Source organism: Phyllopteryx taeniolatus, chromosome 9 (assembly GCF_024500385.1).
Source record: "Phyllopteryx taeniolatus isolate TA_2022b chromosome 9, UOR_Ptae_1.2, whole genome shotgun sequence".
Taxonomy (NCBI): Eukaryota; Metazoa; Chordata; class Actinopteri; order Syngnathiformes; family Syngnathidae; genus Phyllopteryx; species Phyllopteryx taeniolatus.
The window spans coordinates 12,689,213-12,976,790 of record NC_084510.1 but is presented as its reverse complement, the minus strand read 5'-3'; the positions used below and the strand labels follow the sequence as shown (position 1 = coordinate 12,976,790).

Genomic DNA, 287,578 nt, shown 5'->3' with positions numbered 1-287,578 from the left:
ACCAAACGACTCCTTGTAAACCAGGGCACTCGTAAGTCAAGGTACCAATGTATTAGATAGCCAAGTAGGTGTCCAAAATCCAAAGTATGGATGGCATTTTTAATGCAGCAAATGCTCGTTCAAGCAGGATATTGTGTCATTACGAATAGGAAATGCTGGCCTCTCAGCTCAATAGCTGAAGGACAAAGGAAGCTACAGTAATAATAATAATAATATGTGGTCTCTGTTGGCCTTATGCTGGCTTCCCAATCTCCTCCCTCTAATGATAAATAGACAAGACAACCTATTAACAAAGCGGAATGAACCTTGTTCCAAGGTTGTATGATTGTAATTACATGCAATTGAGTGTTTTCCATTAAAACAATTTCCTCTTCAAATCTTGCATGTGCTATTCTTTTCAACTACAATCACTTTGGTTTTGGCTTTACACATTGCTTGACCTTCTCCAATTGCTGTCTTTGCAGCTTCAGACAGTCAGACTCAGGGGACCGGATAATGTTATTGGCTCGGGGTGTCATGCTATGCTGTCACCACAGTGAGCTAGTGTCTAGTTGTTCCATGTGACCTCAGTCATCATTTTGGATCAATATTAAATACATTAAGTTGTTAGCGATGTTCTGGCTTTGACCAGAACATGAGGAAAAGAGTAGGAGAAAACCCCAAAGACACTAATTAGTTTATGTTTCAGTTTAGAGTCTGTGTTGTAAACATGCCAAAGAATGCAGAAGAGCGGCCATTGTCTGGGAGGTGCCTCATTGCAAAGTCAAATCTTTGACTTTTGTAGATAGCCCGTCAATGAACAGTGCCTAATAAAATCAGTAAATCAGTATTCATGGGAAAGAAAAAGTAGCATGTGTCACCTATTTGGACCCATAGCACAGTATAACATTCTGTTGCAGAATAATAGCTCCCTGACAATTTATTCCATCATATTACGCATTAAGTCCCAGAGTAACTTCAACGTGACATTTGTCCACTGAGAATGAGGCAATGGGAAGGCATGCGACCTGCCCAGTAAATGCTTCCATGAAGCTTTTTTCCACCATTTTATGTCAGTGTAAATATGTTTGTCTGCATCAAATCCGTCAAACCATAACTGGGTGATTGTGCAGATGTCCAACAAATGTGAGCCACTTGAGAAGAGGAAGCAACTCAACTTTCAATGACAGTGGTGATGAGGGAATACAATAAATTGTGTCCTGTGAATCATTCTTTATAGACTTCTTAACAGTAAATGATTTTACTTCAACCGAATAACTTTTAGTTGCTGGCAATAAAAAAACATTTCCGGTTGTTAGAATGACTATATTACAGGGCAAGATGACACCAGTCAAAAGCAGTCATGACAGGGAAAAAAAAACAAAAAAAAAACTGGATTATAATTCAAAACATAGGGAGCATACGAAAAGAAAAACAATCACCCGAGCCTAATAGTAAATGAGAATATCAAGTTTTCAATTTGCAGATACAGTTGAAGTTTACATTATACTATGGAAACTATAAAGTAAAACCCGTTGGTCAGCTTGTAACAGATCGGGGAATGGAGAGAGAGACTACTAAAGGAGATGAAACTTCCTGGGTTGCACTTTTTAACATTCTTAACTGTCATACATGTGTAAAACGAATTTATCCGCTGTAACCACCCATCCATTTTTTCTTATCCTTATTTGGGTGGTGGGTGAATTTGAGCCTTCCAGCTGACGTAGGGCCAGAGGCGGGGTACACACTGGACTGCGTGCCAGCCAGTCATGGGCACGTATAGACAAACAACCATTCATATTCACACCTATAACCAATTTGAGTCTTCCAATTGACCTAACAAGCATGTTTTTGTAATGTGGGTGGAAGCTGGAGTATCCAGGAAAAACCTGGAGAGATGGGGAAAACATGCAAGCGTGACATCACACAGGAAGATTCCAACCCTGAAACTCAGAACTGTCAGGCAGACATGTTGTGTAGAGGAAGGGTTACAAATGACAAATTGTCTTTCCTAAATACTAAATGTAGTTCATTTTGCAGTGTATATTGCATTCTTGTTCTTATTTTTATTTTACAGCTTTATCCAAATTGTCCTGAGCAGCCAAGACAGATATGTGTATGACTTTCAGAGGCACAGTAACTTGCTTGTTCTATGGTTATTGTCACACTTTTCCTCTTTGCTATCGCTGGTATTCTTCAGTGGTGGCATTACTCACACACACACACAGACACACACACACACACACACACACACACACACATATATATACACACACACACACAAAGGGAAAAACCGTAGGGCTGCATGATCATGGCTAAAATAATAATCAAGATTATTTTGATCAATATTGCAATCACGATTATTTCTCATGTTAGGGAAAAATATGTATTTTTAATGCACTACTTTTTAATAAACAATATATAGAAGTTGTCATTGCAAAATGAACCTTTAAATAAGAATAAATGATAGATAATAATACAAAAAAGTATGTACCATAACAAAAATCTACTTGACCAAGGGCTAACTATGCTATTACAAAGTGCAATCATGAAATGCAACTTAATGGAAACAAATACAATTAATGCAAAAAAACACAATAACATTAGGCTGTAAGCAACAACTTTTCATTTGAAAATCCCCATCGTCAATATAGTGAATTGTCAAGGACGGTACATCTCCGTTGTTCTGCTTGACCATTGGTCAGTCATCCACGGTCACAAACTCCAAAGAACTCGACACTTGTGATTTCCTTCTCTATTTTCTTGACAGATTGTCAATAGTGTCTTACCGTGACACGCCACCTCTCCACCAACATGCTGAGAGGGTCAACTTCAAATTAAAAGCTTCATATATTGCTACATTGGACATCAATGCCATTTTAGGCTTTTATTTTTAAGTTGGCACTGGAGCGCAGTGCCAGAGTTTAATGAAGTCTTACCCGTGCGTTTGCCTTCTGGTGGCTGGCTGACCCGGTTTCAGGCACTGCTTTTCATATGCAGTAGTGCCCACATTATAAATGTAACACAAAAAAAAGCAAGACAATCAGGCTCATTGAATCGTGGTAGCCAAAATCGCGATCACGATTAAAATTCGATTAATTGTGCAACCATCCATGATGCCATGCTTTATGGTGGTTTTGCCTCTGAGGTTTTGGGCGATTTTACAATCATATTTATCTAGAAAATGTTAGTCGAATGCTAAATGCTGAAATGACTTCCTGTGCTTTGACTTTATTGATTCCACTATACATGAATTGGAGACTCTAAATTGCCCGTAGGCATGACTGTGAGTGCGAATGGTTGTTTGTTCCTATGTGCCCTGCGATTGGCTGGCAACCAGTTCAGGGTGTACCCCGCCTCCTGCCCGATGACAGCTGGGATAGGCTCCAGCACCCCCGCGACCCTAGTGAGGAGAAGCGGCTCAGAAAATGGATGGATGGATTCCACTATACAATAATTAACTTGAGATTTCATAAAAGAGGTAAAGACATTAAGTAAAATGTTCCTGCCTTCTTCGAAAAATGAGATTTTACAGGGTATAATTGAGGAGATCAGTGCTGTTATCTTGATAACATGAGCACACGAACAAACAAGTGATTGAAAATGTCATCTTGCCATTTTTTTTGAACGATTGACTGATGAAAGGTATAATTTGGGAAAGCAATACAGCAACTTCAAAAAGCTTCAAGTGCCATATTAGGTAGGAATGTGAAAGCTGTCCAGGCAAAAAATGATCCAATTTTCTCCTGACTTTAATTACAAAGAGGATCCTGTTTCATTGCCATAGCAATGGCTGACCCTTTTTTGAAGACCATTGTGGAAAATGATCAAGTCAGGCATATCCAGAATGTTTTAATCTGGCCCCTCTATTAGTGAGGCCATATGAAACACTAACACACAATTCCTGTTAAGGAATGTGACAATCACTAAGAATATATGAGAGAGAGAGAGAGAGAGAGGACTGTCCATGTCCATGGTCAAAATGTACTTTTCAATCAATAGTTTGTTTGTGGTTAAGTTAAAACGGAAAAAGACGCACAAGGGAGTTTGCCTTTAAAAAAAAAAAAAAAAAGTTTTCCATTCTCAGATGTCCTTGCACCAACTACATAAAAGCATCAGTTGTGGCTAATCCCCTGAGCAGACACATTGTGCCGGAGGTCGTTTTACTAATGGGCATTGCCCTTTCTAATCTAAATAAATTTGAACATTTGTAAAGGCAGCTGCATTATGGAAAGTCTTAATTTGTGATTGCGACATCAGTACTTAACCTATTGCTACATGTGTTTTGCATTATTATTTTCCGGGAAACTTGCATGCCCATGACCTTGCATGCAATACTTAGTGATTCAGATCCAGAAAGTGGGTACTGACTAATATGGTGGTATAAAACAATTATACTCAGACATGCAAACCCTTCCTCAGCATACAAAACTCTAGGCTTTGTTTTTGTGTGTTTGAACCATCTTATGTTTTGTTGTAGTTTTAATTGAACCAGCATGATAACATTTGACAAAAGAAGAACTTTAGATGTTTCACAGCTTAATCAAACTGATCCCGCTACAATTTTTTTTAATACATTTTCTTCGGGGTTCAAAGAGCCTTCTTCTATTTGCCTTGTTGACAGAATGCCAACCAAAGCAAGCCAAATGAGTACATTTTATGCCACGGCAAAGTCTTCCCTCTTGGCCTCCGCCTGTCAGCTTTGGTTATACAGTATGTCATGGCAAGAAGCACATGAAGCAAAGTGAGTCTTGCAAACTGGGGAGGGACGTGTCTGGAGGCTTGTTTGCAAGCCTGGAGGGTGTGCCAGGTAAGCTCCCATCTCAAAAGCGACAATTCCCATGTCATTACTCCTTATCCGTCCAGGCCGCAGGAGATTCCTCTACTGTTTCAAGACTGTTGTTAACTGCCGTCGACTGCCCCGAGCAGTACGTCTCACTGGTGGAACGAGTCTCATTTTCCCCCATTAAATAACCTTTCGAGAGAAAATACAGCAAATGACTTGTTTGTGGTAAACGTCATGCCGCCACCGAGAAAACTCTAAAAGTATGAGCGCAACACGTGAAAAAGCTCTTTTGCATAAAGCCCTGACGCTCACTTAAATAAGTAAAGCTCCAATCAGAGCCAGTCTTTTCAGGGACTCGGTGGAAGGACGCATCCTCAGGCAGAGCTGAGATAAGAACCTTTGATAGAATTAAGCCCACGTCAGATAGCCACTTGATGAGTCCTGTGAAGATAAAGCAGTCCTGAACGACATCGCTGAGAGTAGAGCAAACAAAGAGAAAGTGGAGATTAAGGGGTTTCTTTTGAGGCACTTAAGTGGACTGCCCAGAGGACACTCCAGAACATGGCTCATCAGTCAGGAATGGGGAGAATGGATACTGTCACTGAAACTTCACCCAGAAAGAGATAGCATCTAGGAATGCCAAAAAATGGGTTGTGCATTGGAAGTTTTATATATATATAAAGAGAGTATAGAAATCTTCCACATCATCTGTTAAGAAATTAGTTGCTTCTGAAATTTTGAATAAATTCTTGGAACCCACATCTCCAATCTGTGGGCAGACAATATGGATGGTTTGACAAGGGAAAGAAACATTTCCATGTAACCAATTAATATACAGTATGGCAGATCTCTAGAGAGAGAGACCATGGCTGCTGATCACACACTTGTATAACATCTGTGTAGGAATTTTGACATTTCATCTCATAAAATTACAACTACACTTCCCTCCAAAAGTATAGGAACAGTGACGCCCATCTCTCTTTTTTTTTTTCTTCTTTTGGCAGTGGATGTTTTCAGTGGCACTGAAAACATTTGGGTTACTGCACCCTACGTGTGTTTGACAAAGTGTCCACGGGATTTTGCTTTATGCTGACTCTAGGAGTGAAAATGCAATTGGTGCTGTATTTACGGGGGCAGAGGAGCTTGTATGATTAGGATGGGGGGTGTTGAGTTGGGGGGGAATTATAATGTTGTACCAGGGCCCAAAGCACGAGAGGGGAATTTTTTATTTTATTTAAATATGCAAGTTATAAAAAATATATATATATATATATATCATAAATATTCAATTACCTTCTTCAGTGAAAGTTCAGTAAAAAGTTTGTTTTAATTAAATCAATACTGTCTGAGACCCCCTACACCCACCTTGCAAGAATGCAAATGATTTTTTCCACCCAGCTCATTTTTTTTGCAATGTACACAGTCCTCTGGGAGAAGGGAAGACATAGGAGAGACAGGATAGGTCAAGAAAGCTAAAAGTAGGCAGCCAGATGTTTACTAAGTGTTTTTTTTTTTTTCAGAAAAAGGTTAGTACAGCTCAAATTTCAAAGTATGAATGAAATACTATGGTTTTTAATAAGACCTCCACAATCCCTCTTGATTAACTGCTATAGGGAAGTGTGAACCTATTAATTTTAAAAACATGCTATTTGGTTATTATTGATTATATTGATACTGATAACAACAAACAATTTGAGTTAATGGTGTACATATCTAAGCTGCTAGGATACTTATGCCATTAACTACATTTGAAGGGCCTAGCACATTTATTGTACAGTAGCCTCAGCAATGTTTGAAATAACATTTAGGAAGGAAATTATAATAGTTAGGTGTATTGTAGACTACTTTGGGGGTCATTAATAGGCCTTTTGTTATCCAATATTGTGAGCTAAAGATAGCAAACAATGAAAACTACAGTAGTTGCAGAACTATGTACAGTGACTGCACGACGTGACTGAATAGTTCAGTTGTGTTTGGTCACGTCGCTTGGCGTGTGGCTGGCTTCAGTTTTTCTCTATAGCTCTTTTTGTAGTCAACTACTGTTGTTTTCCTTGGTCTACCCATCCAACATTGTTTACTTATAAACTGTGGTTTCTTTCTTCTTCATGACATTCCAACTGGTTGTACTGGCTATGAATAGGCCACACCTGGGCAATAAAAATACCTGTCAGCCACATGCTCCAATTGTTTTGCTCACATGAAAAATGGGCGGGTAAAAAAAAAAAAAAAAAAAGAAGTTCTGTCTTCTAAGTTATGCATCAGGTTCAGCTGTACTGTTAGTACTGTATGTGGAAATACAAGTTGAAATGTTTACCTCTTGTGTCAGATTTATTTTTTGATGTCAAACCCAAATGTTTTTAGCCCTAATACTCCTTCACGTAATTGGAACAACTTGGATAAAACACAACAGAATGACTTGAAATAAACCGCAATGTAAATGTAAGGAAAGCTGCAGTAATGCGGGGTCGTATCATGAAGTCATGACACACTGTACAGAAACGTGTTTGGGCACAGATCAGTGCAGCTGGTCCACACTCGAGGCCAGCAAGGGACAGGGGAGGGACAAGAAGCATGCTGAAGCACAACTGTCCCTGTGTAATTACACCCTTAAGTAGATGTGACCAAGCCACTTGTACTTATGGTAACTAAAACCACTAAGTGGTACAGTTCAATTTAATTCTTCACAATACGGTTTGGATCAGTAAACCCCGATATGGCTGGTGTGTCCTCTGTCGAGTGTGTTGGCAGAATGATAATAGATGTAGACTGTGTGAAATAGCAGCACAACAGCGTGTACAGTGACTCAACAATGAATTAAGAAACCATCAACAAGGTGTTGTACAGTGAGACAAATGACATAAATTCAGAAGTCATGAAAGTGTCAGTGAAGTCAGAAATGGCTCCTTCAGCTGTCTTCCCATTGTACTCTTACGATTCATTGTAACATGGCAGTGACTATTCTCTGTCAATTTATCAACAGACAACTCTGTCCTCCATCCATCCATTTTCCTTACCGCTTATCCGTCCTAAACAAGAAAATGCACCGTACTTACTGTAACTGGCGCTTATAAGTGGGACAGGACAAGTCTGATATTTTGGGATCCTTTTCAATGGCAACGTTAAAAGATGTGCACTAAACCGACTACCGAACTGAAAGTGTATTCATTGGTGGAAATGGGGCTTCATGCTCAACTGGATAGCTTTACGTACATATGCCTACAAATCATGAAAAGAGAACAGATAGAAGCTACAGTATTTTAAACTTGGCAAAAATTTATCTGTAACAGTTGAGTCGTAGCTGAATTTCTTTAAAAACACTTGACATAGCAGTAAGTGACAATACATTGATGATTAATTTCGGTTCAGAGTGTTGGATTCATGCTCCCATGACTCAAATGATGAGAACATAAACAAAACAAAAACTGATTCTACCTTGGCCCATGCACCACTCCTCCAATTTTGCCCTTTAAACCTCTTGACAAACAGAAATAATCACTCAACCTCTTGTGTCACGCTTTGGTCTTCCGTAAACTAATAAATTAAAACACTGACATGTAAGTCAAGCCGCAGCATAATTGTTTTTATGTGGAACATTTTAGGAAAACAGTGTGAAGGCCCCACAGAGAAAACTATTATCGATGGACTTTTCAGCAAATGTCTGTCAGCCATTTTCCTATTCCAGCTATGACAGCACACGCTTGCTTTATAACACGCTTATTTTTGCTCCGTGCTGAGAGAAAACTTGTACAGACGGCTCACATCTACACATTCAGTATCACCAATTCAAACGTGCTACTCAGTTTTAACACAAGTGTGTCTGTGAACGGCTGCTCACTTTTAACAAAGCTAAAAAGAATGAATAAAAAGTAAAAGGTTTAAATGCTAAAGTGTGCAGAAAGGTATAGACAGTGACAGCACTCAGTTGAACATATTAATGCCTCAACACCAACAAAGGAAATGAGCAAACCACACAGAAAACAGGAGACTTTTATTTAAAAGTCTTAGCCTCAGTGCTTACATTTGAGTGTGAGGCTCATACACTGATTTATGAGAAATATTAGGCACAAATTACAACATATTTGTCTAGACCGGAAATTATTTCAGTTCTATTTACATTGGCATGAACAGTTTTCATATTGGGGTACTGCAAGTTTAACATTTAGTGCGTCCAAATTTGCACTATAGAGTAAATGCTATGAATCAGCATGAAACCAAATGTCTCACAGAGAAAAACACACCGGTTGCCTTTCCTGTTCAAGATAGGCACATGTAAATCATCATTGAAAAAATTACTTTGTAAGTAGACCTCATTAGAAAAGTAATATGCTGCTATATAGGGGGACAATAAATCGCAATAAGTTAAAACTCGAAATAGCTTATGAATTTTGAGGTATTAAGATCAATCTAAATATTTTCCGTGCCATATTTTCCAAATGTTTACAGTTGAAAACAAATGTTTACATGCACTGTAAAAAAGTCATGGTCTGACAGGAAATCAGACTAAACTAATCCTGTTAGGATGGGCAAAATTATTTCTATTTGCAAAATGCCAGAATAATGAGAGAAGAATATTTAAGACAATTTTTCATTACTTTCTTCAAGTCAGAAGTTTACATACAGTAAGCTTACTATGCCTTTAAACAATTTGAAAAGCCAGATGATGGTGTCATTTCTTTGGAAGTGTCTGACAGGTTTATTAACAACATTTGAGTAAATTAGAGACACATCTGAAACCCACTGCTTCTTTGTGTAATCTCATGACAAAGTGAAAAGAAATCAGCCAAGAGGAGAATTGTGAACTGGTTCATCTTTGGGTGCAATTTCTTGATAAAAAGTGTTGGCCAATCAAAGCCAGTGACTATGCATGACATTTCCCTTGACTCAATGACCAATTATTAGGTGTTAACAACAAACAGGATCTACCAACCTTTGGTATGCAACAAAAATGCATTCTGACCACTTGGGGCAATATCCAAATAGAACTATATTTTGGACAAAAATTTAGATTTCTGTGATAATTATATGGCAGATTGAATTATGCAGTTTAATAAATCATATTATAAAATGTCTGTTTCTGATGACAAATTATTGGTGGAGTTTTATTATTATAATACCCATGTCAAATCCCCAAACAGAATTACAATTTTGAGTTCATAAAGGCATTTTATTGTGCTAATTCCCTTCCTACATAAGTACTTTTTTTTTTTTACCTATGTTCTCTGCAGTGGGATCCTGAACTAGTGGTGGTCATGAGCCACAAGTTTTGGGTGGGTTGCGGACAGCAAGTAAAAAATCTATTTAACAGTTGTCTAAAAAGTTAACATAAACACTTGATTGGCATGACTACAAGAAAACCAGTCAGTATCTAATATGACGATTTGCCTCACACACTGCAACACATGTATTGCACAGGTGTGCCTTGGGCTGCCAAAAAAAAAAAAAAGGCCACGCTAAAATGTGAGGTTTTACTGTATTGGGGGTACGGTGGGGTCAGAAAACAAGTCAGTATTTGGTGTGACCATCATTTGCCTAACACAGTGCAATTGTTTTTTAAACTACCTCGGACCCCTCCAATCCAATGAAATTGCACATTTAAGACAGACCCTTTATTGTGGGAAACCTATGGCACACCTGTTCAGTAATCAGCATCTTCATATGACAAATCTGTGAGCTAGGATGGATTATCACGGAAAAGGAGAATTGATCTTTCACACATCTGATTTATGAATAATATTTGACAGAAATTGGCCTTCTGTGTATGAAGCAATAGTCAGATCTTTGAGTTCAGTTTATGAAAAAATTAAAGAGGAAAAATGTGCATTTATATTTTTGTTCAGTGTATAAACTATACACTTAGCAAACTCGATAATGGGCAAACCTGTCTAAAAAAAACTGTTGAATCAAATGGAGTACCTTGGGGTTATAAAATATAGTAAAAATGTTTCCACGTAAAAAATAAAATCTAAGTTTTAGGGGAAGTCTCCTGAATGTCAATGAATACTTTCTGCCAGTATTAATAGTTCTAAATAGACTAAGGTTCAGTCAGTGAAGTGGAACGCTTGTATAATGTTTGTAAAAGATCTGCACTTCTGTAGAACACTTTAAAACAAGACCATAGCAGTGTTCAAATCTTACTGATGTCTACATGAAGCTAAGCAGCAAACTAGGATGAATCGCTGCCAATGCGAGATTCGGCATTTGTGAAATCATGCTTGTAAATTTTTCTCTAGAACCTAACAAACCAATATTTACTTAAAACTCATTTATTCTTGCTACCATCTTGCCCAAACACCCTGTAGTAGTTATAGCCAACAGATGATAGCTTGATAGTGAACAGCAGCGTGATGGAAGACTCCAGTAACGGTCCAACAGACAGTCGAGACTTGTTGTGGGGCTGACGTCAGAAAAAGGAGTGCGGTGAGCTTGTCAGGATGATGCAGGCAACGGTGGAAGTTAACATTTGATCCATTGGTAAAGACTACATAGCTTCTCAACGGAAGTGCGCGACTAAACATAAAGGCTTGTTTGCCATATACAGTCTGTACAGTATTTAAAAAAATTAGAGTATCTACTGTATCACTGAGTCAAACATATATATAAAAAATGGCTAACAGGAAAGTAGTAATTCGTCATTGCAAAGCAGTAAAGTACAAGCCAGTGTCCTCGCAGCAGTGCAAGTCTTTCAAACTCAACTCATAAGCCATTTATTTTTAAGGGTAATGTTGCAAAATGATTTTGAAATTCTGTTAGTGTCTGGGAACCAAAGTTGGGGGTATATTTAGGGTCTAAATTACTAATATAGGCAATTGTAAACATTAAAGGGGGTGGGGGGGGCATCAATCATTTTCGCTGGGTCCTTAAAACCTGCAAACAGCAAGTGTTCACTGTATTCTCAGAGGCAAAATATGAATTACACAGTGTTGGGAGTAAATAATAACATTTAATTAAAACAATTATGTAATTGTAATTCAACACATTACTGCGAGATCATGTGTAATTAAATTACAGTTGCTTTGGAAAAGTCCATGATTACAATTTTAGTTCAATTTTAAAAAGAGCTGCAAAAACTCAGATTATTATTTTTTTGTATATATTACTTCCTCCTGCTAAAACCCATGCTTGTGATTGGCTCTCTCTGGTCATGTGCCATTCTGCCATAGTCTTAAACATATTTTACCAAATATGATCTTGTAGTGCAATCCATAGGTTTGCTCATAGTTACACTTTTGAGCACATAAAAGAACATGGGCTTTTGAACAGTTTGATCTTTATAATTTTGGACTTTTTAATGGAACATTCACTTATCTGGGTATGAAGCACTATAGTCTAGATTGTCCATATTTGTCATTAGGGGAACATGGTATCATGTTTTACACATAATGCAACAAACATGTTTGTTATTATTCATTTACATTTCATTTTTTGTTATCAGTTTATTATTTGTGGAAAGAACATTAAATGTTTCATTTTCTTTACCGCTTTATCCTCACACGGGTCACGGGCGTGCTGGAGCCTATCCCATCTATCTTCGGGCGAGAGGCGGGGTACACCCTGAACTGGTCGCCAACCAATCGCAGGGCACATATAAACAAACAACCATTCACGCACACATTCACACCTACGGGCAATTTCGAGTTTCCAATCAACCTACCATGCATGTTTTTGGGATGTGGGACGAAACCGGAGTGCCCGGAGAAAACCCACGCAGGCACGGGGTGAACATGCAAACGCCACACAGGGGGAGCCGGGATTTGAACCCTGGTCCTCAAAACTGTGAGGCAGATGTGCTAACCAGTCGTCTACCGTGACGCCTGTAAAGAACATATATTTAGTAAATTACAAAATAATGGACTATGGGTTTCATTCATTTTTTTCAAAGAAACATCCAAGGGTCCTGTTAATGCATTCATTCAAAATTAAGAAAAGTAATCAAAATGCAATCAAATGTAATTAGTAATAATTTATTAATTAATGAGAGGCTTTATAATTGATTAATTTCAATCAATCACATCTTAATCATATAACAATATTTGTCCTAAAAAGCAACACGATTTAAATGGAGTTTAGTGGACTACTGTATCGAATAATTGACACAAACAGGAATATTCTTAACTCTGGCATTTAATTGCATTTCAATACAAAACAGTAGAAAAACTAAGAAAATATCCCTAGCCAAAATTAAACAGACCTAAAGTTAAAGTGTCATTTTAGGACAGTTTTTTTTTTTTTTTTTTTTTTTTTTAAGAACAGTATTGCCATCAAAGAGCTTCTTCCCTCTTGCAATCAACTTCTTAAACACCTAACCTACAATTCCATTGCAACATGCTGGCAATTTTTTGTCTTGAGTTTGTTGTCACATTTTTGTCGGGCCAATTGTATATTACTTGTGCGCTCACTGTAGTAGTCTCACCACGCTGCACTATTTGCGTATCTGTTGTTGACCAATACTGGCCACTCATGCCAGAGTAGCATCTGCTCCATTTGCACACTGACTGAGGAGTATCTGCAACATTTGCAAAATCGACATTGTCCCAGACTATCGTACTACTCGCTTGAAGTCTCGGCGCCCTTTGCACAATGGTCATTGCACCGGACTAATGTAATATTAGTCATTCGAACTGCTCTAAGTGCTAGAGGACCCTGCATCTTTTTGCACAATTGTCAAAACAACCCAAAACAAAAAATGTACCGGCATTACCAGATAACTAGCAATCCTTTATTGCTCAGTGACTGTTTTTCTCAATGTCTTTATGTCTCAAAAGTGTTCTTTGTCAGTTGACTGTCTGTTGTCATACTAGAGCGGCTCCAATTACCGGAGACAAATTCCTTGTGTGTTTTTTGGACATACTTGGCAAATAAAGATGATTTTGATTTTGATTATTATTAAATTTGCCTCCCATCAGTCCAAGCAACAATGTTTCATCCAATTCCTACATTTTGGTAGCCGAGCTCTCAGTGTAATCGGTGTAGCAGGAAATCATGCTGTGACAAAGGTTCCACATTGTTTTGGAACTCAAAAGGCTGGTGATTAATTAATCATGAAGAATGCATGATGAATGCATTAAAGTCCCCTACTTTAATCAAAATAAAACATTTGCAAACATCTCCTTTTAATTTGGAAAACAATGATCAAGATTTGTGCCTATTTTCTGACGGATGTTACGGATCAAACCAGTAACTGAATCATGCTAAATGTATGTTTAAGCATTTTCTTCACTGTTAATTAGAAATATTATCCTGCTTTTGAATAAAGGGATGGAAATTTAAAAAATATACATGCCAGATTCATCAATTAATTGAAAAACTAATCGACAGATTGATTATTAAATTAATCATGAGTTGCAGCCTAGTCCAACCACAAACAAATGAATCAAAGTGCTCCAGCCACAAGCAGATGCAGCAGGTAGAAACACTTCAGTCCTGTAGAGGAGATTATGCCATTTGCTTCTTCATCTGCTGAATTTTTAATGTATAATACTCCTCCTGAAGCTTGAGGACTGCCTCCTGTCTTCTTAGAACAGACATTTCCAAATCCATTCTTGCTTGTGAAGTGGTGCAGTGTGCTGCATGTGTGCAAGGAAAGCAGTGGGAATGTGACTGTTCTCCAGAGGCAGCAAAATGCACTGGGAGTTGTTTAGGAATGTTAGAAAAAGGGGTCATTTTTTGTCCAGGTGCAGTCGTGGATGGATCTGCAGCATAGGCAGGGAGCACAAGATCTGCTTGCTCATGTTTACCTTTAAATTGTTCACCAGTGAACATGTTTCCATCTTTAGTGCCACTGAAAGGGAAGAACATTTTGATTTGTCGTTAAATTAGAACTCAGCTGTATTCCAATATATTATTTCAGTGGTATCTTGAATTACGAGTGCATCAACTTTAGTTACGATCCGTTGCTTGCAGTTTTTGCTTTGTGTTGCGAGCCAAAATTTTAATTAAGAGTGAGCTTCATAGACGCCGCTGCTCGAGTGAAATGGTGGGGAATAAATAAAAATGAAAGCTACAGTCACTGATGCCCTTTCAGTCGTTTATTGTTTAACGTGACAAACCGCCAAACAAATGAAAAATGAAAACACTCACAACGAGTATGGAAAGGACATTAACACTGAACCGTGGTAATTGGCCAACCAAAGATGGAGTCAGAGCTCGTGACATCTCTCACTTGGCCACGCCCCCTTTATAGCACCTATCACACAAATACTAGTGTGTGTGTGTTAGTGTGTGTGTGTGTGTGTGAGACTTTCGGCCTAATTACATTTTTTCAGTTTATTTCCGGACATTGTTTTTATATGTATATTTTACAATATAGCGCTTTTTCTTCGTTTAAAAACATCCATCCATCCATTTGCCGTACCACTTATCCTCATTAGGGTCGCGGGCGGGCTGGAGCCTATCCCAGCTATCTTCGGGCGAGAGGCAGGGCACACCCTGAACTGGTCGCCAGCCAATCGCAGGGCACATAGAAACAAACAACCATTCGCACACACATTCACACCTACGGGCAATTTAGTGTCTTCAATGAACCTACTATGCATGTTTTTGAGATGTGGGAGGAAACCGGAGTACCCGGAGAAAACCCACGCAGGCATGGGGCCGGGATTTAAACCCCGGTCCTCAGAACTGTGAGGCAGAGATGTCGGCCACAGAGCCGCCCTTTTAAAAACATAAAAAATGTTTTTGATGGAAACGTTTATGGGGAGAGAGAGGTCTTAAAATTATTTGAAATGTTTTTCAAATCCACAAATATATCCATGATTAACATGTGTTTTTTAATGTTGTGTGTGCATTTGTCATGACTTATCATTTTTAAATATTCAATTTTGGTTGTGAATATTTGAAGGTACGTTTGTGGATCAGCGGGCATGTGTATTTATTTTTTAGACAAACGTAATGCAGATTAGATTCACACGTGTAGGAAGGCCCTCCCTCCATCCGCTAGGCAGGTCGTTGATGACTTGACTGCAAGTCATTTTGATAGGAATCCAACAATCTATAGTCTGACCCTACTGAATCCCCAATAAATTGACCATGGCTGAACAAGGTGGACAACCAGCAGCCTCGTCATTCGTAAAATATAAAGAAATCACTTTCCTCATCTGTCAGGAAATACAAAAAATAGGTTATTATTACAGTTTAAAAAATAACAGTGGCTCGCTCTCAAACATTATATACACTGAATAAAAATCTAAACGCAACACTTTTGTTTTTGCTCCCATTTTTCATGAGCTGGACTCCAAGATCTAAAACTTTTTATACATACACAAAAGGCCATTTCCTTCAAATATTGTTCACAAATGTGTCTAAATATGTGTTAGTGAGCAATTCTCCTTTGTCGAGATAATCCATCCCACCTCACAGGTGTGGCATATCAAGCTGATTAGACAGCATGATTATTGCACAGGTGTGCCTTAGGCTGGACACAATAAAAGGCCACTCTGAAATGTGCAGTTTTGCTTTATTGTGGAGGTCTGGGGGGTCAGAAAACCAGTCAGTATCTGGTGTGACCACCATTTGCCTCAGGCAGTGCAACACATCTCCTTGGCATAAAGTTGATCAGGTTGTTGATTGTGGCCTGTGGAATGTTGGTCCACTCCTCTTCAACAACTGTGCGAAGCTGCTGGATACTGGCAGAAACTGGAACACGCTGTCGTATACACCGGATCCAGAGCATCCCAAACATGCTCAATGGGGGACATGTCTGGGGAGTATGCTGGCCATGCATGAACTGGGATGTTTTCAGCTTCCAGGAATTGTGTAAAGATCCTTGCAACATGGGGCTGTGCATTATCATTCAAAGCGATTGTTCCAGCAGCTGTCCGGGTTGCTGGTCTCAGACGATTTTGGAGGTGAAAATGCTGGATGTGGAGGTCGTGGGCTGGTGTGGTGACACGTGGTCTGCGGTTGTGAGGCCGGTTGGGATGTACTGCCAAATTGTCTGAAACGCCTTTGGAGATGGCTTATGGTAGAGAAATGAACATTCAATTCACGGGCAACATCTCTGGTGGACATTCCTGCAGTCAGCATGCCAATTGCACGATCCCTCAGAATTTTCGACATCTGTGGCATTGTGCTGTGTGACAAAACTGCACATTTCAGAGTGGCCTTTTATTGTGGCCAGCCTATTGCACACCTTTGCAATAATCATGCTGTCTAATCAGCATCTTGATATGCCACACCTGTGAGGTGGGATGGATTATCACGACAAAGGAGAAATGCTCACTAACAGATTTAGACACATTTGTGAACAATATTTGAGGGAAATGGGCTTTTGTGTATGTATAAAAAGTCATTCTTGACACGATTAGGATTTTTGGGGCCGATCAGCGAGTTTAAAAAAAAAACGATAACCAATCACCGATCCGATCACAAGATGGAGCTACGTGTCTATTTAAAGGATTTGTTAATTTACTATATATACTTGTGTACTCTATACTGAGTATCGTCAAAAATATTCTCTAGTCAGGTCATGTATCAGTCAGGTCAAACCAACATTACCGAAATAATGGGTGCTAACTTACTGTAATTAAATTACTTCACACATACCCAAACTTTAGAGCATGATTCGACAGAACGCCAGCATGTATACATACAACCGTTAGTGCTAGCACTGGCTTGCTAGGCTACATAACGTTTTGTTGGCTGCGTGTGAGCCGTATCGTGTTAAAAGTATGTGAACATACCTCAAGCAATCATTGAACGAACGTCTTCTCCTGAGCACCGGTGACCACAATCACCACACGTTTTTCCCCATTTTGTTCTTTTTTGACCAACACAATACATGCCCAAGCCATTGTTGTTGTCCTGGCCGTGGTAATGAGAGTATCCGGTCGCATTTGATTTGACAAAGCCCAGTGATCGGAAATGACGTCAAAAGACACGCGACAAGGCTGAAAATGAACTCGCTTTTGGATTCAACTATACTGTACACGATGGCGACGCGGAGTAAATGTCTTTTGTGGCATTGATTGGCAACACTGCCGCCTAGCGGATAGAGAGAGGACCTTTCCACACGTGTGATTTTTTTTCAACTTGAAACTGCGTTACGTTTATCTAAAAAATAAATGCACGTGCCCGCTGACCCACAAATGCACCCACAACAATTCGCAAGCAAAACCGAATATTTACAAATGATAAGTGATGATAAATGCACACACAACATTAAGAAACACGTGTAAATCACAGATATGTGTGAATGTTCGCGAATGGTTGTTTGTTTCTATGTGCCCTGCGATTGGCTGGCGACCAGTTCAGGGTGTACCCCGCCTCGCGCACGAAGATTGCTGGGATAGGCTCCAGTACACCTGCGACCCTAGTGAGGAGAAGCGGCTCAGAAAATGGATGGATGGATGAACGTGTGAATCGCGGATATATTTGTGGATTTGAAAAACGTGCAAATAATTTTGAGACATATCTCTCCCCATAAATAAAATTTCAATGGATGCCTTGCTCACGGGAAGAATTACAGTAAACCTGTAAGTCAAGGTACCACTGTATACCATATTATTAAGTAGGCCAATAAAAATATATTTACAGAACACCTGTTTTGTTGACTTTCAACCAACTCAAAGGGTTGAGAGTCTTCTTCATCTTGTTGAAGTACTGAAGGGTTCATCACAGAAATCACAATCTGGGTCAAAGCACTGAACTGATCCAGGGACAGATTATCATCTGTGAAAAGCAAGAATTATTTGTATCTTTGTACACTGAATATGGTATATGACATTTTAAATATACAGTGGAACCTCAATTTAACGGACTTATAGGTGCGGGGGGGGGGTTGTCGTTCGTTTTCAAGCCAATGGTTATATTAAAGTGCTTTTTTTGTGACCATATGCACCCATATTACTGTACAGTACAAAATTATTGTATTGTTGTAAAGCTTGAAAATGTTTTAAAAGTTTTACATTTTATCTAAACTTACCACACTGGTGTGCTTGATGGTGACATTGTTGATGTACTTATAGTTGAGTCAAGGCGGGTTGCTTTCATGAGCCACGAGGAATTAGTGCGCTCTCTCTTTCAAATCGGTTGCTATTGACAAACGGCTTGACAAAAACGGTTACTGTACCAAAAATAGCATGTTCCATACTCCAGAGACTTGTGTGTCATATTCCTATTAAAGTTAACACCGCCGCCATGCTGCTCTTTCTACGCAGAGCCCTATGTAATAATAGATAGAACACTTGCCATCATGGCCGCCACATCAACGCATGGCCTGGAAATGTTGCCAAATTCAACATGGCTGCTAAATGTCAATGCACTGCCTTTGAAGGAATGTCGCCACCTTCAACATGGCTGCCACACATGCACACGCATATCTGTTTGGTTGGATCTAGTCATACTGTATATCTGTGATGCCACAGTGAACAACAGTGGCCATTTCTGGAACTGACACTTTGCCGACTCCGGTTTAAGTGACAACTGGAAACTATTGTTGGACACATACTGCCCACACGATCCGTTACTTCCGATATCTGTTAAATCGGGGTCCGTTAAATCAAAGTTCCACTGTACAGCCATACGAAAGTGCTAAATACACTGTGTTCCAAATGCATAATTTTTATTTTGTTGTATTCATTTGTTTATTACACTCATTTCAATTACTATAAGCATTTTTGTTCATTTTCCTGTTGTCTCTGCAAGTTTTTATGAAGAAATTGTTTTTATCATTCACAATTATATTAGGTTCTACAACAGCCTAGTTTTTTTTTTTTTTAACAAAACTACCATGATTACAACAGTAATCATTTTTTTTTAAATTGTGTTCTAAATTATGCAAGTTTTTTTTTTTTTTTTTATGCAAGTTTTTTTTTTTTTTTTTTTTAAGGCTGAAGAGGATTTCAATAATAGATATTTTTAAAAGCTATTTTGACCAAAAAAGATATTTACCAACCGAGTTACATGTTAACATAGGAATGTCTCTTCAAGATCACCTTAACAACACTCTCATGCGTTAGAAATGTAATTCAGTGGATCCTTTGTGCCTGTATCTCAGAGATGTCCAAACTTCTTCTGAGGGCTACATATAGAACTGAATGATGCTAGAGCCACTTTGACATACTTTGACTTTATGAAACACGCTAAAACCAATTAATCAAGCAATTACACTGTACATTATAGTTATTTTGAGAAACTTCTGCAACACAGCTTTCTGTTAAAGATGATAAGGCAAATAGTATATTTTTTATGATTTAGGGGTGGCCCGCAGCACTGTATCCCACTAGAATAGATCCACCCCTGCCCTGAGCAGATCTCCATATTCAGAACCAAAACAAGAGTGAAATAACAATGAGTGAAGGAAAACATTTTTGCTTCTGAAATTGAATTATCTTTATTCAGGAAGCATTATAAGAGACATTTTGTTACTATTTTCTTTATAAGTTTCATTGCATATTTAGAAAATATCTATATAAAACCAATTCATTATTAGTAGTAATAGTCGTCGAACTAGACACTATTTGTACATATTGCGGGTCACTAAAATTGGTGGGCCACAAATTGCCACTGACCGGTAGTTTGGACACCCCTGCTATGTCTCATTTAAGGATGCAAGATTTGCACGCGAGAGTTGCTGTTTGGAGTTGTACTGCCATCTACCTTCTTAGATCCTTCTTTCAAGGATGCTCAACATGTTCTCATTAAGGTTGAGGTCAAGTGATGATAGCCATAGCAGCCACAGCTTCAATGGTATTTTTGCAGCATGGAATTTTGTATTGTCTTTTATGAGAATTACTTTACTGCCTAAGGCATGGTACTTCTTATACCATCGCAAGAAATGGTCAGTTAGAAACCCCACATATTTTTCATCTACCATCTCACTCCCGGCACAGTGACCGACGAGTTGGCACATCTGCCTCAACAGTTCTGAGGATCGGGGTTCAAATGCCGGCCCCGCCTGTGTGGAGTTTGCATGTACTCCCCGAGCCTGCGTGGGTTTTCTCCGGGTACTCCGGTTTCTTCCCACATCCCAAAAACATGCGTGGTAGGTTGATTGAAAACTCTAAATTGCCCATAGGTGTGAATGTGAGTGCGAATGGTTTTTTGTTTCTATGTGCCCTACGATTGGCTGGCGAACAGCTCAGGGTGTACACCGCCTCTTGCCCAAAGATAGCTGGGATAGGCTCCAGCACGCACGAGACCATAGTGAGGATAAGCGGTACAGAAAATCGATGGATGGATCGCTCACTCCCCATTATTCCAGCCTAAAATATCAAACCGCCACCTCCTTGCTGACATCACAGTCCTGTTGGGACCATTCACCAACCATCCAGAACGCCATCCATCTGGACATTACAATGTAGCAGGCATTTTGTCAGTGAAGAAAAGTGTTTGAAATGTATTTGTGAGACCACTGCAAACGTTTATGCTTGTGGTTGGGGTGTCTGAAAAACAGCTTTATCCATGACTGCAAGCCTTTGGAGGATCCTGCATCGAGAGATTCTTGGCACTCCAAGACAGTTGCTCTCTTAATTTAATGCATTTGTCAGACAGAAACTTTTCCTAACACTCCTTTATTTGAACGAAGCCGTTTGCTCTCTAAGTCACACATATTTTCTTCTAGGCAGTGCTTTTCATCAGCAGAAAGAACTGTCTTTTTTTCCCCATCACACATAAACATGATTGCTTAATAGTAATTTCCATTAATTTTCCTTTATTAGGCTCATCTGAGAAACAAATAACCCGTCTGAGATTTATACTGGTGATCCTGAAAAGACTGGACAAACAACAGAAACATAAAAACATTCCCTGAAAAATTTAAACTTGTGTTTATTTCATTTAAATCAGATATATAATTTGGAACACAGCATACAAGAGGCTCCTAATTTTACTCACCTGTACCTGTTTGCATCTTCTGTCGCTTAATCTCTTCCCTTGACTTTGCCAGGAGATTTTCCCACTTTTTGCTGCAGTCAGACACTGTTCGCTGCATCTGTGGAAAGGCTGAGTTGATGGTGTGGGTTATCTCGTCCCAGGCTTGCCTTTTATCATACAAGCCAGTGATGCACTTTCCTCTGATGACTTCTTTTCTTTCGTGGACTAGCTGAGCAAGAAGATAACACTCCTGGTCTGTCCAATTGGGTCTGCGCTTCCTGCTTGACATTGCTTCAAGTTGGAGTGGCATGATTATTTTGATATATTTTAGAATTACAGTAAATTACAGGAATGCTGCATAGAAAAGTATAAATCAGTCCAATTAAGTCGCGATTTTAACTTGATTTACTAAAGTGAAGACCTGTCACACTCTATCATTGTATCACACAGATTTACAAAATGTAAGCAACTCGAAAATTAATATACATATAGTGTATCTTCATTAGGGTATATACACCTACAGAGTCTAAAATATGATGTCCTAAACACGCTATAATTTGTAGTTATGCGGAAAACCTTGAGATGTTAAGCCTTTCAGTCCTTCCAGCTGAATGAGACCGTCGTCGCGCTGTGATTGCGTCATGTCCGGGTGACGTGTCAATTTGTTTACAGGAGCCCCATGGGTCCCCCTCCACCCGTTTGTCGCAGACATGGCTGTGGATATAACGCTACTTTTTAAAGCCTGTGTCAAAACCGTTAAAACCAGAAACAAGGCGATAGGCATAGGTTTCGATTCTACCAAAGATGAGATTTTCAAGCGGAGCAGACCCAAGTATGGCTTCTCTCCAAAGGCGAAAGAAGTGGTAAGTCTTTGCTCGAGGGAACCATGCTAGCGCTAACAAAAACTTAACCCATTAATTCGAGGTTAAAAATGTGACTCACGAAAGCGTGTCAATGTTTAACTGTGGGAATATTAGCACGCGGTGTTGCAAAACACCATTTCAAAGTGTTATCTTCGTTCCATGTGCAGGTAGTGTTGACATGCTCACATTAGCATCCTACACTGACAGTGGGCTCACTACTCATTTATTTACAGGCACACTTGGACAGTGTGATGCAAAACAAATTTTCTCCGTTTTTCTTTGTCAGTAAAGTGACCTAATCGGATATACAGTTCAACCCTAATGCAAACTCTTACCTCTGCAACCTACATATTAATTAATGGTCCAATCATGTAGAGCACAACAAAACATTTGCTATCTTTTTAAAGGCGTATTTATGAAAAAAAGTTACTGTATTGCCTGACATTTTTTAAAATCTATTTTATTAACCCTCTCAGACAATCTTCCATCCTTTTCTCTGCACCGCTTGTCCTCACAAGGTTTTTTTTTTTTGTTCCTGTTAGGCCTAATCTGTTTCGACCAGTTTTACTGATAATGGATGCTTAGCAATGTAAAAAGCTTTGCTGTCCTTTTATGTTTCTGCTAATTTACATTCCATACACATACTGCATAGATGGCATGTTTAAATCTCAATCTGATGTCAGTAATGATGTCAGATCTGTTTGTAGCTTCTGGGATTGATGAAATACCTTGTATACAGGGACAATTTTGAGACAGCTGTATTTGCATACATGAAAATCAGTCGAGTTTTGCCGTTTTGAACTCAAAATAGGCCATTTGAAGCCATGTGATTCGTATAAATCCGATTAGTTTTTCCGGGGGCCCGGGGGGGTCTGCCATTCCTGCTGCGGCCGCTGTTATCATAGGGTGTTTCGTACTCCTTGAACGCTGTCAGTTAGATCCATTCCACACATCCACCATCCACACACAGATGTAATTTCTGAATATGACTCTACGGCGGACGAATAAGCGAGCGCATCGGCCTGAGGTTCCGCCTGTGCACTCGGGACCTGCTTTGGATAAGTCACAGTCGCTTCTGCTGTTAAGAAGTAATGGTACTTTTACTCCGTTACAATGATCTAAATGTCGCTCGCTACTTTTATTTTTCAATTATTGCTTACTTATCAAGTATTTCATGCGTGACACTATGACTTCAACTTCCGCATTGGGCGCTCCAATCCAATTTAAGCGCGAGTGACATTTAAGTCTACTTAACCATTCAAACGACACAAGAAAGTCACATGACCTCACACAACGTCTTCTATTGGGCTTCCCGGGCATAGGTATTAACACTAGATAAGCCAGCTCGGCTGATCGTCGTGTCTAGGTGCGGCCATTTTGGAAAGGTCGTCATTACTATGAAAAAACGACGGCGCGCTACTCGTGTTTACATTTAGACAAACAAAAACAACAGCTTTCATGTATTGTAGTATTTGTCTGGCACTGTCTGCCCAAACATGAATATTTCAGCTCACTTATAACTTGAGAAAACACCTTGCAGTAAATTGCTGATGTAGTTTTGGCTGTGCATACACATACACACGCACGCACAAACACAGCCATATTATAATTTGCACATTCACATTTTAATTAGTTATTTTTATTTTATTGATGATCATACTGTGGTTGAAAAAAATCTGAAGAATACTCACTATTGACTCAGTACTTGAATAATTTTTTCACCGTGTACTTTTTACTCAAGTAAATTTTTGGAGGACTACTTTTTAGTTTTACTTGAGTCACATTATTTTCAAGTAATGGTACTCTTACTTGAGGACAATATTTGGTTACTCTACCTACCTCTGGATCGGACATTCTCTATTGCTACTCTTACGTTTAAGCAACATTTTTTGCTCATCAGACCATCCAGTGTCATATTTGTTGCACTGGTCTTTTGTATTTTCGCGTTGAGGCGCTGTGGGTCGTGGCCCTGGTTCCGGTCCCAGCGGAACCGCGAAGAACATCGGTGACGAGAGTTGATCAGCTAATACATCTTGTATTAATTAGGAAATGTGCCTACAATTATCTAATTAGTTTACGGATGTTAATGTTAAATGTAACGGAGCGATGATAGGGATTATGTCACAACAAAGAATGAACTAACTTCAAATTCAGAAATGGCCAATAAAAACTGAAAAATATTGTATTTAATAGTTTCCTGGAGGATGCATTTGCATTTGGGATTAGCCTTTGAGGCTGGTAATAGTGAAAAATGAAGTGAAACAGACAATGATTTTCGTCAATTCTTTTCCGGAATGAGAGTGCTTAAAGAGGAGAATGCTGTTCATGTGGCACAGCATGAAGCAGGCATCAGGTGCAGGTGGAGATAGGCCTGGCTCAAGTTGGAAGCCAAAACAAAAAAGCAAAGAAATAAGGCACATTTAATTTTAATCTTAAATTTGTACATCAACATGGACTTGAGCGGTGTAAAAAAGTTTTTCTGCGTTAAGAAAATTTACTTATTTTGCCTTATTGTACTCTTCAGAGTCTTTGGGGGCCCATGGGATCCCTCCAGACCCCCCTCCAATGTTTTTTGTTTGTTTGTTTTTTGGTCACCTTTTTCATCCCTTTGGTCTTTGTTTACATGTCTGATTTGGGATTTTTATTTTCACAAAATTCGTTAAATATCTTTAAGACAAGTTGTTGAGGTTGTACGCCAAAGATGTTTATTTTATAAATGCTATAAAATTGCCTCTCGAAAGCCTATCTGTGATATAATACTGTTCCTTTAGGTTGCTTAGTCTTGACCTGAATAATTTTTAAAATGCAAACAAATCTGTTTTTTCAGATATTCAAACGTGATTGTTTAATCTCTCAATGTGTCGTGAAGATGGTTCACAGTCTGCGATTACCAACTTTCTCCCAAGGTATTGACTGTTGAAGCTGTGTTGTTGAATCGATGTTCCTTATATTAGTAAAGGCTAAAGCGTTGTGGTTTGTTCTTGAGTGGAGTAGGCAGATCTCAACCTCACCAAGTTTGCAATGTTTGGCTGATGCCCACAGTGGTTCTTTTATGAGATACTGCTTGTCCGTGAATGTAGGTGTTTGGTTATGTCAAGTCAGATCTAGTAAAGATATCCTTTATTATCGAAATGTCGAAAGTGGGCCAGTATGTATATTTGAAGGGTCAGCCCATCAGTGAATGCGGCTGATATTAATATTGGGTCAGATTGTGTTATTGCAACATTTAACTTGCCCACATTGTCCAGCTGGGAGCTGCTTGCCGAACCCTCCTGTGAAGGCTGAATATTGAGTTTAATATTACTCTTGTTTGACACTAACTTTACTGTAGTGCAGTACAATTGAAGCTCGAAAATCCCCTGAAGTCCTACAATTTGGTATTAATTCAGAAACCCACAAATGTGTCTATTTAAATGACTTGTTCATTTACTGTATATACTTGTGTACTGTATACTGAGTATCTTCAAAAGTATTCTCTAGTCAGGTCATGTATTCTAATCAGTCAGGTCAAACCAACATTAAAAAATCATGACAGAAATAATGGGTGCTAATTTAATGTAATTAAATTACTTTATTGTAATTAGATTACTTCACGCACACCGAAACTTTAGAGCATGATTCGACACAACGCCGGCATGTTTACATACAACCGTTAGTGCTCGCACTCGCTTGCTAGGCTACGTAACGTTTTGTTGCCTGCTTGCGCGTCGTGTTGTATTACTTCAAGCAATCCTTGAATGAAACTCCTCTCCTGAGCACCAGTGACCACCACTACATGTTTTTCGCCCTTTTGTTCTTATAATACACTCTGTGCGATCCATTGTTGTGGTCGCCATGGTAACAAGTGTATCCGGTCGCATTTGAGTTGACAAGATAAATTCCAGTGATCATAAAAGACGGGATGAGGTGGTATCGGAATACAAGATTTTATTGCAGTAGTCTGACATAGTGCAATCGTGAAAGACCAAATTTGTCTTGTCGTCTGATCTAGACATTACGCGTTCTCTGTCTCAGACATGTTGTCTGTCCCACACCGCCGACATGTTTTTTAAAAAATAACTTTATTGGCAGTCAGATATTTACAGTCCTACGTCAAAAGACACGCGACAAGGCTAAAAATAAACTAGGTTTTGGATACAAATATACTTTACACGATGGCGACGCTGAGTAAATGTCTATTGCGGTCATTGATCGGATCGGTGAATTATGACATTAAAGCAGTTCAGCCGATCAGCATAAATTCTAATTATCGGCCGATACCGATCAAGATTGATGTAAAGTCTATAAGACACTTAAGGGAAAGATAACCGTTTATTAGACAGCATCACACTTTATTCACCCTATGGCTAACACTACATGGACAGACATTTGAGCAAATACTTCTGCTAGTTATAAACCCCACAATGCTTTGCGTTTTAATATATTACGGTAGTTTGAATAATACAAAATAAAACACTTTGGAAATTAAATAACAACACTGAGCTGTTCTGTAAATTATGGAATCCAGGGAAGGGAAGAGGCATAGCTCACTAGCTAACTGCACACTGTAGTGGAAGAAATGGGTCAAATAACCAACACTGAGTAATTTCCCTTCTAAAAATAGCCTCATCTTTGGATGATAAAGTCATGACTGACATCTATTTCGCTGCGCTATGCGTTTAGCTCCACATTTGGACAGTATATTTACTTATTACTGTTACATTCTGTTTACTTCTAGAAATTGCAAAAGTGGCATACAGCTATATTCTAAGTTATTATATTTATAATTATATTGTTTCCACATTTATTTGGTATTGATTTGTAGTACAGCCCACACTCAGAGGGTGGTTATGTTCTATGTCACTGGTTATTTGTTGCTGGGATAAAACAACATATTATGCTGTAATAGGGTGCAATGTCTAACTCCGACGAGCAGTGGACAGCGTTTGCTGCCTCGCGTGCTGGGCCAAAGTAGATTGGGCATTCTAAAGCGAAGAAGAGTCACACCCAATGTTTGAACAGCGGTATGACAGTGAATGTCATGAACAACTGTTATGTTTTTATGTTTTACAAATAAAATAAAAACTTCCAAAATTAAATGTGTAATGGCAGACTAAGACAAATCCTTTCTACACCATGCTACACAAACGAAAGTGGAGCAGGAAAAGGTAAACTCTGATTGGCTTTTGTCAGGCACATTTCCACCATGTTTGATCGAGTAAATATGCTCACGGCTGATCACTGTAATTGACCTGAAATCTATTAGCGCGATCATAGACTCACCTAGGCCTAATCTCAAGGCCCCACTGCATGTAGGCACTGTGTTACTGTTCAAACTGTGCAGAATGATAGAGGTTTACAATAATATTAGAAATACTGTACTTTTTAGGAATAAAACTTCTGCATGGGTTTTGATGAACACTTGGGCCTATTACTCTACTGCTTTTTAATGTTAATCATTGTGATGGTATTTGGAGAGTATGTTTTTTAGGGTGTACTAAGAAAGTAAAAAAAGGATTTAGAACCACTGCTCGAGAGTTGAACATACATGCTTTAACTTATCAAAATGAAGGCAAACTGGTTGCTTTTACATTCTACAGTGGTTCACTTATTTTTATACTTTCACTATGAGTTTAGAAAGTAACTTTAAATTAAAATGTTTTTATTCTGTGTGATACATCTTTTTATTTTAATAAATTAGGCTTAGTCTTTCCCATCGACTGTAAAACATGACAGAAAATGGAACGTCGCCATGAGCGAGTTCGGGAACCTTGACAAAAAACATTTCTGTTGTGTGTACCAATGAAGTTCAGGCATATATCAATGGTTGGCAAAGGGCGATTGGCATTTTCCAACAAAAAAGACTTTTGTCTATGTCATGAGGGTTGCTTATACAGCAAGGAGTTCTTTGCCTAACATGAGCTCCATGAAAACAAACCTCTTCAAAGGCGCCTTGAAGAAGCACTTTACATTTCCCTCAGGGAGTCTGGACTTTAAGTTGTGCCTGATCTCAACCATCAAACATGAGCCCACTCACCTCAGTCCTGCACAACCAAGTTTCTGTTATGTTATGTTACATTGGTATTAGAAATGGTGGTTTAATAAAAGCAGCGGTGCTGATTCAAAGAAACCCTACTCTATCCTGTGGTGCGGGTCTCCTGCTCTCTTCCCCCCCTATTGCTGTTTCACTCACATTGCACATATCATCTCCAACCATCTCAGTGGAGAAATTTAAATTGCCAGTTAGGAATGTCCTGACTGCTTAGGGTTGTATTGCGGTTTTCTCCCACGTCTGACATGGCCAAGCATTTTTCTTTGTGTGCGAGTCCTCTCTTCACATGCACGATTCCATAAACATACTGGAATAACATTTGCTTTCTGCTCTCGAACAATTTCTTGGGGAAAGCCGATCCTCCCAAGAGCCAGTGATTAAAGGTGGAAGATCAAAACTGAAAAAATATTAAATTAGGTCCCCGGCAACAATGTTGACGGCCGGCACCTAATGTGCAACAGATGTGGGTGCCCTTTCTAGACATGCAGAATGCTCTTTGCAGCTTCACAAAAATAGAGAGAACATATTGCATTTGACAGATGCGTAGCACATTCTCGACTAAAATCCAGCTCATTTAAAAAGAAATCGTAACTAAACAGCATTCCAACCTAGACGAGATAGACTGCATTAGAGTGTGGTCAGGGGAATCTTTCCCCTCAAAGAGGTCGCTTGAGGGCACTGTGATCTTCATTTCACTGTTCACCTTGTCCCTCTCCACAGCATGCTTCCCTTCTCAAGTTTAAATGGTGGAGGTCACTCTGAAATTGTTAAATTGTGTGGAGGGAGTGGTGCCTGATTCCCTGCTGTGCCTTTAATATCGGCATTCCAAAACTGGCTCCTCCAGCACTCTTTGACAGCTTTCAAAAGTGTGGCCTTCTGTGTAGCACTGTCGTCATACTGGGAGAGTTTGCTTATAATTTCATATAGTCTATACATTTAGGAGATTTTTAAATGAGAGTTTGGCTTACTTAATGTCTAATTTACCAATTTTAGTCCTTAACAATGTGTGATGTTAGCTGTACTAAGATTTTTTTTCTATAGTGAGGATAAGCAGAACAGAAAATGGATGGAACTGAACGGTTTAAGGCAAACCCTACAGCTCTCTGCTCTTGTCTTTCTCGTTCTTTGGCCATTTTTATCTGGGTGTTCTTTCTCTGAATCAGTTCTTGGGACTGTGTACTTATATTAAAAGGTCTTTACAGTACTGGTAATGCTTTCTCACATTCTCCTTATCATGCCAAGACATATTTTACTTAAGAAAAATCTAATGGCACAGCACCAACAAAAGTCACAAAAAGTGTATATACTGAAATAATGATATCTCGTCTAAATGTACTCACACATTTACGTACTCTGTGTGAAATCTGGGCCTGTTTAGTCAAACACAAAGCTGATAGGTACTCAGAGAAAGCCGTGGCTTATTCTCTTGTATGAATGGCCACAGGACAAACAGGATGAACAAAGTTGCATTATTTCTAGTAAATACATAGGTTTTGGACGAATTAAGTGACATTAGATCATTTACCCCAGCATACCTAATGATCTCTCAGATCACACTAATGTGTGTGGGCATCACTGTCTTTAAATTCTAAGTGACAAGCCACAAATAGGAGAAAAGCTTCACTTGAATGATGTAACATATTGTAATGTAGATTCATTTGCTCCATTCATGCAGGACTGTTGTGCTTCCTGTCAAATTAGTAGCTTTGTATTGCAGTTTTATCAGCATTATTCTTCAATCTGGATATGAACAAGGCTAAAAACATTAGCCATTTGACCCGCCTTTCTTCCTGTAAGTGTGTCGCATTGAAGATGACTTCACAGAAGCTTCATATAGTGTCACTATGACAACCAGATTCACGGAGGGGAATGCAATGTGCCCTGGAAAACGAGAAGAGCTTAATCTATAGGCTGCTGAAAAAAGAAAGGCCAAACTCCCATGGGAGATTTACATGAGCTTCAAAATAAAATCAACATGTCTTCACTGTTAAGGTCTCCTTCTGCATCAGACCTGCATAATTAAATCCACCATAGCATGGCGTCAGTATAAATAGCCTTGAGGATTTAAACTGAATCAAGTTAGTCATCATCTAATTCTGTCAGTTACCTGGATTTAACAAAACAAAAGAGACATTCAACCCATTTGGAAAAATCTGCTAACTAAGCCCTTTCTCTTGTCTTGCTCATAATAATCCCTCCTGATGGTTTGTTTGGGCTCAGTCAGGGCTGCAGGCCCAACGAGAAAGTGAGGAGGTAAACTGGGGGTCTTTGGTGATGGAGAGATTAGATTTAGCCCGGCAGACTGTCTCCTCCTCATTTAGTCACAAGCTGTCTCACATACATGCACACACACCGAAGCAGTAGCGCAAACACATAGTGTTGCATGTTCATCCACACACATGCAGTCCTATGCACAAGGCCACCTCCTTCCTCATTGTTGAGGAATTACTTGCTCTTTATGGTCTTAAATTACAAGAGCAATTGATCCCTCTGACCCCCTGCAAGCCCTTGAGTTTGTGCTGAGAATCCGAGCTCCAATGTATACACACTGGAGACAGCTCAACCCCCAGAGCAGCACTCTTGACACACCCCAGTGTGCCCCTTTCACACACACACACACACACACACACCCACACACACACCACCACCACGCCTGTCTGGCATTTTCATTTCATTCAAGATCTTGGATTGAGCACTACCTGCTGGCTAAAAGGTGGATTACAACGTGTACATTTATCAAATACTCACATTACAACTCAGTACAAACGCTGAGGTTCCGGAACACTAGTCCAAAATTATCTGTTCTAGATTCAGAGTGGAATCAAGTGTTAGTGTGATGACTGCATTTGCTTTTCTCTTTCTTATCATTCAAAGTTGTCGCTCAAACCTAAAAAGAAGTTAATCACTGGAAAATATGAAATCAAAACACTCAGCCTTAACTTTATCAAGTCAAAATGGGCATGGTTCATGCTGGAAAAGGTATTTAGACCCCTGCTAGAGCCTTTCAGTTTTGAATGTCAGTCATCTTCACATAAATTCCTGTATATTCTCATTCACCCTTAAGGCGTCTTTATTATGAGGCGCCGTTAGGGACATTATTCAGGATTACCTCTCACACTTACTATATAAATGCTTTCACACACACACAAACTACTGAAAGGCTCTCATGCGCACGAGTCTTACTTCCATGAAGACTACTCAAACACTCTCATTAACACTACTCAAAGGCATTCATGCGAGCACATCAGTCACATTCTCGCACACGTCACTGGCATTCACGAGTTCATGTCAATCATGCTCATGCACACGTCAATTATGCTCACATGTGAATAGTGTAAACCTTTTATTAGGTAGTTCAATTCAAAAAGTGAAATTATAGAGATTGCACTGCACACACTCAAGAGTGAAGTATTTCATGTTTAAAATATGTATTATTTTGATGATTATAGCACATAGCAAATTAAAAAAATTCCCCATATTGAGAAACTAAAATATAACGTCAAACAAAATACTGAATTAATTCAAGAAATAAAGTGATTTTTAACGTAGAAATTAGGCTAGAATTTTAACTCTAAAAAGTACTTCATGCTGTGATGACGTACTCCGTGTTCCCCTCGTTTCTACATACCACCTACGCCGCCGCCTTCTTGGTCGATTTTGCTGTATAATTAAACGTATCAGCTGGTCATCTCGGTCCATTTGTTCTAGCAGACACTGTTCCACGGTCGCCATTGTTGTTGCTTTGTTCCTTGTTCCGGGAAGGAAAGTCAAAACGGCTACCGGAAATTGCCATAAAATGCAGCGGAAACTCCACCCTGTGGTGCCCTAGCCAATACCAGCCGTAGCGACACCCCCGGCCCAGAGGAGAACTGCAGCGCACTTTCAAAACAGCCCACGTGGGTTGTATTCAAGTATAAAGGCAAACTGCGCGGGGGATAGCCGCAGGGACTTCAGCACCGTCACAGCCCGTGCGAGTATAAAGAAGCCTTTAGTTGAAGTTGGACCAGAGGCACTTCTAAGATCAGAGGTTTAGGGGTGCTGGGATTCTTTTCTAGGGGTGCTGCAGCACCCCTAGAAATGGGCTAGAAACGCCTATGCCAGTCAGTTAGCTATGTCGTAGCACCCTGGCTTTAACATTATCACATGTACATGACAACTATCAATCCAATTCAAGCAGAGGACAGTGATACTGTCTGACCGCCTGAGTCGCTTCTTAGCTACAAAAAAAAAAAAAACATCAGTTAAGTCCTAGCTAACAACATAAACAGCGACAAATAAATGCAGCAAAAAGAAGGACTGGTAATGATAATAGTGTGTTGATATTAGGTGATTGAAATAATAAATATGATACATATCCTGGTTTAAGCCGGGCACTATTGGTAAAGCAGTCCATTTTTGAGGCAATGGGGGCCTGTGTTTTTGTAGTTAAAATATGACATGAAAAACCATTACTGTGGTTTTACACTTCTCTAGATTGTTTAAAAATGACATAGTTTAATAATAAAATATTACAATTGTGGGGGATCTCTCAAATATTAGGGGTGCTGGGATTCATTATAGGAGTGCATTAGCACTCCCAAAAATGGGCTACAAATGCCCACGGGCTAGACCTTGTTTTAAATATGCCAAAGCCAAAAGCAAATTGCACGTAATTTATTTGATGCTTGCTGAGCTATTATCTCATGACGTGTCTTCTGTATATATTATGTATGGCGGCGGTTTGAACTAGAGAGCTATAGTTTTCCGGAATATTGTCGTCAAATTCCTATAATAGAAGGACTTCAAGGACATTTGACTTCAGCGGTTCCACTGAACAGAAAAGTAAGAGCCATTGGGAGAAAACAAAAAATATCATCGAATGCCGAGATCAGACTAAACAAATGTAGCCTAATTTGGACCCAACAGAAACATCACAGACAAACGTTCACTGTCATGGCCGATCATTTGCGTTGGGTGTCCCCCATCAAGCGACGTTACCGGCTGTAGTGTGACAATGATTGCCGATCTGGCGTCGAGGACGCCCTACGACCACGATGCAGAAAGTCTGACATGTCAGCATTTGTTTGTTTTATTGCATAGTGTGACATGTCCGACATGGTCCCACGATTGTGCCTAGAGATTGACTAATAGTATGACTGAGCGGCCAAACACCCGTGTCTCCACGACCCGCACACTCTCCCTCTCTTTTCTGCCGAGTGCGGATGCAGGGAGCGCCGGTACCGGGAGCGCGCGCCTTGTGCTTGTCGTTCCTGCGGAGCCAAGCTTCGGTTAACCTCGTGGTTCCCACACTTGTGTCCCGCATCCCCGTGAACTGTTTGGCTGCTGCCTGGGCTCTTTCTTCTGGTCGTGCCTCCTGAAAGATCTGTGCCGTCGGACCGTGCTCTCGGTGACAGCACGTGATGATCGGGCGGGGTCTGGTCGGTGTCATACATGTAGTGTGGCAACTCGTCCGGTCCAAGACACAGAATAAATTTAGGACACCGTGTCTTGTAATCTGACATTGCAACCATCACGCACGACAAGAAAAGTCGTGTCGTCTGACCTCGGCATAAGAGACTTTTGTTCTATTTAGTAACTAAAAATGACTGAGGCCAAAGAGCTTTCCTGATTTGTAAATACCAATTTTAGCATCACGTCTGGTTTTCTCTATGTTTAGAAAATTTTTGGACCAAAAGACTAATTGAGCTCACCCTTTAATAGGCCCTCCAAGTTTAACAGGTCCAAACAACAATTAACTCCTGACCCCAAATAATTGTATTATTACAAGGGTCGGCTTCTCTGGGTTAGCGGGCAACGTCGCACAACCAAGAAAAGAAAATCTATGTCTCCAACAAATTGCTAAGCCAAGTAAATTCTGACACCTTTTTTTTCCCTCCGCATTTGCAGAGTCTGCTCAAATAAAACTTCACTTCAGGTCTCTGTGATGGTAGAATGGATGTTTAGAGATATTATTAGACAGCTGGTGCCAGATTACTGCTTACAGACAGTTAGGCAATTAGGTAATTGGTGTTGTTAGAGTGGAAAGGTTGAAGGCTGAAAACATTATGCTATCATAATAATCTCCCACGCTCATGGACTCCCGTCACAGTCAAAGCCATTGTGTCATTTTTCAATCCTTAGCTTGTCCGAGTTCTGTCTTCTGCGGAGTCCAACAGAGCCAGCTGTGTGAGGGTCTGCACACCCAGCAGAACTCTGTGGACAGGGAAGCAAATGGGTATTTTTTAATATTTGACTGAATTACAGGGGCAAATATTGAATTGAATCATGTTTCCTTTGGTTTCCCTGTGCACATATACACTCAGCGATAAATAGAAACACATCCTGAATTTAAAGCTTATTTGCAATCACTCTGTCAGTGCTCTGTGTGCAGTAGCTCACCTTTTTATTTATAAGAGCTTCTTGACGGGGAAATGGAAAGTTAAAATTTAGTGCGTCCCACATGCTGATGAATTGTCAAAGGTAAATATTGTGAATTCACGGCCACGGATGGACGTTGGTCACCTGTCATTTTCAATAAGATCAAGATTAGACATTTTAGTCTTGCTCTGCCCAAAAGTAAGAAATGTGCTTATGGTAATTTGATGGTGTGACATGCTTAGAATGACACGGAGTTATGTTTTTCTCACTGTATTTTCCTAGATCATTAACATCACCAAGCTGAAAGACTTTTTACTACAACACAGGAAGGATTATGTGAGTGCGGGAAGGTAAGCCTCAGCCACCAACTGTAGCTAATGTCACAAAATGTGACAGAGAATGATTTGATGCAAGTGTCAAATGCATGTATGCGTCTGGTTAGCCCTAGCCGGCAGTGTGGTCTTTAACTGCAGTCTCCAGTCTAGTGCTCTGCAATAATTGAAGTGCAACCATGCAGAGAAAGATTAACGTCCCAGAAAAACAGTAGGACTTCCTCTCAACAAGTCTGGACCACAACACATTAACTAACATCAAGATGTCTGTAGTTCGGTGGAGCCTGATTTTCAAACTCGGTGGGAAAAAACATCAAGAATCCATTTCTGTGTGCGCAGCCAGGTGTCATCTACGTTCACTGTTCCTGCAATCTGATTTTCTGCTTCCTTCTTACTCTGCCACTTTGACTCTATTTTTACTAGAATCTTTTTTATTTGGCTCCCTTGACCTTCCTTTGATCAAAAGGTGAAAAGAGCTATGTCTTCCATTCATCCTGTCAGATATTTTCAGAATAGACATAATCAGAATGCTGTAAAAACTAAACAAATGATTGGTAACTGCCTTGTATATATCTTAGTTTGCACAGAAGTTCAGCTTCATCTGAACTTCCCCTTACGTTTTTACAATTCACGGTATTGATGATTGTTGTCATGTATTTTACAGTCTCATCTCATCAGATCTCACCCGCATGACGGACAGCGAACGTGATCAGATTGACCAGGATGCCCAAATCTTCATGAGGACATGTTCCGAGGCCATCAAACAACTACGCACTGCAGGTGTGTAGCATATGCAGTGATTTGAGATTTGGGATCATCTAAGTTACATTTTTACATTACAGTGTATTTGTATGTTTTCTAGCTGAGAAGCAGGTCACATCAGCCCAGACTAAAGAGCACAGGGGCGCGGTCTTGGACCTCATTGAAATGTACTTGAAAGGTGAGTTGATGCAACGGAAAATGGGATGTTAGCTGCTCCATAACAAAGGACTGTATGGCGATTAAAATGTGTCTACTGGCCTGAATGTGCATGTTTGGAATGCTTTAAAAGGAGTATGTAAGCTGTACTCAGAGCAGAGGGCCATTAGAGTCAAGAGGATGGTGGACAAGAAGAGACTGTGAGTATGTGTTTCTGTTGTTGTGACTTATCCTCCTTTCCTGATTGTAAAGATGTGAGGCTCTTGATTTCAGGTCAAGACTGGGATCTGATCAGCACAGTCGTGTCGAGAAAATAGTGAATGAGGAGCCCAAGGAGGAAAAGACAGTGAAGGAGGAAAGCTCTGGTATGTTCGTAAATTCAGTTTATTTGATGTCTGCATGCTATTTATTATATTTGTCTTTTTTATCACACTGAGAGTTGAATTTCCGCTGAGTGATTTATGATCGCCTTGTTTTTGGAATTGCTAATTCACCATGAGGAGGTTCAAAGTAAATGTGAATCTTAAGACTGAAAGAGTTACATTTGAATTTTGTTTGACAAAGTCTAATTTACCCATACGGTTTTAAAGGGGATATATTATGATGCTTTTTTTTCCAGGTGTCTTAATAAAAGTCAAGATACACATACACACAGAACAGAGAATTACAGCACACTTAGGGCACGCTGGTTGAAATGGTTTGGTTTTGGTGGGATGATCTGTTTCATACAAACGAACCACAGCTCAACCTGCACCCCTGAGCCAGTGGTCTTTCGCTACCATGTAAAATGTGAGCGGAGCTTGGGCGATGTGGCTAAGCGAGTTACTTGCCAAACAGTCCATTTTCTGAAGAGAAAAGCGAACCCCTATAAAAGAAATTTTTATCACCAAGCCGCTGAATTACATTTGTCAATTAGTCTGCGTCTCTGTGCATGTGGCAACCCCCCCTGTCCCGGTTATCAGACGCGAACGCAGATAATGCTGTGCTAACACTGCAGCGCTGCTAAACGTTTGGATTTGACACGACAGTGCTTCTGTGTTGTCCGGCGGCCGGACTCCAGTTGCCACTTCTAAGTGGCTGACCTTCCCCCAGCTTAGCAGTATTATGTAAATTAGCCTATTTTAAAATAGGCAGCTTTAGCAGATATACTCGATTGTTCAATTTCACACGTGATGGTTGGGCATGCGCTCCAAAGACCCAAACTATTTGTATAAAAGTAAATCAAATTTTCCACAATATGTGAGCTTTAATGCATGCAATTTGTTTTCACCCCAAATAATGATGTACCTAGAAAAACATGTTCTTCTACAGGCAACTAAGGCTATGTTCAGTGCAGGTCTATTCAGATTAGTTTTTTATTTGTTTTCCCCCAATGTGACGTATCTTGAGTTTTTCATGTCAATGGGAGCAGTACAGTTCAGATTTTTTTTCATTGCCGACCCAGGCCTCTTCCATATGTGGATATAAATCAGATATTTCTCCAAAGCAAGTGCAATATGGACGCTCACGGCGCAGTCATCTGACTTCAATGTCATCAAAAGGCGACCGATGTCAAGATTATTTGACAAAACAGACAGCAAACAGCAGACAAAGGAGTAGAAAACAGTCATTTCCAAGAAGAAGATGTTTTACAACTGATAAATATAAGAAAATGTTGGCTCCAGTTGTACAAAATCCTCGATATTGCCACAAATGCATCATGACCAGACCTCCACGAGGGGCCACATTTACTTTCGTATACATGCTGCCTCGCAGTTGTGCGCAAGCGTGTGACATCACAGACTCATTCCGGCCACAGTTCAAGTCGCATTTGTTATTGTAATGTTAACAAGTAAACAAGTACTTCGACTTGAACAAAACATCCTAAATGGGATCATGCCCTGCAGTGTGAATGTAGCCTAAGGCGCACTGTAATGAAATAAACTGTTTATGGATTCACGGTCACTTAGTAAATCTTTGTGTGATTTAGACAAGAGTGCAACAGAGGTGTTGGACCAAAGCATCAACCTGTGGGAGGAAGGCAAAGTGGAGGACGAGCTCTCTCCTGAGGAGATCCAAATGGTTTGTGGCACTGGAAACTTCATTGTGTCCCACCAGAATACTAATCCGGTATATGCGCAGCCTACTTCCGCATTTGACAACACGGGTAAAAACACTTCCTCCTCACTCGGGTGAATGGCGAAGGGGACCGTTTCAAAGTACACACAGGAACTTTCAAAGTCTACAATGTCTTTTTTTTAAACACCAGCTCTCATCGCAGAGCCACCAAAATAACTATAGCCGATGTTTATGCTTTGTTTGTGTTTCCATATATCATATTTGTATAAATTAATTATATACATGTATTTAACTTTTGCCCGAAGACACCAGCCATAAACAAAACAAAATTTTAGCAAGTTCGGCTTCAAACTACCATGTCATCAATCCTAGTTATGCTCCATAGCGCAGCTTGTACACGAAGTCAGCCGTCCCATTTTCCACATTGGTCACGTGACGTTCCGCATATAGCGGATTGGCAATGCAGTTTTTCACCACTGTTATCTTTTGTGTGCTGAACACAAAAATGTTACAGTTGTATTTGGAACTCAACGTGTGAAGAACATGGCATCGTCTGACATGGTTAGAAGTTTATTAGATGTTATGTCAAAGGCTTGAAGTGTTGGACGTTGCATGTTGCATGCGTCTACCTCGCACGCAGTTTCTGGGTTTCAGTCTCAGCTCGGGCCTTTCCGTGTGGAGTTTGGATGCTCTCCCTGTGCCTGCGTGGGTTTTCTCCAGATACTCTGGCTACCTCCCACATTCCAAAATCATGCATTTTATGTTAACGTAAGACTTTTCAGGAGGTGTGACTGTGAGTGTGTATGGTTGTGTGTCTATATATGTCCTGCAAGTAGCTGGCGACCAGTCCAGGGTGTACCCCGCCTCTCGCCCAGTCAGCTTGTCAAGCTCCAGTTCACTGTTTACCCTGAACAGGATAAGTGGTAACAATTGATAGATGGATAGCTTGAAGGGTTAATGAAACCATAATTTACCTTACCGGTGGGATACATTGTGGTTGTCTATTTTGCATTATTTATGTGTTGCAGCATGCAGGACTAAGTCCTGAGTGATTGTCATTTGTATCTGTGCAGTTTGAGCAAGAAAATCAGAGGCTGATCAGTGAAATGAGCAACCTAGTAGATGAAGTGAGGTGAGTCACCAGTGGTCAGCTATTGTTACCGCTTAAAAATGATTTCATTGTCCAACTATGTATTAGAGAATTCCATAAAGAACACTCGAGGAACCATTTTCTAATTGTGTATTTAACTCTTGCTTCCTTCCACCAGGCAAATTGAGGGGAAGGTGGTAGAAATCTCAAGGCTGCAGGAAATCTTTTCTGAGAAAGTCCTCCAACAAGTAAGCTACAGCTCCTACTGGTGTCAACATGAGAGTTTGTATTTATTTTATTACTAACACGTCGCTCCTCACTTGTCATGGCAGGAGACTGAAATTGATAACATTCATCAGTTGGTGGTTGGCGCTACAGAGAATGTGAAAGAAGGCAATGAGGATATACGGGAGGTGAGGTTCAGAAACACAACACGTGCTTCATATGTTTGTAGTTTCTGGTATAAAAAGTCACTCTTGTTTTTGTCACAAGGCGATCAAAAACAATGCTGGCTTCCGTGTATGGATTCTCTTCTTCCTGGTGATGTGCTCTTTCTCACTGCTCTTCCTGGATTGGTATGACAGCTAACAAGCCCACCACCATGGACCATGGCAGGTTGTCCAGCACAGTCACATTGTGATGAAGAAGTGATGACAACAATGGACTGAGTTAGTAGATTTATTGTGTTGGACTTTAAAGACACCAGACTGTTAAGAGTCTTGTGGCCTCTTCACCAGAATTATTTATCTGCTTAACATAAGTTAAAGGCAGCCTCTGTGGATGGAGCCACACTTGGATTGAGCACTATGTCCGCTTTTCGGATGGCGTTATGGTCTTGGGAAGCAAGCGATTTATAAAAGGCAAACGTCATTGACTGATAAAACAGGCCTATGATCCTTTTTAACAATCTTAATGTACCTGAAGGTTCCCCTTAGACTCGAATTGCATCGGCTTTGCAATCTTGTTTTTGTTATAACATAACAATCGTGTATCCATAAATCCAACTCCACTGTCAGACTGGGAATGTTTTGGCTTCAGCACCAGAATGTGTGCCCATTAAAGCAACTCATCGCTCACAGTGTCATCTCAGAGGTTTCAATGGCATTTTCTACCATTGTTCTTGACTTCTTGACTTGTAATTTGATGACAGTTTTTTTTTTTTTTTTTTTTTTTTAATATGTCAGGTTTTCAGACAAGATTGAGAGCAGCAAATCGACAAGGCCTGTTTTGGTTAGTGTTTGCTGAAGGTGATGAGTCCATCAGCTGTATTAATTATACATAGTATTCCTCATCTATTGGGATACAGATCTATAGAGCTCTACACGTTTCCCCTGCTAATCACGGGGGACAGAGACCGAGACCTGGAGGTGCCACAAGATGGCAGAAAAAGCACTTAATTGACTTCAAAATAGTTCCTTTGCACCAACACGGTGCCAAATTAATACTTTGTTTTGGCCTGACAATAAAAGCAGCAAATAGGAGAGTTTTTTCACAAATAGCTGAGACCAAGTCAAAACAAATGCAGCTAATGGGTGAATTTACAGATGTCGAACCACACATACAGTATCTTATGCCCTGATGTTGTGTACATTGTGTATATTATATTACGTACTAATACAAACTCCCAATTCCAATGAAGTTGGGATGTTGTGTAAAACGTAAATGAAAACAGAATATTTGCAAATTCTTTTCAACCTTTTATTTGATTGAGCACACTACAAAGACAAGATATTTGTTCAAGCTGATGACTGTCATTTTTTTATTTTTTTTTGCAAATATTCTTTCATTTTGAAGTTGATGCCTGCAACATGGTCCAAAGAAAGCTGGGACATGGGCAACGAAAGACTGGGAAAATAGAGAAATGCTCAAAAAACACCTGTTGGGAACATTCCACTTGTGAAAAGGTTCATTGGAATTAATTGGTGAGTATCGTGATTCGGTATAAAAGGAGCATCTCTGAAAGGCTCAGTTGTTCACAAGCAAGGACGGGGCGAAGTTCACCACTTCGTGAACAACTGCATGAGCACATAGTCTTAGTTTAGGAACAATGTTTCTCAACGTTCAATTGCAAGGAATGTAGAGATTTCATCATCTACGGTCCATAATATCAAAAGATTCAGACAATCTGGAGAAATCTGCACATACAGGGCAAGGCCGAGAACCAACATTGAATCCCCGTGCTCTTTGATCCCTCAGGCAGCACTGCATTGTGTAAAGGATATGCCACGTGGGCTCAGAAACACTTCAGAAAACCATTCTCACTTAACACAGTTTGTTGTTATAGCTACAAACGCAAGTTAACACGCTACCATGAAAAGCGGAAGCCATATTCTGTCAACACCACCAGCAGTCCAGACATGTCTCACATTGAAAATGCAAACTATGACAATGGAGACCCCGGACTGTTGAGCAACTGAAGTTGTACATCAAGCAAGAATGACAAAGATTTCCACCTGCAAAGCTTCAACAATTGCCGTAAATGTTAAGTGCCTGTTTAAATGTATTTGTATTATGCGTTGAAAGGACCCCCTTGAAAATGACATGATGCATCTCAAGGGACTATCCTTGAAATAAATGAACTCAAAACACTGTGTCACCTTAGCGTACACACATTTTTTTCACCATCATATAGATTCGACAACGTTGTTGGTGGGAAACGTGGACACTTTATTTCAATCCTTCATTTAACATTAAATGTAGCAAATGTACTTCAATGATACTTATTACACTGTATGGAAAATTAGGCATTTGTGACCATTTAACAGACACGTACAGGAAAACAAAGCTTCAGGGACAAGCAACTACTTCAAAATGGATGGCTTCCAGTTGCCATCTGATGACATTGATGAATAAATGCAAGAGGTTTCACAATACGGCGTCATTACTATCAAAGCAAAAACATTCAGTAGAGCAGCATAAAAGTTATGCTAAGAAATGCAGCCTTTAGTTTCAATCTTGTGTAGCCTGCAAAAGCACTGTTCACAAAAAATGGTGGCAATCTTTTATAAATACACTTGATACATTAAAGAAAAACTTGACAGCAATATTATGCAGAAAGCAGTTTAGGTCAAACTGCACAACCTAAAATTGTGCAAAATACATTTGTTGCTGGTGCAGCCAGTTGACGTTGAGCCTCTTTCTCACAACAATTTAGTAGGCCTTTGTACAAAACAATGCACTGTAATTTACCAGAAAGCAGCAGCTTTGTTCTCAAATACATTTGTTACTGTAATACAGCTTTGAAATGATGGCAAAGAGTAACGTCCGCAGTTTACTTGTTGCTGGTAAAATTCATGTTAGAACTGAAGTTAATGCTTAATGATTTCCTACTAAATTCTTGTTAATTAAGTTTCACACCTCAGTGGCATTTACGCTGCAAACATTGCTTGATGACAACTACAAGATCTTTTTGAAAGAAAGTGACGAAAAGCAAAGTACAGTCCTAATTGTTGTGCGTGCATCTTCACCTAAATGTGTCACAAACATGAGCTAGTTCACAGTCATTTCACTAAATTGAGTTTGAACGTGTGTTTATATACAAAGTTAACATCTAGTGTGTGAGTGGGTGTGTGTCAGTGGCATTTCTACATGTATGGATGCCACTCAAGTGTGTTAACAATAAATAACAGCATATGCTATTCAAACAAACCATGAACCCAGCACGAGCCTCAGTTTGCCGAAAACATGATCACAGTTTTCACACATTCAGCTGACCTTGAAGGCAGCACAGCACCTCGGGCAAGACGAGCACATTTAGCACCAGGACTCGGGTTTGCTTGAATGGCACAACCATATTATTTCTTCTCCCTCAGCAGGTGAGGCCACGCCCGGTCGATTAAGCCATCTTCTGTGCTGTCTCTGTCTCCTGCTGGGTGACCTTCTCCTCAGACATGATGGTCATCCACGGCGATACTGACCGAGTGATGGTCTGCTTGGCGATGTTGTAGTGGTTGATGAGGGTGAAGAGGCGCCCGCGGCCCCCCGGCCCCTGATGGGGGAAGTTGCCGCCGTACATCCCGGCCGGCATGCAGCGGCCTTGCTGCTCCACAGAGAGAAGGTAAAAAAGAAAGAACATGTCAAAAGATATGCAAGAAGTGTGTGTGGGGGAAAGGGGGGGTGGTGGTTAACGAAAAAAAACAAAGTTCAAATAAATCAAGCAAAACATCAATTACAATGGTAAATGACAAGGGAAATGTTAAAGTGAGTAGGCAGTCCAGAATAGCTGTGTCTTGAGTTTGGATTTGCAGAGGGAAAATGGGCCTGTGTTTCGGAGGTCAGGTGGTAGTGAGTTCCAAAGACATATTTGGCGAGCAACCAATCAGAGGACAGCAAAATACTGGCATTATTTTGGGCTGAAGCGACTCTGAAATCTGACTGGTTAAAGAAACAGTCCCATTGTTAATATAGTTGAAGTTACACCGGCCAGCACTACTGATTCTGAAGGCTCTGGAGTGATTAGATTGACATGGCAGCACATAGAGGCTGAAATCTGATTGGATGAAAAAAATCTAACATACACTTGTACTGCAGTGCAGCCAGGAGAAATGCTACGAAATGAAGAGAATAGATTTATGAAGAAATTGATACAATTTCATGGAGCCAATATTAGAATTTAGGTTGTAAATATAGGCCGGTGCTTCTTAGTGTTTAGTCCTGCAGAGAAAGCCTTGCTGGCCCTGACATCTCACAACTGTGGATTTCCCTCCTGCAGCTGTTGTTTTGCTCAAGAGACTCAACAAACTCAAGTACTTTCCTGAAGTAGAGGTGGATTTACGCTTATTCATTCTTGGACTATGACAACATTTTCTCTTATAAAATGTCAACTTCCAGCCTGGAATATTTTAAATATGTTCGGAATTACAATTTGATTTTCACCCTCACACTTCTTATATTTACATTAAAGATATACCTGGAGAATACAATTTAATTACATTTAATTCAATGTATTGCTATCATTAGGCGAGAGAAATCTATTTCAACTGCACAGGTGTCAAACGCAAGGCCCTGGGGCCAGATCTGGCCCACCGCATCATTTTATGTGGTCTGCGAAATAAAATGTGTCAGCTTCCATGATTCTCACTAAAATCTGTGCCAAATTTTTAAATTGTCATATTTAATACATAACGTTGAGGCATTGCAATAATTTTTTGTTACCAAACCCCTTTTTGCAGTAACTTGAACAATAGCTGAAGAAACTATTATCCTTGACTTCTGATTTCAAAAATAGTTATCCATGAATTTGCTGTGTACATGTAATAATGTGATGAGGCGATTAAACAAATGGTTTCACAGTCATAACGGCCCTTTGAGGGAAAGCGTAACTACAATGTGGCCCACGACCAAAAAAAAAAAAAAAAAAAAAGGTTTTCCACCCTTGTAATTGACTGCCTTACAGAGGGCAGTGTGGCAACCATGTTGATGAAATTACCAAATGTGTTTCCTTGCTCTGTGAAGGATTAAGTAAATCACGATGACATTCTTTTCTGTAATTCATGACTAATGGAATTATAGGGATGAAAGATAGATGACAGCTCAGCAACCTATCACACTTTAAATGGAAATTAGATTGTTGAAATCTCCGATTTAGCACTTAAATCCTCACAATGCGAAAATTAGACATTTTACTTCTCATTCAGTAAAAGTAGATTAAAAAGGCCGATGTTTGGTTTGGTGGACAGAATGATGACCATTGTAGACAACTATAATGAGTAGCAAACAAACAACCAAGCGAGAAATAAATTTAGGAGGTGGGGGTGTGGTGGGGTGGGGGGGGGTGCACATAAACAAGTGTTTACCGTGTACACAAAGCTGTCAGGGCATGGCTGCTCATATTGGTAGACCTTGTAGACCACCAGGAACACCACACACACCAAGAAGGCCAGGGCACAGATCACCAGCAAGGTCACCTGAAGGAGAAACAACAAATAATAATGACATCACACAGTCAATTAGATGCCAATTAGCTGCATTGATGACTGTAATGCTTTCCTTTCTGGGCTTCCTAAATGAAAAAAAAAGAAGAGTTACAATTACTGCAACCCGTCTGCTGACAAGAACCAGAAAGAGAAGGAGCACATCACACAGGCCCTGCATAGGCTCCCTTTGTGTTTCAGGGTGGATTTAAGTTACTTTTATTCATTTATGAAACCCATCATAGTCATGGCCCCTATTTAGCTGATCAACCCTCACGGTTCCGCAGATCCTCTAATAGCGGCCTTTTAGTTCCAGGTCTACAGTCCTCGTCTGTGGAAGAGCCTCTTGCAAAAGAACTCCGTGCTGCAGAGAGCCTTGATATTTTTAAGGAGACTAGACTACACGCATCTTTTTAGGGATAGCTCACTATCTTTTTTTTTTTTTTTTTTTAATGTTTCATCCCTATTTAACCTATTTAGCATGATACTGTATTTACATCAGAAATGAAAAAATTACTCACACTATGTATGCTATTCACACACTTGCACTATTGTACTTGTTTTCATAACTTGCATAATGCTCATACTGAGAAGGAAAAATTTAGCTATTGTTGGCTCAGGCATTGCTAACATTGTGAACTGACTAACAAACGTGTTAATTTACTAATGATAACAAAAATTTAAAAACACACAATTCTCTTGAAACAGGCAATGGATGGGGAATATCTTGCGTCTCTTGAATTTTCTTTGCGTCATTTTTGTTAATGTTGCCTGGTTCATGTTCTAGCTTTAAGGTCCCAAGATCTCAGTCAATAAATCAAGATTTCAACCACAGTTGACTTTACCCGTTTACTGCACGTCTGTTTTTATATCACGTCATCGTTGGCAGAGGTTGGGAAATGTACTCAACCTATTTTGACAAAGTAAGGACTAGAAAAAAACAGTTGTCTGTTTTTAAACATGGGCGTATAAGTAGAAAGTCGTCAGAAAAATACTCAAAATACAGATACTGAAAAATCTACTTTTTATCTATTACCTTTTTTGTGAAGCACTTTGTGTTGCCGTTTTTAAATATGAAAATAAAGCACTGGTTGGTTGATTAATTGACGAAGGAAGGCAGAAATCAGTCCAAATGATGAACCGCAGACTGCATTTAGGATTAAAATCTTGTCAGTGCAAGTTCATATTTTGCATATGGCAAAGCCTGCCGGGTTGTGTGACCATCTACGCGGTCCAGGTCACACTTCTCAGGGGAGTTATGTAACACCTCCTGGTATTTCTGGGGCGGTTGGAGGCTTTTAAGTGTGTTGAAATATGGCTTAGTGTGGTCAAAATCAGTGCAGTAGGGGTTGCACAATTTTTCTACGTCGACGTTGACTAGTCTCTGATGACGTAATTGATACACGACAGGTTCTGCTTGGTGGGAATTTGCGCTATTTGCAAATAATCATAGACCTTTTGTGTGTGATGGAATAATTCCCCGTTCTCCTTTCGCTTTGATAGTGTAGGCCAAAAGAATTTTCTAAATTCTGCTCGAGCCTTGCTTTGCCCCCTTTTACGGGTTCTCCTTCACTTAGCAAAGCTGGGCATTCAGAAATTGAAGACAATTTGAATCAATTACGGTGATCATCCTCATCCTCAAGCCAAAAAAACATTTGACGCGTGACAAGTCAACCTCACGTCGACGTCATTGTCAACTAGTCTGTACTAACCTTGTCCTGTATATGGCACCAGATCCTGCTGCAAATAACGGAAATATGCGATTAATTGATGCCTCCCCTGAAAAGGTTTATAATTGCCTATGGATGCTACGAGATGGTGGCAAAGCACTATTATGTCTAATGAAAATCCTCAACTCAACTTCAACTTAGTTCCTAAGCACCAAGGTGACGAAGCACTATTTTCTTCTAGATTAAACTGACTTCAACATAGTTCCTGGGCACCGAGACACCACAAGATGGTGCAAAATGTAACACTTTTATTGCTTTAGCCTATAAGCACAAGAACTGCAAACAGGTGAATTTTTCATCGAATAACAAAGGATGGGATCCAAAAACAAATCTGCCACAATCTGAATTCGCAGGTGGGCAAGGTATAGAGTATAACTTAGTCCAGGGAAGATGTTTCTTTTCAATCCCAAGTGAATTCAGGAGTGGCACATCAGAGCAGCGAACAAACAAAAGCAACACAGCAGGAGGTTCTCAAAGATCTTTGAGGCGAGGACTCCCTGAAGCACTTCAAAGCTCATGTGAGCTTAAAAGAGGTTTTGATCACTGATAATGACAGTCTGTCGACTCGGGACTAGCCAAGACTGTTTAACTCAAGCATCTGTTCAAATCGTTGCATCCAATGACTGGACACGTTTGCCAGCCAGGGAGGCAGGAGAGAAGCTGCCATTCGGAGGCCATCGCCATGGCAGCAGATGATGTAATGCGAGCCGCCGAGGGAAGCGTCAAGTGAATCATCGCTGAGCGTGATGGATCCTTGTCAAGTCGCAGGTCATTGGGGATTGGGCAGTGGCTTAAGGTGGTTTATCAGGTATCTGAACTTTAATTTTAACAAGGAAACATTAACAACAACGATGCAACAGATTTGGAGAAGCAAGACATTCCCACCCATCGCCTTATTTAAGAGAATTGTTTGATGAATTACATTGAAAAACAAACTTATTGGCAAGATGTATTTTTTCAGTTGTCATTTAGCTAGCTAATTTAGCATTTTTGTTTCGATAGTGTCGTGTGATTTATTATTTTTTTTAGGTTTAATAAAAGTAAATAAAAATAAAACTATGGGTACAACTTTGTGGCGTGTAGCAGCTGGAATCTTACTTTGAGTCTCTCGGACACGCCTTCGATGATGCTTATTGAGAACTCTGCGATTTTGGGAGAGCTGATCTTGCCCTTCTTACTTTCGCCATCGTAATCCGCCTTTGTCTTCACCACCACCTGGAAACACACAGACACGCACACCAAGGTATACACAAACAAGCAGAAATAAATATGTCTTGGAACTGCATGAGCTAAAAATGAGTGCACATAGGAGCTGGAGCCCGGACAATGTACTATTGCTGGTCACTTCATTAGGTACACCTTACCTTGTATCTAATGCAAGAGCTGTAGCGAACATTCTGCTTTTACAGAGGCAATAGTTTTGATTGACTGATAAGAGGAGTGTTGTTATAGTTTAGTATCATAATTTTTGCTATTTAAAAAAAAATAATTAAATAATGAGGATAAGCGGTAAAGGAAATGGATGGATGGAGATGAGGTATGGAGACCGCCTCCATACACCCTCCCTCTCAGCCAAAGCTGGGATAGGCTCCAGCTCATCTGAGGAAAAGTGGATGGGTGGATAGTTCTCATACTGCTTAACATTTTGCAGACTCAAACATGCATTTTTTTATCATAACAATAATTATGTCATATCCGGTTTTGTTTGCTTGTTTCCTGTGTGGAATTTTCTGTTGTGTTGCAGTCCCTAGGTGCAAGTCGGTGGGCGGAGTCTCTCGCGATGCAGCTGCTGGTGATTTGTCATCAGCAGTGTTTTTAAGTATGGGAGACGCAGGAGGAAAACGCTGAGAAATTGTACTTTGCTTGTTGCTGTTACCGTGCCAGCTTTGTTACATTCTCATGTTCATTCCGTCCTGCCAGTAGCTCTTTTCGTCTGCTGTTTTTCTAGTAAGTACTACTGTGTTTTTTTTATTTTTTTCTGTTCTTGTTTCTCTTCCTTGTGTAGGTTAAAGTTTGTTCTCCTAGCTTCCTTTAGTGTTTTCCTGGCTCCCCGTCTACCGTCCTTGTTTAAGTACCGGTCCGCTAGATGATTTTCACGTGGCCTTTCTGTCACGTCACTTTCTGTTTATAGCCATCTTTTCACGTCAGCGTCCTCCCTTTTGTTGAATAAAGTCTGTAAACATGCATCATCTGTTCTTTTGCTTTGCGGTCCAAATACATTGTTTGACGCAACCATAATAAATAATAGTAATGAAGAGTGTTGGTTAAGGATAAGATATAGACAAGGCATGGGGAACAGTTTTCCTATCATGCAATATCAGTTTTATGGAAAAAATTTTATAATTTGCTATGAGGATTATTTTTTTTTTTTTTCCCCTCAAGAATCGCACAGCCCACAATCTGTTGGTTCCTCACCCCTGAAATAAGATACCCCAAGATCCATCCATGACTCCCAAGTATTTTTATACACAGCAATCCCTTACCTTGTCTGGTGGAGGAAAATGAAGCTGGCTGGCATCTAAGGGTGTGATGAGGGGGATGGTGTCAAATCCGTCTTCAGAGGCTCCCTTCCCATTGTTTTTCTCGCTGAAATTATTCCCCAGTTTAACCATTTTGTGTGCACGTCAACCTGCAGGAGGGTGAAGATAAAGAGGAGAGGAGAGGGGGATGGGGATTCAAGAACCTGCCTTTATTATTCATATCAAGCATATTGTGGTGAAATAAACCACCGTTTGAGTCTAAACCTGGGGTTTCCACTGAAATACAAAGCATAAATAACATCACAGCGCTGTGAGGTGTTGCCTTTGAAACATCACACAGATGCATCACAGCCAAAATAAAAATGAAAAATATCAGACCACTCACCTTGTCAGCCGAGCGTATTGTTTTTAAAAATCGAATCTGTCTCCAGTGGTTTAGTCTCTTTCAACGGCGCCGTGTGTTGTTGAATGTGTCATACACGCGAGCGTCTCAATTTGTGACGCAGCCGCTGAGAGGAGCTGGTGGTGCACAATATGGCCAAGCTGCCTCGGTCCCCTCTACATGCTGCATGCTGCACTGCAAGTGATGTAACGTCCTCATTGCATCCTCTGAGCACGTCTCTCTCACTCGCAACCGTTTGGGGGGCGCCACCGCTGCATGCACGGCGGCTTTGAAATATATCAAACAATGTATTTACTCCCATTTGTCTGCTTGTCCTCAATCTCAGTGGGCTCACGGGTGAGCAGCTCATTGGGAGTTGGAGCCTATCCCGGAACGTTCTGGAAAGGTCGCCAGAGGTCACACTCGCATTCGCACCGATGAGCAATTTCCAATGTTCACCGTCGCTAACATGCATGTTTGGGATGAGGGAGGAAGCCGGAAAGCCAGAGCCGAGATTCGAACCCCGACCTCAGAACTGTGAGGCAGGCGTGCTAACCACTACCCAGCCGTCTTATTACAACGTTATTACAACTATATTCATAACATTACTGTATACAAACACACTTTTATGTCACTATCCATTGTTTTGAGCAGCACAGTGAATAGTGGTGAGCACATCTGCCTCACAGTTCTGAGGTTCGGGGTACGAATCCTAGCTCCGGGAGGGGATTTTATGTATTTATTTTTTGAATACTTGTTCTCAGCAGAAGTAGTGTGATCGCGTGGTTGGAGGCGCCGCCGCTCAGCTGTATTCTGATGTGCAAACACTAGAGGGAGACGGCTGCCTGGTTCTTCCGACAACCTTGATCGATGCTCATTGGAGATGAAGTACATGTAGTAGTAGCCTTTGAGCAATACAAGAAAACTGTCAAACTCTTCATGTAATTATGGTTTTGGTAGACTTCACACAACAAATTAGCATTACTGGGGGTAACAGCATACCTATAGAAGTCAGTCAGAAAAAAAGGAGCGCGAGAAAGCAAATTTAGAATCTATAATTATTCATAAGATTCTGATTGATGAACATACAGTAAATGATCTTAGCATCATATGTTAATGCAAAGATAGTTAAAAATAAATACCTACCTACCACCATAACCATGTGGAGTGTAGCATAACAGTTTAGTTTTCATGAATGTATTTATTGATTACAGAATTACAGCTTTGCTAGGTGCGTTAGAAGTGTGACTGCTGTTTCTTTAAAATCCACTCTGTCTGTGGCTTGTTGCCTAGGAGCTTCATTTCCTGTTTCCCTTGCAGCCGCATGGACCGAGCTCCACCACGCAGCACAACTCACGCCGAGGGCTTGCTTCTACTTGTTCTTCCTCGACTGGACATTGTCACAACAGATGTGCTCTGACAACCCAAGGTAGGACCGACCTACTGTACTCACTGACATTTGACTCGGGTACAGAAGTAGATGTGATGTCTTGTGGTCCTGATGTGGTGACTTTTTGGACATCACCACTATACACTGAATGTTTTTGTGGTGAGGGTTAGGAGCTTTTCATTAAGCTATAATTCCCCTGAATAGTTGACCTGGCTTGTGGTGCGTGAGTGTGTGTGTTTGTGTGCATGTGTATGGCTGTAAGTAAACTGACTGTACACTCACAGGTAACTAAAGAGACTTAAGTGCAGTGGAGCTTTAACAATGGTCGTTTGATGGCTGGTGCAAGCACTGGTCACACTGTATAAACAGGATCCTGTTCTGTCTCACTCGCACACACACACACACACACACAGATGTTCTTGTTGAATGAGCAGGCTAAATGTGACTGTCTCGTGTGGGCGAGTGTGCCTCTGAGGTTTCTGGAGGCTTTTCTGGGATGATGAGGTCACAGGGAGACACACCCTGAGGCACTCTTTTACTCACAGCAGCAAAGGCCAAGTTTTCAGCAGCAGCCATACATATGCACAGTACATTGTGCAGCAAGAATGTCTGTTGCGAATGTGTTGTTTATGCATGACAGCGCAAGTGGATTATATAGTTATGTGCCGCTCTTTATTGTTTGACGCTTATTTCCCCCAGAAAAATATCACAGAAAAAGGTTTCACAAATAAAAACTTTCATTTGGCTTTTCTCACTGGAATGTGGCTGGAATGAGAAACGTTTCCTCTCAAACACACACACACACACACACACAAAAGTTGTTGAACATGTGACCATTAAGAGGCTTTAAACCCCACACCCTGCACTCCAATTCCTCTCCACACATCAACAGCTAACTCGCACAAGTGCATTCAAGCGCTGAATTCTCTGTATACTTGATAATATAGACTCTAAAGATATACTGGAGCATAGTTTGAATGATCCAAACCAAGGTTTGACTCATTCATGTTTTCACAATGGAAGTTCTGTATTGAGGCAAATAGGTTCAGATGTTCTGTCCAGTCTAAACGTCATCAACAAAGAGGCTACAATATAATTAACTGACAACACGGTGTGCTAGTGGGTAGCACATCTGCTTCACAGTAAATGGGTTTGAATCTCGGGTCAAGTTTGTGTGTTGTCACAGTGCTTATGTGGGTTTTCTCCAGGTAATCTGGAGAAAACATTCCACATTCCCAAAACATGCATGTTATGTTCATTGATTGACTGGCGACCAGTCCTGGCTGTACCCTACCTCTCGCCCAATGTCAGCTGGGATAGGCTGCAGATAGCCAGATAACGACCACGAGCACTTTCAGATATTGGATGGATGAAGGAACCAGTAGTTGGTGTCTCTCTAGTACTATATAAATATACTTCATACATCCATTCATTCATCTTCAGTACCGCTTATCCTCACTCGGGTCATGGGCGCGCTGGAGCCTATCCCAGCTATCTTCGAGCGAGAGGCGGGCTACACCCTGAACTGGTCGCCAGCCAATCACGGGGCACATAGAAACAAACAACCATTCGCACTCACATTCACACCTACGGGCAATTTAGAGTTTTCAATTAACCTAGCATGCATGTTTGGGGATGTGGGTGGAAACTGGAGTACCTGGAGAAAACCCACGCAGGCACGGGGAGAACATGCAAAGTCCACACAGACGGGCCGGGATTTGAACCCCAGTCCTCAGAACTGTGAGGCAGCTGTGCCGCCATACTACATAAAAATATATTATATTGCCAAAAGTATCCACTGACTTTCCTTGACTTGCATATGACATTCCATTCTTAATGCATAATGTTTAATATGGCGTTGGTCCACTTGCAGCGATAACAGCTTCAATCCTTCTGGAAAGGCGTTCCACAAGGTTTAGGAGTGTGATTATGGAAATGTTTGACAATTCTTCCAGAAGAGCATTTGTGATGTCACACACAGATGTTCATTGAGAAAGCCTGGCTCTCAGTCTCTGCTGTGAATTCATCCAAAGGTGTTCTGTTGGGTATCATATTAAACCCTATGGATTAATAAAACATTTATAAAGGCACTTTAACAGGAAAGTGTTGCATTCAGGTTGCTGGGTAAAGATCTAACCAAAAGATCAAGATCTTTTTTTTTTCATTTAAATTATAACAACAACAGCAATTATCATCATCATCACCGTCCTCAGTAATCATCATCAATAATCTATTACATTTTTTAGGACACTCAAGAGATTGAACAACAAAACAGGCACTGGATAAAAACAAACATATTTTAGGATGTGGATTTGCTTTGACAGCAGAAAACTCACCCCGCCCCTTCTGTTTCGAGTCTATTGTCATCATTTCGTGGCTGTGAGTTCCCACATGACTCGTGTTGTGATACAATGCGTTCATGCTGCTGACTGGGCTTTGTGGTGCTTTTTTGATGGCTCCCACATTGTAACACCAACATATCAAAGCGACAAATACTTTTTCAGTTACAATTTGCCCACTGTGTTTTGTTATTCTGAGTGTGTTGCTATGGTTCCGGCAATGCAGTCTTTGGTCTGATGTGGAAATGGGGCTTTACCGTGTGCAGGGAAAACATGAAGATGATGACTGTTTTAGTCACTTATTCCAGAATGTGCTCATGATCACTGCGGCTGCCTGGACCAATTGGCTTTATCGTAAACAGAAGACTATTTTTCATGTCCACTGCCACGCAGCAGTGGTTTGGGTAGGCCCTACATATTTTTAATTGAGCGTGACTGTATCAAATTGTTGAAATAGTGAGCGAATCAAACTTTTTCAGGAAAACTAGATTGTGCTCGTTTTTGATTTCTTTTCATGGCCAGCTTCCGAAAGAGGAATTATTGTGTTCTGTCATGCGTTCATTTGCATAAAAATACAGGAAGTCAAATCACAACTCTAGATATCACTCCTGGAAATATGTTGACTTCTGCTGTGAACACACCTACTGTACTTACTCATGCTGAATTCCAGACTGCTCGGAATAGAAAATAGCTTCCGAGATTTGACCTCAAAGAAAGTAAGCATGTTGATGAGCAATAGGTACATTATAGTCGGTTATGCTGAAAACCGCTAGATAGGGTGACAACAAGCCACCATCTTGTTTTTGGAAGCATTGTTTTCTTCAGAATATCACAATTTTGTATAACCAGGTAGCATAGTGCGGTAGATGTTAGGCAACATTTAACACTATGTTCCCAGTGGCCACGGCAGCCCCGTTTCAAGCCACCCTGGACGCGGGACGATGGAACGGCCAAATGTCACAGGCCGTGATTGTCGTGGATGCTCAGCAAGACTTGTAACATTTGCTACGTCAGTCACAGTGCAAATGAGAGACCATAGTCGGTTGTAGTAAAACTGTGTGTGGGTGGGGGTGGGGGTGGGGGGGGGGGGGCGGGGGTACTGACCCTCCTCGGCCCCACCCTAGAACCCCCACTGCCACCAAGATTCCAAAAACATGTCATGTGTGTGTGTTCCGGATTTTGTCCTCCCCCCCCGTTTCTCACACACCTGCTCCTGTGAGCATCTTCACCACCTGTGCCTCGTTCAACCTAATTACCCCTTGTATTTAACCTCGTGTCTCATTCCCTCTCGTTGCCAGTTCGTTGTACCTTGTCGTCGCGTTCCAGCATTCCTTGTTTCCACGTCACAGACTCACTGTAAGACTTGAACCTGTTCCGATTATCGACCTTGCCTCTTTGCCTCATGTTTTTGGATACTGTTGCCTTTCTTGGATTGCCTGCCTGTGTACCGACCTATGCCCGTCTAATAAACCTCTCTTTTTGGAAACTGTCCATTTGTTTTGGAGTCGTGCATTTTTGGGTCCTATCCTCTGTTCCGTTCATGACAAAACATGCATGTTCAGTTAATTCAACAACTCTATTGTCCGTAAGTGTGAATGTGAATGGTTGTTTGCCTGAAGGTGCAATTGACTGGCTACCAGTTCTTACTCAGCTGGAATAGGCTCCAACTCACCTATGACCATAATGAGAATAAGCCCTATGGAAACGGCACTGACTTATAGTCTTTTAATTGCCATTTTACATTCATCGGGAAACGCTAGCGTCTAATGTGCAGTATTCAGAATTTATGTTTTTCAAATGGACAATGTGCTGCTAAATGTTATTTCGGAAAAAAGGTATTGGGACACCTGGCCATTGCACCCACAGTAACGGAAAATAAAAATAGATACCTTTTGCAGTTAGGAGAGCTTCCACTCTTCTAGGACTTTGAGTGTCTGTGGGATTTTTGTCCATTCATCCAGAAACGGAACATTTGTGAAGTCACTGATATTGGCTCACAATCTACATTGTAGTTCATCCAAAAGGTGTTAGATGGCACTGAGGTTCGGGTTGTCAAGTTGTTCCACACTAAACTCAAAGACCTTTCTGTGTTAGGTTGTTAGCATTCACCGTTTATTGATGGGAAGAAAACAAATCAGTCAGCAGCGACACCAGACTAATCAGTGCAGCGCACCTTAGTGACATACAGGACCTCTGTTATCTCGAGACACTCTCGTCTACTTTGTCTCACAAAATAACACTGTCTGTTGTCTGGATGGTGTGTATGTGACGCTATGTGTGGTATGAGAGGGGATTTTTCTAGATCTCTGAGCTGTGTCATCCTCAAAGCTCGGACGAGGCCACCTTTTTGTTAGACTTCGCACATTGGTTTCCACAGTACTTTGTATGATTTTGAAGGTAATTTGTAAATTCCCACACAAGAAAACATAACTGAAGCGTACTGATTTATGTGGCTTTTTTCCTCTTAAAACAAAAATGAAAAAACATGAATCTTTGCGCTCCAGCAGACATGAGAAGTTGCCTCAGGATGTCAGACATTCTTACTTTGAGAGATGACAAGTGAATCCTTTTTCCAAGCTGTACATTTTCAGTCATATGGCACGATTGCACAACAGCTTCTGGGGTCGAGATAAACTTTGTCTCCGCCAACAAAAGAGGACTATCAAACAGTTTTTATCAGCAGAATGTGCCCTGAAGGAATCACCTTAAATGTTTAACATGATTCATTCAAAAGAGGCTCCAGTTGCAGTTACAGAACAAAGGCAAATTGTCCCGGAAAAGTTGAAGTGTCTGAAACTGGTCAATCCAGATCCAACAAAACCACAGGCCGCATCATCAAACAAGAAATATTTTTCTCTTTTAATCTTATGAGTCACATCATGATAGTCATGCCACTCTGGTCATAATCCCTCCCATGTTTACAACCAATATGACAAGCTGATTGTTGACTCGCAGATTGTACAGCTGAGATGAGGGAGGAGACTTGGGAAGGCAACAGTTTGAGGGAGGGAGCGAGTCACCTGTCAAGTGTCAGAGAGGTCTGAGAGCAGTATTGGGGGGTGTCAAGAAGCACAGACGAGCGTGTATCTCACGTCAGGAAAACGGGCGGCTGCGTCCATGTTGGTTGAACAGCGAGCTCAAAATGGGTGGCACAATAAGTCAGAAGAGCATCAGGGGAACCAGCAGCACAAGTCACACAGATAGTCTCACGTGAGTTTATTTAATCAGTCACCTTATTGACGCTTGCCGTCGGTTTGATGGGTTGAACCAATGACACTCTAATTTTCTTTGTGCCCTTCTTGCTTAGCTTCAATAATTTATTTCAATGAGAACCCAATATTTTTTCTTTGCAGACTTGTTTAAGTCACACTGCTAAACTAGTGGCTGCCCCTCACATTGATGAAATGAATCTGGTGTGTGAGACTGACCTGTTCAAGTGTACACATGAAACTATTCACACACAATCAACATGAGCGCAAAGATAAGACTGCAAACACGCTGAATGTTATAACCGTGTGCGTGTGAAGGAGTTATGTCTGAATGTGTCTGAGCACCAGTAGCAACATGAAGTCATAAGCAGTAGGAGAAAGAATCACAACCAAACTAAGTCTCTTGGAAGTTTTATGCACAACATGAAAAATAAAAGCAAATATTTCGGTCATGCTATTAATATACACTGTCAGGGTGATGTTAGGGTCGTGTGTTGGAATTGTGTTACAACTGTCTCATGAGTGTTGCGCTGAGCAAGTCTTCAGTTGTCTCTTTGCAGTATGACCTCACTGCAAGAAATAGAGCCTCGATGTGTCAATATTTGCTTAAGGCAATCCATGGCCACCACAGTGGCAGTATAGCACTGTGCTGATTGGACCCTCACACTGAGAGTTCTTCTTTTCACTGAGCAATGTTTCAGCATTGTGTTGTACGATCGCTGAGGTCAGATTCAGTTTTAGCAAGCATTCATCTATTCCAAATCTGCCCGCTCTGATTAACTTTGGATCTCTGAGTCAACCCCATCATGAGAGTCCGCAGCCTCGGGCTCCGCTTTGATCCAGGCTTTGGGGGACGCGCACTGTGTTTTGGACGACGCCGTGTCCCCCTGGCATGAGTCGGCAAATCTCTCACGAGCTTTCTCCCAGTTCTTCTGGGATTTTGATCTGGTCAGCGAGGCGTCGTCCAGAGACATGACGCCACACGCTCCCAGACCTGACTGGGCCTTCCTGATTTTAAGTTGAATCTGAAGGGAGAAGAATAAAAGAGGAATTTAATGCAAACAAAAACCAACAAAGTCTTGTTTCCGGCCACTAGGAGAATTTTTGATACACAAATCTTTGAGTATCCATTGTCAACAGCTGAGTACCAGAGCACAACTTTTTTGCACTCTTTCTTTGGGGTACTAACTACAGTGTACAGTAACTAAGGTGGAGCTGGGAACAACGCAGTCTGGTATTGGCTGAGAATATTGACTAAACATTAGTGCAACAACTGAAATGTAATGGAAATTACATGACAGATTACAACAGAGGATTCAAAAGCTGTATTGACACTAGGCTTTACACGATCAAGATTTTTGGGGCTGATCAGCGAGTTTAAAAAAAACGATAACCGATCACAAGATGGAGCAATGTGTCTATTTAAATGACTTGTTCATTTACTGTATATACTTCTGTCCTGTATACTGAATATCTTCAAAAATATTCTCTATTCAGGTCATGTATTCTAATCAGTCAGGTCAAACCAATATTACAACATAACAGAAATAATGGGTGCAAACTTACTGTAATTAAATGACTTTATTGTAAATTAGAGCATGATTCAACATACCGCCGGCATGTTTACATACAACTGTTAGTGCTACCACTAGCTTACTAAGCTACATAACATTTTGTTGGCTATCGTATCGTATTAAAAGTACGTGAACATACCTCAAGCAATCCTTGAACGAATGTCTTCTCCCGAGCACCGGTGACCACCACCACCACACATTTTTCCCCATTTTGTTCTTTTTGACCAACACAATACACGCGCGATTCATTGTTGTTGTGGCAGTGGTAATGAGTGTACCCGGTCGCATTTGATTTGACAAAGCCCAGCGTAAATTACGTCAAAAGACACATGACAAGGCTAAAAAGTAAATTAGCTTTTGGATTCAAATATACTATACATGACGGTGACGCGGAGTAAATGAGTAAATGTCTTTTTCGGAGTCGATCATCGGCGAATGACGACATTAAAGCCGATCAGCTTAAAATGCTAATTATCGGCCGATACCGGTCAAATCGGTGTAAAGTCTAATTTACACTGCATGTTCAAGTGACAATTCAGAGTTTTTCCACTCATGGCAGTCTAAAGAGGGAGAAGAAGAAGCCTGTTCCAAATGTGGATTAATTAAAATTCAATATGAGTATAAGTACAGTGTAAATGGACAGATCAAATTGATCGTATGTGAGCCTCATATTATCAAAATAAAAATTGTAAAAATTATGGCATGTACATCGATGTCTGCTCAAACACAAAAAAATAAAACAGCAGCTCTAAATCTAAATTACAGCAAAAACAAAGTAGAAGTGGTACATTAGCGGTACATAGACCATTGAGACACCACACGAGACCTCAGTTTAGCAAGCATTGAGTCACTTTTTTTTTTTTTTAAGAATTACAAATTACCTCTTATTTTTTTTCAAATGGTTGACCACTGTTAATATTATAAACTTATTTTACATTCAAGCATAATAAAATGATGGCAACAGTTTGAACCTGTAAAAAATTCTTTCTGTCGCCATTACAGTGCAGAATCTTTTTTTTTTTTTTTTCAAATCCAGCCTAGCGTCTCGGAATGGACTGCCTGTGAATATTCATCATTGAGGTCATTTTATTCTCGGCATTGAATTGATCGCAACTGGACTGTTCTGGTTGTCTATGAAGACATTTTGGCTCTCATCCGAGCAGGCTTCATGAGTTCATGCAACAAGAATTAGTTAGAACTCACTAGCCTGAGCCTGACTCAGAATGGATTGTTCAATTTTGGATCGTCTATAGTATTCTGCCAATCACAACTGAATGGTAGTTTGACAGAAACTCAAGTTAAATAGGACCTCGATATCTCAGAAAACATCTTACCGGATCTTTCATCCCAGTTCCCTCTTTACCCAATCCTTCTCCTTTCTTCCAGCCCATCTTTTCCAACATCTTCCTTCCTTTATTGACTTCGCTGATCTCCCTTTGACAGCACAAATACAAAATTAGTCATGAAGCCTTATTTGGCTTTCTCACATATTAAAGCTGGTGTTTGTGGACTTACACATGAACAGAAGCAGGGGCATCATCTTGTTGAAAAAGACCCTCGCTGCCCACAGTCTGCCGTCGAGATTCAGCTCGGTCCTTGTACTTAGGGTTTCTCAGGGCTTTGCCTTCTTCAAACTCGTTACTCTATTGATAGGAAAAGTAGCTCAAATGGAGCACTCAGCGAGAAAAGTCAAATATATATATATATACATACACACACACACACACACACACACACACACACACACACACACACACACATATATATATATACAGCACCATTTACCTGGAGGCCATATTTGGCTTTCATCGACTTGAGCTCCTTCTGTCTTAGCGCTTCTTTATCCTCTTTGGTTAGAGTTGGCCCTGTGGGAATGTATACCGATTAAAAGTAAATCAACATGTGTCACGGTGGATGACAATGCTGTTGACTTGAAACAAAAATGAAAGCTCTCCTCAAAAGAGGATACGCTCACCTGGCGTGTCCTCTCTCTTGTGCTTACTGAGATGAGCCATCACCTGGCCAGGCTCACAGCCATCACACGTGTCAGTCCCTGCATGGATATGGAAGGACAGCACAGTGTCCCCCATCTTTACCTCGTCGCCATGCGTCAGTGGGTGGGGGTCACACTTGGTTTTGGGCTGCGGACAACAGAGAAGGACTCGTTAAAATAAATGGCTGAAAAGTGCATCGGCAGCCTTTCCCCAAATAAGAGGGCATTACAGTAAATCAGTAAAAACACTGCATATCAGCAGTTCATCATTTGCAAATTCACCTGTTTGCAGATGTTTATTTTTTGGGGTAAACTACCTTGTATTCGCTTAAAAACTCACCTATTCGCTGTAGTTATACTCAAGCCAAAGCCAAGTTTAATTAAAAAAAAATAAAATACAACTACATTGAACTGAGAAAAGCAAGAGCTTTACCAACATCTTGTGGCATCTATAGGCAATTACAAACCTTTTCGGTGAGCATCAGTTACTTGCAGATTTTCACTACTCACAGCGGGGCCTAGTCCCCATCCTGCATTGTATACTGTAAAACCCCATAACTATTGCAACCCCTAGATTTGTGCGATATAGCAAGGATTTCTGTGATAGACAAGTGGATATGTTCCTCATAAACATCCGTAATGTCACAGGGCCATGGTAGGTGAACTGCGATATGGCAGGGGAACACTACCTGCAAGATTCTGTTGCCGTTGATAACCGTTCCGTTCTGACTTCCTTGATCCACGAGCATGTAGCTCTGCTGCTGCTGGTCAAAGTACACCTCGGCATGGAACTGGAACCAATGAAAGCCATGTCAAACATCATTTTCATCATGTACATTAGTCATTCAAATGCCAGAACCATACCTTGCTAACTCCCATTTCTGGTATACGAATTGCATGGTCCATGTCTTTCTCTCTGCAACACAGACAATTTCTTTTTTTTTAAAAAGGCGTGCACCTCCTTGGGATTTGCTCTAAGTATAAGTGATGAGATTTCCCTCTTGTTAAGACAGAACATACCTGCCAATGGTGGCTGCAGCATCAGCTGTGATGATAAACAACGTGCCAACCTGCAGCACTGGAGAGCGGACTACGGTGACTCTCACACAGGGCGGCCATAGCTCTGACAATGACAAAATTCAAGGTCAAGTGCTGCGCTAACAAGTTGGCAATGTTAGACGGATTTTGAAACAAAAATCAACTGCTGAAGTGGTAAAACCGGGCACACATTACTATTCTAGCAAAATATTACTCCACTTCTTCACGGCTATTCATGACCCACAGCATGCAGTAAATGTGGCTCATGCATGTGTATCCAATGTATAACATGGTGACGCTGATAACTCTGACTGTTCCACCATGGAGTAGCAGAAGACCTCATACAGCAGAAATACAAGTTTCTGCATGCGGCAGTTTGGGTGGGGTAACAAATAGTATCGTGAAAAATGGTGGAAGAATAAGTCACTAGAATTGTAATACTGATTTTCCTTACAAGCAGACACAAAAATATGCCACAACACTGATTCAACTACTAATAACATTGTAATAATGGCAAAATAAATTTTGGGGGGAACATTGCATTTTCAGTGTATTTTTGTAGAGGTTGTTTTTGTATGTCACTATTTTTGAGTGTGAATCTTTTTTTAGGTTATTGTATGTGCACAGGAGCACCACACGTTGCTAGAAAATACTGTCAAACATTTGGACTTGTAACATAGTCCCAGCTCAACCTTTTTATATATTACTAAATTCATATGGACAGTGTGAGTCCAACTGACTGGTGACAGACACTACTTCCATGTCTAACTGGTTTCTGAAATTGGTCCTAGAAGCATGTTGCAGATTGTTGCCAGCTCACCTGCCCGACACTGAGCCTCCATCTCGGACTCTGCGCTGTGGTTGCACGGCGAGCTCGGCGAAGGCGACACAGAGGGCGGAGACTCCCACTGCTCCTTCTCAGACTCACTGAGCTCCCCCTCCTCAGCCTCACTGTTACCCTCCAAGTCATCGCTCCGAGTTGGCGAGCTCCTCTGCTTCTTGCGCGACGCAGACTTGGATCTCTTCTTTTTCTTCTTTGACCTTCTCTTCTCATCGTGGCTTGAACCACTTTTATGCTTTTTTTTCTTGGAGGAAGACTTGTCCCTCTCCCCACGCCTTTTGGAGTCCTTTTCTCGTGACTCAGAGCTACGAGATCGTCGTCTCGTTTTTCGGGATTCTGACGTGCGCTTTGATTGCTGTTCTTCTTCCTCTGACTTGACCTCATTAAATGTGAACTCCTGTCATTAGACGGTTAGCAATTAATTGTCTAATGATGTTCAATGAAAGGAGGACAGCTAGCTTTGGCGATCCCAATTGAATTGGCACACAGACTTATATATATATATATATATATATATATATATATATATATATAGTCTCAGTCTTCAAAGGCAGTTTATTACAGGCCCCCATTTATAAAAAATAAAAAGGGATATTCACACCTCTGCTATCAGACTTAAAAGCTGGTGGTCATCCTCAAATCTTGAGGCATGTATGGTTTATGACGCATTTGCTGCATTCTTGTCATGAATCCCAGTTAGACGAAAGGTTATTTGCGCGCTCAAATCTTATGACGCCAATATATAAGGAGACCATGTAAATTAATTTACCAGCCAACAACAAATCACTAGACCCTGCTTTTTATGTGCATTTACAGGTATGAGAAGGTTGAGATCGACTAGTGTGGATTCTCCTTCAATGCATGCAGAGATTTGGATAGTAGAAAAACAAAAACATTGAAAGATAGTTCATAGTAATTAAAGCAGTGATATGGACTTGGTTTACCTTAAAATTGCAGCTAATGGGTCATTTTGACTGGCTTATTAGAATAGAAAAAAATTGTCAAGATATAACTGATGAATTGTGTTTGTTAAATTTAGAGTTTTGGCTCACTGGATTTTAATATTCTGTGTGATTAGCTTATGTTTTACCACTGTCCTTGTAATAGCAAGTAATTTATAATTCTCAACTTTAGGGGGAGCCATAGAGCAAGAAGAAGTGTAGCTGGGGTATGAATAATTTTGGGCTTATTGTGTAGAGGCAATTCATCACTTATTTTGAAATATTAGTTCCGAGGGGTGATTAGCTGAAAGACTTCAAGACACCCTGGTTGCTGTTAAAGGTGATGGTGGAAACATGTAATTTGAAATGCTAGTGTTGCTATTGAAAACGTGTACCTCTGAGGCAAGCAGTGTTCCAGTTTGAGAAAATCTTCATGTTAGCCAAAGAGTTAGTCAACTCGTGCACCTGGAATAGTCTTTTAGTCAGCTCGCCTCACAGTTTGACAGATTGGGGAGACAGCATGCATTTAAAGACTGAGAACAGTCACAATTTGCTGTGATCGCACAAAAGCAAGCAGTCGACCAGTATTCAATGTGCCCAAACGATAGCTCCACCTGTTACTTACCTTATCAATGTGTGAGGTTTTCTTCACACCTCTCCTGTACCATCTGCCTTTCTTTTGAGTCGTACAATCGTCTTGGTCTCCCGTCTGCACAGCAGAAACCTCAATTTTGGAATGAAACTGGTAGCGTCCACTTTCTGCGTCATAGTAGTAGTAAATGCCTGTATTGGCATCGTAGTACAGCTGGCTGACCTGAAGTGAGAATCATTCAGGACCAAATGAGTCGTATAAAGGTGTATGTAATGTGTTAGTGACAGAGACTGGATTTTCACTGCAGGTCCAAGCACCCAATTCCAATGTGATGCCTTGGATCATGTTTTTACTGTCTATTTACATTTCAAGTGACACACACCGATATGCCTCTGATTTAATTTCACAGAACTCATGAAACCTATAATGTCGCATTTTTAGACCATATTTAAATGTCTATTCGTTCACTGTTGTTCAGATGTACAGCAGGTGTGTTTTTGTTTATTTGTGTCATCTGGACAGATGCAGGTGTATATTTACATCACCAATCTGTGTTTTTTAATTATCTTAGCTTGCATTGATGGGGTACACTGGAGCTGTGCGTTTAAGACGCATTGGCACACGCATTGTAAATCAAGGCAGAAAGAAAATCGTTACAAACCGAGTCGTAATAGAAACCAGTGCTTTGGTCATAGTACATGCCAGTTGTCTCGTCAAAGACAAAGCCTGTCTGTGTCATTGCCTCCTCAGCAGTGGCTCTCAACATGTCAGCAATGGATGCTGCATCACCTTCCTGGGAGAAAAAATAGGATCCACATACTAAAAAAAGCATCATATTATCATGCTACACTACTCGATTGGGATTGTTGTCTTTAAAAAATCTGTTGCTCAGTCCATTAAATGAGCTCTCTGAGGCACACATACCTCTGCTGTGACTACCACACTGCTGTCAGGTTGAGCAGACACATCTGCAACTGTGCCTGCTGTTGTGCCTGCCTGCTCCACCTTTGCAGCTTCTGCTGAGTCACTTCCACCAGTCCCATCCACCGCTACAGTGGCCCCCAGACTTTCCTGGGAGTCCGCAGCCTCGGTGTTCTGATAGTAGTCACCGTAGTGGTAATAGTTATAGTAGTCTGTAAAGAAAGAGAACACCGTTTGAGACCACTGAGTAACATTGGCGGTCGGTTATTAGTATGTAAAAACATACCCGCTTCACTCCAAACATATTCTTCGGTCTGAGTTTCAGTGTGAACTTTGTCTTTATTTTTTTTCTTCCACTCATGAATCTCTGCGCTCAGCTGATCCACCTGTAATTTGGTAGTTATAAATAAACAGTGCATGTTTGAAGCGGCAAAATCATAAACAATGGGTCCTCATTTCTAATGGTCCAAACATGCGTGGCCTTGAGGTCACGAACAGAACACAAAGTAATCCGCACAACTGCGTGAGAATAATAAACGCCATCTCATCGCATAGGAAGTCACGCTCAGTTAGCGCCATTATTCGTTTTTATTGTTGATATTTTATTATATTTATGGTCTAGAACAGTGTTTGCCAAACTTTGAGCCAAGGTACACATTTTAAATTGTATAAAATGTTATGACACGCCACCAAACAAAGATATAACAGCATGTATACTGAAACATTGATCTCATCTCATTTACCTACCCAGTGGACCTATTTAGTTGAACACAAAGGTATTACTCTGTTGTATGAATGGCAATAGGTGGATACACAGGTTAATTGTACCTTATGCCATCTAGTAGAAGAGCATTTAATTGTTCCATTTTCACTATACGTCAATACGACATTGATTGATGGACAAAGATGCATCATTTGGAGCATTCATCAATTTTCCGTACCGCTTAACCTCACTAGGGTCGCGGGCGTGCTGGACCCTATCCCATCTAACTCTGGGCGAGAGGCAAGGGTACACCCTGAACTGGTCGCCAGACAATCACAGGGCACATATAGACACAACCATTCACGCACACATTCACAACTATGGGCAATTTATGTTTTCAATTAACCTGTCATGCATGTTTTTGGGATGTGGGAGGAAACCGCAGTACCCAGAGAAAACTCACGCAGGCGCGGGGAGCACATGCAAACTCTACACAGGCGAGGCCAGATATGAATCTGTGTCCTCAGAACTGTGAATCCGGAGAAATTATTAAGTGAAATTGGATCATTTCCAGAGGAACACATGAGGACAGTGGTTCAAGATTAGTTTTTTTTTTTTTTTAAATACTAATAATTGCCTACTGTAATTATGACTTCATATCGACAGGGTTAGTGGTAGACTAAACTGCGACTTCAGTACAGATTTGGGTTATGATGCTGCTGTAGGAACAGAACCCCATCGTATGCACACAATTGGTCTAGAATGAGAGGCTCTGTTCAAAATTTTGAATGGTATTGTATTATCAGCAGCTGTCTTTAATGCAGTGGGCTATTACGGTCACAGTAACGAACAGCTCAAAATATGTCTTTGACAGTGTCAATGAAAAGTGACTTTTGACAGCTTTTGAATTTAATATCATGAGATTGCGTTTGCCAAGTGCAGACCTGCTTTCTCAAGTCCTCGTTGTAGCTCTCAGTGCTCCTCTGCAGTCTCTCGGAATGGCTCAGTTGCTTCTGCAACTTGGCCAGCTCAGCTTTGCACTCCTTCAGCTCTTCTTTCAACGACACCACCTGAAGACGGAGCTCAGCTACTGCACACCCGCTGTCTTTCTCCCCGTCTTCGTCCTCCATTCTCAACTGGAACGGAAACGATTATATTTGCACCATACACGTGGACAACAACAAAACGACTCGCGGAGAATGAACGTGCACACAATGCAGTACAGCACAGAGAGTAGATAAAACCACGTAATCATGACACAGTTCTATAGACAAGTACCACATAATACTTGGCATGTGTGCCGTTAGCGGGTATGCAAATACTGCAGAGTCTCACCGTTTACGTCGTTTTCGCCTCGCCTTACACCGTGAATTTCCAAACACCACGGCACATGACCCAACCTGAAAGTTGAACATAAATATCGTGTAACTACCCCGCATTCCCAACACACCCGAGTACATGTTTGATTACAATTAGACAGTTACAATGAAAACCGTGAAGATGTTGACAGACAACGCTGTACGCGACCGCCATTAACTAACGTCAGAAAAAAAGAAAAGGGAAAAAAAAAAAACACCCCACACCGGAAATAATTCTTCTTCGGGGTTGGCGGACTTCCGCTATCCGCCTTCATACTTTCGATGTAATACAAAAGGGCTTTATCGCCATCTGTCGAGCAAAGTTATTACTCATGAGGGAGCCGTTCATACTTGTGGTAATGTTACTTTCTTACCACTAAAGGCCACTGTAGCACACATTTTGCATTTTGACTCTGGTAAAATAAGTTTTATCATTTCCTCTACTGTATGCAGCTTGCAAAACAAACAACAAATAAATAAATAAATGATAATAATAATAATAATCATCATCATCATCAGCAGCAGCTATTAGTATTTTATGCAAGTATTTTTTTACTTTCTGCCAAGATACAACCTAATTTGTTCCATACATACATTACTCACACACAGCTCATCCATCCATTTTTCCATCGCGCTTGTCCTCCTCACTAGGGTCGCGGGCGTGCCGGAGTCTATCCCAGCTGACTCTGGGCGAGAGGCGGGGTACACCCTGAACTGGTCGCCAACCAATCGCAGGGCATATAGAAACAAACAACCATTCGCACTCACATTCACACGTACAGCCAATTTAATTTTCAGTTCAAGTACCATTTATGTTTTGGGAATGTGGGAGGAAAGCGGAGTACCCGGAAAAAACCCACGCAGGCACGGTGAGAACATCCACACAGGGAAGGCCGGATTTGAACCAGAGTCCTCAGAACTGAGACAGATATGCTAAAATGTCGCCCACCATATCACCCACACACAGCTCATATTTTCCTCAAATTATCTTTTATTCTTTTTATTAATTAGTACATGGCAGCATGGTGGGCGACTGGCTAGCACATCTGCCTCACAGTTCTGAGGACCGGGGTTCAAATGCCAGCCTCGCCTGTGTGGAGTTTGCATGTTCCCCCCGTGCCAGCGTGCATTTTCTCTGGGTACTCTGGCTTTCTCCCACATCCCAAAGACATGCATGGTAGGTTGATTGAAGACTCTAAATCGTCTGTAGGTATGAATGTGAGTGTGAATGGTTGTTTGTTTATATGTGCCGTGTGATTGGCTGGCAACCAGTTCAGGGTGTTCCCTGCCTCTCGCCCAGAGTCAGCTGGGATAGGATCCAGCACGCCCGCGACCCTAGTGAGGATCAGTGGTACAGAAAATGGATGGACAGATGGATAATTAGTTCATTGACTGTATCTTTTCCAAGATTAAACTATTTATGTGTCTATATTTTTTGGGTTACACAGAAAAGAGTAATATGGCTCCACTTTTGTGGAAAGTGAAACAGTTTATTGCTGGAAATGCATTCTAGTATCCTCCTACCACTATCCTATGTAAGTACTGTATATCGTGACGCTCTGTGCACATTTTATGTGGATTTAGTGTGCAGGTTATCACTATGACAATACATTGCTTCTGAATGGCAAGGCTAAGCAACTTATATATATGCAACGTGTTACTTTTGTTTACTTCCGGCAGTTTAAGCTGTGTCGACTGAAGAAAACCTCATAATGGAAAAAAGGTCAGATTGTTTTTCATTCTGTCTGCTGATACTCTTCTTTAAAAAATGCTGTGCAGGTACTTCCCACAGTATCAGAATTTGAAATGTGAGCCTGTTACAGATCTTTGTGCAACTCCAGACTTCTTGGCAGGTCTCTGGTGGCTACAACAATGGTGGTAACACAGCTTTCAAAGTCTTTTATCCGGAGGCACACACGCAGTTTCCTTTTGCAACCTCTTATTGTTTATTGATGCCATTTTTAGACAAGACATAGTTTAGGAAGCTCTCATCTGTTATGACTATCCCAGAGACAAATGAGCCACTGACCCCAGATTTTAGCCACAAATTGACTTGTTTAGCCACAAACTTTCCTGTTTAAGTGTTTATTTTTATTAAATTTTTTATTTTTATTGTTTTACAAGAACAGTAATTGCAACTTCCAGACGATCACCCTGAAAGCATCTGCATACCTCTGCAGACCCAGACAATAAATAAGGAAAAACTCCACCCTTCGTGCTCCAGCGTGGAACCTCTAAATGAGCCACGTGTGCCTCGGCTCAGTGATGGAAATTTGTGGAGAGTTGCGGTGTATGGCTAAATCTTTCCTGACTGTTTAAAACTGGATGAAGTTCAAGTATTATATAATCAGAGGATGTACTTCTATTGTCATGACGACGCTCTAAAACAATATATTTCTTCAGGTTGTAGTTAAAGGAAATGTAATGATATTCCAGCTGCATTAACTGTATTGTAATATCTTAACTCCGCGGGCCGTTCGGGCGGGCCTGGTGATTGGCGGTAGTGATGTCATCAAAAATTAAAACAGAAATGTTTCAAATGAGAAAGCATCAGGACTTGAACATTAGCAGGGAGTCTGTGTGAAGTGCTTGTGCATGAGTTGTAGCCGATAGCATGTCTCGTATGAATGCGCATTCTGTTACCGCTCGTGGTAATAAGGTGACTGAGTCAGCGACTGTCATCATAGCCACACACAAGGGCATTATAGTATTTTGGCACAAATTTAGGTGTGAATATGAGGACGTTGGGACTCAGATCAAAGGGAACAAATTGCAATGTCAAATACGTAGCTAATTTAGCAAAAGAACATTCCCAACTTTTTTCACTAGATCTTTTAGACACCCCTGATGTTGCGTTGTCCTCTATCTTGAATACGATTCTTTATTATATTCGATCTTTTCAGGCTGATTATGACAAAAATAAATCCCAATCTATGTTGTACAATGAAGAGGATGGCTCCTTGTGAAAAATAAAAGTTGAAGACTAACTGAAGCCAGTCAAGTGGATTTATTGAGGTGATGCTAAACTGGTCGCTCCAGTGTGTCACGTGACAGCAAAGCCAGTTAACTGTTAAACCGCTTGGGGGGTGCAAAAACTGTTTTAGGTGCAGCCCCACATTCCTAACCTCGCTCTCTTTCTGTGCGAGGAGCCCGTGCTTGCAGCTCCTCCTCCTCCTCGCTCGCTGTTTGTTTTCAGGCTCCCTCCTCCTTCTGCTTCTAAAGAGAAATGGCAAGCTGATGGGTTGTACCATTCTCCAACCACAGGGCAACACATGGAACTCAGTGAAGAAAACCGACATCCATTTCTGCACTACAAGCTCGCTGCCTCCCCCGCCCAGGTTTAGTGTCAATGGAGCAGCTTGCTATGCAAGCTGGAGGGGGAGAGAGCTCGAGCAGTTAGTGAACCAGCTGATCAGAGAAGCATAGGCAGATTCAGGGAGAGGAGGTGGACATATGAAGAAAAGAGCTTTCAACTAGTAAGTAGAAATGGTTCCTTCCACACATGGGAGACCTTGTGAGGAAAGAATCCTGATAAGATGATGTGAGAACACATGGGGGAAATTTAAAGAGGAAGAAGAAGCGAAAGGGATCTCTGCCAAGTGAGCAGATTGACGGATCAGTCGACAGCTCCTCTGGGGTAAGGGGAGAGATGTCTTGGTTGTCACCTGTGTCATGGGCCAAATGGACGTGGACGGCGGTGCGAGGAGCAGATGAGGAGGGGATCGAGGAGAGGGAACATCATAGAGAGCAAAGGGAGGAGGATGATGATGATGATGATGAAGAGAGATCTCAAGGCTGCAGGCAAGTGTTCTTATTGACACTTGTGACGTGTGTTTGTGCGTGTGCATGAGCATGTGCTAACTGTAAGGGAAATGTGTAAAATGAGGAATTCCTCCGAAAGACAAAAACAGAGCAAAGCATCCTCGCGTTTCTTGCAGAGAGGACGCATGTTTGTTTGATTGTCGTGTTTTGCTGACACATTTCCGGCATGGCTGTTGTTTGAACAAAATGTTTTTCAGCCCTCATTTGGGCGACAGAAGTAAGCAGTGTTGTCAAGAGGTAGTTAAATGATGCAATTGCTTCACACACAAACATGACACACGCTTCGGGCGTTGTGGCGTTGCTCTTCTTGTCTATTACTCTATTTTACATCAAATGTGTCAAGAAGAAGGTGTCTAACGTGGGGAATGGGCATGACATCCTTCTGCGTTCCAGTTATTTCAGTTGAGTCCTACAATGTGACAGTGATCCTATCAAATGTGTGAAATTGATAAGGCCCGTCTTACAGTATAAAGTCTGTCTACTAAAACACTTGTTTTGGAAATGAAGGCATATTGTTGAATGAGGTGAGTGTAACAGGAAGACAGCAGGTCACCCTGCTTCCTCTTTCTGTCTGTGCTACATTTATACTTCCTGTCTCCATGCCTCCCTTAAAGGTCCAATATTTTGGGTATTTTTAGACTGCCACAGAATGATTCTGACATGTACTTCATATAAAAGTGTCAATTTCATTTCAAAAACACCTTGGTTTTGCCATACAAGTGTCCAGAAAAGGCCCCTCTGACAGCTACAGTCCCCTCCAAATGTATTGGAATGGCGAGGTCAATTCATTTCTTTGTGTTGTATACTGAAGAGATTTTGGTTTCAGATCAAAAGATGAATATGTGACAAAAGTTCAGAATTCCAGCTTTTATTTCATAGTATTTACATCTAGATGTGTGAAGCAATTCAGGACAGAGCACCTCTTGTTTGAAGGCATTAGAGGCACCATAGAGCCAATATTACATTTCAAATACTAGAAAAAGTTGGTTTGGTAAAATGGCACCTTGAAGTCAAATCAAATCATTTAGGTTATTGTACACACTTCAACTATTTCACACTCAGAAAAACTGTATTTTCAAGGTTATAGTATTTTGCACAAGTAGCACCAGCTTTTACAACTGCGACACATATACAGTATCTATGTTTTTGGGCTCTGGGAAAAGTGCAAATTGATCTCTGGGAGTCCAATAAATAGCCACTAGGGTAACATTAGTGTAGATACACATCGAATAGTGCAGAATGTAAGTCCCTTTATTTTAAACATGCAGAATTAGACTTTTGAACAACGTTGGCCTGTGATACTTACTTTGAGTAATCAAACAGTGTCAGCCAGTCAAATGTGACCACTAAAAATTTGCTGTGTTTGCCAAGAAGCAGCAGCGACGGCGTTGCAGATGTTGTGGGTAATTTATTTCTACTTTTAGGGCAGTTGGATATTGGATTCTGAGTTATGATGTTTTTCAGATGGGGAGGTAAAGCAGAGTGCATCCATTAACATGTTTTTAAGTGTGTGTTAGACAGGGGAACACGGTAGCTAGGCTTACTGATTGGGCCTGACTTGAAGAAGTTGGCTGGAGAATAAAAAGAAAACCGGGAGTGTTCATATTGTCTTTGTTGCTTCATGAAAATGCAGTTCTCTATTTGTGTAATTCTCTCTGTCTTGAGAATTCTGTCCATATTTGTTAGATTTGATTCTAAAGTACTTTCCTTGTTTCTGTTTCCCCCTCTGGCTACATCAGCTCTGATTCAGACGGTCATTTTGACACTCCCGAGGCAGCAACTCCTGTCCGCGGCCCACCGATCGTCCCAGGAGAGCTGGAGAGTGACAGCGCTGACAACAAAACAGGTGAGGGAACAAACAGACTGGAAGGTAAAGCAAGAGTGCTCGAAAGGAGTCAGTTGTGGGTCGGCATGCCCGTAGAAGTATCAAAGCACGTCCCCTCTTTGAGGTCACCATGGAAACCCAGTTACTGGAAAATGTTCAACATCATACAATAATGTCATTATTTTTAACACACATGGACTTGAATCGGCTCCCCCATGGTGTGTGAACCATGCACTTACATGGTGGATCAAGTTCTATGTAATTGGATCCACATGCAGCCAGGCTGGGTCAGGTATGTACCTGCCTACTGCATTCCGGCTCTCATTAAGGATTTACCTTTTATTGCCTTTCTTTTTACCCCCAAATTACCCTGTGCAATAACTGCTTGGAGTGTGTTGGGAGAGGTTTTTTTTTTTATAGTGTGGATGGATATTTACATGGAGTTGGTAGAAGTGCTGTCATTTTATTATGAAACGCCAAGAGGCGAGCCTGTGGAAGAGTGGGAACAGCCTTTGCTCTGGAATTCAACAGGTTCAACAAAAGCTTTAGTCCACCCTGTTTTGTGTTGGTCACTGACGGGGGTCAGGAGGAGGTGATGGGGGGGGGGGGGGGGGGCTACTGTCACAGAGTTTGCCTTTTAAGCAGCTGTATGAAGTGCTTTGAAATCATACTCTTGTTTTCTTTACAGTGCATGTCAGACAAGAAGAGGAATCCAGTCAAACAACTTTGGCCACATTTTTTTCATAGGAGTACATTGCAAAGCTCAGACTGTGAGGAGAGTCAATGTTGGGAGAGAATGTCCTCATGAGTCAACAACCTCCTCCCCTACTGAATCAAACGTGTGTGTTTGTATTCTTGGTCGACAGGAGCTAAAGCATCCGGATAAGTCTTTAAACATGTTAGTGACTGTATTTGTCCGTGGCCACCCGAAGTTTCCATTACTGCATCACTGTACGTCCAACCATGATAACTGTTTATTCTGTTTTCATATAGTACAACACTAAAATTCACCATATGTGGATTGTAATGGTCCCATATTTTGGCTATTTAGACTTCCATAGAGTGACTCTCTAACATGGACTTACTATAAAAGCGTCAATTTCATTTTAAAAAACACCTTGGTTTTGTCATACGAGTGTCCAGAAAAAGCCCCTCTGACAGCTACTTCTGTTTGTCCCATTTTTGTATCCGCTTTTCTATATTTGGCTAAGACCGCCTCCTTTCCTCTGATTGGTTCCCTCCGGGTAGAAGACCCACTTGTGAGAGCACACATGTGTTATGTTGACAGCGCTTGCTCGGGAGCGGACAAGTAGGCGGAGACCTTCGCTAGTGACGTAGATAAGCTGGAGGAATTCGAATGACCTGATATCAGGCCTCTCGGCAGAAAAACGTCTGGAACTCAGGAATCCCTGGATGATTTTAATTCATATTTCACATGTTTACTGAGGCAACATACAAGGCAATATCACATCCCAAATACTAGTAAATACTAGTAATACTAGTAGTAAAAAACGGGACCTTTAACAGTTTGAGACCAAAAAGATGCTTTTATTTCTTTAATATTCAATATCTACAGTGGCTGAATAAGTATTATCATGTCACAATTTTTCTCACATTAAATATATTTCCCAAAGGTGCTATTGACATGAAACTTTCACCAGATGTTGGGAACAACCCAAATAATCCATACATACAAAGAAAGTAGAACAAATAAGCTCAGAAATGAAGTTGTGTGTAATAATGTGAAAGGACACAGGGAAAAAGTATTGAACACACCAACCACACCAGTGTTATTTATTTAATACTTGGTGCAAAGGCCTTTGTTTGCAATGACAGCTTCAAGATGCCTCTTGTATGGAGAAACTAGTCACATGCATTACTCTGGTGTGATTTTGGCCCATTCCTCCACACAAGCAGTCTTCAAATCTTGAATTTCGTGGGCTTCTTTTATGGACCTTGAGTTTCAGTTCTTTCCATAGATTTTCAATTCAAGTCAGGTTATTGGCTGGGCCATTCTAGCAGCTTTATTATCTTTTTTCTTTGAAACCAAATGAGAGTTTCCCTGGCAATATGTTTTGGATAATTATTCTGCTGACAGGCGGCACGGTGGGCGACTGGTTAGAGCGTCAGCCTCACAGGTCTGAGGACCCGGGTTCAATCCCCGGCCCCGCCTGCGTGGAGTTTGCATGTTCTCCCCGTGCCTGCGTGGGTTTTCTCCGGGCACTCCGGTTTCCTCCCACATCCCAAAAACATGCATTAATTGGAGACTCCAAATTGCCCGTAGGCGTGACTGTGAGTGCGAATGGTTGTCTGTTTCGATGTGCCCTGCGATTGGCTGACAACCAGTTCAGGGTGTACCCCGCCTCCTGCCCGATGACAGCTGGGATAGGGTCCAGCACGCCCGCGACCCTAGTGAGGAGTAGCGGCTCAGAAAATGGATGGATGGATTCTGCTGACATTTCCACCCTCGTTTCATTGTCATCATCCTCATAGATGGCAGCAGAATTTTGTCCAGAATGTCTCAGTACGTTTGCCCATTCATCCCACCAGCAATAACGTGAAGTATACCAGTACCATTTGCTGAAAAGCAGCCCCACACCATCATGTTCCCACCTCCGAACTTCACTGTTGGTATGGTGTTTTTAGGGTGATGTGCAGTGCCATTTCTCCTCCAAACGTGGTGTGCATTATGGCATCCAAAAAGTTACATTTTGCTCTCATCCGACCAGACAATCTTCTCCCAGTATTTAACTGGCTTGTCCAAATGTTGTTCAGCAAACGAGCTTTGAAATGCTTTTTTTTTTCAGCAATGCGGTCTTGTGTGGTGAGGGTGCATACAGGCCATGGCGGCGGAGTACGTCACTCACTGTTTTCCTTGTGACAACAGCACCTGCTAATTCCAGGTCTTTTCGAAGCTCTCCACAGGTGGTTCTTGGCTCTTGGACAACTCTTCACATTATTCTTTTCACTCCTCTGTCAGAAATCTTGCGTTGATCACCTGATATTAATTTGCACTGTCAAGGGGCTGGATTGCTGTTTGATTATTGATAGATTTTAGGTGTTGTCTTGGCTTTCATGCCTTTTTGCACCTCCCATGTGTTAACTACTTTTTCCCTGTGTCATTTCACATTTTTTCACACAATTTAATTTCTGAATTTATGTGTTCTACTTTCTTTGTATGTATGGATTACTTGGGTGTTCCCAACATCTGGTGAAATGTTCATGTCAATAGCACCTTTGGAAGTATATTTCGTAAGAAAAATGGTGACGTGTTAAATACTCATTTCAGCTGCTGTATATTTTCTTTAAATCTTTTATCTTTGCAGTGGTAATAATAAAAAGAGAGTAAAATACCACAAGAATCTTAGTTGTAAAAAACAAGCATTAAAAAAAAATTCAGTTTTGATCGATACTGTTAAAAAGCTAGTAATTAATTTAATTACATTTATTAATGTGGTTGTAGTTAGCAGTCGTTTAGAACTGCATCACATCATAATAAGAACCGTTTTTAATGTTGTATGAATACCTTTCTGAAAAATGTTATTATTCATTAGTTATAATTGGAAAGGCTGAAATCTTATATTTGACATCATTGCATTGTGCCGTTTTCTCCGGTTTCCTCCCACATCCCAAAAAACATGCATGCTAGGTTAATTGACAACCCTAAATTGCCTGTAGGTGTGAATGTGAGTGCGAATGGTTGTTTGTTTGTTTGTTGAATGTATGTGCCCTGCGATTGGCTGGCAACCAGTTCAGGGTGTACCCTGCCTCCTGCCCGATGATAGCTGGGATAGGCTCCCGCACGCCCGCGATCCTAGTGAGGAGAAGCGGCTCAGAAAATGGATGGATGCATGGATGCTTTGTGCCGGTGTGCCTGTGACTGATTGTGACATGGGTTTCAATGAGAAGTGCAAAAATATTCTGGCAAGCTCGTGAACAGAAGTAGACAGAAACCCAGCAGCCTCTGTGGTCTCCAAGCAACATAATATTTCACACAGCCACCATGACAGGCACAATCAAATATGTTGATGTGCTTCTCTGGAGTCAAATATGTCATCAAAGCGGTCTCTCTCTCTCTCTCTCTCTCTCTATCTCTCTCTCTCTCTCTCTCTCTCTTTGTCTCAGTTGTTCTGTGCAACACTTAATCTATGGTGTTTTTATTAAGTCATCATCAAATGCACTTGGTTTAAATGTCACAGCCCTCATCTCATAGCAAGACATTCATTACCATAGCAACAGCCGCAAATGGAATCGTCAGCAACCTAGTAACTTGCTCTCAGAGTCCAATAAGATATCATGTACATCTGAGGTCTGATGTGATGGGAGAAACTAGTATGTGCAGCAGTTCGTTATGTAACTGTGTTTTGAATATATTCATTTGTTCTTTTTCAGATGCCGATCAGGATGAGAACCTGATTGTTACAGCTCCAATCAGGGACCACAATAATTTGCTCTTTGACAACATGTGTCAGGATGAGGCAGCTGTGCCCATGCAAGACCCTTTAGAGATGAATAGCAAAGACCTAGAACCACAACAAAATGCGTGCCTGTCAAAGCCGATAAACTATGAACCTGTTCCTGATTCATTCCCTGTGACATCAATTTCTGAAAAGGTCAAATGCACAGTTCCATGGCCAGAACCCCCCCGAGAAGCGACATTGGTTCCTGAAGTGGTGAATTGCACTCTTTTATCACCGGACCCACCCAACGACACAATTCCTATCTTGGTTAATGAACCAGATCTAGATCTTGCTCCAGCTTCTTCTCCTGCTCCTGCAACAAACTCAATCCAAAGCAGTGACGCTCTGGAGCAACCAGAGAAGCCTCTCATTGATTCAGAACCACAATACAGTGGTGTCACCAAAGAATCAGAATCCAGCTCCAAAAAAAATACACGCAAATCTAAACCGCCATCCTTGTCAATAAAGGAGACACCAAGGGAGGATGCACAAGCAAATGACGAACAAGAACTTCCTGTTCCCAAAGCCTCCTACAAATTTGACCCAGACCAGATAGATGACAGTTTTAACCCTTTCACTAGCGGTGGATCCAAAGTCCAGAACTCTCCACCACCATGCAGTTCAATAACTTTCCCCAGACCTGAGCCACTTGGTAGCTCTCTGATTGAGGACAGTGCATCAGCACCAATAGAAGAATCAACATCAGAGGTCAAACCTGTGATGCTGGAATTTGGTCTGGATGAGGGGACAGTCAGCAAACCACCTCCAAAGAAACTAGGATGTAGAAAAACAACCAGCAAACTCAAGAATCAAATAAGGCCCAAGGTTTCAGAGACTTCCTGCGAACCAGCACCAGAACCTGCAGCTCCAGAATTAGTTTCTGACCTAACATCTGTTTCTGACAATGCACCAGAAACGAAAGTGCAAGTTTCAGACTCCACTGTGCCGTTTAACCTGGATGATGTTCCTATTCCAAGGAAAGGGACATATAACTTTGATCCCAGTCAATGGGATGACCCCAACTTCAATCCGTTTGGGAGCAACAGTACATTGAGTAGTTCTCCAGTGCTCCCCAAAGGCTCCTACAGTTTCGATCCAGACAAGTTTGACAATACCGTGGACCCTTTCAAGCCCTCCAGCACCATGAGCAACGACGATTTGTCCAGTGGTTCCACTCAGTCTGAGAAAAAAACAAAAGACGGAAGCAAACAGAAAGCAGCGCAACCTGTGGGAGAGAAGAAAGTTCGGCAGACTCCAAAGAAAAGCAAAGAGAGGACAGCCAAGTAAGTGTGCTGCTTAAAGACACAGAACCGGTTTCCATCAATATGGTTGTAATCTTCCTCTGTAAATGTGCACGGTCCAACAGAATCACATTAAACCTCAATTTTGAAGTTTACCCCCACTGAGCTTTCCCTTTCAGGCTAAATGTATTGTTGTTGACATCGCCTAGTGATGAGAGTGGATAGCAAACAATGCTGTGAACGCATGCCAAACACTTTAGTTTGCGCTGCATAGTGGTCATTGGTGTGATTCCTAAACCAGTTTATATTTAGGCTGTGGAAAGTGTTTGTGGCAGTGGTAGTTAGGAAGCTTTGAGCTTTTGCATGCAGCATATTTTGCTTCTGTGTTATTTACCAGACCAAGATAAACACCTTCAGATACTCACACATTCTTTTTTTTCTCTACCCTGATTAAAATCACTATCCTTCATCCTTCTGTCTCTCTTCTGTTGGGCAACCACTAAATCTTTACTTTTCATCTACTCCTATCAGCCTCAGGACATCTGAACAAGCCAACTTTCTCTGTTTTCTTTTGTAAGTACTATCGCTATTAATGCCCACTTTCTTTTATGCATGCTTGCGGCCTATTTAACTCTCATCATGAGTAGTGCTGTCAGTCAGTGACCATAAAAGAAGCATGTGAATCCACTAAGTCACCGTGTTGCATACGTTTTTCAATTTGCCCCATCTCAAAAAATGCTTAGAGGGAAATTTAAGTCTCAGCACGCACTACTTTGATCATCAAATTGTTCATGACCATGTTTGTATGTGTACTGTTTTTGTCTCATAGGAATCCCTGTAAAGTTGAGAAACATGATGAGAGCCAGTTCCAAATGCAGGACACGCGGAAGCCGGTAATTTGTTCATTTGAGTGTATATGTGGGTGTCAGCTCAAAGATTTCAAGAACAGTGTTCATTATTTTGCAGCTGTCTGACTTCTAAAAACACAAACACTCCATACAGTCTCTCAGTGTTTGCCCTTAGAAGTGATCGCCTGTATTATATCAGCACATGTCCTAATTTGTTAATACCAACACCTCAACCATACTAAGCACTGTGCTTGTAATGTACACCCGATGAACAAACTTTAAGAAAGGTACTGCTACATCTGGTCAATACAGATAGATGAACTGAAAATGGAAGACATATACACATGATATAGTACAGTCACATGTTGATGTAACTGTTTATGTGCTTTGTCTAGGTTTCTGAGTCATGTTTTGGGGGGGGTTTGTATCAAAATGTATTCAGGGGCAGCACAGTAAACTAGTGGTTAGCACGTCTGAATCACAATTAGAGGTGTCACGATTAATCGATTAACCGACAACTAGTCAATCATCAAATTAATCGACAACTATTTTGAAAATCGATTCATCGTTTAGAGCCATTGTTTAACTTTGTCCAAATCCTCTAATTTCAGTCTCTCAAAAGTAAATATTCAGATTTCTGTTGTCCCTCATGAAAGTAGACTGATTATGTTTTGTGTTTAATCAAAATACTGTAAGAGATTTGCAAACATCTGCTTTTACTTTGGAAAACAATGTTCAACAGTTTTAGCTGTTTTCTGACATGTTATGTACCAAACCAGTGACTGAATTACAATCAATTCATTGAAAAAATAATAGTCAGTTTAATATACAGTAGGCCTATTACGAAAATAATTATTTGCAGCCGTATAATGAATAACATGTAAGTGGCGTGCAGTTGAACCTGAAGCAGCCTCAGAAGTGTATATCAAACTAGAAGCCCTTTGCATTAATCAGTACCCGAGAAGTAGCTCTCCTTTTCAAAAAGATTGGCAAGTACATCACTGCCAGTTGTGACATTGCTTAATAATCTGTTAATAAACAGCAATCTGGGGGAAAAAAATGTAACCGATAATTCGATTAATGGATGTAATGATTGACAGAATAATCAATTCTAAAAATATTCGATAGTGACAGCCCTACTCATAATTCTGAGATTCAGTGTGCAAATCTTGACTCAAGCCTTCCTGTGTGGAGTTCGCATGTGCCCCCCTGTGCTTACATGGGTTCTCTGGGTATTTCGGCTTCCTAACACATTCTAAAAACACGCTTTGAAGACTATAAATTGCCCATAGGTGGACTGAATGGTTGTTTGTCTATACATTCCCTGTGATTGGCTGACGACCAGTCCGTATTGTGTCCAGCCTCTCGCCCAAAGTCCGCTGGAATAGGCTCTAGCTAACCGATGACCCTAATGAAAACAAAGCTCTATAGAAAGTGGTTGAACTGATCATATTCCATTTGGTAATATGAAATCATTTCAACAGTCATAATGGTCTCCCTTGTGCCCAGGAGGAGGATGAGGTGGTGGTTCACACCCCAGAGATCTCGCAGCATGTCAACCACGCCACTGACGAGGAGAAGCTGGCGTCGACAGGAATCATGGGTCAGACTACCCAAGATGAGCACCAGCAGAAAGGAGAGTCTGAATGCACTAAACAGCCCATCGATGACATCCCTGTCACAGATGGTACTGTATGTTTCAGGCTTTCTTTAATTATATACAACCCTCTATTTGTCAGGCAAACTCTTACGTCACAGCATTGGGGGTTAGCTGTCAGTTCAAATACCTTCATCCCCCTGCAGTTTTCTCACAAAAATAGCGCTTGAGGCATTCCCTCAGACGTGTTAAAAACTGACACTGCGAAACTAGAAGGCATCTGGCACATGCTTTTGGTGCAAGGTGCTACCACGGGTACAAACATTTCTCATGTAAATTCTTAAGTTATGGCGGCACGGTGACCGACTGGTTAGCACATCTGCCTCACAGTTCTGAGGACCCACGTTCAAATCCGGCCTCGCCCGCGTGGAGTTCTCCCCATGTTCTCCCCGTGCCTGCGTGGGTTTTTCCTCGGGTACTCTGGTTTCCTCCCACATCCCAAAAACATGCATGGTAAGTTAATTGAAAACTCAAAATTGCCCTTAAGTATGAATGTGAGTGCGAATGGTTGTCTGTTTCTATGTGCCCTGGGATTGGCTGGCGACCAGTTCAGGGTGTACCCCGCCTCTCGCCCGAAGATAGCTAGGATAGGCTCCAGCACGCCCGCAACCAAGTGAGGAGAAGCGGTATGGAAAATGGATAGAAATTCTTTAAGTTATCAAATGTATGAGGCTCGCGTTGGTTTTACCGTTTAAATATGTTTTGTTTCCATTCAAAGCTCCTAAGGTGGTGGATCATGAAGATGAGAAGGACAAATGTGTTCTAAAAGATGACACAGTAAGTGAATTGTATTCATCATTTAAACATGTTTAAATGATTGTTGTTAAACATTGTTAAACAATCAGATGTTTCTTTTCTATGCTGGTAACAACAACGCGCTTTTACCCTTCCAGTGTTTGTCTAAGATAAACATGCTTGCACGCTGAAGCCTTGAAAATATTTGAATATTACAATTAATGCAAATTTGAACACCATTATCATGCAAATGTTTCACAAAGAGTCTCGAGGCATTGAGCTGTAATATGAACATGAACTTGAATCATATTAGTGCTTTCTCTTTGGAATGACATTGACTGAGTGTGCAAGTGTACTTAATGAAGTGCCATTCGGTGAAGTCACGCTTGTTTTCCGAATGTTTTACAGTGTGACAATCTAACGATGTGCAGCAGTGATACAGATGCTGCAGTCCTCTCCCAAGACAAAATTTCCCTGACTGAGATTGACAAGGCTGCAGTGCTGACTCTCATCAGAGAAGAGGTACCTCACCTTCATTTGAGTCAGAAAAAATTGACGCATAATCACACACCATTTAATGCCGTGATTCCCAACCACTTTGCTGCGGCATCCCCGAGATCATACAGGCACACTAATATGTATACTTTATTGGTTGGAAAATTATTATTTATTTACTTAAAATAATGTAGAGTATTTTTGTTCATCCGTCTATGCCAGCAATTTATAGTGACAGCCTGGAAAAGCAATTAACCTGTGCATCGACCTGTTGCCATTCATACGACACAATACTTGCTTTCTGTTCAACTAAAAAGGTTTCACATTGAGCAAGTCAATTTGTAAACTGAAACGAGATCATTATTTCAGTCTACAGGGGTGTGCAAAATTCAGCATACAGTTGGAAAAAGTATACCAAGCTCTTTATTATCTACAATCTTTATTCATTTCTTTTGTAACTCTTTTTTTATTTATTTGGCCACCACAATTACCAGACCTCACCCCAATGGAGTGGTTTTATGGTGTTGTCAAAGATCAAGTATATTGAAACACACACATAGACACACACACAAACACACTTTTGATGACATGTAAATTCATAAAAGAAGTATGCTGAGAAATTGATACCAATAAAGACCTTAGTGTCAAAGGGTGCTTGAGTGTTAATTAAAACTTTTTTTTTCATAATAAAACTGTATATCTACTTTTGCACCCCTCTGTGTATACTTTTTGACACATTCATGTTTTTTTTTTTTCTCATGTAAAATATATGCCTTGGCTCAATAGAGGTGGGGAAACACTAGTTTAATGTCTTCATGTCCTTTGTTGCCATCAGATAATCACAAAAGAGATTGAGGTGAATGAGTGGAGGACAAAGTATGAGGAAAGCAGAGCTGAAGTTTTAGAGATGAGGTACGAAGCACACACCCCCAGACACACCAACTGAAAAATGACTTACACTGCTTACACATTGTTCTTGTGTTGACAGGAAAATTGTTGCTGAGTACGAAAAGACAGTTGCCCAGATGATTGGTGAGTCACTTCCACCTAGCGGTTACATATTTATATTGCTTATGCAGTCAGAGTGCCTCGCCTGTCTATGATGTCACAGTTGTCGTCAGCTATATATGCAATAACATCATCATCTTTGTTATAGAGGATGAGCAGGAGCAGAAGACGCTATCCTGTAGTGAGTCAGTCAGAAAGCTGACTATGGAGAGGGACCAGGCCCAGGCTGACCTCAATTCGGTGGAGCGCTCCTTTGCTGACCTCTTCAGGAGGTATGAAAACATGAAGGGGGTCCTGGAGGGCTTCAAGAAGGTCAGTAGTGCTTCAAATGTCACGACATGTTGAGTAGTGCACCCTTGTGTCAGGGCTAGGTCACCACGCCCCCTCTGCATGTGTCCCCAGAATGAGGAGGTCCTGAAGAAGTGTGCACAGGACTACCTGACACGCATCAAGCAGGAGGAGCAGCGTTACCAAACCCTCAAAGTGCACGCCGAGGAGAAACTGGATAGGTGAGATTCATGTTTAATATTACCAGCTATTTGTCAGCTATTTGTGATCTAAGCTACATTGAATCCATTCAAAAAAGTTCAAATGTCAACACTACAGTCACGCTCTTTTATTAACTAGTTTTAGGGCAGCACTTTGTAAGGAACCATAGATGGTTATAATGCCTCTCGCCCAAAGTCAACTGGCTCACCTGCAACTCAAGACAAAGTCGATAGAAAATAGATGGCTCCATACCACACAACTCATTATATGTAGAGGCATGCGATTTCTTCAAGCCAATCTACAAAGAAAGGTAATTAGAATAAAGAAACAAAAATGACCCTGATATACAGTGGGTACGAAAAGTATTCAGACCACCTTAGATTTTTTTACTCTTTGCTATGTTTACATTTGCTAAAATCATTTACGTTGATTTTTTTCCCCCTCATTAATGTACATACAGCACCCCATATTGACAGAAAAAAAGAAATTGTTGAATTTTTTGCAGATTTATTAAAAAAGAAAATCTGAAATATCACACAGCCATAGGTATTCAGACCCTTTGCTGTGACACTCATATATTTAACTCTGGTGCTGTCCATTTCTTCTGAATGAGAATCATGAGGTCAAAGGAACTGCCTGAAGAGCTCAGAGACAGAATTGTGGCAAGGCACAGATCTGGCCAAGGTTACAAAAACATTTCTGCTGCACTTAAGATTCCTAAGAGCACAGTGGCCTCCATAATCCGGAAATGGAAGACGTTTGTGACGACGAGAACCCTTCCTGAAGCTGCCCATCCGGCCAATCTGACCAATCGGGGGAGAAGTGCTTTGGTGAGAGAGGTAAAGAAGAACCCAAAGAGCACTGTGGCTGAGCTGCAGAGATGCAGTCGGGAGATGGGAGAAAGTTCTAGAAGGTCAACCATCACTGCAGCCCTCTACCAGTCGGGGCTTTATGGCAGAGTGGCCCGATGGTTTCATCCATTTTCTACGCTACTTGTTTGGCTATCGACAATATCATTTTCATCAAACAACAAAAAAAAGTTGTTTCAGTTGTTTTCTAGACTTCCGTTTGTCTGGCTGCTTGGATTAAGAATGCAAAATAATGAAATATCGAATGACCTGTTAATATTCCATATATTTAACATCTGATTGCAAATCTCATTCTTGTACGTGCTGGTGACAGGGCCAATGAGGAGATAGCGCAGGTGCGTTCCAAGGGCAACGCGGAGGGGGTCGCACTCAACGCCAGCCTGAGGAAGGAACAGATGAAGGTGGACTCGCTTGAAAGAGCCGTCCTTCAGAAGGTAACGCCACAGAAAATGTTCAACTTGACACATAGGCCCAGCATTGGATTGCATGTAGGGAAAATGCTCGGTAAAATTATTAACTTATTTTGAAATATCATTTTTAATGGGACAGGAGACTCCTTTTCTGAATGTTTTGAACTCGTTTCCATGACTGTCTCAAAAAGAATGGAGGGGATCCTTCGTTTACGATGGTCCACATATATGACATATATGACAACACTTTGCAATAATAATAATAATGTTTTGTACGTATGATGGAGAAGGGTTTTTCAATGATTTACTTTGATTCTGACTTTACTACTGCGTTGGGGTAGGTTCGTAACAGACTACCACGCTTCCGTACAATTTCGGATCGTCGCTAAAGGAACACAACTCTGTCGTAAACCGAGGAGCCCTTCTGCTCAACAACCACATTCACACGATCGCAGAATGTTTTTTAAACGATCTTTTTTTTAAAATGATCATCACTAATTGCAACTATTGTTTTAATTACAATTAATATATTACAGTGCTATTGGTTACATCATCATTCACAAAATTATTATTTTTTTTTTGTATCCATTATGATAGACAGCAAGACAGAGGACAAACTGATGAATTGTTAAGACTTGTGTCGCAATACGTTTCTTGCCTTAGATTTCAATTAAATTCTAATGACAAACTGGAATTATGTATAAGTTGTACAAAATAAATATTTCCGTACGTGATGGCATTGGTGTTGAAGGGCCCTTTCTGTTTTTTACTCCACATTTTCTTACCTTTGTATGAAATAATTCCAGTAAGAAGTTGCTGTCACTCATGAAAATATTCATGACTTATTCATATTCATATTATTATTATTTATATGGTGTAATGTAACCACTTTGAAAATCTACAAAAAGTTATGCTCATTTAACACAGGGGAGCAGCATTTCACAGGGAAAAAGAGTTTACTTTTACTTAATCGCAACATTCTTTTTGTTTGAACAGAATCAAGAGATTGAGGAGCTCACCAAGATCTGCGATGAGCTGATTGCCAAATTGGGAACGGAATAAGACGTCACGTTTGCTTTATCAAATAAAATCAAAAAAAAAAAAAAAAAAAAGAGCACACCAAGCATTGACACACCAAGTATCTGGAGTGGATATATACATTTGCATACCTCATAGTAAAATATTGAACTCGAGCAGTGTTCAAAGCACAAACGTGAAGCACAGTTTGGTCATATGGAAGGCTTATGTATATTTTAGTCACCAATTATTGACAGTTGTGGGGGGGGGGGGGGTGCTTGTTGTATCGCCATGGCATCATTCATTCACATCATACGAAATGAAGGATGATCATTGCAAATCATTTCAGTTAGTGCCTGACCTGAACTTGGTTTATAGTTTCTTGCTGAGTTTTCATATACAAGGTGACTTTTTAAAACATGTTCACTTTTTAAACAAGTTCACTTTTATTGAACTCTCCCAATGCCTATGAACTCCAGGTGCATCTCAATCAATTAGAATTTATTTCAGTAATCGTATTCCAAAAGTGAGCACACAAAGTTAAATATTACATGATTTTGTTTTTATAGCTGATGATAGCTACCAGCAAACAAAAACTAAATCCACCATCTCAAGTAATTGGAATATTAAAAAAGAAACACAATCAAATACATAATTTATAATACACAAATTAGGTGTGAATTTGAATCTAAAATGTATTTTCCTGTTTGTTTAATGAATTTAAGTAATGAGTTTCACTTTTTAAATTAAACTACTGAAATATTTTTTCTACAATACTCAAATATATAGAGATGCACCTGCATATGTAATGTACAGCTTTTATGTCGCCCTTTTTTGTTGCTGCATCAAGTACACTGATGTACTGCAGCGTGTGCATTTACAGATTTGCTGAGTTGTGACACCACGGGCATGATGCCACCCAAATCTGTGGGATCATTTAAAAAGACGAGCACTTGAGAATCATGCATTCAGTCATACAACCTCTTTCACACGTTCACAAGTTTGGGAGTACCCTATTTATCCTAACAAGGTGCCATATTTCAGAAGCACATTTTGTCACCACCATTTTTTTCCCCACCTTTTATCTATCCAAATAAGGTGTGCCTTTATTGTGTCTCTTTTGTAAATATAAAAAAAAATGTGTCTGTAAGTTCCTCATGCAGTTCTCTCTTGTGGCCAAAGTGAACGTCTCACATGTCCATCCCGTTACGTGATGATTGCAAACAATGTGAATTTGCGGTTTGAACATGTTCCAACATTAATGGCATTCTCAGGACTGATTGAACCCGAGATGCAGCAATGTGATGGATGGTCTGCTCTTCCATGGAAACGTTCAGCACAACCTTGCCAAAAAAATGACAAATGACATTCTGTTGCAGTGGTGTTTCATTCGTTTTGAATGGTGAAAATCCAGCGTGTACATTTTATACTTCATGAAAATACTTCACATTTGTATATGGAATTAGTACTATACTCAAATTGTATGGTATATGGTATATTTTGTGCATTCCTGAATAAATAGTTACATGTTTGCTGTTGCTTTACTCTCAGCTAATTGCTGCACAATTGTAAGACATCTGCTACAGAGGCTCTTATTACTGATGCATCAACTGAACATCGCTGCCTAAAACCCACAACGATAGTGCACATGAAAACCTGCAACCACACCTGATTTCTTTGCAGTGCCAAACATGCTATCACTCCTTCTGTGTTGCTGCGGACTAACTTGCTTGAAGGTAAACATGCCATCAGTGGTTTGGATTTTTGGACAGCATAGTACAGCAACACCTATTCCTGCTCAGAGCCTTGTTCAGCCGCAAACGGGTGAGCTATTTCAATTTGGAAGCGTCGCAATAAGGTTAGGGGGACAGTAACCTCTGAACAGTTGAAGTGATGCATTTAATCTGCAGCCTTTGCAGTTCTTTTGCAGCTTGACTACAAAGACAAGCTGAGGCCTCTGAACTTTAGCATTGATAATCATTAGACAGGTGCAATTAAGTCTTCAAACTTGTATGCAGTTAACCATCTATATCGTGTGTATCTCTGAAGACAAGTTTTCACTTGTTATCTACATCTACACATGATGAGTGATGATGTTTTTAGCAATCGCTTTGCCCCATTAGCTAAAGCGGGTTAAACACATACCGATAATTGGGCCTAATTGCAGCATTTTTCTTTTCATTCGATCAAAGTAAGTAAAGGCTCGTTTGTTAGCTGTCTCTAAAAGATTGTCCTGAGAGATTATCCTCAGGTGTCGTGTATGTGAAGAGGGATTTTTTTGCCCCCAAAATCTGCTCAGAAAATGGTCTGCACCGACTATCGTAAATGTTAAAGCTGTTTAATAATTTTTATCGTAAATCCTTGTCAGTGTGGTCAACACCGATTTTGGACGAGTCACGTACTCCGTGATTGAGATGGACTGTAAAATGGAATGACAGTCAATTAGAAAGCGGCCTGAAGCTTGCACTATTAATGGGCACAGAGCAGCAACTGGCTCCAGCAACAATCGGACTCAAGTCCAGACGTTGACTAGGCCACTCCAAAACCTTCACTGATTTTTTTAAGGAGTTAAGACATTGTTTTGCTGGTTTGTTTTGTATCTTTGTCATGCTACATACATAACTCAAGAGCGCTTCAGCTTGAGGTCACGAACTGATGGTCAAACATTCTCCTCCAGGATATTTGGGTAAAAAGCAGAATTCATAGCTCCCTAAATCCATCCATCCATTTTCTGAGCCGCTTCTCTTCACTAGGGTCGCGGGCGTGCTGGAGCCTATCCCAGCTGTCATCGGGCAGGAGGCGGGGTACACCCTGAACTGGTTGCCAGCCAATAGCAGGGCACATACAAACAAACAACCATTCGCACTCACAGTCACACCGACGGGGAATTTAGATTCTCCAATTAATGCATGTTTTTGGGATGTGGGAGGAAACCGGAGTGCCCGGAGAAACCCCACGCAGGCACGGGGAGAAGATGCAAACTCCACACAGGCGGGGTCGGGGATTGAACCCCGCTCCTCAGAACTGTGAGGCTGACGCTCTAACCAGTCGTCCACCGTGCCGCCCGCTCCCTAAATCACATGTCATAAATCATAAATCCAGGTCTTGAAGGAGAGCAGCCCCACACCATCACACTACCACCACCGTCTTTTGACTGTTGGTTTGATGATCTTTTTCTGTAATGCTGTGTTACATTTACTTTCCATACAGGTACAAACCCCAATTCCAATGAAGACAGACACACACACCAGACTCAGGGTCCCACCAGCCACTTTAGCAGCATTGGGGTTTTGTCAGCCAATTTATATACTGTATGTCTTATTTGCCTTGGCTCTCTGAGCTTGACTATGTTGCACATGTCACCCGGCATGGGTCATGACACTATCCATCCATCCATCCATTTTCCATACCGCTTATCCTTGCGGGCTTGCTGGAAACTATCCCAGCTGACTCTGGGCGAGAGGCGGGATACACCCTGGACTGATCGCAAGCCAATCGCAGGGCACATATAAACATTCAATTGAATACACTACAAAGACAAGCTATTTAATGTTCAAACTGATAGGTAAAGTGAGGGAGTTCGGGAAAACATAGGACATTACTATTATCACGAAGCAAGCATTGCTTAATTAGCCCTGAAGCTACTGACCACTTTAGCCTGCTTTTCAAACAATGTCGGTCATCTCCCACAAGTATCTTTTGATATTATGCGCCGTAGATGATGAAAACCCTCAATTTCTTGCAATTGTACATTGAGAAATGTTGTTCAAGTGTTAGACTATTTTCTCAAGCAGTTGTTCACCAAGGGGTGAACCTCGCCCCATCCTTGCTTATGAGGCCTTACAGGGATGCCCCTTTTATACCCAGTCATGACACTCACCTGTTTCCAATTAACCTGTTCACATTTGGAATTTTCCAAAAAGCTGTTTTTTGAGCATTACTCAACTTTCCCAGTCTTTTGTTTCCCCTGTCCCAGTTTTTTTTTTTTCAAACGTGTTGCAGGCATCAAATTCAAAATGAGACATTATTAGCAAAAAAAAAAAAAAACAGCATTCAAGAGTTTGAATATTAAATATCTTGTCTTTGTAGTGTATTCAATAGTGTATTGTTTTCATTTACGTTTTACACAATGTCCCAACGTTATTGTGTGAATGCTGAATAGCAAAAACACATACAAAGATACACACCAAGCGGGGGTCCATTTTTCTCATTCAAAGAATTTCCACATTGCCCACAATTCCACATTTTGCACAAAAATAAAATCCCCAATCCTTCCCATTCAAACATTCAACAAAACACATTCACATGGTTAACATTGAAAATTCTAAATGTTCAGTTCATTCAATTCACCTTGAGATTGATTTTCAACATTCCAAACATTCCCACACACCAAAAATTCAAAATTTTTCACCAATTCTTTTCCCCTTTATGACCCACAAAATTCCCATATTATGACTTAATCGACACTATTCCCTCCTCCTTCAACATTTCTCAACCAATTGAAACCATTACAACCACTATTTTCGATATCATTTAATACCATTTAATATGATTTCCTTCAGGATTTAGACACCATTTCTCCAGATATTGCACAGTCTAGTTGGAATTGGGGTTTGGACAAGATGACTTTCCACCTGCACCTACTCGATAGATGAATAGAGGCAAGGTTTTAAAGTTGATTTCGTAATGCATTTTATTTAATCTCTTGGTTAATTTGCAGAGCTGACGTCATGGTTGTCAGTTTTTGCAAATTCTCACCGCTAGGTGGTGTCTTGACGTCATGTGAGCTGCAAAGGGGACTTTTCAATTCAACATTTAAATGCAGTTCAATTTCACTCTCAATACGACCTCATTTAAGCTAATAATAATTGCCGTTGTAACTCTTGTTTTTTTTAAATCCGCGTTTATTTTGAATGGTGTAAATATAACTAACTAATAAAGGTAGTTAATATAAATGATTACATTATTTTAAAAAAATGGGGGTAATAAATATACTGTATATATCAGTTTTACCATTATTTAGGCAACTGGCGCACTCAAACTCAATCACAGAGAGGGAGTCTTAGAACTTGAGTGTGCAATTCTGTTTAAAAAAAAATAAAAATCTTACATTAGAAATAGTCATGTTTGGTACAATCCTCCATCCATTTTACAGTGTGTGTGTGTGTACAGTGTTTGTCCTCACTTGGGTCACAGGTTAGCTATTTCAGCCTATTTCACCGAGAGAAGGCGTACGCCCTGGACTGGTCAAACGAGACTTCTTTCACCTGAAATTTAATTTAGGAGCGTTATGATTAGAAAGTGAAGAGCCAAGAGATAAATACAAGCCAAATTAACCTGTCCCAGATATTTTCAAGACAACTATATGACCTCATTATTTAAAAGTTATTGAGTAATATTTTTCTCCAACCATTTTAGTCACAAATATACCTGATCTCTTCAACTTCCAAAGTATCTGGGAACAAACAGTTATTGTGTTGTAAGCCAAAGTCATTAGCCTCTATATTGATCAGTTATTATTTGTGAATCTATGTATCTTGAAGGGGAAGAATTCACAGACTTTCACTGCTTGCAGCTTTAAATTTGATTTCGATATCATCGTTAATTCCTCGAAGGGAAATTATTCTCTGTAATTGTTTGTCAATTCAAAATGATGGACTCGGCTGGCTTTGTGATAACGCAGTAACATTTTTCGCATAGTTTTGCATACACTGTAACAGTGTGGACATATTTTTTTCCTTTTTTGTAATTAGTGCCGTAAACATACTTCCTGTGTTTGTGTACTGTATTCAAAACAGACTGAAATAACTACACATCTAACAGTTGCTTTGAACTTTTATCCAGTATTGTTGTATTGTTTGAAAATCTCTCCAAAAACATTAAAAAAAAACAATTTCTGAGTCTTCGTTAGCTTGTTTGTGAAATTTTGTGCTCACGCGCTACTTTCACTCACATCCTGTGCATTTCCTGGAAGCTAAGCACCACCTATCCATAAAGCCTTGTGGTGCCCATGGTTACAAATATGGGCATTAAAAATGTGACACACTGGAAGCTTGACGAAAACTTCAAGCAACACAACAGCCCATAATTTAATGTTATCTGATTCTTGAGGGGACATTTTGGAATGTGGTCAGCTTGTGGCTATGCTAACTTCAACAAACTTTGCAATCCCACAGCTTCCATATTTAAAATAAAATTGCAAAACAGAACATTAAATTCAGCAAATTGGAAACACTAAAGCACAAGCCATACATTTACATGGAGAATGGAATGTTAAGTACAGTATTTGTTTCCTATGATGGATCCAGGTCCACGGTACGGTGTGTTTGTATAACCCGTGTGCTCGGGCCGGGGGTGGGGGTGAGGGGCGGGGTCAGGATGCTGAGGCCGTCGCTGATTGGCTGCTGTGAACGTGAGGAGTGGGACGGGAGCTCGCTGCCAGCTGTGAGGGGAGCTGCGAGAAGGGCCAGCGAAAGTACAAAAAGGAACAAAGAAGCAATGCCTGACACCTCCAACGCTCACACACGTTGAACACATCAAGCCTACTTTTGGGAAAGGACGCTTCTTTGTCTTGAAAGGTAAGGTTTATATTTCTTTCTTTTCATATTTGAGGCTTGAGGTCACATTGTATGTCTCACGACTCACTCGAAGTTTTCAATTGTTTTCTACTCCACTTGGAGCATGAATCTGCTTTTTCCTCATTTCTTCCAGCATGACATTTATTTGACCCAATTCCTTAAAGGTTTCAGCAGCCTATACTGCAAGTTGAGGCCCATTAGACATTTAGACATTGATAGTGATGCCTGGTGAAAGTGGAGTCCTTTCCATTCGCATAGGTTACTTGTTGATTGTCATTTAATGGACAAAACATCGAACTTCATTTTGCTTACAGGCAGAATTCACACTTGACTCTTACTACAGAACAATGTACATTTTCTTCGCACAAAGTTTTAGTCCAAAATGCATTATACAACCTCACATTTGCGGCAGTCGCATATAGTGTGATCAATTTAGAAATGAAGTGTGCCTTCAATGGCATTGCTTAGAACTATTATTTGAATATACATAACATTAGGTATACTCTCTAATGAGATCTAATATAAGAGCTGTATCAAAAGATAATAATACTCAATTTTAACAGGGATGTTTACATTGAACAATGTTTATTATCGTGGATGTAGTTGGTGATGTAGAAAGTGTACAAGTGCATGCATCAGACAGAGCTATTTTCAATATTATGTCCCTCTCATCTAGTTAAATAAGGGATCCAAAATGCTTGAACAGCTCTCTGTATGATGCAATACAGTTCTACTACTCACACATAACAATAAAAAGATTGTTGAAGCAATACCTTTTTGTTATCTTACTAAAAGTAGGATTTGTGATATAGCTTTTAGTATTACATCATCTTAGATAGTGTCTACATTAAATCAGGGCTGAGGAAACGCTTTCCTATCAGGGACCGTTTCCGTGTTTATCCTCTAAGCCATCTGAGGGACATACAACATTCATGAAAATGTGAAGTGCTCTCACAGGCCATATATGGCAGAAATGAATATCATTCCTTCCTCAAGCAGATGATGAACCCAAAGGAAGTATAAGTCTCCCGCAGACGTATGATTTACTGGATGTCTTCTCCAGGTAATTCTCATGCGTGCCCCTGCTGCAGTCTGCTTGCCAGTTGCGATGATGTCAACTCTTAAAATGATCTCCTCCCTCTCGTTCATCAGTGTCGTGGAGGTTTTCCTCTGCACCTCCCACTTTCGCTGTCTCCCGTCACTCTCTTTAGTCCTAAAACATTCCTCACCGAGGGCATCTGGGTCCTTCAGCTGACAATTTCATCGTTGGTCATGAAAAATGGAGGCGGAGTAGACTCTCTCCTGAACATCAGCGGCAGAACCTCCGGGCGTAATTGAGATAAACGACAGGGGCGAACATTTGCTCTCCATTAGGCTGTGACTGAGAACGAGAAAGAGATTACTTCCCTCAAATCACAACTTTCTCTCTCACCTAATACAAAATTCTGTACATCTCTGTTTGGCAATCACATCTCAGGGTTTTTTTTTTTTTTGATACATTGAGATAAAATCTGGTAGTGATTTGCACGGTGCTGTTGAGGCCAGAGGAGGAGGCCACTCATGGCCAAACACAACTGTTGCAAAACTATTCCTCTCCTTTAAAGTGAAGTACCACACACCACAAATTGCGCTCTCCTCATCCATACCCGCGGATCAGTTCCAACCCTCAGTTTAACTCTTTGGATATGGAAAAACATTAATATTCAAAAATCCCAAAACAGCATCCAATAGTGTGGAAGCAATAAAGTCATACAAAAGGGACTAAAAAGTTTTCAAACCAGAATTCAAACCACCAGCAAGCTTGACGTCAGTCAGACCTCAGTGTACCTTGCGAGAGTTCGGGCTTCCCAGGTTTGTGAGGATCGAATATTTAGCATTGAGGGTTTGCTTTTTCTGCTGCATTTTGTCGCTTATTTTGTGACACTATTCCAAAATGAGGAGCAGCTTCAACAAGCGGTGATATGAGAAGAGCGTGAGACAAGAAAACATTGTAAAGGTGTTCCTCATTTCACCAATTACTTGTTGTCAGGGGTATGGGTGGAGTGTTTTGTTATTTTTACTTTCGCAGTTGTTAACTTCTTTTTATAGTAAGAATGTTATTAGCAGTTAAGAATGTTAATTTGTTGCTTAAAACATTGCCTGTACACTTATTAGGCTTTATCAACCCGACAATTTGACGGTGCAATGGAATATTTCTGATTTGCATTATTTCCTATGTGGAAAATTGTTGTGAAATACAAAGAAAGAGGAGGTCAACCAGCGTCTCGTTACAGATTGTGCTTATAGAATTAGATAAATTGTTTGAAAGTAATTATTGTTTAATTGAGGCCAAGTGGAGTGCACTGTTTGGCTGCATTCAGCAGATGCGCTATTGATTCGGTCTAAACCAGTAGAAGTCATGACATCAGCTATGGGAAGATGAGCTACATCCACACAGACATCCTATACGACAACTCTATCCCTCCCAAAATAAAAATGAAGGTTAATAAACTAACAAGAGGTAGTGCGTTATTTTAGTAGTAGCACGTCGTCCTCGCCACTTTTTCCGAGTACAGTAAACCACATTTATTTAAAAAAAAAAAAAAAAAAAAGAACATTATTTTTGCCAACCTATCACCAGATATTTGCTGTTTTTGTGGTCAGGCCAAAGCCATATCTAATAGAAAAACGTTGCTTTGGTGCCATCTTGGAGCCGAGAAACTATTTTGAAGTGAGCGGAGGACTTTAATTTAGTATGGCCATAGCCTTGTCTAATGGGGGGAAAAGTGCTTTGCTGCCATCTTGTGGCATCTCGCAGAAATTACACACTTTTTGTGTAGCTGTCAATTACTCACGGATTTTCGCTATTCGGTTTTCTACATGGCTACATGTTCAAAACATGCATGATAGGTTAATTGAAAACTAATTAGCCCATAGGTCTAACGTAAGTGTGAATGGTTGTTTGTCTAAAATGCCCTGTGATCTTAACCCTAATTAGGACAATCACTATAGATTATAGAAAATGGAGGACAAAATCAACAATGAATCAATTAATTGGTTAATTTCCACAATAGTTATTTGAGTAAAGGTCATTGAATGGTATCAAATCGACTTGCTTATGCTAATTTTCGTTTCTTCCATCAGCTGCATGATGCTGCGCCTAGGAATGACCCAATGGCTTTTATGCACCACGCTCTGCACGTGGCTGCTGTGCAGTGCCCAAAGCGAGTCCAGCACTCCGGCCATACAGCTACGTCTGGTTGGGGAGAAACGGAAGAAACACGAGGGCCGAGTGGAAGTTTTCTACAACGGCGAGTGGGGGACGGTCTGCGATGATGACTTCTCCATCTACGCTGCGCAGGTGGTGTGCAGAGAACTTGGCTTTGTGGACGCTGAGTCATGGTCGCCCTCAGCAAAGTTTGGCAGGGGACATGGTAAGAAAAATCCCTGCGAATCATTTCACGTGACCTTGACTTAATATTACTAAATCAAAAGGAAGCAGGAGTTGGAAAATCAAAAGTCAGCACGTCGTAGGCCCCAAGGCTGCATCTTTGGTCTTTTACTTCCATATGTCTTATCATTGAAGTAATGGTCTGATTCATTGCACTGTTTTCCACATTAGAGAGGCCAAGCGCGACAGCAATCAGTACTGATCATGCTAGTGTGTGTGAGCAAGTGTGCACGTGTTTAAGGGTGCGGGGGAATTCCTGTATTCGCATCAAAAACACTAATGACATTTCCAACTCTGGGGCAGCTGCTGCTGAATGTCACTTGGCAGCCATGTCTAAAAGTTGTTTAAAATAACATTCTTGAAGTGATAGATTTGATGAATGATATGCTGCGAGAAAATTGCTTTGCATGAGCTGAACAAGAGGAGGCCATATGATAAACAAGAGCAGTTCTGTATGGCGTACTTGCTTACACCTTGGGTTTGCTGCAGGATAACTGCTTGTAATCTATCAACCAAGACTTTGTGTAGAAAGATGTTCTTTGAAAACTAGAACATTGTACTAGGGCAAAGAAACATGATCAGAGAGGGACTGTACTCTCTCATACTTCATTAATTTGTAGATGAAAAACAAAGGGCAATGGCATGTATAAAACTATGTATGTGATCAGTCACAATCACTATCAAAATGACACATTGGAAGCTACGTCCTGTAGTTACCTCACTGCCTGCCCGAGTGTAACTACAGAATACCCCCCAACCCCCTTTATCATTTCAGTTTAGTATTTGCATGGGTCAGGCTCAGTAAAAGTAATCGTACCATTTTTGAGGGATTCAGGAAGATTTCAGATATTGGGTGTCAAAATGTCACGAATCACGATTGTCACTATTCCAACTGCCATCCCAAATTTACATTACATAAACATAGGAGGGTATTATAAGACCAAAAAAAGGTATAAAGGTGTGTATGAAAACACAGCATCAGCTGTTTGTATGTGTTTGCATGGAAACAATTTATCTGTGTTATCGTTGTTGGTGGAGACAAGGCCTTAAAAGTAATTTAAGGGGATTTTCCACATCCTATATTGATGACTAAAGCATCAGGTACCAAACGAGAAGGAAGGAACCAGATGTTTTAAAGTAAATTAAGTAAAGAAAGCCAGTAAACCTGACCAAGTGTTGTTCTTTTCCCATGTAGAACTGTTTACAAGCTTCTTAGCTGCCAACAATAACACAACACGTGCAACCTCAATGTGTAAAACAAATGGACATATCTTTGCAAAAGCCATTCAAGGCCACAACTTACTCAAGTGCTACTGCACAAAATCCAATTGTTATTCAGGTTTCTGGGAACACTTTGCACTGTGCAACTTAGAATAGCAATAAAAGCTCAATGCTCTCTAAATTCAATCCCCATAAGACTCACAAACATAATTTAACAAAGTAATACAAGTTTATCACAACTGGCAATGCTGTTATTCTTTCGGAAAAGTAACACTGACTGAGTCCAGAGTGGGAAATGGACATATTTTGGGACATTATAAAAGAAATATTCCAGGCAGCTAGGCGACAGACCGTCTTATATGCAGTCACGTTTTTGGAATACTCGGGATGTTTCTCGTGTTGGCTCAGAATGACCAGCAGTCTGGTGGTTTGCATGGTTACAATCGTGTGTTTGATTCAGATGAAACAGCTGCCCAGCATGATCCAATTGACCTCTCATATAATCCATTAAATAATTTCTTTGCTGGTGTCCATTGCAGGCCGTATCTGGCTAGACAATGTGGACTGTAACGGTAGAGAAAAGAGCCTCGCCGAGTGTCGGTCTAACGGCTTTGGAGTGACCGACTGCAAACATTCAGAAGACGTCGGGGTGGTGTGCTCCCAGCAGCGCATTCCTGGCTTCAAGTTTATCCGCACCCAGGCCAACAGTGAGGAGGTAGGATCCCACAGAGTATCACACGCCAGAGGTGCAGAAAAATATCAACCAGCCAGAAACAGATACATGCTTGTCCTTATTAAGTAATCTCACATACTGCGTATGGAAAACATCAGTACAAGATCACTTGACTACAGAACACACACTCGTGTTATAACCAAAAATGGCTGACAAAAGCGCAACGGATAACCAGAAAATACAGTGGCAAAACAACACATACTGTCATACTGTATACCGTAATGCAGGGGTGTCAAACTCAAATTCACAGTGGGCCAAAATAAAAAATTGGGACAACGTCGCAGGCCAAACTCAATATTTAATGAAAAATCACTGCGATGTGCACGTTTCCCATTTCTGTGGAAATGTAGCGTTAAAGTTTATCATTGATGACAAACTTACATTTTGCTTAAACACTGAATCTGGAATAAACAAACTTAAATATTATAAACACGAGAAATCAAATTTGCGATAAAAGACATCACTGGTATTTGTTGTTGAATTCTTCTGTCTCTCTATCTTCTATTTATCTATCTCCAACTACCTTTCTTTTTGATGTAAATCTTTTTTCAAAGGCCAACAACAAAACAACCCCCCAAAATAGGAATGTCCTTCAATAAAAATCCAAACTTCAAACAGTCCCTGCCTAGGAGTTGATAAAGTGCATTTTAAAAAAAACAATTCAATTATGTTATATTGTTTGTTACAGCCACGTTGCTCCGCACACGACAAACAGGTTTGTCTTTTACTTTAGTGAACAGACAATCTGTCTCCCACCTGTCTTGGAAGTTAACTGTTTTCCATCTTTCGTTTGGCCATTTTTGGGAAGGGGAAGTGTAAATTTGCTCAAGGAGACTGGTAGCATGTTGCTAAAGACTGCAACGGAAAGGGAAGGGGCACTCGCCGGTCTACACTGCTGGGCCAACACACTAGCAAAGCATTCTGGGATTTGTAATATTAGTGGCCCATGTGCTATATACTGGCGGGCCAGCTCTAATAAACATTTGATATGGTCTTATATGATGTGGCCAAATCTAATTACATCGTGGGCCAAATTTGACATATGCTGTAATGCATTGTGCATTGCTCCAAGACATTGTCGGTGAACATGAGATGGGATACACAGTTTCTATTGTGGATGTATCTTAAGCTCTTCAAAGGCTTTGGGTGACGGGTTAGGATACTGTACGTGACGTACAACCAGTTGTTTGTGAGTCAGAATAATAAGTGCAATGTCCAAATGTGTAAATGTCTGCGTTTCGAATGAGCAAATATTCAGATAAAGCCACGGCTGCCTGAAAATCTTGAGTCATCTTGCACGTACAGGTCAGATTTTCTGTAATAATAAGTAATGACTTTGTCATGCTTGTTGTCTGCCCACCCTCCTCTCCTCTCACCCCCCTTGGCGATATTGGAAAGGCTTCCCACCCTGTGAGCAGGGGAAGATCATCACGTCTGGCTGCTGTCACCACCTCCATACCAGATGGAAAGTCAATGTAGGCGTGATAGAAGACAGGGGGGAAGGAAATGTCTGAAAACCTTCTGATGCAGGGGTTCCCATTTGAACCAGACTAATGGGGATGAAGCAAGACTTGTTTTATTGGGAGATGGTCAGTGATCTAACAGTTTGTCACGGCATTCATACCAGAGTAGATGTAATGGGGCAGAATGAAATGCCTGTCTAGAACTGCAACTGTACAGTTAAAAGAAGCAATTGAGTGTGTATCCAGTTCGAGGGACATTTTAAAAGGCTTACTAATGCCTCTAACGCCACATTTTTTACAGATGTATTTATGTAGCACCCTCTGGTTCCTTATTTGTTGTGTGTTTACAGTCCCAGGCGTGTTGCTGCCGTTTAGTCCCCCACCCTGTAAATATTGCCTTAGTCTGGGTGAAGCCTTTCAAGTGGAGGGAGAAAGGAATGGGCCAAGTGAAGCTCGTGTAGTTGTACCTCTTTGACCGTGCCAGAGCACAGGCCTGCAACAGGCAGACATGTTTCTTCCGCGTGTTTATTCACTGCATGAATTGGCGTTTTGTGCTCAGTCCGGAAGGTGGACGCAACCTGTGTACATTGAAGCTAAGGTAGCCAAAACATTAGAAACCCTTTACGTACCATGCAGTGCAGTTCTACATCACTGCAGACTACAACTACAATAATACACATTGATCATTGATTATTTCTCTGACAGTTAATCAAAAATGAGAATTACCGTCTCTGTTGTTTGTTAGATATACACTATATTGCTAAAAGTATTCGCTGACCTGACTTGACTCAGAAATGAATTTAAGTGACATCCCATTCTTAATCCATAGGTCCACCCTGTGCAGTTACAACAGCTTAAACTCTTCTGGGAAGGTTTCAGGAGCGTATTTATGACATTTTTTCCAGAAGCGCATTTGTGAGGTTACACACTGATGTTTGACAAGAAGGCTTGGCTCTCAGTCTCCGCTCTAATTCATCCAAAAGCATTCTATAGGGTTGAGGTCAGGATTGTGCTGGCCAAGCAAGTTCATCTACATCAAACTCTCTCATCCGTGTCTTTATGAACATTGATTTGTGCACCGATGCGCAGTCATGTTGGATCAGGAAGGGGCCATCTCCAAACTGTTCCCAGAAAGTTGGGAATGTCCACCATTTTAGCCGCTGAGCTCAGTTGAAAGGAACTTAGAATGCTTCAGCATATTAAGAGATTTTGAACAGCCAAACAGTTTGGGGATTGCCCCTTCCTGTTCCAACATGTCTGTGCACCAGTGCACAAAGCAAGGTCCATAAAGACATCGATGAGAGAATATGGTATGGATGAACTTGACTGGCCTGCACAGAGTCCTGCCCTCAACCCGATAGAACACCTTTGGGTTGATTTTGAGTGGACAGTGAGCCAGGCCTTTTCATGTGTGACCTCACAAATATGTTCCTGGAAGAAAGGACAACAAATCCCATAAACTCACTCCTATACCTTGTTGAAAGGTCAACTCCCACAAGAGTTGACGCTGTTACAGCTGCAAAGGGTAGACTGACATCATATAAAACCATATGGATTTAGACTGGGATATCACTTCAAAATCATATGTAAGTCCAGGCAGGTGAGCGAATACTTTTGGCAATACAGTGTCGTTTGTTTTGTTACTTAGTAGGATTACACAAAAACTACACATTTAAATTTGATAGAATGACAATTTTGGTAGAAATTCAAATAAACATTCACAGAGAACTGTATTTTCTTCTTTTGCCATTAGAGTCACAATGCACAGCAACCATTACGCTCCACCCCAGAATGTAAAAGGTCAAGTCTGATTATATTCTCCATAAAGCCGAAAAAGCATGCCAACAAAGGGATGGACTGTACTTTTTTGTTTTGTTTTTAAGATGTTTTCCCCTTTTCCCAGTTTCAGTCCTGATGGAAGTGTGTGTGGCTTGTCAGAGCACAAACTTCTGATTGCAGAAACTGCCACTGGTCAGGAGTTTTTATTACCAGTTCAGCTTTGACTACTAATGCAACTAGGTGCTATTTTGGTTGTCCTTTTTTGATAGAGCTTTTGCTCTAAAAATTATTCCATTTTACTGTATTGTTGTGGCCGGGGCGGCACGGCAAAATACTGGTTAATACATCCGCGTCACAGTTCTGAGGTTGGCGGTTCGAATCTGGGCTCCAGCCTTCATTTGTAGTTGTTATCGCCGTGCCTGTGTGGGTTTTCTCTGAGTATTCCCGCTTCCTTCCACATTCCAAGAACATGAATGGTGAGTTAATTGAAGACTCTTAAATTGCCCAGAAGTGTGAATTGCATTTGGATGAAACACATACAGTGGGTTCCTCATGTTTGCTGTTCATGAGAGACTAACTGGTGAAAGTTAAGCCTTAGTCACAAATAAAATGTACTGGTTTCCATGAATGGAAACAGATTTGTTACCAAGACAACATGATTCATGAGAGTCAACATTTCAAATCTCGAACTTTCCCAACTTATGGACAAAAGCGATCTTGTACTTCCTGCCTCAGCAAAGTCTGTCAGGAATCACAGCCAATGATTTTGACATGCAACATGACAATGCATTAACTAGTTACACAAGGTTTAGTTTCTCCAGATGTTGGAGAATAGAACAGATTAGGTCTTTCAGTCAAACTCTAAAAAGGAAGGAACCAAACTTATGTATGCTTGTCCAACTGGTACAAATGGCACAGCTCTGGAATTAATCACACCATTGTCACATTTAAACTTCAAGGGATGTGTCATTTGAGGAAAGTTAATCAAGAGTTATTCTTTATCCACTTTGTTGTCAAGAAAGTTTCCTGTCTGCCAATAACTAATTTTAACTGTGTCTTATTGTGGTGTGCCTCTCAAAGTATAAAAAGAAGTCAGTTCCAGATAAGTCATCCCCTGATAAGATGAAGTCTGGTTGAGAGAAATAATCATCCAAAGCAGTTTGCAGTTTCCCACCACTGCATTCAGTGTGCTTGCCCCAACCAAACACACTCCCACAGCAAACATAAAGACATCTTAAGCCCACTGAAAATAATAGAAAGCGGCATTGAAAGCCTTGTGTCAAGAGATTAAAGGTTGCACGCCTTGATCACCTGCAATGGTGTCCGCTTTCGAGAATTCTCAAGCCTCGCATTCTGACATCTGAGTCAAAGCTGTACTTGCCTCCAACAAATCTGATGTAAAGTATGCTTGTAAGGAGGAGCGTAACCTAAGGGAGAACAGGTTCTTGTCAAGTTTCTCTCTTATGGATTGAAATACAGACAGAACTAGCACATGTTCAACAGATGTTTCCCATCGTGGCTTTAACTTTTAGGGAACCCAGAGTCCGTTTTCCTGTCGTGCATACCTGCACTTTACGATTTGTTGAAATACTAATAGTGTCATAGGTGTTTATGAACCTTACAGAGAAGTATTATTATGCAGTAAAAATAAAACCATCAAGTTATACACAGGGATTTACACTACTCATAATTGTGGGTTGGAAAAGCTGTACAACTGGATTTGAATTGGATACAAAAAGGAGACAAATAATTGAAAAAGAGAAATACTTTACAGTAATAAACTATCATTTTCAATATTATTATTATAATTGTTTTTGTGGATTAGTATATGAAGGCATTCCAGATGATGTCATGAGTTTTGCCTAAACGTTTCAAAAAAAGATGTATGGGCCACTGATGTAAACTGAGTTATAACATCTGCTCTGTCTTACACTGTTATGCAAGTGATATGGTGGAACACACACACACACACACACACAAGTATACACACCATACACACAAGCATGCTGGGGCTCAGGGAGGCAGCAAGCCGGCAGTCCAGATGTGTAGGGCTGTGAAATGGAAAAAGGAACAATTAGCAAGTCCGTAGAAAATTCATAGAAATGTGAATACCTGGTAATCTATCATTTGCTTCGTTTTAACCAGATGTGCGTGCTTCTTTCCATTGATGTGATGTACCAAGCGCGTTCTCCCTCCATACTTCACATCTTGATGACACAAGATGCAGTATGCCTTCCTAGGTTCTTTAATCTTTCTAATATTTTCGTGAAGGTATTCATTTCTGACTTTTAATTCCAGCCAGTGCCAATTCCACGGATTCTTGATCCCGTTATCCTTATCACGCTTCTTTACGATGTCAGTCTCGCCGTCCTCCCTCTGTACTATGTCTCTCCGTGACCCCGACATACCGCAAACGTATTAATGTAAAAACTTCGTAGCATACAATGAATTTAAATGTGTAGAAAGATCGCAACGATAAAATATAAATGGCGGAAGATTTGCACCTTGCCTGCCGTAATACGGTTTTCAATGCTGTAAATATGATGGTCACGATTACAGACCGTCAATGTCGACAGAGGACTACGTTAACCCTCCCAAGAATTGTTTTTTGTTGCAAATTTACACAATTTACATAAGTGATTTCTCTACGGAATTCCGCGGATCCGAAGACTTTTCACGGTCGTGGATGTGAAAGTCATCTCAAAGAGCTTTTCATCTACACTGTAGCATGATAATGATTCACTCACCGTGTTTAAGCAAGGTGGGCTAGTGGGTAAGTGAGGGGGCAAGCAGGCGGGCAGGGTAGTTGTTTTTGTGCGGGGTGCGGTGCGTTGAGGGCTTGTCACGTGCAGATGAACGTGAGGTTTGGTCTGGTGTCTAAAAGAAAAAGTGGAATAAATGCACAGTAGTGGAAGTATTAGTGAGATGCTGGCTAGACCACGTCTCATGTTCACACATCGACTTGCTGGGCAGTGGGGGGTCAGTGTGGAGAGTGTGCGAGCAGTTAAAATAACAAGTCTTCTTGCCAGTTTGGAAACATTTCAGTATCGGATTCATAGAGCAGCACTGGCTGGCACTAGAAAAGTCACGTCTCCAAACCGGGAGTGTATTTGAAGAGAAAATAAGGCAATGAATGATTCACAACCGCAGTCAGCGAGTTACAAAGATGACTTTTGATACTGATGATAGCATCGCAACACATTGCTGATTTTCAAAGCAATTATTGCGTCTCTTGGTCAACAGAGACTATTTTGCTGAAAAAGAATGACTTGAGGGATGATTGGATGCTGAGTCAGTGCTATAATTTTCTGTGACATCAGTGCTGCATCGTTGCTTGTGCGTCTAATCACAAACCTGTGGCTATGCATCAAATATTTGAATCCTGAAATTTACTATTAGCACATCTTTTGGTTGTTTTATTTTTCACTGCGCAATTATTTGGTTTAATTCAACTATTTTTCTTGATATCTGAAAACTCCAAATAAAGAAATTAGGTGAGGGCTATTAAAATAAATGTAATCCAAGCAGTCACAAGAAAACGTAAAGATTCCTCCTACGGGTGACGAGCAGTGTAAGGATGACATCAGGTTTTCTGTAGATGCTTGGCATCATTGCTGCATCATAGCTTTTCTGCCCATGAACTCATCTTTGAGCTTGTTTGCCGAGTTTGGCCGTAAGTGTGGATGAGTGGAAAACCCAGAAGTAATAATATTTTGGGTGCACAATAGCATTCGTGTGAATGCTTGTCTCTCAGCATTCATCCAGTGACCACTGAACGTAAGCTGTTGGGAGATTTGGGCCTCTTCCAAACAGGATTAGACTGAGTTTATGTCTGCTGGTCTGGTCTTTTTTTTTTTTTTTTTTTTTTTTTGGGAGAGACAGTCTGAACAGAATCCAGCTGTGGGTATCTGTCCTCCTCGCTTCCTCTCTCTAGATTCATGGTTGAGACTACCAGTTTCCTTCCTCCTGAGCCAAAAGTAACACCGGAAGCACCCGTCCGTCTCTGTGAACCTCATACTTGAACATTTTGGCCTAGATTTTAGCCCTCACACCTAGCTCCAATTGCACTCATTTCACACCTTTGAGGATTATGCACAATGACTCTCATCATGCTGCAAAACATCAAAATTAGGCAATTTGATTATCCTTAACAATCATTGGGAAAACCATCTGCAAGTGGCCGCGGCCCACCAGCGAATGTGAAGGACTTTTAATGATTCCCATGGCAGTAAATGCGAATGAAAGTGTTTTTCTTTTCTTCAACATGAAAAGTGTCTGCACAGCCTGAGGATCAGAGCGAATCCTCTTCACATTCAACTACACAAGCCAACTTCATTCAGGAGCCATGGCTGGGGGGGGGGGGGGGGGGGGGGGGGGTGGCATCGGGTCCCAGCAGCCTCCTGCCCGGTTGTCGGGGCGCCTCGGTCGGGCTGGCAGACCTCCATAGGACGTGTCCCGTCCGCCGGGCTGTTCTGGGGTGGACGCCTGGGCCCGATCCCGCCTCTCGATTGATTGGGTGGGGTCCTCATCCTCCGCGGTGCAGGCACAGCAATTACGGGACACTTCTGACAGTCATTGTGCATGCAAAACGGTGTCAATTCACTTGCATGTGTCCACAGGAACACACCCTTGGGACTTTTTCGCTGGGTGTGGGGCCACTCACTTATTGCGACAAATAACTCATGAATATGCGAATTGCTTGGGTATCCCCTCACTCACACTCACCTCCTATAGGCTAATTTACATAATCACTCCCACCACACTTCAGCTGTACAGCCGGCTTCACGACCCTTATCCTGCATGCTTCTTCTCCTGTCCTTGTCCTGTTCTATCTTGTCCTGTCCTTCCCTCACAGGGTGTAGCACTACAGCCCCATACAACACTCATATCTAATGTTTCATTGTTCTAGGTTTGTAATGATTTACTTTTCTCATCTTGTTTACAATTAGTGCTTTGTCTTTTGTCTTCATCTCTCATTCCCCTCTAGAAACTTTCTGTTCTGTTCGATTGATCGACTCTGATTCTCAATAAATATCAATTATAATACTAAGAAACCACAATGGCAGCTTAAAAACTCCACTGTGACACAGTAAAACTGTTCCAGCATAAAAGGGAAACAGATCCTCCATTCTGCTTGACCAAACAGCCGAACAGGACAAAAACAAAAAAAACAAAACAAAAAAAGCCAACTTCATTCGGGTTAAGTAATATGAGCATGTCAATGAAGTATGTGAAAGCAGGAGTGCAGTGCACACACTTAGTGCACTTTGGATCTCGACATCTGCCATTAAGGCAGCAAACTACTCATCCATCTATTTTCGATAGCATTTGCTCTTCTTAAGGTCACGGCGACCCTATCCCACCTGACTTTTGAGTGAGAGGTGCGGTACCCTCTGAACTGGTCACCAGTCAATCCCATAAAGACAAACTACCATTCACATCTCTGGACAATTTCAAGTCTTGACTAAACATAAAATGCATGTTTTGGGAATTTCGGAGAGAGCTACAGTACCCAGAAAACCCAAAATCCATGCAGGTATTGTGGAGAACATGCAAACAAAGACTCGAACCCAGGATCTCTTGACTGTGAGGCAGACTTACTCAGCTCTACTGTACTTGACATAAAGTGAAACATGTCTGCAATACAACCCTGTTGACAGAAGTGTGGCTTGATTATGCCACATGAATGGCGGCACTCTTAATAAGCAGTAAATAATGCAAATCATGAATTAAAACACCTCAGTAGTGAGGATTTACATTGATAACCATCTATCTGTGATCATGTCTTCAACCTTTTCGTCCAGACTTGGGACGGAAAGCCTTGCGTCATGCCACAGTCAGCAGGAAACCCCTCATGAAAGAACGGTTTCTCCCACTCAAACCGCAGCAGTCAGGAGGGTCGAGGTCACAGTCAGACATAATTGGCCCCTCCTGGTCCCTGCTCGCTAGCGTTTACAGAACATTCCCAGAGGCTGACGCCATCTCAGGAAACCACCCTGTGGGCAAACATTCAATGCTTCTGCGAGACATCCCTGGTTGTTGGAGGTTTGCTGAGGCTAAACTGGCTCACTTTTAGTAAGCTCAGCATTTGACAAGAGCACTAGCTAAAAAGCTGCAGTCTCTACAGTATTTGGCTCAGATAGGTCATTAACCTCAGGCAGACTTCCCACTGCAACCCCTAGCTCAAGAAAGGAAATGAACAATGGCAGGGTGATTAGGGCTGGTGTTTTTTCTAATAGGCTCGGAGGTCAAAGGTTGCAGCTTGACTTAGAGGGGCTCAGGACACATGGTAGTCATCCGCCCAACTGGCTCTACAGCTTTTTGGTTGCCCAAAGACCACCCGCAGACACAAGCTTAAGCCGAACTCTGACACCAACTCATCCAACAGCAGTTACTTCTGTCCTCTCCCAGTCAGTCCCATGATTTCCACACGCTGGATAAGGAATGTTTGAAAAGACCGAAGTGGTTAAAGAGAAGATTTTGTCTGTAGAACAGACCTGCGCTGAATGCTAGACTAGGGGCAGGCATACAAATGGATAAATCAACTAATTGATCTTGAAGAAATGATCAACTGTGTGAAATGGATTGTTGATTAATCGTGACATGAAGCAAAGGAGGCAAAACGGAGGGCACGACTTGCTTGTAACCAGCAGAAGTGTTGTTGATTCTATCTCTATATATAAAGATATAAAGAAAAACAACAATGTGGCATTAGCGATGTGAAGTTGAACTCCATCTCTGCAGACCTCCGCAATGGCTCGCAATACATCAATCGAGAAACTTTGCTGGGATTTGCATTCCTGTACTTGACCTTTACATTTGTGCTGTACTATAAAGATGGAAGAACATTCCAGACATTCATCAAGCAGCTAACATCACACAGCAAGTTTAAACAAGGACTTGATCCTCATATTTTTCAACCTGACTCAATGATATGGTGAGGTGCAAAGGGTCTGACTAAACACTCACAGTGGCATCCCTGGAATTGCACATTTTCTCTACTATATCATTTACGAAGTTTCAATTTACAATATTTGACAGACTGCAAAATAAGCCCAAGGCAAAAAATACAAAATGGTGGTAATATCTGGCAGCGAAAGTGAGTTTGTTCAGTACGGAAAGTTCTGAATTTAGGCAAAGGCACATTTTGAAGCAATCTATACTGTACATGAAATCCAACATACTTTGAGAGTGACATATTCATAATTGTTGTACAGTTTCATTTGCCAGTTTCATTTGTTTGAGGGAAAACTTCACTTAACCCAAACAAATCATTAGAAACTTATACAAGTATCCCAGCCTTTTTCTGTACAGGACAATTCTAGCCAGGATTCAACATTATGTATTTACTATATTTTTGCCATTTATTAATCATATCTGTGACATCTCCATGTTCATCAGGGTTTGCCAGTGAATGTGGAGGATGTGCGGATACGGGCCACGTATTCTCACAGAAAAAGGATACCTATCACCGAAGGTTTTTTGGAGGTGAAAGACGGAGGCAAGTGGAGGCAGATCTGCAACGCAGATTGGACGAAGATGAACAGCAGGGTCATCTGTGGCATGTACGGCTTCCCTGCGGACAAGCGCTTCAACAACAAGCCCTACAAGTGAGTTTTCATGGGCCAATACTGTAAATATATTTACGACATCATCTTATTGGGCCTCAAATGTTGCAGCATAGAAAAGCTGCACCACAGCGAACTGATTTGAGTGCATGTTGCGTAACCAGTTTATTTTCTGGCAGTCGCCGCTTAACCCTTTCCTCACTGAAATGAAGCAGACTCAAGTCTGGAGATTCTTGACACAAAGCCAAAAACAAATGCTAGCAGATGGATGCTGCCGTGGGTGGGGACCACAAATGCTGGTGGTCCTCTGGACTGACTCACCAACAATTTGCCATTTCCTGACAGATGTGTTTAATCATTTTACATGTCCCAAAATTTTTTAAAAGTGACTATGACATGTTTCTTTTTTACACAGCCTGAAATATATTATAATCATTGGTTTTCCTATTGTGATTGAGCATAAATTAGACTTGTAATTTATAATAATATATCAGTCACAATTTTCTAAAACTATCAATATTAAATTTCAACTACACTACATTGAATTTGAGAGTAGCCAATGTCAGAAATTCGATTTTATCTTCAAGGGACACAACAAAACAGTAATGCTCAATGTTTGTTTTACACTTTGAATATCTGGTGTTGCAGTACCGGCTTTTGGTCACAAAGTGGGTGACAAAAATTGCACATTTTCCGCACATTCAACCAGCCCAAAGGCACATTCTGTGAACAACATTTTGCTGAAAGCTAAAATTCTACTTTGAGGTCGGCCGCAGTTGGTTTTTTTTTAGTTTGTGATCCCGAGGCATTCCCAGGCCAGCCGAAGTATGTAGTCTCTCCAGGATCTCATCGTTAAAACAAACAAAAGAATTTGTTTCCAGTGGTTGGAGTCATTCTAGTACCACATTACAATGTTCTCCCCGAATATTTACTGATTTGATCTTTTGCCGGGAACCTACCCTACATTATTTGCTGAAAACCTCACCCATCGCTGTTTTTATTCTCAAACCAAAGCCTTGTCTAATATAAAAGTATTGCATTGGCGCCATCTTGTTGCCAAGGAATACTGTTGAAGTCAGTTAAATTAGTAGTGCTCTGCAGCCATCTTGTACTATTTACAGGCAATATAAACCTTACTCACAGATTTTCACCATTTGCAGCAGTGCTCAGTCCCTATCCAACGCGAATAGTGTGGTAACACTGAATAACAAAATACACATAAGGACATATACACAAACAGAGGAATATAAAGTAATATCGACACTCTAGAGATAGGCAAAATGGCAGATTGCCACTATGAATTTATGTGTCAACTGTTCAAGAAGTTAATGGCAAGAGGAAAGAAGCTGTTGGAATCCCGAGTGGTTTTGGTGTGCATTGTTTGGGATCGCCTACAAGATGGAAGAAGCTGAAAAGGGTGGTGTCCAGGACAGGGTCATTCTAACAGAAGTGAAGTCTGAGGCATATTCGTAAAATGTGTATAATAATACTCTTCTCTGCTTTTGATCCTTTACAACCAACATTTCTGATGTCATTGTTGTAAGGCACCACTGTTGATACAGTGTGTGCAGGCTCTTCCAGTTTGACTGTCTGTGATGGCTGGACTTTAGCACCAACATAAAAATCTCAATCATAGGAACTGGCTATAATAAAGAAATGTAAAGACACAATATACCGTATTCCAAGATACAAATTGCTGTTTTTTTTGGGGGTGTCAGTACATTTAAGAATGCAACACCATACCAGAAGGGTTACATAATTGTCATGATTGTCAATGTCTTCCATCCATCTACCCATCTCCAAAAAATAGAATAATTCATTGCTTTTTTCTCTTTTTTTTTGCCCCTGTCAGATTGCTGGCCAAGCGGCGTAAGAAGAACTACTGGGGTTTCTCCGTCAACTGCACTGGCAACGAGGCTGGCATGTCTGATTGCAAACTGGGTAGCGAGATCGACCTGAAGGGCAACAACACCTGTGAGGAGGGCATGCCCGTAGTGATCAGCTGTGTTCCTGGACGTACCTTTGCTCCCAGCCTCAGCGCAGGCTTCAGGAAGGCGTACAGGGTGGAGGTACGCGTCTACTTTGTCGCTGCAGAATCCAGCTTTACGCCCATTTGTGTTCACTGTAGACTTGAAGTGGTCCAAATTCACAGAGCTCTAATTTTTCCATTCTCATGAACCACTCCCATAGCAACCCCTGGTGCGACTAAAAGGCGGTGCAATGATAGGAGAGGGCCGCGTGGAGGTGTTGAGGAATGGCGAGTGGGGCACGGTGTGTGGCGACAACTGGAACATTCAAGCGGCCACCGTAGTTTGCCGGGAGCTGGGCTTCGGCAGCGCCAAAGAGGCTTTGACCGGTGCCAGTTTTGGACAAGGTACACTCGGACACACCTCGTGACATTAACAGCGTCACTGCAATTGTGTGGATGATGCTTTATCATGAAACTGATGGAGACAAAAACATGTTCCATCTGACAACCCCATTTCAGATCTTTGAACTACAAGGCTGCATGGATGATCCCAAAAATATAAATGGAATGGTATCAGGTGCAGACTTCTGCATGGACTTACAAACCTAAATATTGTCACTCTCAGGCAGAAACCTCCTAGTATGTCCACATTTTTTCACACATCAATACAATTTGTTCAGTCCCAACGTGTTATTTTTACAAATTACTGACCAATCTACAGTGTGTCAAAATAGCTTGCACTCTTTGACGATGCAATGTGCACTCAACGTGTGCCGTTTTTTTGGTTTCCTGAAAAGTGATGGTTTTGGAGAGGCGAGGTTTCTGCCCAATGCCAGCGATATGTACAGTTGATGTAAACATTAATAATTTCCTTTCCTACTCATCCTCTCTATCTTAACCTTAGTTAATTGTATATCGGCAAAGTTTAGTAATTTTAGCAGTCATTTGAAATGAACCAACAAAAGAAGGACAATTCCAATAGCTCAACAAAACTCATTAAAAGCCACCATTATTCATTTTTGTATACATGGCAAGCTATAGGAAGTTAGTCCATCCATCCATTTTCAACACCGCTTATCCTGGTTAGGGTCGCGGGACGCTGGAGCCTATCCCAGCTGACTTCGGGCGAAAGGTGGACTACACCCTGAACTGGTCGCCAGTCAGTCACAGGGCACATATAGACACAGACAACCATTCGCACTCACATTCACACCGTCACTGAGTGGGAACTGAACCCACGCTGCCCGCACCAAAGTCAGGCGAGTGTATAGGAAGTTAGTATATTTTGAAAATACATGTAATTTACAATAGGGGTTCAGTGATACTGTCTGATTAAAAACAATAACACTGTTCAAATTTAGTCCGACTGTATATGCTAGTGATTCCAACCAGTGTGTATGACAGATCATTAGGTGCGATGCAGGAAATGATCGAATTTTACTTGATTGGTCAGAAAATTCTTTTCTGCAAATAATGTATCTTCGTTCATCCATCTATGTCAGTGATATATAGTGAAAGAAAGAACAATTAAATGTTATTTCAATAGAAGGCAGAGGGTAAATAACCTGTGCATCTATTTTTTAAGACTTATATGTGGTGTGCCGTGAAATGTTTTTTTAAATTTAGAATATGTGCCTTAGCTCAGTAATAGTTAGGAAACACTCATATAGTGGGTGGAAATACGTATTACACTGTGGATACCAACTATGCATCGCTGTATCTGTTGGATCTGGTGGGACACTGCTGGCACAGTGCCTTTTCGGCCCCAATGCCAGCAGACTGTGACAGTGAAGCGCAACAATAAATTCCCTAATCTTCTCGTTTATCTCTAGATCTTCTTGGTTTCTTGGACCACCCCCACACAACTGATCTCTCTGTTATTTGAATTGTGAGTCAGTCACACAAAAAAAGTGGCAATATGAGTTCCACTGAACCTGATTCCAGCTGTTCAAATAAAACTTTTGGACAAAAAAAACTAAAATCTCCACCTGCTGTTTTTATCAAATCTCAAGTCAGTCTAGACCAGGTGTCAGCATAACAGGCGAACAAACGATTGTATGGACGTTGCATTACTGTGTTCCAGAACCTGATTCTGTGAAATGCAATATACTACTGTAGAGGAATCACATTTGTTGAAGCAGTTAGTTATCCACATCTTCTCAGAGTGAATGGAGAATAGATGTGTACACAATGTTCCAGCAAAGAAAACCAGCTGTTATGGGTTCCAGAGGAGGAATTCTATCTGAACAGTGCACACGTTAGTTTTCATGACTTCAGCTCTGGTTCCAAATGGTTACCACACACAGATTCTAAATGGATGATGAGGATTTTTGTTTTTGGGAATCACTAACAAAAAACAAACAACAACAAAAAAAGAGTTCTTGATCTTTGCAGATCTTTCAACTTTTACCAAGCGTAACATTTTAATTTGAAATAGAAGCCAGATGTCCTTTTATATATCATATTTCCACAATTATAATTGATAATAGTTTCATAAGTAATCATTATAAAATAGTCTCATGGTCTGTGGGTACTTTTGTGCCATGCATGTACTTAGCAATATGTAGTAATTTGACCTCAAAATAACATGTTCAAAATGGCTGTGGCAATACTTCCTTTTGTAATGAGTATTTTTGTCATGGAACACTTATTTTCCATCCATCCATCCATTTTCTGAGCCGCTTCTCCTCACTAGGGTCGCGGGCGTGCTGGAGCCTATCCCAGCTGTCATCGGGCAGGAGGCGGGGTACACCCTGAACTGGTTGCCAGCCAATCGCAGGGCACATACAAACAAACAACCATTTGCACTCACAGTCACACCTACGGGAAATTTAGTCTCTCCAATTTATGCATGTTTTTGGGATGTGGGAGGAAACCGGAGTGCCCGGAGAAAACCCACGCAGGCACGGGGAGAACATGCAAACTCCACACAGGCGGGGCCGGGGATTGAACCAATTTCAAGCAATTATGTTATATCGTTGATTAGTTTTATTTGTTAGCGTGTGTCTGAGTGCATTCATCCAAGACAACTGTTTGATACCGTTGCTTTAATATCAAATCAAATATTTTGAAATCTCAATGAAATGTCATGCGACAGATAGACTGGAGGGAATTTAATGAGTAACTACTGCAGTTTCAGCCTCAGTGTTCTGTTCGTTGTTTATTTATTTCCTCCGGTGGCGAGCACATTTCTGGCTGCCTCTTCAGAGCTCACATCACCAAGGACATTCCTCCTCAGTCACATGGGAAGAAAGCCAGCATGTGGGAGTACTCACACGTTATTGTGGAATATGTGCATCACTGGAATTATTTTTTTTTCTACAACAAAATAAGAACGTTGTTTACCGTCATCCATTTTTCTATTGAAATAACTGAGTTACTGAGAGGTCTGGTTGACTACAACAAAACGATCAGTCAGGCGAGGCTGGTGCTGTTTAATTGTTGGATGTTTCTGCAGGATTTTGTGTAAACTAGATATCAAGTTTCTTCTTTCCAGTAATGCTACGCAAATTGTAATTGTGATTCACCCCCCCAATCATGGACATGTATGAATAAGAATGCTCTTTGTTGCGGTCACCTTTGTAGGTATCGGGCCAGTGCAGATGAATGAAGTGGAGTGTTCTGGCTTCGAGAAATCACTGACAGAGTGTCACTTCAACCGGGATGCCCTTGGCTGCAGCCACGAGGAAGACGTCGCAGTCAAGTGTAATGTTCCTGCTATGGGCTTTAAGAACAGAGTGAGTGGCTCCTCCTACAGTGACATTTACATAATTTTGACTGGGGATGTCCGATGCCATTTTTTTCCCTACCGATACCAGCACGAGTATTCACTCTTGAGTACTCACCAATACAAAGTACCAATACCACTAGTACTTATGCTACATAAAATTTCAAACAACACAATGATACATTTTGTGAACAAGGAGCTTTCTTTCTTTCTGAGTCTGGCGCACATGATGATTGCCAGTGTGTCAAATCGCCACAGTGTAGCGCCAACTACTGCCGAGCAGGGCTTACTCGATGTCAGATTTTTTTTGCTTAGGTATCAGTGGCTGGTATCAGCAGCCTTCACAGAGTACCCAATACCTTGAAATAAGGTCGGTATCGGCACAATACCAATAAATGGTATTGGTATTTGCACATCCCTAATTTTGACATTTTCTTTGCATAAACAGAGGTGAGAAGAAACAAAGTAAAAATAGTTACTGTACTTAAGTAGATGTTCAGGTATCTGTACTTGTGTATTTATGTTTCTGATGAGTTTATTTGTAGAGCCTACATACAGCCTGCATACAAATATCTGTACTTTCTCGTTTTTGTCAAAATAGGCTCATTACTTTTTTTCAACCTCCACAGATGACAATGTGACATCAAAAACTAAATAGAAAAAGGAAAAATAAAGTTACCACGGTTAAGATCTTGATGAATACATATCTTGGAGTCTTCTAATGTGTGAAAAAACAAAAACAGGAACCACAGAGACATAGGAACGTGAAGACTCAAAGTAGCAGTAGTCCCCATCCATGGCCTGATTGAAGACAATTGGTTTACTGTATGTTGTCGGCTTCAAGAATGACAGGTGGTGAAAAACACCAGTTTCCGGAATTCAAAAATCTGAAAAAAAATATGTACACATTTTTTGTTACTCAGTTTCCAACGTTAGCAAAGCGATGAACATGTTATGATAGCATAAACGTCAAACTAACGCTACCTAGCTCTTAAAACATCATGCAACATGAAAAGTGTTTTTTTTCCCCCTTCTTTTCAGTACGAGAACTATGTTTGTTAATAAATGAGGCAAACTATTCTGTGTGCATAAGATTTTTTCTCGTTATCAAAAAAAAGGGCATTGTATATTATTGACAGTGAAAATGTTTGCATTTTACTTTTTTACTTAAGTACATTTTATAGTCTATCATTTTTTACTTTTCCTCAAATATTTGTACTTCCACTCAAGTACACAATGTGAGTACTTTTGCCACCACTGGACACGTGTGTTTGTCCTCATCACAGCTTCGTTTGTCCGGTGGACGTAATCCCTACGAGGGCCGTGTGGAAGTTCTTATGGACAGGAACGGCTCTCTAGTGTGGGGGGAAGTGTGCAGTGACAGCTGGGGGACCATGGAGGCCATGGTGGTGTGCAAGCAGCTGGGCTTGGGATTTGCCAGTCACGCCTTCCAGGTAACACTCGCTTCCATTCTGAATCATTCTTGACCAGCCTGATTTATATTGCATGATCCCTTTGACCCCAAACATCACTTTTTAGTTTGGCTTTTACTGAGCAACAGCAACCTCTGCTGACACAAATCAATAGCATAACACTGAATGAGAAGATTCAATGTTCTCACTCATATGTTAATACTTAAATCCATTTTGGTTTCAGTATGACTCGTTCATTCAATATATGTGCCCAAACAAAAGAGATTCTATATGAGAGCTGTGACAAGCATTTTGCCTTTACAAAGATAATAATGCTCATGTTGTGATTGACGCGGTCAAAGAGGTATTCCTCTATCATTATGGTGGTTGTAGGTTGCAGTAGTGTAGAAGTATACTGCATCAATGCATCATACACTAACTAAATAAGGGAACTACCATATTGAACCAGCTCACATTAGCAACCTAAGCATTGTTGATTCCTGAGGGCAAAATAAAGACACCACTGACTTGTAAACATGCAGCAGGTTAGCCATATTAAAGTCTTGACACAGATGCTTGTTTACTCCCTCAGCAGGCGCATCAGGGATGCCATGGCATCTTGTTAGAAGTGGAGAGCCTCCACAGAGTGTGTGGCACGGCCAAGCAGCGTCACAGGGCTCTTTAAGTTGTTTATATTTAGTACTCTGTGTATAATGTCAAAGATTATCACACTGTTCTAAAAATAGTTGTGAATGAGTTGACGCCATAAGAGCAACAACTTGTATAAGGCATGCTGTTAAACATGGGGTGCACTAATCTAATGAAAACCAGTAAGAGCAAAGCGAATTACAAATGACAATCAGTAGAGCTAAACTTGGACCACTGGATTAGGATGATGTATTCATTTATTCTTCTGTATGTTAGAAGACCACTTTCTGGTTCAGGGAGAGAAGGTACCATTTTATGATTAAAGGGGTCAGGTTGGCCAGTTACAAAGAGGACAAAGAGAAAATATATTCTCAGATCGATAGACAACTACCGTTTGGGTTCTACACTGCAAAACCACAAAATCTTATTTCAAGTCAAAACAAATCTGATTACACTTTGACAGTCAGAAACAGTTTAAAAGTGATACCACACCAGTGAAACACCAACAACTGATGTACAGTGTGAGCACTTGTTACCTTTTACTTTCTGTTGCAGTTATTAAGTCATAAAGTGTGAGTTTAAATATAAATCAACAATTAAAATTGAAAAGTTGACTCAGCTTGATTAACAAAGCAAAACATTTCAATGAAAGCAATACCACTGGTCTAAGAAGGTAATAATGCTCAATTTTGGCTGTCTGGATTTTAAATACTACAGCATAAACACACACACACACACACACCAACAGATGGAACAAATGACACCAAACTACCGCTGAGATCCTATAGTGCACGCCTGTCCCATTTCTTAACTCACGTGCAACATTTGATTTCTTTTCCATCAGACTTTCTGTGTCATAAATCCTCCACATCACTCATGTTGGAAAGTTTGACTTCTTTAAGGCGCTTTCCATGTGGTTGAGGAAAGAGGCTGAGTTAGTACTTTGGGGACAACAGATCCCCTCTCGTCGCTCGCCCTATACTTTGTGATTTGCTTGGCCTCATGGCAGAACATTTATCAGTGAGGTAATGGTAAGGCTTAAAATGTTTCCACACGACTCATTTGGATAAAAAAAAATTATGTCTGACTCCAGGTGAGTCAGGCTTTATTGTGTACGATGTCACCATTTACATATAAATATTTAGAAACCTGTCCTTATATGAAGAATAAAAGCTAGATGATTGCTAAAACTAACTAACTGAAACCACCTCAGAGCAGGGAATCAGGGAAAATGCCGGCCCAAGACCTTTCCAAGAGTGACTTGGCCAAGACGGCAGTACAAAATCAAAATGGTTACACCAAACACACAAGACACAGATAAAATGGTGTGTTTTGGATCATCATCCTACTGCAGAACCTAAATGCGCTTCAGCTTGAGGTCACAAACTGATGGCTCAATGATCTCCTTTAGGATTTTCTGTTAAAGAGCAGTATTCAGGGTTCCATCAATCACAGTAAGTTGTCCAGGTCCTGAAGGAGCGAAACAAGACCAAGACCATCACACCACCAGCACCATGTTGGACTGTTGGTATGATGTTCATTTTCTGAAATGCTGTGCTACATTTACGCCAGATGTAACGAGATACGCACCTTCCAAAAAGCTCAACGCTCATCTCGTCAGTCCATATAAAATCATCCCGAAAGTCTTGGGAATCATTCAGATGTTTTTTTGTTTTTTTTTTGCAAAAGTAAGACGAGCCTTGTTCTTTTTGGTCAGCAGTGGTTTTCGCCTTGGAACTCTGCCAATGGATGCCATTTTTGCCCTTATTGTTGTGTCATGAACACTAATCTTAACTGAGGCAAGGGAGACCTGCAGTTATTTAGAACTTGTCCTGAGTTCATTTGTGGCCTCCTGGATGAGTCATTGCTGTTCTCTTGCGGTAATCTTTGTAGGCCAGCCAGTCCTAGGAAGGTTCACCACTGTTCCACGTTTTCTCCACGTGAGGATAATGGCTCTCCCTATGGTTTGCTGGAATCCTAAAGCTTTAGGAATGGCTTTTGTAACCCTTTCCAGATTGATAGATATCAATTACTTTATTTTTCGACTGTTTGAGAGTTTCTTTGGATCATGTCATTTTGTTACATCTTTTTTAGATCTCACTTGATTGTGTTGGGACAGATTCTGTTTAAGTGATTTCTTGATTGAACAGGTCTGGACGTACCGTAATTTCTCGTGTATAATGCACATTTCCCCCTCTTCCCCTCAAAAAAATGGTCCAAAGTAAATATGCGCATTATACATGGGTATAGGTGAAAATAAAAAATTTAAAAAACCTTCACATTTCATAAATGTATGCCGCCATCTAGAAGTTATGAATAAGCTGTACACTTTCATTCAAATATGCCATCACCACCTAGAGGTTATGGAAAAAGATGTACACTTTAATGTTAGGGTGTGATCAGTGAAAATTAACAAAAAATTGTGATTAGCCACAATTAATTCATGATTTAACAAGGGGGGGTAATTACTTTTTCACACAGGGCAAGGTATAACTTTTAATAGTTATTTTTTTTGCCCTTAATAAATGAAATCACCATTCAAATACAGCATTTTAAGTTCACTTGGGTTATATTTGTCTGATATTTACATTTTACATTTGATTTTAAATAAAGTGGGGAAAGTATGCAAAAATATAAGAATTTGAGAAGGGGGCCGATACCTTTTCATGGTACTGTATTGTTCCTTTGGGCTGGAAGTCTTCTGTCAACTTATTGATGTTGGGTGTTTTCTGTGCTTCTCTGTCAACAGGAAACCTGGTACTGGCAAACCGATGCTACTGCTGATAATATTGTGATGAGTGGAGTGAGATGTTCAGGAACTGAGCTGACTTTGGATCAGTGCCTCCATCATGGGAAACACATTGAATGTCTTAAGGGGGGTGGACGCTTTGCTGCTGGGGTCTCCTGTATTCTGAGTAAGGAGGGGTCATTAATTATTGATAAGTGTATGCACAGCATCTTAATATCCAAATCTACCTACATGAACTCTGTGTGGAATATGTTGCTAGTTTCATTCCCCAAAACAATACATTAATGGTGTGTCCCATCCAGCGGCCCCTGACCTGGTCCTGGATGCCCAAGCAGTGGAGCAGACTGCATACCTGGAGGACAGACCTATGTATGCCCTGCAGTGTGCACAGGAGGAGAAGTGTTTGTCCAGCAGTGCCGACAACGCCGACCAGAACTCGTACCGCCGTCTGCTGCGCTTCTCCTCCAAGATCCACAACAAGGGCCAGTCAGACTTCAGGCCGCGGGCTGGTCATCAGTCCTGGACCTGGCATGAATGCCACAGGTGAGACTATTATATGAAGTGCTGTTCTGTTGTGATTTACAGGTCCTTTTACACAATTAATTCCTGTCCATATACAGACATTTCCACAGCATGGAGGTGTTCACCCACTATGACTTGATGAATGTGAATGGAACTAAAGTGGCTGAGGGTCACAAAGCCAGCTTCTGTCTGGAGGACACGCGTTGTGAAGAAGGTACAGTACAAGAGATGCGTTTATTGTTTCATCCTTCATTCAGGCTGAGCTCAAATCTCCTAGCTCAAATCTCCTAGACCCTCAATAAATTGTCCTAAATTGGTGTCCCCTAGCGGACGACTGGTTAGAGCGTCTGCCTCACAGTTCTGAGGACTGGGGTTCAATTCTCGGCCCCGCCTGTGTGGAGTTTGCATGTTCTCCCTTGCCTGCATGGGTTTTCTCCAGGCACTCCGGTTTCCTCCCACATCCTAAAAACATGCATGGTAGGTTAATTGAAGACTCTAAATTGCCCTTAGGTGTGAATGGTTTGTTTATTTATGCGTGCCCTGCGATTGGTTGGCAACCAGTTCAGGGTGTACCCCGCCTCCTGCCCGAAGATAGCTGGGATAGGCTCCAGCACGCCCGCAACCCTTGTGAGGATAAGCGGCTCAGAAAATGGATGGATGGATGATGTCCCCTAGAACAAATAAATGCTCCCTTTTTCACAGAAGGTGCTACTAGTGTCTGTATTGACCTGGACTATATTTATGTCTATCTTCATGACATGTCATACAACAATGCGTCACGATTGACATTACCATATATATGCAGTGATGGTGTCTTGATTTATTCAATCTGAGCAATATGTACAAATTTGTTGTCCCTGGGTACTCGAGCTTCGTCCCACATTCCAAAAACAGGTTTTATGTTATTTGAAGACGAAAGGAAACGCCATAAAAAAAATTATACGTGTGAATGTGAGTGTGAATAGTTGTTTATATCAAATCATGAAATAAAAAAATGTGCCCTGCAGTTGGCTGGCAACCAGGCCAGGGTGTACCAAGGCTCTCACCCAAAGTCAGCTGTGATAGGCTCCAGCTCACCGGTGAACCTCATGACAAGAAAATGTGTGGATGGATATTTTTTCATAATGCTTCATTAGTACTCATTCCACAATATTTGTTTATGTCTATATACAGGGTCTGTAGCTCCTGTTTTCAAAATGAAGGCCTTAGTCATCTTTAAAGATGACATTTAAAGCCACATTGTTGTCCAACTGTGTTGACAGTTGACAAGAAAATTGTCTAAATGTTTCAAGTATACATAAGGTAGATTTAGATAGTTTGCATTAGTACATACTGCTAAAAGCCACAATCACTGTAAAGATGTTTCCTACTGCATTGCAAAATGTAATTTATAATTAATATTCTGTTATTGCCCACTTCTAGTGGTCAAATTTAAATGGTAAATTGACTGCATTTATAGAGCGCTTTATCTACACTATCACAGTGCCCAGAGCGCTTTACAAAGCCTCCCATTCACACACATATTCGTACACCAATGGGCGGTTGCTGCCATGCAAGGCGCTGCCAGGCCCACTGGGAGCAAATTAGGGTTCAGTGTCTTGCCCAAGGACACTTCGACATGCGGACAGTCAAAGTCGGGATTCGAACCAAATTAAATGTAATTGAAGTCATGGTGGCCTCGTACCCAAAAAAAAAAACCCTTACTTCTAATAAACAAACATGCTGTATCTCTTCCCAATGGTTTTAGTCATTAATATCATCACTCAGTTAATGTTGATCATTAAAATGCGATCCGGTGACAGCGGAGGCCATTTTAGTACAAACTGAATCAAAACACTACCATGTTCCCGAAACCAGTTTGAGATCATTTTCCTACTGGAAGTACTACTACAGAACATGGTAGACTGGTCCGTAACCATACTTAAGTAGTATTTACATGATGGTACAAGCCCCCAAATGAGCCAAGAAAATATCCCTTGAACCACTGATACGAACCATGATTACAATGGCAGTATAGCAACTTGACTAACATTGGGTTCAACTCTGATAGGCATTGAGAAGAAATACGAATGTGCCAACTTCGGAGCACAGGGTATCACGGTGGGCTGCTCGGACACCTACAGGCATGACATTGACTGCCAGTGGATTGACATCACAGATGTTCCACCTGGTGACTACATTCTCCAGGTAACACATGCTGGTCTTGCTATCATTGATGTAGTTTTTAGAGCACCAAAAAGATTATAAAAGGGTTTGCAATCAGTTGCATGACCTCATTCCGATATAGTAGGCTTGCTGTCAGAAATACTGTACAAACAAATGACATTTAGTGCTCTTCCAGGTTGTGATCAACCCAAACTACGAGGTTGCAGAATCCGACTATACCAACAACATAATGAAGTGCCGCAGCCGCTATGACGGCAATCGCGTCTGGATGTACAACTGTCAGATAGGTGAGCTCTTTGCTACCTCATCAACCGCGATGAAGACAATGCATTTCCCCAGTCAGAACACTGTTTATTTGGAAATTACATAATTTTGAAAGTGAAATTTTTTTTGCATTTTCTACTTGCACGGTACAGATGATGATGCTACAATATGGCCATACCTGTAAGTGGCGAAAGTCAAGCTAACTGACAAAATTCTTAGATCACACACATACTTGTTCAAACTTTAGGTTTAAAACTATTCTCACTTGTTAAACAGTAAGCCAACACATATGTCCATTTCATCTTTTCTAAAGTAAATTTATTCACTGGGTGAGATTTTGACCCGTAACCGAAATCTGGCAGGGAGAAAATGTTGAATCACACCACTCTCAGTACCTACAAATAATAAAAGACAGACACCTGTACAGTGTTGATTTTGTAAGTTCACCCACTGACAGACATGAGCAGTCTATAATTTTTATGGCAGGTTTATTTTAACAGTGAGACACAGAATATCTAAAAGAAAATCCAGAAAATCACGTTTAAAGAACAATAAAAATGTATTTGCATTTCATAGAGTGAAATAAGTATTTGATCCCCTTACAAAAATAAGGAATTCTGGTTCCCACAGACTAGTCCTCTAACTTTAAGAAAGTACTCCTAATCTAAACTTTTTAGCTGTATGAAAGACACCTATTTCAACTTGTTACCGGTATAAAGACATCTGCCCACAGAATCAATCAATCAGCCACCAACCTCTCCATCATGAGCAAGACCAAAGAACTTTCTAAGGACATCACAGACAAGATTGCAGACCTGCACAAGGCTGGAATGGGCTACAAGAGCTTGGGCTCTTAAAGTGTGATTAATACTTCAATAATAAAACTTTATTCATCAACTTTTATGAGACTTTTGGGAGTGCCCAGGCAATTGTCTGAGTTTGCCTAATAGTAAGCACCCCCTGGGGCTATTTTCACATCAGGACAGACAAATGACACCCACAAAACACCAGAGCTGTTATGGACAGCCTGTAAGGACATGGAGGCACATGTTTGTAGACAAAAGACAGCTTGTTAAGAAGAAAAATATCCACAATCCATCTATTCATTTTATTTACCATTTATCCTGTTCAGCAAAATTAACCCCTTTCACTCAATTCCAACCACTTTCTGCTCATCTATTCACTGTCAATGTTTCTGGATTTGCAGGTGGCTCACGGAGTTCAGAAACCGAAGAAACATTTCCCGGGCTGCTGACCAATCAGCTTTCGCACAGGTAGACAGACAAGACCGATGGATGGACATGAAAGAAGTATGGCGCAGGAGTGTTTCACAACCACTAAAGGAGAAGGAGGCTGTAGTTAAGGACGTGGGACACTTGGCACGTTTGAATACATTTAAATGTGATAGTGTAGTATTACATCAGTAAATTAACACAAAGATCCTTTTACGTGTTGTAGGATGTAAACATCTATAAAATCCTATTTCATTGTTGATAAGCTGACAATGTGGTAAAAAGCAGCCATTTTTTTTCCGACTGTGAGGAAAATGATCAAGTAAATTATTCAATCTATATACCACATGCAGTACAGCTCTTATTTTGTGGTGTCTTTGTAGAAATGTAATTTTTTTTTATACATGGTGCTTTTTGTTGAATGTCAGGGAACATTCCAGCCAAATATTTTTGTAAATGAACTGTGCCAACAGTTACCTTTGAATGGCCAGTACAAGAAACACTCACCTCTACTTTGTCGAGGAAAAACATTTTGGTGCTACATCATGTTCAGAGGTTCTTCAATGTCAGTGGAAGGCAAAAGAATACATCACATTGCTTCTACTGTTTCCAACATTTTAAGGGTTTTAATTGACATTCTACATGAACAGCAATTCAAAGTATCAAAAAGTAATCATTTAACACAAGGCTATTTTATTTTATTTTAGTACTTTCAGGCGACACAATTTAAAGTATTTTTCTCTTCTGACAAGGAGTCTGAATTCCAAATACTTGACCTCACCTTTGAAAGGGCTTTATTTATTGACTTCGTTTTTAGCTTACACATGCTCTTCGTGACCTGTGTATTATCCCCTCATCTTCCGTTAAATTATTTGCTGTCAGGGACTGTGGCAAAGCCTCAAATGTGTCTGTGTGAAAATGCCTTTTTTGTTGTCATTTTGTAAATGTGACAAATTCCCTTCATTTTATAAGGGTGTCAGTCACATTGATTGATTTTATCGAAATGTGGAAATGCATGTCGTTCTGCAATAAAGGTAGATGGTGAAAGCACATTCCAGTTTCTGTGATTAGCTACTGTGTTGAATGTTTAGAAGAAAAAGAAAAAAAAAAGACAAGTCACAATAGCACAGGGATAAAGATGAGTGTAAGACACTGCCATGTGAAAGCAATAAAACTAGGCGTGGCCCGATTATCGTGTGGAAGGTGTGCAGCGATGAAAAGTCAATTTTTTTTTAACCGCTTCACTGTCCATTACCGGTAATTAGCTTTTTGGGGGGGCTCTGCAATATGATTGACTGCTTGCAAAGCCGAGACTGTCACGCACTAAACAATCAGTCTCTTTGACGTTAATGAGGAAAGCTGAGCTGCCTTTTTTTTTTTATCTCCTCCGCAGCTGAGTAGAGGAGGGAGGGGCAGCAGCACACACACACACACACGCGCACACACACAGAGGGAGGGTTAAAACGTGAGACGGACGCGCTGATAAGGAAACGAGTGACAGCAGCAGGAAGAGAAGAACAATCTGAACACATTTCAGTTTTATTGACAATACAAATTCAGGAAAAAAAATATTAATGAAGGTGCCAGTGTGTCTAATGGAAGTGTTGCTAACTTGCTGCTCGTACAATGACTTTAGTCCATTCTGAGAGAATCTTCTCCAAAACAGGGCAGATTATTTCCAGACAGACAGAAGAAACTGGAATAGCTCTTCAAATCTTGAGGCACTTGGTGTATCTCAATGCCAATCTTAACTGTAGACAAATTACCTGGATGCTGATTTTTTCCTTTTGTTTGTACAGAATTTTGTTTATATTTTCTAGGGTTTTGTAGTGATTGTTTTTTTCACTTTAAATTTGTATAGTAGAAAGAAAAGTTAAAAGCATAAAATAGTTACAAATGTAATTGTAAATACTTGTTTGTTTTTGTATTTTATATATATATTTTCGTAGCACTATGTAAGAGCAGGGATCACCAGGTAGTCCCCAATTACCACATGAGTAACCCACGGGTCGGTTTCAAAAATAGCTCACCACTGATGGGACATTGTGATTTACTAAGTATTAATATGTATTTATTTATTTAAACTTAATATGGAACATGTTTATTAACGTACCAAATATTCTATATTTTTGTTTAAAAATAAGATTGTGCTCAATGGAATTCTTATTTTTTTTAATGTACCCAAATTTTTCAAATCAATTGATTTTAGAGCTATAAATTAAATACCGTGATACCGTGGTATTTTGTCTCAAGGTTATCATACAGTCAGAATCTGTACAGACAATGACCGAATAAAAATTGGGCATTGATTTTTTTCAACAAAAAAAGAGCACAATTAAAATAACAGCTAAACACAAAAAGGTCAGTTTTTCAGCAAATACTTTTATGTTCTACAGAAAAGTTTGCGAGCAGGTGAATGGCAGTTTGCGAATCACTGAGGCGTGACTGAAGCTCTAAACACACGTTACGTATCTCGCTAGTTATGTCACGTGCAAAAAAAAAAAGCATGTTCAATGGCTCATAGGTTTGGTACATATTCTGAAATGAGGGCTGAATTGATTTCCACCATGTCAAACATAAATAACATGTATCAACACTCCAAATGAGGTACCTCTATCCAGAGTGATGAGTACAAAATAGTGAACTGAACAGTAATGACAAAAAGGCTATAAACGCTATTTTTGCTGTGTTGAGCTCCAGACGTTGCAGTATTACCCTCTATAGTCTGAACTTTACAGCATTCTTGCTGCCTTCAGTCTTCTCTTACATCACAATTGTGTGTTCAAAAATAACTGTTGTTGTTTTCAATTAAAAAGAAAAAAAAAAAGTCACAAAATTAGGTGATGCATTCTTCTCACTGGACAGTGACGATACGTGCAGTGCTGCTTTCTTAATTAAGTACATTTGTGACATACTTTTTACTACGCAGTGGAGCTTCGATCAAGGTCAGCGCTACACTGAGGATAGGGGGTGCTATAGCCTCATCAGAAATCTGTGTAGCCCCAGTTAAGCCTCTACAGCATTATTTTATATTTTGAAAAAAAATTATTTACTTATTTAAGTAAAAAAAATTATTAAGTTCACAGGTTGCCATTCTGTTCCAATCCTATCCCCGCTTACATGTTTCTGATGGGGCTATGTATCACGTTTGTGTGTGTGTGTGAGGGGGGGGCAATGGGATGGGAGGGGAGGGGCGGGGGAGTCTTTCATTTACTCTTGCGTTAGGTTAAGGCTAGCTAGCCTACAGTCCGTTGTAGCAATAGATCATTTTGTGATCAACAACAAAAATGTAAAAAATAAATATAAAAATGAAGAAAGTAGAAAATGAAAACAGAGTCTTCCAGGGGGACAAAAAAGAAGAGGGAGATTTGAAAAATGAGTCAAGTCCTGTAATGAATGCATAGCAGGACATGGCATGTATTTTTGTATGCAGTAGAAATACAATAACCAAGATTGTGAGGAGCCAGTTCCTTTTACGCTTTTTCAGTGCCCAGTTGGAACAGCGTGTTTGTATTTCTCACTGCGGATTTGTATATTATTCATGTAATTTTTGACCCAATGATGATGTGATCTGAATCATTAGTATACAGCCTGTGTGTAACTATTAATGTCATTTCTGGAGTTATGCTGTGATCCAAATCATTAGACACAAGCTGTTCGCACTTCTTGTTGCGCCAATGAGGCTGCACTTTGTAGCCTATATTATTAATTTCATTATTATTAATTGCCAACGTTAATATGTTGTGATTCTAATAGGGCTGCCACGATTAGTCGACTAATCACGACGACGTTGACGATCAGAATCGTCGACAATTACTTTAATAGTGGACGTTGTTGTTTATTTTATTTTTCAGCTTTGTTTTTCTCTCCATTCCTCCCGCTTGCTTGCGCTTCTTTGTGAGCCTCTAATACTCGTGGCGCACATACGCAGGAGGTGTTATCCAATCCAAACCAATATTGCCAATGCATAGTTGTTTACAATAATTATGCATATGGAATAAACAATTGTCCCATTTTAGACGTATTGTTTCTTTTTTTGGTAAGACGCATGGGTGCTCTCCCCTTTGTACGTGAAACATTTTTGCCATTCCCTTGTGGTCACTTGTATTAGACTTAACCGTTTTGTTGAATATTCATTGGCCAAATTAAGTTAAAACTACTTTTACATTGAACATGCTCTTTTTGTGTATAATAGATGTTTTTATTGGGATAAAAAGAGAAAGTAACTGAGGTCATGAAATTCTATGATTTTCTCAGCACCCCCTTGTATCGGTCAAACCCCCCCTTCACCCCAGGTCAGGAAGAAAATCCTGGAGCAGCGCCTGGCCTCGATTTCACAGACCCAGATTGAACGGATTTAGGATTTAACGGACATAAATTAGTGTCCAGTTGGAACGCAAAATCACGCCTCACATTCACCAGTGAGGTAAGTTTGGATAAACTAAAACTTTTCAAACATTTTAAAGCTTTTTTTTTATTTATACATTTACTTACAATACTTTTGTACTGTACTGGGTGTTTTTAGGCCACAAATTTTTTTTTCAAAACAATAATTTTCATACTGTATTGGTGTTTTTAGGCCTTCAAGTGCTTCAATTTAAAGGACAATCGGCTTTAGCGGACAACCCCTCGCCCCCTCGCCCCTATTAGTTCATTCATCGAGGTTCCACTCTCGTGTGAACAGTGTTTTATTTATTTATTTTTTTAAATAAAAAGGGATTCAAATAAGTTTTTCTAATTTGTTAAACAGTTAAATTATACATTTCTTTTGTCACGTGACTTTTCTGGCTTTTGGTGGTTTGTTCACCTGTATTTGCCATCACTTTAGGTCAGAAACGATGCCCTCGTCCTCGTCCTTTCAGGCCCAGGGCTCGAGCCACCATTCGCCTAGCAACAGCACTGTCTGTCCTCGGACGCTCCTTCACCGGCTGGATTGACTCTGCACGACACAACCAGAGGCCGATTCAAAAATTCTGCATCCATTCAATGAAGGCAAAGGGTGGAAAAAGTAAAAGCATCAATGTAAGTAACTTTATTGATAAGACAGGAAAAGTTCGAGAAATAAAGTCCTACCTGCTCGGCTAACGGCCTTGCCTTTGGCCTTTTTACTGCCTTCAGCCAGTGTCCGGGCCTTCAGCAGAGGGTGGCAGATGGAGAGTGCATGCAGTGCTGGCTCATTCATTCATTCATGCATACAAACACACGCAAAACTTTTTTTATCATTTGAATAAAATGTAAAACAAAAAAAAGACTGCCACTTCCACAAAACATTGTATATTTACATGTACAAATTAACTATAATTAGCCAACTTTAACCTCATACGTTTGCCCCTCATAGGAAATGCCAATCAAGGCATGCAAACAGCCATCATTAAAATGGCATAAAAGTGTAACCTTAAATTTTATGACAATTAAGGCACAGTCCTGCTTGGAAGATTAAACGTCACTTTTTATAAAGTGCAGCAGCTCGCTTCTTGGTGAACATTATTTTATTTTATTTCAATAATTATTATTGTTCTTGCTAACTTAGCCACATTGCACCAAGCAGCCAGTACAAAAATGTGTGTATTTTTAACCACTTTTTAATAATTTTTCCAGTTTCAAGGTCATCACCACATTTTCCTCTTTGGCTTGCAATCACTGGTAACAGTCTATTGTGAAATAATTTCACACAAAAACAAATAAGCCAACAAATACACCGCAAACAAGTGCAGGACTGGCTTGGCCTCTGGATGTTTTACTTGACATGCATTTTTGTTTTGTAAAATAATTATCTAACAATTAGCTGAAATAATTACAAATTATGGACCTGATGGACTGTTCAACTTCAGAGGTTTCACTGTATTATCTATTATGTTTTCAGACCGTATGTGCTAAAATGGGCACTTACAGCTCATGGACCATGCATTGAAAGCCCAGTCAAATTTCACACACTATCAGTGAGCTTTCTCAGCCAGTCAGCAAGATAATGACAATAATGAAAGTACTGTATTTAATACAAGATAAGTAAATCATCGCTTGATAAAGATTTATGAATTTGAAAAAGCTACTTTAAAAAGTCAGATTACAATAATTTTTATAGTATTTACACTTTTCTGTTTTTAGCTAGAGTTATGTAGCAATTCAATTTCCTGTAATATCATTTTAACATACATTAGGAATCCCACCTGCTGTTTCAGTGGCAAAAACACCCAAGGCGTGCGTGTTGTCCACCCATGTGATCTTCATTCCACCGTCACTGATAGAAACAGGAAAATACCACTTTAAATTAGCCCCAAGCTCACTGGTACATTTTCAGACTTAAGTACAAGTGAAGGATGTCCCACCTGTACTCAGTGAAGGCGTCCAAGAGATCATCTGTCTTGAACATTGCAGGGAAGTCATAGATCTCGATAACGTGACCAAAATCATTAGGGTTGAGGAGCACTTTCTCATAAGTGGAGTAGTCATTCTGAACGTGCTGCACGGTGAAAGTCACAGCTTCTTTCAAGTTTGCCTGGATCTGAGGGGGTGAAGGCACAAGAACACGAGAGCAGGAAGCTTTCCAAAATCATAACAGGTAGACCAACCTCTTCAGTCAGGTGGCATGCGACATCTTCATTCTCATAGGCGTCATCCTCCAGGCTCATTTCACTCAGACAGGATAGCGTGATGTCATCGTTATAATTACTCAATGTTGAGTTAGCTTTCTCTTCTAGTAATATGTTGTCCGTGAGGGCGACATCTGCCACAAAGGGAAGGGACTCATCTTTTAATAGAAGTGACGACTTTCCCTCAGAAGAGGAACCCAAGTTCGATACAACTTTGATGGAGGCGGAAGTTGTTGACTCCTGGACAGCATGAGAGTTTTGGCTCTGGAGACTCTGCCGAGCAGCTCTCGGGGTGTAGAGCGCCTTGTCTGGCCTCCTGGGTGCTCTGATTCGATTTGAGGATTCAGGATTCTCTTCATCCAGGATGGAGTTGCTCTCTGCATCACTGTCGTCTTCTTCTTGTGCCTTGCTTCTACAAAACAAATGTCCTTACAGATACTCTACTGAAAAAACACTTAAGGCCAACATTAATTATGCATGCTCCGGCTATATTTTGAGTTTCTGGCTGGAAACACAATAAGTGGCAAAAGACTAAGAAGAAAACTATAATCAACAATTTCATTGTTTTTTTTTCTGAATGTTGAAAATGATTGATGATTGGACAATTTTTTTTATAATAATAATAATAAAATACTTTTCAGGAACACAACCTTTGCCGTTGTCTTTCAATTACCGGCTTCTTTTTCGATACAGTCTACTACTGCTAGGGCGGATAGGTACTGTATGTGATGTCAAATGGAAGAACCACATTTAAGGATTAGCTGCCTTGGGAAATGCAACTTCTCTGGACGCTACCATGTTATGTGATCACAAAAGTAGCTTCACTACTGAAAAGCTATTTGATGTCAAAAACAGCAAAGATACAACCACTTGACAGAGGAATGTACTGTACTTAAAATAGTAACACTGCTTCTGACCACTATCAAATCAAAACAATGACTCACTCAATAATGCTCATTAGAAATCACAAAAAAAAAAAAGATCCACACTGTCAAGAGAGGTACGGCATTGTACAGTTCAATTCTACCAGTGCAAGTTACAACCACAATAAAGTTATTAAATCAATACCTCTCTGTCATCGCATTAAGATTGTGGTAGTTATCGTGTGGTCAGTTGGTGTATAGTATAAAGAAGATACAGGCCCCTCCAAAAGTATTGGAACGGCAAGGTCAATTCCTTTGTTTTGTTGTATACTGAAGACATTTGGGTTTCAGATCAAAAGATGAATATGAGACAATAGTTTAGAAGTCCAGCTTTTATTTCATAGTATTTACATCAAGATGTTTTAACAACTCAGGACGGAGCACCTTTTGTTTGAAGCCACCCACTTTTCAAGTGAGCAAAAGTATTGGAACAGACATTATTAAATTAACTTAAAGTGAATAACATTTAATATTTGGTGGCATAACCCTTACTTGCAATGACTGCATCAAGCCTGCGACCCATTGACTTCACCATACTGTTGTATTCTTCAGTTGAAATGCTTTTCCAGGCCTTTACTGAAGCCTCTTTCAGTTCTTGTTTGTTTCTGGGGGTTTCTCCCGTCAGTCTCCTCTTCAGGGGGCAAAATGCATGTTCTATTCGGTTAAGGTCCAGTGATTGACTTGGCCAGTCTACGACCTTCCACTTTTTTCCCCTGATGAAGTCCTTTGTTGTGTTGGCAGTGTGTTTTGGGTCATTGTCTTGTTGCATGATGAAGCTTCTCCCGATTAGTTTGGATGAATGTTTCTGTAAATTGCCAGACAAAATGGTTTTGTAGACTTCAGAATTCATTCTGCTGCTACCATCATGCAATAAAGACTAGTTCCAGAAGCATCCATGCAAGCCCAAGCCATGACATTTACCCTCCACCATCCTTAACAGACGATCTTGTGTGTTTTGGATTATAAGCAGATCCTTTCTTTCTCCATACTTCGGCCTTTCCATCACGTTGGTAGAGGTTAACCTTGGTCTCATCAGTCCATAAAACTTGGTTCCAAAACTTTTGTGGCTCATCTCTGTACTTCTTTGCAAAATCCAATCTGGCCTTCCGATTCTTTTTGCTGATGAGTACTTTGCACCTTGCGGTATGGCCTGTGTATTTCATCTCTCGAAGTCTTCTTCCAGCAGTGGATTGTGATACTTTCACCCCTGCCCTGTGGAGATTGGCAGTGATGTAACTGACTGTTGTCTTTGGGTGTTTCTTCACAGTTCACGTTTCTGTCATCAACTGTTGTTGATACCCTTGGCCGACCTGTTCAATGTCTGTTGCTCAGTAAACCAGACGTTTTCTTTTTCAGGACAATCCAAATTGTTGTATTGGCTATGTCCAATGTTTTTGCAATAGCTCTGATCGATTTTCCCTATTCTCTCAGTTTCAAAGTGGGTGGGTTCAAACAAAAGGTGCTCTGTCCTGAAACACAAATGTCTTATATTCAGTATACCAAAAAAAAAATAAGGAATTGACCTTGTCGTTCCAATACTTTTGGAGGGGACTGTACACTGTTCTTGTCATGAGCTCCTGCACAATGTCTAGTCACTCCATAATATGTCACAATGATCTCCAGTGGCTTCAGCACCTGATCTCCGAGTGGCAAACCACCACCTGACGACACCAGATCTCACCCACAGAGAAGGTGGTGAGCTTTGTCAGTTCCTCGACGGTCTTGTGGATCAGGTATCGTAGTCTGCTGGGAAGTGGTGGGAACAAAAGCACACTGGAGGGAAGACACAACAGGACAAGCCAGTTGACAATCCAGAGACAGAGAAGCATTGTGAGTCATGTTGACTAGAAGACACTTTTAAAAAAATGGTAATAATACAAAATAAATAAATAAAAGCTATCATCCATTCTTAGGTAAAGTTATTTGAAATTCTAGGCAAATGCGACATTATTATTGTTGTTGTTATATGCATCACTCATTTGTCACACAGCACACTGCATGTTAGAATAATTGTGATACTCCAAGAGCTTACATTTTGGGGCTACTCTTCTGGTATGCTTCCAGCTCATCCAAGACCTGGTGCACAAACTCATTTTCTTCCTTTGGGAGATAAATTCCATCGTAGCAGGGGACCGCCAGTGTGGCCAGAGATCGTAATGAACCTATTTGAAGTTTAACAAAGCCAGCCAACAAAACACAAATGACAGTTATAGTTGAGAACGGGGTAAGCGAGCAACAGGACTAGCAAACGATAGTTAATTTGTCTAAAAGGACGTTGTGTCAAACGAAGTTATTTTGTATCGTAAACAAATACTGTTAATTTAAAATGTTACAGCAATCGAGTGATTCGCACAAGCTACAAAACTAAAATGTAGTCCCGAGACATTGGCCGGTTGTGAATGTTGCTTGCGTAGTTATGAGAACTAGATACGCCAGCGCTGCGTTATAGCATTATCACGCCCTGCTCCAGGACACAAAGGTGTAACGCCGCTGCACTACGATTGCCTGCTGTATCCCTGTTGAACACAACGTACTGCTTCCGGACGGGAAAAGAGATGATTGAAGTGTGGTGGTGTCGATACCAGATGGGATCCGGCTGCAAGATTGGATCGGGAACCGTCGCCGGGTTATGACGTCACGTTATATGATTGGCTGGAACTTGGCAGAATGACCCAGAAGACTGTGGTTGGTCCATTTCGCGCGATGGGAATTGTCGTTCTTATGAGAAAACATGGACGTCTGGATTAGTTTTGCTAAAATAATAAATCTATCATTACTTATCGAAAGGTAAGACTACTGCTTTAATGACCCGAGAGCCGAAAGGCAACCATTCGTAAGACATCGAAAAGTTACACAATTAAGAGTTTTGCTTTGTTTATGACTCTTTTTAAATTAATATTTTCAACACACAAATGCTATTGTGTTGCTGGAGCTGCATTCATTCAAAATGTGACCAGTAATTACACATACACTCTAAATGCATGTTGTATTTTCCTGCTACATTTGATGAGCAGTTGTATTCCAGCTATCAGGGTAAACTCGGATTGGTAGTGTTTATACAATGCTAAATTGTCTAAGCATGTTTTCACCAGTTCTATGGAAATGATTTTTTTATTTTATTTTTTATTTTTTTCACAATTTGTTTTCCACTGGTTGCTACATGGTGCACGTTTTCTGCATCATACCGAAAGGCTTTCGATGCTATGTCCAGCGATGCTCATGATTATACATCGTTACACGCAGTATTGATGTGTGGTGTCGTAACTGATTTTTTAATGCATTCAACAATGTAAGAGGAAAATATGACATTTTCTACCATAGCTGTTAAAGTTAACTTGTAATGAGGTTCTTAAATGATATAGTGTGGGTTATAATGTGAAATGTTTCAACTTTATGGTGGTAGTTCCCTGCCTTTGATTAATATTTCTATCAATAGGAAGATCTATTTTTAAATATTAATATTGGAACTGATATTTGGTCCAAGAAATAAATAATCCCATACTGCACATCATAAATAAAATTATTAATCCATGCCATGTTTTCGGCAGGCGAAACGTGGGTAGGATTAAATGGAGCAGTCCTTAAATGGTTCAGGTCCTACATGGAGGAAAGGAGTTATTTTGTAACCATTGGAAGTGTTCAGTCTCATCGAATGGCAATGACCTATGGGGTCTCTCAGGGGTCAGTTCTTGGACCCCTCCTGTTCAGACTGTATATGCTACCCTTGGGTCAAATTCTTCAGAACTTTAATTTTGACTATGATAGCTATGCAGATGACACACAGTTATATCGAGCAGTGTCTCCAGATGACGACAGTTCAATAGAGGTTTTGTGTCACTGTCTAAAACAGATAAATAACTGAATGAGCCAAAATCTTCTTCAATTAAACCACAACAAAACTGAGATAATTGTTTTTGGCAATAAAGAAAAGAGAATTACTGTTAGTAAATTCCTGGAGTCACTCTTTAAAAACCAAAGACCAAGTCCGAAACCTTGGTGTTCTGATAGATTCCGACCTGACTTTCAACAGTCATATCAAATCAATTACTAAAACTGCCTTTTACCATCTGAAGAACATATCCAGAGTGAAAGCTTGCATGTGTCAAGCAGAACAGGAAAAGCTCATCCATGCTTTTATCTCAAGTAGACTTGACTATTGCAATGGTCTTCTGACTGGACTCCCTAAAAATAGCATTAAACAGCTGCAGCTCATTCACAATGCTGCGGCTCGGGTTCTGACTAGAACAAAGAGGTCAGAGCATATTATTCCAATTCTAAAGTCTTTACACTGGCTTCCAGTCAGCTTTAGAATAGATTTTAAAATTCTGCTACTGGTCTATAAATCACTAAACGGTTTAAGTCCTGAATACATGAATGAAATGCTAATGGAATATAAACCCAGTAGGGCTCTGAAATCGACAGACTCAGGTCAAATAGTGGAGCACAGAGTCCAAACCAAACATGGTGAAGCACCATTTAGCTATTATGCTGCACACAAATGGAATAAGTTGTCAACAAAAGTGACGTCAGCCCCAAGTGTGAATGTTCGTAAATCCAGGTTAAAAACTCTTCTTTTTTCCCATGCTTTTTAGAGCATTTCCACTTTTAAATAATATTTCTTGCACTGTATGCTGTTTTAATGGTATATATTTTTTTCTCTTTGTTTTAAATGTGTATAAGATGTTTTTTCTTAGTTTTAAAATGCTTTTAATCATGTAAAGCACATTGAGTTACCTTGTGTATGAAATGCGCTGTATAAATAAATTTGCTTTGCAAGCCACCGAAGGACCCCGGTTATTGCTTTGTGTTTCTGTAACAGAAAATAATTATACAAAATTACTTCTTCTGAAGAATCCAAAATTTTCTCCCCACAGGGTTTCCTTCAAAACAGAATAAAAACATTCCAGAATCACACAGTGGGGGCTAGGCATGACCTACTATCAAAGCAACAATTGCTGTAGAATTCCAGCCTCGGGGCAACAGATGCTATGCTCTGCAGCTTTAAATGTAAAAAATAAATAAATAAAAAATAACTAAACACTATTTTCTCTATGAACTGTTTGTCTGAGACAGAGAACTAATATCCTGGCCCTTTGTGAATGTCGAAACAGATTGTCTCTCCCGAGGCTGCAAATTAGCTGTCCTGTTTGTCCCCTGTTTTACAATCCATAACATGTTCTACTGTTTCATCTTGTTCACAGTAATCACATCTACCACTTTTGTGCTTTGCCATTTTAACTAACGTACTGTTTAACCCACATTCCAAATCTTGATATTGTTTCACATTTTGCACTTGCTTTTCTCATTCATTCGACTCATTGCTTTTGCCAGCTTTCTCTTAATCTCATTTTCACAATTGTCTTCCCCCTCCAATCCACCGCACTCACCCTACTGCCATGTCAACTTGACTGTGATTTGCTTTACAACAGCTTGGAATATTTGGAGGGTATCCCATTGGATTTTCCCATAGCCTTTGACAGTTTGCAAAGGGAATAAATTTTGGACATGCTTCTTTTTGTTCAAATGTAAATAAGAGCTGACGTATTTTTTTTCCACAATGATGCCTCTTGTGCATTGTCCTATCTTCTGGCATACGCCTGTCATTTCGAAACAAGAGAGAACTTGAGGGTTGAATGAAAGCAACCAAGCCAACATTTGCTAGGGGTATGGATCATTTCAGGCTTGACTGTACACACATTTTACCACTCCAGGACACATTATAGTTCAATTGGCCATGTGCCATTAGAAATAATTTAAATGTATGCTGTGTGCTATTGGTGTCTTGCAGCAACGAGGTAAAAGTCAGACTAACTCAAAATAGAACACACAACTAAAATGGTAACTATGTGTACATTTAGTTTATTAAAGGATCATTCAATAAATGTTTCCCTGACCAGAAGTGACATAAGGGTTTACAGGAAAGGCAATTTACTTAGATCAAGGTTTCCCCAAATAATCTCTACTATGGGTGCCACATCAATTTTTATTGGGGGTCACAAAAGTAAAATGGGATGTCATTGCTAAACAAGCAGTCACGTTTTTGTTTTTTTAATTCCCATGGTCTATGTTGCATTTTTCATTATTAATATATATGTACACTACAGTATGTCATTTTTTAAAATATTGGCTCCTCGGGTGGAACCAAGTTCTATGTTGGGTCTTGAGCTGAAAATGTTTGAGGAAACCCAGATTCAAATAAATGTAGTTTATAAGAAACGTACAACCCCACAATAGCAAGCACGTGTGGAATGTGGAGTGGTTCTGTGGTGATCATACAAAACAAACATTCACAATAATGGCCTCATACAACTTAAGAGTCACAATTACAATGGTCTTATTATAAAAACTGTAAAAAAAAATACCAATTTAGGATTCACAAAAATCTCAACTTTAAGAATTAAGAATACTGTGAAATACTGCCATTAACAGTCCCTTATGACAACCTAGTTCATCACGCATCTGATTTTACAGCAACTCTGACCAACTAGATATTAGACACAAAACACTGGTCTATCTATTCAAGGAATAGCACAATTGACATTTAACAATGGCACTATTTGAAAGGCCCAGTCTTCATTAGCTTTATAAATCATTTTGTGCATACCAAGAGCCACCACATGTAGAAAGAAACAAAGAGGCAATCAGTGGATTATACAGTATATAAATAAAAAAATAGAGCAGGAAATTATTATATACAGTACACTGATTCAGGAGAACCACAGATCTGAGCGTATGTTTGGGCACATGATCAGTCAGTCACCAGTCTGCACACAAGAAATACATGATTTTATTAGTACAATGAATAAGCAAAAAAGAGAGAACAACACACTATATATACGATAGAACCTTCAAAGTCAGATGCAACCCGGAAAGTGGTCCACATTTGTGAGAAAATATACTTGTCAGGAAAAGTCAAACAAAACTTGGGAGTTCAAACCATCATCATCATCATACAAGATGCCCTTCTGAACTAGTCTTGGTAAAAGTGTGCTGATAACCCAAAAAAACAGAATTGATTGCAACAAAAGAAAGGGTATCGCAGCAACACAATTAATAACAAAACTTGTGCATTCACAAATTAATTTTTACCAAACACATGCTAATACAAACAGCGTGTAGAAAAAAAAAAACAACATAACGGCTAGAAACAGAACAAGAGAAGGCAATATTTTCCTGCTCTCTCAGTTTCATGTCAGACATCAAAGGTTGATTCATTTTTCTATAAGTTTTTGTATACAATGATTCGCTTTCTAATAGTGTAACACCTAAGCATCTTAATGTTAATAAATTATTTCCTGTGGGAAAATCTGTTTTGAAATGACAATACCAAGTCTACACCATCACTAAACAGATCAGGTTCGACTTTGGAGGTTCCACTGTAATTAAACTTAAAAATAAACATAGTACAGTACATAAAATAAAGCATACCCTGGGTTTATCTTGTAGGGACAAAACTTCTGTCTTCACAGACTGTGATTTCAACCTGAAAGATGATCGGTTAAGGATAATATTTGATGCTGCATTTAAAAGTTACTTTTCATGTGTTACACCAAAATTTGCCATAAACATCTCATCTCAAGCCCCTTGCACCAATCACATAGTGCAGGCTTTTCTGCACAAAGCAAAAAGTCAGGCTGACTGAGAAATGAATAAAACATCTTTTATTTGGCAAAAAATATTTGACATGAGCCAAGGATACAACTCTGAGGCCTCTCTCTATGGGGTCAGTAAGCAACAGGCCCCTGGGAATGTAGACCTTCTCATTCTGGTCCTTAATGTATCTGGCGACCTTCCTTAACACCTGCAGACACATACAAGGGGGTGGTGGTAATACACTCAATCACAGTTCGGCACATATCTTCAAATGAGTATAAGGGCCCACTACGAGATTAAAGATGAACTCCTACGAGAATATGTGTATTTTTTTTAGATGAAAGTATGTAGCTCAATATAAGGGAGTAAAAGTACAGATTCTTCGAAAAAAAATTAAAAATTAAAGAAAAGTAAAACGTATGTTGTATTTGAACTACTCAACAAGTTAAATTTATTCCCATAATAACTTCAATGTAACTCAGTAAATGTAGCAGGTTACTAGTACTACTCACCTCTGCTCATAAGATTACAACGTTAAGGTTGTAGCGCACTTTTTTATTTTATTTTCAAGGTGGCCCTAATACTCCGTCCGACATAGCTCTGTATCACTCCCCCCGCCCCCCCAAAAAAGAACCAAGCGTACTTTTTCATACTGGGTCTCCATACAGAGGAATATGGTGTAGGCAGTGAGGCAGGCAAGGCAGCCCTCTACGTAGGATTTCCCCCCAAGTTTCTCTGCTTCAGCATACAGGTTGTTTAAAGTCTGGATGGTCTCCTCAAAGTGTTGTCTATCCATCTAAAAAGTAACAAAAGCAAGTGAGCATTGATTCAGTATGGATTACACCCAGGTTAATGGCCCACTACATGCCCTGTTTTCGAGTTCCGTGGGGAACTTGTTCTGGAACTTGCAGAGAGTTCCTGAGCTGTAGTCTCTCTGGATGAACACCTTGATGGCGAAAAAAGGCTGCTGGATGTCCTGTAAACTGTGAGTCTACACAAACAAACCACAATTTCTTTGACTTTCCACACAAGCAGTGAAATCAACAGTCATTTTCTCATACACGTCGTCAGTGTTTAATAATAGCTTAATATCTAAACCAGCTCGGTCACACTGATTGCAGCACAATGAAATCGTCGGTACACTAATTGTGAGTTGACACCTCACCCTTGTTGAGCTTACGTTTGCTGTAGGAACTTGGTCATTGCAACCGTTAAAGTCCGTCGTTGCCATCACAAACAACAGCTGACCGAATTTATGTAGTTCACTTGCTAAGATACCGCTCAAATATTTCCAAACAGGAATAAATACAAGTATGACGTACCTCGGCCATGGTAGACGTTCGCCCCTTTGTTGCTGCGCATGTGTAGTGCGCAATCACAGCCCTGTGGGCTAACGCGACACTGCCGGTGTGCGTTTTTCAAAATAAAAGCCATTTCATTTCAAGCGTTTCGCATACGTCTACACTGTCGTTATTGCCACCGTTTTGACAGGTCTCACTTGCGTCGGCACGAAACATTTTAGGTCTTCTGTTGAGCTTGAGCACAGGTCTCACAAGCGTGTGTGTACTTGAAGGTTGGCCACACCCCCTTCCTCCATTTTACCGTTCATCGAACTTTTCTTTTCAATCTCGTTGGTTGCCTAGTTTTGACTTTAAATCCCTGCTCTTCCGGGTAATTTGTCGTTTGCAGTGCACTCTGTACCGCAGTTTTCATCTTCATGACTAGTTCGAAAGAGTCAAGTGCCATGTTTCTGTGCGTTTTTTTTTTTTTTTTAAACAAACATGGACAAATATCCCGACGACGGCATGCGGCTTAGAGCAGTTTCCCAACTTGAACAACAAAAACCAAACATTTTACGTTGGGGGAAAAAAAAAAAAACCGGACATAAAAAAAAAAAGTGGATCCATAGGTCATGTACCTTCTGCCATCTAGTGGATGACCAATTCATTGTTCCCTACACGTCGCTGACGCTTCAATTTACAGGAGGACTCAGGATTTGGACCCATCACTGTTGAAGTCCAGCTGCGCAAAGAAAATGCCTGCTTATGTTGTGAGATGCTAGTCTGCTGTCGAGATACCCTTGAACAAGCCACATATTGCAGCCCCAAAGCTCAAGAGGTGCAGCGCTTAGTTTGACAATGATTTAGTTTCATGTAGTGTGGAGAGAAAAAAAAAAAAAAAGTTGAATTACCTATTGAGAGATAATACACTTTAGACGATGTTCAATCACAAGCTGAATTCCCAACAGGCCAAGTGAGGCTCTGAAAATCAGACAACTGCAAAAATAATTCAAACGCTCAAAATGTTTGACATTTTATTGAAATCATGTCGATTCATTGTAGTTGTGGTCTTAGTCAAACAGCCCGAAGCCCATGTCGTCGTCTGATTCCTCAGACTCCTCCTTGACTTCTTCCTTAGCGGCAGCTGGAGCTGCTTTTGCAGTCTCCGTTGCAACTGGTGCTGCCACTGCAGCGAAGGCAGATGGGTCAGCAAGGAAGGCTTTGACCTGTGTGACAAAGGAGACAACTTTAGAATTGTTGATATAATTAAATACATTGAACAATACTACTCCCATGTGCGCAACAATAGCCTAACTACATGTTTGCACCTTTATGTCAGTCACTCATTCAATGGTACACTTTTCAAATACGAACCTTGTCTGCCAGGGGGAAGGAGTAGTCTGTCTCCACAGCAATGGCAAGGACTCTCTTGTAGCCATTGATGACAGTGTGGGGCACAGAGGCAACTGTGGGATAGCCAATTTCAAGAGACACACAGGCGATGTTCCTCACACCCTACAGAGGTTTTGCACTGATTAAACCAATTCATAGAATACTTAAACTAGCACAAGTATTTCTTCCAACAAATCATCTTACCTCCAGGAACCTGGCATGCAGCGATGCCTCAGTGATGTCAAGCACGTCAGGATTGTAGACGCTGCCATTGTCATAAACTTGTTGGATGACGAGTCCAAAGGAAAATGGGGAGATGTTCAGCATGTTGAGCAGCGTGGCCTCGCTGGCACCCACCTTGTCGCCAGTCTTGATCAGACTGACATCACTCTAAGGGAAACAGAATGGTTAGTTCAAACTTGGACATAACACTTTGCTCAGTAAATTAATTTTTACATCTTACCAAAATTTCAATGGTCCCCCTGGAAATCTTCGTGGTAATACCCAGAGCCTGAAAGAACGAGGTCTTCTCAGGACCCAGACCAGTATTCTGGGCAGGCACTGTCACATCACAGGGGGCAATGGCTCCAGCACGGGCAGCAGCTGGCACCTGGTTTATCCCAGAAAGGTTACTAAAGTCAGTGTTGCCCCAACCAAACATTTTTACAACAGCAACACTATTTCAGTATGTCTGAAACCTTGCGTCCCTTGGCTGTCAGTAGGTTTGGACAGACAGGGATAGCTGGAAACAGGTTCTTGTTTGCAGGGGGAACGACAACACAGCACCAAACAAGCTGCACTGTAACTTATCCTGCACATTGGATCCAAAAATGCTTCTGACCATGACTCATTTTTACCTTTTTAGAAAAAGTTTCCAAACAAGCCCATGTGAAATTTACAAATGCTGTCAAACTAACACCCATAAGTTGAGTAGTCTAATTTAGTAGCAAGTGTGCGTTCAGTCATCTGTATTACCTTGTTGGCCACCAGCAAGTCCCTGACCTCTGCCAGATCTTCCTTGGTGAAGACAAAACCCACATTTCCTTTAATGTGGGGCAGAAGCCTGTTAAAAGCAGATTTTGTTGTCAAAGTGCCAATGTTGCAATCTATACATGGGGGGGGGGGGGGGGGGGGGGCTATGGGTGTCTGAAACCTTGCGTCCCTGGCTGTCAGGAGGTTTGGACAAACAGGGATAGCTGGAAACAGGTTCTTGTTTGCAGGGGGAACGACAACACAGCACCACACAAGCTGTACTGTAACTTTCCTGCAACTAAAACCTCGAAAGTGATAAGTGGTAAACTCACTTCTCCAAAGCAGGGTTGTTCTCCAAGTGGCCACGAATAGCCTTGCGCATCATGGTGTTTTTACCCATCAGCACCACAGCTTTGCCACGCAGAGAACAGCGGATGGTCTGCATCTGCTTGGAACCCACGTTGTCAGCTCCAACAACGAAGCATTTTGGATAGTCATCCAAGAGTTGCTAGAAAATGGAGAAATGTACTTTTAAAACATTCCAAAAAACAGGGAACAACTAATAAATGAATTGAAAAACAGCAATGCTTGCTAGTGGACACCTACGATGATTTTCAGAAAATAGTTGGACTTCCACGTGGCCCTGTCTTCCCTGGGCATCTTTGCAGTGCTTCCAAGGATTCGCTAAAGAGCTGTTTTAAAGACAAGGTAGTACCTGCAAGAAAGTTCTTATTTTAAGACCAGTCTTAAAACATGGACTAGAAGAGAGGTACGCTTTGGTGTGTCTAAGTACCACTACAGTTGTCCTATCATTTTTGTTAACTTGTGGTAGTCAAGAAGCAGTCTTGCATTTCATTTTACTCACTTTTTGTGTAGTTAACACATCACTTTATTTCCACCAGACTCTACATTTGTCTCTTACCAACTGCATGTACTCCTTTCACGTACTCCCCCATAGTGTTCGGACTCAGCAAATACATAACTGAAATGCCTTGTGTAACAAGCAACATTCGAGAAATGTCCCCTGTAGCAAGCCTAAGAAAAACATGCAGTTGTATGTTAAAAATGCCAGTAATTATGCTATTAATCTAAAAACAATTATATTAAAGTGAAACAGATGCCATATTCAAGGAAAGTGTTTCTGAAAAATATTTTATTAAAATGAAACACTTTCATCACAATTGCAAGACGTAAGAGCATTAACAAGTATCGGGACTCGGTAAAGGTAAGCACTCAAATTCAACACTTGTACACAGTCTAAAAAGTGGCATCGGTGCATCCTTTGTAAAAGCACAGTAACACGTGCTAAACTGCTAGCTAAGGTTAGCCGTCGGTTAGCACGCTAGCGATGTCGAAAAGGCCTAACTACGACGGGTCGTACACAGACAGTACGCGGTTGAAAGTAAGCAAATACGCTTAAGATGCTTAAGGAGATAATATAAATTCTACTTGTTTGTCTAAATCTGAAATTGATCCTTGTTTCGTCGGCTTTATAGTCAGCAAGACTCGCTTACCGCGTCTAAGGGCCGCGTGAAAGAAAGAGGCAGTGGAACGACACGACCGGCTCTTATAGAACACTGACTGACCAATCATGTTGGAGCTGTGGGCGTAACTTGACTACTATTGGGCAATGCTAGTGTCAATCATTTATGAGGCACAAGGCAAGCTGTATGCGTATGATGTTGAAAAGTAATTTACACACGCACACACCACAGTCCCCTCCAAAAGTATTGTAATGGCAAGGTCATTTCCTTTATTTTTGTTGTACATTGAAGACATTTGGGTTTCAGATCAAAAGATGTATATGAGACAAAAGTTCAGAATTCCAGCTTTTATTTCATGGTATTTACATCATTATATCTTTAATCTTGAACAACTCAGGACAGAGCACCTTTTTTTTGAAGCCACCCACTTTTCAAGTGAGCAAAAGTATTGGAACAGACATTATTAAATTAACTTAAAGTGAATAACATTTAATATTTGGTGGGATAATCCTTACTTGCAATGACTACATCAAGCCTGCGACCCATTGACTTCACCAGACTGTTGCATTCTTCATTTGAAATGCTTTTCCAGGCCTTTACTGAAGCCTCTTTCAGTTCTTGTTTGTTTCTGGGTGTTTCTCCCTTCAGTCTCCTCTTCAGGAGGAAAAATGCATGCTCTATTGGGTTTAGGTCTGGTGACTGACTTGGCCAGTCTATGACCTTCCACTTTTCCCCCCTGATGAAGTCCTTTGTTGTGTTGGCAGTGTGTTTTGGATCATTGCCTTGTTGCATGATGAAGCTTCTCCCGATTAGTTTGGATAAATGTTTCTGTAAATTGCCAGACAAAATGGTTTTGTAGACTTCAGAATTCATTCTGCTGCTACCATCATGCAATAAAGACTAGTTCCAAAAGCATCCATGCAAGCCCAAGCCATGACATTTACCTCCACCATGCTTCACAGATGAGCTTGTGTGTTTTGGATCATAAGCAGATCCTTTCTTTCTCCATACTTTGACCTTTCCATCACTTTGGCAGAGTTTAATCTTGGTCTCATCAGTCCAAAAAAACTTTTGTGGCTCACCTCTGTACTTCTTTGCAAAATCCAATCTGACCTTCTAATTCTTTTTGTCAGGGCTGCTGTTTCAGCACCCTGAGTCCAGCCCGTGTGTATGTGTGCGTGTGTCATGAGTGCTTTGCAGGGTTGACGTGTTGGAGTCGAGCAGCTGCAGCTTGTCATCCTAATTACACCTGACTGCTCTTAAGACGCTGTGGGACTCCAACTCGTCGCCAGACTATCAACGCTCTACGTCGAGTTCGTAGCCTAGCCACTTAGCTTATCTTTTTGCTTCCTGACGACCTCGTGAGTTACCTCTACCTAATTCTTGTTATTTGACCCCAGTCTGCCATCTGCCCTTGCTCCCTGCAAACCAGTGCTCACCTCTTGCGGCCCACCGACAACACGAACTCCTACCCTGCCAATCCCGGATTTAGTTCTCGGAGTTCCTTTGTTCGCTTCAAAGCTGTAATAAACCGTTATTCACAAACTCACCTCCCTGTCCTCTCTGCATCTGGGTCCAACTTGCAACCTGAATCCTGACACTTTTTGCTGATGAGTGGTTTGCATCTTGTGGTATGGCCTGTATATTTATTCTCTCAAAGTCTTCTTCGAACAGTGGATTGTGATACTTTCACCCCTGCCATGTGGAGGTTGGCAGTGATGTGACTGACTGTTGTCTTCGGATGTTTCTGTCATCAAGTGCTGTTGATACCCTTGGCCGACCTGTTGGATGTCTGTTGCTCAGTAAACCATTATTTCTTTTTCAGGACTGAGCCCTGATCGATTTTCCCTCTTCTCTCAACTTCAAAGTGGGTGGGTTCAAACAAAAGGGGCTCTGTCCTGAGTTGTTTAACATCTAGATGTAAATACCATGAAATAAAAGCTGGAATTCTGAACTTTTGATCTGAAACCCAAATGTCTTCAGTATACAACAAAACAAAGGAATTGACCTTGCTTTTCCAATACATTTGGAGGGGACTATACTGGGAGGAACAAATACATACAACAAAAGGCATTTGCCATTATGTATTACATCTGTACATCAAGAGCTGTAAGTTGAGCTTTGCAGTAGATAACAGGAAAAAGAAAGTAGAAACTCATTCATCCAATGATTTCGACATGGTTTTGTCTTGAAATAGCTACATTTGTGAACAGTAAAAACAAATCTTCCCTCAGAACAACAGCACATCAATAACAAAATCTTAACTCTTGTCTTTGCCAAAAACACCAAACTTAATTGACTCCACCATCCAAGTTGAGAGTTAGTTTAGACTGAAGCCAGCCCTACATATCCAACCAAAAGGCCATTACCGATTTGGAGATAAAAAAAAGATTTTCAAGGTTCTCAGTGTCTGCATCACAAAAGAAAACAATTCGATTTAATATAAAATTTTGGCCACAAGAATTCTTTAGTGGGGTGAATCTCGTTTAGAATTTCAAAATGTACTTCTTTAATTTTGTGGGGAAGTGGAAATGAAAGATATCTAGTTCCAATTTGTTAAATCTCGTTAGTTTCAAATTCTCTCAAAATATATTTCCTCCTGACTGGGCGGGGAAATAAGAGGTTTATTTCATTGTAGTTGAAGCACAGCATCTGAGGAGGGCAGTAATGCGCCGTGTAGCGTTTACACTGCCGGAAATACGAAAGTGGAAGAAGAAGAAGCTTCACGTTATGATGCATGTTGACCGCGCGACACGTGTGTCACAAGAAATCCGATTCTTATGAATACAGAGTACAGCTGTTGACCTGATAATTCGCCAACCTCACGGTATTATAATGTCAGTACACCAACTTCCAGGTGAAGTCTGGATTCAAGTACTGGGATATCTCTGCGTGGCAGACAAGCACAGCGTTCGGGCGACTTGCATTGACTTCAGGGAACTTGTTGACTGCGGGTTGCTATGGAAAGACTGGACAATAGTGCTGGCTTTTCCGAAAGCTTCTTACAACAGTCCGTTCTGGGAGATGCTGCGCCGAAGAAAAATAAATAAAGTGGTGGTGAGGAGCACCAGAGCGAAGGACTGGAGGCAACTCGCGCGGTGCCTCCCGTCGATCACCACTGTGGTCATGGAGCGAAGCTCTCAGGAAATTTTGGATGTTTTGAAGAATTTCACCCATCTGAAGCATCTGGCTGTGCGGTGCAGTTGCACCTCTCTTCTGCTGACCGCTTCGGCAGTGCATAAAGCGGAGAGGCTGACACATCTTAGCATTTGTCGAGTTCAGTTTCCCTCTAAATCCATTGAACATCTGATTTCTGCTTTCATAGACTTCAGGAATCTGACATCTCTGGTGTGCCATGACACTGAGCTCAATGAAGAATGTACGATGACGACTTACTTAATACTCGGCTGCCTTCCTCGACTTAAGCATCTGTCATTGACCTGTGGACGTAATGTGCAAGCTGTTTTGAGACACACCACACCTTTACCAGTGAAGGAGGCGCACGCACTGTCCAGTCTGGAGCTCATACACTGTGATCATTCACTACCACAGGATGCAATGAAGCTGCTGCCCAACTTGCAGAGACTCGTTCTCATCTACAAGTACTCTGATAAAGACTTTGTGGCTGACATATGGTTTGCTGCCATGAGGGAGGACCTGAAAGCGTGGCTGAGTGCCCTCCATCGACTGTCAACCTTGGTCATCAAATTGGGACCGCACGTTAACAGATATGTCCGCTCCATTCCATCTTCTGTGAGCAGTCTCACGCTCTGTGTTCCAGGGATAAACTCACAGGAGATTGTGTCTGTTGCGTTGCAGGTACCCAATCTCATCCACCTCCACATAGACCCCTGGCCCTCATGTTTGGGAACCATCACTGCTGAAATCCCTCAGCTCTTTCCAAAACTCCAAAGTCTCAAAATCCGAGGGAAGCATGTGCCAGAAGAGGATTTTTTAGGCTTTCAAAAGATGGCGGACCTGAGATATGTGGAGATGCTGGATAGCAGGCCCCAATTCTCTGAGATGGCTGCAAAACTCCAAGTGCTCACTAAATACAGAGTCCAAGTCATAGACTCGCATCAAAGAGACATTTTGGACTGTGACTGCAGCCTTTAGTCACCAAAACAAGTGTTTCATCATTTATATGTTTATTCATTATTTGTAAAGTGGATGTTTCTTCAGACTCATTTTTGTCGAGATCAAGCAAGTGAACCTTTAAGATGAGTTAGTAAATTTGTTAATTCTAATTGTTGGCAATCAATTCACAACTGCATTCACGTGACATACTATTATGTATGGTGAACTGCTCCACTTTTTGTATATTTCATAACATTTCTGTAAAATCAAAATCTTGTGTTGACAAACGAGGATATTAACGGCACACAGTCACAGAGCAATGGCAGAAATCCAGATCTTATTTTATTTGCATTGGTTGGATTAATCAATCTGTAATCAGCCCCATCACAAGTTTACATAGCACCCAAGCAAGCCAAAGCTCTTAAAAATAAAATGCTTAAGGATCACAAAATGTACTATAACGTATTTCACTAAAAGTAGAAGGTTCATCTTCATTGACAGGTAGAAACGAAGAGGTAACTAAGATTACATGGAGAATAAAAATCAATTTCTGTCAATATTTGTAGGCAAGCAGTCTAACTGAACATCCAATATGCAAAGTCTAAATCAGCAGGATGTGTACAGTAACTGTCAGCTCCAATGCTCAACAAGTGGCTTTCCTGTTTTCTTCTTCTGCTCATCAACTACAGTGTACTTGTGCACATTTAGAAAGTAGCTACAGCACAGCAGACAAGTCTCCCTGAATTCAGACCACAAAGGCTCAAATCACAGGAAAGACCACAGTGTATAAGACCTTATTGCATTGTCACATTTGGCACATTGCATCCTCCACCTTACAACCATAAATGTATATTAAACACTTTGCCCACTCAGTGATGAAAAATAAGCATGTGCACGGAGAATCTTAGTCAAACACGGTGTGATTAAATACATGTAGCCCACAACAACCTGCTACCCATTTGGCACTTGTAACATCATCATAGATTTGAGTTTTGTGGTAAAAAAATATTGCGCACTGGGTTTTTTTTTTTAACCACCAGCTGGTAAAGGTGTGTTTGTATGTACATGGCAGAGAACAGGCTGGAGTACCATCAGCCTGCATGTCAGTAGAGCCAGCTCTCTCCATTGCAATGCAAGTTACAAATATATATTGTCTTCTAAACAGTGACAAAACACAGTTCTGTTACACGGTCAAGAGTATTACATGGATTTACTGTGGATTCAGATTTTGACAGGTGGCTTTTAGTGCTTTTAAAACGACAGCATAATCCAGTCTTTTTGTATTAAATGGTGATAAATTCACAATTGTAAAAATTAAAACTGAACAGATGCATTATTTGTAGTGACAAGAATTGTAATTTTATAAATTGTGCATGAATACAGATGTGAAATATCTGCATTTCTTTAAACTTTTTATTTTTTTTATTTTTTTTAAATAAATGGCACCCAAAAGTTAACATCAGTAAGCGTGCCTATTTCGAAGTGAATGGCAGAATAAAAAGAAACTAAGGGTTGATATGGTTATTCCCTCTGGTATTAAACTACTAATTTAAGAGTCACCAGTAATTAGCCAACAAACAGATTACACTTTGAGTAAGCTACCTACCTAAGCACCTGAAGCGACTAAACATCTGATCCTTTTCTTAGATGTAATTGGAGAGTAGAAAAATAAAAGCGACAAATTGTAAAATTCACCATATGACAGTCTCATCAAGAGATCTGTGTTTGGAGAGTGCAAAGATAACTGGTTTGGAGGTTTGTTCAGATTGTTAAAACCAATTGGCCATACAAGTGTCATAACTGCTTTCCACGCGCCATGCTTCTTCAAAAGACTATTTTGACACAGGTGGACAATGCGACTTAAATTTTGTCCTGCTCTGGGGTAATCCAACCTTTTGTACAGGAAATTGGAGTTACATTGTCCCGAAAAAAGAAAACAACCTCATATGCATTTGTGTTTATACAAACACAAGGGGAGATTTGTATTATTTTGTTGCTTGACACAGGATTAAAACCCTAAACAAAAATCTCTTTGGGCTGATAAAACACCTTTAGCAAAAGCCTGAGAAATTGGACAGGAAAGAAAATCACTTCAGTGTCAAAAGTCACAAACATGAATCTGTAATGATGTGACCCACCCTGTCTCAGACTCATGAATGTGGTACAAAAACACCCATTGTGTGCATTTAGAAGAGCAAGGAAAGGTGTACAGTCTAGCTGAAGAGTTTAATAAAGCAACCGTGGCAGTATGGCTTGTCATTCTGCTCCTTAAAGGTGCCCTTGTTGAGCTGCTTGAGGCAGAAAGCGCACACAAAGTGTTCCGGGTGAAATTTCTTGCCCATTGCTGTGATGCAGCGCCCCGTGATGGCCTTCTGGCAGCCTGAGCACAGCGAGCCACGCCGCTCGTGGTAGTGCGCCTCACAATACGGCTGACCCTCGTGGTCGAAGAAGCTGCCATTTATGAACGGCGTGAAACATTCCTGCAAACAACAACAATGTGCAATGAAATCAGGTGGTCTATTTACTGTATATGTCAAGTAATTTTACTTTAGATAAAGAGCCACAAGTGTCCCACCCTGCAAACAAAGCATTCAGGGTGCCAAAGTGAGTTGAGTGCAGAGATGTAGTTGTCCAGAATAGCCCGTGCACAGCCTCCACACTTCGGCGCAAACATGTCAAAGTAGTCCTTCCTGCAGAACGCCTTTCCATCCTTTTCATGAAACCCTGCAGGAAAGCAATGATTCATGCTGACACTCCTGCATGTTTTTTTTTAATAACATCAACCTGAATATTTAGATATTCAGGGAGTGCTTTAGTACCTTCTGGTCCAAAGAAGGCTCCACACTGGGCACAGAAGAAGTGCTCGGGATGCCAAGTCTTGTCCAAAGCAGTCACCACTTTCTGTGATTCGACAATAATCATGGTCAGTTTGTCTGAAGGTTGTCAGCCACTAACATTTGAAACCTGTAAGGGATCACTCATCTTATGTAAATGTGTAATGTTTAAAATAACACATTACTCATTGTAAAGCATGGTTATAAACACTTACACACGCACACACACACACACACACACACAGTACTGTATAAGGAATGTGTATCATAACCTCACCACCAGGGGTCACAAAAAACTACAATTCAGTACTTGGATGTACTAAGACAACTCATGTCCGATTATGCAGATTGGATTTGTGTGTATAGACCAGTGATTTCCAACCTTTATGGAGCAAAGGCACATATTTTACAATTGAAAAATATCACGGCACACCAACAAACAAAAATGTCACAAAAAGTGGATACATTTATTACTGTATGTACTTTCTGCCATCTCATAGAATAGCATGTATTTGTTCTGTCTGTCTCTATGCCTCACTGGCATAAATAGATGAACAAATATACATGATTTCTTGTAAATAAATTTTTTGAGCAGTTACGTAAAATTCTATAATTTCCCACGGCACACCTGAAGAGCGCTCACGGCACACTGGTTGAGAATCACTGGTATAGACTCATCAGCCACAAGATAGTACACCTGCATAATTAATGGCCACAACATTAAGTACACATGCACAACCTAGCAAGTTCCAATACAACAGCTGTATCACAAATTCTGCCTTTACAAAGATAATGTTCAGTTCTGATTGAAACTGTCAGAGGTATTAATTTAACAATATGTTAATCGTGAAAGTGGTATGTATTATTTGCATTTGTGTATAACTGCACTACTACTACTACGCAGCTGGCCACTTGGCTAATGAGGTGTTTGTCATATTTGGGTTCTCATAGGTACAAATATTTAAAATAATTTGATTCAGCTTTTGTATTGGGTCTTATTAGATTGAGCAGTACAGCTTTATATATTGAGGAAAGGGAGGTCTGTAGATCTTTACATTTTGTCCTAGGTTCCTTTGTGACCTCCTGGATAAGTTGTCGCTGTGTTCTTGTGGTAATTTTTGTAGGCTGGCCACTCCCGGGAAGGTTCACTGTTCCATGTTTTCTCCATTTGTATATAATGGCTCTCACCGTGGTTCACTGATGCCCTAAAGCCTTAGAAATGGCTTTGTAACCCTTTCCACACTGATAAATGTCAATTAATTTACTTCCCATCTGTTCTTGAACTTCTTTGGATCATGTAATTTTGTTGCAACTTTTTGAAATCCTTTGGCTGACTTCAATTTGTCAGACAGGTTCTATTTAAGCTATTTCTCGATTGAACAGGTCTGGAGATAATCATGCTTGGGTTTGGTCAGTGAAAATGAACTCAGCTTTCTTCATAAAAAAAATAAAAAATAAAGAAAAAAATGCGTGCGAGTTAATTCATGATTTAAGGGGGGGGGGGGGGGGGGGGGGGCGCTTACTTTTTCCACACAGGGTCAGGTAGCTTTGAATAGTGTTTCCTTAACTAAAATCATCTTTTTAAAACTGCATTAGATGCTTACTTGGGTTATATACATATGTCTGATATTTACATTTGTTTGATGATCTTAAAGTGGGGAAATTGCAGCAAAAAAAAAAAAGAAAGAATTTGAGAAGGGGGGCAAATACTTTCCCACTGCACTGCATATATTCATGACAATTGCTTTTGCGAAGTCAACTATGGATGCATCAAACTAGCTCTGAGGTGGTGGATTGGAAAATCTTGGGAGTGACTAATGTTGGACATTCCCTGGTTAAAGTCCACAAGTCACTTCCCCCTCAAGGGACACTGGAACTGTGTGTACATGTGTTTGCATGCATATGCCTTTGTGCGTGCATGTGTGTGCGGGTGTGTGTGTGTGTGAATCATGGAAATGAACGTATGAGTGTCTGTCTGTACCACACAAGAAGTCACTCATCCAATAATGGCCATGTTCCATTAGCCTGTGAATAAATAACTATACACAACCTTCCATGGATTATAGTAGGTTATGGCATGTGTGTTCATGTTTGCATTACTAACATCCAGTATGGGTCCATTACAGTAGTGGCATCGTGGTGAGAAGAGGCTGTGATAGTCTTTCTCACAGTAAGGTTGTCCCTCACGCTCGAAGAAGTTCCTGGAGCCAATCTCGTCCTGGCAGTGTGTGCACACAAAGTGCTCAGGGTGCCACGTTCTTCCCATGGCAGTCACCACCTGGGGGATTAACCGCAAAAGGGATTAAATAAAAATGGGCTGCAAGGCAAAATGCCTGATACAGAGAAAATATTTACAGCGGCTGAAATAAGTATTTAACACTTTACCATTTTTCTCAAATGTATTTCCAAAGGTCCTATTGACATGAAAATCTGACCAGATGTTGGGAACAACCCAAGTAACCCATACATACAAAGAAAGTAGAACATATAAGATCAGAAATTAAGTTGTGTGTAATAATGTGAAATGGCACAGGGAAAAAGTATTGAACACGCCAACTGGTATTTATTTAACACTTTGTACAAAAGCCTTTGTTTGCAATGACAGCTTCAAGACACCTACTGTATGGAGAAACTAGTCATATGCATTACTCTGGTGTGATTTTGGCCCAATCCTCCACACAAGCAGTCTCCAAATCTTGAAGGTTCCGTGGGCTTCTTTTATGGATCTTGAGTTTCTGTTCTTTCCATAGGTTTTCGATGGGATTCAAGTCAGGTGATTAGCTTGGGCCATTCTAGCGGCTTTATTTTTTTCTTTGAAACAAATTGAGAGTTTCCTTGTCAGTATGTTTTGGATCATTATCCTGATGAAATGTCCACCCTCGTTTCATTTTCATCATCCTCGTAGATGGCAGAAGATTTCTGTCAAGAATGTCTCAGTACATTTGCTCATTCATCCTTCCTTCAATAATGTGAAGTTTACCAGTACCATTAGCTGAAAAGCAGCCCCAACACCATCATGTTCCCACTTCCGAACCTCACGGTTGGTATGGTGTTTTTTGGGTGATGTGCAGAGGCCATTTCTCCTCCATTGTGCATTATGGCATCCAAAGAGTTCAATTTTGCTCTCAGCAGACCAGACTATATTCTCCCAGTATTTAACTGGCTTGTCCAAATGTTGTTCAGCAAACTTTAAACGAGCTTTGACATGCTTTTTGTTCAGCAATGGGGTCTTGTGTGGTGAGCGTGTATACACGCTATGGCAGCAGAGTACACTACGCACTGTTTTCCTTGTGACAACACTACCTGCTAATTCAGGGTCTTTTTGAAGTTCTCCACAGGTGGTCCTTGGCTCTTCAACAACTCTTCTGATTATTCTTTGCGCTCCTCTGTCATAAATCTTGCAAGGAGCAATTTTACAATGGTATGATTGGCTTTCCACTTACGTATTATGGCCCCAACCGTGCTCACTGAAACGTTCAGAAGCTTAGATATGTGCCGGTAACCAATGCCATTGTTATGCTGTGCAACAATTAGTTTGCAATGGTCTTGAGACAGGTCTTTGCTCTTACCCATCATGAAATGTGTCTTGACAAACACCTTGGCAATTTGACATTTTTGTAGGCCATCAGTTAGGACTGAACCAGCTGATATTCATTTTCACTGACAAGGGGCTGTATTGCTGTTTGATTATTGATAGATTTTACGTGTTGTCTTGGCTTTCCATGCCTTTTTGCACCTCCCTTTCTTCATGTGTTCAATACTTTTTCCCTATGACATTTCACATTTTTACACACAATTTAATTTCTGAGTTTATTTGTTCTACTTTCTTTGTATGTATGGATTACTTTGGTTGTTCCCAACGTGGTGAAATGTTCAGGTCAATAGCACCTTTGGAAGTATATTTAGTGAGAAAAATGGTGACATGTTAAATACTTATTTCAGCCACTGTATTTACAAAGCAAATAGTGTCAAAACAACTTAATCTTTATCCACACCCTCAAGTGTCTTATGATAATGACCTAATGAAATCCTACAGAGATAATTCATTTTCACTTTGGTGACATTTAGCATGTAGTTTCACACGAGTGCTCACACAAATCTTGTGTACCATAGCCATACATAAATGCAATTACATCAAACGGGTTTGTGTTGACCATGTGCAAGTTCTACACAATTGAATCACCTGTCCAACAATGGGTTTCTTGCAGGCACCACAGACACCCTTAGCCACAGTTTGGACCCCCAGTCTGTTCAGGTCTGATTGCAGGCTCCCCAGCATGTTGTCCAGTTTATTTGCTGGCTTGGGTGGTCCAGTGGGAGACGTCCTTCCCTGTGACTGGATCTGACAGAGATTGTAGAGGGTTAGTACGAGGGCTTGAAAAGGGAACAAATAGACTCCCTCTCTTTTCTGGTTTTCTTGGCTACATTGACACAGTTCAGTACTGTTCAGTAAAAAAAACAAAAAAAGAAATGCTACTGAACTCTAAAGCCCACCGGACCATTTTTTTTTTTGGATGGTCCGGACCAGAGTAACTACAAGTTTGAATACAGCACATAGTGTTCACCATTAATTTTTAGCATCGGACCAAAAGCTGCCCAGTAAAAAGGATCTTCATAGTCACAACCTTATTGGACAGAGTTTCAGACACATTGTGTGATGAAACTCCAGCTATCAAAACAATAATACTAAGCTACACACTCCCTAATATATATATATATTTTTTTTTATTATGTTTTTTTTTTTTTAAAAGGTACTATATACTTACTGACTGAGATTTCTAAAATGTATTTTTAAAACCATTAACAGTTCCTACAGCATGTGCTTGCTTCCACACGATCATTCTTTGCTATATTTTGTGATTTCAGTCTTTAGTCCATGGAATTTTCACAGTTAAGATGAAGTGAACCAAACGGTTGTTCTTCAAGTGAACTCTGTCCACTTGCTGGGTGTGCACCAGGGTTCGGATGATAGCATTCACACTTGACCAAATGAACCGTGGAGCAATCACACTAGAGTTTTTAACGAAACCCAAGTGTGTGAACACAACCTCAGTCTCTCATTAGCTATCCTATTACAACCTCTGGATATACAGTGCCTACCTTTCGGATTTGCAATGTAACAGTGATAAAATATATAGTGTGTGGGTTAGTGTTCGGCCTTTCTTGACTGAAAAGAAAAAATAAATAAATTAATTAATAAAAAAAAAAAAAATCACCCTATTCATGGTGATTATACACTGGTATACTGGTCTTTGAGATATGGCAACAGTTAATGATTCTCCAGTGGGAGAGGCTATAAGTGTAGTGATAAATGTGCTGTCGTATGGCAGATGAGGTTTCAGTTGCACCGCAAGCCAACCATTCCTGCACATGGCCAGGAGGGGTAACACTGAACTTGCCTCTAAGCGCTTAAACTCCACTCAGAACACACAACTGTAGCCACTGTCATATGTCAGAATTAGAAAAAGGGGCTCAGTATCTCTAGCCAGGGTGCCAGCGCCACTCATAACCTGGACTGGGTTTCAGGCGACGCTCCGAGGTTATCCGTTTCCAGCTTGCTACCAAAAACAGACCTAAGGACTATACAACCCTGCGGCTGCCTTAAATCCAGACAGTATAAACTGCAGTTGCAAGTTGCAATGTTCAAGCAAATTCGAGATGGCACCAGTAGTTTTAAAGTTCACCAAATTGATATAATTTTAGGATAAGATATAGGGAAAGAGGTCAAGAGTGATGGTCCATGCCTGCATAGGTGGGAAGAGGGCGTCATACTCGGTCTGACAGGACACTGATAGAAAGACCTTGGGGGATGGAGGTGGTGTGATGGGCTTGGGTGGGGGGCTTGGTGATGGAGGGGGCTGCACAGGGGGAGACAAGGGCTCCCTTGGGGGAGGAGTAAGATCCTTTGGGGGCAGTGGGGTAGGTCCCTGAGGTGGGGGAGGGGTAGGAGGGGGTGGCGGTAGTGGTGGCGGTGTCTGTTTTACTGGGGGTAACTTTTTTGGGGCTGGAGGGGACTTCAGAGGGGGGAGGACTTTTCTATGGGGGACAGGAGACTCAGGAGGGATGATGATCTGGAGGGGGAATGAGAAGGGAAATGGCAAAGAAGAGCAAGTAAACCACAAGAATAGGGAAGAAGAAGAAATAGTAGAAAATAGAATTGACAAACTAAAACGTGTCCACAAAATTACAAGTTACAAAACAATATTTTCCACTTACTTGACAGATCATTCACCAAAACTCAATCTCATCTGTAGATTTGAACTAGATGTTAACATGATGCTATGTGTCTCTAAGCTCTACCTTATCCAGAGGTGGCAGGGCCCTTTCTTCACGTATTCGCTGTGGTTTTGACATCACGATGACGCCTTCAGTCAGCCAGTCATCTGGCTGTTGTTTACGTCGGCGTTCCACATGGCCAATTCCTAGTTTTCCCTGTAGCTCTTCAATGAGCCGATCTTGTGAATTACTCTTATTCACAATAACAGGTCCCATTTTACGTCGCACTACTCCATCCTTGTACATCGGGTGCACGTTGGAGGTCTCTTTAGTGCGACGTATAACCGACTTGAGCTGGAGAGTAGATGATAGTGGAGGTTGTGCCAAATTCCATGTTTGGTTTCAAGCACAGGACGAACAATCAATAACACTCCACAATATGCATCTGTCAAAATGCTCCGCATTTGCACCACACACACACACACAGTTATCTCCAATTGAATTTTTTGCAGGGGAAAAAAAAAATTCATACTCTTCTGTCATTGCATCTCAAAGCCATTTGTTGTAGGTAAGTGAGGCATAGCATGCCAGAAACCCAAGACAATACATCACAAAGCACTTGCATGAGCCAAATCTAGGATGAAGATCAAGAAAAAAAAACATTGAATATTTGCACAGAAAAGCAGTCTGGCAAAGGTTAAAGTCTCCATGTGAGGAACCTGGTTCAAATCCAGCCTCCCTGAGGATAAGCAGTATGGAAAATGGATGGACTGATGGATGGGTGTTTGCATCATTGCTGGTTGCGTAAACATCACAGGCAAGGTCCTATGACGAACATAATTCCTGACTCAGGCAAGTAGGGGCATGCAGTCATCCTATTAGCAATTCTTTCAACATCAGCCACAAACTTCTCCAAGGAGACCTATTCCATCAGAGCCTTTTGCAATTCTTATGCAGTGACAAGCCATGCATCACACCACACTGATGACTCTGAGTTCAAATACAATGTACTTTTCCACAGCTTGTTTTGAATTGTAGGAACTTCGCTCCCAAAATAAGCTATTTGGGATATTTTCTTCAGTTACCACATTTAGTTCATGGCAGCTTATTTTGGGCAAAATAAGGTATTTGAGATATTTTCTGCAGTTACTACATTTGCTTCATGCCATCTTATTTTGGGAAAAATAAGATATTTGGGATATGATCTACAGTTACTAAATTTACTTCATGGCAGCTTATTTTGGGAGATGATTTGATGTCTCTCCTACTTGGCCAGAAGCTGATAAACGCTCAACGGCAGATGGCTGCTGTGTAGCCAGATCCAGCGTTGCATCTGGTGTCCCTGGGCAGGTGGAGGGGGTGAAACACTCATCAATCCAACTAGCTTCAGTCATTGGTGTCAGGGTCGCCTCTCGGCTCACATCTGTGTACACGCGATCATCTTCATCCCATGGTCTGTACTCATCCCCAGGCATAAGAGAAGTAGTTGGTTGGCTCTCATATGGTTGAGTCAACTCAGGTGCTAAAAGTTTATCTAAGGCATTATCCAATACAGGCTCCCGGCATGGCCATGTTAAGTCCATTATTTCACTTCGCTGATTTTTGGTAGGAGGGGAAGACGGGCTAGTTAATGATAAAGCAGAGAGCAATACTGGTGACTCTCGGGGACTACTACTAGTATCTGCAACCATGTAGGTCTTTTTGATGACTAAAGCAGGACTTTTTGGAACTGGACTTTGACTTTTTCGAATTGCTGCTGGACTTGAAATTTTTGGAAGCATTACTGGGTGTGCAATCTTAGGGACTAATTCTGGACTACAACTTTTGGAAGCAGTTTCTGAGCTAGAGACACCGAGGACAGTCACAGGACTTGCAAGCTTTGGAACTGGACTTGAGAGACTTGGAATTAACACTGGACTCTTGGGAACACTACTTGAAACCTGACCTGATAGTCTTGGAGCAGTTACTGGGCTAGCAGATATTGGCCATGTTTCTGGAGTTGTTGGCGTTACTGGACATTCATTCTTTTCAAGTATATCTTGGCCATGATGTGTGGGTGTTGGTCGACACTGTATTGACAAAGTAAGTGGACTTAGGTTGGAAAGATCTACTAAACAGGGATTCCGAGAAGCAGGCTCTGAACTGGAACTACTTGAATTCTTTCCCAATGAACTTGAGGCTTTATAAGAAGAAACTTCAGTGACTGACAGACTAGCTGAGCTACTACGTTCAGTTTTAATGGGTTGCTTTGGGGTAGACGAAACACTGAAGCTCTCCAAACGAGAGATATCAGAGGTGTCAATGCCACCACTTTCTTTTTTGGATGTTGTAACCATGACAGTTGAACCAGCAGTAAAGGTAGGGGTTGAACAACCATCTTCGTCTATGTGGAGTTCCAGTGGAAGAGGGGTACAGGAGGGTGAGGTGTAACTAGACGAAGGATCAATATCCACAGATGAGTCAATATGGGTAATTGAGGACAGAGTGTCAAGGGTGACCATAGGTGAGCAAGCAGGATAAGAGGAGTCTACCACTTCCTGGTTCATTGAGAGTTGAGAGCCAGACTACCAGTGACACATACAGTACATACGTATAAACAAAGACATACACAGTGGTAGAGAAAAGAGAAACAGATCAAGAAAAATACATTGAGAGGAAGGGAATGGAAGGTAATGTCTCACAGACACACAAAAAAACAAGAACTGTCGTACAGTAGTGAACTTAGCAATGCTTTCTTAGGAGAAAATAATAATTTGTTTTTAATTTTAAGTGATTAGATTTAGAAATATAAAGTTTTAAAATGTTTCAAATTATGACCATTAATATGGTTCCATTGCATTCTATTTTTAATCTGCATATACCTGTATATAGACCCGTTCCCAAACTATCAAATAAAAAAATGCTCACATTGCTTTGGACTTTGAAGTCTGACAAGGAGGCCATCAGTTCATCTAGCTCTCGTGTGGCAGAGGACGCAGACATTCTTGCTTGTTGCTGTGCTTGTGTTTCCTCTTGTCCATCAAGCTGCCCATCAGACACCACCAAGGAAGTAGGACTAGAGGAGGAATGGGATAAATGCAATTGTTGACTTGTCAGAACAATGTTATAACAGATGGATTTGACATACATAGGCGAGGGCACAGAGCTCTCCAGCTCATCCAGAAGGCTCTCCACACTTGGTCGTACGTCTTCTATTCCTCGCACCGCAGCAGTGCGTTTAGGCTTCTCCAACACAGGTGGTGAGACCAGGGATGAAACGGACACTCCATTCTCCTGAATACTGTGGACCACAATGCTGGCAGGTAGAGGTGGGGCTGCCTCTTCTATTGACAAAAAAGGTATTTATGCTTTCAGCAAACTGTAAATCTTTTTTTCTTTTTTCTCCACATTATGAAAAGGAGAAGACATTGAACTGAACCAGGTAATGGGCAAACCTTCAGTTGGGAAGGCCGGGGTGCTTTGCTGGACAGTGTTGAGTTCCAGCAACAGGCGGTCCAACTCTGACAGGTTGCTGCCAAAGGACTGGTTCATGCCAGGTGAAGATTCACTGGTCTTCTGCTTATTAGGGAAACTGCACATAAAGCAAATACATTCAACATACATCATTAACAGAGACTGAAAACTTACACTATACACATGGTGGCATTACTACAGCATTTGAAGGGAGATCTTTTGGTTTTATAACAACGGTCAGAATATCATTGTGAAAAACAATGTATCCTTAGTTCAAATTTACACACTATTACAGGTTGCTTGTGGTTATGTTTTGTCCTCAAAAAGGCATTCTACCTGTATACATGGTCCTCTTCTCCGGCGGGTTGAGGTGGACTGCTGCGATCTAGTGACTGAGAAGGGGAAGTCACATGTGAATTAGTCTGTCCATTTAAATGAAAGTAACTTTTTAGAGTGATGAACATAAAATCATCTTGATAATTACTATGATACGTACAGGAATATTTGGGTCTGTGTCCTGTACTCCATTGAGGGTTTTCTCAGAGGGAATGGGTGGGCCTTGGGGTGAAAAGCAGATATCTTGCTGGGTCTCACCCCCAACAGGGAGAGCATAGGCTGTCTCATCAGACAAGAAAAGTGGACGTTTTGAAATGTGGGATGTCGTGGTCTCAAGGTCCGCCAACAAAGCATCTACACAGAAGAAAGAAAGATATATTTTATAATATTGTACAAAAAAATTATACTGTATGCCCGTTATTCAGTGAGTCAACTTATCTACAGTTCTGCTTATACTAAACTAAAACAGTCATTTGAAACTTAACCCCAACAGATGCGCACATGAGGCAAGAACAGTCACAGCCATTTATTCATTGACCCTTACCTGCCTTGAGTCTCTTCATGTGCTCCAAGTATTACCAGTGGGCGGGGTCATGGAACATGTATCAACATGTACCAAAACCAAAAGTTATTCTAACTGCACATGACTTAAAGTGTACAAAACAGTGACAATTGAGAGAGAGGGGGAGGGTTAGGTAAATGTAATGGCAGCGGCATCTTGTGTTCACCTCCTCACAGCAGTGGCATGCCAGTACCAACTTAGCTACTTGCCTCAAGAGAGCAAGCCAAGCATGCAAATGACGACTGACAGGAGTCTTCCAACTTTGGCACGTTACTCACGGTAGAGACGGTGAGGGAAATTAGATACAGTAAAGTACAGGGATCCTCAACTGGAACATAATTTGTTTGACCGAGTTGGGTCACATTGGAGGAGTTATAATGGATGCATACATTAGTTCCTGCTAAAGCTACCGGTAAACTGTACTACTATAAATCATCCAGTATGTTTATTCTTGTGCAACGAGACCTCCTCAGATATTTTCTATATCATTTTTTTTTTTTTTTAAAAGGTCCCGTATTTTGGCTAATTAGACCTCCATGGAGTGACTCTCTAACGTAGACTTAGTATAAAAGTGTCTATTTCATTCCAAAAAACACTTTGTGATACGGGTGTCCAGAAAAGGCCCATTTGACTGCTACTTCTGTTTGACCCAGTTTTGTATCTGCTTTCTCCATTTTTGGCTAAGACCGACCCCTTTCCTCTGAATGGTTGCCTCCATGTAGAAGACCCCCTTGGGAGAGCACACGTGTTTGTTATGTTGACATCGCTGGCTCGGGAGAGGAAAGGGAAGGCGGAGATCTTCGCTTGTGACATATAATTCGAATGACCTGATTTCAGGCCTCTCGGCAGAAAAACATCTAGAACTCAGGAATGCATTGACGACTTTAATTCATATTTCAAATTTTTACTGAGGCACCACAGAGACAATATCCCATCCCAAATACGAGAAAACGTTTGTTTGAAAAATGTCCCCTTTAAGTTTTGACAATAAAGAAAAGACAGGTTCACACAACTTACATGAAATACCTATTAGTTTTAAACATAATGAAAATCAAGTAAACAAACTATATAACCAACTCCTCAGGAAAAATAATAATAATAATTTTAGCCAACAGCACTTACAAAAGTAAAAGCTATGCCTTCTATTAGAAAATCCATGGGTAAAAACAAACACTAGATCCACTAATTAATTTGTCTGGGTATAGAAAGGTGCCTAGTTCCAGTTCCAGAGGCCGCCTATTCATTACCTCTGGGATTGGAGAAGCAGTTATTTTATAAGCAATGGCACCCCTAACTCAAAAGTTAACAGCTGTATCAGTCCCTCTTTTTGCCATGACTGTTCAACTACCATTCTAATAAAACTTTAAACAATTGTTGTCTGGCCTTCTCTGGGGTCCTCACATGCTACTTAGCATCAAATTTGGTCTTTAAATACAACAGCAAGATCAAAACACTAACATTAGAAACATCTGACGACCTGGAAACCAACACTTAGAATAGCACTGTATCATCAGTAAAAGTCCCTAGACAGCGAGGAGACACAGCAGAGGCAAGACCAGATCCATAGCAGATCTACTTGGACTGAGTTAGCATTAGCACGATTAGCATGGCTCACATGCCAGTAGACTAGGTTGCACAGCAGAAATTCCACTGTGGACAGTCACATTGCCCAGTGTTTTATTCTGGATTTTACAAAACTGTGTACACTGCTGAAGTCAACCATTTCTGAGAAGTACAAAAATTTCACATCAAGATCAGTATAGATCTGTAATCAGCATGCCAAGGGGAAGTCAATATGATTGTAATAGCATACTGTTTTTAGACAAAATGTATGTGGTGTGTGGTTTTCTTGTGTTTTAACCAAGATTCTTGACATTTCTCATACTTCAGTGAGATGTGACAAGAAAGATGTGAGAAAATTGCAATACCAGTGTAGGCCCTACAAAGATGTTTAAGGTTGTGTAATCTAAACAGAAAAAAGGGAAGGGAAATTAATAGAATTTTTTATGGGGGGGGGGGGTTATGTTCAAGTCAATGTAGAACACAAACCCCAACGAAGGCAGAGTAAGAAATGCTTTGTCTTTTGACAAGTGGACAAAAACACAATTAAGGTACTGTATGTATGGCACCTATTAGAGTTGAGGTTTGATTTAAATTTTTAGATTAGATTTTCCATGCATCCATCAATTTTCCCTACCGCTTATCCTCACGAGGATCGTGGGTGTATTGGTATCTATCCCAGCTGACTCTGGGCAAGAGGAAGATTTGAACCCGGGTCCTCAGAACTGTGAGGTAGCTGTGCTAACCAGTCTTTCACCGTGCCACCAGATTCAGTTTTCTTTTTTTTCACATTTATTTTTCAACATAGCTTTAAAAAAAAATAAATAAATAAATAAGTTAGAGGATTAAATTAACAAATGGCCAAAAGACAACATAATCATGTTTACTGGAAAACTCAGCTAAACTCATTGTGTCATTTGGCCAAACTCCTGCTGTTCTCAGAATAAAGCTTTAATGCAGAAGCTGAAGACCTCAGTTAACAGATGTTAGTCCAGATGGTTTTCACAGGAGATGCTTATCAAATTAGCTGTGCATCTGAACTGGCTTTACCCATCATTAAAAACAATTTGCAGCTCCAAAATAAGTTAATGCTCAACCATTTACCCTCAGGCTACGCACAACTTAAATTGTCCTAAATGACAATGTAGGTGGTGGATGAAATGCACAGCTTATATACCAAGTGGCATGAATAATGTTGTAAACAAAGCTAATAGAGTAGTTTGGAAGTAGTGAAGCGCATGTTTTGAAGCATGTTTGTTCACTTAAAAGTGTGTGCTCGGCGTGCTCTAGCCCATCCACAAGCAACACAAATCCAGAGGCATGTCAGCTTCCTCTGCCAAGAGGATATACCACGAACGCATGCATTCTCCTGTGGCCAAAAATCAATCTCCAATACAGTGAGGAGAGGAAATAATAAATAAATAAAAAATATTCACCCTCAGTCTGACAGGATCCCATTCTCAAAAAGCAGTTTCCAAGAATTTTAAAAGATCATTTCCAATTTAGTAGTACAAACCCCAATTCCAATGAAGTTGGGCTGTTGTGTAAAACGTACATAAAAAAGAGACTGAATATAGTTAGAAAAGGATTAGCAAATCATTGTAATTGAATAAACTGCAAAGACAATATATTTAATGTTCAAACTGATAAATGTAATTGCTTTTTTACAAATAATCTCTTATTTAAATTTGATGCCAACACGGTTCATAAAAGTTGGGACAGGGGCAATAAAAGAATGGGAAAGTTGAGGAAAGCTAAAAAAACACCTGTTTGAAACATTCCACAGGGGAACATGTTAATTGGAAACAGGTGAGTGTCATTATTGGGTATAAAAGGAGCATCCTCGATAGGCTCAGTAGTTCACGAGCAAGGATGGGTCGAGGTTTACCACTGTGAACTGTGTGAGCAAATAGTCCAACAGTTTAAGAACAATGTTTTTCAACATATAATTGCAAGGAGTTTAGGGATTTCATCAGCTACGGTCCATAATATCATCAAAAGTTCAGAGAATCTGGAGAAATCCATGCACGTAAGCAAGGCTTAAAACCAACATTGTATGCCCGTGACCTTTGATATCTCAGGCGGCACTACCGCCAAATAACACAATGAGTTTAGCTGAGTTTTCCAGTAAACATGATTATGTTGTCTTTTGGGCATTTGTTTGTACTACCAATAAAGGATATTGCCACGTGGGCTCAGGAACACTTCAGAAAAACATTGTCAGTTAACATAGTTCATCGCTACAGCTACAAATTCAAGTTAAAACTCGACCATGCACAGCAAAAGCCATACAGTACATCAACAACACCCAGAAATGAATGAAATGAATGAAATGAGGATGATCTCGGGCCCAGCTTCTCTGGGCCCGAGATCATCTGAGATGGACTGACACCAAGTGGAAAAGTGTGCTGTGATCTGACAAGGCCACATTTCAAATTGTTTTTGGAAATCATGGACTTTATGTCCTCTGGACCAAAGAGGAAAAGGACCAGCCGAATTGTTATCAGCGCAAAGTTCAAAAGCCAGCATCTATTATGGTATGGGGTGTGTTAGTGCCCATGGCATGGGTAACTTGTACATCTGTGAAGGCACCATTAATACTGAAAAGTACATACATGTTTTGGAGCAACATATGCTGCCATCCAAGCAGTCTTTTTCAGAGATGTCCTTGCTTATTTCAGCAAGATAATGCCAAGCCACATTCTGCACGTTACAACAGCATGGCTTTGTAACAAAAGAGACTAGACTAGCCTGCCAGCAGTGTAGACTTGTCTCCCACTGAAAATGTGTGGTGCTTTATGAAGCCAAAATATGACAATGGAGACTCTACTAGACTGTTGAGCAACTGAAGTTGTACATCAAGCAAGAATGGCAAAGAATTCTACCAACAAAGCTTCAACAATTAGTGTCCTCAGTTCCCAAATGCTTATTGAGTGTTGTTAAACGCAAACGTGATGTAACACAGTCTCACTCCAACCCTCAGCCTACACCCCGCGCAGCTTAAGTGAAGTCAACTCTCAGTCATTGGGTGAGTGGAACAATATAAAACGTCTATGCAAACATTGAGACAGCTAACAAGGTAAACGGTTGATTGGACTTTTGCACTGATGGTTATTAGCATTTATTTTAATCTTCAAACAAATGTAAGAGCAGATGAGATAAAAAAAAAAAAGCTTAACATTGAGCTAAAACTTCACAGTAGCAGCTTTACATTCCAATGAATTGACACAAACATTGTTTCACAGTATCACAAACACTAACCTTGTGCCTCATCGGTGGGTAAGGAAAGGAATCTACGTTTTATAGCACCCGCCACCCCCCCCAAAAAAAATACTGCCGTGTGAAGTTACTTTTCGTGCCAACATACTAAGTTCTGGTGCGTACCCTTCAAAATAAAAGGCTACAAGCTTAAAACAGAAAGTCAAGTTAAAACTTGCACATATAAATCATTTGACGTGATAAAACAGTCCCAAATAACGATTTTAAAAATGCTATATTTAACATTTAGCTGAAACATGAATTAATGAATATAAAGTCAATTGGGTTAGTGTCAGCACACATTGCCTTTTAGTTCATAGGTTTTATATAGATACTGGTTATAAAGAACCCCAAGTCAAATGTTCATTTTAGTCTATGCTGCGGGCTGCTAAGAAAATGAATGCTCATAATTTGGACACCCTTTATTTAAACCATGCAAATGTTTTTGAAAAGTTAAAAGAATCGGAATTGAGAATCGTTTGGAACCATAATCGAGGAAAGGAACTGGAATCAGGACCGGAATTGCTCAAATTCAAACAAAGCCCAACCATAGGGCTGTGATGGTTGGTGAGTAGAGAGTGTTGTAATTTTGGGGGCAGAACCCAAAAAAAAGGACTCATTTCAGACAAACAAAGCATTCGAGCCAAACTAAATGTGCAATAAATCCAGTTTACAATTAATATCAATAATTGAGCAGTTACAATCAACAGAGACAGAGGAAGTGACATGGCAGAGCACAATGGGCTAGACACAATGAAGAGCATTGTTCACAATGTATATATGGTTCCTTTTCCATACCCTTCTTTCCTGTAGAGCCCCCTCCCTCTTTTGAAATCTTGTTCCTTTAATCCGCTCTCCTGCCACCCAGATCTCGTCAGTCCCTTTTTATCTTCCTCTCATTTCCTCTTTCGCTTTCCTGTAATGAACCCCTGCATGAAGCAATGGCCATGTAATTAAAATGCATACCATTCTTCTGGGAGGAAGGGAGTCTCCTCAATATGCGTCAACCCACATTTTAGCCTTGAAGGATGTTTGCATAGTGACACACTTCCCAGTTTCACTCACTTTCTTATTGCCATGCCATGTGTCTAGCCCCTTGTGCTCTGCCATGTCACTTCCTCTGTCTCTGTTGATTCTAACTACTCAATTACTGATATTAATTGTAAACTGGATTTAATTGGACAAAGTCCAGAGCATGACTCTGAAAAGGACATCAACAGAGGCAGGACACCCTGTCTTCCTGACATAGTACAGGGTATCTCAGCTAATGGGAGCATGTAGTCAATCAATGCACTCAACTCATCTGATAAAGTCAAGATTGCACTGAGACATTGTGGCTGATAGTGGTTTGTTAGCAGAAAAGGGGCAACAACAAATCAGCATTAGAAACGATGTTTAAAGCTGCATGGGGTGATAGTGAGTTTCAGGGCAAAACTGAAGTGAGGCTGCCTTTCTCGCTTAAGGCGAACAGGAAACACAAAGGCTTCATCTTTGAAGTTTATAAATGTCATGACATTTAAAACGAAACTGCATTAATATCAAATCTTCTCTCCATTTGTGCTCTCCTTTCGTCCAACAACTCCTTCCTTCCTCTCATTCCTTTGGTTCTTCCTGTTTTTCATGCAGTTGATATAAATTCCTGACATGCCTCAGCTCGTTGTCTATTTGAGAACACACAAGTGGTGAACAACTGAAAAAGATAGCTTCAAGAGGCAGCACGGGAAATGTGTTGAGCTGAAGCGAGTCAGTGTATAATGCGATATGACAGCCTTTCATGTTGTGTTGTGAGTGAGACGGCCTGTCAGCGCACTGCGTGCTAACACACAATGAATACCCTCACGTGGGCTTGGACCACAATAAGGGATGCTCACTTGTGAACTTGCACTTGATGCGTCACAGTCTAAGCTACAGAATGCAACATACTTGGGCTATGTTACACGTTCTATTTGATGCTCTCACTCATTGGGGGCAAGGCACATGGTGTGAAGGCCTGCTTCAGATATCTTCGTTTCTTTTTCACTGATATTCTTAGACAAAATAAATCAGCGTTTTGAAGGCTTTCCCATACCCAAAAACTCACCAAATTTTGCAGGGGTGGGTGTTTAACCGGATGAACATTTGCATTTTGCAGTGTGTCAACCAAAACCTGTTTCTGCAGTACAGTCCAGAATCTTTGGAAAGTTTAGCCCTCGAAGGCAGTTTCCCTTAGCAACATGAAATTCAGTAGAAATTTTTATCATGAGCAGAACCACAAACAACACAGAAAGCGGCAGTTTTAGGGGTCCTAACTTGTCCTAGAGATTTTAAGCAATGCTAATTTGCCAAGCCACAAACCATCATTGCGTGTGGGCGGAGCATGGCAGTGAAGTTGGCTGACTTGCCATAAAAAAACAAAACTTGAAGTCATCGCCATAAGATCAGGTCAAACGTCTTGTGTGTGAAGACCCCGGCCTTAAGAAACTCATGGGTACTCCCTAGATGCAATAACTACGCTTCTGACACACTAATATCCTTCAAACTCGCAATGTTTGTGAGGTGCACCGCCCCAACAATGGGCGGGGGTTGGGGGGAGTCCCAGTTTCCTTTTCTCAATGCTAATTTTGAATAGATATTTATCCTGTATGGTATATTTGTATGACAAAAATTGCTTCGGTCCGTGAAAATTTCAGCTCGCGACCAGAGACTCGGAACAAATTACGTTCGTGAACAGAGGTTCCACAGTATTTTAATATATTTAGTAAGACTGTGAAATGTATTTCCATACTTTGAAATTGTAATAAATTAAAAGTGAAAAATTTGTCCCTGAGATTAAGATTTTTTTTAAACTTAGTGGTTTAAATTAGGCGGCATTGTGGCTGACTGGTTAGCACATCTGCCTCACAGTTCTGAAGACCGGGGTTCAAATCCCAGCCCCACCTGTGTGGCGTTTGCATGTTCTCCCTGTGCCTGCGGGGTTTTCGCCAGGTACTCCGGTTTCCACACACATCCCAAAAACATGGGTGGTAGGTTGATTGAAGACTCGAAATTGCCCGTAGGTGTGAATGGTTGTTTGTTTATGTGTGCCCTGCGATTGGCTGGCGACCAGTTCTGGGTGTACCCTGCCTCTCCCCCGAAGATAGCTTGGATAGGGTCCAGCACGGCCGCGACCCTAGTGAGGATAAGTGGTACAGAAAATGGATGGGTGGATGGTTTAAATTAACATTCACAGATCAATACTTCTATGGCAGCAGGAGTACATCAAACAATGTGGTGGAAAGATCATCTGACATTTTTTTCCTACATCCAATCAGTTTGGGCTGCTTGTGTATTTCCTCCAGTAAAGTAGGTCAGAGGCTCAGAAACAAGCTGCTCTCTGTCCCCTCCAGGAGGACAAGGACACAGGGAAGTGAACTGAGAGGACAGTTACTGCAAAGCAGAAGCAAATCACTCCACTGGAAAACAATTTGCTGTATCAGAGCCATTATCTACCTGTATGTGTGGATTGGTAATCTTCACCATGCATCAGTGGGACTGTTATGAAAACACAAATTGTCTGCAGTATATCAAACTCCCTGAATTATCCTCTTTACGTACCAGATGCTAACAACAGTTTTAAATAAACAAACTAGAATGGCACACTGGAGAGCGTAAACATTAACCAACATAGAAAAGCGCAATCAATACGACACATTTGATGCTCATGCATGTATGGGTAATCAGTAGTTAAGACAAAATGCTGTACAACAACCAACAAACAGGTGTGAAACACTTGGCAACGGTAACTCTTATCTTTCCCACATTTATCAAAGACATTTATTGCCGTACGCTTATCACACTGCCAACATCTGTTGATATAATGTAGGGGCACTATGTTATCTCACCCTACACACACAATGGTCATACACTCTCTCAGAAATCAGAACGTGAAGACCACTTGGAAGGAATGCTTTCGAACCATGAGTAGTCACTGAATCAGTCTACTCGTAAAATATTTCCATTTGCGCATCATGCATGTTCATGCGACCAATTATTTTTTTATTATTACTGTGGCATGCTACCCTTGTGGGAGCTCGACAACTGAAGACTGATGAAGAAATATAATTTAGAGTTTAACCAAAATGTCTGGGATTATTGGAACGGAGATACCAATGAGGAGAAATATGATTACTACCATAGAACAGGAAAAGGAACTTATTGCTGTCAAACCCAGCTTTGATGGCCGTCACATCTTCCACCTCGCTTGGCGGAGAGTGTTCGCGGCAGCTGACTACTTGCTTCTACCAGTAGAAGCCGAGCCCAGAGTGTCGAAAACAAGCGAGCACCAAGCTTTTTGTGGCACATTGCCAAACACAAACACCCTACCCCTGCACGTCTTCACGGCGCAAGTACCGTATTTTCACGACCATAAGGCGCACTTAAAAGTCTTAAATTTTCTCCAAAATGGACGGGGCGCCTTATAATGCGGCGCGCCTTGTGTGCACAGAGTTCCAAAATCTGTAAATGTTGTTCTGTGATGAGCACTCCGCTTGACTGACTGGGAGCATTTCCTGCCGACAGGCTGCTTATATAGAGGAAAGGCGGACGTGACTGAGGACAGCATGCGGACGTTAAAGGGGGAAGGGTGCGCGTGACATAGGACGCTAAAGGCATGCCCCCAGTATATATATAGCGCCGGGGTGTGCATTGTGCAAAACAACATGGCAAAATGGCACCTACGAAGAGACACGCTTACAAAGCACAGTTTAAACTGCGAGCTATCAGTTACCCAGAGGAACATGGGAATAGAGCAGCCGCGAGAGAATTCAAGATCAACAAATCCATGGTTCGCAAGTGGAGGAAGCAGGAAAACGAGCTTCGCCAAGTCAAGAAGATGAAGTCTTGTTTCCGCGGAAACAAGGCTAGGTGGCCCAAGTTGGAAGACCAACTCGAGCAATGGATTAATGAGCAAAGAACATCTCTCTACAGTCACCATTCGACTGAGGGCAATAACTCAGCGCTTGCCATCATTCCAGCCACAATTTGTAAATGGATTGTAGATGCTTGGGCTAAAGTGTCTGCTTGCACTGTTGTTCGAGCTTTCGTAAAAGCCGGCATCATTTCTGAGGACCGGCACAGCAACGAGACTGACTCCGACAATGACGGTCCTAGGATATTAGGATTTGCCCCTTTCAGCTCAGACATCTCCTTGAGGAAGTCCACAAAATAGGTAGCCAGTGACTAACAGTGTTTGTGACCTGCAGTGTTGGTTTGCAACACACAATGCACTTGACTGCCATCACAGCACAGAGGTCTGTCAGGGCACTTCCCATCACAAATCACACACTTAGCAAGCAGAGGAGCAGCCATAACAAGGAAGAGCTTACTAAACTCTGCCATGTACACTGACAATGCAGCTGGTAATACAAGGCAAACAAACAGAAGTCAGCTTTTCTACATCAGTGCCTGAATATTTTTTTTAACTGGTAAAGTTATTTTCAACATCAAGCCAGTAGGTACTGAGATGTTGCCTCAAAGGATACATCAAGACCCATGCGAGGTGACATGACAGTTGGCTGGCTGGCTGGCTAGCTGTGGAGCTGTCACTGCTCAGTAAAATTGCTTGTCAAAGCACCCGTCCACACCAGCAGACCGTGATCTGAAGAGCATTAGCGTGTGTGCGTCTACAAACATATGGTTCAAGCCCTTCAGCAAGTTTACTTCAAAGTTAAGCAGATGGACAAAAAAACCCTGCAGGAATGACTGAGGGATTCCTGCAAAAACCCACAAGTTACATTCATCCAGTCTGGGCTTGTCCCTAGAAGGCCAACATTATTCAAGGTCCAACTCCTAACATTAAGTTATTTGATGGCAGGCTTCTATTATTAAGACAGAAAAATTGACAAACTGGGAGGCAGAGATGACAAAATAACTGCCTTTTTACATTTAACTCATTCCCTGCCAATGCCGTCCAGAGATGTCATTAAGAATCCATCTATTCCCTGCCAATGCCGTCTAAAGACGTCAATGGCGTTTTTGGCTGGGTGGGGGAGGGTCTTGTGCAGTTTATGTGTGATCGTCAAGCCTCTGGATAACTGCAATGAGGATTGGCACCATGTAGAGGGCAACAATTCCTTGAGGTGAATGTCCCTCCCTCAGAGAAAGAAGAGGAAGAAGAAGGAGGTGGCGGGCGGGGTACAAGAGACAATGAGAAGACAAACATAATGGCGGAAAAGAGTGAAGACAAAATGGAAAAAAAATCTTTATAAAATAAAAAAATTAAAAACTTTCGGTACAAGAAATTTATTGCGTCAAGGCAAGAAAAATATTCCTGGAACCGACAGGAATGAGACCTTAGATCATGCAGGGAATAAAGGATGACGCTCCGATTCGATCGCTTTATTCAAAGCGATCGCGCAAAATGCCAGCCCATACATATGGCAAGATGCTCTCGGCCGCTTGCTGGCTGATCGTCTGCCGACCAGGATTTGAATAAGCAAATTGAGCAAATTAATTAAAAATAAAGTAATTTAATTACAGTAAGTACCCATTATTTCTGTCATGCAATGTTGGTTTGACCTGACTGATTAGAATACACGATCTGACTAGAGCAGTGATTTCCAGCCTTTATGGAGCCAAGGAACATTTTACAATTGAAAAATCTCACGGCACACCATTCATTCATTCATCTGCTGTTCCGCTTATCCTCACTAGGGTCGCAGGCGTGCTGCAGCCTATCCCAGCAGTCTTCGGGCGAGAGGCGGGGTACACCCTGAACTGGTCACCAGCCAATCGCAGGGCACATAGAAACAAACAACCATTCACACTCACATTCACACCTATGGGCAATTTAGAGTATTCAATTAACCTACCCTGCATGTCTTTGGGATGTGGGAGGAAACCGGAGTACCCGGAGAAAACCCACGCAGGCACGGGGAGAAAAAGCAAACTCCACACAGGCGGGGCCGGGATTTGAACCCCGGTCCCCAGAACTGTGAGGCAGATGTGCTAACCAGTCAATCCACCGTGCCGCCCACGGCACACCAACAAACAAAAATGTCACAAAAAGTGGATACATTAATTACTGTATTTACTTCCTGCCATCTAATCGAAGTTCTGTCTGTCACTAGGGCTCACTGTCATAAATAGAGGAACAAAGATACATTATTTATTGTAAATATCGTTTTTTGAGCAATTAAGTACACATGTTTATAAAGTAAATGAAGAGGTTATTTAAATAGACACATTCCTCCATCTTGTGATCGGATCGATGATCGTTTTTTTAAACTTGCTGATCGGCCCCAAAAAACCTGATCGTGTAAAACCTAGTTTTATGGAGTAAAGATTGACAGTGACTCGAGATATGATATTTGCTAAATTCGGATTTAAGATTATGTAGGCTACATCAGTTCTCATTTAAGAAGTACGTCGCCCACGCCCATTCTGTGAGTGTCATTTCCAACGCTGCGGCGGCTGAGCTGAAAACGCTCTGGAGAGTTGCCCAACTGCAAAACGCTGCCACTAAAATGACAGTGTGGCAAATCACAATGAGAAGCAACAGAGCTGAGAGGTAGTTCTCAGTAGAGTTTGAGAAAGGAGGCCAACTTGGAGGCTGTCAGTCATCTCTTGCTTGTGCGTGGCCTGAATACAACTTTGACAAAAAAGTGAGGAGGCGAGGTCAATCCAAGTTTGCCTTGAGAAATGTCACAGCATCACGAGAAGATTAAACACATCTGTGTCAACAACAAAGCAATTCAATTCATCGCTCCGCTTCATGTTTCCATTTACAGTCTTGTGGAAAAAGCGGGTGACCAAAATTTACAAGCTGCATTGATCTGGTCTGCTGCAAACTAAGCCATCTTTTAAACTGTCAATAGACAGCGGCCTGTGTGGTTGGCCACTGGGATGCTTGCATGGGGAGTGAGTGGGTGGAGCAAGAAGGAACATGAATTCTGGCTGTGACTCCATGCTTTCATGTGGCCTGAACACTCCCTAGCCTGACACTGGCCCTGCTCCCACGGATGGTTCATACTGCACATTTTACAATCCAGCGTGTACTCCTGTGCAGCTTGTGGATGAGGAGAAATCAAAGCAGCTCGGTTGCATCAGAGAGCAAAGTCAAAGAGAGAGAAGAGAGGTGTCTGCAGGCCAACGGAAGGTTTCAGGTTGCTGCTGGCTCATCACTTGAGAAAAGGGACTCTTCTTCTCTGCTAAATATACATGAAGGAGTTCTCATCTCTGTGGTAGATCATCATCTTCACCTCCCAAGTAGTTGTTTGAATCATAATCATAGATGAGACAAAACACTAAGCGTGATACATACCATCCCATGTGAAACTAGTTTAGAGTTTAGAGACCACAGCTAAAACCATGGCAGTATAGTATTTGCAACCATGTGACGTGGACATTTGACTGGGGTGTGTGACACTTTTTTTAAGCAGCAACTTCAAGGAGAGCCATGTAAGACGAGGAGCTAGCCATAAATATTGACTGGATATAGAATGACTAATATTCTTTGTGAAGTGTCATCAATGCCACGTTAGCAACTCCAGGCGTGGCTCTAACTGGATATTCAAAGTGTTCTGCTCTCGGGCAGAAGCGTCCAGATTATTAGAACAAAAACAGCAAAGACTTGATAAGAAGATGCAAAAGTAGCTTTTCTGAATGCTTTCTATTCCAAATGTTACATTACCATGCAATAAACAAATTCCTTCGTAAATGTCTTCTAAACTTAACTTTACAATTCAGACTTCTGAATACACATGACCATAAAGTTAAAGTTGCAAAAAAAAAAAAAAAAAAAAAGAGTCCCAACATGCTCTGATGGTTTAATTAGCCTACTTCTGAGGTTTCGTTGTCCTTTTTAATTACACAGTTTTTTTCCACACAAGGGAGTATTTGACTTAAACTATTTACACTTGAGGAAGCTCACACAAGTTACTGTCTGCTCCTAAATAGAAAGGACTGTTGTTAACATGTAGCGCAAGTAGCTGACTAAAAAGGAAATGTGGAGGGCCGCATTTGAAGTCCAGCATTCACCTCCAGCTGGGCTTCAATTTATAAAAGGACCACTGCTGTGACGGTATAGTTAATTATTGGCTTTAAAAGGCCTGCTTGTTTTCGTAGCTTATAAATACCACTCTTGCCATCCCATTTGTAGTTCACCCTCAGTCGAACCCAGCTCACAAACACCTAATCTAATGTGAAAATCAAATGAATGGCTGTAAGCGTGAAAAGTTAGAGACCCGTGAAGTGGCCGAGCCTTTTTCGATGCTGGTGGCGATGTAAGGCCACTGAAACCACTCTTAATACCACAGCCAAGGTGCCCACTCCCATTTTCAGATGAACTAATAAACAGGGACATTTGTTGGGACTTTTCGTAATGTACCTGAAGGCAACATTTAATTAAATGAGCCACACGGGGCCTTTCTCTGTTCGGTACACTCGTCTTGCTTTCACACAAACTTGGATGTATTCACGTGTTCCCAACACAAACCAGCCTGCTAAAAGGCGTGTTGGCGTACACGAGCATGCTAACGCATACGTACACACATGTTATTGAAATGTTGCGCTAAAGGCGGCGGGCTACATTTACCCAAATCATCCATGTTGGCTAGAAATCAATGCTGTGGAGAATCCGCTCCTTCGAGGACCGTTTTGGACTGGCCACCCCTCCTCCGACGTAGCGTCCGCTCGCTAAAATGCGCTGGATATACGCAGCGAAGTTTTCAAGTTCCCCCCGAGCACACTCATGGCCACGTAGCCCCCGCGAGGAGGAGGAGGAGGAGAACCTCCCGACCAGCCCCGCTGCCGCCCTGAAGCCCACCAGCTGAACACATAGCAGCGTGCGCCATCTAGTGGGATATTAAGGAAGTGCAGCCAGCGCATCAGTGACAATCGAGCGCCTTTTTCTTGTCGTTGTTGCTAGATTTAGCAACGCTTCATCACTCTTGATTTAGCCACAAAGCATGGGACATTGTGATTTCCTAGGAATTTTCGTAGAAGCGATCATTTGAAAAGCTAAGCACTTGCAGAGATCTATAGAAATAAAGTGTTGCACATTGATATTTATCTGTTTCCTACCTTGTTGAATCATCGTTGATTGTTATTGTGAGAAATTGTTAACAGTGTCTTCACATCGATGACTCTCATTAATGAAAGATAATTTAAGTAAATTTGTCGTTTCAGAAGTGTGTATCAAACTGGTAGCCTGTCACATTAATCAGTACCCAAGAAGAAGCTTTCAGTTTTCAAAAAGGCTGGTGACCCCTGAAGTAATATATTCCTCATTTCATTGCGTTTTTTCCCTTGTTATTTTCAAGACCAATTTTTGCAGTGTCGTAACTTGAAAAGTGACTCAGACGCTGAAAACGCACACCAAAAATTGTGTCACACTGGCCTGTCTGCCTCTCTGCAAAAGTGCTTTGCGAGTTGCTAAATATCTCTACTTAATACCTTTAAATATTTCAATAAACAGTTAAACCCCCCAAATGTATTTATGATTTGTGTAACTATGATATACACTCTCATGTAAAAAATTCACTACTTAGTTATTTTACACTGTGGGGAAAATGTGGGTTGATGGTGGAAACAATATTGTCATGTGTCAGCACCACCAGGGGATACCATAGTGCAGGTTGTGTTCATAGGTGTGCCCAGGTAACACAGAAGAAGTCTAAGTGCTTTTCTACATTAGTGAATTATTGCCCAACCTTTATTGAGCCAAGGTACATATGTTACATTGGACAAATCTCATGGGACACCGCCAAACAAAAAGGTCACAAAAAGTATTTATGCTGAAATAATGATGATCCCATCTTGCTCACAAATGTATTTACAAAGTGTGAAATTTGGGCCCGTTTAGTTGCAAAGCTATTATTCTGTTGTATGAATGGCAACGGGATCCATCCATCCATTTTCAACACCGCTTATCCTGGTTAGGGTCGCGGGTATAAAAAATTATACTGAATTCAATTTGTCATGGGAAAATTCTACATTACATGTGTGTATTTTGTGTTGCATCCATATTACACGTATAATTAATCCATCCATCCATTTTCTGAGTTGCTTCTCCTCACTAGGGTCGCGGGCGTGCTGGAGCCTATCCCAGCTGTCATCGGGCAGGAGGCGGGGTACACCCTGAACTGGTTGCCAGCCAATCGCAGGACACATAGAAACAAACAACCATTCGCACTCACAGTCATGCCTACGGGCAATTTAGAGTCTCCAATTAATGCATGTTTTTGGGATGTGGGAGGAAACCGGAGTGCCACAAAACCTAGCAAAACAACGGGTTAATGATATGATTGCTTGAAGCCGAACTTGCTAGAATTTCGTTTTTCTTTAAGGCTGGTGTCGTCGGACTAAAGTTAAATACATTTCGGCCTGTATCATTTGTTTATACAAATACGATATGATATACTGCATGTAGTCACAAACGAAACGTAAACATCAAATATTGTTATTTTTGGTGGCACAGTGGTGACATCGTGTTAAAAAAAGAGGTAGATGTTTAAAGTTCCTACGGGTGCTTTGTTGCGGTCCCCTTCGCCATTCACGTGAGCTGGGAGGAAATGCTTCGACCTGTTTTGCCTAATGTGGAAGTAGGTTGTGCGTATACCCGATTTCATGTTTTCTGTGAGAACCTTTTTAACCCCACATTAACATTGTCCAGATTGTATTTCTGATAAATTCTTTTCTTAAATTCCGAAACTATGCTTTTGTTTAAAAAAAACTAAACTTCATAAGTGACCCCAAACTTTTTGAATGGTCGTGTATATATGTAAGTATATATACTGCTTTTCTTTCAAAAATAACATTTTCAACTAACACCAACCTTTTGAACTGTAGTGTTCCTTTTCCAAAATGTTATAAATCCATGGGGGTCTTGTCTGTGGGCTGTGCCGTCTGCATTAAAGGCAGTAGCATTTTACCACCACAATACTCGTGAGCTCATATTACAGTATTGAATAGTAAATATTTGTTGGATAATTATTTCCTAGATTTAGTATGGCCCTCAGAAGACTTGGTCCTGGCATTGCGGAATACCCTTATGCACAGGTGGATCCAAGCCTACCCCTGTTACGCTTCTGATATTACCCCAGAAGACAGAACAACAACATGAGAAAAAACATCTTTTAAAGTTAGTGAAAAAGGGGCTATGCCCTGCGATTGGCTGGCAACCAGTTCAGGGTGTAAGGGGCTATAATACTGACACCGACACTCACTTTTCACACCCGGTTGTGTCGAAAGCAATTATTACTGTCTGACAAGAATTTCATGCATGGTGCCTTGTCACTGTGTGAAAGCATGCGCTATATTCTGTGTTAAAGGTACGGTTCAACAAATGCCATATCCTCCATTTTAGTGGGATTACTGGATGAAATAGGTTAAAGCTGCACTGTCAACCATCATTGTTTGGGGTTGAGAGGCTACATAGCCCTGCCCACCCAGCATGGTAGGTAGGCGAGATAAGGACGGGGGTGGTGGCATCCCGTTGTGAGCTTTGCACCCATGCCCTTAGTATAACATTACCCTCCTCACATCATCACTGCACTAAAATAACAACAGGCCTTTGTCTTGCCACAGCCCATCTGCGTCAGGAGACAAACATTTTGATGTCAGTGCGCAACACGCACACACACACGGACACACACACTCAATGAGGGCATGAATGTTTCATCTTAATCTCAGTGGAATTTCATACAACCCCGCACACATTCACCACCTAACATGGTGTTAAACTGGTTGTGGGAATACTAGGGCCCAACCCATATGGATTTTCTGAGGCCGATACCGTTATTTGGCAGAATAAAATTCTGAAAATGGATTAATCGGCTTATTACTTTAAAATATAATGAATGAAATAACTTAGTTTATGGTCCCTTGACGCTTACAGCAATAAATCACAGGCAGAACATTTGACTGTTTGACAGTATTTTCTCCTTAAGTAACTCCTTAACTTTACAGCAGAGAGAAAAATCGGCTGTTTTTTTTTTGTTGATGAGTTTTATTAATGGTTGTTTGAATGTCATTATCTTTGTCTTATGTTGTAATGTGTGAATGTATCAAAAAAAAGAAAGAAGAAAAAAAAAACCAGCCAATTTTTTGCCGTTTTGAAAAGGACTAATATCGGCGGAATAAATAGAGAATACCCTTGTGTTCCTGAACTTATCCCATCAATGTGTATGGCAAGAATATACAAAAAAGTGACGCACTTTATTGCAAAACCGCTGCTGGAAAAATGTTGTATTTTGACATAATAATTATCAACCAATTACTCACCCATCCATTCATTTTCTATACCACAAACCGTACAACAACGACAACCACCATAAAACAACCATTCACTCTCACATTCATTCTGTCACTGAGTGGGAACTGAAATCACACTGCCTCAGGCGTCTGAACCACTACACCATCAGTGACATAAAACAAATTACAAAAATAATCCTGTTAAATGAACAAATGACACATTTTTTTTTTTTTTTTTACATGTATACAATCCTGTAAAATTCTTCTGAGAGCAGGGGTGTCCGATCGCTTTTTCCACATTTCAAGAGACAGAATCAGAAATGATTTCTCTGAGAACTTTTATTTGACAAACAAGCACAAGCCAGATGGATATTTTCATTGAAAACAATAACAAAATCAAAAATGAGAATAGGATGAGACTACTCAGAAATGCACGTTGTTGGGGGATGTGTCTGTTTTTGGGTGGGTCTGATCTTGATCCTGTTGTGTGATCTTGCAGCACAGAAACTACGGCATGAATGAATCACAGTCCATTTATCTCCGCATGTCCCTGCGGAGACATTCACTCCTGGTCTTTCTCCTCTCCGTGGGTGATAATGTGCACCAGGTTCTTGTAGTCCAGGTTGCCTGCCACATCAGGAGGGAAGGCAGCAAACATCTGCTCCATCTGAGGCACACCAAGAACAACACGTTTGCATCACGTTCATTCACTCGTCACAATGTGGCCCAGTGGCTTAGCACTGTACCTCTTCAGGGGTGAACCGGTCAGCTTGTGTTGTCAGCATCTGTGTCACACTGTGGACAGTGAAGACATGATGCAACGCACATGGTTTTTATACCGGGGGCCATATATACACATGAGTTTGTCACCACTTACTAGTCCTTCCTCAGCACGCCTTTCCCCTCGGGGTCAAACACTTTGAAAGCATTGAGGATGGTCTCTTCTGGATCAGCACCTATCCACACACACAAAGTTATAGTCAACAGTGTTGGGAAGATTACTTTGGGAATGTAGTTGGTTACAATTACAAGTTGGCGCTTTGAGGTCATATTTGGAAAAATATGTGTCATATTTGAGATTACAGTAGAGTGGCACATGACCAGAGAGAGCAAATCACAAGCGTCAGCTTTAGAAGGAGGAAGTCATATGGGAAAAAAACAACAACATCTGAGCTTTTGCAGCTATTTGTCAAGTGTAACTAAAATTGTAAATATGAAAATTTCGAAAAGCAACTGTAATTTAACATTTTCTCCCAGTAATGTAATGGATTACAATTACATAACTATTTTTAATAAATTATGTAATCTTGTTACATGTAACTATCCATCCATCCATTTTCTGAGCCGCTTCTCCTCACTAGGGTCGCGGGCGTGCTGGAGCCTATCCCAGCCATCATCGGGCAGGAGGCGGGGTACACCCTGAACTGGTTGCCAGCCAATCGCAGGGCACATACAAACAAACAACCATTCGCACTCACAGTCAATTTAGAGTCTCCAATTAATGCATGTTTTTGGGATGTGGGAGGAAACCGGAGTGCCTGGAGAAAACCTGCGCAGGCACGGGGAGAACATGCAAACTCCACACAGGCGGGGCCGAGGATTGAACCCGGGTCCTCAGAACTGTGAGGCTGACGCTCTAACCAGTCGCCGCCTACATGTAACTAGTTAAGTCAATTTAACATGCAAAAATAGCATGAACCTAATTTTTTTTTTTACATTTTAATCGCTACCTTTCAGTTTCTCCCCAAACATTGTAAGAAAGACGGTAAAGTTGATTGGGCCCGGAGCTTCTTTGAGCATCTCATCAATTTCTTCCTGTTTCACATTCAGGCGTCCTGTAGGAACGAACACAAATACATAAAGTAGACATCATCAATGAATGTAATAGAATAGACAAATACACTTGACCAGAATAAAGCTTTATTAGTCCCGCAATGGGGACATTTCTGGTTTTACACCAGAAAACTAGACAGTAACACAATACTGCATATATGGATGTAATGTATATGTCAAACTGTACTTGAATAAATACAATAAGTTCTAGAGTACATACAGAGAAATGAATGTGAACAGCAGCAAGAATAGTCAGAAGCACGGTATGTTGTAAAAAAGGTCTTGTAGTTAAAACCTAGCTGTTAAAAACCCAGACTATTTTCCTAGTTGTTAAAACTTTTCAAATTAAGAATTTTTTTGGGATTTAAGTTACATTTTTCAGTTTGTAAATTCATTATATACCCTGGCAGAATTTGTGAAATATTGGTAATTTGGGGGGGAAATATGACTGATAGCTGAGAAGGGATCATCTCATTATTTTCTTGATTGCTATACTTTGTTTTCTGATTGTCTTATAGTCTTATAGGTTGATTTGATTCTCATTAAAAATAAAATTTGTTTTACCTCATAACTAATGTTTTCCTTCAGGAATAGTACACATTTGACAAATTCTGCCAGGGTATGTAAACTTGTGAGCACAGCTGTGTATTTTAATATATATTCATAATTTAAATGTATTTCACAGTCCAACAAAAAAAATAAAAAAATATAGTGTTTTTAATGTGTATCCATTTTGGGGGATAGAACAAATTAAATAAAACAACTAATATTTTACTATACCACATATTATTTATTGCTGTTTAGTGAGGATAAGCGGTACAGAAAATGGATGGATGGATGGATTTTGTAGTACATTATCTATATATTACCAATGTAACAATCATATGGTTCTGCTGCCTTGTTGTGAGGTGCGTTTTTCAACCATTTTGAATTCCTTGCCTTAGAAAGAGCTGGTACATATTCTTAAATCTTAACATATGTCACCAGATCTTACAAGTTGATGTAAACATACCGAGAGCTGCAAAAGTGTCCCTCAGGTCGTTCTTGTCGATGAAGCCATCTCTGTTCTGGTCCATGATGGTAAATGCCTGAGGTGCGCACACACACACACACACACACACACAAGAGAAGGTTGACTAAAACGAACGGAACAAAAAGGACATGATGATCGCCTTTGTGGTTGTTGGTGTGTAAAGCCCAGCGGGACAGGGTTTAAACTCGGCATGCAGCACAAGAGGAGCATTTCGTGTGCAACCTAATCGCTGATGACATTCGCCCGGTTGCTTGGCCAAGCAGCATACCAGCAGGGAGCTGCTGTTAAGGCTGGGATGGACTGAAATGCCGACAGGTGCTTGTGCCCCAAACACGGACATGACATGAGGACATGAGGGAGGGTCAACTGTGGACATTCAACTTGGAATATCTATGTACTTACTTACTGTATATATTTTCCACCCAGGAAGGAAAGTGATGATGACTCTAAGGACCAATGAGTGACAGGGGCCTACTTAGACGGTCGTCTTTTCCGTTTTTCAGTTTGCGTCATTAAGTACAGTAGTAGGGCAGCAAATCCCTGGCAGCACCCGTTTCCACCATCATCTTGTGGATTTCGGGAAAGGAAAATAACAGCTTGAGCAGTTTGAACTCACCTCCTTGAATTCCTGAATCTGGGCCTGCTCAAACATGGAAAACACATTGGAATTGGCTCCCTCTCCTGTCCTCTTCTTGGGTTTCTTGGGGGCCTGAGGACCAAAACAAAGGAGTTATGCTGATGATGATGACTCTCATCCATCCATCATTCCATTCATCTTCTATAGTGCTGATCCTCATTAGGGGCGAGGGTGAGCTGGAGCCTATCCCAGCTGACTTTGGGCAAGAGGCGGGGCACACCCGAGACTGGTCGCCAGCCAATCACAAGGCATATTATTATTATTATTATTTTAGAAGTTAATCTGTAACACCTTTCACAAACATTGGTCTTATATTAATTTTAACTGGGACACTTACAGTACATACAGCTAGTATAAAATATAAAAACAACCGCCCCCCCCCCCCCCCCCCCAACAAGCCCACACACATATCACTAAGGAATAAGGCAAACAGGATAAAATATACCAAGCCATCAAGCTGTCCATGGCTAAACCATATTTTGCAGATAACCACCTAATATAATGTGTTTGTGAACAATCTCTAAAAAGTGTCACGCAATTAAATTTGAGATGGAAGCACACCAGTTTGTGTCTGAAGGCATCATCTGTTGTCTCTCACGCACACACACAAATAAAGTGACTTACCATAGCTGAGCAGCTGAGATCAACAATGATGCCAGTGAACAATGGGGAGAAGGTGGGTGGCCTTTTGTAGCCCCCCAGCTCTCAGCTCCACTGGATGATATTTATAAACAATGCCCTCTTTAGGAAGTGATAGGTAAAAGATGCTTTGACACGCTTTGTCCGCCACATACTGTATTTCATGCTCTCTCTCTCTCTCACACACACACACATACATACCCACCTCTTTTTTCACTGGCAAAGAGCTGAATAACAGGATTAGAATATCCAAAGCAGTCTGAAGGTTAAAGTATCAACTTCCATGCCTGCAGAACATTGATTTTACTATGTCAACTAACATTACACATGGATTTGTTTCCAGCATCATTTGCTGTGTATGCAATCTGCCACTGTATTCTATTCAGTAAGCTCAAATCGTGTACTGTATTTATCTACGCCCTATTAATCCGAGATATACAATGCTTGCCAAAGGTCATTTTGTGGATGATGGCTGTTAATTTTAGACCCCACTATTACCAACCAGAGGGCACAATAAAATTGGAAGTAAGGTAAAATATGGTTTTAGTGTATTCCAAAATGGAATACACGTCCATTTATTAGACATCATAGCTTACAATATATTCTTGTCTATGTACAGGTACAACAATAAAAAAACAATATGATTTAAATGAGTGTTTGGTAAAAAAAAAATCTTTGTTTCTCCTTGCCAATAAGTATTTATTCTGCTGGAAAGCCTGATTGTTTCCATTTTAAACGATGCCCCATTTTTAGACTACTTGTTGAGAAGCAGAATAGCATCCCGTAGCAGTGTGTGACCAGGCCATTGACCAGCATGAGGGAGAGATGCCGGGCTATTGTGGCTGAGTATGGTTCTTTCACACACCATCACAGCATGTAGTCCAGGTTGTGAAGGAGAAAATCAGCCCAAGACCATCACACTACCACCACGTTTGACCCTGGGTATGATGTTTTGTTTTTTTCCCCTGAAATGCTGTGTGACATTTACACCAGATGTAATGACACACACACCTTCCAAAAAGCTCAACTTTCATCTCATCAGTCCATATAAGATTCTCCTGAAAGTCTTGGGAATCATTCAGATGTTTTATTGCAAAAGTAAGATGAGTCTTTACGTTCTTTTTGGTCAGCAATGGTTTTCACCTTGGATTCCACCATGGATGCCATTTTTTCCCAGTCTCTTCCTTCTTGTTGTGTCATGAATACTGACCTTAAGTGAGGCAACGGAGGCCTACAGTTCTTTAGAAGTTGTCCTGAGTTCCTTTGTGGCCTCCTGGATGAGTCATTGCTGTTCTCTTGGGGTTATCTTTGTTGGCCGGCCACTCCTGGGAAGGTTCACCACTGTTCCATGTTTTCTCCATGTGAGGATAATGGCGCTCCTTATGGTTCGCTGGAATTCGAAAGCTTTAGAAATGGCTTTTTTAACCCTTTCCAGACTGATAGATGTCTGTTTCTTTGGATCGTGTCATTTCTTCTTTTTAATCTTATATCAAATGTCACATACATTAATTAATGCAAAGTCCATCTATGTGCATTGTGTTTCATGATCTTTCAGTATAGACATCTTTTCTGAAAGGCCCCACAGGCTGCAACACCAAAGCAAGAGGAACCACTAAACGAATACCGCCACAAAGGCTATCCAAACAAAGTTGCTGAGAAGTACAGTTGTACAAGGGCTGGATTAAAAACAAAAAAATCTTTGACCATCCCCAGGAGCACCATCAAATCCATCATAAAAAAATGGGAATAATATGGTACCACATCAAACCTGCCAAGAGAGGGCTGCCCACCAAAACTCACAGACGCAAGGAGAGCATTAATCAGAGAGGCAGCACAGAGATCAAAGGTAACACTGGGGCAGCTGCACAGCAGAGGCTGGAGTATCTGCCAACAGGACCACAATATCCCACCCCCCACAGAATGCTGCCCTGGGCGACTTCCCATACTGTCGTGTTTTGAATGAACGTTTAGGCCTCCTATACTACTGTATTTTCATCTCATGGTGATGGTACTTACAGAGCTAACTATTTCTTAGGTGGTACATGGTGTGAAGTTTGAGAACCGCGGTTATAGAAGATATTTAGAAAACTAGAATTGGACAAGTAGAGAATGGAGTCGCATGCTTGCTGTCACCAATGAGCTCAGAGACATCACCGGTAGCCGTTCAAGTATGTGCTGCTAAATAAACACGTCCTTACAATGTGAGCATGCTTCATTAACAGGACCTCTTAGATTGACTCAAGGTTCCCAGGTCAAGAAAAGTGATAGTGTGTGAGAATGGGCCGAGCTGAGGTGAGGTGGTGACACCACGTGTGCGTGAGCTAAATCGAGGGGGGCGCTCCCGACAGTCGCTGTCAAATAAAACCTAGTTGATGGCCTCGCAGCAGATGTCAGGGGTGTCATGTCGCAAGCATATGAACAGCCAGGTCACAGATATTGTTACCCGGAGGTAACAATAACTGTGATGTGTGAGCAGCCAAAGCAGCTACTGTGGCTGGAATGACGGGCCATTGTCTCCCTGTAGGCTGAGCACTGGGATGTATGAACGCACCTAAAAATAGAACGACCTTCAAACATGTATGAACGCACCTACAAATAGAACGACCTTCAAACACAATGGACATGGACAAATGGAGACATTGCTGCCGACTGTTCAAGCTTTGAGGTGATTAAGGAAGCCAAAGAGAGGGACTTTAGGAAATATGCAAACAAAAGTTAAAAGTGAATGGATATATTTAATATTCTGTGATCAAATCTACACAGGGCACTGGAATAAAACATTTGCTGTTGGTAAACATCAATATCATATCCGGCATCAAAGCAATTATGATCCACAGGAATGAAATATACAACTTAAAAGTATAAAATAAAACAATGATGGCTAAACAACCTTTGCTGTACAGTGAACCCCCGTATTTTTGCAGTTTTGCATTTTCAACAGTTCAGTTTGGCTATTTGCAAATTTTTGGGGATCTTTTGTTATTCGTTGAAAAACTCACCTGTTCACTGTCTTTGTTCTCAGGCCAATATTGCTTTGGTGCCATCTTGATATCAAGGCAGTACGTTGACATGAGTTGAGGAGTTTAACATAAGTAGTTTTGCCACCGTCTTGTGGCATCTATCGACAATTACAACCCCCTCCCCCGCTTTGTGTGTGTGTGGGGAATGTTTCTTGTTGATTTTTGCTATTCCCGGCAGGGCTCAGTGTCAATCCTCTGCATGTAGCGGCGGTTCACTGTATAGAGATCAGCAGGAAATGTGTGCATTTGATTTCATTAATTGGTTTAAAAAAATCTTTTTGACCAATCAACTTCTTTACATTCAAGGAAGCTTTTACATCGAAAACTGTCAAGGCGTCATGAAGTTAGTCTTCATTTTCATTGATTGACACTTGTCAAATTACCAAAAATACATTTTGTGTAATCACAATGTAACTTATATCACAGGTCACATTAGGATTTACAGAAATAAAAATAAGCACAACAACTGTCCAAAATAGGTTTGGGTTGAGAGCTGTACTGGCATTTTACACTATCAGGAATGACTTTCAAACAGAGTAAGCAGAATGTGCAAAGATGTTTTTTTTTTCTTCTTCTTTGATGTCAAGTAGAATTAAAATAGAACCCAAATGAGGCAGAAGCAGAAAACACTAGCTCATGACACACATACACACCCATGCCATTGACCAAATTATTTTCATCTACTACTTTTATCAATTTGGGTTCCATTGACCAGGAGAGAGTCCTGTTCAAATGCTGTTCATTTCCCTCTTTTTAAAATGGAGGTTTTCCATTGACAAATGGAAGTGCTACACTAGTCAGGGCCAAAATACAATCACTCACTTTCATAGACATTTGGACGTATTAAAAGAATACTTGTTAGACTTTCAAGAGGGCAAGTTATCACTTTTTTTTGTTATTTAACAAAAATAGACATGGCTTATCCAGCCTTGAAATTCCTTCTCAATATATATTTCTATATGTATATAAAATTATGTCTTGTCTATTTACAGTCAGGTAGCATTCTGAACGATGAGAAAGGTCCTGCTCCACGTCTGCTCGGCATTGCGTGTAGTACAGTTTTAATGGCAACCTATCCTTGGGAAGACAAGCCTCTGCTTTGCGATTTTATTGATTTTGTTCAATTTGTTAGTATTTTTTATAATTCACGGCTCCTGTAACCAATACCAATCAAAGTCAAACAGAATATTAATAGTGAATAAATGTAACTAGCTGTTAATGATTGAGTGTTGACAGCCACAGATGCTCTTAAAATTTAAATGCTATGGAGCCTGTGACGGAGCCTGTTTATTCTTCTTTGATACCAGTGACCGATTCCGTGAATGTTTTCGGCATCAACGTGAGAGCTTGTGTTGCTACGGCTGAGCTTTTCTAGCATATCTGTTTGTAGTTTTGTTTCTTTTTTTTTTTTTTTATTAAACTTCATTAAAAGGAAAGCAGAGCTACTCTGAAACAGAGCAAAAACACCCTGCCTGAAATGTGGTTCATATGGCATTAAGGACATCTATTTATTTCCCTAACAATTACCTCTTGCTTCTGAAAGCTATTAGTTTTTTCTTGGGTGGAGTTGCCTGCTTCGATGTCAATCAAAACAAATGTGTGGCAGTGTTTCCTTGTGACTTGGTGACATTCTCTCAGTTTTTTGCTCCATCCTCAGCCTTTCCCGAAGATGGACCTCGCTAGAGGAGGCTCCTAAACAGACGACTGGTCCCACACCTGTCCAATAGAGTAAAAGAAGAAGAAGAAGAAGAAGAAAAAAAAAAAAGCTTAAAAAAAATACAAACACAGCAAAAGATTAGCAATATAGCGAAACCTCTGAAGGTGAAAAACAAGTAACCCATTCCGATTTGGTCAACCTTCGATATCGAAACAAACTTTTACTATGAGAAGTAATGGAAATAGAAATAATCTGTTCCAGACTCATTCTAGAAGATTTAGTGATAGTATAAGGTTTTCGGGTTTAAGATGTTACCAACAAATGCCAGTTTGTGGTTACTAATGGTAGACTGCGTAAAGTTCTTTAAGATTTTCATGCCCATGTGAACATATGTGGTATGTCACCCTCACAGTTTTGAGCAATACATTTTTTGCACAATAACTTGTTTGTGCATATGGAGTACAAAAGTACAAAAACATGATGGTTCTGCATACATGATTCAGACAATATTGTGCCTTCATAGGTACAGCAGTATCACACCCAAAGTGACACTTGTCTGAAAGGGAAAGCTGGCACGGTGGATCAGGGAGCTTATATTTTGTTTATGTATACTTGGTATCGAGAGTGATTTAAATATCTGAAGATGATGATCAGCTTTCTTTCAGAAGCTAACATAACTATTAGGTAAACTGGAATTTCCTCTACTGTGTAGAAAGCACAGGCACCAGACGCTCACAATTTAAAGAGCATCTTAATTACCTGATGCCGACAGGATATGTAAGATCACACAAATGTCTTGCAATATGACACATTATCTGGGTTCTGTATAAAAAGGAAACCTTCAAAAGCTTCTGCCATACCCCTGATGATGCTCCGCTGAAGCAAATTATGTCTGATTCTGTTCTTTAATACAGCTATAATTCGCATGATCAATATCGACAGATTAAAATATATTAAATTCATTTATCTCACAGTAATTGCTAAATTGATTATTTGTAAATAAAAATAGTAAAATAAATAGTTGTAAATGTTTTATTTCAATAAATGGTTAATTAAAAATAAAATCCATCATAATACTATTACATCATGAGAGCAGATTATTTATTATCAAAATAAACTCTTACATTTTAACATAATAAATAAATTGGCCGAGCTATCCATTTTAAAAAACAAATGTGGTCTTTGAGCACAGACGTTTGCCCACCCCTGCTCTAGTCTCACAACATATGTACTAGAGACTAACTGAGACTTCTGTTTAGTTGAAATCCAAGCTGTACGAATTTAGGAGTGTTTGGCTTGAGAAATTCCACAGTTAATAAGAATAAAATCTTGTTGGTGAACAACAACAGACATGGGTTTTGGTATCCTAGTTCCATCACAGTTGGACACAGGAGGAAATTTGTGCCTGTTACACAAAGCAGTAAATAGTCTAGCATTTTTGGCTGAAACACTTGGGTGCTTTCTTGCAAACATGAAAAGACTGATGCCATTTGTAAATACCAAGATGCAGCCAGGATAAACATAAAATTAGCATAAATACTGGAAACAGCTTCTGGCTCCTTCTAAAAGACTGGAAAGAAGCCACAAGCATCTTTAAAGAAAGCTCTTCATCATGTTCATACTAGATTGAGTCATGAATGGTTATCCAAAACATTATTGTCTCATAATCCACCCACACTGTCTTAATTTTGAGCAAATCTATTTTCGCTATGGTACCAAAGTCAGACAGAAATGTCAATTAAAGCAGTGAATTCCACTGCGCCATGGTACATTTGTGTGCCATGAGAGCTCATGAGGTGTACCACAGAAAATTACCTATACCGCAGATGTCCACATAATTGGCCCGCAAAACAAAATCATGTGAATTGCTAAAATCTGTTCCAAAATAGCAGATTATCTTCACTTTTAATAATGTTGGGATTCCAAGCATGTTTTGTTACCAAACCACTTTTTAAAATAAATTGCTCAAGAGTTGAACAAATTGTTTTCGTTGACCTCATATTTCAAAACTAGTTATCCATATTTTTTTTGTAAATACTGTAAGTAATATTATGAGCAGATTATACATTTATGTGGTTTCACAATCATAACAGCCCTCTAAGGGAAACCATAACCACAGTGTGGCCCGCAACAAAAAGGACTTTAACACCCTGATCTACAGATATATAATGGACCCTTGCTATTCGCAGGGAATAGGGACCAGGCGCCACCATGAATAGTGAAAATCTAGGAATATGTTTTCGGGATTGGTTCCTCCCCCAAAGAAAAGGTCAAATTCAAAATAAAGACAAACACTGAAAAAATTAAATTGAAAAAAATTTGTAAAAAATGTGGAAAAAATTTTATCTGTAAATAATTGAATCCGCGGGTGCCAAACCACGAACATGCGGGGCACCACTGTATATAAATGATTCTTTATTTACTTAGGTGAATCCGTGGGTGCCAAACCACGAAAATGTGGGGCACCACTGTATATAAATGATTCTTTATTTATTACAAATAATTGATCTTTATTCATCTATCTATGCTGGTGACATAGTGACAGGCAGAACAATTACATGCTCTTCTGTGAGATGGCAGAAGGTGCGAGTAAACTGTGTATCAACCTGTTGCCATTCATGCAACAGAATAATAGCTTTGTAATCAATTAACAGGCCCAGAGTTCACACTGAATAAGTAAATTTGTGAGTAAATTGAGATGTGATCAGCATCTCAGTGTATATATACTTTTTGTGACACTACTGTCTGGTGATGTCCAGTGAGATTTTTCGGATGTAAAAAATGTACCTTGGATGAATAAAGTTTGGAAAACGCTGCACTAATGTACAAAAACACACTTCTGTGTCACCTGGGCACACCTATGAACATAACCTGCACTATGGTGTCCCCTGTGTGTAGTATCTTGTATTAACAGACCTTGGTAACAGGATTTATGGGTGTGCGTCCAGAACCAGTATGAAGCCTCTGGCGCTCCTCGAATCGACTTGGAGACCTCTCCCTGCGAACTTCCATCATGCGCCCCGGGGAACGATCCATTCGGGGGTCCGCCATGGCTCTGGCTGGGGAGCGCTCTAATCGAGGGTCAGCCATGGCTCTGCCAGGAGATGCAACATTCCAGTTCTCCAGCATTCTGCCAGGAGACTTCTCTCTCTCCAGAGGACGACTGGGGGACTTGTCATGCCGAAACTCTGTGCGGGCCTCTCGGTAGCGGTGGGGTGTGCCAGGCTCCCCGTGGACAAGGGGATTGGCTGCCAGCCTTTTGGAGATGTGCTCGTTGTAGGAAGGAGGCCCACGTTTGTTAGGGCTGTCAGGGAGAAGGAGGAAGGTAACAAAAGGAAACGGACCCTGGGTGACGTGTCATGACCACCAATTCCACAAAGTACATATTTTTGGTTCAGTTAGGTACTCAATGTTTGCGTTTACAGTGCCGTTAAAAAGTATTTGCTCCTTTCTCAAATTCTTCACAGTGTGATGGTCTGGGGCTACTTCGCTCCTTCAGGACCTGGACGACTTGCTGTTATTGATGGAAACATGAATTCTTCTCTTTACCACAAAATCCTGTAGGACAATGTTCGGACATCAGTTCGTGACCTCAAGCTGACCTACACCTGTGTTTTGAAGCAGTATATGATCCAAAACACCAGCATGTCAACCACCAGTTTTTTTTTTCTCTTCATGAATAAAATCACCTTTTAAAAACTGCATTTTATGTTTATTTGGGTTATCTTTGTCTCATATTTGCATTTGTTTGATGGTTTTAAACAAAGAGGGGAAACTACGCAGTAAAATAAGAATTTGAGAAGTGGGCAAATACTTTTTCACGGCACTGTAATTGTCAAAAGTTGTAAAGGGTATCTGAATCCAAGGTTGCAACACGGAGATGTAAACAGATGTGTATCATTCTGAATCTTAACTATGCCATTATGTCTCCAAATAATGAACCAACGCGCACCGGAGGACAGTTGCCTCCTCGAAGTTCATTATCCCTGATAATTGTACACCTCGAAGGCCATTAACCCGCGTATACCATGGTCACTTGCCAATGAAAAATGTAATGAAACTACCAATTAATAATGTCATCCATTTTGGAATCAAAACAGAAAATTTTGCTTAAACAATTTATTTTCCCTTGCAAGGCCTGAGGGCTTGACTATGAAGAGTCATTCCAATCCCATAACTTTCTGAGGGAATGTAAAAGTTATTCAGTACTCCACCAAATAGATATTCTAGTTTGACAATGTTAAATAACGACGACGAGGTATGATGATAAAATAATTTTTATTACGCATATATTTGGTATATTTACAGTCGACAGTTGACGCAAGGTCTGGCAACGCTGTACTCTCTGTCGGTCTTCATTGACTGGACGGCGGCATAAAAATGCCGCAGGGTATCATTCAAAACATCAACAGTAAAGTGTTCAGTTCGCATTTGGCAGTTTTTGTGTCAGGAAGTGTATCAGTGTTTTAATTGCCTATTTTGTTGTTTTCTCCGCATTGGTTTCCTCCTTCTCATCTCCGAGAAGCTTATGGAGTTAACTCTTTGTGTCGCTTCTGTCTCTTCATTTCCCCCTCAATCTCAGTCATCAAAAGTGTTGTAATCACCAAATAAAGTAAAAGGTTATATCACTCATTGTTTTAAATTCGCTAATTTCTGTCCTCTAAGTACTTTACGTTGACGTACCAGAAACTCTGACTGTGTCAAGTTGCTGTGTTTGCTTGTATAAACGGCTCAAGGTGCTGCGCACTAATTTGGAACAATGTAATGATATTTTTGGCAGGAACTACTTGACTTACAGTATGTTCAAAGGGTGTACATTATCAGCCGATAACTACTTGACTTACAGTATGCTCGAAGGGTGTACATTATCAGCTGATAATGTACACCCTTCGACCATACCTTACAAAAACCTGGCATTTGCACAGGGATGTGTAGACCTGTTATATACACTGTATAAATGATCAGATCGCTGGGCGAAGATACAGACCCACAATGAAGCGATGGCAAGGGTCCGGTCTCCTGACTATACTGTCACCCTTTCTATCATGTCAAAAACGTAAGGAGCTGCACTGAGTATAGTCGGATTCACAGATTAACTTCAGATAACAGCGTTAGCTTCTGATAAATGGCACACACGAGTAGAAGCTGTTTTCAAACAGGCTCTGCCATGGTTGTCATGGTGACGAAAGCCAGACTCACCCAGCAGTATATGGGGTGGGGTATACAGTCGCTGACAAGTTAAATAAGATGATTTCAGCAATACAAGGATTAATCCCTGATCCTTTTGTATTTTGACCAAAGCATGTCACATACAGTGGGTACGGAAAGTTTTCAGACCCCCCTTAAATTTTTCACTTTTATATATTATATTGCAGCCATTTCTTAAGTCATTTAAGTTCATTTTTTTTTCTCATTAATGTACAACCCCAATTTCAATGAAGTTGGGACCTTGTGTTAAAAATAAATAAAAACAGAATACAATGATTTACAAATCATGTACAACCTATATTTACAGTTCAAGGACAATGTTCCTCAACGTACAATTGCAAGGAATGTAGGGATTTCATCATCTACTGACATCAATGTGTAAAGGATATCACCACATGGGCTCAGGAACACGTCAGAAAACCAACGTCAGTAAATACAGTTTGGCGCTACATCCGTAAGTGCAACTTGAAACTCTACTATGCCCACCCAGAAATGCTGCCGGCTTCTCTGTGCCCAAGATCATCTAAGATGGACTGAGTGGAAAGGTGTTCTGTGGTCCGACAAGTCTACATTTCTAATTGTTTTTGGAAATTGTGGATATCGTGTCCTCTGGGCCAAAGAGGAAAAGAACAATCCAGACAGTTATAGACACAAAGTTCAAAAGCCAGCATCTGTGAAGGCACCATTAATGCTGAAAGGTACATAGAGGTTTTGGAGAAACATATGCTGCCATCCAAGCAACGTCTTTTTCATGGACGCCCCTGCTTATTTCAGCAAGACAATGCCAAACCACAATCTGCACGTGTTACAACAGCGTGGCTTTGTCATAAAAGAATGCGGGTACGAGACAGGCCTACCTGCAGTCCAGACCTGTCTCCCATTGAAAATGTGTGGCGCATTATGAAGCATAAAATACGACAACGGAGACCCCGGACTGTTGAACAGCTGAGGCTGTACATCAAGCAAGAATGGGAAAGAATTCCACCTACAAAGCTTCAACAATTAGTGTCCTCAGTTTCTAAACGTTTATTGAATCTTGTTAAAAGAAAAGGAGATGTAACACAGTGGTAGACATGACCCTGTCCCAGCTTTTTTGGAACGTGTTGCAGTCATAAAATTCTAAGTTAATGATTATTTTCTAAAATCAATAAAGTTTATCAGTTTGAACATTAAATATCTTGTCTTTGTAGTCTTTTCAATTAAATATAGCTTGAACATGTTTGCAAATCATTGTACTCTGTTTTATTTATGTTTAACACGACGTCCCAACTTCATTGGAATTGCGGTTGTACACACAGCACCCCATATTGACAGAAAAAAAACGTAATTGTTGAAATTTTTGCTGAAAACTTAAATATCACACAGCCATAAGTATTCAGACCCTTTGCTGTGACACTCATATATTTAACTTGGGTGCTGTCCATTTCTTCAGATCATCCTTAAAATGGTTCTACACCTTCATTGGAGCTGGAGCTGTGTTTGATTATACTGATTGGACTTGATTAGCAAAGCCACACCCCTGTCTGTATAAGACCTTACAGCTCACAGTGCATGTCAGAGCAAATGAGAATTATGAGGTCAAAGGAACTGCCTGAAGAGCTCAGAGACAGAAGTGTGGCAAGGCACAGATCTGGACATGGTAAAAAAAAGAAATTCTGCTGCACTTAAGGTTCCTAAGAGCACAGTGGCCTCCATAATCCTTAAATGGAAGACGTTTGGGATGATCAGAACCCTTCCTAGAGCTGGCCGTCTGGCCAAACTGAGTAATTGGGGGAGAAGATCCTTGGTGAGAGGTAAAGAAGGTAAAGATCACTGTGGCTGACCTCCAGAGATGCAGTCGGGAGATGGGAGAAAGTTCTAGAAAGTCAACCATCACTGCAGCCCTCCACCAGTCGGGGCTTTATGGCAGAGTGGCCCGACGGAAGCCTCTCCTCAGTGCAAGACACATTAAAGCCCGCATAGAGTTTGTGAAAAAAAGACCAAGATAGAAATTGCTGGCCTTAATTCTAAGCGGCATGTGTGGAGAAAACCAGGCACTGCGCATCACCTGTCCAATACAGTCCCAACAGTGAAGCATGGTGGTGGCAGCATCATGCTGTGGGTTTTTTTCTGCTGCACGGACAGGGAGACTGGTTGCAATCGAAGGAAAGATGAATGCGGCCAAGTACAGAGATATCCTGGACGAAAACCTTCTCCAGAGTGCTCAGAACCTCAGACTGGACCAAAGGTTCACCTTCAAAAAAGACAATGACCCTACGCACACAGCTAAAATACCGAAGGAGTGGCTTCGGAACAACTCCGTGACTGTTTTTGAATGGCCCAGCCAGAGCCCTGAGTCAAACCCAATTGAGCATCTCTGGAAAGACCTGAAAATGTCTGCCCACCAACGTTCACCATCCAACCTGACAGAACTGGAGAGGATCTGCAAGGAGGAATGGTGAAAAACTTGTTGCATCATTCCCCAAAAGATTCATGGCTGTATTAGCTCAAAAGGGTGCTTCTACTAAATACTGAGCAAAGGGTCGGAATACTTATATTTCAGTTTTTCTTTTTTTGTAAATCTGTAAAAACTTCAACAATTCTGTTTTTTCCCCCTGTCAATATGGGGTGTTGTGTGTACAATGTACATTAATGTGGGAAAAAATGAACTTTGAGCAAATGGCTGCAATATAGAAAAAGAGTGAAAAATTTAAGGGGGTCTGAATACTTTCCGTACGCACTGCACATGTTATCAAAACACCTGGGAATTGTTTTAAATTGTGGGGAAAAAACAAAACACCTCCTTCAAAGTCAGCAACTGCAGTAGGCCGGAGCAGTGCAGTATGATCGAATAGTGACATTCTAATCACACAAGAACACAAGAAAATTCTGTGGATTGTATGTTTAGCAATGCAGGACTCAAGTTACTAAACTGATTGAACATTGGAAAAGCTGATGTAAATTGATACAAGTAAAAGCTCAGGGCGGATAAAAGAGCCCAATTCAAATCTCAGCAATTTTTTCAGTGATAATGCCATCAATAGCAAGCGCACATCCTCCCGTTTTCTACTGCTTATCCTGTTCAGTCATAGGGAAAATGGATCTTATCCAGACTGACTGTGGGCAAAAGGCCGACTACACCCTGGCCTGGACTGGTTGCCAGTCGATTGCAGGGCACACAGAGACAGACAACCACTCACACTCCCATGCACTTCTACACTCACTGAGCGGGACTCAATCCCACGCTGGTTTAAAGTTAGCCATGTGGACCACTACACTATTAATGACTCCTCAAATGCAAGAATCACATTGTAACACAACACTCACATGACATAAAATCACAGATTTAGTCTTTATTCAATTATTAACTCCCCTTCAACATTTACATGATATATTTAAAGTGATTATTTTAAATTAGCTCATGATTTATTACATATAAAAAATGAACTCTTCCTCCTGCAAAAAAAGAAAAAGAAAATGTAGGTGTCACTGAAAAAAAATATTTAGGCCAAACTTAACCATCACCAACTGTGCATGCCAACCTGTGCACTGCAGTGCTACCTCTACCAGTGTCATTACCTATTCCCACTCTCAACATTGCGACAGACCAAACCGCACCAACGATAAGTGAATTAGAGATGCTCACATACAAAGCAAGAGATTAATTACAGTGGTAACTTTTACTTTCATGTCAGCATTCACTCTTTATCGATGGATTTTTTTTCCTTCAGCACAATTAAGAATAAATAAGACGGGTTCCTATTTCAGAGTTTACTCGTTTACTGTATCTCCCCCAAATTAAGTGTGTTTATTTCTTTTTGTTTAATTAAACAGGTGTCAATTCTAGCTTCAAGCTGCAGAAGCTCAATCAATAGCCAAAATTTCCCATTTTTGTCTTGGGGCTATAGGTTGCTCTTAAGAATAATATATGTTTTTTGTTTCTTTGTTTACCTTCTACCAATAACATCATCAGACTTTGTATAAAGACATTGCAACAACGTGAAAGAAACAACATGCTGAAGGAGAAAAAAAATGTGCAGTCCATATACTGAGTGAAAACAAATGGTCCTCACCTGCGTCCTGAACCGCAATGCTGCAAGTCTCCTCCACCATCATGGTTCTGAATCAAGTTGCCTTTACAGCAAATTACCCGCAATTTGTTCTGATATGATGAGGCCAAGTAAATGGCGCCGGAGGAGATGGCTGGGCCAAGGTAGCGTGGGTTTGGAATGTCCAGATGAGCGTATGAGTGGGACCTGAAAGGAGCAGAGGAGCTCAGAACACTGGTCTTGGTAGAAATGGGATTTTATAAAAAATTACACTCACTATGGTTAGAATTACAGTCGGTAAACCCGAATACAGCAATAAATTAGCTTATTGTGTAGTTGTGAGCGTTTGCCATCATCAATCCATTTTCTAAACTGCTTTTCCTCATTAGCAGTCACAGGTGTGCTGTAACCTATACCAGTTGACTTTGAGAGAGAGAGGCAGGGTACACACATGCTGGACTGGTCGTCAGTCAATCTCAGGGCATATACATATACAGTAGTATGTAATAGACATTATAGACAAACAACCATTCACACGGTACACCTATGGGCAATATTGTTTTCAATTAAGCTAACATGTATGGTGTTTCATGCATGCACCCTCTTGACACTGAGGGTGTCTCCTATTTGTCATCATTTGAAATGTAAATAAAGATCCCATAAGGACGTGCCAAAGGATATCAACATAAACTTACCCTAATGCAGAATGTCCCTGAATCTCAATTACATCCAGAGAGTTGAAGTAGGTCACAAACAAGTATGGCTCTCTATAGGCTGAAAGGTCAAAGTCTCATTTAATATCACATGACGTGCTGATCAGGGGACAGTAAATAAAATGCATTATAATCTAACGAAGATTCACACTGACCAAATGAAAGAGGGAGGCGGCTCCACTTGATATCGTCAGTTCTACTCCTGCGGCCGTATGCATCCACAAAAACGCCAAACTCTGCAATAAATTGTTTTTATTGGAATGTCCCAAAAAAACAGCACTTCTTTTAAGATTGTGGGGACACTCTACAAGTCAATGACAGTTATATATGAAAGAAATTTACAGATTTGCTCAACAGTGCACTGTTTTGGCATTGTGGCACCTTCACTGACACACAGAAAAGAACATCTCACCATGGAAACAGAGCAGGTATTCCTCCTTCTGAGGAGCCGTGGTAACCTGAATGATGGAAATGGGGAAACTGTGGGAGGATGCGGCGAACACAGCAGAGGCTAACGTCACATCATCTTTATCCAGGAACTCTGCAGGAATAGACTTGCATTAGTTAAGCACCTCAGTCAGGTTAAAGTGAACACACAATACTTTAGATTTAATATCAAGAGCACTCGAATGTGGTGGATAGCCAGTGCTGGATGACAAACCTTCGAGCACATACTGCTTCATTTCAATTTCATAGAATTTGTTGGTGCCAATGATAATACTATAGCCAGTGAAGTGGATACAACTGCAGGGCTCTGAGGTCTCAATTTCCTGTAAATAAAGTCAAATGAACAATATAACCCACTTCATTTCTTGAACAAAAAATAGCCTCTCCTGTATGCACACTTGCCTTTCTGATACAGAATTTATTGAGGCTTTCATTGAGTCGTAGGATTGTAATTTTATTGGGCATAGCAGCACAGATACAGATCCCATTGTCAATCTGTGAAGAAAGAAAAAAACTCAGCATATTTTTGTGATGCTCAGCTCATTAACTGCAACTTCATCTCTGCAAACTGATGACTTTACTTCATATGATGAAAACATTCTAACTGACCTTTCCAGAGGAGAAGAGGTGGCACCCCTTCACTGTCTCGAAGATGAAGGGGTTGAGGTCAGGTGGAGCTGGGAGATGGGACTGTGACAAAGACTGTTTTACCTTCTTGATCTCCACCAAACAGAGGGCCCGATCCTCTCCTGGAAGACACATTCAGTACAAATATATTACGTGTATAAATTACAGTACATGAAATTGAAAGACTTTATACACGAAGAGCAAAATGAACATATATAGAGAAGCATGAGCACAAGTAATGAAAACCTAAATGACTTGGTAATATAGATTAGTTGAAAAAAAATGTCATCAGGAGAATTACAGTTCCTGAATGGCTCTATTGACTAACCAGTGATCATCAACAGCTTGTCAAGCTCCCTCAGGATCTGAATCTGGAATACCGAGGTCAGGCCCGGAATGTGGGTTAAGGAGTTCTTTATGACGTTCAACGCATACAAGCCCTCCTCAGAGCCAACCAGCACAATCTAAGGCGAGTAACAAGGACAGTCATTGATGTGAAACCTGCAGGCAGACGGTGCAGCCGCCTAATGACAAGCGTATACTAAATGTTTATGGCAGAACCTGGTCAGTGAGAGGCAGAGTGCAGTTGATGTCCAAGCGGTCGTCACCCTCCAGCTTCAGCAAAGAGTTCCCCAGAAGTTTCTGTAAGGACACCAAAAAGCAAGATTTGAGGAGGGAAAGTGAGATAGGCAATCGGCATCATAAGATGTTCAGCATGAATGACAGACAATGCTCAAAAGCCTCATTTTCAACTAACAAGATAAAGGAAACCCCACTTAATGTTGGTTGAGTACATGCAGCCGCGAATAAGAATGTAGCCTGAATAAACAGATGGGCCATATTTTATACACATCACTGACATTAGCAATTCTCCTATATAATTGAAGTTTATGCAAACAAATTAGGTTGTCAGTGTGTTTCCAATTTTCAGTAGCCTGTTAATATACTGTATATACTGTACAGTAGTCATGGCTAAAAATGTTTTAGCTGTATTGTCTTGTATATATACAGCAGCTGAAATAAGTATTTAAATGTCACCATTTTTCTCATTAAATATATTTCCTAAAGTGCTATTGACAGTAAAGTTTCACAGATGTTGGGAACAACCCAAGTAATCCATACATACAAAAAAAGTAGAACAAACAAGCTCAGAAATTAAGCTGTGTGTAATAATGTGAGATGACTCAGGGAAAAACTATTCAACACGCCAACTGTTATTTATTTAATACTTTGTACAAAAGCCTTTGTTTGCAATGACAGCTTCAAGACGCCTCATGTATGGAGAAACTAGTCGCATGCATTGCTCTGGTGTGATTTTGGCCCATTCCGCCACACAAGCAGTCTTCAAATCTTGAAGGTTCCGTGGGCTACTTTTATGGACCTCGAGTTTCAGTTGTTTCCATAGATTTTCAATTGGATTCAGGTCAGGTGATTGGCTGGACCATTCTAGCAGCTTTATTTTTTTTCTTTGAAACCAATTGAGTTCTGGGCAGTATGTTTTGGATCATTATCCTGCTGAAATGGCCACCATCATTTCATTTTCATCATCCTCGTAAATGGCAGCAGATTTTTGTCAAGAATGTCTCGGTACATTTCCCCATTCATCCTTCCTTCAATATAATGTGAAGTTTACCAGTACCATTTGCTGAAAGGCAGCCCCAGACCATCATGTTCGCACCTCCGAACTTCACTATTGGTATTGTGTTTTTAGGGTGATGTGCAGTGCCGTTTCTCTTCCAAACGTGCTGTGCATTATGGGTTCCAAACAGTTCAATTTTGCTCTCATGCGACCAGACTATATTCTCCCAGTATTTAACTGGCTTGTCCAAATATTGTTCAGCAAACTTTAAACGAGCTTTGGCATGTTTTTTTTTTTTTCCAGCAATGGGGTCTTGCATGGTGAGCGTGCATACAGGCCATGGCGGCGGAGTACATTACTCACTGTTTTCCTTGTGACAACAGTACATGCAAATTGCAGGTCTTTTTGAAGCTCACCACAGGTGGTCCTTGGCTCTTGCACAACTCTTCTGATTATTCTTTGCACTCCTCTGTCAGAAATCATGCGAGAGAGCACCTGATCAAGGCAAAATTATGGCGGTATGATTGGCTTTCCACTTACGTATTATGGTCCGAACCGTGCCCACTGGCACATTCAGAAGCTTAACCAATGCCATCGTTATGTTTTGCAACAATTAGTTTGCAATGGGCAGCATGGTGGGCGACTGGTTAGCACATCTGCCTCACAGTGCTGAGGACCAGGGTTCAAATGTGGAGTTTACATGTTCTCCCTGTTGAACTGCGGAGGTTTTTTCCGGGCACTCCGGTTTCCTCCCACATCCCAAAAACATGCACAGTAGGTTAACTGAAGACTCTAAATTGCCCATAGGTGTGAATGTGAGTGCGCATGGTTGTTTGTTTACATGTGCCCTGCGATTGGCTGGCGACCAGTTCAGGGTGTACCCCGCCTCCCGCCCGAAGATAGCTGGGATAGGCTCTAGCACGCCCGCAACCCTAGTGAGGATAAGTGGTACAGAAAATTGATGGATAGTTTGCAATGGTCTTGAGACAGCTTTTTGCTCTTACCCATCGTGAGATGTGTCTTCACTCATACCTTGGCAATGAGATCCTTTTGTAGGCCATCAATTAGGACTAACCATCTGATATTCATTTGCACTAACAAGGGGCCGGATTGCTGTTTGATTATTGATAGATTTTAGGTGTTGTCTTGGCTTTCAATGGCTTTTTGCACCTGAGTTTTTTCATGTGTTCAATAGTTTTTCCCCTGTGTCATTTCCCATTTTTACACACTTTTTTTTTTACACAATTTCTGATCTTATTTGTTATACTTTCTTTGAATGTATGGATTACTTGGGTTGTTCCCAACATCTGGTGAAATTGTCAGGTCAATAGCACCTTTGGAAGAATATTTAGTGAGAAAAATGGTGATGTGTTGAATACTTATTACAGCCGCTCTGTATTCGTCTAAATAAATAAATGAATCCTCTTATTATTCTGGCATTTAGCAAAGAGAAAATTTGGGTAATCCTAATTGACCTAAAACAGTAAACGTTTAGTCTGATTGTAGTTTTATAATAATATAATATTTTTTATATGTCTACTGGAGCAAGCTTTTTAAAATCAATAAAACTTCACATTCCTCACACACACACACTTGGCTATAGACATTTAAAAAAATATCTATTTACAGTGTGCACTTGTTTAGAAATGCTGCTTGTTGATGAAACAAACAAACCACTTGCTACCGGCCAACACTATTCAGAAGAGATTATTACAGATGAGCATTGTGCATATTATCCAAATTTGATTCGACTCGGCAACAGAAAGTAACACCTGGATTTAAAATGTTACATCATAGATGGCTTTGACGTCTGAAACTTAAAGGGATTATTAGTAAATGAGAAAGCAATACATTTATATCATAAAAATTTAAAATTTATTTAAATGAATTATTTAAGGCACTGTAAATGTAATACATTATGGAGGTTGCTTACATTTGCTTTAAATAACAAGGTCACAGAAAACAATTGTGACTCTAAAGGTTATCTTATGTGAACTTCTAATTTGTAAAAATATATTGTGCTGTCTAGTGACTCTTCACTGAACTGCAGCATCATGATAACACGTTTGAACTGCAGTGTTGTCCGAGCATCACAAAAGTTGTGTGTGACACCCTTATTTTGACAACATAATAATGAAGGCAAGCTTTGGGTAAATTGGTGACTCGGAGGAAGCAGGAGCATTATCTATCTTAATTTTCCCATCTTTTGTTTCTGAGGTACAATAAGGTTGCAAAGAGTGTGAAACTGTGTCCATGTGTTTCAGTGAAAGCGCTGAAGCAACGCATGGCTCTTGCAGAAGGATGCATAGCACAGCATGCTGTGGGCCAAAATTGCAGAGTACAATTCAGAGCCATGCATTCTGCAAAGCAGAGGTGGGACCAAGTCATTGCTTTGCAAAGTCTTTGCCCTCAAGTCCCGAGTCAAGTCCCAAGTCGAGACAGGCAAGTCCCGAGTCAAGTCTCAAGTCGAGACATGCAAGTACAGAGTAAAGTCGCAAGTCCTACACTTTGAGTTTCAAGTACCTTAGAGTCATTTTACCATTTGATAAAGAAAGTGCATTGAACCCTTATAAGAAAATAAAGGGGCTGATTTTTTGCACCTTCAAAGCCAATCGTCGGGCGGTGGGGGTGAATAATAAAGTATAAGGATAAAATATATTTTTGCTTGGTTCAAAAGCAATTATGAATACACGAGAGAAAATTAGACATTTAATTTAACAATGAATTACCAATTGGTTTCCTGTTTTACATAATCAACAGTATTTTTCTTAAATTCATATTGTGCATATACAATAGTTTCATGTTGAATAGATGCCAGCTGGGTGCTGAGCGATTGGTAAATAAAGTGAATAACAAAAGAAATACAGTATAAGACTGTGTAAAGGAAGCTCAGACAGCACACAGCCAGCCCACCGTTTAACTATTTGCGTGATCACTCACAAAGCTAGCTGCTAATGCTAATAAAAAAAAACAACAACAACAACATAAAGCCGTGCGATTTCCAAAAACCAATGTGGATTTTTTTGTTGTTGCAGCAACTAACGTCCTTATTGCTGCGTTAAATGTCGTTGTCGTTTCTGTGTATGTCAACAGTAGTTCTTGGAACGTATACTTTATTTAGCTGTCACATTTATTGTTGATTCACGATGCACTTTATTTTTTATTTTTTAAACAAAACCATTACTTTAGGTAGTGTGTGAAAGAATGACCTCTTGGTCAATTCCTTTACCAGAGCATGCCAAACAGGCCATTAACTGTTTAAAGACAATAAGACCTAACTACACATTAGCAATAATGGTGTGGGACACTTTGATGTAATAAATACCGTAATTTCTCGTGTATAATACATACCCATGTATAATATGCGCCCCCAAAGTTGACCTAAAAATTCTGGAAAACCCTTCTACCAATCTATAATGCATTTTTACAATGCATGATTTTGCTTCCCGTATGATCAAACCATGAAGTATTATCTGTATTTTTTAGTTTTTCAAAGAGTTATTGTGACGTTGTGCACTTAATTTGAACATGTAATACTTACTTTTTATTTCCTTGATGTTATTTTGAAATTCACAGCCCGACTTCTATTTAGTAAATGAGAAAACAAACAGTTGTGCTCACACGTTTGATTACCCGGTCAGAATTTGTAAGACGGGTACAATTCTTTAAAAAAAAACATGAAGGGCCAGGTGAAACACATTTAGTTTTATTTTAATGGGATTCAAATTAAACGGTCAAGCATTTCAGAAGAGCATTATCACAAAACATAACCATAAAGAAATTAATGATGGTTGTTGTTCAGTCATCAGTCGCATTTAAAAAAAAAAAAAAAAAACATTTCACAAATTCTGCCAGGGTATGTAAACTTATCAGCACAACTGTACATATTATGCAGTCATATGTACCCCTGTCATATTGGAATAAAAGTGTAGGCTACACCTTTATCATAGCCTCTAGGTGGCGCTGGCATATTAGAATGAAAGTGTAAAACTTTTTCATAACCTCTAGATGGCGGCATACATTTATAAAATGGGAAAGATTTTATTTTATTTAAAATTTTCCCCTATACCTATGTATAATGTGCACCATTGATTTTTTACTTTTGGGGAAAAAAATGTGCATTATACACAAGAAATTACAGTAACTATTAAGACCTTCAGCATTATGTTGCCACATATCATATTTTCCTTTAGTTAAAACAGTAATTTGCACATATAGCTATAGAAAGAGATGGCTACAAAGTGGTGGTTTCTCAGTGTTTTGTTCAAAGTAGCAAGTCCTTTCATGTCAATGGGTTCAAATCAAAGTGCAGTCATGAGCCATTTCTGTTCAAATCCAAGTCAAGTTGCAAGTCTTTTAACATATTGTCAAGTTGAGTCTAAAGTCATCCAATTCATGACTCGAGTCCAAGTCATGTGACTTGAGTCCACACCTCTGCTTCACAGTATATTTTATGTGCAAATTTGGCCATTTAAAACAGCGACTATGGAACCATTCATCAGCCTGGTTCTGTGTTATCCTGCACAGAGCAGCTATAGTGTTCTATGCATGGACAGGTACAGCAACTACATGCTCAGCCAGTTGGTCACTGAAGCCCAAGCATTCGTGCAGCTTCTTACTGTACCTGAACCAGGGGTGATAGGTTCTTCTGTCTTTTAGAAACACCTGTCTATAATGTTCCACACAACCGCATTGATACACACACACAGTATATAATCACATCGAGGACAATGACAAGACACAAATAGAAGACGTGGGTGGTGATAACATGCAGAGAGAGAGAAAAGAGGGAAGAGGGGAAAAAGAAATGAAGGCACTGGCTGTTGTTGGAGGCATTGATTACAGTTGACTTAAACCACAACAAACAGTACGCATTTCCCTTGAGTTACATTTCAATTTGACATGGCCATAAGACACCTATTATTTTAAAAATTACACAGAAAAAAGCTAAAGCACTTACAGCGTCTGAATCCCCTTTGTCTTTAGATCCACGGCTACCAGCCACCACAGACTCCAGTACAGCCACCCAGCGCTGTTTGTCTGGGAAACTGGGAGCCATGAAGTAGAGGGACTGGCCAGGCCAACAAGTGGTGTGGGGATGCGACTCCAGCTTCAGAATGTAAGGGATGTCTGGACACAAACACCCGCAAAACGTAGACTAGAGAGGTTGATATTCTTAACAATGGTCCAAGTGCAGTAGTAATCGCTGGCAATTAACCACTACCTGACTTTGCAGTGTTGATGAGCTCAGAGGTTCCAACAGCTCCATGAACAGTTACCTCTCCATCAGGAAGACAAAGCTCAAACTCTTCTTCCTCATTTACACAGTCTAAATAGGACATGTCAAATTAGTTTTGTACAGGATACTGATTAATCTCTGATGTCTCTTTATAATAATAGAAAAAGATGGCAACCTTCTCTGGGTTCTGTATCGTAGATTGATATTTTTGTTCCATCAAGAACCACATATTTTGTCTCCCAGCCCTGCTGACCACGCTTGCCATTTCTTGGTAAAACACACAAAACAAAATAATAATAAAAAAATCAATCAACAATATAATAATCTACAAAATAAAATATATAGCATGGTATATAATTGTCCACGGGCCAGTATGTCAGGAAGAGTGAACAACTGACCTTGGCTGCTTCATCCATCCCTCCAAGCGAACATGCCCACTAGCTTCCTTGACCTGTAGTCCAGGGGAGCTTGCCTTCTCTCGGCATAAAGCCTCAGAGAAGTGGGTAGCATATTCAACTGGCAGACCACAAGTGGCTGGAAGGCATGGTGAGCATTTGGGATGACAAAGGGTGTGGCACTCTATAGGACAACAAACAAAAAAAAGTCAGACAGAATTTTCTTTAAATTCATTTTATGAAATAATGTTTACAGAGTAGACATTTTAAATATTTTTTTAACACATCAAAAATAAAATTTCACATTTATTTTAGGCTTATTTTAAATCTAGGGTAAAAGATGGGGATTGCGTTTTCCGCCATTCATTTTCTATACCGCTTGTCCTTAGAGTTAGAGGTGAGCTGGAGCCTATCCTGACTAACTTTGGACAAGAGATTTGGGATACACTTTACCCAATCACAGGGCGCACGCACGCACTTCCCACTTAGAGACAATTTAGAGTTTTCAATGAACCAAACATGCATGTTTTGGGGCGGCTGTGACTGTAGGGAGAGCAGGTCGTCTAGTGACCGAAGGGTAACTGGTACGAATCCCGGCTACGACTGTCCGGATGTCGAAGTGTCGTTGGGCAAGACACTGAACCCTAATTTGCTCCCAATGGCCCTGGCAGCGCCTTGCATGGCAGCAGTCGCCCCATTGGTGTGTGAGTGGGTGAATGTGACGCTTTGTAAAGTGCTTTAGACACTGTGATGGTGTAGATAAAGTGTGATATAAGTGCAGTACATTTATCATTGTACCAGTTTTTGGAATGTATGAGTAAGTCGGCATGCCCAGAAAAAACAAGTGCAGCACAGGAAGATCTATAATATGAACTCACAACCTCTGAACTGTGAGGCAGATTTGCTAACCACTACACCATGCTGCTCACTAGTCAAATCAAGCTGAATTAAAATAAATATAAAGAAATACTAACTTTGGGGCATATTTTACCGTGTGATTAAGTCAGAAAAGGCATTCAGCTGTGGGCTTTTCTTGATGCGCCCATTCTCCAATCCACTTAATTCTGTCCTTTGCGCATATTCCTGCCAGTTAAGCACTCTGGGTGGAGCAACCCCTTGAATGTGGGTGCTCCTTGTCAAATCTGGCCTAGCACGCATTCTCTCAAAGACTGCAGCACTTTTCTTAATGTTCTTATTGCGCACTCCCAAGGCTGTTGTAAGTCTAGCGCCCTGTGAAGGTGAAACAACATATTGCACATTTATATTTAAGTTTACTGCTCCCACGGGACCGGTGACACTGGCATTCAGTCATAGGCACAGTATTACCGTAATTTCTCATGTATAATGCACATTATTTCCCCCCCAAAAATTGTCAAAAGTCAATAGTGTGCATTATACATAGATATAGGGGAAAATGAAAAAGAAGTTTCCATTTTATAAATGTATGCCGCCACCTAGAGGATATGAAAAGGCAGCACACTTTCATTGCAATATGCCACCACCCCTAGAGGTTAAGAAAAAGTTGCACACTTTCATTCTAGCATGCCACTTAGAGGTTATGAAAAAAGTGTAGCCTACACTTTCATTCCAATGTGACAAGGGTACATATGACTGCATATATGTATAATTGTGTTCATAAGTTCACATACAGAATTTGTGAAATTTTTTTTTTTTTTTTTTAAATAAATACGACTGATGACTGAACAACAACCATCATTAATTACTTCATGGTTATGATTTGTTTAATGATAATGCCTTTCTGAAATGCTTGACAATTTAATTTGAATATCACTAAAATAAAATTAAATCTGTTTTGCCTGGCCCTTCATGTTTTCTTTAAAGAATTGTACCCATCTTACAAATTTTGCCTTGGTAATCAAACATATGAGCACAACTGTGTGTTTTCTCATTTACTAAATAAAAGTAGGGCTGTGAATTTCAAAATAAGAGCAAGTAAATAAAGTGCTTAACTTCAGAATAATTATTTGAAAAAAACTAACAAAATACAGATATTACTTCATGTTTTGATCATAAGGGTAGAAGCAAAATCATGCATTATAAAAATGCATTATACATAGGTAGAAGGGTTTTCCAGAATTTTGAGGTCAACTTTGGGGGTGCGTATTATACACAGGTGCACATTATACACGAGAAATTACGGTACTTATGAATGGAGTGGTGGGCACGTCACCAGCAGTGGGGCGATGATTAACTCGCGGATCCGCTATGGAAGTTAATTTCACATTTAAAGTGTGACATATTTTCCGGATGGATTTTTATCACATTTACATGTCTCAGGAAAACGACACTCTCTGGGAAATACAATCACCCTCAGAATTCCATGAGTCACACCTCTGCTGGGAGCGCACACATAAGCCGCATACGCACGGTGGGTGTGTCAGAAGTCATTACGGGAGAATTGGCGTACCTTGAAATTGCACAAGCCAGGCGTGTAAAAAAGAAAAAGAAAAAAGACTTCTGCATGAACGGGAAAATATGGCCCTAAATAACTGTTGTGTATGAAGACTATGACAAAACAAACTATGCCTAGTGCAGATTACTCTTTACAGGAGAGTATTTTGCTCCCAAGATTATTCATGGTAAATTCCGTAACAATATTGATTTTTTTTTAAACTATATTTTTTACATGGGCCTAGTTACAGCCCCCAAAAATTCCATCTGAGATAATGTGATTGATGGGTTTCAAGGACTATGGTTAGTAATTTTGATAAGACTGGACAATGAATCTCTTTCTGAAATACCATCCGCCATTCTCGAAACAGAGTAAACAGAGGACACAAACCTAGACAAGTGGCAGCCTGGCGTCCAAAATGCACAGTGTCCAGGCAGACGGCACATTTGGCAGCCCTCATGTTGAGACCCACAGTGAAGCGATGGGGAATGTTATGGTGCATTCTCTCCTTCACACGACGACCAAACTCTGCAATTAAAAAAAAAACAAAAAAAAAAAACAGGGGTAAATAGCTGTGAGCAAAAACAAAGATTTTAGTGTTATTTTGAGGGGAAAAACATTTCATGACAAGAATATCTTTTTTCATAAGTTGCATGGTAAAAATGGTGAAATAAAAATGATAGATTTTTAGTATAAAATCTCCTGTTTAGGTTTGGCAGTGATTTAGTTATAGCACTGATGAAAATCACACTATGCATATCAATCAGAATGGAATGCATAAAGAATGAAGTATGGCGGTACAAAAGAGACAAATATAAACATACAAACAACATACAACAAACATTAGTGGAGGACCATTGGTATTTGAGAAGATGTAAGATAAAGGAATGGGTGACTGCTAACTTACTTTCAAAGGTGACCCTCCTCTTTTCTGCAAGGAATAAGAGGAAAGAGACAGAAAGGAGATAGCAGTCTAACAATAGCTATGTGAAAGTGAAAGAGACACATGGATTGAGGCCTGAATCGCAAAGAAAGGGAATGGACTTGTCACTTATCAAAGTGTATCTGATGGGATCAGAGCCAATGTCGCCTTGTTCTGCCCACTTTTCTTTACATTGCTGTAATAGGAGGATTTTTCAGAACTCATTAGGAAACTTTATCATTGGTTATAAATCTGATTGGTTTAATGAGATACATTTTCATTCTGCTTCTTCAATATAGGAGAGTCTGCCTTAAAACCAGTTTCATCAGATTAATCCATTTTACATTCCCTTGTGAGACAGGCCCAGGCAGGATTAAAATATTGGCTGGATAAAAGCACAGCAACTAAAACCTGAAAGACATCTTTTTTCCCCTTCAGTCCCTGCTCCTGGTTTGGTGAGCGTTTCAGATTTACAAGGTTCTAAGGTTTACAAGGTTAGTTATCCAACTTAATTTAGGTTCTAATCCTGCCTTACGAAGGCTGACAGAAGAAACAAACATTCATCACACCACATAAGCAAAATAGGCAAACAAAGGTTTTGTTGACAGTGATAGTATATACACATGAGATTGAAGATTTATGTAACAGAGACTATGTGTGTGTCACCTTCAGGTGTGGAAGTCTCTTTGGAGCGGGTTGAGGGGTTAAGCAGCCCACAAGGGTTGGGTTGATGCTCTGGGGACTTTACAATGGCCGACATGAGAATTTGATGGCGAGCCTGGGCTGGTGTGGAAGTAGTCATGTGATCCTGTGCTTTGAAATGAGCGGCTGTATATTCAGAAACATTTAAGTCCATAGTAAGTGGGGCCATGCCGGTATAAATCTGGAAATATTTGTCCCAACAAAAAAAGAAGACACTATACATTGAAGTCCAGGGGTGCATTTCAAATATCGTTAAATCTTTTTCCCCTCCAGAACCATTTCGAGTTGGCTAAATGCCTCATTTACTTGAGCTGACCAATAAGTTGGGGTAATGAAGTGCTAGTATCAATAATGGGTTTGATAAAGATTAAGACTAAACGAGAAACTACATGACTGCTCCTGTACATAGACAGTCACGACGTACCCTCTTCCCTTAGGGATCGTAGCTCTAGTCTCATCTTCTGAAGAGCCTCTTCCAGCTCTCCACACCTTGAGCGCTCCTTCTCCAACGCAAGCTTCATGTCACTGTACTGCAAGGGTACTGCTGGCTGGGTTTGAGGAGTCAATGCCCCATTCGTTGTAGTGCCTACATCTTCACGCCGTCGCCCAAAAATACCCTGTTCACACAGGGAACATGGAGAGAGGATGTTACTTATATCATGAGATTACCATATATTATACTGTAGACTGTTCAAAAGCCTTGGGACACATTTGTCCATTATGCTGGTCCCCTTTGTCCCCCCCCTAAAACTGAATTCTTGGGTGTGGAAGAATTGAAGGACCCCAATCTTAGACACTAGACAAGAAATCTCCATAAGGTTCGAAGTTGTAGCAGCTAAAAAATGAGGGTACCTCAATACTTTTGTCAACATAGTGCATAAATACAGTATATGGTCTCTCACATTATTTTAACAATAGCCCCAATACAGTGACGCAAACATTAACAGTCTATTACGACCGATGGTCATTTAATATTTTGTGGTGACCTTCTTTTTCTTGGTGGGCTGGTCCATTTTGGCCTGAAGGAAGTCGATGAGTTTGGTCTGCTGCGAGATGGTCCCCTCCATCTTCACCTTCTCATGGGAATATACAGCCTGCAAAATAAAGATGAATTTTAAGCCCCTTCGAGGACATCACTTGGAACAATTTATTTATTAATATCTCCAGTTGATCTACAAATCATTGAAATTTCCAAAATTAGTCCTAATAGTCCTAATACAGCATCTCATTCAATTGGCAATCTATTGCACTGAGCACCTGTATATTCTCCAACTGGTACTCCAAATCGGTCCTCTCAGTCTTCAGCATATCAGTCTGGTCCAGCGCATCCTGTAGACCCTGGGTGAGACGGAAAATGTGGCTTTTTTGGAGATCCATCTGCTGTTGCAGCTTTCCTTGCTGTGAACACATTAGTAGACAGATAAATAAGTGGGGAAAAAATCTACAACACCTTAGCGCTTCCACAGCATAAGAGGAATCTCATTTTTATTTTTCATTCAGGAAAATTACCAAGGCATTAAATATACCATGGAACACAGTGAAGACAGTCACCATACAGTGGAGAAAATATAGCACAACAGTGACATTAAAAATAACTTGATGTCCCTCCAAAATTAATGAAAAGACAAAAAACAGTCAGTCAGGCTGCCAAGAGGCCAACAGCATCATTAAAGGGACTACAGGAAATTCTGGTAAGTACATGTAACAACAATCCTCCATCTTTTTCATATGTCTGGGCTAAGGTGCAGGATGGCAAGACAGAAGGCTTATCTTACACAGAAAAAAGAAAGGAAAAAAAAAAAATCACTTGAAATTTCCAAAGCACGTACAGGAGAATGTTCCAATAAAACAGAGGTTGAACGATTTGGCAATAATTCGAAAAAGTATGTTTGGCACAAACACAACACTGCTCATGACCAAAAGAACACCGGTCTTGTATAAAGCACCTGTTAGCGAGAAAAAGTACAAGTATTACTAGAAATCACATTGTAGAATATTACTTGAAAAAACGTCTTAAAGTAACTGACATTAAATGTACTTCATCCATCCATTCTCAATACCGCTTATCCTGTTCAGGGTCGTGGGGTGCTGGGGCCTATCCCAGCTGATTTAGGTCAAGTAAGTCAGTTGGAAGTAAAAGTATCAAAAAAGTGGTTAGTATTTTTAACATGTTTTATTTAATTCTATTTATCTAAGAATTTTTTAAAATTGATTTAGTTTACTTCAGTAGACTAGTTAGCCCGGCCATCACGCGACGCTGGTGTCTGCCGGCCTGAATACATTACCAGTGCGGCCATATAAAGACTACTTGGTTACCTGCGTCTCATTTTTATAACCTCCCCCTATTGGTATCCCTACCACATCAGTACAGGCAGGACTATTCATCGGCTTTTCGAGCCACAGTTCAGTAATTACGTGAATGAACAATTTCTTCTGACTATATTTTGTAGTCACGAAGATACAGTAGAAAGGGGAAAATAATTGGAGTGTAAGGGTACATTCAGAAATTCAATCTGACCATCTCACTGCGCTCTGAGAGTGCAGTGTTTAGAGAGGCAGAGCGCACTCCATTTTCTATGAATTTACGAACGACCGTGTTGGCCATTGGCAGGGATACATCAGTGCGTCCGCCATATTGAATGTGTCAGTTCTGCCTGTAGACATCTTGTCCTGCCTGACGCTCCGGCCTCTCCGTCTCCTCAGTCAGAGCGGCAGGAGTGCGCTCCGGCACTCCCAGAGTGTGACGCTCTGAATACCAAACTGCACAGGTCACATTATTGTATAGTATAGGTTACATTAACAGTGTAAAAGTTTAGAATATTTTTTTTTTTTTGGTCTCAGTTTTTTATAGCCACTGTACGTGTCCTGTGTTTGACTGCTGACCAATATGTACCCGCCTCTCGCCCAAAGTCAGCCGGAAAAAGCTCCAGCCCAATGAGAAGTGGTATCGAAAATTGATCAATGGAACTTGAATGAGAGGAGGAATTTACCATACCAGATAAAGTATGTGCTCTAAATTTGAAGTACATTACATTTGTGCGGAAAATGTCTCAGTAATCTAATTGACTTTGTACCTCTTCCATCAGCCTCTGTTTCAACTCCCTCTCAGTCTCCAATTTCTGCTGCAAGCTGCGAGCATTCATCTCCAACATGGCGTGCTTCTTCTCCAGATCATTGAGCTGCACAAACAAGAGAATGCACGTTATATCAACATTGGCATAATTATGCAGCAACAAGGGCATAACTGAAGTTAGATTCATCTTGGATCTGAAATATAAATGCAGTTCTGACAACTCACAGTATCAGACAGACTTTCAGCTTTGAGTCTCTGCTCCTTCAAGGCCTGCTGCAGGGCCAATATCTCAGCTTTGTGCTCTTTGACCGCTAGTTCTACTGCCTGGCGAGACTCTGTGCTGCGCTGGTCTGCCCGTAGCCTGTGAAAAGCACAGTAAAAGACGTTAAAAAAAGTTTTGTTGTGAACTGCAATCAAACAGAGATGTCAAACATTCATCACATTGTAAATACATTTAAGACTGCTGAAACATTACCTGTTTTGCTTTTCATTATCCAGCAGTCTCTGCAGTTCCCTAGTGCGCCTCTCGGCCTGGCTTTTTTCATCCTCCAGGGCCCCTCTCCAAGCCTCCCACTGCCTCTCCTTCTCCAGCAGCTCATCATTCAGGGACTCAAGCTCCACCACCTGCTCCTCCAGCATGCTACATGTGGTCTTCAGTGTCTCAATGTTCTAGGAAGGTTAATAAAATGGAAAATTGAGGAAACTGTCATTCACATCTTTTTGAAAAACCTGTTTGTTGGCTGGCAAGCATTTCAGGGGACAGAAGAGTCTTAACCCCAATTTGTTTGAAATAGTCTAACTAATAGATATGCTTTACACTGAAGCTTTCAGGTGAAAAAATATCAGTAAAATAATCTACTATATTAAATGAAATCAATAACTGTGTTCTGATTGTGTGAACTGTGTTCATACATTAGACAACATTACTTGTTTTTGATTGTTGAGATGCATTTCACGGTCTGCCACCTCTCTCCTGAGTCGGTCCACCTCCTGGCTCAGCTGAAGTTGGTCCTCCCTCTCATCTGATGCTTCGTCCAATTGCTTGGACAGGTAAAAGTTCTGGCGGTTCAACTCAGCATTTTCCTGACTCAGCTGGGTAAGTTGCTCCTCAAGGTCAGTGATCACCTAAAACAACACAGAGCTATATGATTCTGCAGTGCCCATGGAACAGATAACTGAGTGACAATGGCACTGCATCAAGTGAACTTGCATTTTGGCATATATGATTTAGCATGGCGGCACGGTGGCCGACTGGTTAGAGCGTCAGCCTCACAGTTCTGAGGAGCGGGGTTCAATCCCCGGTCCCGCCTGTGTGGAGTTTGCATGTTCTCCCCGTGCCTGCGTGGGTTTTCTCCGGGCACTCCGGTTTCCTCCCACATCCCAAAAACATGCATTAATTGGAGACTCTAAAATTGCCCGTAGGCCTGACTGTGAGTGCGAATGGTTGTTTGTTTCTATGTGCCCTGCGATTGGCTGGCAACCAGTTCAGGGTGTACCCCGCCTCCTGCCCGATGACAGCTGGGATAGGCTCCAGCACGCCCGCGACCCTAGTGAGGAGAAGCGGCTCAGAAAATGGATGGATGGATGGATGATTTAGCATGATGATTTCTAAATATGGATTTGAATTATCCATCCATCTATTTTCTATACTGCTTGTCCTCATTTAAGTCGTGAGTGAGCTGGGAGCCTATTCCAGCTGTATTTGGGCAAGAGGCAGGGACAAACAACCATTCACACTAACATTCACATCTATGGACAATTTAGAGTCTTTAATAAACCTAACATACATGTTTTTGGAATGTGGGAGGAAGCCGGCGTACCCGGAGAAAACCCTTGCAAGCACATGGAGAACATGCAAACTCCACATAAGACGGCACGGACTCGAGATTCGAACTCTCAGCCTCAGAACTGTGACGCAGACGTGCTAACCACTTGTCTGCCTATTTTAACTATATGAAAAATATTAAATGTATTTCAATTCCCATTATATAACTCAGCACTTACTGAACAGCTGTCTCTTAAGGCATCAAACTTCTGTTGAATTTCATCTCTGTGATTCTGTGAGAAAAAGGAAATATGTATCAACATTTGAAATGAGGAAAAAGATGTAACGCTGTTATTAAAAATGCATTCGTTGACGTTTATGTTGTGCATGTTGTGAATGTTGCTGCTGCTTTCAGTGTTAGATCTGAGAATAATAGTAGTACTTTCTGTATTGCCTGATTTTACATGTACAGTGAGTAATTTGTTCATGTGTGCTTGTCATCTTACCCTCAAAGCAGTGATTTCCTCCTCAGCCTCAGCAGTGGTCTCCTCCAACTCAGTCTTGGCTTGCTGCAGCTGGCTCTCCAAGGCGAGACGAGCTGCCTGCAGGCTGCTTATCTGGGACTCACGCTCCTGCAGGGAGAGGGTCAACTCAGACACCTGCCTCTTGATCTCCAGCTTTTCCTCTTCATGCTCTAAGCCCATCTGGAAAGGCATCAGGACAAGGGTAAATGTGTGTTTGTTAGAGTCACGATGATCTGAAAGGCTTATATTTGCATATAATTATTATGATTTGCTGTAAACTGTACAAAGTACCAAATGCTAGATTTTGGAAAAAACCAATACAGTTGAGAACCACAAGGCAATCTCAATTTTTTGGGTGAAATTTTTTGTTTTGTTTTTGTTAATATTCATTTTGGGTTAATACAGTATATTGTGTCCTTACATTTTCAGATATATTACAGGAGTTTTGTAAATTTCCTACACACACCTCCTGAGACTCCAAGTGAAAGTATTGAATTTAAATGAAACTTCGGTCATAGCAGTTTAGGTAGAATATTGAAACAGAAAACTTCAGTCTTCAGTTCAACAACATACCACAGCAATACAAAAGTAGTCCATTATAACAATTTTATATTCCTCATACATCGCAATCTATGTGAAAGTGGCGGTTTGTATTTGGGCGGGTAATAGAAGTGTTTTTTTTTGTTAATTCTAATAAACTAACATTTAGTTGAACTCAAATTCTATAAATAATAATAACATTTCAGCAAGACCTTTCAGTGCAGTCCTGTATACATTCAACAACACCACAAATAAATTACTTCATTCAACTAAATTAGGACAAAGAATGGAAATCTCTCTAACATAATGTGCTTGTATATTGAAATCCACAGGAAGAGACCATTTTATTTATGGCCCCCTTCCTAAATAAAAAATTGCAGTATGGAAAGAAAATAAAAAAATAGAGGTATTGCATTTGATCCACTTGTAATTTTGAAAGGCATTTTTGAGGCAAATGCTACACGTTTGTGTCCACTATACATAATCTAATTTATGTTACAGTGGGGTGAAGCTAAAATAAATATGGCCGTGTGAGCGGATTCTGCAGTATGTATGTACTCGGTATGCATACGTGTGTATGAGACATAAGGCAGCATGTTTGTATGTGAAAGTGCAGAGGAGTCAGCAATTAGTACCATACTTAGCATCAGTTCTCGGTGGGAAAAAGTGTGGAGGAAGAGAACTGACATTCAGCCAATAGGATGTCTACTCCTAACGTGAAAATTGTGAATAGTTTAGAAGGGCTTTTAAAAAGGAGCCAGTGCTAAAACGGTTTATTTTGAATTCGGTGTGATATTATGAAGAATGGGTGAAAACTATACTGAATGGGCCAAAATATTATTTTTATCTCACTCAAATAGAGCACTGTTATTTTTGCTAGAACTGTAGTCCTATATTAATTGAGCTAAAAAGACTACCAGCTCAGTGGCCGATCAGATGCCTTAATCCGCATTGTGGACAGTAATACTGTAATCTAAAGCTACACTGAGAGACGGCTAAAGAGCATTACTTAATCCTGAGCAGAAAGATTTTGTTTCTGCTTCCTATCACCTCACCTCCCGCAGCCTACTCTCCAGTTCCAGTAGACGGGTCCTCTTTGTCTGCTCTTGCTGACTGATCTTCTCGAGATGTTCTTCCAGTTTGGCATTTTGAGCCTCAAGCTTACCTGCCTGAGACTCCAAATAGAACTTTTGCTGTCGCAGCTCCGAGATCATCTCCTCTTGGGCTTTCCTAAATAAATTCAAACAAATAAATAAATTTTAAAAACAAACAATGGATATCTATTGTACTGTTTATCTAAAAGTGGAGGTACCTATGTTACATCTTCAACAAAATAATGGAATTACAGCTGTATGTATGACAAAAAAACATCATAATCGTCCCACTAGAAGAATTTGATGCTCTATTGTAATTCATTTAAATAAATACAAAACATTTATGAAAAGATTAGTTGAAGTGGCATTTTCTCGACTTACAGTGGTGTGAAAAAGTATTGGCTACCTTCTCAAATTCTTATATTTTTGCATCCATCCATCCATCCATTTTCTGAGCCGCTTCTCCTCACTAGGGTCGCGGGCGTGCTGGAGCCTATCCCAGCTATCATCGGGCAGGAGGCGGGGTACACCCTGAACTGGTTGCCAGCCAATCGCAGGGCACATAGAAACAAACAACCATTCGCACTCACAGTCATGCCTACGGGCAATTTAGAGTCTCCAATTAATGCATGTTTTTGGGATATGGGAGGAAACCGGAGTGCCCGGAGAAAACCCACGCAGGCACGGGGATAACATGTAAAACTCCACACAGGCGGGGACGGGGATTGAACCCCGCACCTCAGAACTGTGAGGCTGACGCTCTAACCAGTCGGCCACCGTGCCATATTTTTGCATAGTTTCCCAATTTTAATGCTTAAGATCATCAAATAAATGTAAATATCATACAAATATAACCAAAGTGAACTTAAAATGCTGTTTTAAATGGTTATTTAATTTATTAAGGGAACAAAATAAAAGTAATTACCCCCTTGTTAAATCATGAATTAATTGTGGCTATTCACAACTTTTGGTTCATTTTCACTGACCACACCCAAGCCTGATTACTTTCAGACCTGCTCAATCAAGAAATCAGTTAAACAGAATCTGTCCCGACAAAATCAAGTCAGACAAAAGATCTAAAAAAGCTGCAAAAAAAAAAAAGACACGATCAAAAGAAATTGCACTGTCGCAAAAATAAAGTAATTGACATCTATCAGTCTGGAAAGGGTTACAAAAGCCATTTCTAAAGCTTTCGGGTTCCAACGAACCATTAGGAGCCCCATTATCCTCACATGGAGAAAACATGGAACAGTGGTGAACCTTCCCAAGAGTGGCCGGCCAACAAAGATTACCCCAAGAGAACAGCAATGACTCATCCAGGAGGACACAAAGGAACTCAGGACAACTTCTAAAGAACTGCAGGCCCCCCTTGCCTCAGTTAAGGTCAGTGTTCCTGACACAACAATAAGGAAGAGACTGGGCAAAAATGGCATCTATGGCAGAGTTCCAAGGCAAAAACCACTGCTGACCAAAAAGATCATAAAAGCTTGTCTTGCTTTAGCAAAAAAACATCTGAATGATTTCCAAGATTTTTGACAGAATATTATATGGACTGACAAGATGAAAGTTGAGCTTTTTGGAAGGTGTGTGCCCAGTTACATCTGGCGTAATTGTAGCACACCATTTCAGAAAAAGAACATGACAGTCAAACATGGTGTTGGTAGTGTGATGGTCTTGGGCAGCTTAGCTCCTTTAGGACCTGGACAACTTGTTGTGATTGATGGAACCATGAATTCTGCTCTTTAATAGAAAATCCTGAAGGAGAATGTTCAGCCATCAGTTTGTGACCTCAAGCTGAAGCACCCTTGGATTCTGCAGCAGGATAACGATCCAAAACACATCAAGTCAACTTCTGAATAGCTTAAAAAAACAAAATGATTGTTTTGGAGCGGCCTAGTCAAACTCCGAACTTGAATCCGATTGAAATGCAGTGGCATGACCTTAAAAAGGCCGTCCATGCTCGAAAACCCTCAATTTTTGCTGAATTCAAACAATTCTGCAAGGAAGAGTGGGTCAAAATATCTCCATAGAGATGTAAGGGACTCATTGCCAGTTATAGAAAACGCTTGATTTCAGATGTTGGTTGTGTTACAGTTATTAGGTTTAGGGGGCCATTACTTTTTCACACTGGGCCAGATAACTGAATAGTTTTTTGTTCTTTAATAGATGAAATCCATTTAAAAACAGCATTTTAAATTCACTTGGGTTACATTTGTCTGATATTTACATTTGTTTGATTATCTTACACATTAAAGTGGGTAAACTCTGCAAAAATATAAGAATTTGAGAAGGGGAACAATACTTTTTCATGGCACTGTAGCAAGAACCATGCTGCATCATTAAAAGGAGCCATTAGTCATGGTGCACAGAGATTTACAGATTTAAATGTACACTAATAAAGCCATTGGAGGCAGGAGGAGATGGCGTCAGTGTGGGTTGAGGACCGTCATGAAAGCACAATATGGGCAGAAGGTCATGTTAACGCACATATTCTTCTGGGTGTAGATGCTGCTGTTAGCAGCCAGCTTGTTAGCCTCTGACAGCTCGGCGATGCGCTGCTCCAGATTCCTCATCTTCGAATCCATAGCGTTAATGGTCTACAGGAAGAGAGGAGACACAATATGATGGTGCAAAGTAAAAAAAACTGGACAGGATTTTATCATCATTTATTTATTTATCATTAGCGTTCTCACATGCACAAATTTCAGCAGAAGAATTATTATTTTTTTTTTTTAGGAAACAGAAGGTTTCACTCTAGCAAAATCCTCTTAACTTCCCTTAAAGGTGTTGGTTGAATCTTCTACTGTCAATGTCAGACGACAAAAAGCTTCTTAACTGCCTCAATTCTACCACATTAACCAGATTAGGACTTAAGACCAGACTTTACAGTGCAAAATGATGTACACTACAATATAATCGGTCTACAAAAGTGTTTGTTCTAATACAGCCAAACCACTATGACATATTGTGTATGGAAAGAAGTTAAAAGATGTAATAATTCTGTCAATTTTGAGAGAAGCGTGTTCATAAACTTTCATAGGTAAACATTTTAAATGTATACTCAGCACATCTTTTTGCTATATCATTTACTAGAGTTACATTTGTTTTTGGAGTAAACAATATCTATAATTGGTTTATTTGAATGTAGAGTATGAATTTAAAGGCAGTTCTCACAGTGACAATTTTAAATTCACTGCCATTTTTCTTACCGCTTTCTGCTCGCTGATAAGTTTGCAGTTCTCTCTTGACTCCTCCTCCTGCTGCGCTCTTCTTGCCTCGAGGCTCTCTTTGTCAGCTAGGTCCACCTTCATTTGGGCTTCCAGAACCTTGAGATCAGATAGAGTTGGTGAATATACACACCACAAATCAAATCAATACCATTATATGCGTTAAAAATGTATAAGGATAATATGTCAGCACGCAATCTACTATCACAGTAAATTAGAATCAGGGGTGTCAAACTCATTGTAGTTCATGGGCCACATACTGCCTAATTTGATGTCAAAGCGGCCAGACCACTAACACTATACCATACTTAATACAACAATAAAAAGTTTTTCCTTTTGTTTTAATGCATAACAAAACGTATGTTTGCAAAATCTTTAAATATAATGATTAAAATTTTATTTTTTTTTGTACAAAACGTCTGATTGCTTGAGAAACTTTTGCTTTAGTTTGTCATCTACATGTGCCCATAATAACTGCTCGCAGTGATTGTATTTTAAGGCATAAAACGTTAAGTCACAGGTATTTGGAACTGAAAAATACTATATAGTATTGAACTTTAAAATTAAATCAACTTATGAAGACCTAGGAATTATTACCATTCCATTTTCTTCATGAGCTAAATAAGTCTCAAAAGTATCTTTAGTCCCCACCATTACAATGTCTTCTATACGTTTTCACTTTCAAATTCATCCTGTGGGCCAGATTATATACCGTAGGGGGCTGGTTTTGGCCCGTGGGCCACATGTTTGACACCACATGAATTAGACTAATAACTTGAATCGCTTAATCATGGGGTATTAGCTTTTGTTCATGTTTCATCCTGGAGAAGACATTTTCAGTACCATAATAACACTACCTTAATTTTGTCTTCATAAAGCCTCTCCTTTTGGACAAGCTGAGTTTCCATCCGTTGTGCCGTAGACTGGGCATCCCTCAGGTGGTCCTCTAGTTCCTGCAAAGAAATAGAAGAACACAATAGTGTAATGAATTACCATTTCCTGAAACGGACATATATAGACAGGATCACATTTGTATTTGATTGCGATTTACATTCATTACGCAACATCATGTTCACACAGTAGCACAGAACTGTTTAAGTAAACCTACTACAATAACAAATGCACAATAAAAAGAAATAAAGAAACTTGCATTGAAAAGTTGTAAATCCACAAAACGGCTGTAGCTGCGCCTATTCATATTGACACCGGTTAAGTCCTCCGATCTATATACTAAGCTGAAAACCTGACATTTATGAGAGCTGAGCTAGCTAGTGCATGTAGTGTGCAGGTATGAGCTCTCAGTAAGGAGCGATGAAGATAACCAGCGATGGGCAGCGGGTGAAATTAGGGGTGGAGTGGTGAAGAGTATTAAGTAAATCTTATCTGTAGGTCTCTCACCAGGATCTTTTCAGCCATCTGCTGGATCTGGTGGGATTTGGTCTGAATGTCATCTTTCAGCTTATTCTCCCGGCGCTCAACCATCTCCAGCCTCTTTACCTGGTTCTCCAGGGTCTTCCTGCCCTCCTGCTTACACACCACAAACAACAAAATGAGACATAAGGTGAAGTGTACAGTGTACGGCTACAAAGTTGAAAGAAGTGAGGAAGTCTAACTATAGTCACACTGTGTGTCAATATTTTACAGTGCTAAGAGTAAGGTGCAGCACTTTTGTCTAAAGTGGTACCTCTGTCTCTCTCAGGCGACGTTTGAGCGTGTCACTGGAGTCGCTTTTGCCTCGCAAGCGTTCCAGGTCTCGTTCCAGCCGTTCTTTGGCCTGTCTGACATTCTGTAGCAGTTCAGTGGCTTCTGTACTCGCTTTCACCGCCTAAGGGAGGTGAGGTCAGGGGGTTAAAGGTTAGTTAGTGGATCCTTGGACAGAGCTCCTGAAACGCTTGAAACAGACATTTGCAGTCATTTATACAGAGTATCTGCAGATTTAAGCAAGCCCACAAGATTTTTCAAGACCTTGTTTATGGACTTCCCTGGTCGTATTTTAGTGAATCAGAAGTCTTACATTTATCTCATTTAATTAAAAAAATGACAGCTAACCACGAAGAGAAGGCGAGATGGGCTTAATATTATATCACAATATAGAAATGTCATAATATTTCTGTTTTCACACTATGATATGATTTAGCCCTTAACACAAGCACTTCCCCTTGATTTGGTGCCTTCCATCCATCCATTTTCTATAATGCTTATCCTTCATTTCGAAAAACCAAATTAAAGACTAAGAAATCTGCAGCCCACAAGATTTTTCAAGACCTTGTTTATGCATTTCCCTGGTCGTATTTTAGTGAGTCAGATGTCTTAAATTTATCTCATTTAATTAAAAAAATGACAGCTAACCACGAAGAGAAGGCGAGATGGGCTTAATATTATATCACAATATAGAAATGTCATAATATTTCTGTTTTCACACTATGATATGATTTAGCCCTTAACACAAGCACTTCCCCTGGATTTGGCGCCTTCCATCCATCCATTTTCTATAATGCTTATCCTTCATTTCGGAAAACCCAATTAAAGACTAAGAAATCTGCAGGCATGCTGGATGTACAAATATAGAATATTTTTAAAAACACAATATGGAATAAAGAGGGCACAAAGAAGGCCACTGCAATTATTGGACTACCAGATGCAATTGCATTTTGCTCCTCATTCCAGATAAAGACAGTTTCTGTCTCAAACACACAAAGATTAGTGTATTAGTATAATCAATAATAAATTTACCTTTGACAGTTTGTCCTGGAGCTCCTGGATTTTCACCTGTTGCTCAGCATTTGTCTTGAGAAGGAAGCAAACCGTCAAATAGTTACATTTAACTACAACTCTATCACTCTAACCCTATTAACACCGTGAGTCTCACTTTACCTTTTCCAGTTTGGAAAGAAGCTCCTCTACCTCTGCTTTACCCTGCTCTTTAGCCTGGAAGAATAAAGCTTGATTAAGATTATTTGATCCAATTTCTAATAACTGCAGTGAAATAAGACGAGAAGCAGCACTGTGTTTTACCGTATACTGCACATTTATTGGCTAGTGTACCTTCTGAATCCTCTGCTGGTATTCTACAGCTTTCCGTTTGAGTTCCTCGCTGGTTTGTCTTGAGTCTCTAAGTTCCGATTCGTAGAGGTCACTGCGGCGGCGGGCAGCTGACAGGTCCTCCTCCAGCTGTCTGATGGTCACTTGCATCTCCTCCAGCTGGGCATGGTACTCCTAAAACAACACAACCGTAACACAATCTCGTGTACCCAATAAAAAAAACTGCATCAAAACTTTCATCGTCTGTGCTATCACAGAGATGAAAAAGCTTTAGAGTGACAATGTCAAAAAGCATTAATTTCATGTATATTTATTATTGCGGTTGTACCACAGTTTCCCCCTTCACACATAGCTAAATAAGGAGAACAAATTTGAGAAATATACACATTCAGTACCATTGTGGTGTAGTCCTATACCCCCACAAATAACAACTAAAATAAATAAACATATTTTTAAATTAATAAAGGCAGAAATAAAGGATTCCAATGCTAACTGCACTGAGTAATCGTTATTTTCAAACTTTGTGTCTTGTATAATGACTCACGCAAGTACCGGTACTTCTCTTTAGGCCCCTTATATTATAAGCTGGCATTTAATGCTTTGTGTGCATTTATTATAAATTGTGTGCAACAGTGTGAAAAAGAATTTCAGAGGCTCATTTGGAAAAGCATGAAAAAAAGTGAGCTGCTCTCCTGCTTTACAGACAAAGATGTGTTGACTTTGTTACATTGTGTAGCGGGCTATAGAAGCTGCAGTGCACTGCAGCAATAACTGTTCACCCACACAAAAAAAACAAATCAAAGCTAACATAGAAAGGCAGATTAAACCTTTTATATAATCTATGATGGCTAATTCTGCTATGCTTCAATGAGGAATCAAGCAGAAACACATTTCAGAACATTTTGCTTGATCTTGATCAATTTTTTTGAGGTGGGATGATTGGTTTCCTTCATGACTATGAGGATATTTGTAATGTACTGTATTTCTCAGTTAAATGTGTACAGTATCCTCTGATGCTAAATTGGGAATCATTGTGCCTATTTTCCCCTGGAGACAACTGCAGGCAAGCATCATCTTGATTAATGATCAAAGTCTCCATTTTTGTACCTTCCAGTGATGCCATCTGCAGGGATGACCTTTGTGATTACAGAACGTAGAACAAGGGAACCCTCAGAGGTGATGCCCTGCCTGAGTATTGCTGATAAGGTGCATCGTTGCACTGCAACTTCCACCATTTCATTACTACGGGTAAAGGCAAACAGTTATTTCCCATTTGAATGGATAGATTTGACAGATTTTTTTTTTTTTCAAGTCGGTCATTTTTATACTCATTTTCTTAGCTAACCTAGAAAACTGAATCACACGTTTATTTATATTGAATAGGAGAAAGGATGATGTAACTACTATACATACTTGCTCTTTAATTTCCTGCAGCTTGTTGCTCTGCTCACGGATGTCGTGCAGCAGCTGCATGGCTTTGTCATCTTCTCGAGAGACTTCCACACGTGCCTCCTCAAGGCTCCGCTTTAGGCTCTGGAAACACAGCATGCACACAGATCACAGCTCAAAGTAATATTTATTTGGTAAAGGGCACCAAAGTACAGGTAGACCATTTTGTGAAACAACTTTTAGAGAGCACGGTTTGGTTTTAAGGCAGGGGTGCCAAACGTACAGCCCGCGGGTCGGATCAGACCCGCAAATGGCTTTAATCTGGCCCACGAGATGATTTAGTAAAAGTATAAAAATGAGCTGCAATAAATTTCAATGAAAGAAACTGCCGTTCTAATTTCATCCACTGGATAGCAATTGTGTTAAGCAAGCAAATTGTTTATACTGATCAACGAATCCATGGTTCGCAAGTGGAGGAAGCAGGAAAACGAGCTTCGCCAAGTCAAGAAGACGAAGCTGAGTTTCCGCGGAAAAAAAAGAAAAACTAGAAATAAGGCGAGGTGACCCGAAATGGAAGACCAAATTGAGCAATGAATTAATGAGCAAAGAACAGCCGGGAGAAGCGTCTCTACAGTCACCATTCGACTGAGTGCAATAACCCGGGGCTTGCCATCATTCCGGGAGGCTTGACGAACCGCTGGACATCCGTGTAAACAGGGCGTTCAAAGTGAAATGAGGGGCGTGGGAGCAGTGGATGACAGATGGCGAACACAGCTTTACTAAGACAGGGAGGCAACGCCGGGCGAGTTACGCCACTATATGTGAATGGTTTGTGGATGCTTGGGCTAAGGTATCTGCTTTGACCGTTGTCCGAGCTTTCGCGAAAGCTGGCATCATTGATGCCGAGAGACGTAGTCTCTCCAGCGTGTCCTGGGTCATCCCCGGGGTCTTCTCCCGATGTGACGTGACCGGAACACCTCACCGGGGAGGCGTACGGCAGGCATCCGAATCAGATGCCCCAGCCACCTCATCTGGCTCCTCTCAATGTGGAGGAGCAGCGGCTCTACTCTGAGCTCCTCCCGGATGACAGAGCTTCGCACGCTATCTCTAAGGGAGAGCCCAGACACCCTATGTAGAAAATTGTTCTTTCGGTCACGACCCACAGCTCGTGACCATAGGTGAGGGTAGGAACGTAGATCGACCGTTAAATTGAGAGCTTCGCCTCTTGGCTTCTTCTTTACCACAACGGACAGCTACAAAGTCCACGACTACAGACGCTGCTCCGATACGCCTGCCGATCTTTCGTTCCATTCTTCCCTCACTCGTGAACAAGACCCCAAGATATTTGAACTCCTCCACTTGGGGCAGGATCTCATCCCCGACCTGGAGAGGGCATGCCACCTTTTACCAGTCCTCTTGAGAGGGGTTGGACTCTCTTCCACTCTGGAGTTGCCCACGGTGAGAGGCGCCGAGCAGTTGTGGGTATACTTATGGCCCCCTGGTTTGGTGCCTGTACATTGGAGTTCACCCCGGTGGACGAGAGGGTAGCCTCCCTCCGCCTTCGGGTGGGGGGACTGGTCCTGACTGTTGTTTGTGCCTATGCACCAAACAGCAGTTTTTATTGCTAAAAAAAGCTATTGTTAAAAAGCTCCTCGGTGGCAAGGCCCTGGGGGTGGATGAGATTCGCCCGGAGTTCCTAAAGGCTCTGGATGTTGTAGGGCTGTCCTGGTTCACACACATCTGCAACATCGCGTGGATATCGGGGACAGTGCCTCTGGATTGGCAGTCTGGGGTGGTGGGCCCCCTTTTTAAGAAAGGGGACTGGAGGGTGTGTTCCAACTACAGGGGGATCACACTCCTTAGGCTCCCTGATAAGGTCTATTCAGGAGTGACGGAGAGGAGGGTCCGTCGGGAAGTTGAATCTCAGATTCAGGAGGAGCAGTGTGGTTTTCGTGCTGGCCGTGGAACAGTGGACCAGCTTTACACCCTCGGCAGGGTCTTCAAGGGTGCATGGGAGTTTGCCCAACCAGTCTACATGTGTTTTGTGGACTTGGAGAAGGCGTTCGACCGTGCCCCTCAGTATACGCACTTTCGAGTTGAAGCTGTCATTGCTGGAGTCGCCGGTGTTGATGCAGCTAACTTCCCCTGTCTGAAAAATGTGTGCGTGACCCAACATGTGGCAGAAATGAAGTGGTTAGAAGATAAAATAACGGGACTGTTACGGGAGTTTGAACAACGCTTTCAGATTTTTGGTGAACTGGAGAAAGACTAAAAAAGTTTTTTGCTTGCCATTCACCGTGAATCCCTCTGATCTGCCCGTCAACATCCAACTTGAAATAATAGACTTGCAGTGAGACTCAGATTTGAAGGGAAAATTTGCCGCAGCTGGCTTGGAGACATTTTGTCAGAATCTCTTGCTAGATTACCCCAACTCGAGAACCCTTGCTGCAAAACTGTTGTGCATGTTTGGAACCACATATCTTTGTGAGCAAGTTTTCTCTCAAGCACTTGAATCACATCCTGAAGTTGGCTGCCACTCAGGATCTGACGCCTGATATTGATCGCGCTGGTGAAAGCTAAAAGATGCCAGGTATCAGGAGTCAAATAATGCAACCCTACTTAAAGTTCTGCATGAGACAACCTGATATAGTTCTGTGATCTGTGATATACTTCTGTTAATCATTGAGGCATTGTGTGTTCTTTGTCCTCAGAATTTTCAAATAAATTGGTGTTTTATGATAAATAGTGATGTTGTGCTTGTACTATTTTGGACACACTGTCCTCAGGCTCCAGCTTTAGGTTTATGTTTTTATGTTGATGTGCTATTGTTTTTAATTGATTTGATTTGTATATTTAACCTATTCTTGATTGGTGACTCTGTGGTTCTTGCACTTCTTTGGGGAATAGGGTTTCATTATTTTTATCTACATTTCTATCTAAGAAATGACACCCTGATATAGTTCTGTGATACAGTTCTGTGAATCACTGAAGCATTGTGTGTTTGTGTGATCTTTTTCCTTAGAATTTAAAAAAAACTTGAAGTGTTTTATGATTAATAGTGATGTTGTGCTTGTACTATTTTGGACCGTATTAAAACAAAGAAAACAATCTGAAGTTGTTGTTTTTAAGTCATACAGAACCATGATTTTACCGGTCCGGTCCACTTAGGAATAGATTTTTTTCCATGTGGCCCCTGAGCTAAAATGAGTTTGACACCCCTGTTTTAAGGTTTTATTTGAATTTCCTCTGTATTTAATGAGTAATGATGGAGGTTTGAGCCTGACTTGCAGAATTATGTTTTGCCACTCAAAGTTTTTACATTACCATGACTTCTGGAAATCCAAAAGATTTTACTGAGGTAATTCAGCTTTTTTTCAGAGGACATATCAGAGGATGTTTGTGTAACTCAAAATGTCTGGAGGGATTCTCTCACATCTACAGAGAAATTTGTTGTGTGCTGTATGACTCACACTGCACTCCGTAATGTAGGTGGCGAGGTCTTGCTCGAGGATGCTCCTTTGTGTCTCGGAGGCCTTCAACTCCACATCTTTCTGGTGGAGGACTGACTCTAGATCAGTCATTTTGCGTTGGAACCTGGAGATCTCCTGCTCCATCTGAATACATGACAGGTTCAATGAATAAAATCCTTTATTTGTAGATTAAAATGTATCACTGTGTGGAAATGGACACATTTTGTATCTAGATGATTTGACCATTGTTATAATAATGAGGTTCTAATGAAAAATGCTATTATTCAGTATTATGTTTGCAGTTACCGGTCTTTTAAAAAAAAAAAAATGTATACATATCATCCGATACTAAATGGGTTGTTAAGCACCCATGTTCAACTAGAGAGACTTTGGCAGTGTTTGACAAATGTTTATGCATTCTGTGTGCCCCTTTGTGTGACCCTGTGGAGCTGCAGCCACCCAGCATGCACTGTGTTCAGTTCCCATGTAAGTAAATCAACAACAAGGAGGTTTAGGTTATCTAGAGGGGACAGGTACTGAGTTATGACCCAACTGTTAGCTGATAAAGGACACTTTGGAAGAGTGTCTCCATTTATAGGGGGCTAACTGACAACAAACAAAAAAAGAGGTCATAAACACCAACGCTTAGAGGGGTATCACTTTTAGGATTGCCCCATTCTATCTTACTGGCTTATTGGAAGGTGAAATGACTGAAGCTCTTCAGAGAGCTTGCAAATTTTATTCAACATGCATACTCGGTGACCATTATCAACCTTTGAATAAAAAAAGTCAACCTTTTGTGCTCTGTACATTGATACATTTATTTATTAGAAGATATTTCCATAACAGAGGTGAAAATCTCAAGAATGTGCACTAAAAAGTGGTGATTTGAAACAGGAAAAGGTGTCCAAAAGCAACCAATCCCAATCACATTTATATTTCAACTAACTGCGAATGTTTCACAAAACTGTTCTCTCAGAAACAAAAATTGCTAACAATCTGTTCGGATTTTTATGTTCACTACATAATTGTTCAATATGGAAATTTAAAAACAATTTTACTATAATCCCTATTGGGAAAATGCAAGGTGAAATATGACATTATCCTCATGCGTTGGTGTTGTTTGTCACGAAAGTTGCCATGGTGTTTCCAGCATATAAAATTTGGAGGCAGCAACCTCTGCATAATTTCAGGTCACCTCCGGCTCTAATAGCTCTGACATCATGAAAACTGCTATTATCTGATGAGTGTTGCAGTAGTTGGGATATTTTTAACTGCAATTGCGCGATAATGCCACACTGTGTTGGAAACAGTTGGAAGTCACTCCTGAAACCGTCTAAGGATTTTATTTCTTACTGACAATGTGTCGGACAATTTTGTGGATTTTCAAACAGGTGAACATTGTTTCTTTTCTAATCAAGAAAACTGCTATTATGCGACTAGTGTTGCAGTCGTTGGGATATTTTTAACTGCAATTGTGTGATTAAGCCGCACTGTGTTGGAAAAAGTTGGAAATCAATCCTGAAACCCTCTAAGGATTTTATTTCCTACTGACAATGTGTCGGACAATTTCGTGGATTTTCAAACAGGTGAACATTGTTTCTTTTGTAACCAAGCCTGTCTGATTTTAAATGAGCGTTACACCTTATGCTTTCTGCTTTTCAAAGATGTATTGTAAAATAAGTGAGTATTTTTCAAGGTGAGGTGACAAACAGTGTTTTAATGAAAAGAAAATGTTAAAGATCAATAAAATGCAAACACCTAACAGGAAAATCGTTTGTCTGAACCAACGGGCGGCGCAGCGTACACACCTGTGTAACATATTAGAATTATACCACCAGCAAAAGTTTTACCTTGTGACATTTGTCTTGGGTTTCTTGTAATTCCTTGCTTTTAAGGTGGAGCTTCTTTTCCATGGAGTTGGTCTTAGCAGGAGAGTTGAGGCCTACAGACACTGCCCTGGAGTCAACAACACATCAATAATTATTTTCAAGCCAAATAGAAATGTTACTTACAAAGTGTGTGGGTAATACACACCTAAAACATAAAGCAAACAGACATATCTTTACAAAAAAGGTGATTTGAGTCAATTTGTAACATTATGTTATATTACATATAATTACCGACACACTATGAAATGAGGAACACCTCCATAAACACCACATTTGTCACTATTCACAATGTCAATGATTCTGAAAGTGTGGTCCGTGGATTCTCTCTAGTGGTACGCAAAAGAAATACTGCCTAAATACAGTTCATCCAAGTATTTAAAACCAAGGTTTTATTTACAATTATCTCAAATGTTTGAATAGTTTTGAGCCACCGAAAATGGATGCATGCTACATTAAATGCATGTAATGTAAATCATTTTGGACAATTTTAGGATTCCAACTTTGTGCGAACAGTTTGGAAAAGGCACTGTTCCAGGATGACTGTGACACAGTTCAAAAAGCAAGGCCCATTAATATGGCATGCTTGAATGACTTTTGTGCGGGAGAAATACTCCACCAAGATATTCACATTGAGTTTTAGACATAAAAATATAGATATTTTCAGTTATTAGAAGAGAATATCTGGGAGTTGGTAAGCTTACTGAATCATACATAGACTGTTTTATCCAAGAGGAGATATATTAGTTCAATGTTAGGGGAGATGTTGAGGAAGGCTCATGACCACTTGGAAACTCAGCTGATCTCAATGATCAGGGATCATTCCCCGTGGGACCATGAAAGCTCCAACCATGGCCATCTGGCTGTATTCATTCATGGCTATTTGACCTGATGGTTTAAATGTTGGACAATTTACCATGTCATTTTGACCAAGGACATTGTTCCACCAAATTTCATTCATGAGTTAACAAAAATAAAATAAACACATACCTTTAATTTTTATTTAAAAATTCAAAGTTATTAAGTATTCTAAAAAGTTTAACATAAATAAAACGTCATACAAGCTGCTGCACCCCCCCAAACACTGTAGTAAACCACAGCGTATATTTTATGAGTTTGAGGCATGCTGCTTAGGGCATTTTGTTGAGTTGTACTAATGAGCAGTCAGAAGCATTCACCAAAACAAAAAAGACAACAAAAGAAGGATTCTACAAACCCCCAAACCACATTATTAACATTATCATTATGCCGAGCGTTCTTGGGCTCAATTCGCTCTCTTTTTTTCCTGAGAGTCTATACGCATATGCTTGTGCCCACACACTAATGTGACACATCCTAGGCGCGCCTATCTCTACTTAATCAACTGGAGCAAAATATATGAGTAGTTTACAGACGAAGACAAAACATAACTGCTGGTGTAAGGCAAAGAGAAAGAGACAATGATGGAGAGAATAAGATGAGGCAATGAGAACAGTAAAGATGGGGGTGGGGAATTCGGGGAGAAAAACACCAGAGTGGTCACCATAGAAATAGATGCTCTCCCCCAATCTGAGCTCTCATCCCTTTTGCTGTCTAATCTGCTAAGGCTGTTTCCTTCCTTTCTGTTACTGCAGCTGTCATGATCCGCAGTCTTCAGCATGATCAAGCTGGCATGGGATGCTAGAATCAAACATGTCCTTTTGGATTACCAGAAGTTAAAAAGTCAAACAGCATAATGGATAATTATGTTCCCAAACCCCATGCTGTATTCAGGATGCCGTTAAGCAACAACAACAGTAGAGAGGACGGGAATGTTACTGTGTGTGCATGTGTGTGAGTGTGTGTGTCTATGTGTGCGTGTGTATGTATGGGGTTCCACCTTTCAGCGAACCTCATTGACACACTCAGCTGCATACCAATCAGCACCGATGGCAAGATAACAACAGCTCAGAGCCTCTGACCCATGAATTTGCACTCCCTGGGCGTCGTATCAACGACATGCATTCTCAAAACACACACACACACACACACACACACACACAAACGCAGTAAAGGAAACAACACACACAGATTAACTAATCCCCTCTCTTGTTTATTCTATCTCGCACAGCATATGGCCCAACCCATTTTGGCCTCAACGGCACGACACTAATGACAAGCCAAGTGCCCAGTCACCTAAAACCACGCTACCTGGAATTTGTAGTCACGGTAATGAGAAATGTGAAGGCACAGCAACTGCAGATGGTAGCATGTGGTCTTAAATTAATAAAGGTGTATTAAGGTGGGCGTATGCAAGAGGTCCACAGGATAAAATAGGCATTTTGTTTAAAAAAAAAAAGACAAACAGTGCATAATAAACAGATTAAACTTACTCAGATTTGGCCAATGTTGTCAGCGCTCTGCTGAAGAACCATCCTAGAAAGGGGAGATTCTCGCCCTGGAAGCCCACGGGGGGAACTCCTCGCTTGGATGCTGAGGCTGGCCGGGGGGCTGCCAGCTCCGGCTCCTCAAAATTAGAGGTGTCATCTTCAGCATGCAACGCAGGAACAAAAGGTGGGAGAACTGTCGGGGGCAGAGAATTAGAGTAGGGAGCGAAAAAGGGCAGGGAAAATGTTTTCAGAGGTGGCGAGGCTAGTTTAAAAAAAGGGGTGGTGGAGACAGAGGAAAGATGGAGGGGAGGAGGAACCTCGCAGCATGGTGTGCGCCGAGAGTGCGGTAAATCGCACGTTGATGCACATGGTGCCTCTGTCCTTCCCTCCTTGCACTCACGCTCTCTCTCTTATGCTCACTTGCCCTGTCTCACTGCAGCAGAGCAAGCTTCTCATTTTAAACCAGAGCTGAAGCACAAAACTCAATCTGCATCCTCTCAATAAATACATAGGGAGACATTTTACATTCATGTACGTGCTTTCTTTTTATACTGTTCATTAATTATTTAATGGAATGCAATAAAAAATCAAAACAAACTAAAATATTCTTCCATTGGCGCATAAAGATAAATTAGTCAAAACATTAGCCGCTAGTCTGCAGATGATAGTGTGGATTCTAAACACATTACGTTAAAATTCAGCAAAGATGAGAATGTTTGAGAAGAAGAGAGAGTGAGAATGTTTGGTAATAATGTCAGAATACTAAAAACAAATGTTGATTAATCTCAAAATATGAGGTATTCCAAAAAGCGTACACATTTGGGATTAAGAGCATTGTTATGCATTCTAATGTGACTACACTTGACTGAAAATGTTAATTAGTGTGAATGTTGTGTGTGATTTTGTCACATAAAGCTCAATCTGCATGTTGTGTGATTTTGTCAGATGCTCAGCTGAAAATGTCAACCTCTTCGTCATTCTCTGTTATCCAAAGCAGCATTATGTTCTTTTATCAATGCAATCCGTCCTGCATTGATTATTTTTTTTTGTTTGTTAACGCAACATGAAAACTTGGACTTAATTCCCTTTGCTTTGCTTCTGGCCTCTTTCACCTCCCAATTTCCACCTCAGGACAAAGATGGATCTTTGCCAACAGCTAGAACAGACATTTCGATCTTCAATACCACTCACACATCATCCATTTATCCATTTTGTATAGCGCTTGTCCTCATTAGGGTCGTGTTTGAGCTGGAGCATATCCATACTCGCGGTTCGGCACCTGTGGATTCACCTATTTGAAGACCCCCACCTCCCCCAATTTTTTTCCCAAGTTTCTTCTAACCCTAACCCTCTTTTTGGGGAGGAACCAACCCTAAAAACGCTTATTGGTGGTTTATCCTCACTTATTCAAGAATGTTTGGGTCTTAAAATGTATATATTTTTTTTCTTCAATGCAATTATAATGAGGGTCAATTAGCCGCGGATTTTCGGTATTCGTGGGGGCCTGATGTAATACGATTTGTTTCAGTTGGCATAAAATTAAAAAAACCACAGCTTGTCAAGGGCGAACATCCTCACCTTGTCGTAAATTGTTCCAGTCCAAGCTGGAAAAAAACGAGTGGCATCTGAGTCCTTGGAATCCCAGACGTTCTTTAGCTCCACACAGCAAACCAAGCACCAGGTCAACAAACCGTTTACTGGTGCGTGGCTCCTCTGGAATCTTCAGAAAATGCTAAAGGCAGGCAAGTCATACATACCATTGATAAGCAAACCATATTGGGACATCTGGCCATTAACCCTGCAAGAACTAAAAATGAAATGAAATATATCACTGGACACTAGTTTTTCTCCCCATAACAGTGAGAATTTGTGTTCATTCCTCGAGTTGAACATTTGTCAGATCACTGTTGTCGAATGACAGGACCTGCATGGCTCACAATCTCACCCCAAATGTATTTGATGCCGTTGAGGTCAGAAACTTAAAAAAACAAAAAAACAAAGGGATGTAGCCCAATCACTGATCAATAAAAAAAATTTAGAGGCTTGCCCCCATACTTTTGTCTATGTGGCAAATTCCAGAGTGTTTCCAAATGTTCAGAACCTGGAAGTTGAGGATGTTGTGGATGGTCCGCGTTGATGTGCCATCAGAGAAAGGCAGCCTAGAATAGATCATGTCATAGGCTATGACCCCGAGGGACCACCAGTCACACTCCACGCCATAGGTGCTGTGAGGCCCCCCATTCATGGCCGCCAGGACCTCAGGGGAGAGGAAGTCTTGGGTTCCCACTGGGACTGTGGGAACAGCCACCTGAAGGAAGATAAATCACAATGACAAACGCATCAACAATAAAGTCATGAACACACAGAGCAAATTTTATAATCCATTCACCGTTTTGTTAGCCGTGAGCCTGGCAGCGGATCCAAAGTCTACCAGCTTAATGTGACCAGTCCGATCAATGACAACGTTCTCGGGCTTGATATCTCTGCAAGGGGTTATGTTAGAAAAGATTGCTTTCATAGAGTTGGCGGCTGGACCATTTCTGTAACATGTGTTCCACTACTATGTTGTACATTCCACTATCCATAAGTACACATACATTGATCCCCAACATTAATCATACCAAGGGCAAATTTTAGTCAGTGAATTCCTGTTTGGTGAATAGATATCTTTTCACTGCTAATGACACAAGAAAGTGGCAAAAGACGAGAGTGTTGAGATTCTCCATTTATTTTTCTAAATTTTGACGAAACATTCCATGTCCAAAATTAATCATCCCTTCAATACAGGTAATGTTCTAAATGTAAAATGGATTTACAATGCTTGAGAATACCAGGGTCCTTCAGAATATAATTTTTTTTCAAAATTGTCAAAGATATGAATAATTTTGAATTGAAAATTCAGAACATTCTTTAATTACTCTTTCCAACACAACTTCCCAAAGTCTTTTGTCAAGTCCTTTTCCATTTCATGCTACATTAAATGCATGTTATTTGATTTCCATCTAGAAAAATACCCATTCAACAAATAAATGTAAACTTGCAGGTTTTCTGTCAGGCTCCTGACATTAGATTAGAACAAACAACTGTGGCTCTGCTATTAAAACCTTGAATCGAATGCCACAATAGTCACATAGTGCCTCACCTGTGGACATAGCCCAGCTGGTGGACAGCATGAATGGCCTCCACCAGCTCCGCCAAATAGAACTGAGCCATGGACTCGTCAAACTGCTCCTCATATCGGTTGAGCAGAGACAGAAGGTCGCCGCCTGGCAAGTACTCCATTGTCTAAACACACAATTGCATGTAGTCAGAAAACAAAAACACACCAGTGTAATCTGTATTTGGGTCTGGTTTGTTTGTGACTAAAATATACAGCTATCACAAGTCGAAGTTACATCTCTAAATGCCCATAAGCGGGACTATATTTAGAAAAAACATTAGAACCACGTGTGTGATCAAAGCACATTTCTGTTTAGGATTATGGGTGGCTTTCATTATAGATTATGTAACGTCAGATGTGGCGGCAGATTAGCTGTCCCACTGCAGTCAAACGAATGGTCTTAAAAAAAAATGACACAAAGGGCCAATTGCTGCATAGCGAGTGCGTCTGTGTCATAAGCATCAAGTCAGTACACAACAAAGTCTACAAGTTTGCAAGTGTAAATCTAAATGTGGCTTTCCATTTCTAGCCTCTGTTGTCTGCAAGCAGTGATGAAAGACTTGTTCAAACTGATTTCAGCTATAAGGCGGCAACCATTATAGCCATAACAGATGAGAGCCCCTAGTGCATGAATGGTCTGCAATTCTGAATGAGCAGGAGCATTTTGCTGTGTTACCTAGCAACAGGGAGACTGGGAGCCTCTCTAACACGGATAGAGATGGATGCTTTGTATTTTCCCTCATGCTCTGCTGGGGAGCAGGGTGAGACAGAGGCGCAGTAAAGAGAACGCACGCAGGGAGAATGGAGGCGGACATGATGAACATGTGAAGGTTCACTTGGTTTAACAATTCTGACAGGGATTAAGATGAATACTGTACAATAGCACTCTCTCTAGTATTGTCAATCAATCCAATGTCAATATAAAAATTGATTGGTAATTTTACCAATCAGTAAAAATCGCCACACGTTAGGCCCACGTCTAGTCAGCTTTACTGACACTACTACATTTTTTCAAATAGCACAAGTGTTTTTAATATTTGTTAATTACCTAAAGGAAATCAACGTGTCCGATGTGTCGAAGCCATGAGGACATTTTTAATGTAACAAAAACAAGAACAAAAAAAAAAGTGACAATTTTTCAGGAGGATTATTTTTGTCCTCCAACACGAAAGCATTGCTTCTTGATACAAGTTGCTCGCATTGCACACTTCAGGTTCCTTCCTGGAGTAACTCATGTATTATTCTGACTGATCAGACAGACTGAAACTCATAGCTGTGAAAGAAAAATGGAAAAATAGTAGCCTTAACAAAAGCATGGTACCTGCATTCTGATACACCATGTGGACATGGAACTAAAGAGGTTTTGGGCAAAATTGTACCTTTTCACTGTCACGCTCAAACCGTTTATCATATACTGTATTTATATTCCTTTCAATTATCACTGAGCTCAACTAATGATTCAACGTCATCTATTTGAGGTGCACTTCCTCAAGAGACAGTTATAAGTCTGATCTTTGTTTTGACTGCTCCTCAGCGTATTAGTTTGAAGGTTTTCATACTGTATTTATATTATAGAACTATTATTATTATTTCAATTCCAAACTAAACTGCACGTGAATGTATCCATCCATTTTCATGGTCATGGGTGAGCTGGGGTCAATTGACAAACAACCAATACTTATACTCACACCTATAGGCAATTTGATTTTCAATTAACCCAGTGGTTCCCAAACTGTCTCTGCTGGGGCCCCCAATGATTCATAAGATTTTTTGGGCATTTATTTCACACATTGCAATAATTACAATGTAATGCAGCCCTATGGGGGGCACAAGTCAGTGCAAACTGTAGGCCGGTCCCAAGCCCGGATAAATGCAGAGGGTTGCGTCAGGAAGGGCATCCGGCTTAAAACCTTGCCAAACAAATATGAGCGTTCATCCAAAGAATTCCATACCGGATCGGTCGTGGCCCGGGTTAACAACGTCCGCCACCGGCGCCGTCAACCTGCAGGGCGCTGTTGGAAATTCAGCTACTGTGGGTCGAAGTCGAAGTCGAAGTCAAAGAAGAAGAAGAAGAGGAGGTGGAAAGCGGGTTCTTCGGCAGAAAGAGAAGAGGAAAACACAGAGCCTAGAACTGAATGTGGGGACTTTGAATGTTGGGACTATGACAGGAAAATCTCGGGAGTTGGTTGACATGATGATTCGGAGAAAGGTTGATATATTGTGTGTCCAGGAGACCAGGTGGAAAGGCAGTAAGGCTAGAAGTTTAGGGGGAGTGTTTAAATTATTTTACCATGGTGTAGATGGGAAGAGAAATGGAGTCGGGGTTATTTTAATAGAAGAGTTGGCTAAGAATGTCTTGGAGGTGAAAAGAGTATCAGATCGAGTGATGAGGCTGAAATTTGAAATTGAGGGTGTTATGTGTAATGTGATTAGTGGCTATGCCCCACAGGTAGGATGTGACCTAGAGGTGAAAGAGAAATTCTGGAAGGAGCTAGATGATGTAGTTCTGAGCATCCCAGACAGAGAGGGAGTCGTAATTGGTGCAGATTGTAATGGACATGTTGGTGAAGGTAATAAGGGTGATGAAGAAGTGATGGGTAAGTACGGTATCCAGGAAAGGAACTTGGAGGGACAGATGGTGGTAGACTTTGCAACAAGGATGCAAATGGCTGTAGTGAACACTTTTTTCCAGAAGAGGCACGAACATAGGGTGACCTACAAGAGCGGAGGTAGAAGCACACAGGTGGATTACATCTTGTGCAGACGATGTAATCTGAAGGAGGTTACCAACTGTAAGGTAGTGGTAGGGGAGAGTGTGGCTAGACAGCATAGGATGGTGGTGTGTAAGATGACTCTGGTGGTGGGGAGGAAAATTAGGAAGACAAAGGCAGAGAAGAGAACCATGTGGTGGAAGCTGAGACAGGACGAGTGTTGTGCAGCTTTTCGGGAAGAGGTGATACAGGATCTCGGTGGACGGGAAGAGCTTCCAGAAGACTGGACCACTGCAGCCAAGGTGATCAGAGAAGCAGGCAGGTGAGTACTTGGTGTATCTTCTGGCAGGAAAGTAGAGAAGGAGACTTGGTGGTGGAACCTCACAGTACAGGAAATCATACAAGGAAAACGGTTAGCTAAGAAGAAGTGGGACACTGAGAGGACCGAGGAGAGGCGAAAAGAATACATTGAGATGCGACACAGGGCAAAGGTAGAGGTGCCAAAGGCAAAACAAGAGGCATATGATGACATGTATGGCAGGTTGGACACTAAAGAAGGAGAAAAGGATCTATACAGGCTGGCCAGACAGAGGGATAGAGATGGGAAGGATGTGCAGCAGGTTAGGGTGATTAAGGATAGAGATGGAAATATGTTGACTGGTGCCAGCAGTGTGCTAGGTAGATGGAAAGAATACTTCGAGGAGTTGATGAATGAGGAAAATGATAGAGAAGGGAGAGTAGAAGAGGCAAGTGTGGTGGACCAGGAAGTGGCAATGATTAGTAAGGGGGAAGTTAGAAAGGCATTAAAGAGAATGAAAAATGGAAAGGCAGTTGGTCCTGATGACATTCCTGTGGAGGTATGGAAGCATCTAGGAGAGGTGGCTGTGGAGTTTTTGACCAGCTTGTTCAATAGAATTCTAGTGCGTGAGAAGATGCCTGAGGAATGGAGGAAAAGTGTACTGGTGCCCATTTTTAAGAACAAAGGTGATGTGCAGAGCTGTGGCAACTATAGAGGAATAAAGTTGATGAGCCACACAATGAAGTTATGGGAAAGAGTAGTGGAGGCTAGACTCAGGACAGAAGTGAGTATTTGCGAGCAACAGTATGGTTTCATGCTTAGAAAGAGTACCACAGATGCATTATTTGCCTTGAGGATGTTGATGGAAAAGTACAGAGAAGGTCAGAAGGAGCTACATTGTGTCTTTGTAGATCTAGAGAAAGCCTATGACAGAGTACCCAGAGAGGAACTGTGGTACTGCATGCGGAAGTCTGGAGTGGCAGAGAAGTATGTTAGAATAATACAGGACATGTACGAGGGCAGCAGAACAGCGGTGAGGTGTGCTGTCGGTGTGACAGAAGAATTTAAGGTGGACGTGGGACTGCATCAGGGATCAGCCCTGAGCCCCTTCCTTTTTGCAGTGGTGATGGATAGGCTGACAGATGAGGTTAGACTGGAATCCCCGTGGACCATGATGTTTGCAGATGACATTGTGATCTGCAGTGAAAGCAGGGAGCAGCTGGAGGAACAGTTAGAAAGATGGAGGCATGCACTGGAAAGAAGAGGAATGAAGATTAGCCGAAGTAAAACAGAATATATGTGCATGAATGAGAGGGGTGGTGGGGGAAGAATGAGGCTACAGGGAGAAGAAATGGCAAGGGTAGAGGACTTTAAATACTTGGGGTCAACCGTCCAGAGCAATGGTGAGTGTGGTCAGGAAGTGAAGAAACGGGTCCAAGCAGGTTGGAACGGGTGGAGGAAGGTGTCAGGTGTGTTATGTGACAGAAGAGTCTCTGCTAGGATGAAGGGCAAAGTTTATAAAACAGTGGTGAGGCCAGCCATGATGTATGGATTAGAGACAGTGGCACTGAAGAGAAAACAGGAAGCAGAGCTGGAGGTGGCGGAAATGAAGATGTTGAGGTTCGCTCTCGGAGTGACCAGGTTGGATAAAATTAGAAATGAGCTCATCAGAGGGACAGCCAAGGTTCGATGTTTTGGAGACAAAGTTAGAGAGAGCAGACTTCAATGGTTTGGACACGTCCAGAGGAGAGAGAGTGAGTATATTGGTAGAAGGATGATGAGGATGGAACTGCCAGGCAAGAAAGCTAGAGGAAGACCAAAGAGAAGGTTGATGGATGTCGTGAGGGAAGACATGATGGCAGTTGGTGTTCGAGAGGAGGATGCAGGAGATAGGCTCTCATGGAAAAGGATGACGCGCTGTGGCGACCCCTAACGGGACAAGCCGAAAGGAAAAGAAGAAGATTGCAATAATTACAATGTGTGAAATAACTGCAATGGATATATTACCATGTTATTAATACAAACCTCACCATTTTTTGAAAAGGTGAACTGCCATAAATTTTCAAGTACCTTAACTATGTAATTATGTTCAGTGTAACAGGTTTTGTTTTTTAAATATTCAACATTGCTATTAATGCAATGTTTTCATTCATTCATTCATTCATCCCGCGCCCCCCTTGCAATTGCTCTGCGCCCCCACATTGGGAACCACTGAATTAACCTACCATGCATGTTTTTGGAATGTGGGAGGAAGCCGGAGTACCCGGAGAAAACCCTTGCAAGCACGTGGAGAATATGCACATAACATGTGCTCAGCCCCATGTGACTCTATTGGCAGAGTTACAGAGACCAACAGTTACCCCCCCTCAAAGGGTGACTGTTGTGTTAATTGTTTTGTTTTTTTAAGGATTTAAAAGTTGCACATCAGTCACACAACTCAAATCTACACTTCTAAAACACAGAGAGCCTGTGACTGGAGAATATAATGTACAACGTATATACAAGCAGCAATTCATAAACACTTTGCAATATATGTATGTTCATCTGCAATTGAATGGTGACAAGTCCAGGGAGTACCTCGCCTCTAGCCCAAAGTCAGCTGAAATTCAGCTCCAGCTCACTCGTGACCCTAATAAGGAAAAGCAGTATCGAATATGGATGGATGGATGTTTACAGTATCAATTTGGATAATTTATATTGTACGGAGGACGAACGGATAGCCGAAGACGGGAAGGGGCTAGTTTCAAAACACAGACAACACATTCTGAGTTGTACTGTATTTATCGATTAAAGTTACAAAGAAAATAAAAAAATAAAAATTAAATGAGATTTTGAATGATTTTGAATGTGAAATATAAACTGAAATTATCTAATGTAATTAAATATTTTGTCTGTAATGTATGTAATGAACATTTCATTTACAGTATATAATTGGCCCACTGACGGAACGGTGTGGCCTAACATGTTCATTGCTTGACCACTTTAAATCACATAATAACAACGCCTGATGATTCTGTGAAGGTTAAATATTAAGCTACAGTTGCAACTGAGGGTTGAATTTATGAATCCAGTATGATAGTAATGGTGGTAAAAACAGCCATGTTAGTTGGAGTTGTTAACGGTAAAAATACAGTCTCACCAAATAGACGTGATCTTCATCCTGGAAAGCACAGAAGAGCTGCGGGATCCAGGGACTGCAGTTCAAAGACAGAATTCTTCGCTCCTCTTCATGAAAAACCACCTGAATCAAATGGGGTGCACAATATGCAAGAAATCAAATAGTTTGAAGTTTGGGTTTTTATTGAAGGACGTACTTGTTTTTTGGGTTGTATTGTTGTTGGCCTTTGAAAAAAGATTTACATAAAAAAGAAAGGTAGTTGGAGATAGATAAATAGAAGATAGAGAGACAGAAGAATTCATGTTATCTATTTAAATACAACACAACAAATACCACTGATGTCTTTTATCGCAAATTTGATTTCTCGTGTGTTTATAATATTAAAGTTTGTTTATTCCAGATTCAGTTTAAGCAAAATTTCAGTTTGTTGTCATAATAAATTTTAACGCTACATTTCTGCAGAGAAGGGAAACATGCACATCGCAGTAATTTTTCATTAAATATTGAGTTTGGCCCACGACGTTGTCCCAATTTTTAATTTTGACCTACCGTGAATTTGAGTTTGACACCCCAGATTTAATACGTCAATAACAGACATCTGTTGCTTGAACAAGACATTTCTTGCACATTCCAGCAGTTGCTCATTTATTGCTCACTTCTCGTCCTGTCACAATTCATGTACTATTCTGTCTGTGATCTGTTGTGTTAGTCACATACAGTGAAATGATGTGTTTGACTCCACAGCCTCCTGCAGTGGGATTTTCTTTGATTGCAACAATTGAGATAAGTAGTTAAAATTGTCCAAATCCTCATAATTTCAGCCTCTCACCAGTAAACATTCTCAGTTTTCTGTAGTCCTCAATTAAATAATACTGATTATCTTTGTGTTTAATCAAAATATGAGATTTGAAAACATCTGCTTTTACTTTGAAAAACAATGATCGATATTTTCCCCTTTTTTTCCTGACGTTTTTCTGACCAAATGAGTTACTGAATAATAATCAATTTATGTTTGTGCATTTAATGCACTGTCAATTTGAAATAATGTTGTTTTTGAATAAAGGTATGGACATTTTGTTTTTATCCGATTCATCGAGTAATCACAAAGAAATTGACAGATTAAAGGTGAATCAAAGAGGCCAAAACTGTCTTGTAAATTTGACACACCACAGAGAAGAGTATTGTGAATTTGTTGACAATCCGAACAATGAATGAATGAATTAAAAAAGGCAAACTATTTGAATTTTGAAATCAGGCTGGTGGTCAAGAATTAAGACATTCTTTCAGCTTCCAGACACTGTGGGCATGTCGCTGACTGCTCTGAAACCCCACTTCACTGACTTTCAGCTGTCAATCAAATACGTATGGGCTCTCACTCATGGCACACTCTTTCATTGCACACGCTCTGAAGGGCTGCAGAAAAGCAGCCTCTGAGTCCCAGCGTAATGACCAGCAGCCACACCGCCGGGACAATTTTCACTCCCTTGCCTGCGTTGAAAATCAGCAGGCCTTTTAATTGTGCTGCTTTGGCTGACTTTAGTCATCAAATGTTTTTTCCCCCTCCTCGCCCCACAAAGTGCGGCTGGCAACTACGTGGCTGAAGACCCTAACGCCGTTGCGCTAGACTGGAAGGAGATAGAAATCAAAGTGTTACATTTCGTGAGTGGCAATTGTGAAGAAGGACCGGACCCATTCATTTTCAGTTCTTTATTTATAACAATTGAACAATTTCAAAATTGTGGAGGTAAATGTCCAGACATTTTTGGAAGTAAATTTAACAAATAAAGTGCAAATGGATGTGCAAATATTTATAAAGTAATATAGTATAAACATCTTTACTGGAGCAATGCTTTGGAAAATATGAAATGTGGTTCCTCATTGTCTGAATCCTATATAATGTCCTTGGGGATTTTCCAAATTACATACTGGCGATAGGCAGATTTGTCTGTTGTTCTCTCCAGGGTCACAAAGGTCGTCAGCTCATCGGATGTTATTCCACATTCGTCTGGCTAGGCGTAAAACTCCCTCGTCCAAGATGGTGTCCATGAGGTTTGTCATGTTTCTGCTGTTATGGCAAACACCATTGCATTGATCAGGGGCTGAAGAGTTGGAGGAGCTTCCGAAGATGTCTCGTGGTGGACGTCAAAACATGGAGCTGGGGTCACGTCGCAGAAATTTATTTATCACAATTTGTGATTACTCTAAAGTCAGTCTGTCAACTCTCTCCTGAAAAGCAGGACATGGTGATTAGATTTTGTTTGTCAAACTGGCTTTGTGTTGTTACACATATTGCATCTTTTCTTTCTGATGTCCACAGATAAAAGCCATTTAAACAAGTAAAAAAAATTCCCTCATACCCATCCTATCAACAAAAAATAATGAATAAATACGGTATCTTTTTTTCTGTTTTCTTTCTGGTACACATATTGTACATTTACACACAGAGGTGTTAAACAAATTTTTGTTACGGCCCAAATTGTAGTTACAAATTCCCTCAGATGGCCGCTATGACTGGAAATAAATGTTTAATTGGCTCATCATATTACCTACACATACACAACAAATTGATGGATAACTTGTTTTGAAAGCAGAAGTCAAGGATAATAGTATGTTTAGCTATTCGTCAAGTTACTGTAAAAATGGGTTTGGTAACAATGCTTTTGCGACAGGTCAACATTTTTTATATATGAAAATGTGAAAGTTTTGGTACAATTTTTTGCAAGAATCTAAATTTCTAAATATGTCACGGGATAGTTTTCCACTTATATTCAATAGGACAACATCTCTTTATTTTTACTTACCGGTGAACAAGACGGGATGAAAATGGCAAAGTAGATGATACAAGATGACCACGGTAAAGCCAGTTGGTGACTTGCGCATGCACGCCGACGAGGGACTTGGATTTGGCCAGAGGGGAGGTGGAGGGAGTACTGAACTGAGGCTACATTAAAATCTTCAACACTACACACTGAAGTGAATTGTTCATATGGTACATCTGGTGTTTCTGATGTCGCAGCAAGTTGTATTCATGATTCTATGAATAATCATTCCACTTTTCCTCCTTGCCATCACTGGCACCCTACTGTGGTTGCGTCACAAAATCCCATAGAAAAACCAAAACATTGAAAATTAAGTTTAGTTTGACTTTTGAGGCACATTTTTCCAGAAAGTTGTGCCTCAAACGTTTTGTGATATTTGACATTTGACATGGTTCTATTGTAGTTTTTTCTCAGAGTTAATGGGCTTAGACCAGAACGACTGACATTCAAACAATACTATGAAGACATTTATCAAAAATTGCATTTAGTTGCAAAGCACTTAATACTAGCTGGTAGATGATTAATAATCCTCTTTCCATAGCGGTAGAAATAGAGAGACAGCAGATTTTTCACTCATAAAAAAAATAGCAAAAATATTGCAGTGAGGGGGAAAAGGAGGAGAGAGATTACTTTTTAAGAAAACATTCATGCTTCTTAGAAAAAAGTAATATTCATCCATTTCACCATACAGTCACCATCCTGAACACTACAACTGACATTCTTCAGCCCAGCAGTGAAAGGTTGACAATTTCTTGCACTAATGAATGTTTTTCATTGCAACCATGGAGGAGGAATAAACTACATCAGGATGAATGATTTTATGACCAATTCTGACCAAAATTGAGGACAGCGCATGTTGTCATGATGAAAAATGTCTAATCGAGCTATATAAAGAAAGGTGAAAAATCACATTAAAAACAACGAATTACAGTTCAGTACTTACATTTTCTTGAGAGCGTAAAACTGTCTTTTCCATTACTTTTAGGGCACAAAAATCCCCGGTTGCCTTCTCCCGTACCACTTGGACCTTGCCAAAGCGACCGCGGCCAACCACAGCGCGCACTTCAAAGTCGTGAAGGCTGGGCTGCAAGGCCTGGAGCTCAGAGATCACCTCCGAAACTGCCAACGCACACAAAAACACAGGTAATCAGTATATTGGCAATTCATTAATTGAATAATTTAAATCTATCGGTTTCAGTGTGAGTGTGAAAAGTTGTTTTGTCTATGTCCACTGCAGTTGGCTGGCAAACAGTCCAGGATGTACCCAGTCTCTGGCCCAAAGTTACCTCGGACAGGCTCCTGCTCACATGTGACCCAAATGAGAAGAAGCCCTACAGAACAGCATTTCCAAAACTTTATTGAGCTAAGGCACACGTTGTCCATCCATCCATTTTGTTTACCGCTTATCCTCACTAGGGTCGTGGGCGTGCTGGAGCCTATCCCAGCAGTCTTCGGGCGAGACGCGGGGTACACCATGAACTGGTCGCCAGCCAATCGCAGGGCACATAGAAACAAACAACCATTCGCACTCACATTCACACTTATGGGCAATTTAGAGTCTTCAATCAACCTACCACGCATGTTTTTGGGATGTAGGAGGAAACCGGAGTGCCCGGAGAAAACCCACCCAGGCACGGGGAGAACATGCTAACGCCACACAGGCGGGGCCGGGATTTGAACCCCGGTCCCCAGAACTGTGAGGCAGATGTGCTAACCAGTCATCCACCGTGCCGGGCACATGTACATTTGCAAAATCACACAGCACAACTCCAGACAAATGTCACAAAGAGCATATTCCGGATACTGGAATAATGATGATCTTGTCACTAGTTAGTCACAAATGTATTGACTTTGTGTGAAATCTGGGCCTGTTTAGTACAACACAAAATGAATGTTCTGTTGTATGAATGGCAACAGGTAGATACACAGGTTAAATTTACTTTCTGCTATTCTCGTGGAAGACCATTTCATTGTTCAGCCTGTCATTATACATTGGTGGTATAAATACATGAGCAAAGAGACATTACTTCTAGCAAATTAATATTTATTTTTGGACCAATTAAATTAAATTAGATAATTTCCTACATGTCACTGATGGTGTAGTGGTACACTCGCCTGACTTTGGTGCGGGCAGCGTGGGTTCAGTTGCCACTCAGTAACGGTCTGAATGTGAGTGCGAATGGTTGTCTGTGTCTATATGTGCCCTGTGACCGACTGGCAACCAGTTCAGGGTGTAGTCCGCCTTTCGCCCAATGTTAGCTGGGATAGGCTCCAGCGCCCCGTGATCCTGAACAGGATAACCGGTGTTGAGAATGGATGGATGAATTAATTTCCCGCAGCACACTCGATGATTTCTCCTGGTAAACCAATGAGCCACAGAAGAGTGGTCGGGAATCACTGGTATTGAAAATGGATGGATAGATGGAATAAGCTGCTCCTTTCATCAGGCCTCTAACCTTCCAGTACTGTATTTAAATTCATTTTAAAGAGACACTTGCTATCCCTGGCATTTTAACCGAGTATGAATGTCAGCTTTAGTCTGTTATTGTATTGTTATCGTCATGTTGTTATTACCTTTTTAACATCTATGTTTTATCCATCCAACCATTTTCCACACCGCTTATCCTCATTCGGGTCACGGGTATGCTGGAGGCTATCCCAGCTAACTGCGGGCGAGAGGTGGGGTATAACCTGACAGCCAATCTATTGGGTTTTAAATTTGGATTTGCACTTGTGATTTTAATTGTGTCTTAATTTGTGGTTTTTAATGTTTGTTAAGCAGTTTGGTCTACTCTGATGTTTTACATGTGCTCTATGAATAAAGTTGGATTAGATATCTGTTTAGGCTTTGCAGTCGATTACCCAAAAGTACAAGAGAATGTTGCAGTCAAAGGAACATACAATTGTCACAGAGTCAATAGAAATCCCCAAATAAACTAAATCTATTTCCTACTATTTCGCTATTTGACAATTACCTTTATTTAACTATGAGTGGTATGACTACAGAGCTGATCCTGTAAAATAGATCCCTCTATCCATTTTATATATGGCTTTTCCTCATTAAAGTCATGGCCATGGGTAAGCTAGAGCCTATTCCGGCTGCCTGGTCGCCATCCAAGTACAGGGCAAGAACAGACAAAGAACCATTGATACTGACAGTTTGGAGAATTTAGCATATTCGACTAATCTACCTAACGTGCGTGTTTTGGGAATTGTGGGAAGAAGCTGGAGTACTCAGAGAAAATGCACACAAGCACAGGCTGAACATGCAAACTCCACATAAGATGGCTGGAACTAAGATTCAAACCCCAGACCTCAGAACTGGGAGACACACGTGCTAAGTCCGCGGTACTGCCCTGTATAGTACACATTGTACAAAATACACAGCGGTGGGTGGTTCGGGCCAGCAAGGCCTTCTCTGCTGGCCAAAACACTAACAGAAGTACTGACCTACATTTCCAAAGTAAATTCTAATATTTTTAAAATATAATTGTGTTAATTTCTTCCCAACAGTCTAGTCTATTGATTTCAGAGGATTTTTCTCGGCTGCACTGTTTCCAATGGCTAATTGAAACAGGATGAGGTGAAGCGAATATTGCCCACGCTGTGTGTTACCGGTGTTAGTGGTTTAGTTTTACCCCCGCTTCACAAAATGCTTAAATTCATCACCGAGTGTGGACTCGGGAGAGCCGCCGTCCAGCCGCTGCTCACTAAGCAGACAGGCTCACAGGGTTTCCCTGCTCCTGGGAGCGGCGCGTCGGGGAAGAGAAGACCCGATGCCAAGTGGGCCCTAACTGAAGCACAGTACCAGAACGTATGTTTGAAATGTGTCCTGAAATTCATTCCCATTAGTTCTCACAGCTAGCTACAGTAGCTGCCTTCTTCATCAATGCATGATCCCACTTTGGTTGTCATGCCATTCCCCCCCAATATCAACATTAAATTTAGTTCAGTTTTGGCAAAATGTGAGTTATGTAACTTAGACCACTTCCTGCTTTCGAAATCTGTTACAATTATCTGACAGCTTAAGTTAGCCAACTAATATTTGCCAACAAAGATTTAGAAAATACATATCTTCAACTAAAAAGTTTGAAATTGAGAAACCTGTCCTATTTGCCAAGCTAGAAAAAGTCCTTAAAATCCCTCTTGAGGATTATTGACTAACAAGTAAATCATCAACACGTTTACTGTAATTAATAAGAACATTAATCAACATTTAACATAGTTTACCATTTCAACCGCTTTTATAATAAAATCTTGGTCATGAAAAGTTTTTTCTTTATCTCTATACTCGGCTGACAGCAGTGCTACAGCTACTGGCAAGACCATCATTATACAGTATTACATTTTTACAAGGCAAGAAGTTTAATCAAGTCAATTTCATGGAATGTTTTTCCCTTTTACAATTCAATAGTAAAATAAAGATGTTTTACTCATAACATAACATTTAGGGCCGACCTACAGGAAAGAATTGTTTATTTGTTGGCTATATCCAATGTTGTGTTGGTCATACTATAGAATTTTTCTTTTTCTTTTGTTTAATGACTCATGCTGAAGATAAACTTCCCACAAAAATTGCATGCCAATTCGAAATCGCAATATTTACTTTAAAAAAATGAAAACAATCTTGCAATTAGAGTATTTTCCAAAATCCTTCAGCCCAAGTCCTGACTGATGAGTAGATAGTTTTAATTGGGTCCACGTCGTTGCAAGCTTATCGGCTTCCCAGTGACAAGGACTGGCGAAGTGTGGTTCAAGGTTTTTGCCACATTGGCCAACCGGAATGGGCATATGGATGATAGTTTTTTTTGTCCAATCAGATTTCCGCCATGTGCTGCCAATGTCAGTCTAACCTGCCCAGGACCTGGGGCCTCTAGAATTAGTGGTGCTAGCCGATGTAACTTAAACGATACCAGCAATGGCACTGTTTCTTTAACCAATCATTAGATTCCAAATTCATCCTCACAGGCCTTAATGCCGTCAGCATTTTTCCATCCTTTGATTGGATGGTCAGAGTGGCACTTGATTCAACCAATTTTGACGAGCAAAACACACCAGTAGTGGTCTGCACACATTAACTTTTAAAAATCTGCATTTCTGGTGAGTATGAGTCATTTTATTTAAATTTTGCAGGTTTGTGTCATGTTATTGGATAAATATTGATTCTGAACGGCTCCAGATGATGTACATGATGCACAGCACAGTCGGATGCTGTTATGTTGCATTTTTATATAGTACTGATGGTTTCGACAACTGCGACGTGATATGGGTAGGAGATGGATTAAGTCGGGTAAGTCTCCACGAAAGGCCCAGGAAACAAATGCATGGCCCGTCACTGCAAATACAGGATGACAAAACATGCTTAATGTGTAACATGCTTACATTTGTTGACAAAGTTGGCCACATGGTGTATTTTCATGAGCTCGGGGGATTTACACTCTTGGTACAGTAACAATAGAGAGTCCACAAACTCCTCCCGACCCAAGGAGCATCCTCCCTGCTGCCCACTCAGGCTAACTCGACCCTGAGGAATACAAAAAGAGAAAAGGGACGTTACCTCATGGCAGTCGATTGTTTTTGTGCATATTCATATTTTCTGGGCAGTTAGGGTATTTGGGTAGTTCGGGTTGGGGGCAGACGACGTGTACCTGAAACAGCTGGTTGAGTTTCGAGCTGCGAATTGTGATTGGGTCCGAGGAGGTCGGCCGTGTTTTCAGGCTTCCCTGGCTCACGTATGTGAACTTCAACATTCTTAACAATAGAACCTGATCGAATCACACACAGAGACGAGGTCTATGGTTAAATGTGACGTTTAGGCTAATTAACTACACCGTAGTAGAGCATAAAAGTAGATAAACGAGGGGTAGCGAATGATGTAAACATAGCATGCTAAGTCTAGTCTAAATGGGCTAACGCGTTTGTTTGCTACCTAAAAATGAGGATGACTTTCGTCACCATTTACACCCACATACATCAAACTCAAAGCTTGGGACTACTTACGCTACTTCCATGCAGGTAGTCCGCCTTTCGAATAAATTACAAAGAAACTTTAAAATATAAAACGGCCCGTTGTTTCCATCACCGCTTCCGGTCAACTTTCAAATTTTGCGCGATCCCCTCCTGCTTCGATGAGACGGCATGTGATTGGTTAGATCAGTGTTTGTGGGCTGTGCTCATATTTTTAACCAATCACATAGACTTTTCCTTTCGTCTCACAGTGTAAAGATTAAGTAACAAACTGACGTTCGGTCATCATATATATATATATATATACATATATATACACACATACATACATACATATATATATATACATATATATATATATATATATATATATATATATATATATATATATACATATATATACATATACATATACATATATATACATATATATATATACATATACATATATATATATATATATATACATATATATATATATATACATATACATATATATATATATATACATGTATATACATACATATATATACATACATATATATATATATACATATATATATATATATATACATATATATATATATATATACATATATATATACATACATATATATATACATATACATATATATATATACATGTATATACATACATATATATACATACATATATATATATATATACATATATATACATATATATATACATACATATATATATACATACATATATATACATACATATATATACATACATATATATATATATACATATATATATATATATACATATATATATACATATATATATATATATACATATATATATACATACATATATATATACATACATATATATATATATACATATATATATATATACATATATATATACATACATATATATATACATACATATATATATACATATATATATACATATATATATATATATACATATATATATACATATATATATATATATATATATATACATATATATATACATATATATATATATATATATATATATACATATATATATAGGCGGCACGGTGGCCGACTGGTTAGAGCGTCAGCCTCACAGTTCTGAGGACCCGGGTTCAATCCCCGGCCCCGCCTGTGTGGAGTTTGCATGTTCTCCCCGTGCCTGCGTGGGTTTTCTCCGGGCACTCCGGTTTCCTCCCACATCCCAAAAACATGCATTAATTGGAGACTCTAAATTGCCCGTAGGCATGACTGTGAGTGCGAATGGTTGTTTGTTCCTATGTGCCCTGCGATTGGCTGGCAACCAGTTCAAGGTGTACCCCGCCTCCTGCCCAATGACGGCTGGGATAGGCTCCAGCACGCCCGCGACCCTAGTGAGGAGAAGCGGCTCAGAAAATGGATGGATGGATATATATATACATATATATATATACATATATATATATATATATATATACATATATATATATACATATATATATATACATATATATATACGTATATAAATATATATATATACATATATGTATATATATATATATATATATATATATATATATATATATAATAACTACATAGTTTTTATTTTCCTTTTTTAAATTCACCACTGTACTTAAATATATGATTTTGATTGAAATATAGTGTTGCACTTAATCAATTATAATAATTAATGATAATAATAATTAATAATCATAATAATAAGAATAATCTTTATTTGCCAAGTATGTCCAAAAAACACACGGAATTTGTCTCTGGTAGTTGGAGCCGCTCTAGTACGACAACAGTCAATTGACAGAGAACACTTTTGAGACATAAAGACATTGATAAAAACAGTCACTGAGCAATAAAGGGTTGCTAGTTATCTGGTAATGCCGGTACAATTTTTATTTTATTTTTTGACAATACAAAAAGATGCAGAGTCCTCTAGCACTTGGAGCAGTTTGAATGACTAATATTGCAATAGTCCGGTGCAATGACCATTGTGCAAAGGGCGCCGAGATTTCAAGGAGTGTATGCAGTTTAAAGTGACTAGTAGCGCGATAATCTGGGACCTCTCTCACCAAGGCTCTTCGACCCCAATTGCTCAGTTTGGCCAGACGGCCAGCTCTTGGAAGGGTTCTGGTCTTCCCAAACATCTTCCATTTAAGGATTATGGAGGCCACTGTGCTCTTAGGAACCTTAAGTGCAGCAGAATTTTTTTGTAACCTTGGCCAGATCTGTGCCTTGCCACAATTCTGTCTCTGAGCTCTTCAGGCAGTTCTTTTGACCTCATGATTCTCATTTGCTCTGACATGGACTGTGAGCTGTAAGGTCTTCTATAGACAGGTGTGTGGCTTTCCTAATCAAGTCCAATCAGTATAATGAAACACAGTTGGACTCCAATGAAGGTGTAGAACCATCTCAAGGATGATCAGAAGAAATGGACAGGACCAGAGTTAAATATATGAGTGTCACAGCAAAGGGTCTGAATACTTATGGCTGTGTGAGTTTTTCTTTTTTAATAAATCTGCAAAATTTTCAACAATTACATTTTTTTCTGTCAAAATGGGGTGCTGTGTGTACATTAATGAGGAAACAAATGAAATTAAATGATTTTAGCTCATGGCTGCAATATAACAAAGAGTGAAAATTTTAAGGGGGTCTGAATACTTTCCGTACCCACTGTATACAGCGGCTGAAATAGGTATTTAACGTCACTATTTTTCTCACTAAATATACTTCCAAAGGTGCTATTGACCTGAAATTTTCACCAGATGTTTGGAACAACCCAAGTAATCCACACATACAAGGAAAGTAGAACAAATAAGATCATAAATTAAGTTGTGTGTAAAAATGTGAAATGACACAGGAAAAAGTATTGAACATATGAAGAAAGGGAGGTGCAAAAAAGGCATGGAAAGCCAAGACAACACCTATAATCTATCAATAATAAAACAGCAATCCAGCCCCTAGTCATTGCAAATAAACATCAGATGGTTCAGTCCTAATTGATGGCGTACAAAAAGGTCTCATTGCCAAGGTGTGAGTCAAGACACATCTCATGATGGGTAAGAGCAGAGAACTGTCTCAAAACCATTGCGAACTAATTGTTGCAAAACATAACGATGGTATTGGTTACAGGCGCATATTTAAGCTTCTGAACGTTCCAGTGATCACAGTTGGGGCCATAATACGTAAGTGGAAAGCCAATCATACCACCATAAATTTGCCTCGATCAGGTGCTCCTCACAAGATTTCTGACAGAGGAGTGCAAAGAATAATCAGAAGAGTTGTCCAAGAGCCAAGGACCACCTGTGGTGAGCTTCGAAAGACCTGGAATTAACAGGTACTGTTGTCACAAGGACAATATGCACCCTCACCATGCAAAACCCCATCAATGGAAAAAAAAAACATGCCAAAGCTCATTTAAAGTTTGCTGAACAATATTTGGACAGACAGTTAAATACTGGGAGAATATAGTCTGGTCGGATTAGAGCAAAATTGAACTGTTTGGATTCCATAATCCACACCACGTTTGGAGAAGAAATTGCACTGCACATCACCCTAAAAACACCATACCATCAGTGAAGTTTGGAGGTGGGAACATGATGGTGTGGGGCTGCTTTTCAGAAAATTGTACTGGTAAACTTCACATTATTGAAGGAAGGGTGAATGTACCGAGACATTCTTGACAAAAATCTGCCACCATCCACAAGGATGATGAAAATGAAACGAAGGTGGACTTTTAGCACGATAATGATCTAAAACATACTGGCAAGGAAACTCTCAATTGGTTTCAAAGAAAAAATAAATAAAGTTGCTAGAATGGCCAGGCCAATCACCTGACTTGAATCCAATCGAAAATCTATGCAAAGAACTGAAACTCAAGGTCCATAAAAGAAGCCCACGGAACCTTCAAGATTTGAAGACTGCTTGTGTGGAGGAATGGGCTAAAATCAAACCAGAGTAATGCATGTGACCAGTTTCTCCATACAGGAGGCATCTTGAAGCTGCCATTGCAAACAAAGGCTTTTGTACAAAGTATTAAATAAATACCAATTGGCATGTTCAATACTTTTTCCCTGTGTCATTGCACACTATTACGCACAACTTCATTTCTGAACTTATTTGTTCTACTTTCGTTGTATGTATCGATTACTTGGGTTGTTCCCAACATCTGGAGAAATTTTCAGGTCAATAGCACCTTTGGAAGTATATTTAGTGAGAAAAATGGTGACGTGTTCAATACTTATTTTAGGTCCTGTATTTATGTATATATATTATATAATGTATATGTATGTATGTATATAGACTCTCTCTCTCCCTCTATATATTTGTGTGCTGTGAGAGACCATCAGGTATGCGGCGGGAAATTATGTTAATTTAATTTGCCCGAAAGATTTATTTCCTATGCGTAATCTATCTTTGTTTAACCATCTATGTATGCATAGTGTAGTGACAGGCAGAACAATTAAATGCTATTCTTTTAGATTGCAAAAGGTACATAATTGACCAGTGTATCCAATTGTTGTGCTGTTTTTGTTTGATGGTGTGCCGTGAGATTTTACTAATGTAAAATGTGTGGTTTGGCTCAAAGGCCGGAAACACTGACTGCAGTTGATCATATTGTCCATGATAAACGACATGCTATATCATGCAGTCAATCAAAAATCAAGGGGAAAAATAACTTTATTTGTAATCACATATGCATGTTTCATCCTTGTAGATGCCAGTAATTAGTTATTGTCATATAACAGTGGGCAAGTAGGCCTAGGCTTGTCCCAGGAGCTGTAAGATACTGGACGTATGGCATTAGGTTAAAGGCTGGGTTTGTGATTTGGGATTTGGAGATGGTTTGGGGATGGGAGTAGGGTTAGGAATAGGATTGGGGTTGGGAGTGGGGTTAGGGTTGGGATTAGGAGTAGGTGTAGGGGCAATGAAGCACCCCCTCTTGTGCCACTGCATGTCCCTCACACGTCGGACAGACTGGATCTGAGGCGCAGTGGCTCCCCAATCATTCCAGTGCTTAAAGTCTCCATGCTCAAACACATACTGGCGTCCCCTGTAGCCCGGGTACACGTAGCCCACCCATCTTAGGAGGAAAAGTACAGTGGACTGAATAACAGCTCTCAAACAATAAACCAAACTATCGCAGTAGCATTTTAACCATGCAGATGATATCGAAAAGGCAGGAGATTGTATCTTACGTGCCGTTGATGGCCTTAGCACTGGCCACACGATCCTGGAAACCATAAGCCCACAGACTGGGAACATCATCGTCAACAATCTCCATTTTCCTGCCCTCAAAACCTGCATTCTCAAACAGGTGCAGTTTGTGATCTGCATTGTCCTGTAGAGAGACGCACACTTGTATTTCCTGTTGAATTTGTTGATCTTGCGATAATAATGGTCATTATGAATACAGACCACTTTTAGGGGCCTGAAAGAGCTCAAACAGTAGTGACTCTGGCAGTTGGTCCAGGTGCTCCAGCGGGGATACTCCCCCTTCTCCAATACAAACTTCTCCCCTGCAAAGCTTGGATGCTCAAAACCAATCCATCTGAAACAGGAGAGAGAAAATACTTAAGACATTCATCTATGGGTTTTTGGGTGTCTTTAATTATTCAATGGAGACACACAGAATCACTCACGGTCCAGATTCCACAATGATGGAGCCAACTTTCTGTGTCCTCTCCAGTACATCTTTACATTCGCCAGACAATGCCACTTTCTTTCCACGGAAGTTCTCAAACTCAAAAACTGCCAACTATAACACAAGTATTAACAGGAATGACCAGGTCCCTTTTGGTCATTCATATTTACTCACGTTTGTGTCCTTGAGATACCTTATATGAGGCTCCAGCTCCTCCTTGGCCCTTCTCTGCAGGGAACTGATCCGGGCTTTCTTGTTGATCTGTCATGTTCCTTAGTTTGGTGCTATACAATTTAACATTTGAGGTGTCTTTAAAAATATTATAGACCAAACAGTACAACTTACACACCTCAACTATTGTAGCCTACCAGGCTCAATTCACATATATTATTTTTGCATCAACTCATTTCATTGCATTGTACAGGGAAGTGACAATAACAAGTATTATATGTTATATTACACTATTGATTCATTTTGAGGATCTAAATTTAGCTAAACAGTGGTGCTGTTTCTACATGAACATACACCACTGTCTGCAACATTTGGGCCTGCTGCTCAAGCTAACGAGTTCCAACGTAAGAACTTTAAAAAATTCTGCCTTTGGAGACTTTTTTTTTTTAAACACAGTCCAAGAGGTAGTAATTTAACAATACTGCATGCTTATTATTCTGAGTGAAGACCTTTTCTAAAGGCACCATTTTTGATACAGCTCATGCCTTGGCTCTCATTAGGTTGTTAAAAGTGGTCATAATGTTGCAGCTTAGTAGTTCAAAATTACACATTAATAGTACATACTGTGTTTTGAAGCAAGCATTCTGATGCAGATAAGACAGAACTAGTGAGAAAGTAAGAACATTTTGCTAGTGCCCTTGGTCATATTTATTTATTTTTACCTGGATGGCTTTTGTCAGTGCACCTGGTACAAGCCAATCTCCCCGTCTTCCCCTTGTTCTTGTCTTTCTTGTCAGCCTGTCTTAGTGTGAGGGTGTGGTGGTCTGGTGAGCAGTTCGTGGAGGCCAGGGGGGTATTTATGGTTTATTTCTGGCCACAGCAGCAAAAACCCTGTTGATGCAGCAAGTCTGTCGCACCCATTGTGTCCATCACACTGCTTCTCAATAAGCTTGCCCTCTGTCCCTGGCAAATGCTGCCCAGCTCGGCCCGTGCTGCTATCCTGACCATGCACATGCTCTGATTGCCAACCAGCCAGGAGAATGAGCTGAGATCAGTCTCACTCACCATTATGGACCCCACCCAGCTTCCTTGCTTTATACCTGTCTCCTTCGGGCTCTTAACCTGGTGTGCTGCTTCTCTTACAATGCCAACTTCTTTCACAAGGTTTAATTTAATCAGTTGACATCATCATGTGTGTGTTTTTGCATAAACAGCCACATGCACTCAAATACATTTCATACTGTAGAAAAGCTTTTAATAAATTGCAACACATTGCAAATTAATGACTGGTGGTCATTTTATTCATTAGAAAACAAAGGCTCTTAAAAGCATTCACACAGTGCGCTAGCATAAAAGCATTCCTAGATTTCCTGCATACTTGCTTATGTTATAATGAGGCATTTGGATGACTTTATTGTATTTTGAAAGGAGGAAAACTGATTGTCTGATCATTTCTATTGCATAGAGATACATACGGTGTGTACATAACCATATTTCTTAAAGTGTAAAGAAGATTTACTTTAAAGAGATCATTTTATGTTCAACTAAAGACAAGGGGTGAGCCATGAGTGACTATAAATTGGCTTCAAAACAGCCCATTGGCATCAGACCTGGTCAATAATAATTGACAAACAGCAACAACAAAGAACAAAGTGAAAAAATAGTAAATGTATGTCTTTCTCTGCATTATGTTGATGATCACTAGTTGACAGTATGAGTTTAAACATGTACTTGGCAATAGCATAAAATGTCACAAAGCCTTGGCAAATTATTTACAAGACAAAGTTTTCAATGACTCATGTATTCTGCCTGAAAAGCCTGAATACCATTTTGCATATTTCAGATCTGGTTCAAATGTACAAATCAGGCACTCAAAGTGCAAAATATAGACCTTGGTGAGGTGCCTCTTGGCACAAACATCTGTCATGGATGGATTCTGCACGATAGCATGGTGGCTCCTACAGGGAACACAGTCCAGAGAAGACATTGATTTACTATGGTTCATATACATTGATTACAGTTTATTTTTTAGACATATAGAAAATATCCTGAACGTTGAAAAATGGATTAGATAACTAAACTGGAAGTGAGGACCAAAGGGACAACTCCAAGAATGAAAGGGGTGACGACTAAATTGACCATAAAGTATACACTGTATACTAAAGCAGTAGTAGACACCTTCAACCAATAATGGGTTGCCCGAGAAACCCTTCTGCTGCTTTTCCACTGAATAGTACCAGGGCAGATCAGTGGTAGTTGATTTAAACAGATACATGAGTAGCAAACACGCTAACAAACAACAACAGTTGAGGAGAATGAGATTCTTTTGTAAAGATGTTGTTTAAAACTTAAATAAAAACAAAATACAATGCTTTCCAAATCCTTTTCAACATATTCATTTGAATACACTACAAAGACAAGATACATATTTAATGTTCAAACTGACAATTGTTATTGTTTTTGTTGTTACAAATATTCTCTCATTTCTAATTTGATGCCTGCAACACGTTCCAAAAAAGCCAGAAAAAGGGAAAGACTGGGAACGTTAAGGAATACTAAAAAAAACCAACCAACAACACCTGTTTGGAACATTCCGCAGGTGAACAGATTAATTGGAAACCGGTTAGTGTCATGATAGGGTATAAAAGAAGCATCCCCGAAAGGCTCAGTTGTTCACAAGCAACGATGGGGCGAGGTTCACCACTTTGTGAACAACTGCCTGAGCAACTAGTCGAACAGTTTAAGAACGTTTCTCAGTGTATAATTGCGAGAAATTTAGGGATTTCATCATCTATGGTCCAGAATATCAAGAAGATTCAGAAAATCTGGAGAAATCTCTGCACATAAGCAGCAAGGCCAAAATCCAACATTGAATGCCCGTGACCTTCACATCCCTCAGATGGCACTGCATTAAAAACTGGCATCATCATCATCATCTATAAATGCAATATAAAAATTCTACCATGCAAAGCGAAAGCCATGTGTCAACAACACCCAGAATTGCTGCTGGCTTCTCTCAGACTATTCACCTCATCTGAGATGGTCTGACGCAAAGTGGAAAAGTGTGCTGGGGTCTGATGAGGCCACACTTCCAATTGTTTTTGGAAATCATAGATTGTTATCAGTGCAAATACAACAACGGAGACCCCGGACTGTTGAGCAACTGAAGTTGTACATCAAGCAAGAATGGGAAAGAATTCCACCTACAAAGCTTCAACAATTAGAGTCCTCAGTTCCCAAACACTTATTGAATGCCCTTAAAGGGAAAGGTAACACAGTGGTAAACATGCCACTGTCACAACTTTTTTGGAACATGTTCCACACATTAAATTAAAAAGGAGTGAATATTTGCCAAAAAAACAAAGTTGATCAGTTTCAACATTAAATATCTTGCCTTTGTAATTTATTTAATTGAATACAGAATGAAAAGGGTTTGCATGTCATGGTATTCTGCTTTTATTTACGTTTTACATGTTGCAGTCAGAAGAACGATTTTATTCAAGAGGAGACAGAGTGCAGCAAAAAAACAGACGGATGCAGCAAAGTAGAAACTGTGGAGTAAAATACTGCCTCAACAGGGTAAGGTTAGAATGTACTGTGTTTTTTTTATTGTACTTTCTACCAGTTTATCTTCAAATATTACAATGACGAGATGGCGAAACTGCTCGATCCATAAGTGACCAGGTATTGTATTGACTCAGTATGCTGGGAACCCTGGCGAACCTGGTACGAGAAACAGTACCTGGTTTTGCAGTTGCAGAGCAGTTTAGCCCTAATAGTTTTCTCTGACAAAAACTTGCCTGGCCCCAATTGTACCAGTTGCATACACTACTCACAAAAAGTTTGGGATATTTCGCTTTTGTGTGAAATTTCAGGGTGAACCTAAAATGCACTATAACCTTTACAGGTAAACTAAAATGACCTTCTGTAAACCTTTGAATGCGCATATCCAATTGCTCAATGATTCAGTACTTTTTGCACAACCTGATGCTCTCTAACAATGGGCGGAACCTCAAAATTAAAAGCAGGTGTTTGATCCATGAATGGATCAATATATATCCTGGTTCAATTCAACTGAGCCTTGCGTGTCACAGAGCATCATCAACAAGTTGACAAAGATATAGAGAGATTGGAGGAGTCACAGAAAGGGTCAACTCTTGATCAAACGCCTGCCGTAAATTTTGCCATTCAGCTCCTTGTTAGAAACAACGATTTGTGCAAAAAGTACGGAAATAATAAACAGTTGGACATGTTCATTCAAAGGGTTAGAGTAGGTGAAATTAAGTTCACCTGAAAAGGTTGTAGTGCATTTTAGGTTAATCCTGAAATTTCACCGGAAAGAGAAAAAACATTTTGTGAGTACAGTGGGGGTACAGTGGGGATAGGGACAAAGCCCAACAACAAATAGCGGAAATCTGCAAATAATTGACACCCGATATGATGCCATTTTGGGGGCGGGGGGGAATTCCATGACAATGACACCACAGTTGTAGTTTACTGTAAAACTAAACATGCAACAGAAATAGTTGAAAGTTTTATTGTGACTTTCTACTTTTTTTTTTTTTTTTTTAAAGCTTACTGCAAATGTGTAGCTCGATGCATACATCGCAACACACTGCCCCAAGGTGGCCAAGGTAGCTGTGGGGGTCCCTGCGGACCGCCCTGGGTCCCTCGGTGTGGGACGTGTCCCGTCCACCGGGCTGCTCTCGGTGGACCCCTGGAAACGCTCCCGGCCTTCGATTGATTGGGTGGGGTCTTCAGCCTCCGCGGTGCCGGCACAGCAATTACAGGACACTTATGTCAGTCTTTGTGCATGTAAAACAGTGTCAATTCACTTGCATGTGTCCGCAGGCACACACCCCTGGGACTTTTTCACTGGGTGTGGGGCCACTCACTTATTGCGACATATAACTCATGAATATGCGAATTGATTGTGTATCCCCTCACCCATACCCGCATCCTATAGACTTTTATAATTTACATAATTAATGCTACACTTCAGTTGTACAGCCGGGTTCACGACCCTTGTCCTGCATGCTTCTTCTCCTATCCTTGTCCTGTTCTATCTTGTCCTGTCCTTCCCTCACAGGGTGTAGCACTATAGCCCCATGCAACACTCATATTTAATGATTCATTGTTGTAGATAATACAATGACTTACTTTTCTCATCCTGTTTACAATTAGTGCTTTGTCTTTTGTCTTCGTTTCTCTCTCCCCTCTAGAAACTTTGTTCAGTTTGACTCTGATTCTCAATAAACTTCAATATTTCCATATGCAGCAGTGCCCGCATTTAAAAAAAAATAAAAATAAAGGCTCATTTCATCGTTGCAGCCAAAATCGCGATCATGATTAAAATTCGATTAATTGTGCAGTCCTACAACTATGTATAATTGTGTTTTCAAAATAAATAGTCCAGTTTTAGCTATCAGAATCTTGTTTTTTTTTTACCCCACCCAAAAAAAAGTCGAATCGTGACCTTGGTGTATTGTTAGGCAAAACAACGACAAAAAATGAACGCTGAATCAGAATGTTTAATGACTACGGCAAGATGCTGCCCTGCCATATTTACTGCCTTTGTTTTACAGCCCCCATTTTGACTCGATGCACAAGCACATTTGCGCACTTGTACAGTAGCTTCCAAGTCCTGTAGTTTATTATGAATCACGGGTGAACATAGCCTTCTCCCCGAGATGATTATCATCACGGAACGAGGCGTCCGTTGGCTGTGCCTAAAGAGTTACATGGATGTTCAAGAGGGCGACCGCGGCAGATTGAATGGGAGAAAGTTGTGCAAGATTAATTCATCACATCGTGGCAGAGGATTGCTAGCAGCTAACCAGCGGCTAATGTTCTCAGCCAGCGTGAATTGATGCATTTTACAGCACCAAGACCGTGCAAAACCGACAACAGCCATGATACGGCGAGGGATCCTGGTTAAAATAAGCCATTTTAAACTAAAATGAAGCGTTTTGGCAACCTATTAGGGCTAACCTTATATTTTTTAGACCGCCAGAAATGCTTGAATAATTGAGGACATGCCACCAATAAGGGTTGGTTCCCCCCACTGGAGGGGTTGTGGAAAGGAGGGTGCTTGGGGAAAAAAGAAAACCTGCGAATATGTGCATCCATGGGTATGTGGGCGTCCACTGTACTGGTGCATAGTCTGTTCAAGGACAGGTGTCCCAATACCTTTGTACATATAGTGGAAGGCAGAAAACAACACAGCAATATGTATTTCAGCCCTTAGTAATGATAATAAATATAACTGATATTGAGTGTCCAGGATATATATATATATATATATATATATATATATATATATATATATATATATAGTATTTAATTTAGTCCTGACCTGCCACATGCTGCTCAGCTACCATTCCCCTTCATGTTGACTGATACGCTTCTTGGACTTCAACTCTGTCAGCCAAGCCGGAGAGACCGCACTGAGAAACAAAGGAACATTTTGTGAGAAAAAAAAAAACTTATTTGCACAGCACTAATCTTTTGTTTTCTGCTGCTGTTACCCTCCATCTGTGGCACCTATGGGTGGAAGTACTCGTGCGGCTCCAGCAAGCTGGGCAGGAGAGCGGGGAAGCCGAGGCAGCTGGGAGGAAGATGGCACCACTTCATCATTTGGACTTTCCTGGTCTTCTGCAGTCTCCTGTCGTCCTTCTGCTCTCTTTTTGATCTGAGCCTGAGGGAGCGTGTTAAGTACAGTACCATGACACTGTAATGTCTATTAAATAATCCAAAAAAACATACCGTAGGTCTAAATGAGCTCTCCTTGAACTTACAATGAGCGTTGATGGGCTCATGCCATGAGACACAGGGATCTTCCTGGAGACAGAAGGAGAAGAGACGATCCTTTGCTTTGGCTCCTTCTCCTCCGAGTCAGACTCCCTTTGCCCTCCATCTAAAATCAACAGCAAAGTTGATACATTAGGACAGTGGTGTCAAACATACAGCCCAAGGGCCAAACCGGCCCATCAGAGGGATAGAAAACACATCCAGTGCTATTTTTCAATAAAACTAACTGTTGTTTCTATTTTTTTTTTCCCACTGGAGGGCACACTGACGGCCACTCACCACTTAAATGACATTCTGAAATTGGCTGCTACTAACGATTTGACACCTGATATTGATGCACTTGTGAAGGCTAAAAGATGCTAAGTTTCAAGAGCATAGAAAGCACAAAGTGGTGTGAAAAAGTGGTTGCCCCCTTCCTGAGTCATTTTTTTGGACATTTGCTACACTTAAATGTTTCCCATCATCAAACAAATTTAAATATTAGTGAAAGACCACAAATAAACAAAATGCATTTTTTAAATTAAGGTTTTTAATTATATTTAATTAAAATATACAAACCTAAGTGGCCCTCTGTGAAAAAGTTATTGCCCTCCTGAAGAGGAGACTGAAAGGAGAAACCCCCAGAAACAAACAAGAACTGAAAGAGGCTGCAGTAAAGGCCTGGAAAAGCATTTCAAATGAAGAAGTAAATGGGTCACAGGCTTGATGCAGTTATTGCAAGTCAGGGTTATGCCACCAAATATTCAATGTTATTCACTTCAAGTTATATTAATTATGTCTATTCCAATTCATTTGCTCACTTGAAAAGTGGGTGGCTTCAAACAAAAGGTGCTCTGTCCTGAGTTGTTTAAGGACATTCTCTACACGAAAGACTGCACCTCAGCGCACCCGGCTGTCAAACTCCTGAAGTTTGCAGATGACACCACTGTCATCGGCCTCATCAAGGACGGTGACGAGTCTGCATATCGACAGGAAGCGGGGCGGCTGGAGCTGTGGTGCGGCCGACACAACCTGGAGCTGAACACGCTCAAGACTGTAGAGATGATCGTGGACTTCAGGAGGCATCCTTCGCCACAGCTGCCCCTCACGTTGTCCAGCTGCCTTGTGTCAACCGTCGAGACTTTCAAGTTCTTGGGAATTACAGTCTCTCAGGACCTGAAGTGGGTGAACAAAAAGGCCCAGCAGAGGATGTACTTCCTGCGGCTTCTGAGAAAGCACAGCCTGCCACAGGAGCTGCTGAGGCAGTTCTACACAGCGGTCATCGAATCAGTCCTGTGTTCTTCCATCACAGTCTGGTTTGGTGCTGCTACAAAAAATGACAAACTCCGACTGCAAAGGACAATCAAAACTGCTGAAAGGATTGTCGGTACACCCCTACCCACTCTTGAGGACTTGCACGCTGCCAGAACTAAGACAAGAGTGTGCAAAATCCTCTAGGACCCTCCACATGCCGGTCACCAGCTCTTCCAGCTCCTTCCGTCAGGTAGGCGCTACCGATCAATGCAAACTAGAACTAGCAGACATTCCAACACCTTCTTCCCTCTTGCAATCAACTTCTTAAACACCTAACCTGCAATTCCATTACAACAAGCTGGCAATTTTTTGACTTGAGTTTGTTGTCACATTTCTGTGGGGCCAATTATACATTACTCGTGGACTCACTGTAGTAGTCTTGCCACGCTGCACTATTTGCATATCTGTTGTTGACCAATACTGGCCACTAATGCCAGAGTAGCATCTGCTCCATTTGCACACTGACTGAGGAGCATCTGCAGCATTTGCACAATCAACATTGTCCCAGATTGTCACACTACTCGCTTGAAGTCTCGGCGCCCTTTGCACAATGGTCATTGCACCGGACTATTGCTATATTAGTCTTTCGAACTGCTCTAAGTGGTAGAGGACTCTGCATCTTTTTGCACAATTGTCAAAAAAAAAAGAAAAAATGGACCGGCATTACCAGATAACTAGCAACCCTTTATTGCTCAGTATCTGTTTTTTTTTTTTATGTCTCAAAAGTGTTCTCTGTCAATTGACTGTCTGTTGTCGTACTAGAGCGGCTCCAACTACCGGAGACAAATTCCTTGTGTGCTTTTTGGACATACTTGGCAAATAAAGATGATTCTGATTCTGACATCTAGATGTAAATACAATGAAGGCTGGAATTCTGAACTTTTGTGTCATATTCATCTTTTGATCTGAAACTCAAATGTGTTCAGTTTAAAACAAAAACAAAGGAATTGACCTTGCCGTTCCAATACTTTTGGAGGGGACTGTATATGGAAAATTAGATTAAGGATGACCTGTCGTGTCGCAAGACCGCCAGTCTGGATTCTCTGTCAGAGTTGGATGTGAGCGGCTTGAGCGTGATGGACGTGATCGTCTGCGCCTCTTGCCCAGGTCCGCCCTGGATTTCTGTGCACTGGTGTCAAGGAGAGGACTGGTGCTCTGTGCAATGAAATACAGAATGTTGCATCAATCGGTAGGAACTGCATACATTGGAATCTCTGAAGTTGAATGCTAGAATTTGGATTTAAAAAAAAAAAAAAAAAAAAAAAAAAAACACTTCTGAAGTTTAGTGAGCATCTAAGAATGAAATCTGCACGTGATTTTCTTTTTCTTTGGCTTTTTGTGGCAAAAAAAACTAGACAGTTGTGTCGCAAGTGCACCACAATATGCGCTAGTCATGCAAGCAATATTACTGCGTTACAACATCGCCTGTAAAAGGCTTTATGATGGAAACAGACCGTGGAACTGATTATTTCAAATTGTTCGTGTTGGAAAAATTATTTAAAAATTTGAATAAATCAGATCGATCAGTGTCTGGGTTTGAGCGCAGAGGTTCCACTGTACAATTTGTGTACCTGCAAAATGATACACTACAAGGTTGTGTTTTTTGTAAATCCAATTACTGAATGGTTAAGGTGTGTAAATATAGTCACCACCAACCTCGGGGAAAGGAGACAGCTCTGGTTCAGTTGCATCAACATCTTCAAGCGAGACCTCAGGAAATGGATCAGTGAAAGACTTCGGACTTGGTTGAAAATCAGTCCTTTAAAAGCAGTCAGGAAAACATTAAGAAGGCTCCCAAATGAGAAACCTCAAGTAATTGTTGCAACACAGTCACGTCATTCTTCTTCTTTGTATTTATTTATTTATTTTTAAATCAAAAACCCAAACGCTTCTCAATTCCTGTGTTGTGCTGTTAACAGCTTGAGACCACTAGAGGGCAGCGGGAGCTTAAACGTGAAGGGAGTCATTTTTGTGCTTCACAAATACATCTAAACTTTAAGTTAAACTTTGCTACTTTTTATAATATTCTATCATTGCCAGTTTGCCAATGAGTTCATATCAAGTTCATTTCATATTAATGTCACATTGCAGTCAAGGTAAGACCATATATAGGAACAGAAGCGTACAGTTCAGCATCAATGTAACGTACGTTAAGTAGAGCTATTTAATTTATTACATTCACAGTCATTTATATTGTATGAGGCAACAAGTTCATACTACCTATCAATTTTAGATCTCCAATCATACGCTGTATGCTGCCTGTCTGACTCAAAGTCTATCAAAGCATCTGTGTCTTCACCATATGTACGATAACTGCTGACAGGATCCTGAGGGACAGAGAAAAAACATTTGTATATAGTTACGTCATCTGTGTTTGTCACATTATGATGATATGCACAGTAATGTAAAATTGAATGAGAAAACTAACTGTGATCAGAGCAAAGATCAGACTACAGAGGGAGAGAGGGCCAAGGAGCAATCAAGAACACGTCTTTTAATAAGCTGTTCAAAGAGGTGAGGCTGTGCTCTCTAACACCATGAGCATGTGTTTGCAGGCAAATGCATGCATGCACGCACGCACGCGCGCGCGCGCACACACACACACACACACACACACACACACGCACATTCCAAATTAAAGTAACCTTTCAAGAAGTACGCCCTAATGCTGTGCTGTCAAATACTGTCACCTAGATACAGAAGAAAACACCACCTATTCTATATATATTGTATGTTACCATGCCAAAATGCAATGCAAAAGTATACTTCTTATTTTAACATGAGGGAACTGCCACAATGCTTCTTTATGCCAGATACTAGCATCCAAGATTTCAGCCAGCAAGAAGCATGTTAGCATTTTATCTACAGTATTTTGCTATGAGGAATAAAAGAAAACATATTATGGGCTGGCCATACTCTTTCTACTATTAAAGATACAAGCATGCCAGATGGTAGCATTTTTTCCATCCTCATTATGCTTTTGAACGTAGTCTTAAATAAGACTGATGTATCGTGACAACACAACCAATCACTGGTGCTGTGTGTAACGTTTGATATGTACCCGGCCCACCTTGCAAGAAGACAGGACCTAAATGGAAACGAATGACAGCAGTGCAAAAGATTAATGCATCCAGACTGAGATAATAAATTCCTAAACAATTAAAAATCCCAACCAGAAACCAAAAAGGTGCCAGATTCAAGGAAAAGAGGCCACCCAGATTATTTACTTACAGACCCTTTCCAAAAAATTGGAATATCATGGAAAAGTTTATTTCCATAATTCCATTCAAAAAGTTAAACTTGCATAGATTATAGATTCAGGGCCCACAAGTTAAACAATTTCAAGTATTTATTTATTTTTACATAATTTGGGTTTCCAGTTCATGAAAACCACAAAATCAGGAATTCCAAAAATTAGAATACTGTGAAGAAATCATTTACTTCTCAGTTTTTGTAGAAAAAAAAGAAGAAAGAAATTAGGGTCACATTAAATCAATCAAAATATGGTACTTTCAAAATAATATGTTATTCTTCAATACTTGGTTGGAAATTCCTTTGCTTTAATCAGTGCCTCAATGGGTCGTGACATTGAAGCAATCAGCCTGTGGCATTGCCTGGGAGGTATGGAAGCCCAGATTTCCTTGATGCTTGCTGTCAGTTCTTTGTTTTTGGGTCTGGTGCACCCTCATTTTCCTCTTGATAATACCCTATAGATTCTCAATGGGGTTTAGATCCAGCAAGTTGGCTGGCCAGTCAAGTACTGTGATAGCATGGGCATCAAACCAGGTTTTGGTGCTTCTGCCGGTATGGGCAGGGGACAGGTCCTGCTGGAAGATGAAATATGCATCTCCATACAGATTCTCAGCAGAAGGAATCATGAAGTCCTCTAAAACATTCTGGTAGACTGTTGCGGTGACCGTGAATTTCAGAAAGCAGAGTTTGCCAACACCTGCACTGGACATTGCACCCCAAATCATGACTGACTGTAGATATTTCACACTGGACCTCAAGCAGCTTGGGTTCTGTTCTTCACCCGTCTTCCTTCAAATCCTCGGACTTGAATTCCCAAATGAAAGGCACGCTTTGCTTTCATCGGAAAAGAGGACCTTGGACCTCTGGCCAACAGTCCAGTCCTTCTTCTCCTTGGCCCAGTTGAGACGCTTCAGACGTTGGCTCAGGCTCAGAAGTGGCTTAACCCGAGGAACCAGACAGTTGTAGCCCATCTCCTGGATGCGTCTAAATGTGGTGGTTTTTGAAGCAGTGACTCCCGCCTCATTCCACTCTTTCTGGATCTCTGCTAGATTCTTGAATCTTCTCTGTTTGATAATCCGCTGAAGCCCACGGTCATCTCTTCCGTTGGTGCATCTTCTCCTACCAAATTCTGTCATTCCACTAGACTTTCCATTGATGTGCTTGGACTCAGCACTCCTTAGCTATGAACTTTAGTGGCTTACCCATTCTATGGAGGGTGTCAATGATGGTCTTCTGGCCTGTTGTCAAGTCTGCAGTCTTCCCCATATTGAAACCAACTGACACAATTGAACCAAACTGAAGCAATTTAATGACACCTGGGGAACCCTGTGCAGGTGCTTTGATGATTACTGTGTGACACTCAGTTTATAACATTTATGGACTGCAAAATTTGGGCTGATTTCTTCACAGTATTATTTTTAATGCCTGATTTCGTGGGTTTTATCAGCTGGAAGCCCAAATGATGTAAAACTAAAACAAATACTTGAAATTGTTTAAATTGTGGGCGCTGAATCTATAATCTATGAAAGTAACTTTTCAAATGTAATTATGGAAAAACTTTTCCATTATATTAACATTTTTGGAAAGGGTCTGTAGTTAAAATCTCAGAAAACCTGTGGGCAGCTTCACAGCAAACATGAAAAGTAGGGTGTTTAGGCATACTCTATTCTGCCAAAGCAGAATCTCTCTGCCTCTTTGTGTGGCACTTTATTCCAACATTATTGTCAGCTGCTTTATCTATGACACACATGACACCACAGGGAGGGAAAGGGCTTGCGTGTAACTGATAAAACAACACATTTGGAAGACCTTATCAGATAACCATGTCTTTCCTATTACAGACAACGACTGCACACGAAGTTCCCCATTTACATTGGCATGGGTGTGTATTGTATACATTTGTCTGGGGGTGTTCTACATGGGAGGATTCGGCATTGGGTGCAATCGATTAGAACCAGCATCTCTCTCTTACATTAAATAAACACATTCATTCAAATCTACAATTCACAGACCTCCCTGTTGATACAGTGAAGTGGTAATTTGCAAGTGTATTGTACATACATTTATAAACTGTGCCGTGCAGTCTTAGGCACCATTAGATTTTATTTGTTCATTCTGTCTGTTAGGCTACTTCCTGGTTCATGGAGGATGACACACAGATGCCATTATCATTTTGAGGGGGTCTGTGAGACTCAAACAGTGAAGTTAATGCCCATATCTAGATCCTCACCAAAAGTGATGGGTTCTTGTCCATGCACCATCCAATTTCAAAGTTTAATGAAAATCGTGAATTAGTTTTTGGGTGGAATCCAGTTAACTGTACGTGTCCTCCCATTTACTGGTTAAAAAAATACTGATGTCTAAAAACAGAGGTGGCCCAAGACCTATGGTTATGCAATACTGTGTGACAAGAGCAGCTCTTACAGAGCAGGTTTCAGCAGATCTCTTTTGCAGAGTTTGTCGACGTCTGATAGAAAAGCGATGCATTGATCTCCTGCTTTGGCGAGCAAAACTTCGAAGAGGCAAAATGGCTCTCTGAAATCTCCCTTCCCCGATTCTACTTTCATATTCTTCGTTGTCCTTGTCCTCCTCTGCAGTGCTCCAGACAAGCTCGAGAGGCCCCTGAAAGGAGCGTCGTACACCGCCCACCCAGTCCGCCACATGAAGCTGTACAGCTGACAGTTTTCCTCTAAAGTATTGCATGGTTTGAGCGCTCATGAAGATATCCGCCCTGATACGAGGGTCACCACGGCAACTGGGGTCTGCACAGAAGATTTAAGAGCGTGTCTTTTGTAGAGGTAATGCTCGTAAAATAGTCATGAATTGGGTATACCATTTCTTTTCGTATTATTGTTATGATTTCACTTCATCGTGCCAACCTGAAACCAGTTATTCGTCATTTCAGGCAGCAAAAGAGTAGTTAGAGAGTCACCTTGCAAACAGCAGTCACAGGAAACTCAACAAAATCCTCCTTCGGTCTTCAAGGGGAAAAAAAGAATGTATAAAGTGTACCTCATTATTAGAGTATAATCCCTGTCTCTATTGTTGAGTCTTCTTCAGAAACAAGCAGTCTCATTTGAATCAATCACTGAACTGTATCCTTTTGGAAGGAAAAAAAAGACATCCAAAGGCAGAGTCCAGGTCAGATCATCCCCTTATCTTATAAAATATATGCTTTGTAATGGAGAATACAAAAAGTAAGGGAAGTGCCCAAGACTGGGTTATAGTGTAGGTTTCTGAATGAAGCAGGTCTTCTCTGAGGACAGGACGTTTAGCGAGGTATCCTGTTGGAATGTGATAGTTTGAGCAAATGGGAGCGCTAGATCGTTCAGAGGACATGACAACTTTTTTTGTCCAGAGATAAGCCCATCCTCTTTGGTCTGAGTGGGGCGGGAGACAGCTGGCTCTCAAAGCAGAAGGGCGAAACGGATAGACAGCACTTAGAGGTACCATGTCTGGTCATTGTGACACGCTAGCCTTTTGGCCAGATCCTTTTGTGGACATAATGACCACACAACGCCTTGACACTGGCTTATCTGTCTGTCTCTATATGCTTTGCTCAGCAGCCTGAAAGAATGTACTCAAGTCAGCTGCACACCTTGCCCATTAAAACATTTGACTTTTTCAATATTTTCATAGCTTAGTTCAATACACACAATAATACAGATGTAAGATTGTCTTCAAGTATAAAAAGCAAGACATTCTTAATAGTGTTACAATTAAAATGACATAAGGGTTCTTATAGGCAAGCACCAGAAGAAAGTTTTAACTTTAAGGAGCAGCATTGCCACCTGGTGGATGAAGCATGCATGTACATGCATCGTCAAGGACAGAATTGACATTCATAAATATGGGGGTACTGCGGGTCCAATTCTGTTCCTCAAGGTACAATTTATACCAGGGGTAGGCAACCTATGGCCCGTGAGGCCACATACGGCGCATGGAGTACATTCTTTAGTCCGACACACCGAGCATTAACATTACAACAGAGTCCTGCAATATTTGTTGCATTAATTAATTAATTAAATTATGAATCTATGTTATATAATTTAAAGTTTTACAATTAAAGATTACTTTTAAAATTAAAATTTAAAAATTATATATTCAATAACTTATAATGTAACTTATTTTTCCCTTACAAAATTAATTCAAATGTATTTGTAATCTTTTTATTCATTTATCTAATTATGTAATCTAAATATATCATGGATTTATTGTAAATAAAACAAAAATAGTCAAATATTTAAGAGTTTTTACATTAAATAAAAAAAATTGCAATAAAATGTATCACATTTTTATTGTATCAAATAATACGTTAATTATAATTGTAAATACAATTTTAAAATGTACATGCAATGATTGTGCCAATAAAATAGTTTTAAATAACAAAATGGTTTAAAAAAAAACGTTACCATTTTTTATTTTATTAAACAGTTTTAAGTTATTACTAACTAAATTATTTATAAAAAGTAAAATTTTAAAATGAAAAAGCATTATTATTGTATTATTAAAATAAACTGCAGTATTACACATTTTACATGGACATTTTTACAAACTTTTTTCAAGTTACTGATCTATAAATGGGTTGGCCCATCTGTCCATTTAAAAAAACATTAGCAAAAAGTTTACCCAGCCCTGATCTACACAATGTATTGTAATGTAACATTGGGCTAACTGGGACGCAGAGGCAAAATTTTCAAGTCTACAAACGTACGTTCCCAAGCAGTAAAAGTCAAGAATGTACTGGTACATTCCAAAAGCAATACCTGTGACAAGTACACTTTTGAGAGAAGAGAAATAAAATTTAAAAAAATACAAAAACACCTTTTTCCTTAAGTGAAAACAACATGTGCACAGCAATCAGATAACAGCTCACTGTGTATGTAGGTTAGGGCTTGTTTGCTAAAGCATTCAAACAGACAGATAGACCAAGGGAGTATCACAATGACGCGCGCACACAAAGAGTTCCGCGCTACAGAGCCCACTGTTTTGACTGCAAAAATTATTCATGTTCAAACAGGCAGGTGATCTGATCTGTCTCTGCTTGCTTTTCACTGAATAGTTCTGATTTCTGTACTATGAACAATATGTTAATTTATTAGAATATTGTGCAGGCTGAAAGGCCTGAGTTTATGGACTGGTGTGTGCTTGTGTGTAGACTGTACACACACAGTGTGTAAACATACACTGTATATAACAAAAAGTCCTACGAATTTAAAATAAAAACCTCCAAAAAGTGGAAACTTGTACAAAATTCCGTAAAGCACAGGACCGCCAAGGTTGTACTGTTAATGAAAAAGTAAAGCACTGAATTTATGCACAGTATGTATTTATGTTTGTTCAACCACATTGTGGCTAGCAGTAATTTCTGAGATCAGCAATGTCTGGTCTGACAAGAACAAAGCAGTAGATGACGATGGTGACTACAAGCCAGTTTACTCCTAGTGCAACATAAAATATCATTGTATCACAAGTTAACATAACTAAGTCTAACTCAAAAGTAATAAGTGACTAACATAACACATTATAATAATCAAATACATTCTCCCGCCCACATTCTTATCCAATTTTAACATGAAAATGTTATCACGCGCACCACAGATGCAAAACGGTTATAATCGTGCTCACTCAGTCACTCACAAACATCAATCAAAACAATAGTTGAATTAGCCAATGGTGGCTTTGCTCGAGCGTCATTCATTTGCAATCTGGAAATGGAGGGGTGAACATCTCCTGCCCGAGAGGGAGTCATAGGCTACATTCACACTGCAGGGGATGATGCCCAATTCTGATTTTTTGTCAAATCCAATTTTTATGTAGTCATTCACATTACAAAAACAAATGTGACTTCTACTTTGGACGGAATGAGTTTGTGACGTTACACGCATGCGCACAAAACAGGATGTCATATTGCGCATGTACACAAATAAGAGGCGCCGTGTACTGTTTACGGAAGTAAATATGGCCCCTTGTGTAGATCTCATGATTTATTCCAATGAAGTTGGGACGTTGTGTTAAACAACTAAAAACAGAATACAATGATTTGAAATCATGTTCAACCTATATTTAATTGAATCCACTATAAAGACAAGATATTTAATGTTCAAACTGATAAACCTTATTGTTTTTAGCAAATAATCATTAACTTACAATTGTATGGCTGCAACACGTTCCAAAAAAGCTGAGACCACTGTGTTACATCACCTTTTCTTTTAACATTCAATAAACGTTTGGGAACGGAGGACACGAATGGAATTCTTTCCCATTCTTGCTTGCGACGTCCACAATTTCCAAAAAACAATTTGAAATGTGGGCTCGTCAGACCACAGAACACTTTTCCACTTTGCATCAGTCCATCTTAGATGAGTTCGGGCCCAGAGAAGGCGGCGGCGTTTCTGGTTGTTGTTGATAAATGCCTTTTGCTTTGCATAGTAAAATTTCAAGTTGCATTTACAGATGTAGCGCTGAACTGTGTTTACTGACATTGGTTTTCTGAAGTGTTCCTGAACCCAAGTGGTGATATCTTTTACACATTGACGTCTGTTTTTGATGCAGTGCCACCTGAGGGATCGAAGGCCACGGGCATTCAATGTTGGTTTTCGGCCTTTCCGCTTACATGCAGGGATTTCTCCAGATTATCTGAATCTGTTGATGATATTATGGACCGTAGATGATGAAATCCCTAAATTCCTTGCAATTGTACGTTGAGGAATATTGTCCTTAAACTGTTCGACTATTTTCTCACGCACTTGTTCACAAAGAGGTGACTCTCGCCCCATCTTTGCTTGTGAATGACTGAGCAATTCAGGGAAGCTCCTTTTATACCCAATCATGGCACCCACCTGTTCCCAATTAGCCTGTGGGATGTTCCAAAACAGCTGTTTGATGAGCATTCCTCAACTTTCCCAGTCTTTTTTGCCACCTGTAAAGCTTTTTTGGAATGTGTTGCAACCATAAAATTCCAAGTTAATGATTATTTGCTAAAAACAAAGTTGATCAGTTTGAACATTAAATATCTTGTCTTTGTAGTGTATTCAATTAAATAAAGGTTGAACATGATTTGCAAATCATTGTATTCTGTTTTTATTTATGTTTAACAGAACGTCCCTACTTCATTGGAATTGGGGTTGTACGTTTTACAGTAGAATATAATCAAAACAATGTGTAGTTTGAAAAGAAAACAGATTATTTATTTAACAAAAGGGAGACTAACTGGGAGCGCAGTGCAGCAACAGCTAAAAAAGTTCCAGCACCACTTCCTTTAAGATATCTCAGTCTCAACCACACAGATGTAGATCATGACTCTACAGTGAGCTAATAGGAGAATAGCAAATGTTCTGTATGTAATTTGAGCACCACCAACTGACTGAAACTATCATCAACTCAGAAGTCCATTTCTTTTAGTGTCTGGCAGACAATCTGATCATGACCACTCAGCAACTGTATCATCATCATAATAATCAGTTACAACTTTCGTGACAAGTAGATTATGGGCTAGGGTAGTTTCATTAGTCACAATCACACTCACACCCACACACAACACAACATACAAGCAAACAAAGACATGGTTTTAAGACATGGCGTAATCAAGTGAAGCGAGTAAAACAAGATTTCTTTTTGTGTATGGCAGCTAGAGCTGTATGTGACAGTGGTAAAATATCACTTAAGTGTCTGCTGATAAATCACTTCTGGGTTTTCTTTGTTTTTGTTTTGTTTTTTTTAACCTAATTTAACCTTTTATAGCCTGTGCTTTCACTCCAACATACAGTGGATATCAAAAGTCTACACACAAAATGCCAGGTTTTTGTGAAACTAAAAAAAAAAAGATACATTCATAAATCAATTCCAAACTTTTTTTCACCATTAATGTGACTTATAACATGTACAACTCAATTAAAAATCTCTTTCAGAGGGGAGGTAAAAATAAACAAATGAGAGTGTGCACACCCGCTTATAATTGGGATGTGGCTGTGTTCAGAATTAACCAATCACATTCTAAATCATGCTAAGTGGGAATAGGCACACACCGGCCACCATTTAAAGTGCCTCTGATTAACCCTGAATAGAGTTCAGTTGTTTTAGTAGGCTTTTCCTAACTTTTTTGTTGTTGTTGTTGCTGCTTTCGGGCAGAAGCATCAAGATTTTGTGCCAACACCGACTGGTATTTGGAACTGTTCATATTTCCCTTCACCTGGATTAAGCCTTCAATTCCATCTGAAGAACACAACCGCATGATGCTCCAACCACCATGCTTCATAGTAGGTATGTTGTTCTATGTTTGCTCCAATCACACCTTTTGGAATTATGGCCAAAAAGTTCAACTTTGGTTTCATCGGACCATAATAATATAAAGATATACAAATCTCCCAAACATGTGGGAAAATGTCCAGTGTTTTCATTCCTTTCACAAGGCATTGGACTATTCCACGCTTTTAATTCAGCAGAAAGAACATTCCCCCCACCCCCATTATCTATAAAAAAAATGGAATTGCTTAGTAATGTGGAACAGGTTTCTTCCTTCCTTTCTGGATTAATTACGCTCATCTGGGAAACTACTCATCAAACCTGTCTGAGATTCACGTCAGTCATCCAAATAGACAGGACAAACAACACATCTCTGGGCATCATCCCAGTTTCTCCAAAACCATCACTTTTCAGGAAAACAAAAAAAAACAACATTGCATCGTCAAAGAGAGCAAGCCATTTTCAACACTTTGAATTGGTCAAAAATGACATACCCACATGGCGACTGACCAAAAGTAAAGTATAAAAAATAAATAAATAAATAAATAAATATATAAAATTTACCAAATTTTGACATACAAGGTTTGACTCCAACGGCAGCAATATGCAAAATATTCCCCAGAACTTAAATCCTTCAGTATTTGCACGATAATTTGAAACAGACTAAATTATCCGCGCTTCTGCTGGTTGTAACCATGTACTGCACTACAGTTTTTTTATTCATACATGACTGAAGACAATCAACATGAATTCCACACACTCAACCAAATTCTTAACCATGTATTCATCAACAAAATGTATTATGTCCATATAAATATTATGTTTGCACTGTGAAGTAAAGAGAATTGGTGTATGCCAAATCATGGTATATGTAGGGTTCATGTTAAATATATCACTGATTATATGGTTACATAAAAAGTTAAAGAATTTTTCTTTACCTCATGCTTGTAATATTTGCTTCCTTTTGTCAACTCTTCCTGGGGAAACTGTTTCTCCTGTTCTTGAGACTCCTTCGCTTGCTCTCGGTGCTCGTCCGCTTCCTCCGGGCTCTCCAAGGTTGATTTAGGCTCAAAGCCCCCTTCAGTCTTCACTCTCTCTTGTGCATCTCTGTCCCGAGTGCCAACATTGAGGGGCACCAGCACGCCTACCATTGGTTCCTGTGTGGTTACATCGACTTTAGGCTGTGAACCCCATCGCTCCTCCGCTTCCTCCGGGCTCTCCAAGGTTGATTTAGGCTCAAAGCCCCCTTCAGTCTTCACTCTCTCTTGTAAATCTCTTTCCCGAGCGCCAACACTGAGGGGCACCAGCACGCCTACCATTGTGTCCTGTGTGGTTACATCGACTTTAGGCTGTGATCCCCATCGAGTTGGTTTCACTGAAAAATCATCAAAATGACCAACATCCACCAGAGGCTTAGGAACACTGACTGAGAAGTTATCGTAAACTATCCCAGTTTGTGATGAGAATTTGCGTGGAGTTTGAGGCAAGTCTTTAGAGTCAAAGCTGATTAAATTTGCCTCAGTCTCATCAATGACGTCTTGCCTTCTCTCTTCTTCTTTCCTCCTCTTTTCTTTCCTTTGTGCCTCTTCTCTCCACCTCTCCAGCTCCCTCATTCTCTCCAATTCTTCCTTTTGCTGTTGCATTTTCATCTCCATCCTCCATCTCGTCCTCGACTCCTCCTCCTCCAGTGCTTGTGCCACCCTAGATTCCTCGCATCTCTGTCGCTCCTCTTCTTCCATCTTGAGCCTGAGTCTTTCTATCTCATCCTTCTTTCTCTCATCTTCCCTCTGTCTTTTCCTCTCCAATTCCTCCCTTCTCTGCCTCTCATTTTGTTCCATCTTCAGCTTGAGTCTTTCCATCTCCTCCCTCCTTTTCTCCTCTTCCCTCAGTCTTTCCCTCTCTAGTTCCTCCTTACTCTGTCTCTCCTCTTCTTCCCTCTTCAGCCTCAGTCTTTCCATCTCTTCCCTCCTCTCCTCTTCTTTCAGCCTTTCTTTCTCCAATTCCTGCCATCTCTGCTTTTCCTCTTCCAACTTCTCCACTCTCATTCTCTCTATCGCCTCCCTCCTCTCCTCTTCCCTTAGTTTTTCCCTCTCAAATTTATCCCTTCTCTGTCTCTCCTCTTCTTCCCTCTCCAGCCTCAATTTGTCTCTCTCCTCCCTCATTCTCTCCTCTTCCCTTAGCCTTTCCCTCTGCAATTTATCCCTTCTCTGCCTCTCTTCTTCCCTCTTTAGTCTCAATCTTTCTATATCATCCCTCCTTCTCTCCTCTTCCCTTAGCCTTTCCCTCTCCAATTCATCCATTCTCCGTCTCTCATCCTCTTTTCTCTTTAGCCTCAATCTTTCTATCTCTTCCCGCTTTCTCTCCTCTTCTCTTAACCTATCTTTCTCCAATTCCTCCCTTCTCTCCTTCTCCAACTTAATTCTTATTCTTTCCATCTCCTCCCTCCTCCTTTCCTCTTCCATTAGCCTTTCTCTTTCCAATTCATCCCTTCTCCATCTCTCCTCCTCTTCTCTCTTTAGCCTCAATCTTTCCATCTCTTCCTTTCTTTTCTCCTCTTCTATTAGCCTTTCTTTCTCCAATTCATCCCTTCTTTTTCTCTCATCTTCCTTCTTTAGCCTCAATCTTTCTATCTCGTCCCTCCTCTCCTCTTCTCTCAGCATTTCTTTCTCTAATTCATCCTTTCTTTGTCTCTCCTCTTCTTCCCTCTCCAGCCTCAATTTTTCTCTCTCCTCCCTCCTCTCCTCTTCCCTTAGCCTTTCCCTCTCCAATGTATCCCTTCTCTGCCTCTCCTCTTCTTCTCTCTCTAGTCTCAATATTTCTATCTCGTCCCTCCATCTCTCCTCTTCTCTCAGCCTTTCCTTCTCTAATTCATCGCTTCTTCGCCTCTCCTCTTCTTTCCTCTTTAGCCTTAATCTCTCTCTCTCGTCCCTCCTTCTCTCCTCTTCTCTTAGCCTTTCTGTCTCCAACTCCTCCCTTCGCTGCTTCTCTTCCAACTTCTCCACTCTCATCCGTTCCATCTCCTCTCTCCTCTTTTCCTCTGCTCTCAATCTTTCTCTACCCAGTTCCTCCCTCCTCTCCTTCTCCTCTTCTTCCCTCTTCAGCCTCAATATTTTTTTCTCCTCCTCCCTCTTCCTCTCCTCTTCTCTCTCCAATTCCTCCCTTCTCTGATTCTCTTCTTCCCTCTTTAGCTTCAATCTTTCTTTCTCCTCCTCCCCCAGTCTCTCCTCCTCCCTTAGCCTTTCTTTCTCAAATTCCTCCCTCCTTTGCCTCTCCTCTTCTTCCTTCTTAAGTCTAAGTCTGTCTTTCTCGATCTCCCCCCTGGTCTCCTCTTCTCTTTTCTGCCTGGCTGCTTCTTTCTTCCTTTCTTCCTCCTTCTCCTCCTGTAACTTGAACCTTTGTATTTCACTTTCCTCTGCTTTTTGCCTTTTTTCAAATTCCAAATGTTTTATTCGTTCCACCTCACTGATGTCCGCTACCTTGCTCTTTAAAGTTCCTACTTCCTCTGATTTGCTGTCTGCTTTCGACCCAACGGCAAGAGGAGCTTCGCCACACTCACTCTTCATGGCACCAAAGTGAACAGAGCTTCGTTTGACAGAGTCTCGTCTTTTAACATGTTCAGGTGAGGAGACGTCGTCGGCATCATCCTTTTCTGCTGATGTCTTGTGGTCCAACTGCTCTGATGTGTCTAGTCGCTTTGTTGGAGGTTTTTCAGTTGTTTCAGACAGTGATAGGATCCTTGTTTCAGGAACAGCTGGCAATTTGTCAGTTGTGTCAATTGTTGGCACAGTTGTGGCCGCTAAGCTGGAGAGAAAAATGAAATTAATTAAATTGAAATGCCAATGCTCATGTTAGCTTCATACAGATACCCACAGTCTTGTATAGTTTGTGACGTGGGGCCAAATAAAATTTCACTTGTTTACCTGGAAAGATGTTCACTCAGTTAATCATAATACACAAAAAAAAAAAAAAAAAAAAAATTTAATAATAAAAAAATAAATTAAAAAAAAAAAAAAGCATTACGCAATGTAAACTAAAACATATAGAGTACATACGATATACAGTACTACTGAGTCAGAGGTGTGGACTCGAGTCACATGACTTGTACTCGCGTCAGACTCCAGTCATGAATTTGATTACTTTAGACTCGACAAAATGTCACAAGACTTGCAACTCGACTGGGAGCCCATTGACTTGAAAGCACTTGCCACTTTTACCAAAGTATTGCGAAACGAACACTCTGCAGCTCTCTATCAATAGCTCAACATGCCATTGTTTACTTTATTACAGGAATTTTAGAATGACGTAACCATAAAGTTGATGTTCTCAACGGACATCGCTCAAGTGGAAGTGTCCCACCATACTAAAGCTTAATGAGAGCTTATTTCTTTTAACAGTTTAAAAAAAAAAAAAAAAAAAACAGTGCAACATAAATCAACAATAAATGTGGCAGTTACATAAGGTACATAACATGGGTAACACACACAGAAAACCACAACAATAACTAACCTAACAATAAGGACGTTAATTATTGCAAAAAATAAAAGTATTCACTTTTAATTACCGTTCAGCACACAGCTCGCATCTAAACGACATTAAGTTACAGTCTTCTTCATGTCCTATTCTTCTTCATCTCTTTTTGATATTGATATTTTTACTGAGTGCCCCCCTAGTGTGCCCCCTCCTTGAGACGTCACCTTATCGTGGTGGAGGCGTTTGTGTGTCCCAGTGATCCTAAGAGTTAAGTTGCCTGGATGATTGAATCATATTTTCCCTTGCCCGGATGCAGCTCACCGGGGCCCCCCTCTGGAGCCAGGCCTGGAGGTGGGGCTAAAAGGAGAGTGCCTGGTGGCCGGACCTGCACCCATGGGGCCCGGCCGGGCACAGCCCGAAAGGGTAACGTGGGTTCCCCCTTCCCAAGGGAACACCAACAGTGGGAGGGGCCCTAGAGGTCAGGTGCAGTGTGAGCTGGGGGGTGGCCAAAGACGGGGACCTTGGCGGTCTGATCCCCGGCTACAGAAGCTGGCTCAAGGGACATGGAACGTCATCTCTCTGGGAGAGAAGGAGCCCAAGCTGGTGTGTGAGGTCAAAAAGTTCCAACTAAATATAGCTGGGCTCGCCTCCAAACACAGCTTGGGCTCTGGTACCGGTCCTCTTGAGAGGGGTTGGACTCTCTTCCATTCTGGATTTGCCCACGGTAAGAGGTGCCAAGCAGGTGTGAGCTGTCAACTGATCACCACCTGGTGGTGTCTTGGCTCCAACGGTGGAGGAAGATGCCGGTCTGACCTGGCAGGCCCAAATGTAATGTGAGGGTTTGCTGGGAATGTCTGGCAGAATCACCTGTCAGAAGGAGTTTCAACTCCCACCTGCGACAGAACTTCACCCATATCCCGGGGGAGGCGGGGGACATTGAGTCCGAGTGGAACATTTTCCGCACCTCCATTGCTGAGGCAGTCGACTGGAGCTGTGGCTGTAAGGTGGTCGGTGCCTGTTGTGGCGGCAACCCGTGAACCCATTGGTGGACACCAGCGGTGAGGGATGACATCAAGTTGAAGAAGTCCTATCGGGCTTTTTTGGCTTGTGGAACTCCTGAGGATGGATATTGGCTGGCCAAGCAGAATGCAACTTAGGTGGTCGCTGAGGCAAAAACTCGGGCCTGGGAGGAGTTTGCAGAGAGCATGGCGAGAGACTTCCAGACGGCTTCAAGGAAATTTTGGTCTACCATCCGACGTCTCAGGAGGGGGAAGCAGTGCACCATCAACACTGTGTATAGTGGGGTTGTATAGTGGGGTTGGTGGTCCCCTTTTTTAAGAAGGGGGACCAGAGGGTGTGTTCCAACTACAGGGGGATCACACTCCTCAGCCTCCCTGTATAGGTCTATTCAGGGGTGCTGGAGAGGACGGTAAATTGGGAAGTCGAATCTCGGATTCAGGAGGAGCAGTGTGGGTTTTGTCCTGGCCGTGGAACAGTCGACCAGCTCTACACCCTCAGCAGGGAGGTCCTGCCCCATGTCGAGGAGTTCAAGTATCTCAGGGTCTTGTTCACGAGTGAGGGGAGAATGGAACGGGAGATCGACAGGCAGATGCGGTGCAGCATCTGCAGTGATGCGGACTTTGTAGTGGTCCGTTGTGGTGAAGGACAAGATCCTGGATACAAGCGGCCGAAATGAGTTTCCTCCGCCGGGTGTCCGGGCTCTCCCTTAGAGATAGGGTGAGAAGCTCGGTCATCCAGGAGGGGTTCATAGAAGAGCCGCTGCTCCTCCGCATTGAGAGGAGCCAGATGAGGTGGCTCGGACATCTGAATAGGATACCTCCTGGACGCCTCCCTGGTGGGGTGTTCCGGCCATGTCCTACCAGGAGAGACCCAGGGGACGACCAAGAACGAGTTGGAGAGACTATGTTTCCCGGCTTGGCTGGGAACGCCTCGGGATCCACCCAGAAGAGCTGGATGAAGCGGCTGGGGAGAGGGAAGTCTGGGCTTCCCTGCTAAAGCTACTGCCTCCATGACACGACCTCGGATAAGCATAATAAATTAGATGGATGAAGGGATGCCTGACTAAGATACTGAACCACAGCTAAAAAAATTAAAAAATCCGGCTGTTTCTGCCGAAGGCTGCAACTCTCAACGCGTGTACCACAGAATCCCCTCCCCCTCTTCTATTGATGAAGCATTGCGGCTGACAAGTCACTCCGTCGATTACAGCCTGATGAATTTCAATGGAAACAAAGGACAAAATAGTTCAATTTGGTATTCGTGGCCATGCTCTGACTGACAGGATCCCACTGTACTCCATCCAAAGGACACTATACACAATATGTAACCGTTTACAAGGACAGTAACTCTGCTCAGTGTCATAAAACCTAATATCAAACTTTAATGATTACGTGTGACTTCCAAGAACACAAGCGGCACAGAGGAAAGGAGGCTTACTAACCTGGTCTCCTGAGTCCAGTTTTTGATTCGCTCCTTGACACCACCTATTTCGTTTTCAAACTCAGGCTGCACCCTCTTCACAGCAACCTCTGGCTTTGACACGCCATCAAATAGAAGACTGATCCGGCGTTTGATGCTGCCACCTCCATTGCTGTTCTCCATCAGTTTGGTTTCATCACTTTCTGTGGTGGACTGCTCTGGCATTTTCGGTTTCGGCTGGTTTGCATTTTCTTCATTTTCTTTTCCTTTGTTCAAAGATGTGGTTCTGCTGTGTTCAGTGGGCCGAGGGATACCACCAGAGTTAAACTTTGAGGTTAGCTCCATGGACAAGCGCTTTCTGGTTCCACCCCATTGAAATGTTTCATTGGTTTTTGAGGAATCATTGCTCTGTGATTGTTCAGGCTTCTGGACCGTGGTCGCTGGGGATTTGTCTTCACTCATTTTGACATCAGCCGGTTTAGTGTTAATTACCACCTGCATCGCTGTTTTGTTGTTTGTTTCGGCAACTTCTTTCTGAACTGCAACAGGTTTGGGTTCAGCTATGGATGGTTTTGTTTGATCCTTTATATTCACACTTGTGGACTTTTGCTGAGGTGATTTTGTGGACGGTTTGGTCAAGGAGGGTTTCGGGGCAGTTTTAGCCACAGGTTTTCCGGCCTTGTCCTTGGAGGACACATTAACAGCCTTTGGAGCATTTATAGAGCGAATGACATTGTTTTGTGCAGAGAAAGGCTTGGGAGTAAGTCGAGGCTTGGGAGGGAGAGATGGCTTGGATTTTGAGACATCCATCACCTGCGAAGAGTCAACTGAGCTCTGCATCGTTGGGTTTCTAAAACGAGAGAAAGTGAAGAAGTTGAGGTGAAACAGGAAAATGCATATTTTGGACTTGAGAAAAATGTCTCGCTCAATCAATCACTCAAACAATCATTTCGACACCATGAAGCCATCCAACTTGTCTTATTATTACCTTTTTACATTTTCCGATGAAGACTTCAATAGATGTGTTGGGGATTCAACTAATTTCTTTCATTGATTGTAAATTAAATTTATAATCAATTCACCAATTATATTAACTCTTATTCTAATTAATGAAACGGGAGAATCACTATGACTATTCATAACTCTTGTTAGTGACAAACTATCATTCATACTCACATTCACATGTATGGACAATTAATTCTGCAGTTACCCAAAGAAACATGTTTTTGGAATGTGGGAGAAAGCCGTAGCACCCAAAGAAAATTCCATCCAAGCACGGGTAGAACATGTAAACGGCATACAGGAAGACCATAGTCCGGATTCAAACCCCCAACCCAAGAACTGTCAGGCTAATGTGGATAATTGCTCGTCCACCTTACCACCAATAATAATAATAATGTGACAAATACACTAAAAATGAAAGAATATTTACAAAATAAAATGCCTTAAAAAGAGCTTGAATACATTTAAATGACATCTAAAAACTTAAAATTATCTGATAATTTTAGTATTTGAGATTTATTTGTATGACTTATGTGAAGAAAAATATTAATTTGTTATTGTTGTAATTTTACAATACCATGTATATTAGTTGACATTGTAAAGTTGTGAGGTTACATATCATTACAGAACATTTACTTGGATGAGTTAAGTTGAATTTAAGCACCAGTCAGAGTTTGGAAAGTGGGCGAATTTAAATACCGGCTAACAAAGCCATGCAACAATAGCCGACAGATCTTTATCTTGTACATAGATTATTGTGTCACGGTGGTAAAAAAAACCGTCATAAAGGTTACCAAAACCACAAACTTTGAATGTCGATTATGGTGTACCATACTTTACTTTAAATAGCTGTCCAAACTGCCAGCTGATGGACACATGCATGGAGTCAATTAGATCAGGAAGTCATTATAAGAGCTCCTACAGACTTGGCAGACAGTCCTTCCTGTCTGATTTCCTTTCCTGATTTCAGGGCGCAAACTAGCTGGGCCCTCTACTGGTTGCTGTCAAGCAGTGAAATGAATTGAGGCCTCCATTGCTTCAAGATGTTACACTAGAAGATTTTTATATATCACTTGTAGTACTAGTAGCACAGTTTGTCAAGTGGACAACTTTGCCTCACCGGCAACACGTAGTTGTCCTACTAGTTGTGTAAAAATGTCATACAATAGTTGATTTCAGTAGTGGGGAAAAACGTACTAGTAAGACGGTCGTTCTACACGTAAATTGTTTTATGAGGGATGACAAAGAGCCCACAGAGCATTGACGAGCTGGATATTGGATAAATGCTAATAAATAAATAACTTTTCCGCTTACTCTTTTCAACATTGAACACCTTACAATCGAATCAGTTTGGTGTGAGATCCAAGCGTCTGGAATGGTTTGAGGATACTGTCTAGCCACGGTGGATGTAGTCCTGTGAACATTTTGGCCAACAGCAGGCACTTGCACAAGAGTGACGATGTGTTTACACGGAGTGTAAAGTGGCGTTTCCAAACGTGTCACTACAAATTCCTCAGGCATTGTTCGAAGCATCTGGTTTGACCTGTCAGTCTTTTTGAACCGACTGGGCTCTCAGATCCCCACCCTAAAGGTGTACGAATGCGTCTGCCTGTTGAACCCAATATCACAATAGCTTTGTTTGATAACAAACACTGTTGTTCTCTGCGACTTTTATGTGGTGCATAATGAGCGCTCACGCCCACTTTCAAAATCAATCGCATCTCCTCCAGGCGGGTGAGCGTGAGAAACAAACTGCTGTCGGGCAAGTGAAGCTGCTCTTTTGACAGGTGATCATTATTCGGTGTGTATTCACGACACAATCACGCTTATCCGTGGAGCAGAGGAAAAATCGCAGCTTCGTCACGTTTGTTTGCCGACCCTCCTTTCACTTGCCGTTCGCCTGGTTGCTTTAGCGTGATGCAGCACCTTCAGATGCCCACAGAGGCACAACTATAAATGGTAACACAATCATATAAAAGAGCGTAGACACTATACCGAGGTGTATTGGGCGGGTTAATAAGTTACGGATAACCATGAACGATCGGTCGTTGAACTAGCCGCAGAGAAACTTTCATGAAAAGTCGAACTTTTGCGCCCTTAAACAAGTCAAGTCAGTCCAGTCAAAAAAAAAAACGCGTTTAAAACGTCGAAATATGTCCATTATACGCAATTAAATTACAAATATAAAGCACGAGTACTGTGCACCTGCTCCGTATAGATGTAAAAACATGTTGAATTTACCTTTTAGCCTTCACGTAATCATACAGATAGGGAAGACGGTAGGACTTGGGAGGAAAGTTCTAAACGGGGAGAACAAAAACGCGTTATCCTCCACCGTCTCGAGTGCTTCTCGCAGTTTTTTCCTCATTCCCACTAAGGAGGCGTCACAATGTGTGGACGACTCTCAACACACTCCCTGCCCTCCTCCACACTCCTCCTCAGGTCGACCCACAACGCAGTTAAGACGTGAAGTTACAAATGTTATAGTGACGTGCGTGGTTAGAGCGGAAATTAGGCCGGGGCTTCAAAATAAAATCAAAGCGTTGTTTGACGCGAGATGTGTGTAAGACAATTTATTGTGTACTATAAGTACACTGAACAACACTTTTGTTTTGGCTCCTATTTTTCATGAGCGGAACTCAAAGATCTAAGACCTTTCCTCATGTACACAAAAAGTCTATTTCTCTCAAATATTGTTCACAAATCTGTCCAAATCTGTGAGTGAACACTTTTCCTTTGCCATCCACCTCACAGATGTGGCACAAAAAAAGCTGAATGAGACCACCCCAAACATGCTGGATGGGTGACATGTCCAGTGAGTATACTGGCCATGGAAGAACTGGGATGTTTCAGCCTCCAGGAATTGTGTTACAATTCCCTGTAACATGAGGTCATCTTCCTAGATGAATAGCACAGTAAGGGGCTTCATTTGGATCTTGTCACAGTATCTATATGCATTCAAAATGGCATCAATAAAATGCAATAACAAACATCTGCCCATATCATAACCCCACTGCCACCACGGGCCAATTGATCAACGTTGATATAAGCAAACCGCTCAGCCACAGTCTGCTATCTGCCCTGTTCAGTGAAAACTGGGGTTAACCTGTGAAGAGAACACCTCTCCAAAGTGCTGGACACCAGCAAATGTGAGCGTTCATATTTTGTTTCCAGTTTCAAGAGACCATAACACATTTTCCTACGTGTTCCTTATGGACAAATGAAACCAAGGTTGAATGTTATGGCCATATTTCCAAAAGGTAAATTTGGTGCAAACACCACACTGCTTATCACCAAAAGAACACCATATCTACAGATTTATTTAGCTGAAACTGGGGCCTTAGACAAGGTGGAAGGACTTATGAACAGTTTGAAATAGCAAAAAGAGCTCCATGCAAGATCTTTCCTCGTGGAATGAGGACGATTCAGAAACCCCCCGTCCACCTACTCAAGAAAGCACATGCACAAGCCTACCTGAAGTTGACCAGTGACAATCTAATTGAATCAGAGAAGGCTTGGGAAAAAGTGCTTTGGTGGGATGAAACCAAACTTGAGCTATTTGCCATCAAATTGACCCACTGTGTTTGGATAACACTAAAAGAATTTGAGTAAGAATGCATCCCCAGAGTCAAGTATTGTTGTTTGTTTGTTTGTTTTTGGGTGATGTATTGAGGTGGAAACATGTTTCGGGGCTGTTTTTCTGAAAACAGGGCAACTTCGATGAGAGCCAAATGAACAGTACGATGTATTGTAAAATCCTGGATGAAAACCTCCTTTCAACAACAAAAACACTGACGATGGCCTGTGGCTGTGTATTCATGACCTGAAACATAGTGCCACGGCAACAATGGAGTGGTTCAAGCAGAAGCGTATTCAGGTCATGGAGTGGCCTAGTCAGTTTCTAGACCTCAACCTGACAGAAAACCTGTGGAGGGAGCCAAAGCTTTGCATTTCCAAGCAGCGGCAAGAAACCTGAAGGATTTAGAATGTTTTAGATAGAGGAGGGGGGCAAAATCCCTCCTGAGCTGTACACAAACATCAACAATG

The 287,578-nt window shown here is 40.7% G+C and overlaps 14 protein-coding genes and 1 long non-coding RNA gene across 37 annotated transcripts; 4 read left to right on the top strand and 11 right to left on the bottom strand.

Moving 5' to 3' along the window:
• Nucleotides 1–8,797: 8,797 nt before the first annotated feature.
• Nucleotides 8,798–22,310, bottom strand: LOC133484003 (uncharacterized). Its single transcript, XR_009790269.1, has 3 exons — nucleotides 21,596–22,310; nucleotides 18,301–18,430; nucleotides 8,798–14,543 (listed from the first exon to the last, which is right to left on the bottom strand). It is a non-coding gene; the product is annotated as an uncharacterized LOC133484003 (long non-coding RNA).
• Nucleotides 22,247–41,819, top strand: stx18 (syntaxin 18). Of its 2 annotated transcripts, XR_009790268.1 has the most exons (12): nucleotides 22,247–22,437; nucleotides 35,108–35,175; nucleotides 35,822–35,937; nucleotides 36,020–36,097; nucleotides 36,209–36,275; nucleotides 36,349–36,440; nucleotides 38,045–38,136; nucleotides 39,207–39,265; nucleotides 39,402–39,471; nucleotides 39,556–39,636; nucleotides 39,716–39,891; nucleotides 41,018–41,819. XR_009790268.1 is itself a non-coding variant. In XM_061786008.1 (11 exons), exons 1-11 carry the CDS (start codon nucleotides 22,285–22,287, stop codon nucleotides 39,809–39,811), a joined length of 972 nt encoding a protein of 323 aa, XP_061641992.1. In that variant the 5' UTR covers nucleotides 22,247–22,284; the 3' UTR covers nucleotides 39,812–40,301. The 2 variants fall into 2 exon arrangements, 1 of the variants encoding a protein (XP_061641992.1); XM_061786008.1 differs by lacking the exon at nucleotides 41,018–41,819 and having other exon boundaries at nucleotides 39,716–40,301.
• Nucleotides 41,820–41,866: 47 nt separating this feature from the next.
• Nucleotides 41,867–50,035, bottom strand: LOC133484002 (neuronal vesicle trafficking-associated protein 1-like). The gene is made up of 5 exons (XM_061786009.1): nucleotides 49,731–50,035; nucleotides 49,349–49,494; nucleotides 47,964–48,080; nucleotides 45,019–45,129; nucleotides 41,867–43,262 (listed from the first exon to the last, which is right to left on the bottom strand). The coding sequence occupies exons 2-5, from the start codon at nucleotides 49,475–49,477 to the stop codon at nucleotides 43,059–43,061; spliced, it is 561 nt and encodes a 186-aa protein (XP_061641993.1). The 5' UTR covers nucleotides 49,478–49,494; nucleotides 49,731–50,035; the 3' UTR covers nucleotides 41,867–43,058.
• Nucleotides 43,144–87,034, top strand: tacc1 (transforming, acidic coiled-coil containing protein 1). 8 transcript variants are annotated; one of them, XM_061786003.1, is made up of 15 exons: nucleotides 43,144–43,280; nucleotides 51,048–51,156; nucleotides 72,188–72,294; nucleotides 76,666–78,016; nucleotides 78,506–78,547; nucleotides 78,804–78,867; nucleotides 80,332–80,509; nucleotides 81,198–81,256; nucleotides 81,623–81,736; nucleotides 82,545–82,621; nucleotides 82,698–82,741; nucleotides 82,866–83,029; nucleotides 83,120–83,226; nucleotides 84,389–84,509; nucleotides 85,482–87,034. In XM_061786003.1, the coding sequence occupies exons 2-15, from the start codon at nucleotides 51,137–51,139 to the stop codon at nucleotides 85,545–85,547; spliced, it is 2,514 nt and encodes an 837-aa protein (XP_061641987.1). In that variant the 5' UTR covers nucleotides 43,144–43,280; nucleotides 51,048–51,136; the 3' UTR covers nucleotides 85,548–87,034. The 8 variants fall into 8 exon arrangements, 6 of the variants coding, with proteins under 6 accessions (XP_061641987.1, XP_061641989.1, XP_061641986.1 ...); XM_061786005.1 differs by lacking the exon at nucleotides 43,144–43,280 and adding an exon at nucleotides 48,669–48,812; XR_009790266.1 differs by lacking the exons at nucleotides 43,144–43,280; nucleotides 51,048–51,156; nucleotides 85,482–87,034 and adding exons at nucleotides 69,837–70,427; nucleotides 83,345–83,516; nucleotides 83,820–84,045.
• aggf1 (angiogenic factor with G patch and FHA domains 1) lies at nucleotides 57,061–66,863 on the bottom strand. 2 transcript variants are annotated; one of them, XM_061786007.1, is made up of 16 exons: nucleotides 66,753–66,863; nucleotides 66,604–66,668; nucleotides 66,213–66,404; nucleotides 64,852–64,951; nucleotides 64,569–64,777; nucleotides 64,306–64,437; nucleotides 63,678–63,866; nucleotides 62,091–62,508; nucleotides 61,253–61,355; nucleotides 61,097–61,148; nucleotides 60,922–61,023; nucleotides 60,215–60,380; nucleotides 60,025–60,104; nucleotides 59,755–59,882; nucleotides 59,574–59,673; nucleotides 57,061–57,690 (listed from the first exon to the last, which is right to left on the bottom strand). In XM_061786007.1, exons 3-16 carry the CDS (start codon nucleotides 66,396–66,398, stop codon nucleotides 57,442–57,444), a joined length of 2,214 nt encoding a protein of 737 aa, XP_061641991.1. In that variant the 5' UTR covers nucleotides 66,399–66,404; nucleotides 66,604–66,668; nucleotides 66,753–66,863; the 3' UTR covers nucleotides 57,061–57,441. The 2 variants fall into 2 exon arrangements, with proteins under 2 accessions (XP_061641991.1, XP_061641990.1); XM_061786006.1 differs by having other exon boundaries at nucleotides 66,604–66,829.
• Nucleotides 87,035–91,892: 4,858 nt separating the features above from the next.
• On the top strand, nucleotides 91,893–124,015 carry loxl2a (lysyl oxidase-like 2a). 2 transcript variants are annotated; one of them, XM_061784435.1, is made up of 14 exons: nucleotides 91,893–92,080; nucleotides 95,204–95,493; nucleotides 97,271–97,446; nucleotides 108,108–108,316; nucleotides 110,127–110,343; nucleotides 110,465–110,648; nucleotides 113,829–113,980; nucleotides 115,257–115,424; nucleotides 118,780–118,945; nucleotides 119,082–119,322; nucleotides 119,400–119,515; nucleotides 121,352–121,488; nucleotides 121,643–121,754; nucleotides 122,939–124,015. In XM_061784435.1, the coding sequence occupies exons 2-14, from the start codon at nucleotides 95,208–95,210 to the stop codon at nucleotides 123,007–123,009; spliced, it is 2,235 nt and encodes a 744-aa protein (XP_061640419.1). In that variant the 5' UTR covers nucleotides 91,893–92,080; nucleotides 95,204–95,207; the 3' UTR covers nucleotides 123,010–124,015. The 2 variants fall into 2 exon arrangements, with proteins under 2 accessions (XP_061640419.1, XP_061640420.1); XM_061784436.1 differs by lacking the exons at nucleotides 91,893–92,080; nucleotides 97,271–97,446 and having other exon boundaries at nucleotides 95,256–95,493.
• On the bottom strand, nucleotides 114,460–133,171 carry r3hcc1 (R3H domain and coiled-coil containing 1). The gene is made up of 10 exons (XM_061784818.1): nucleotides 133,149–133,171; nucleotides 133,011–133,072; nucleotides 132,509–132,638; nucleotides 132,112–132,249; nucleotides 129,533–129,965; nucleotides 129,290–129,465; nucleotides 129,131–129,201; nucleotides 128,037–128,132; nucleotides 127,771–127,902; nucleotides 114,460–114,857 (listed from the first exon to the last, which is right to left on the bottom strand). Exons 1-9 carry the CDS (start codon nucleotides 133,169–133,171, stop codon nucleotides 127,793–127,795), a joined length of 1,239 nt encoding a protein of 412 aa, XP_061640802.1. The 3' UTR covers nucleotides 114,460–114,857; nucleotides 127,771–127,792.
• A 3,148-nt stretch (nucleotides 133,172–136,319) lies between these two features.
• LOC133483217 (golgin subfamily A member 7-like) lies at nucleotides 136,320–139,620 on the bottom strand. 2 transcript variants are annotated; one of them, XM_061784094.1, is made up of 6 exons: nucleotides 139,392–139,620; nucleotides 138,938–139,060; nucleotides 138,713–138,865; nucleotides 138,176–138,277; nucleotides 137,905–137,959; nucleotides 136,320–137,240 (listed from the first exon to the last, which is right to left on the bottom strand). In XM_061784094.1, exons 1-5 carry the CDS (start codon nucleotides 139,398–139,400, stop codon nucleotides 137,912–137,914), a joined length of 435 nt encoding a protein of 144 aa, XP_061640078.1. In that variant the 5' UTR covers nucleotides 139,401–139,620; the 3' UTR covers nucleotides 136,320–137,240; nucleotides 137,905–137,911. The 2 variants fall into 2 exon arrangements, with proteins under 2 accessions (XP_061640078.1, XP_061640077.1); XM_061784093.1 differs by lacking the exon at nucleotides 139,392–139,620 and adding an exon at nucleotides 139,250–139,385.
• A 749-nt stretch (nucleotides 139,621–140,369) lies between these two features.
• On the bottom strand, nucleotides 140,370–143,278 carry rplp0 (ribosomal protein, large, P0). The gene is made up of 8 exons (XM_061784092.1): nucleotides 143,228–143,278; nucleotides 142,320–142,428; nucleotides 142,046–142,221; nucleotides 141,717–141,804; nucleotides 141,205–141,351; nucleotides 140,946–141,131; nucleotides 140,724–140,864; nucleotides 140,370–140,575 (listed from the first exon to the last, which is right to left on the bottom strand). The coding sequence occupies exons 2-8, from the start codon at nucleotides 142,371–142,373 to the stop codon at nucleotides 140,420–140,422; spliced, it is 948 nt and encodes a 315-aa protein (XP_061640076.1). The 5' UTR covers nucleotides 142,374–142,428; nucleotides 143,228–143,278; the 3' UTR covers nucleotides 140,370–140,419.
• A 156-nt stretch (nucleotides 143,279–143,434) lies between these two features.
• On the top strand, nucleotides 143,435–148,265 carry LOC133483215 (uncharacterized). Its single transcript, XM_061784091.1, has 2 exons — nucleotides 143,435–146,929; nucleotides 147,017–148,265. The coding sequence occupies exons 1-2, from the start codon at nucleotides 146,033–146,035 to the stop codon at nucleotides 147,311–147,313; spliced, it is 1,194 nt and encodes a 397-aa protein (XP_061640075.1). The 5' UTR covers nucleotides 143,435–146,032; the 3' UTR covers nucleotides 147,314–148,265.
• Nucleotides 147,595–175,285, bottom strand: LOC133483214 (paxillin-like). 3 transcript variants are annotated; one of them, XM_061784087.1, is made up of 14 exons: nucleotides 175,044–175,281; nucleotides 160,274–160,467; nucleotides 160,114–160,169; nucleotides 159,759–159,895; nucleotides 159,452–159,647; nucleotides 159,232–159,379; nucleotides 157,593–158,888; nucleotides 156,409–156,678; nucleotides 155,853–156,179; nucleotides 154,292–154,450; nucleotides 152,213–152,386; nucleotides 150,094–150,175; nucleotides 149,850–149,998; nucleotides 147,595–149,754 (listed from the first exon to the last, which is right to left on the bottom strand). In XM_061784087.1, exons 1-14 carry the CDS (start codon nucleotides 175,054–175,056, stop codon nucleotides 149,488–149,490), a joined length of 3,468 nt encoding a protein of 1,155 aa, XP_061640071.1. In that variant the 5' UTR covers nucleotides 175,057–175,281; the 3' UTR covers nucleotides 147,595–149,487. The 3 variants fall into 3 exon arrangements, with proteins under 3 accessions (XP_061640071.1, XP_061640073.1, XP_061640072.1); XM_061784088.1 differs by lacking the exons at nucleotides 147,595–149,754; nucleotides 149,850–149,998 and having other exon boundaries at nucleotides 150,100–150,238; nucleotides 175,044–175,285; XM_061784089.1 differs by lacking the exons at nucleotides 155,853–156,179; nucleotides 156,409–156,678; nucleotides 157,593–158,888 and having other exon boundaries at nucleotides 175,044–175,264.
• A 3,738-nt stretch (nucleotides 175,286–179,023) lies between these two features.
• On the bottom strand, nucleotides 179,024–182,975 carry myl2a (myosin, light chain 2a, regulatory, cardiac, slow). The gene is made up of 7 exons (XM_061786151.1): nucleotides 182,830–182,975; nucleotides 182,185–182,277; nucleotides 181,548–181,623; nucleotides 180,433–180,537; nucleotides 179,580–179,658; nucleotides 179,449–179,497; nucleotides 179,024–179,369 (listed from the first exon to the last, which is right to left on the bottom strand). Exons 1-7 carry the CDS (start codon nucleotides 182,830–182,832, stop codon nucleotides 179,265–179,267), a joined length of 510 nt encoding a protein of 169 aa, XP_061642135.1. The 5' UTR covers nucleotides 182,833–182,975; the 3' UTR covers nucleotides 179,024–179,264.
• Nucleotides 182,976–185,559: 2,584 nt separating this feature from the next.
• cita (citron rho-interacting serine/threonine kinase a) lies at nucleotides 185,560–250,388 on the bottom strand. Of its 10 annotated transcripts, none has more exons than XM_061785569.1 (50): nucleotides 250,262–250,388; nucleotides 249,910–250,026; nucleotides 249,644–249,785; nucleotides 245,205–245,380; nucleotides 241,464–241,565; nucleotides 235,298–235,440; nucleotides 234,545–234,638; nucleotides 234,257–234,463; nucleotides 233,734–233,887; nucleotides 232,159–232,348; nucleotides 229,772–229,877; nucleotides 227,919–228,062; nucleotides 224,473–224,592; nucleotides 223,063–223,233; nucleotides 222,892–222,945; nucleotides 222,751–222,804; nucleotides 221,702–221,842; nucleotides 221,416–221,544; nucleotides 220,875–220,970; nucleotides 220,000–220,116; nucleotides 219,278–219,387; nucleotides 216,752–216,926; nucleotides 215,139–215,336; nucleotides 214,872–214,925; nucleotides 213,795–213,992; nucleotides 213,343–213,536; nucleotides 213,093–213,228; nucleotides 212,869–212,973; nucleotides 211,052–211,192; nucleotides 210,781–210,888; nucleotides 210,219–210,411; nucleotides 209,759–209,920; nucleotides 209,078–209,101; nucleotides 208,561–208,698; nucleotides 205,761–205,941; nucleotides 205,538–205,629; nucleotides 205,348–205,452; nucleotides 205,084–205,253; nucleotides 204,748–204,792; nucleotides 199,106–199,186; nucleotides 198,873–199,008; nucleotides 198,527–198,666; nucleotides 198,320–198,412; nucleotides 198,132–198,240; nucleotides 197,883–198,011; nucleotides 197,626–197,706; nucleotides 197,453–197,531; nucleotides 196,782–196,964; nucleotides 190,438–190,825; nucleotides 185,560–187,580 (listed from the first exon to the last, which is right to left on the bottom strand). In XM_061785569.1, the coding sequence occupies exons 2-50, from the start codon at nucleotides 250,009–250,011 to the stop codon at nucleotides 187,557–187,559; spliced, it is 6,414 nt and encodes a 2,137-aa protein (XP_061641553.1). In that variant the 5' UTR covers nucleotides 250,012–250,026; nucleotides 250,262–250,388; the 3' UTR covers nucleotides 185,560–187,556. The 10 variants fall into 10 exon arrangements, with proteins under 10 accessions (XP_061641553.1, XP_061641554.1, XP_061641556.1 ...); XM_061785570.1 differs by having other exon boundaries at nucleotides 221,416–221,541; XM_061785572.1 differs by lacking the exon at nucleotides 204,748–204,792.
• Nucleotides 250,389–254,868: 4,480 nt separating this feature from the next.
• LOC133483238 (beta-crystallin B3-like) lies at nucleotides 254,869–256,894 on the bottom strand. Its single transcript, XM_061784155.1, has 6 exons — nucleotides 256,744–256,894; nucleotides 256,044–256,134; nucleotides 255,849–255,964; nucleotides 255,625–255,757; nucleotides 255,405–255,547; nucleotides 254,869–255,289 (listed from the first exon to the last, which is right to left on the bottom strand). The coding sequence occupies exons 2-6, from the start codon at nucleotides 256,116–256,118 to the stop codon at nucleotides 255,010–255,012; spliced, it is 747 nt and encodes a 248-aa protein (XP_061640139.1). The 5' UTR covers nucleotides 256,119–256,134; nucleotides 256,744–256,894; the 3' UTR covers nucleotides 254,869–255,009.
• Nucleotides 256,895–257,254: 360 nt separating this feature from the next.
• On the bottom strand, nucleotides 257,255–285,991 carry tnks1bp1 (tankyrase 1 binding protein 1). Its single transcript, XM_061784154.1, has 10 exons — nucleotides 285,773–285,991; nucleotides 282,552–283,379; nucleotides 276,559–279,421; nucleotides 266,345–266,451; nucleotides 265,781–265,883; nucleotides 265,135–265,279; nucleotides 262,819–262,937; nucleotides 262,549–262,718; nucleotides 262,377–262,467; nucleotides 257,255–257,979 (listed from the first exon to the last, which is right to left on the bottom strand). The coding sequence occupies exons 2-9, from the start codon at nucleotides 283,367–283,369 to the stop codon at nucleotides 262,395–262,397; spliced, it is 4,398 nt and encodes a 1,465-aa protein (XP_061640138.1). The 5' UTR covers nucleotides 283,370–283,379; nucleotides 285,773–285,991; the 3' UTR covers nucleotides 257,255–257,979; nucleotides 262,377–262,394.
• Between the last annotated feature and the right edge of the window lie 1,587 nt (nucleotides 285,992–287,578).

What these genes read in the sequence shown, in the direction of transcription:
- stx18 (XM_061786008.1), top strand. Translation starts at nt 22,285, where the DNA reads ATGGCTGTGGATATAACGCTACTTTTTAAAGCCTGTGTCAAAACCGTT. An exon ending in GATTATGTGAGTGCGGGAAG is followed by an intron (nt 35,176 to 35,821) that starts GTAAGCCTCAGC and finishes TGTATTTTACAG; the next exon opens with TCTCATCTCATCAGATCTCA. An exon ending in ATGGTGGACAAGAAGAGACT is followed by an intron (nt 36,276 to 36,348) that starts GTGAGTATGTGT and finishes TCTTGATTTCAG; the next exon opens with GTCAAGACTGGGATCTGATC.
- LOC133484002 (XM_061786009.1), bottom strand. Translation starts at nt 49,477, where the DNA reads ATGGTTAAACTGGGGAATAATTTCAGCGAGAAAAACAATGGGAAGGGA. An exon ending in ATTTTCCTCCACCAGACAAG is followed by an intron (nt 48,081 to 49,348) that starts GTAAGGGATTGC and finishes GTGTGTTTCCAG; the next exon opens with GTGGTGGTGAAGACAAAGGC. An exon ending in CTGACAGCTTTGTGTACACG is followed by an intron (nt 43,263 to 45,018) that starts GTAAACACTTGT and finishes TCTGTGGAGCAG; the next exon opens with CAAGGCCGCTGCATGCCGGC.
- aggf1 (XM_061786007.1), bottom strand. Translation starts at nt 66,398, where the DNA reads ATGGAGGACGAAGACGGGGAGAAAGACAGCGGGTGTGCAGTAGCTGAG. An exon ending in CTGGTTTCTATTACGACTCG is followed by an intron (nt 63,867 to 64,305) that starts GTTTGTAACGAT and finishes TTCTCACTTCAG; the next exon opens with GTCAGCCAGCTGTACTACGA. An exon ending in ACGGCAACAGAATCTTGCAG is followed by an intron (nt 60,381 to 60,921) that starts GTAGTGTTCCCC and finishes TGTTGTCCGCAG; the next exon opens with CCCAAAACCAAGTGTGACCC.
- tacc1 (XM_061785999.1), top strand. Translation starts at nt 70,276, where the DNA reads ATGTCTTGGTTGTCACCTGTGTCATGGGCCAAATGGACGTGGACGGCG. An exon ending in GTGTTCTAAAAGATGACACA is followed by an intron (nt 81,257 to 81,622) that starts GTAAGTGAATTG and finishes AATGTTTTACAG; the next exon opens with TGTGACAATCTAACGATGTG. An exon ending in AAAGAGCCGTCCTTCAGAAG is followed by an intron (nt 84,510 to 85,481) that starts GTAACGCCACAG and finishes TTGTTTGAACAG; the next exon opens with AATCAAGAGATTGAGGAGCT.
- loxl2a (XM_061784435.1), top strand. Translation starts at nt 95,208, where the DNA reads ATGATGCTGCGCCTAGGAATGACCCAATGGCTTTTATGCACCACGCTC. An exon ending in TTCAACAACAAGCCCTACAA is followed by an intron (nt 108,317 to 110,126) that starts GTGAGTTTTCAT and finishes TGCCCCTGTCAG; the next exon opens with ATTGCTGGCCAAGCGGCGTA. An exon ending in GATGTACAACTGTCAGATAG is followed by an intron (nt 121,755 to 122,938) that starts GTGAGCTCTTTG and finishes CTGGATTTGCAG; the next exon opens with GTGGCTCACGGAGTTCAGAA.
- r3hcc1 (XM_061784818.1), bottom strand. Translation starts at nt 133,171, where the DNA reads ATGGACCAACCACAGTCTTCTGG. An exon ending in GACGCCTTCACTGAGTACAG is followed by an intron (nt 129,202 to 129,289) that starts GTGGGACATCCT and finishes TGTTTCTATCAG; the next exon opens with TGACGGTGGAATGAAGATCA. An exon ending in TTTTGCCACTGAAACAGCAG is followed by an intron (nt 128,133 to 129,130) that starts GTGGGATTCCTA and finishes TGAATGAGCCAG; the next exon opens with CACTGCATGCACTCTCCATC.
- LOC133483217 (XM_061784093.1), bottom strand. Translation starts at nt 139,300, where the DNA reads ATGGCAACGACGGACTTTAACGGTTGCAATGACCAAGTTCCTACAGCA. An exon ending in ACCAAGTTCCTACAGCAAAC is followed by an intron (nt 139,061 to 139,249) that starts GTAAGCTCAACA and finishes TTGTTTGTGTAG; the next exon opens with ACTCACAGTTTACAGGACAT. An exon ending in TAGAGAGAGGCCTCAGAGTT is followed by an intron (nt 137,960 to 138,175) that starts GTATCCTTGGCT and finishes ATCATCTTTCAG; the next exon opens with GTTGAAATCACAGTCTGTGA.
- rplp0 (XM_061784092.1), bottom strand. Translation starts at nt 142,373, where the DNA reads ATGCCCAGGGAAGACAGGGCCACGTGGAAGTCCAACTATTTTCTGAAA. An exon ending in GGGGGACCATTGAAATTTTG is followed by an intron (nt 141,132 to 141,204) that starts GTAAGATGTAAA and finishes TGTTTCCCTTAG; the next exon opens with AGTGATGTCAGTCTGATCAA. An exon ending in CCTTCCCCCTGGCAGACAAG is followed by an intron (nt 140,576 to 140,723) that starts GTTCGTATTTGA and finishes TTTGTCACACAG; the next exon opens with GTCAAAGCCTTCCTTGCTGA.
- LOC133483215 (XM_061784091.1), top strand. Translation starts at nt 146,033, where the DNA reads ATGTCAGTACACCAACTTCCAGGTGAAGTCTGGATTCAAGTACTGGGA. An exon ending in GACCGCACGTTAACAGATAT is followed by an intron (nt 146,930 to 147,016) that starts GTCCGCTCCATT and finishes GTTGCGTTGCAG; the next exon opens with GTACCCAATCTCATCCACCT.
- LOC133483214 (XM_061784087.1), bottom strand. An exon ending in ACTTCAAAGTCCAAAGCAAT is followed by an intron (nt 158,889 to 159,231) that starts GTGAGCATTTTT and finishes TGTCACTGGTAG; the next exon opens with TCTGGCTCTCAACTCTCAAT. An exon ending in CTGAATGCTTTGTTTGCAGG is followed by an intron (nt 149,755 to 149,849) that starts GTGGGACACTTG and finishes TGTTGTTTGCAG; the next exon opens with GAATGTTTCACGCCGTTCAT.
- myl2a (XM_061786151.1), bottom strand. An exon ending in GGACACTTTTGCAGCTCTCG is followed by an intron (nt 180,538 to 181,547) that starts GTATGTTTACAT and finishes TCGTTCCTACAG; the next exon opens with GACGCCTGAATGTGAAACAG. An exon ending in GGCGTGCTGAGGAAGGACTA is followed by an intron (nt 179,498 to 179,579) that starts GTAAGTGGTGAC and finishes CACTGTCCACAG; the next exon opens with TGTGACACAGATGCTGACAA.
- cita (XM_061785569.1), bottom strand. Translation starts at nt 250,011, where the DNA reads ATGTTGAAGTTCACATACGTGAGCCAGGGAAGCCTGAAAACACGGCCG. An exon ending in TGCAGGAAATTAAAGAGCAA is followed by an intron (nt 223,234 to 224,472) that starts GTATGTATAGTA and finishes GTGTTGTTTTAG; the next exon opens with GAGTACCATGCCCAGCTGGA. An exon ending in ACAAAGGGGATTCAGACGCT is followed by an intron (nt 204,793 to 205,083) that starts GTAAGTGCTTTA and finishes GGAACATTATAG; the next exon opens with ACAGGTGTTTCTAAAAGACA.
- LOC133483238 (XM_061784155.1), bottom strand. Translation starts at nt 256,118, where the DNA reads ATGACAGATCAACAAGAAAGCCCGGATCAGTTCCCTGCAGAGAAGGGC. An exon ending in GAGCTGGAGCCTCATATAAG is followed by an intron (nt 255,965 to 256,043) that starts GTATCTCAAGGA and finishes CTTGTGTTATAG; the next exon opens with TTGGCAGTTTTTGAGTTTGA. An exon ending in ATCATTGTGGAATCTGGACC is followed by an intron (nt 255,758 to 255,848) that starts GTGAGTGATTCT and finishes CTCCTGTTTCAG; the next exon opens with ATGGATTGGTTTTGAGCATC.
- tnks1bp1 (XM_061784154.1), bottom strand. Translation starts at nt 283,369, where the DNA reads ATGCAGAGCTCAGTTGACTCTTCGCAGGTGATGGATGTCTCAAAATCC. An exon ending in AGCTGTCTCCTTTCCCCGAG is followed by an intron (nt 265,280 to 265,780) that starts GTTGGTGGTGAC and finishes TTCATTGCACAG; the next exon opens with AGCACCAGTCCTCTCCTTGA. An exon ending in TGAGCCCATCAACGCTCATT is followed by an intron (nt 262,719 to 262,818) that starts GTAAGTTCAAGG and finishes ACGCTCCCTCAG; the next exon opens with GCTCAGATCAAAAAGAGAGC.